At 38.7% G+C, this 253467-nt stretch overlaps 6 protein-coding genes across 7 annotated transcripts; 4 read left to right on the top strand and 2 right to left on the bottom strand.

Moving 5' to 3' along the window:
• The first annotated feature begins 10440 nt into the window (after window positions 1-10440).
• pi15a (peptidase inhibitor 15a) lies at window positions 10441-13065 on the top strand. Its single transcript, XM_020925518.1, has 5 exons — window positions 10441-10710; window positions 11341-11459; window positions 12299-12431; window positions 12509-12624; window positions 12930-13065. Exons 1-5 carry the CDS (start codon window positions 10441-10443, stop codon window positions 13063-13065), a joined length of 774 nt encoding a protein of 257 aa, XP_020781177.1.
• An 8340-nt stretch (window positions 13066-21405) lies between these two features.
• Window positions 21406-34732, top strand: crispld1a (cysteine-rich secretory protein LCCL domain containing 1a). The gene is made up of 15 exons (XM_055151014.1): window positions 21406-21630; window positions 27693-27811; window positions 28426-28558; window positions 28643-28758; window positions 28896-28996; window positions 29218-29223; window positions 29296-29451; window positions 30254-30314; window positions 30735-30801; window positions 30969-31099; window positions 31171-31214; window positions 31298-31370; window positions 31558-31633; window positions 31723-31856; window positions 34114-34732. Exons 1-15 carry the CDS (start codon window positions 21406-21408, stop codon window positions 34163-34165), a joined length of 1494 nt encoding a protein of 497 aa, XP_055006989.1. The 3' UTR covers window positions 34166-34732.
• A 13108-nt stretch (window positions 34733-47840) lies between these two features.
• Window positions 47841-102881, top strand: dok6 (docking protein 6). Of its 2 annotated transcripts, none has more exons than XM_055150731.1 (8): window positions 47841-48007; window positions 72911-73018; window positions 78900-79014; window positions 82349-82468; window positions 85770-85959; window positions 86832-86970; window positions 90406-90511; window positions 101697-102881. In XM_055150731.1, exons 1-8 carry the CDS (start codon window positions 47942-47944, stop codon window positions 101858-101860), a joined length of 1008 nt encoding a protein of 335 aa, XP_055006706.1. In that variant the 5' UTR covers window positions 47841-47941; the 3' UTR covers window positions 101861-102881. The 2 variants fall into 2 exon arrangements, with proteins under 2 accessions (XP_055006706.1, XP_055006707.1); XM_055150732.1 differs by having other exon boundaries at window positions 90406-90517; window positions 101673-102881.
• A 604-nt stretch (window positions 102882-103485) lies between these two features.
• cd226 (CD226 molecule) lies at window positions 103486-108682 on the bottom strand. The gene is made up of 6 exons (XM_020925754.2): window positions 108415-108682; window positions 107424-107747; window positions 106458-106850; window positions 105936-106038; window positions 105798-105855; window positions 103486-104962 (listed from the first exon to the last, which is right to left on the bottom strand). The coding sequence occupies exons 1-6, from the start codon at window positions 108476-108478 to the stop codon at window positions 104810-104812; spliced, it is 1095 nt and encodes a 364-aa protein (XP_020781413.2). The 5' UTR covers window positions 108479-108682; the 3' UTR covers window positions 103486-104809.
• A 464-nt stretch (window positions 108683-109146) lies between these two features.
• Window positions 109147-134312, bottom strand: rttn (rotatin). The gene is made up of 49 exons (XM_020925539.2): window positions 134189-134312; window positions 133677-133864; window positions 133414-133603; window positions 133231-133329; window positions 133071-133161; window positions 132837-132951; window positions 131953-132103; window positions 131717-131879; window positions 131192-131367; window positions 130994-131109; window positions 129825-129992; window positions 129537-129749; window positions 129306-129418; window positions 129108-129234; window positions 128647-128772; window positions 127883-127999; window positions 127197-127336; window positions 126672-126843; window positions 126513-126612; window positions 126162-126247; window positions 125502-125619; window positions 125126-125222; window positions 124985-125050; window positions 124715-124903; window positions 123885-124127; window positions 123644-123800; window positions 122812-122966; window positions 122459-122678; window positions 121653-121781; window positions 121417-121521; window positions 121150-121308; window positions 120776-120853; window positions 120060-120258; window positions 119720-119817; window positions 119533-119620; window positions 119083-119284; window positions 118756-118846; window positions 118028-118178; window positions 117217-117354; window positions 116470-116660; window positions 116283-116388; window positions 115808-115905; window positions 115530-115607; window positions 114906-115032; window positions 111028-111221; window positions 110532-110793; window positions 109676-109779; window positions 109386-109458; window positions 109147-109309 (listed from the first exon to the last, which is right to left on the bottom strand). The coding sequence occupies exons 1-49, from the start codon at window positions 134217-134219 to the stop codon at window positions 109230-109232; spliced, it is 6678 nt and encodes a 2225-aa protein (XP_020781198.2). The 5' UTR covers window positions 134220-134312; the 3' UTR covers window positions 109147-109229.
• A 1929-nt stretch (window positions 134313-136241) lies between these two features.
• LOC110160981 (suppressor of cytokine signaling 6) lies at window positions 136242-141820 on the top strand. The gene is made up of 3 exons (XM_020925684.2): window positions 136242-136574; window positions 137155-137222; window positions 137551-141820. Exon 3 carries the CDS (start codon window positions 137677-137679, stop codon window positions 139285-139287), a length of 1611 nt encoding a protein of 536 aa, XP_020781343.1. The 5' UTR covers window positions 136242-136574; window positions 137155-137222; window positions 137551-137676; the 3' UTR covers window positions 139288-141820.
• The last annotated feature ends 111647 nt before the right edge of the window (window positions 141821-253467 follow it).

The following is a 253467-nucleotide window of genomic DNA, read 5'->3' as shown; positions in this document are numbered from 1 at the left end:
TTAACTTTGGACAAACCACACATCGGTTGCAATGAATTTCACATGAGCCATAGGGCTTGAAGAAGAAAAAGAAATTCACCTGCTTGAATCTGAAGACAGTTAGACCAATTATATAATGACATTTGTTTCTGTGTGTGGATTAAAAGAAAGTGAGGTAATATGAAGCTTAGGTTGACATTGACATCAATCATAGTTTGTAGTACTCAGTGTATCAATCCTTTTGGCTTATCCAAACAATTTTAAAAGGTAATCTTGTATTTAAATACTGACAAAGCTTTTATAGATGCCTATCCTCAGTTGGCAGATAAATCCAGACTGAAATGTTCTTTTCTGACAGTCTGGTCACCACTCCCTCTGCTGCACCTCTGGCCAAACACATACAAAGCTACGCAATCAGGTTTGTTTATTTCAGTGATCCATGGAAAACAAACAAGCTCATTGGTCATCATTTAGAAATGTTCTGTGTTATTTTTGTCCTTTCATTTTTACACGTAAACAGTTTTGATACAGACAAACTGTGTTTCGCTGATTGGCTAATTGGTCCGTCAGGCTCATCTTAACTTGAATAGATATCATATAAAATTGTTATAAGCACTATTTAACCACAAAATAAAATGGCAGCAACCAACTTTGTTACTACAATATAAATATTCAAGACCTATTTACCTCATTATAAATATGCAGTGAGCCCTTTTCACCACAATATCTAAATGCTGTAAGCCCTCATTATTGCAATATAAATATGGTAAACCCTGAGATGGAGATGAGCTGCAAATGCAGATAGCACTTTGTCTATGATTCTCATTTGAAAAGGACAGCACTGCAGCTCTCTGGACTCCAATCTCACAGTGTTAGCAAAAGCAAAACAGAACAAGAGACCGTGGCTGAACTCGGCTAACCTGAAACTGGGCTGAGTCCTGGAATGACTCCCAAAGAGCACCAGACAAAGTAGGCACAGCAAGGAAGAACGATTAAACAAGATTCAGCTTCTCTCAACCCAAATTCTCAGCAAAAAGTAGCGTGGATGCTATTTTGGATCAAATAAAGTTAAGACAGAGTGGAATGTATAGCCTCAAGACATATGCAAATGAAGTGGCATACACATTTAGAGGGAAAAAAAAAAAAAACACATTCAAAGTTTCACTGACAGTGTAAAATGCTATATACATGTGTGTGTGTGTGTGTGTGTGTGTGTGTGTGTGTGTGTATAGGGTGTAACTACCTCAGTCATAACAACCGGCTGAACTTAAAGGACAGTTGTGGATATTTTGGCTGAAAGCAAAGGAAGCCAACATTTCACATCTGCCTGGGAAATCACCATAAGTTCTTTCGTTGTCGTTTTTGGATACGTCTCTGCTCATAAAATGACAGGTAGGAGTTTGATTCAGTGCAATGAAAATGGGTATGTTTTACACATCCTTCAAAAGCAGAGGTAGGTGGGCCATAAATCACATTTGAAAGAAAATAATTGAACGCCATTCTTAAAGCTGCGCACAATGTAGCCTCATGGTGGAGGGTCTGCCACCATCTTCCCTTCATGGAGATGTAATTACTTTGGCTGCAATATACTGTATCTACCTTGCATTTTGAATCAATTGCAGGTATATTTATTACTAAACAAACATGCATCCATACCATGAATGCGCTAGCCTCTTCACAAATCTTTATTGTAACATGGCTTCATCTTTAAGGAAATGCGTACGTTTAACTCCAAATCTCCAGACAAGCAAGTGGCAAACTCTCCACCAGAAAAGTTACACAAGGCAAGGCAAGGCAAGGCAAAAGAAGTTTATTTATATAGCAAAATTCATACACAAAGATAAAAAATATAAAGTGCTTTACAGAATAAGAAAGACATTAAAATCACAATAAAAACAAGTCAAAATATAGGGCACATTATAGCTTTTATGTCCACTTGGAATCTACAAACTATCTCTTTTCAGGTCTCTATGGCGCTTAGATATGGAGCAGGAAACAGGGACAGGAAATGTACGGTGGCCAGTGGATGCGCAGATACCCAGACACTGTCCTCTGCGTTGTAAAAACTCAGGCAGAAAGCAGCAGCTGGTGGGATTTGTTTTGGCCCAGGGCTGACCAATCCGAGGGCTTAGCCAGACCCAGACAAATTTCCTGGTCGATAACAAGCAATTTCTGTCACAGTGAGCGAGGCGGCTTTGGGGGGAGACCCAGAGCTGTTTAAACTTCTCAGGAGGGCATGTAAAGAACAACTGGTGCTGCTATCATCGCTGCACAAATGCACAGGCCAAAACTAATACAGTAACTGTGTTCAGACCAGTACTACAACGACAAAATACACTACTGTAGAATGTAGTGTACAGATCTTTATCAAAGCATCTTATGGAGGGAATTTCAACTGGGCTATTACACCTCGCAAACTAATTCTTTGCTTCTTTACTGACCCCTTGTGGCTGGGAAAACATGTTGGCTTTATTTCACAATGCCAATAGGTGAAACCGTGCCACTTTAACAATCAAACTAACCAAATTAATGTTATTACAGTTGCAATATAAGTATGATGAGACGGAATATATGGTTATATCTCTGTACTTTTCACTATCATTTACAGTCTAAACATGCTTCTTAGATTAATAGCTGGGTTAAAATACGAGTGGTTTGAAGTTATGTAACATTGACGTAAAAATAATAACGACCCTTGGATGTCTGTTGTAGAGACCTGTCTAAGGTTTTCATATCTGTGACTAACTTGGAAATGTTTTGTCCTGTGGCTGGGAAACCAATTGGCGTATCATAGCCGCTAATATTGCGTCACTGCAGCATCAGTTAGAGCACACACTGTATCAGTATGCAGCTAACACATAGAAGTCAAGTTCAAATGTGCATGGATAGATAAGAAAGGCAAATTATTACAATACAAGAGGAGTTAAAACCTACTAAATCAGCATTAGTGTCTTTATCTTTAGACACGGGTTGGAACCAACACAGTCATCATACTCCTAAATTACTTTTTGGTTCAATTCATGTGTGTTTTTTTTTTTTTCCAGGATAAAATCTGAATTTGTTCACCATTTGGATATATCAGTTTAGATTTTGTTCCCTAACCCTTCTTTGTACAGTGAAAAGCGTACAGCGATGTCGACCTCTCAGTATTTGCCTTGTAAAACCTGGTTTGTTTGGCCTGAACTAGACGAACTGTGCAGTAAATGATTACGAGGGAGCCACCTGCCACAGCACCGTCTGTCCTGGGCCAAACACGTGAATGGAAGAATGGGTTATACTACTGCTAATACAAATACTGATGCTACCTTCTACTACTAGTACTACTTCCATTACTACTACTCAGAGAAGTCAATGAAGGGTTGGGAGGGAAGGCGGGTGGTCAAAGGGGTTTCCAAGGATCTTAGGGGCCCAGAATTAAACCTTCTTCTTATTAATTTATATTAGAGGGGGTCTTATGTGATGATTCTTGCCCCAGGCCCCCAAATTTCTGTTGACGGGCCTGCTACTATTGTTACTACTACCACCACTACTGCTAATATTCTCTATTCTTGCTACTCTTCTTATTGTTACTGCTACTACTCTTACTATAACCACCACTACTTTTATTACTTCAAGTTACTGTGATGAGGGGAAAGTGTAATTGTATTGTTAAAGTGCACAGCAGTGACCGCGTACACTTGAGTGAGATTTGTGGTAGGTGGTTATACAACCTAACCACTGTGCCACCATTTCCCTTTCAGATAAAATGAGGGGACGTGATCCTTGTCTAGTTATTCTGGCACAACATGAATGCTCAATAAATCTGCGATCTCTTGGCTGGCCTTATCAAATCTCTACAAACAAGACCTAAATTACAGCAAGGCTACTGTAACTCAACACGCAGAGTCCATGACGGGAACTACCAGCTACTCTCTCAGTCACTGCCAAGGAACAAGAGAGCACCAATGATAAGGGAAGTCCAACCTAAACAAAACCATAACAAATGTAGCTTCACAGCAATGACGGATGGACGGTTCCTCACTGTACGTCATACTGCGGTGGGAAATCGAGGAAGAAGTACGCAAGAGAGCTGTGTGACATTGAACACTGGCTGGACTTTTTAATATTAGATCTATGTGTCTCACAAATCATAGTGAATACAGTGATGTGCAATGGAATATCAAACAGGCTGCGGTCATATTCTAGAAAGTGACCTCATTTCAGATTGAGGGCCTTTATAACTCTATGGGAGAGTAATTGTTTTTGAAAGAAATATCCAAATGTGTGATCCACAAATGTTGAGCCCAATCATTATTTATTAGGGAATAGGTCCATAAACGGTTTACTTTTACGGCTTGAAGTTCTTTCAACTGACAACAATCACATCTTTGGGGTTGAATAATGGCACGACTGAAGATACTTTTGTTTATTTATAGCAACAGAAAAGATTTTGGACTTGCCCAGAAAAAACAAGGTCAACAAATCTGCAATCTGACAGCTAAACAGCAAATTCCACCACAGAATTCATCAAAACAGACCCGGAGCAGACATTCAAAATTCCAAGGCTGAAAACCCAAGTGTTTCTAGTGAAGGTGTGTGGAGGTGACGTGACATCACAAGGTGGATCAGAGTGTTTTCTATTTGAGAGAAGAACTCAGACTAAATATGCAGGACTTGTCTTAAACATGTGAATGAAACAAAACACAACTCCACATATGTTTTTGATGAGGAAACAACATCATAAAATAGATGAGAAAATCGCATAATATGGGCCCCTTAAACTAGAAGCCTTTATTCAAAGTTGCTAATAAAACATACTAGATTTCAGTTTACTCAATTTTTGCAATAACTACAGTTCATCCGTGTCACAAAGGTTTGTGTTCCTGTTCCACACTGCACTAATAGCATGGAGAAAGAAAAGCTGAAATAAAAATAATCCAAGCACGTAATTTGCATATTCTTGAGAGGATAAATGGTGCAGTTCTCCAGATGTCACCGCATGGCCTGGAGTCCTCGACTTTGGCTCAGCGTCACTCATTCTCACGCTTGGTTCACACTGGGGCCCGGGGATAAGGGCACATTTCAAAACCAGCTCCAATCTTTGTTACACTGATATAGATTAAAAGGCCATGAAGGTTAAGTTGAGTACTTTGTCACACATTATTTACTAAGTATGGGATAAGATTTCTGTCCTAATCAATATCAGTAATGTTTCTTTTATTGTCATTAGTTATTTTTGCCACCAGTTTTACATTAGACTGTTTAAGAGAGCAGCATAATTTGAGATGAAATCCATGCAGGCAGTTTTTTTTTTTTTTTTTTTCAAATCAGTTTTGATTGAAACAAATTCAATAAAAATGTGTTTATGTTGTGGGATTTGTGCTTCAACCCAGTGTACAGTACAGTAGATTCAGTTTGCAATCTTATGCATTTACACATTTCAGTTATAGTTTTTTTTGTTGATGCCACTGATAATCAAGCCCACTTGTGACTGTCACTGTATCCTTGAGCAAGACATTTCACTCTCCAAAGGAAAAAACACCACCACTGGTTTGCTGTAGAAAGCACTGACAAATAAAACAAAACAAAAACTATGCAGCCAAGCCAGAAAAGTAAGAAAAAAGAAGATTATAATATTAAATTTGCCTGCTTATGTTGACTATATTAACTCCAGTCCTTCCCTAGTGCATGCGGGCCAGAGTAACGCCTCTTTACTCACACATTACCGCTCTGTCAGTATCTGCTCAGGCTTATTTTGGTTTGGCAGGCTGCTCCTCATCCCCAGGTGATAGTTTTTGTTACCTGCTGTCAGGAAAATACATCACATCAGCTCTATGTTGGAGGCCCGGACTTGTGTCTGTGTCTCCCTGGTTTGACTTCTGAACCTTTTGAGAAATGTGTGTGCGTGTCTCTGGCCAGTCTTACAAGGCCCGAGCATCAAAGTTGGTTGTAAATGTCTTATAGATGGGTGAGAATATCTGGGGGCAAAGGAATGTAACATGTCAAAAATAGAAGGGCCAAAGTGCTTATTCCTGAAGAAACTGCCCCACACTGCCGAGACACGTTTTCCCACACTTTAAATAGCGTTACAGGAAAAGCCCTTTCATGTGTTTGCACTGCCGCCATCTTGTTTGTTTTTAAACGGTTTTGAGCACTTTATTAAGAGTTTTTAAGCAGCAACAATTAAATAATGTTTTGTTTCATTGTCTATTTCACTCGCAATGTTGTACTGATTTTCCTGCATTTTCTATAGTGTTGAAATCAAAGATAAAAGTACATTTCGACAATGCACGTTACTAAATGAGTAAATATCAAGGAAGAATGTTACTTTTGCTCAATCAAATGTAATGTGCTTTCTTTCTAATTGTTACAACACTTCAATAAATATTTTTCAAACCAAATCTTAGTCTAGACTCTAGACTTGTATCCAGACAACAAAGTACTCACTCAAAACATGCAGTCCAGCCTGCCTGTAGATTCCAGTGCGGTCAATTAGCTCAAAATACTGTTTCAAATGCCTCTTTGTTGCTTTCTACGAAATAAAAGCTTGTTATGTGTACACTGTCAACACAGCTGGGATTCAATTAAAATCTCAAAAGCGTATCTGTTTTTGATCAGTTTGCGGTTTGTAGCTTTAATTGCTACACTTGTTACTCTACACCTGTGAATTTCTGACAAGGACAAAGGGTGAATTAGCTCTCAGCATCTTTTTCATGAGAAGCTCGAGTATTTGCTGTGTAACTGTATCTCCCACTGATACAATGTTTAACAGCTGTGTGTGGAAGAAAAGCTCCTGGGACAGTTTGAAGTTAAAGACTGGGCTCTGGACCAAAGTAAACCACTCTCCAAATGTCACATTTCTCTCTGGCTTCAGCCGCCAAGAAAAACCCACTTGTGACATCACAACTTTCCAACGTCAAAGAAACCCCAAAATTTAAATAATCAGATCTGCTAACATTTTCATATTTTCTTTGATTGTATTTGCTTTTGAAATGTTTAATTTTTTATGAGAAAGCATATGTATATACAAGTTATGACATGAATGCATGGCAAACTAAGTCATTTCTATAATCACCTTTGGCGCCCATCTGAATGCAAGATGCAAAGTAGGCAGTGAGATGTCCATGGACCACACTGGACATTGTAAGACTATTTATTATAATTATCAGTTCATCAACTTAAAAATGTCTGCTGTGATAGAGAAAACACAATTGCATTGCTAAAATAAAAGAAAAAAGAGAGGCTAACACTTTACAATAACAGCCTTAATTATCCTTACTACAGCGTGAACAAAGACTTAATTCATAATGAAGAAGTTATTTATTAAGAATGATAAAGGCTCGGTAAATATAAGGGTTTAGGGCATTCATTTAATTTTACAAAGCCAGAATCATTCTTAACAATGATTTGTTCATTATAAACTCTTTAAATTACGGTGTGGTTACTATAAAGTGCTATAAAAATAATATAATAAATGAAAGACACTGGAAATCATAACATTGCAAAGCTAAAATATAATATTAGTTTCAGTTTGATTGTGCTGTGTTTACATCTAAATCTTCAACCACCACCACCATAGCACAGCTGTATTCCGTTTTCCCTCACTGCTCTCCCCTGACCTGGCACAGACTGTGGGCTGAGAGAGGCCTCCTGAGAGGGGGGATAACCATTAGGGGAAACTTGGACCGATGTAATGTAGGTAAATAAATGCTCTGAATGAAAAAGAATGCCTTTCCTAAACAGACCTCGGGCCATTGGAGCAACACTGTGCCCCAAATAATGCCTTAATTACTGTGACGATAATAATAATAGGACGCGCTCGGAGAAGTCATTGAGTTCAGAGGGAAAAACAAGGCCTGGGATTGAGGGAGTATCATCTGGAACCAGCAGCAGACAGCACGTGAAGGCAATCTGTGCTGAAGACATCCACAGAGGCGCGCACTGCTCCAACATTTCAGCTCATTTTGATGTCACAGAGATATTTAGTCTTGGATCAGATAGTGTTAAACATGTGTGCATTAGTTAATCAGATGATATGGATTATAAAATGGTTATAAATGCGAGGATAAGATCGCTCGTGCAAATGTTTTGATCTGGATCTTTGGCTGGACACTTGGAGCGAGACGGGACCAGGCGATTGATACCAGATGAGAGGATGAGTCAAAGGGCTGAGCAGATGTGATGTGATGCTGGAAAACAGATATCCACTCAGTTCCTCAAAATACTGTATCAGAAATGGAGCAGACAAAATGCTCATGCAAAATACACAGAATTAAAATGATTTCTAAAGAATACAATCCTACTCATCACCTGTATAATCTAAAATGAGGGTTTATTCTTGTGAACTGTAAAGCCCTGAGCATGTAAGAAATGGAAAGCTGTAACCCATTTATTTCCAGTCAAATCAACCATTCCAAACCCACAAATAATAAAACAAACCTAAAATTCACAACATTTTAATAGGCATCCCTCATAGACCACCAAGTGAGTTGGACTTCGTCTTTGAAAAAGGAATTGTTGAAACCCAATAAATTCTCAATCTGCTGTCTATCAGACCATTGCCCCAGACAGCAGTTTTACATCTTATATTTACCCCCCAAAAATGAGGTGGGATGTGAAAGCTGATGTTCGTCTGTGCGTAGCTTTTTACATTACTACAAAACTACAGAGTGCCAGCTTCACAAAGAGCCCACACATTTGTTGGTACTCCAAAGGGTTTAGAAACAGCTCAGTTTGAATGGGGGTCATTTAAGTCAGGTGTTTTAGGGGAAAAAAAAAAAATCACCCCAGGTTTAAGCCAGTTTTCATGTCACTCCCAAACCTGGATAAATGACAAGGTTAGTATCTGGCCAGCAAGTCCGCAAGTCTCAGCTTCCTGCATCTTGACTACAGTGTACACTATGAAAATGCATATTACCAAACCAAAATAATCATGTTCTGAACTGAGCATAGAGCTTTAGAAGTTCAAATGTCATCTTCAAATAGCTTGGACAACTTGCCTTTCCTTAGGCTTAGTCACCCATTATAACTGCTGTTTATATGTTTTAGTTATTATCATTGAATAGTAGTGACTGGCATGCTTGCTCATTTGGAATTGTCTTTCCCGATCCTTTTGTTGATGCAAATCGAGAAAGAATAAAAATAAAACTTTGTCTTAGGTTTGGATTGGATAATGGCACTCAGTTGACAATAATAGTTATACGATTTAACGGATAAACCATCCAGAAGGTCTAATCACTTTTTAGTTCATTATAGTCTGTTATAAAGTTAAAAGTAAACATATTCTGCTTGGACAGAATGAAAGGTAGACAACTCCCAAAGCTTTTTAGAGAGCTCCCCTCTTGAATGATATATCCTTTTGGCCTCTCCGGCACCTGAAAAGACCATCACTGTAGGAGGATTTTTGGGAAACATCCAGAGCAGGGGGATAGACAGAAAGGGAGGGAGAGAGAGAGAGAGAGACAGCAGGGGGAAAGGAGAGAGAGAGACAGGGAGAGAGAGAGAGCAGGGAAAGAGAGAAAGTGAGAGAAGGAGAGAGAGTGAGAGTGAGAGAGCTTCACGTTGCTTTAATTTGTTCTCCAGCTGCCAATGAAAATGACGGGGAGCAGCCACGTTTTTTCACTTGGCTGTGCCTCTGGACCCAAACCACACACATCTGGAGGCCCTGCTGAACAAGTGTAATCTTTACTGTGTCATAAATGCAACACATGGAAGTGCTGTTTACACTGCTCCACATGAGTAACACGGGATATTGTTGTAGATAACCTGAAACCTGAAATGAATCCATTAATATCATTATTTATGGTTGGCGAGCATAATTGACGACACGAACGATTGTTATTTATTAATGAAATAAAGTAGTAAATAAAGTAAGCTGCAGCCTATATTGATATTATCCTACTATGAAGCATTTCTAACTTGAAAATTAAAATATTAAACTTTAATAAAAGTTAAACAACAAAAGTAGGCAACAAAAGATGAGCACTGTGCATAAACGTTCTCCTCTCCAGTTAAAACAATAATATTTTGTCTGTATTCCAAGTAAAGTTCAGAAACGTCAAATGTTAAAAATATTTTGCAAAGTGACGTAGCGATGCTGTTAAGGTCCTGGAAAGTTAAGAGGAAACTGAATACCCGCTGAGATGATGCGGTGTTTCAGGTGACAAGGAGGAGCCGTGCGTCTACCTCTGAGCCACGCGCACTTCCTGCATGCTCCAATGCAATATATAAGAGACTCAAGAGGGACGCCTGCTCCAGCACTCCACAAAGCTCCACAACGTTAGCAAAGCGCGAAACTTGCTCTCTGCAGCCTCGTCTCTCTATGTCCAGCCCACTAGCGGCACTTTTGGAGGTGACACGGAGGCTGGAATGCAGGTAGTCGGTGCGTAAGGAAAGGTAGGGCTGCGTACAGAAGAACAGTGCTTTTTATTGGGTTTAGCGTTCATTCAGGTCGTGGAGTATTGTTGTTATCCGGAACTAAATATGAAGCCGCAATTATTCGTTTTAACAATCCTGTGCGTCTCATGTGGAGCAAGTGCACTGGCTACTCGTATCCCTGGTGCGCCCGTGTCATCCATAGTCGACAACTTCTCAGCGGTCTTTGGCACAGCGCAGAATAATGGAACAGACTCGTCCATATCAAAAAGCAGAAGGAAGCGTTATATTTCAATGAACGACAGGGTGGCAATTCTTGATTACCACAACAAAGTCAGAGGACGAGTGTTCCCTCCAGCATCCAACATGGAGTACATGGTAAGTTTTCATTCAACCTCTAATATATTACTTTTACATATGCTTTCTGTGATAAGGCTTAATGTCACTTTGTGCTTTATTAGAAATGTGGTTTTACGCAAAAGCAAGTGACAAATGACACTCTCAGCTGTTAAAGGGATAGGATTTCAGTAGACCACCAAAGCAGTGACTTCCAGGGGGAAAAGGGGTCAGACATGGCACCAGTGTCCAGCAGACAGAGTCAAGATGAGGGGACAGAGTGGTCACTTTTACCTCTATGACTCATCTCTGCCTTAAATACATTTCTGGTGATGTTGCTTTTCTATCTTCAGTTTTTGCTTATGCTCCTGAGCTTGTGTGAATCCTTTTTGGGGATGCACCAATAGTGCACATCATAGCTGAGATGTTAAGATGAAAAGATTCCCATCTTTAAGTAATGATCATAGGACACAGAGAAGCAAAGCTATGATTTCTTGTATAACTTATTTGGAGGATGGGGCACCCATTTTGCCATGGTAACACCTGTAGCAGCACTCACAGGGAAACCTCTTACCTCACATGTCAATGGCAGAAGATGGAGAGTCTCTTGTGGTTTGATTTTCCATGCAGTTATGTAATTGCTTTTTCTGTGATGTACTTGTGTGATTCTAGGTCTGGGATGACATGCTGGCTAAGACTGCTGAGGACTGGGCTCACGCCTGTCTGTGGGAGCATGGCCCTCCTTACCTCCTCCGCTTCTTGGGTCAGAACCTCTCAGTCAGGACGGGGCGGTGAGTGACCCCAGGCGCCCCACTTGTGCCCCCTATATCCCAACATCTGCTGCTCCTCCAAGGGACTGCACTCGCTCATTCATGGTCGTTGCCCCGCAGCCGACTTCTTCTCTCTCTATTTTAAGTTTTTTTTTGCCCTGGTTACAACTTGTGGAATGCTCCTGTGACCCTTCAAATAAACAAAAGATGTGTTGCTAGCATTGACCCTTAGGACAAAGGTGCTTCCCTTTAGTGGGTCTTGACTTTCCATTTGGCATCTTTGGGTGTTTATTGAAGGACGTCACGAGACACAAGGGGGTTCTGCTTGTTAACCCTGTGATTGGCAGTTATTAAAAGGTTATCCTTAAGAATAGTATAGGTCTCTTTAAAAGATAGGTTTAAAAGTTCCTCTTTTAAATTTTATTGGTGCCTGTAAGAGTAACACATTGTTTTTCACTCAAACGTTTAACTTACTTGACTTCTACTTCCCCCCTGTTAAATACAGAGGCGTTCCACCAGGGTCGTGTCTCTGCCCCCTTGTATTTTTTGTCTCCCAGTAAAGAAAAACAACCAAAACAATATGCATTATACACAAGAGTGAGGATTAAGGTCAAACTCAGGTTAAAATGTATAACACCTGCAGTACTTTGTTTTGTATATCATTTTAAAATTACCTTGTGAGGAGTACAACTTGTGGTCCACTTCTCAGTATGACAAATGGTTTTGGTCTGTACAACTTTTAGTGCTTTTTGACTTGATTGTGATGTCAGTTTTTGAAAATATTACCCTAAAAATTGTTAATAATTATAATATCTCCAATGCCAGTACATTTTTAGTTGACATTTATATTTCGTTTCCAGGTATCGCTCCATTCTGCAGTTGGTGAAGCCTTGGTATGATGAAGTCAAAGATTACACTTTCCCATACCCCCGAGACTGTAACCCCCGTTGCCCTCTGAAATGTTCTGGACCCATGTGCACCCACTACACACAGGTACACCATTGTCAACACTGCCAAACTTCTCCACCACTAAGAGTTGATTTATGACACTGTTGTTGCTTGTTCTGCAGATGGTTTGGGCAACATCAAACAAAGTGGGCTGTGCCATCCACACCTGCCACAATATGAATGTATGGGGTTCTATATGGAAACGTGCCACATATTTAGTCTGCAACTATTCACCAAAGTAAGTATTCTTTCAGCCTTATGCTTCACTGTACATGAAACTAAACTCATGCTGTAAGAAGTCATTTGATCTCATTGAACTCTGTAACCTATGACGACCTAATCCTTTGGCATAGACTGTTAGTACCCCTGTCTCTGCAAGGTCTACATAAGCCTGATACAGCTGGTGCACTGGTACTGCCCAGTCCAGTCTTTTTAAATCTTGCTCATTGTTATATAAGTTTATGCACCTTTATGCACCCTGATCCCAAAAACAGTGAATTATATTGTCTTCTATTTTACTTAAAATCTGTTTTTGTCTTTCAGAGGTAACTGGATTGGTGAAGCCCCATATAAAGTAGGTGTCCCATGCTCGGCCTGTCCGCCCAGTTATGGAGGCTCCTGCAGTAACAACATGTGCTTCCCCACACTCAAGACAAACTACCTGCACTGGTTCAAATAGACAAGTAGATCACATATAGACCACAGACCTCCTCACTACCAAGAGAGACTGCTACAGATTTGCACAACAGTCATGGACCACCTTTTGTATATATGGACTTTGAAAGACACACTCATTTAATGGCAGCAGTTAACTATGCATTACTTACTTGTGAATACATTGTATATAGTTTGTAATACTGTTTTGATTTGAAATGATGAACTATAATTTATCTGTAGTGTGGTCCTTAAACACAGTTCATGTGACAGACTGTGCTCCATACATGTTTGCAGTGTGGTTAACACATGAGAGCTGCTCATTCTCACTCATTACGGTGCTATAGGGCTCACACCTAACTGTTGTGTGCACTGCCTCAGTAGGAATGCTGTGATGTCCACATCAAAGCTTCACAGAAGGGTCCAGTACTATGCAAAAGGCTATGCAACTCTGTAAGACCTACACTCAAAATACTCAATAAACTCTAAATAATGAGAATACAACATGATTAGATTTATATTGGGTAAAGACATTCATGAAGAGGAGTTTCAATTACCATTCTCAGCCAATGTCTTTAGTGTCTGACCTCTTGATACAATAACTTCAGCTGTTTGAAGCTTACCATTTTGTTTTATATTTATTACAAATGTGTTTGTGATGTCTGTACTGTTGGATCACTGCCAAGTGCTGCACTCGTTCACTATATGTTACTGTTTAAACATTTAAGGTACTGTTACTCTAATGGCAATGTTCTATCTATATGTTTGTATGACAACACTTATCTATTATGTGTTATTATAGCCAATGTTGATATATTGGACACCATGAGCACTCCAGTGCACCTTAACAGCTTCTAATGCAAGGCTTGTATTTGTGGATAATCAGTTATATCAGCAGGTACACTGTAAGTTATTCATTTTTATATGGGGAAATATTTAATAGAACATGTTTTTTATGGTTTGTAAATAGTGTAAATATCAAGCTCTAAAATGGTTCATTTGCATGTCAAATTTCACCATGTTTTAAGCACTACCACAGTATGTATCCAGGTATTCATCATTTGTCACACATCGCTGCAGTATAGAAAATTCGAAATGTTCAGCACTGATTCTAATTAGCACCAAATGCTATTTATGCCAATACAGCGCTTTTTTCTGATGTGTATTTTGTAATAAATCTATTTTGTTGACTATAATTTTGTTTATGTGACATTAATCTGAATTGTTTAGTATGGATTGTGAACTGATTCTTTGTTTTAAAATTTGGGATTTGAGAGTCAATTTCTACCAAGTGACACTGCAAATATAGCAGAAAGACATCATCGCATGTCACATAGTATTAAGCCCTTAAAATCCTCACTGAACACATTTTTTTGGAAATGGACCAGAGTTTTCCAGGACTATGTCAGTATTATTAATTTATCATGGATATTCTGAGTTATTGATATTTAGTTGACAATTCCCATGACAAGGTAATGGGTGTGGACTTGGGTCAGGAGAAGAGCAAGTCCAAAATCATGTACCTTTAAGTGAAGACATGTGTTTAAAGGGCCCATATTATGCTATTATCTGACCTATGTTATAATGTTTCATCATCAAAAATATGTCTGGAGTTGTTTTGTTTTGTTCACACATGTTTAATACACAAACCCTGCATATTTAGCATGAGTTCTTCTCTCAAAGTGAAAACACTCTGTTCCACCTTGTGATGTCATATGGCAATACAGGAAATGCTCCACTGTATTTTCAAACTACATATTCTTTCTTAGAATCATTTTGATACTTTCATCCCTATAATTGCCTATCTTTACTGAACTAAGGGTAAAAGGTAGCTCATAACTTGAAAACTACCACTACATGACATCACACGGTGGAACAGAGCACTTGGAGATGTAAACAGACTAATAAACCAGGTTTACTCAAACATATGTAACTCCAGGTTTTTCAGGAGGTAACAACATTATAATATGGCTTGAAGCTCACAAGAGTATTTTGCGTAATACAGGACCTTCGTTGAGCCCAAGCAGTGCAGTGTCTTGGGGGGAGTATACATGTACTAATAGTAATACTGTTTTTAAAACCACTCAGTGCCATTTTCAATTCAATTTGTACTCAATGAAATATTTAGGATCATTGTAGACTAAAATATATTTGGACCGAACTTCATCCGCCCTGTTCAAAATTAGACTTGCAGACACCTTTAAGTCCTCATAATTATTCAATATTTATATGTGTCACCAGCTGTGTTTATTTAAGTCTTCTAACAATATTGTTAGTTCATCACATTTGAAACTGCAATGTTTCTAGGAGGTCTTGCACAAAAAAAGGTTATATGTTAGTCTGTGATATGAAATCATAAGTTGTGCAATATAAAATAAATTGATAATTAATATAAAAATACAGTACATAGAGTTTAAAGTACATAAATACATCTACAATCTTGCAATGGTAAAATGTCAGTCCCCACACTTGTACTCAAAACTTGGACTTGGTAAAATATATAATGTAAGAAATATTATTTTCTTGAAAATAGACAAAAACATCAACTTGATATGGTCTTATACCAAACTATGTGCATGCATTTGATATGTACTTATGTAGGTTTGGACATGTTATTTTCAGTCACTGATGTCAGCGCCTTGAAGCATGTTTTGGGACCTCAACAAATGTTGACACGTCCGTGCTAATAGTCTTTTCCTACCATAAATCTCTATGGGGCAGCACTTGAACTCTGGAGTTAATGGCAGGGCAGGTTTTTGTGGTGCACCTCTTGATTTGGATGCCCTTACTTCAAACATAGGGTAAAGAAATAAGTTCTTTGGTGTATACAAACCATGTCAGGTGTCTATTTCAAAGTATGTGTCACTTTTCCAAAGGTTTTTGTGGTTCAATGTACAACAACGCAATGGAAAGAAGAGCAGACAGATTGAGGTAAAGGAGTGATAGTTTAACTGCTTAAATAGGAACTTTTCTATACCGTCTACTAGTTACTCCATAGCCCACGACATAAAACAAAAGTAAGTAAAATATGGCATGGATTGTCCCCTTAAAGCTTACAAGGTAAATTCTTTTGGAAACCTCAAATGTCAAAGAGAGTTCAGAGAAATTGTTCAGTTTTAGACTTAAAGTAAAGCGAAGTGCACTTTGTAGAGACACCCTGCAGCTGGATTTGAGCCGATCAGCACGTACTCCCCACTCAAGCTCTGACAAAGTACTGCAAACATACATTTACCTCAAACTCTTCTTTTAGTTTAGGGGGGTCCAAAATGTGGCCAATTTTGCTTGACCCTCATAGTTCCTGCTAAATTGACCCAACTGATCATATGTAGTACTTTTAACTACACATTCAAGTATTTCTACCACTACGGCCTTAAATAAATCACACTGCACCATGATACAGGCTTATAAATTAATGTTTAAGTATTATTAAAAGGTATGAGGTACTGTCTAAACTGTGTAAAAGCCACTGACTTGCGTCTCCACAAACCTGACTCTCATGGTGAAGGGCCTCCTCTCGCTTGTTTATATGAAAATGTTGTTCATTTGGTTTTAATATTTCACATTATGACATAAAACGAATCTGTCTGCATGGAGAATACTGTTATAACTTTCTTTTTCCATGGAAGCATGCAAATGACTTTCTCCTTCAGAGTTAAGTTACGAACAAGGTAATGGCAGAGACTTGTCTTCTGAACACATTACACAATTTATATTTCTAACCATCATGTCATTAAAAAAATATGTTTTTATAATTTTCGTTACATTTCTATCACCACGAGGCATATGTATGAGTCCTACAAGTCATGCTCAATGCAGATATTGGGGGACACTGACACCTAGTGGCTCCAAAATGTACTCAAAACAATTTAGAACAAATAACCCACATTCATAAAATGTAATCATTGATTCAAGGTACTTGTCATACTTAATAGCAAATAGGCCTGCAAGATGCCTACAAGAAATTAAGTGGCCAGAAATGCCTTACTGCATATCCTATTAATTATAAAAAATTTTAAAAAGACAGAAACAAAAGGCGAACAAAGGAAATTGCTGAAACAAAATCTCGCTTTCCAATAATAAACAAAGATTTTGCTTTTAAAGTTGACAATGTCATGCTGTCATCACTTGCAACTGCAGCTAATGACCACTAGAGGGTAGAGAGAGACAGAGATTCATTAAAGAGTCTGTATGTGATCCGGGACTGATCGTTTACAGTCTCTAGAGGGCCGTCTTCACTGTGTGCGCCAAACCACCCTGATGCACTTTAGCCCCGTGTTCACCCCGGCTCTGTTCCAGCGCTGCAACCTCAATTCAGCCCCAACCAAAACCATTAGGGAGCGATGTAACAGATAACACTGGTCTCCCTCTCTTCTCATTTCTGCTTGTGCAAGACGTGTTCGTGGTTTGTTGCTTGAGGCTACTCTTGCTTTGTGTTATTTGGTTCTCCGGTTTTGGCACAAATATTAGGCTACATTCTGATTTGGGTTCATTGGGTTTCTCAGTGGAAAACTTGACATAGTCTTACATTTTATGTTTTATCACAAAGTTAGATTAAAGTGATATTAATTGGCTTTGCCAATTCAGTTGACATGGGCGATTTACAGCAAGAACGTCAGCAAATGATGCATGAATAAAACAAAAGTGGTAATTGTAAACAGTATAAAACATTTATTGGGTGCCAACCGTAGGGATATAGCCTTATGGGTGTTGCCATCTTACCTGGCCAGCCAAAACCACATGCTTTGACAAAACTTTACAATGATATGGGTCTGGAACCATATCCCGTCATCCTAATTTCAGATAGCCGTGAGTGACAGGCGAATAAACCAATCCGAGAGACACACGCTGCGTTCATGACAAAAATGGCGGCTAAAAAGGAAAACAAACAAACAAACAAACAAACAAACAAACAACAACAACAACAAAAAAACAAACTGATGTGACTGTTCTGATTTCAAATTTCTGCAGAATCAACAATCAAATCACCAAACTCTTATTTATCTAGAAATATTTTTTTTCTAAATGACACACTTTTGAGAAGAGATGCTCCCGCATTTGAGACACACGGTTTGTCACGCTCTGGTTGGATTCCAGAACTTTCGTTATTTGAGCAGAATGAATGGCTGACTTAGGACAAACTGCATGCCTGTGGGCCTTGTCCTTCCTAAATAGAGCGGGTGGCCTGTGCCTTGGTTCACCACTCCTACATGCATTTCAGAGAAAGTGGTTGCTTGGCTCATCTCTAGCCCTACCTTCCAGCCAAAGGCCATCACCTCAGCCATTCAGTCTGCAGTGATCAGGCTTAGTGCTCTACGCTGATACTCTGCAGCATGACCCGGTTGTGGTGCCTTGGCCTAGGCTGCCTGTGTACCATGAGTGTGAGGTTCACAGAGCTTCATTTTACTCTGCCAATCTTAAGAGTCTATGCAGATGGAGGTGCATCTATCCCCATAGCCATCACCTCAGTGAGCAACCAACAGCAAAGCCCATAAGTGGGCAGAGCACATGTGTAATAGAACTATAGTTATGAAAGTAACTGTTACTTACATAACTATAGTCTCATGAGTGTGTGAAAGCCCATCTATCTTCAGAATCACCTGATTTGAAGAATGGAGTTATGCGGCTGGTGGTAAATGCTTTGATCTTGATTGACACCGGGAGAGGTAAGCCTGTAGGTGGACTTGCACACACTTATAATTTCGGGCAGGGGCCAGACAAGCTATTTTCCAGTAAAAAGTGTTTTTTTGTGCATTGGACAATTGCCCATTGTGAACTTTAAGTATGCATTCATTCCAAGTCCGTTCACGTGCCAAAGTCCAAAAAACCCCAAAACAAAAAAAAAAAACAAAAACGGAAGTTGTAAAATATTTGGTTGTCATAGAAACAGGCTCATTAACTATACAAGCAAACTGTGCCATGGTTTCCTGTATGTGCCTTTATTACGTTTGTCAGATGAAACACTGTGGGACTGTTGATTGTGGAAAGTGTGTGCGGGGGGCTGCAGCGGTGGCCTATTAGCTACTGTTGCCACATGTGCCAGGGCTCCAGTGAAAAGGACCAGAGCAGAGAAGACAATCTAGAATCTGCTGGCTCCATATTTACGGTTAAAGGAACAGGGGCGGTGCATACGTGAGAGGAAATATTGACGACAAACGCAGTACCTGAAATTAACAATGAGAGGGTTTGTGTTTAATCCCCCCAAAGAAGTCCTAACCTGTAAGCGGTTAGGGCTCCAGAGAATGAAGCCATTTTGGAAGCCCAGACCCCTGAGGAGAAGCAGGGTCTGGTTTAGATTAGGTTAAAGGATTTGGAGGTACCAGTAAAGGTCACAAAACACAGTGGCAGCTTTGAGCTTACATTACACTTTAAAGATGAAGACATTGATTTATTGTTTTATTATGTTTGTTGAAGGGATGCACTGATCCAGCTTTTTCAGTTCTGATACTGACTTTGATAATATAGCTTTATACATCTACTGATACCCAATATCAATCAATACAAGTGCAGAGACTGAAAGCAGCATTTATTTCCTTAAAACTAAACAAAAATAAAACAAAACTGATCCAAGTCTTTTATTCAGCTGTTATTTATCTCTCAAGTAACCATAGAACAACTTTGTATAAATAAAAAAAAGATGATTACAATCAGTAAAATCTTATTAAATTTCTTTGCCCAACCAGGATATCTGCTAAACCAATATTTGGAAGCCGATTTCCAATTATGTAGACTGTATAAAAAAAGTGAACTAAGGGAGTGTGACATCACCCACAGCGTTCAGTGCCACTCAAATGAAGCTCGTGATGCTCACGGTTACAGGAGCAAATCTGGAGCCAGGCCGTATGTTATGAATAGGATTTTTTGACAAACGAAATAGCAAAAAATAAATAAATAAATCAGGATCATGTGGAGTGGGTTAACACGAACATTTTAAAACCAAAATGACAAGGCTCACTGCAGCAGTTACAGAGAAAGGGGCGACAAGATCGAAATGTAAGTCAGTTGGAGCCAGGGTCAGATGGAGCCGGAAGAGCCTCCTGGCGCACTTCCATTAGCTATGTCCACTTATATGGTTTATGTTTCAGTATTGGCACCAATATCCGATACCGGTATTGATGCATTCCTAAGTTTCCGAAGAAAAATGTATAAATTACTTACTCAACAAATATTCACCAAAGAAATTAAAGTCAAGAAAATAGTTAAGTGTATAAAGTTATGTTCTGAAACACATAGGCCTGTAGCATACTATAAGGTGCGTCATCACTGTTCACTACTCTGGTTACTATGACTACTGCCATCAATGAGCAACTATGAAAGGCCATTTCTACTGTAAAATATAGTCGTATACAAAATAAATACAACAAATACAAATAATGCCTTTCCAAATATTTTCTTAGTATGTATAATGTCTGGGTGTTGGCTACCTCAGTAATAAGCAAACAAGAAGATTTTAATTAGCCTACAGTTTTGTATATTTTTTTCTTCTTTTTTTTTTCAAACAATAATCAAAAAATCATAACGCATGTGCCTTCCAAGTTCCCGGTACCTGTTAGTGCCATGAGCCTGCACAGTTTGAGGAGCAGAGGGCCGTATCATCCATCCAGAGGCGGGGTCAGAGGCGGCGCCCGAGAGTGAAACTAAAGTTGGGGATAAAGTGTGCACAAGTGATGCTTTAGCGGCTTTGGAGTATGAACCCTGCAGAAGAAACATCCCCGCAGCCTCTTTTCTCTATCCAGCGGCTGAGGTTAGCGCTCCACAAGTTGCTCTGCACGTTGCAAACATCCAAACTGCGTTTTTACTGCTGCAGTTTTCACATTGGCTAATTTCCCTGGAGACGCGTACAGACTCCCAATAAATGTAAGTTAGCATTTGCTACATAGTTTTAATTGTGCACGCATTTTTTTTATTTTTATTGTTTGTTAGTTTTGCATGCTTGCTAGCACGGAGTTTATCTGTCAAAGTTGCAGGTGCACTGTTAATCTAATTTAAATAAAAGCCTATTGTTCTAGCTTGTTTTGTGAGGCTATTACCAGTGAATAGTAAAAGTATATAAACGTATTTAGGTAATATGGAAATCCATCATAAGCTCAACGTACAGTGATATGCGTTTTTAACTGGTTTTGCGCATGGGCTCTGCATTTGCCAGAGTACAATGAACAAACAAAATTATTCTTCGGTGTCACAAAGGAATGGTGAAAAATTTACCTCTGTAGCTAATATATTGTCCCATTCTTTTCTTTTCCTAACAGAAAGTGTGATTCTTGTGACTGGCCTACACAGCTCCCCTCCATTATTTGAAGACTATACAACAAAATTTACCACTACCAGGATGAGGTTCTTGTCTACTCACTGGCCAGAATGCAGATCCATGCTCTTGCTCTGTCTGATCCAAATGCCAGTCTCGTTTGCGCTGCCGTTTAACTCCAGCCTGGAGCAGATGTTGGACAAGTACATGGACGAGGATGGAGCGATGTGGAAGGCCAAAGGGAGGGGCAAGAGAGCCATAACAGACAGCGATGCACAGCTCATCCTGGACCTTCACAACAAGCTCAGGGGGCAGGTGTACCCCCCAGCATCCAACATGGAGTACATGGTAAGTGACATGGTATCATGTTATAAAAATCATAAATGTGATGCATTCTATCCAATACACCAATAACAATATTCAAAATATCTAAAAGACTACAGAGGTAAAAGAAGAAAAATGTGTTGCAATTTATCCATCAGTTAAAAGTGTTGGCATGACACTTGCGAGAGTGGAGCTTTCTGATTGGTCAAATAAGTGTATCACATTACATTCATTATATTATTGCATCTACTAATTGCATGATAAACTAGCAGTGTTCTTGATTACAATGCCAATCAATTTGACACTGATGCTTGCAGTCTGCACCTGAAGAGTTCCCTTCTTCACCTTATGTATGTGTGTGTGCTTTCATTTAAAACCATATTACCGATCATTATGCAGCTGTGGCCCCATTTCAAATTCCTGCTGTGCATTTAAATCTCGGGTAATATAGTTTGACCCAGTCACCGCCAGACTGGCTGGCACTTGTCCCTTTTGGCCTGGTCATAATCAGCATGCCAACATTTCCTAAGCACCTCCACACTAGCCCTCCACTTTCTCCTCCCATAAGTCAGGACCCATGTGACTCCTGCCACTGCCAGCACTGAATTCCTGCAACCTGCCAACGATCACATTACTACTGTGTTTTTTCTTACTCATGCTAAGAGATTTGTTTGACTTTATCCTTTAGCCATCACGTGTGCGTATAAAGCAGCGGATCACATTTCAGAGCGCAATTAGAATCACTGGGGGCTTATTTTACCAGCTGGACCCCCCTCCTCCCTGTCAAGCATATGCCATACGTGCATACACACACGCACTTAGAGAAAATCTCATCGCCAACCATCTGGAACTTCTCCAAATAAAGGCATGGCTTGACTGCTACAGCCCATGGCCACTAACTGTACTTTGGGGCTTGAAAATCAATACAGTGTGCAAAACGCACTGAGTTTTTATCACTGTTTCATCTTGGCTTAAAGACCCTGAAAACAAAAGGCTTATTCTGTGGTTATGGCAAATAAACAGTTCCTGCTGGGGGCAATTGCTGGACTGTGTAATTGTATAATTGAGAGGTTAGACTTAACGACCCCTCATGTGGTGTGTGCAAAGGGGTGCGCTCTGGCAGCCTGCTGGAGGAGGAGAACTGCTGAGCCAGCGGCACACAGCTCCTTCTCCACTGTCTCCTGTTACAGTTGGCTGGCTTTTTTAGCTGCGGGGGCACCCAGGGGTGAAGTACGGAGAGGCATGCAACAAGGGGATAGCAGGTTTGAAGCAAAGAAGAAAGTACAAGTTTAGTGGGGTGTGGACAGATTATAATAACTTAGAGAGAGGCTCCGCAGATGCAAAAGGGATTTTAGATTGTTATACACTATGTTATACTAATGGACGTAAAGCACATATGGCGCTTGTGTAACCCTACTAGGATTTTTTGGGTAGACCTCTCATTTAATGTAATATACACAATCTAGGCACAGTGAAATTTTAGCCAAGTTCCTTTATGTTTCCTTTACAAGCATGTACAATGTGGAGACATAGTATTACCTTAACAATTTGAGGGACAGACGTCTCTTTGTGCACTCAACTGGTTTTCTGTTGTGTGTTATTGTGGATCAAACCCAAACTTCAGAGCCCTTCTGAGGTAGTCTTTGATAACATCAGTTCAAATCCCTGTCTTTCCTCCCACTTCATCTGTTTCCTCTCTGACTCCCTCTGTCTCTTATCCCTATGGCTCCGTTCCCATTCTGTCATTATACAACACACAGAGGCCCCTAAAATCCCGGATAAGCATTCACACTACAGCGACTCTGCCAAAAACATCAATGCATCGTCAGTGTAGGGGGGACAGCGGTTAAGGTTGACCCACAGGTATAGACAGAGACGTGCGAGTATTTGAAGTGCCACTAGACAAACAGATGCATCATGGGAGAAAACCTGCCTTGATTTGTTTACCTTGGTTGTGCTGGGCAACTGGCCCAAGCTGCCGGTGGTGTTAGCGGTTTGGATTGACATTTTTCAGGTTACACATCATTTAGACTGTGCAGCAGTCTTTGGTCATCTTTATTTAACTTAAAATAGTGCGACTTATAAAATGTAAGTAATGTCTAGACTTGTAAATTTGTCTTCAATTGCTACTGTGTGAGATTTAAAGAAAGATGTAAAATGTGTGTTTGTGGGTTTGCAGTTGGGTATGGTCATGCAAGGTAAATCCAGTCACGAGGGTCCCTTGCATGTGGCAACACTATGCCCAGATAAATTCAAATTACTATTAGGAGAGTGACATAATGTCAGTTAATACTTACATCTAACAGCACTTATTCACGGTACTGTCGATACAGCTTAGTAGCTATACATGGGTTTCAGAGTGATGATAAATTAACACCTTTGTCAGAGCTATTAACGACTGAAAACAAATTATTCTTTTTTGAATCGTCAAAGTCCACAAAATGGCCTTCTTTAGAAACATGAAGATCATTGGCTGATTGCTTGTTAAGTATCTATATATTTCATATGCACTAATGAGAAGCAATGGGATGATGTATACATTTACAGTCACTCAACTCAGAATTACTTACATACACTCTGACTAACCATGATATCTGATTCAAGTCTTAACATCTTACAAAAATTGATTTAGAACATTTTTGTTACATAATGGTTGGCCAAAGACAAGGTACTGAGGAAGAAAGAAGGAAGATTCCTGGAAACAAAAATGTGACGACCAGAAAATGGATCAGGAGTGGTAGGTCAGGGAGGAGCTTTTGTCGAATTTCTATAAACGCTAATGAAAGTTGCAACAGCATTGGTCCAGAGCCAGTCTGTATTGGCACTGAGCTTGGCACTCCCGATCCTGGTGCAATACTATCACAGTATTGTAACTCTTGTGTGTGCTTTATCACAGGAGTTAGAGGATTTCAGTGGTCAATACTGTTAAGGATTACTGAAACATGCATGAATCATATACAACTCAGAGTAAACTAATGATGAAAACTGTTCATGTAAGTACATTTTACATAATATGTCCCCATGCCTATTAAATCAAATAGCAAAATTATAATACATGCTTTAGTTTGAATTTTAGGTGCATGAAATATCTGGCTCTAAATACCTTAGTGCTGGCTTTAATATAGTTTGACAAAATGCCACCTGGACAGAGTAATACCTTGAAACCACTTGACCTATATCATTAATTGGCTGTGCTCCTTCACATGCCCTATTGATTATGAACAGGAAACCCGGACGTGCAAAGGAAGTACCCCACGATGGAGTTTGGAATGTAACCAGATGACCAGGGACAAGGAAAAAAAAGCCACAAATGAAGTGTGAAACGAAATAAACAATGCCGTGTGTGCGGTGCTGATAGAGTGTAGGAGCTAAGGTGTTTTTCTTTAGGGCCCCAGGCAGGAGTGTGGTCAGGGAGGGGCCCACGGTTGGGGGGTCCTTGTTACTAGGCCTCCCCTGCTGCGTAACTGTGCAAACAACTGTGGCCTGACAAGACGGCTGTGCTTTATACCTGCTCTAAAGCGGGCAAAATCCACCACTCGTTTTATCTCACCCACAGTGCAGTCCTTCAGTTCAGGCTGCTAAATTGTGACACTTTAGTACTAAAAGCATGATTTGTTACAAGCCAGTGGCACCGCCAAGCCTGAAAAAAAAAGATCAGGCGGGAATCTGGCATATGTGAGACAGGTTATTTGGCACGACAACTCTGGCAGTGGAAAGCTACAGAATAGACTTAATTATTATTGTGATTCTGGATGTCAAGGCAAGTAGTAAGCCTTAGATTAACTTTGTTTAAATTTTCAAATGTTAGTGTTGTTTTCAAGATTAGAATTGATTAACAGTCACATTTTTTTCTCATTTAACCAGCTGAAAAATTTTGCAGCACTGAATGATTTGGTGTTTCTAACAAAACAAAAACAAAAAGCACTATGGTGTGTAAAGGAAGCCTAATAAGATACTATTGTGATATTGTGGCGCATACTTGCTCCAAAGCTCCAAAATCTAATCAATCAATCAAATCTAAAAACAGCAATCCTAATTTAGATAAGACTTATGTTATGAAATGCAAGCCAAGTTCAGTTACATAATATGCTGTTAAATTTGTGTGTTAAAGGTCCTGTATAACACAAAATTGACTCTTATGTACTTAAAAATACACAGAGCTGTGTTTTGTTTCATTCACACTTTTGAGTAATCCTTTTTTATTAGTCTGTCTCAAATGCTCTGTTCCACCTTGTGATGTCATGAAACATACTTTTCAAGTCAAAAACTACCTTTAACCTTTTGTTTACCACAAATGAGTCCTTATCACATGAATAGGCATCTTTATGCAAGCCCACACAACAAACCCAGTGTGCTTTGACTTTCTGACCTGGCAACAATTACTACAACTCTACTCAATGTATTCCAACCTCCTGATCACTGAAAGCATTGACTGTGTTTTTCATCTTGCTAGAGGAAATCTAATTGAAAAAAAGCTTCAATTAACATGTTCACTGATAACTACATGCCAATCTGTTGCTGCTTCATTAGCTGTTACAACACACTCAAATGTGTCAGCTCCGACTTGCAGCTCTCTATATAGTCTCCTCTGTTTATCTATGCAGGTGTACAGCAAACAATTAGCCTTACAAAGAGCTGTGTTTATCTCCAAATCCCACTATTTTCTGCATTATTGATTTAAACAAACAGCGTCGACTGGATTCCCAGAAGTCCCGTGTAAGAAACTGCTCAGACTTAACAGTTCATTTGCTGCGCAGCCAGACATCCTGTTGTTGGCCATAGGTGTGTGTAACTATAACAAAGAATGAAGAGAGCAGCACTTGTTTCGATTGGTGATGGTTGGTTACTCACAAATAGTCCAAGCAGACAGAGGTGGGTTTTCAGAGTCACATACAATTAAGTAAACTAATTTTGTAGTACAAGTAGAAATAAAAAAAAGTATTTGGTGGTGACATATATTGGCTCTCTTAGTTAGATCTCTGCTTTTAATCAAAGTTATATCAAACCAAGATCCAGTTGTTTCAAATGGTCTAAAAGCATATTGCTTGGAGTCCATACTTACAATATGTTTTATTTTTTCAGTGAATTGGCATCGCTTAAAGGCCTACTGTTTATGTTCTTTCAATTGAGAGACTGTGGTAGATCAATAGAAGAAATTTTTTTTTATTTATATTTATACAATCACTTCCTCAAGAGCAGAGAGCAGACATTTGATACTCTTTTCCTGAAGGTTTGATTCCATTGCCAATTCTAGTCACAGTGATGCCGCTAGGAGCATAAGGAAGAGTATATGACATAAAATTCCCTGGAAAAAAAAGGAGTAGCCAGATGCATAGACAAACATACACAACATAAAACAAGCTACAGTTGGTTCTGGCATTACTGCAGCATGTTTAATGGTCAAATGTAGGTCAGCACAAATGAAGGACACAGAGTGCATTCTTGGAAAACCCTCAAATGGGAATCTGATCCATTTAGTATCCGACTTGAGCCAAACCTGAAACAGAGGAGGCCAATTCAGAAAGACAGAGGTGAAACCCGTCCCTCATCTCTCCAGCAGGACCATATGGAAGTTATTACTTAAGAGGTAAAACAGCCTTTTGGCATTTTTGGAATAACGCTCAATATTACGGGAAAACCCATTTGAGGGTAGTCAGCTGAGCGGCAAAGTGCAGGATTTTTACACAGTCAGCAATGCTCAAAATGAGGAGTAAACCCATAATAGTACTTTAGTATCAAGTTGCAATGCCTTTTTATTATATTGCCAGTGACAGCTCTAAAGTTTAATTTATAATGTGGCGCTCAGTGTTGTGATGTTGTGTAAGGCAAAGCTAGACTCCAGCCGAATCCCCAATTTGGTGCACGTGTGCCTGTTTTAAACCAAAAAGTACCAAAAACTAATTTCTTCCATGACAGATATTTTCCAAATTTGTAATTCCAAGTTCAGTGTTTTACTTTTCCTTACAGATGTTTTTCAGCTTTTACCAAACTAGTTTTCTCTTCCATCTCAGTGAATTCATTTAAGAAAAGCTTGGTTGTGAAGTAAATTGTAAATAGTAGATTGATTTACATTTTACATTTTGCAGGTTTGGGACACTGAACTGGAGCGCACAGCTGAGGAGTGGGCTGAGACCTGCCTGTGGGAACATGGTCCTGCTGGTCTACTGCCTCAGATTGGACAGAACTTAGGCGCTCACTGGGGAAGGTGATTACTGTTGTAGCACAGAGGGCATCTGAGTTAATTTAGTTCATTTAGGTTCATCATTTACCCTTCGAGGTGTCACAATATCAAATCTTTATGTTGTAATTATTATGAGAAGGTTGATTTAACAATTACTCTTGATTATTGACATAATTTTCTTAACAACCAGATGAAAACTTTACATTTATGTTTTCCTTTGCACAGAATTTGATATTTATTCATTTGGTTGCACCATAAACTGTCTCACACTATGTGAACTTTATGAACTTTGGCAGTTTTTGGTTTTACATTGTAACTGGTCTCTTCTACTCGGAAGCCTCTGATGATAAAGTAATGATTACAGAATTAGGCCTCTGAACAAATTTTACAGTTAACCTTTAATTTTTGCATGTTGTAATTTTTGTTACCATTCATGATTACTACACCACACAAGACAAATACTACAGTCAAAAGAAGGGCTAAACCCAAGCTTGAACTAAAAGAGATGATTATGTGAAAAAGGAAATTGATAGGAAAAAGTATTACATTGATGATGTGTTAGAATGTTTTCCAAAATACTACATCAAAATGGACAAATTTTGTAAATATTTTTCTCCTGATTCTTCTCCTCTGTGCAGGTATCAGCCGCCTACGTTCCATGTCCAGGCGTGGTATGATGAAGTGAAAGACTTCTCCTATCCCTACCCCCAAGAGTGTAACCCTTACTGTCCATTCAGATGCTCTGGGCCAGTCTGCACCCACTACACACAGGTACTTTGACTGAAAAGGTCCAGTACTTCACTCACCTTAATTTTCGAAATGTATTATTTAATGGATATGTTTGTTACTTTTCAGCTTGTGTGGGCCACCAGCAGTCGCATCGGTTGTGCGATCAACTTATGCTACAATATGAATGTTTGGGGGCAGATTTGGGCCAAGGCTGTCTATCTTGTCTGCAACTACTCTCCAAAGTAAACACACTTTTTGATGAATGAGTGACAGAGAAAATCAAATCTGTCAAAATGTTAAAGTTTGAGGTGACAAATATTTTCAGCCTATTCCCACTAGAACTCTCTGCTATGTTGTATTTTGTGTGTGATTTGAACAGGGGGAACTGGTGGGGTCATGCTCCATACAAACATGGGACCCCGTGTTCAGCCTGTCCTCCGAGTTATGGGGGAGGCTGCAAGGACAACCAATGTTACAAAGGTATGTGAAATCTAAAATCAGATTAAGATTGGACTATGAAGACATCATGATAAGTGCGCTAAATTAAAGTATAAGAATGTGTATCCAGTATCCACTTACTGTCTTGAGGTCCAAAGCTGTGTGACTGTTACTTTGTCCATTTAACTTGAAAGTTGAAATAATGTGTATACAACTTGTGTACTAGCTTGGCTTAGTTAGTTTTGCATAGTTAGTTTTTGCAGAAGAAGGTAGGCCAATCATGTACTTAGTCTTCAGTGGAAGTAAATAAGTCGTATCATAACATGTGACCCTCTTTTCAGATGACAGCTACAACCCTTACCAAGAGGAAACAGAAGAAAACAACTTCATTGAACCTGAGGCCCCTCGAGCTCGACCCCGGGCCCCCGCCCCAGCCCCTACACGACCCCCTACAGAGGTCCTGCACAGGAATGAGGTGGTCAACACACAGCAGATGTGTAAGCTGCCATTTAACTGTTTATTCTGGGTCTCGTTAGAGCTCAGAATGGGGGATCTGGTTTTAACTTTGGGAGGGTCACAGTGGTAAAAACCAGTAGAAGGACAAGTTTAAGAGAATTGTTACTAAGTAGGTCAAATTTGTAGTGCTGGATGTAAAAAGCACTGATACTTGAAATTATTTTCCAAAGTAGGAGCAGAAGAAAACTTGACAAAGCACAAGGGAGTGTACTTATTCCCCAGCAAATCAAGATTGAATGAATTAATGTTTTTAATGTTATTGTGTAATCAAACATTTTCTACAAGTTGCTACATTTTCAAACAGGACCGTGGGAAGGTGTAAACTTATTCTAATTTATTTCTGAAGCAATTCACAAGCAATCTAACCTCTTTCCCACTGGAATAAAACAGTCTAAAATCCAGTATCTCAACAAAGTAAAATCATGTTGTAAATCCAATGCAAAACTGACAAAATATAGACAAGCCTGTAAAGTTGAAAAGGGGTAAAAGTGAATAACCAAATAGTCCACTGTCAAAGTAATTAAAGTTGACAGATTCTCAGTTATACCTAATTTTGCCTGGTACGGTTTGGCCGAAGCTGTGTGTTTGCTCTTGGCTGATGAAGGCGAGTTGAAAGGGGCTTGCTGTGGTTTTTAAATGGCTTCCTCTCACTGCACATGGGGCCTGTCTCTGTAAGGCGAGATACTTCCTTTAATACTGCTGACCACCTCCTTGTAGCTTGAATTCAAAACATGGATTTTTCTTTGTCTGAAAAGTGAGCTTATTTGTGTGTTTGTTTCGCAGCTCAGCTCGTCACCTGCGACACAAAGTTGAGAGACCAGTGTAAAGGAACCACATGCAACAGGTAAAAAAGAGGGAGTCAGAGTCAAGTGGAACTTTTGTGTAAGTCTTGAAAGGAAGGGCATCTGGTGCACAAAGTCCCCACATATTAAGCTTGATTGATTTCATATAAATATTAGGCAATTAAAAACAAAAATGAAAGTAATCCATCATGTTTTTCATACTTTAAAAAAACAATAACGGGTCTGTGCTGTACTAATTGTAGCCTGGCAATGGGACAAATTCATTTAGATTCCCTTATTAATCATATTCCCATGAAAAGTACAATAAGATATGTGTCCTGGTTCATTTAGTGACCACATTTATTGATTTTAAATATTCGTTTCAGTTATTATTGTGCAGTAAATTGCTATGAATAATTGTATATTTGTTAACATTTTAATGATTTTACTGCTGATTCTCCTATTTTTCTTTTCTTGTCTAGATATGAATGTCCAGCGGGATGTTTAGATGCCCCTGGGAAAGTGGTGGGCACAGTGTACTATGAAATGGTGAGTGAGGTAATTGATTGTGGCTTGAGTGGGTTTGTTTTGGTCAATAAGCCGCCATTATCAGCTGTGAGAGATGTCAAACATCCTTGACCAAGCCTTTTAAAAGCTGCTGTTTACCACCAGGTCAGCAAACGGTGCTAATGTTGTCAATATTTAACTTTTTTCAGCAATCTAGTGTCTGCAAAGCGGGCCTACACGCTGGAGTCATAGATAATGATGGAGGATGGCTTGACGTGAGCAGACAAGGGAGAAAAGACTATTTCATCAAATCATACAAGAATGGGGTACAATCTATAGGGTGAGAAAAATATAAGGCTTTTGTATTTTTAACTATATTTATTATAAGCAACATGTATTTCTGTATTATAGGAAGTACCAGAGTGCCAATTCATTCACAGTTTCTAAAGTGACAGGTAACACTGAGTAGTACAAGTACAGTGTAATCTTTCCTATACCTCATCATAATATTCACAAAGAATGTATTTTATTCTCACAGTTCAAGCTGTTACATGTGAAACAACAGTAGCGATGCTCTGTCCATATGAGAAACCTTCAACACACTGCCCAAGGTATCATTTGCTTTTTCTTTTGATTTATTTGAAATAATAAATTTTAGCATTTTTTTTAAATGCCAATGACCTATTGTATCAAATACATTATTTTGTGAAAAAATGCCCTGTATATTACATAGCCTAGTGATCAAAACACAGTTCAATCTTCTGTATACTATAATTGTAAGCCCATTGTTCTATCTAGATTATACTGCCCAAGAAACTGTTTAGAGGAGAACGCCCACATATCCAGAGTAATAGGAACCAGAATATACTCTGATGTAAGTCTCCCTTTTGATGCTTAAGGTATTTATTTGCTTCACTGCCGGGCTGAGAGATGCATTGACCTGTCTATATTTGTGTTGTTTAGAAATCCAGTATTTGTCGAGCTGCAGTTCACGCTGGGGTCATCAGGAATGACGCAGGAGGCTACATTGATGTGATGCCGGTGGATAAGAGGAGACACTACATAGCTTCATATCAAAATGGAATTTCTTCAGAAAGGTACAGTATTCTGTGTATTAAACTGAAGTTGCAGCATTACAGGAAATTATAAAATATACGTACCATGAATGACAAAGAAAGCAATAAAAAGATTACCGTACTTGTTTGCCAATGTATTATGTCCTGTGCTATGGATTCTTGTGATCTTTAATCCATATTATAATGTTGCTACCTCCTCAAAAACATACCTGGAGTTGTGTTTTGTTTCATTCATACATGTTTGAATAACTTTTTATTATAAGTCTGTCTACATCTCCAAAATGCTGTATTTCACTTTGTGATGTCATGAAGCTGTAGTTTTCAAGTTAACAGCTACTTTTCACTTTTTGTTTGGTAGAGATTGGAAATTATAGGACTGAAATGATCCAAATGACTCATAAGATGGAACAGGGTGGTTTCTGTTTGAGAGAAGAACTGCCTAAATAGGGAATGAAACAAAACACAACTCCAGAAACAACATTATAAGATAAATTTTAAAAATAACGTAATATGGGCCCTTTAAAACTGAGAAGGTGGATTTTCAGAGGTAAACAGGGGCTTTGAAATCAATTGCTCTTAGGTTGACTTAGATTCATCCACTTTGGTCCTTCCTTCTGGAACTAATCTTTTCAAGATGCAAACTGTTGATTACAGCTTTGATGCCGTTCACATGGGAGAGTGCTTCTGTCTAAAACAATTAATTAGATGCCAATTAGAGTGCAAATAACAAGACCATTTTCTGTAGTGGCAAGGATGAAGAAGAGGAAGTCGGATGAAGCTTCAATAAATAATCCGAAGGAAGTTTGTAAATGGAAAAATGGTGGAGTAAGTGGGTGGCTCCGAGCACAGGCTTTAAACAGAGTGGAACTAAAGTCTGTGCCCCACATAGTAAATATTTGGATACTTTCAGTGCCACATAGAGATATTCTTTTTCAGTAGCAGTACTTTTTCATAAATTACTGCTTCAAATTCTGCAAAAAAACAACATTGTTTGTGTGATGTGTTTACACCGAGCAAATTAGAGACATCATTGATTTGCACAGAAGGGACAGGAATTTTAAGGAGATTAACTTAAGAACAGAGAGGTTCAAAAGTGTTAATAGTGAGAAGATGTGTGAGTGCTGGTTTAAAAAAGGGAAGCATGTATTTGGTGGTGGTTGGATTTAGGAAAGAGCTGAGTGGTACCAGTCAACAGAGTAGTATTAAGGTACCAGCCTCTGCTCTGTGACACACGTGTCTGGCCTGCATGGTCCCATTTGAAGAAACTAGAGTTATTACCAATGGATTTTGAAAGTTTATGTCTATATTCTCAATATTTTGAAAGTGCTATTACTGCTACATTACTTTCAGTACACATTGGGCTAAAACAGAGCCCAGTGCTGACTGACAACCTCTTTACAATTCATTCACTATGATATGGTATGCATATGTCCTCCTCCTCTTCTCCTCTTTCCTCTTATCCTGTTTCTTTTCCTTATCCCCCCTGTACTCCTTTCCATGTCACTTTTTTGTCTCCTCTTTCTTTATATCCTCTGTCTCCTATCACCTTTTGTCTTCATTCCTCCTCTCCTCTACTCCCTCACTCCTTCTCTCCTCACCTCCTCTCCTAGTCTGTTCACTCCTCTTCTCTTCATTCCCTTTGTTCCTTTTCTTGCCTGTTCACTCACTCACTCACTCACTGTTCATTGTTCATCTCCTTCTCCCCTATTCCCTCCTTCCATTGTCTCTTCTCTCCTCACCTTCTCTTCCTCTCCTGTTTTCTTCCCCTCCTTGTCTTCTTTACCCTGGTCCCCTCTTTCCTGTTCACCTCTCCCCTCTTCTCTTTCTCCCCTTGTCTCTTTCTTGTCTCCACCTCGACCTGTCTCTTCTGTCCTCATCTTCTTGTCTCCTTTCTTCTCATCTCCTTGCCTCCTCTCTCCTCCTTTCCTTGTCTTTTTAACTCCTAGTTTACCTCTCTCCTCCTCTCTTTCTCTCCTCTTCTCTCTCTCCTCCTCTCTTCTCTCCTCTCTTCATTCCTCCTCTCCATGTCTCCTCATCTCTCCTCACCGCATTCATCTCTGTCAGGCCTCATGACGTCTGCCACTATCTACTTGTCATTTATCTGTCTCCTCCTTTCACACCCCACAACACGCCGCTCTTTGTTGGAGTAACACATGAAGTCTCCTGTGTTTTGGTTCTTTCACCCTTTGCCCATCTCTTGGTATCCATCTGTCAACTCATCCATTGTAAATCTGTATGTTTTTAACTGACTTTTCTTCTTTTCTTTGGCCCCTTACAGTCTACAAAATCCTCCAGGGGGCAAGGCATTCCGAGTATTCGCCGTCATCTGAGTGAATTCTACGAGGAGAAGAAAAAAAGGTTCACGTTAAAGCAACAGTCTAGTGGGCTGGTGAATAGGTTCTAATGAACGGCGTTGTCAAAACTTCAAAATGGCTGAAATGTTTCCTCGCTTTCCCGCACTGCTCGGGTTGAAGGTCATCGCCGTGACAACACACACCTGACAACCAAAACATACACTTGGGGTTATGTCATCTGTAGCAGGACTCTTTGAACTGTGTAAATATACTGTTTCTATGAATGGGTTGCTAATATTTGTTGTACATATTTGTCAATGGCCCCAGTATTTGTTTCGGCCTTTTTATTCAAATTCTCTATGTATGATAGAAGTCCTGTAATAATAATGGCACTTAGAGATCCATATCATCTGGCACATTTTAACTGGTGCTCTTGAATTTTAGATTTTACTTTTAATTGAGTAAAAATGCTTTATTTTTTATATGCTTTACATATGATTTATAAAAGATGCTGCTATGTGTTTATATTTGTAATCTCAATAGTGTTTTTACAGTTTATCTGGTTTAGTGAGCTCCCTGCAGGCCGGGAAGTACATCCACCAAAATTATCCCAACTTAACTTTTGTATTTTTCAGAAATGTGTGTTATTATAAATAGTATATCTGTATGAAAAAACACAAAGAGCTATGTTGATAGTAAAGCTAATAAAATATATTGTTTTATATTTTGTTTGCTAAACTCTTCTTTCAAACAGTAGGTAATAAGCACTTGTAATCGTTTATTTACTATACTATACAATGATTTTACTAACTTATGCTAAGAGTAGAGATTTGGTAACAGATTTGGTCACAATCCTCTTTGTGCAGTCTAATTCTTGTGTTCACCTTCATCGTCATGGCAGCGGGTTTGTTTGGATGACCCTCCCCTTTACGATTTATTGACCCAGGTTTGTCACATAGGATACTGGCTGCATAGGTCCACACTTCATATGGAAAGAACATCGCAGGATCTACTTCAATATCTAGAATACCAAACAACTGCTTGCATTTATGTATCTATGAACAAATGATCACCTGTTAGACTGAGACTGGTAACAAGTAAAAGGTCAAAGATAAACAACAATGAAATGTTTTAAATTAAACATACTTTAAAGGTCCTATATTAAATGGATTCTTGTGAGCTTTAAGTCTTGTTATAATGCTTTTAACTCATCAAAGACATACCTGGAGTTATGTTTTGTTTTCTGTTTGACAGCAGGACTTAGCCTAAATATGCAGGGTTTGTGTGTTAAACATGTGAATGAAATAAAGCCCAGCTCCTTATATGTTTCTGATTATAACAGCAATATTAATTTGAGTTTACAACATAACAGATATAAATAGACCTCTGAGAAAAAGCTCACATTTTGCTAATAAAAAGTTTCCTAAACCATGTTACATATCTGACAAAAAATAAAACAGAATTTTAACATCTACTCTGAGCCTTCTGAATCTGACACGCTTCATAATTCTCTATATTAAAGCTGACACTCTGCTTAAACCTACTGCTGATGAGTCATTTCCCATTTTCTCTCAACCACGGGATAAGCCCAAGAAGTACAGATCAAAGCAGCAGCGTGGAGTGAGGGGTGGGGGTGTGGATGGGCGAGTTCACTGTATGGACCCCCCACCTCCCTTTGGACCTGGTATATTCGCATTCACCGCTAACCCCCTGCCCCACATCCATCCACTATTATTCATTTAAAGTGTTTGATTTTAGTGCCACTGGGGAGTCTGAGTCGTCACTGTTCATTTGCCTCTGCACTGCGGTGAAGTGAAATGGACAATCTGTAATGTAGTCTATCATAAATGAAAAGTGTGTAATTTGGAAAGAGCTGGAGAGGACTGAAACTCAAATTGACAGTGTTATTGCCTGGTAGGGTTGTGAGGGGGAAAAAAAAAAATCAATACTGAGATACTAAACTCTACAAACCAATATGAAAGGCATTTATACTTGTTTTGGCAGGTAATAAATAGATACTATGGTTTAGATCTTTTTCAGAATGACCATATGCCCCACCACCAGAAAAATGTGGACCTTTAAATAAAACCAGTGCTGAAAATGACATTAGATCGTATACAAGTATGCTGGAAATGTGAAGATGGTAAAAGAGAGAAGAAATCACAGGTACAGGAGTAAACCTTGCGTATGGTATCAGAGTCTATATTAAATATTGGACCTTGATTTGTATCAAATGTTAATAAAAAGTATATGTGCACTGTGTACTCAGAAATCACATTTCCGTGCTGTATCTAGGGCATTTGCTGCCAGCTCAGTACTTGTTATCTAAGCCTGCATCATCAGACCTATAATACTCCCTACAACAGACTAGAATAGACAACACTATCATAATGTGTCATAATGGGTTCATGTCTCCGGGCGCTGAGTCTTGCAGTGATGGTAAAATAAACTTCTCCTATATTAGAACTCCAGTGCCATGCCTCTTCTCTTCATCTCTCAGGCTACTACAATTTATTCTACAACAGCAGGGTTTTTTATTTTCTGAAATAATTAAAGTTTTCTTCTGAGTACTGTCTGTGGCAGCAGGTGTAGAGCAGTGGCTCCAATGACCTTTGCAGCAGCTTATTACAGCAGAACTGTGAAGGAGATACTGTGTAGGTGACAAGTTCTGGTACTTCATTCAGACAGCTGTAAAACACCCTTAAAACATGCTCAATAAATCCACATGTTAAAGTGATAGGAAACACAGACACTGCACTGTGCTGAGGCCTGGAGGGACTGGCTGAGAGCTGCACTGAATTTGGCCACACTGTGATTGATAGGTCGTCAGTGAGCACCAGGACGTCCGAGAGGAGACACATACATCAGACGCATGTCAAAACTCACAACTGGGTGCGGGGAGGTGCGCAGATTGGACAAATGAAAGGCAAGAGAAGTCAAGGAATAAGAAAACTGCAGAAAGAGAACGTCCCATTAACATCTATAGTGTGTGCAGGAAAATAGCCTTGTGACATTCATAGTACCAAAAACAAATTGACAGTGTTCTTGAACCTCTACCTAAATTAAAATTGTGTCCTTCTCAGTTCAAAGAAAATGTCTTGCCCATGAACACAATGGCAGTATGCAATGTTGTCTTGTGGGGATAAAGCATAATGCAAGGACTTCTCTGCTGGCTGAGCAACTACCACTTGTGCTGATATGTAGTATGACTTTAACTTGGACTGTGAAAGTACTACAGCTTTCTGTGTCTATAATAAAGGTGCATTATTGTTGTCAAGGAGGGGCTTCCTACTTTCTTTTTCTATCTTGTACTTAACCAATCTCCGGTAGTTTTTTTTTCTGCCCCAAAATACCAAAGCCAAATGTGTTTTTACTGTGAGAAGGTTGCCTCTCCACAGATCTGACTTGGCCAGGTGGTGCTATGTGTCTCCATAGAGATAGAGTTTAATGCCATACGACTGAACATTGCAGGAACAGAAGCAGTAGCTCCATGGAAAGAAACCTGTTGCTAACTCTCCAGCAGAAAAGTTACACAGTGGAGCTATTAGAAAGTCTTGTCTTATTTTGCCTCACAACTCTTACTCCATTCTCCAAAGAAGTAATGACTTGAATTGAATATCTGCATTACAGTTAGTGCAATCATTCCTCCTGTCAGCTGATGTTGATGGATGTGTGTGTGCTCTCGATGTGAACCAGCAGACAGATGTAGGTGCATTATAGCCTGGTGTCATAGCGACCGGCCGGGCCCATTAGGACTGAAGGCAGACGCAGCGCAGTGCAGACAGATGGGTGAATGACTCCGTACTGGTCTGCCGTGGTGGCGCCCTGTTTCAGTCTGTCGTTTAAAATAAGGAAGGCCATTAATAACGGCCTCAGCTCGCCTCCGCTCAGGTGTAGTCGTCTGGTGAGCACGGTAAATGTGGTGAGGAGGAGAGAGGGGGCAGAGTGGCAGGCCATGTCAGAGAGGGAGGATCTGAGGAGCAGACACGAAACACAGGTGAAGTTTGAGTTGTGTTTACAGAGATGATTTCAAGAGGTGCACTGTGTTATGACTCCATGGTGCTTAACTGGAGATAGAAAGAGAAAGTAAATGAATTAGTATCTTTGACTTGTGTGGAATAGAAATGAATAAAAAGTGATCAATGGCAACGTGTTGTTTACAACAGTAGATTGCGCGAGTCTTGTCGTTCATTTCGGGGGTGCAACACCTATAAAAGCTCTGCTCAAATAGATTTTCAGACCACAAGCTGGGGGAAAACTGGCTTGAAATATGACATTTATGCCAATATTTATTATGACTTGCTTGTCAAACCCTTACTTTACAATATACAAAGTCCAATCTAAGATTACTGTATGCAGTTTGTATGTGTTTTCTCATAAGATGTAGTTGTGACATTGGTATTGAAAAATACATATATATACGTAACACTTGTGTAGTGATTCATGACACTAAAAGACACTTCACACCGTTCAAGACAGACAAAACAAAAATGAAGGAACATGAGCTTGAATGAGTGGCACTGGCTGACTCATAATTATCGAGTTATTTTAAGCTCTTGTGCTTTTAAAACAAGCCTCTGACAAATCTTAGACATCTGATTTATAATAACCATTCATTACAAATGACCAACCCACTCAAATTCAGCACCACAGTATTTCCAATGACGGCCAAGGACCACTCAAATGCACTCATTTAAGTTATTTTTAAAGCGTGTCAATCTGTGGCAATAAAATAGGTCAGTGGGACTGTGGAAAATCTTACTTCTATAACTCGTCAAAAATGTGTTGAAAACTGGATTTATTGACTTTGGAGAAAACATTAAATTATATCAATTTCTTCGTGAGGCCTGTCACAGCAACTACTGGTACTTTGGACAGTTGCCACTGAGTTGCATAAGTGCTGTTTAAACACTTCCAAATAGGTCTACTAATGAACCAAATTATTTTCTACTAAATACTGAATTGTTTTTTTCTATTCAAGATATTTATGCTACCTTGAAACCTGCGAGCCCAAAACACTACAAGACTATGACTGCCCCCATCCTACATGTACTGTATATATGATTTGTCTTAACAGACTAAACCCATGTCCATTCCCAAAAGACAGTAAAGTAGGTGATGAACGCTAACATTTGTTCTTGTATAATTGTTTGTCACTGAAGCATTTAGCCTTGTGTAAACAGATGTGGGCCACATGTAAAAATCTTCCTAAAACAAACTGCGTGCAGAAGGGAAAATAGTGCCTACTCCAGGAAGGACTGGCTGCCTCCCAGACTGCACTGCTGCTCAGAATAAAACTTCAAATTCTCCTCAAATGTGGACAAAACCAGTGTCTGAACACACTACACAGAAACGTGCTTTAAGCTTTCCTTAGGCACATGTCTGATGTTTTAAGTGGCCTTGATTTTACAAAGCAGAAGGCTGTTCAAATAAAAATATGCTTCCTGTTTACCCTCCAGATGTGGGCTGTTTAATCTGTTTTACTAATAAAAATATTCATACTATACACCAAGAAAAAGGCTTTAAGAAGTCCCTCACAAAGCCAGTAGATTACACAGGAAGGGAATTATACTTTTCCAAAATCCTTGGCACAGTATAACAAACTGATGGTGCTCTGATGGGAAAGAAACAGTTACAAATATAACCAAAAAAGCTGGCAAAAAGGACGGTCTAGTGAATGTAGCATCACAGCTAAACATAAAGTTGCTGCTTGGTGGATGGGCGCACACACATTTGCAGTCAGTCATAACAAAGAGACCAGAGTGAAGGTTTTGGATGAGTGGACTTGTGAAAAATGGAAGAGAAAATTTAACTTTGGCTTTGGCAGAGAAATATGCACACCATATTGGAGGGGATTCTTGTGCTTTAACAGACTATTTATCCAGGGTTGGGGGTGGCAAAAGGAGCCGATGCTTTCCCCTCTGTTTGTGGAAAAGAAACAGTATTGAAATTGAAAAGTCACATCCCAAAATAAGTTTGTTTTTAACTTTTTTTTGCACCATCAGCAGAAATCATTCCTTTTGCAGCCACAGTTGCACTCATTAGAAACAGCACAGTTCTCTATGAGAGGTGTGTTGCTATATTTATACTTTGGGATCACAGGGTGCAACCTATAAAGCCCACAGCCAATCAGGTGTCTCAGATCGGGCCACAAAATCATGCAGCGTGTCCCAGGACTATGACGTCATCGGTGACCTTTGGGGTATTTACAGACGAGGTTTGATTTCCACTCTTTTTCCATGCTCACACACAGGTCGTTGTAAAGCGAGAGTCGCAGCAAAAAGACGAACTTTGTTCTAAACCTGGATGGAGTCACAGCCTTCTGCCAATCCCAAAGAAGCTCCCACAAGCCACGCTCGCTGAGGGAAGCACAAACATACAGCTGTTTTATATTAGCTCTGTCAGATTAAATAAGGAAGCAATAACCTGCAGCGGGCAAGGTGCATTTAAAGCTACCTTTAAAACTAGACTGGGCACATTTGTTCAGTGTGCTCAAAAGTGAGACTGGTACTCTCACTGGGCTTTCCCATATAAATAAAATGTAAGATAAATAATTGTACAGTCATTTACACTACTTCAAGCTACTTTCATCATGCAATAGGAATTAGATAATCATCTTTCTGACTGGATAATCATCTTGAGAACCAAAACACCAAATTATAATGCAAATAAATGGAATATCATGACCAGTGTTTTTGTAATTAAAAATAAACCAGCATTTGAAGTGTTATCAATGAATGCTATATTTAATTTGAACATTTTTACCTCATATCTGGAAATACAGTAAGGTTATGTTCATGAAATTTTAAATCAAAATATTGCACACAGTTTCTTTAAGGTAATAAGTAAAAATAAACAATTAAGGAGTTTTTATGCAAATAAATCCTTTTCCCAAAAGTTATCCAACTGAGGGCAAATAATTGACTAATTTAAAGTCAATATGTTGCCATTGTGTCATTGGGCAAGATACTACACCCACCTTTTTTGTGTTTGTGTGACGGGGGTCAGAGGGGCCAGTGACTCAGAATGGCAGCCACACTTACATCAGTTTACCTCAGGGCAACTGCAGGTACAGACTGAGATTATCTTTAATTCGCCAAATTTGACTTTGAGTGTGTAGAAAAGTGCTATACAAGAACAATGCATTCAAATTATTTTTAACTGTGTAAATATTTGCAGTAGCTTACAGTTATATGCTCATAAAACTTTGAAACACTAATCTCATTTAGCAGCCATTACAAACATTAGTGTTAGCAAAGTGCCCTTCCAAAAGTGTCCAGAACAGCACAGGCAATATTGCCCTCTACAGGACATACATATTAGTCATGCTTGTCTGTGTCCACTAATTTTCATTTTAGGGGAATTTGATTAAATATGTACAATTATAAAGAAAAAGGGTGAGTGTGTCCCTTCAAGAGCAAACACGGGCTATTATAATGTGACTTCTGTGTTGGCATAATGTTCACTTTGACCATTCACCTCAGTGCAGGGTATTTAAGGAAACAACTATAACTTTAACACTTAACTTTAACGTGATGTGTTGACAGGAACAATATTTACATTTTAATGACGTGAAATTGAATAAGAAAACTGATTAAGACCACTAATCACAATAATAACGCTTAAGGACTTGATAGAAATTCATCCGACGTTGCCTAATTTACCAAGTGTCGCCGGGAAACAAGAGACAATTAAAATGAATGAGATGGTCTGATGAAGGGGTCTGGTCAGTGATCCAAAACCTTGATAAGTTTAGCACAATGGTCCCACATAAAAAGCAGCCCTAATGAAAGTCTATGCAGCCAATTTAGTTTTCTGTGTGTTTGTTGGAAATGCCAGAGGAGCAGAAAAGCCAGGTCCCCAGAGATCCAGCCTCACGGTGACATCACTTGGACCCCAATTTAGCTCACAAAGTCTGGGTCAAACGAGCAGGAGGTATACAGCCTTATACAGACAGAACAATTCACAGTCCCATTCAGTTTCCAAGCTCCAGGCTCATCCCCTGATGTTTTCTCTCACTGGGAGTCTCACTTGTCTTTGTCAACAATTGTCACATTTGCTGCTTTACTATCATATTATTCTTACAAATGACGCAAATTTTGTTATGGGAAATAGAAACTGACAACATTCCATAATTTGCAAGATCATGGTAATGATCATTTGTTTAAAAAAAAGTAACCCATCAATGTTGAGTTATATTGTTTCCAAATGTTCACTTTAATAAACGTAGAGACAGCTTAGACAGCTCAGTTCAAGGAACCAGTTCAATAAAGGAGTTTGACCAGAGAGGACAGAAAAACAGGGAGATACAGAGCAGCTCCTTATTTTCTCTGTTGGACAAAGAACATAGACAGACAAGACCTGAGAAGTTAAAACTTCCAGTTCTCTTTTCCAAATTGGTGCCTGTCTTTTAACGTTTTTATCCAAATTACTGCAGCTAATCTGACCAAAAGCACCGCTTTCATATTTTTCCAAATTTAAATATTTGCATTTTTATAGCCAATAGCCTTTTGACTTAATTGACCTAAATCTGTGATCACACCTCATGAACGCTTGGAAAGTGTCTTCTGCTCCTCTTCAGAGGATGCAGCGTTCCTTCAGCCTGATGCTGCCTGAGCCTGGAGTTATTATTTAGATCACGTGGCTTCCGTCCATCTCAGCTCATTTGATTCTTCAGACCTGACGCCCTGAGGACTTCAGACCTCCAAACCAATGGACCACATTGTGACGAACATCTCCACTCTCCTGGTCGTACGCACATTCTTCACAGAATGGCTTAATTAATTAGATAGATACTTAGATAACTCTTAAAGTTTTATCTCATTTGCATATTTCATATTAAAATGCTGTCTGTTTAATTTGGTCAATGAATATTCATAAACCACAGTTTGCTTTGGTGAATAGTGATGCTGTTTATAGACATGGATCACTGATATAGAGAATTTACGAACTTTCAGAACAATTGTTTAATTCATTATTAATTTATTAATTAACTAAGAAAATGTATTATAATGTATTGGTAATATTTCTCAACATTCGTTGAGTGGTGCGCCAACACTCTACGTCTAGTTCAAGCTAAACACTCACAAAGGGCACGTGAGTCCTACTTTAACTTAACTTCAATTTCAATCTTTAATATCAGTTACCCACTTTAATACTATGGCACAGGAACAGTTTAATGAAATTATGAAAGACATATACTATTAAAGCTGCACTGTAGAACCTTCAAGGTAAAGCAATAAGATCTCCATAGAGACAAGCAAGTGGCAAACTCTCTCAAGAAAAAATTATAGTGCAAAAAAAACACAAATTGGAACTATGGAACTGATTAATACTCTAATATGCATAGTCACCATTTTTCTATGGATTTCTTCAACACTGCAGACTGAGCAGACTCAACCTTCTCACATATTCCTTTTATGTTGCATGTTTTATTACATTTTCAATATATGTGCATGCTAACTAATGCAAATGCACAAAGCATTTAAAAGCTATCCACTAGACTACCTTACAAATTAATTTCCCTGTGCAGCTGCGCTTTAGATGTTACTCACTGCTAATTATTGAAATCAAAGGGGCTGTAATAGGCTTATCCTCTCTATTCTCTCTTATGTGTTAGAAGCAGACCCTCAACAGTGCACCCTCTGTAGAAGGACAGAATGGCCCTCCAACCACTCCTGCCTCCACCCTTATGAAGTAAATCACAAACATGTCAAGCTAAGACCCACTGGGACACCACACAACCTTAACTGTCCTATATCCTACACCTTACCAATGTCCTCCTTGCTAAGAACAGCCCCATCTCTCATTCAGGGAAATTAGCAGTTTTTCACCACCTCTTTTCCCAGTTTTTTGCCCTGTAGGCATTGACATTTAATCAAAGCCAAATCCCATTGTGCCTATTAACATATCAGGCTGAAAGCTGTAAAAAGCTTGAATACAGGAACCAAGCATGGATCATTACCATAACGCGTCTGTGATATCTGTTCTCCCTCCTCTCCCCCCTCCACCCACGTGTGAAAGTGCTTACCTGGCAAACAGCTAAAGCATCTACAGCATCCTGTCTTATCTTTTTTTGTTAATTATTTACCAGTTTGTTTGCCCAGTAGCGCCAAAGCAAATCAAATTCACTGCCCATTTGAATATATCAGCAGGCTATCAAAGGAATCCATTAGCTTGAGACACCATAAACAGTTTAGGTGGCATTTTAGCTAAGCACAGCACTCAAATCATAGCTGTTTCTGTAGGTACTTGCTTCATATAAATCATAATAGCTGTGAAAGTGCTTGGACGCATGTTGAGGTGAAAAATGGCAACAATTATAGTGATAATAGATGGATTGTTGTATTTTGCATCAGAGCTGGAGATTTCTAGTTTCACTGTTGACCTTGTGGAAGGACTCTGCGCACTTGACTGCTCCTCCAGTTCTGACCTTATCTGACACTGTTGGCAGACACCGGTGTATGGCAGCGCCATATGTTGGTTGTTCTCGCACGCCCATTCTGGAAAACCCAAGAGGCCAAGCTTGGTTGTGCTTTACTGAAAGGAGAATCACATCAGTAGCACCAACTCATTAACAAAGCTCACTAATTATAGGATATATTAAAACTGAAGGTCAAAGCAATTGCGAAGTGACAATTACAGGTTTGGTCTTGTTTTGCTTGGATTTCAGCAAAACAAAAAGAAAACATATTTATTTTGTGTTGACATTTTTATTCTACTACCCTAATGTAACTGATGTATTGAAATCTGTATCAAGTACTCAAACTCAGTATAGAAATGGTAAATAATCACATTTTTGTATAACACTTTGCCACCTTCAAGACTCAAAGCGCTTTTACATCAAGGAACCACTCACCCATTCACACACTAGTGTACCGGAGAGTTAACTGTCTTGCCCAAGGACACAGCAACAGCATTCATCTGTGGGAGTTGGGTTCATGGATCTGACTGCTTAACCAACAATGTTTATGTAGAGAGTGGGATTTGAACTGCCAACCTTTGGATCAGTGGGCAAACACTCTTAGCTGCTGTTGCCTGAAATCAATTAAAGTTTTAGTATCGTGAAGTTTCAACACAATCTTACGGCAGCACTTCCAGTTAAATGTCACTAATTAGTTAAAACAATATCCAGAAATTGTATGCCATATTTCATTTCTAATATCACCCGGTCCTAAAAATCTAATCTTGTCGTCATCACGTTTTCCTTGAGAAGGGATAGCAAAATAAAGAAATCACATCATCTTATATGAACAACATGGAATATGAAAACAAAATATTTGAAGGGGAAATTCACAGTTTGTATTGAAAACTATTGTATTGCGTTAAAAAATTATGTAAGATATAGTGATTACGTCTTTCCTCGAGACAGACTGTCATTTCACAAAGCAGAAAATCCCAATGTAGCAACCCTCACAGTTTTTATCTTACCATCTGCAAAATAATGAAATATATAAATTAACAGGTACAAAACTGGTAACAAATGCAGTCTGGGTGGGATATGTGTTTGAATTTAGCAACCGAAATCTGGTCTAGTCTGAGCAGCTTTTGTGTGAATGAAAAACGTGTGAAGACAGCAAAACATGTCTGATCCCCTAATCTACAATTTTTTATGTAACTATATTACATAAGCAGCCATCGCTTTTCTCTGAATTTTAATCAAAAATGTGTAATAACAGGTTATGGTATCAACACACTCGCCATCTGCTTTGTGGGCCCAGATTCTGAGGTTTTAAATGAAACAGTATAGCCTCTATAATTTCCCCACACTAATCAAGTAACATAACTTCCGGGTTGTTAAATCTTGAGAAAACATGGGAGCTGTCTAAAATTATACTTCCTTATTAGCGACTCTGGTAAAAATATGGAAATGAGATTCATACTTAGACAGGTAATAACCAAAAGGCAAGGTACAAAGTGTGTTTCAAATTAGTCTGAACACAAAGCCCCAGTAGACATTTGCATATTTGCTTTGATGGAGAAAGGAGCAAGGGGGAATAGTATTTGACTGATGGCTACAGTTTTTAAAAATACATCAATATTACTACAAGCACTAGTCTAGTATGACATATTGAGTGTAAACATTGGGTGATGGAGTACCCCTCCTGCACCTGCTAATGGGATCTGAATTAAATCATCAAAAAGAGTAATAAGAGCATGTGCTCAGAGCAAAAATATATAATAATAGTTATATGACTGGAGAAAAGTGTACAAAATAAACAGCTGAATCTATCATTACAATAAAATCAGCTATGGTGCAAATAAGTAGCAAAACTCTTATGATGATTTTTTAACTTAACTAATGTTTTAAAGGGCCCATAGTACAATATTTTCTGATCTATGTTATAATGATGTTTCCTCATCAGAAACATACCTGTGCACATACCTGCTGTGTTTGGTTTCATTCACACATGTTTAACACAAATGCTACATAATCAGACCAAACTGAAAACACTTCTAATGTCATGTGGTAATACAGGAAGTACTTCACTGTGTATTTGAACTCTATACACCTTCAGTAGAATTATCTGGATAATTTCAGCCCTGGAATTGCCAACATCTAGTGAACTAAAACTAAAGTTACAACTGTTAACTTAAAAAGTGCCACTTCATGACATCACAAGGTAGATTTAGAGCATTTTAAGTTGTAGACAAACTAAGGCCTAAAGCAGGGGTCATCAAACTAAGGCTCTTGGGCCGACTTACTTACTTACTTACTTGGCCCCATGAGGGACTCAAAAGATGTCATGTCATATCATGTCATATTTTTAGCAAATAATAACACATCTTGTATTTTGTTGAGTTTTTCAATAAAAAAATATATTTATATGAAGTATTTATAATATAAAATAATTATGTAGTATATTTACATTTGCAGTCGCATTTGTGGCCAAATTTTTGTCACCTGACAAGCTCGAGATCAAACAGTGACAGTCAACACGAGCAGAGTACTGTAGTGCAGTTAAGGACAGCAAAATGGCGAGTATAAAAGAATAAAAAACCTGACAGAGTGCAGAGTGCCAAGTATGTTTTTGAGGAGGTAACAGCTTTGTAACATGGCTTAAAGCTCACAAGAGTCAATTTAGTGTAATATAGGACCTTTAAAGTTGCATGTTACTTTTGTTGTCTCCATGGAGATTTTAGTGCTTTGCTAATTTCAGGTGCATTTTTACTGTGAGTGGGGTCACCTCACTGACCTGTAACTTGGCCTGATTCCATCACGTCCTGCTGCATGAAGACAGGATGTTTAATGTCATATGAACACTGTAAGGAATAACATCTACACTATAACAGCTTGAGTAGAGTAAATATTTCATAGTCTAACTAAACAATTATTTTACAAACTTAAGTGAACTGAAAGAGAAACAGATAGTCTCAACATCCAAGCTACTAGAATAACATTTAGGCCACATCTCTAAATATATTCTGATTTATGTAACAAGGCTCAGTCGTGCTGCTAGGCTATCTTTGATACATTGTACACCCACTGTACCCCATGCTCCAGACACCCCCTCCCCCCCGCCTGGTTTGGGATGGTGTGGTCCAGGAAGCGCGCGTCTCTCATGCTCTCTCCTCTCTCTGCTCTCGTGAATCAGCTCAATGGTATCTCCCTCCTCCTCCTCCGGCGGATGGACCGAGCCGCTGAAGCCGGGCAGCCCTGAGCGTGAGCGCTGACACGGGGGCTGGCCGCTCCTCCTCGCCGCTCCTTTTGCTCTCCCGCTGGATGTCGCATTGGACGATCTTCAAGTGATACAAGACTTCACCCATCGGGAAGACTTATTTGTTTCCTCAGTGGACAAAAGGGAAGCTAGCATGGCTTCTAACTTCAACGACATAGTCAAGCAGGGATACGTGAGGATACGGAGTAAGAAACTGGGGGTGAGTACTGTTGCACTTGTCGGTGATGGAGGGAGAGAAGGCGAAGAGGCTGTAGCTTATGTTCTTGTATGTTTGCGTTATTTGAGCTCCGTGCGTAATGTTCAAGAGCGTGCGCTTGCTCCAAAGGCTTCCGTCCTGCCGTGCGCTGTGCCCGGATTAAAGCAGCTCAAGCAGTGGGTAACTTTCACTATACGGTCTTGCACAGTGCGATCAGACTTGGGCTTGTTTTGGAACGATGATGGAGTGTTGTTGAGGGACAGGTGATTTACAGGTGAAGCGCGCCTCTGCCTCTCAGTCTGTGCTCCCTACAGCTCTTTTATGTGCGTATGGAGGATTTTTTTTAATGATCACAATAGATACATTATTTATTTACTCTTGGCTAGAGTAGGATATGGGTTTAAGAATGATGAAAATTTTGATTAAAGTTCAAATCACTATTAAACACAAAAAATGATAAAGCAGCTGCTTTGAAAAGTCCCTAAAATGTCACCTAAAACATTGCCTATAGTTTCCATAATACTGCCTGGTAAAAAGATTATTGCACCTATATATGACTCTCAGGTGGTTGTATTGTGTTTGTTTTCCTTTTAGTTCTAAATATAAAATCTAGGATGATAATTTTATTCATGAAAGAAGAGCTTATATGCTTTACAAATGTGTATTCTCTCTTAAGCTTTGAAAATTCACTTAATTCAGTTGATAAAGCCGCTTAGTGCCTTGGAGATGAACTTGTGTTGATACAGCGAAGCAAGACAAACATCTCAACAGCTTTAAACAGCCATGAGTGACATCTTTTCAATGATGTGTGCCTTATTGTGTGAGTCATGAAGCCATCTGCCTTTGTTCATCATACTTCCAGCTCATTAGACTAAGAGAGAAGCGTGGAGAGGCTACGGTCTGCCTCCTCACAGCTTCACCCACAAACTCTAGTCTACACGTCCACTGCTGGCTACAATTAAGGCTAACGCTAGACGATTCATAGTTATTTGAATATCACACCTCAAAGCTTTTACATCCTCAAAAACTTTTTACACTTTGTAAAATAATTGCTTTCATATGCTGGTCCTGAGCTATGTTGGAACTAGATAGAAATGACTAAACTATGATGAATCCATGACTTAAAGCAGGGCTATAATAAGACTAAACTACATCCCTAAACCAGGACTAAGCAGGTCAAAATCAGAACATAACAAGATCTAAACATGATCTAAACTAGGGCTGCATTATTTTGGAAAAGGCAATGTTTTTTTTTTTTTTTTTTTTTTTTTTTAAATAAGTACAGCATTTGTTATTAGCTTTGTGGTTTATGTATTAAAAATTCTGTTTAGATTTTAAATGCAGCTTGTAGTCTTCAAGATGTTCTAAAAAAAATCTAACTGTGAATCTAAACCATGAATCCCATGGGTTTCAGAACAGGTTCCATCCATTGCATAAGACCCTGCAGAGACAATTTATTTAATTCTCTAACTGGGCTGCACCAAGCCACTACTAGTATCTGAAGTTGGTGCTGATAGGGAAAACTTCTAAATAGTTCAGTCGATATCCTGGTTGCACATATAAATGTATGTAATTAGACTTTTTACTGGTTGTAGTTAGCCCAGAAAATCTTATAAAGTTTGGACTTTATACTTTACACTTAAAGGTTGTATGGAAGATTTTTTTTTTTTGTTTCAAATTGTTAATGAAAGTTTAAAATACCATTACAGAAAAGCAGCAGCCTTGTAATTATGGTGACAAAAAAAAAAAAAATGAATGAAAATCTATCAACTGTGGACATTGTGAGGCCAGATAAACATCAGCCAATAGAAAACAAGACTACCTCATTTTCTATTGGCTGTTAGGTTGTTAATAAAATTCCTTACGTTTCTAGTGTAAGTGATTCTTTCCTGGCGCGCGGGGATTACGTGGTTTATGCAACGGTTCTTAGAGGCTTTTTCAAACTGTAGCTTCCTCACAGTTCGCACAAATTTGCCACGATGTTGGATGAGAATCCATGACCAGTTCGCCGCAGAAGAAAGTCAGTTTTTTGAGGTCGTTGAAAAAAGAAGAGAAGGGGAAAAGGAGCAAAGCCAGACTGAGATGATTCTTGGAGATCTGTTCCAGCGATGGCGCGACTGATGCAGACGAAGGGTCTAAAAACTGACGCGCCGGTCGCTAAATTATTTCTAGACAGATCACTTCAACAGTAATTCTGAATCCGCACTGGCTGTAAACAAATGTGATTTCTAGAGTAACGAGGCGGGAGGAGATGTTTCTACTGAGGGAGCTGTGGAGGAGGAAGGTGGTGTCACGCATGCACAACATTTGAAAAAGGACGGTCACTGTATTTCTTTTGCCGTAAAAAATTCTCCATACAATCTTTAATACTTTACAGTATACAGAATAGTTCTGTAGTTACTTGAGTGATAAATAACAGCTTCATAACACATTGAGTCAGTTGTGTCTTATTTTATTAAATATGTTTTTCAGTCTCTGCTCTGGTATCAGTTTAAATCAGATATCGAGAGAAAACTATAGTGTAGTTATTGGAATCGTAACTGAAAAAACTGAATTGGTGTATCCCTATCTCTAAGTTGACATATAAGCTACTTACAGCTTTTGTAATTTGCTAATTATATTGCCCATTTATGTGAGTTTTAGCACCCTGTTATAGGTGACATTTTGAGGACTTTTCACCATCCAAAAGATAACATACGGTAGTCTGTTTTAAATTGTCCTCATTCTTTATCACTGTGAAAACCTCGGATATTCAAATCTGCATTCTCGCAACGGGCGCTGACTGAGTTCTTCTAGTGACTGTGACACCCACCCTGCAGTTTGAGAACCCTTAGAATCCTTAGTACCGCCATCATCAAAAACAGCACCCCAGGACGGTTATAAAATCTCCAACACAAGCTGTCTGTTGTTACCATGCAAATCAGCAGTTGGCGGCAATTATTTACATCTTGCATATGCTCTTTTAGATTAGAAGCAGTCACAAAGAGAGATGGGGACGCCTGAGTTTGCAAAGCAGGCGAGAATTCATGCTGTGTTGGCTGAGCTTGAGGTATGGATGCCATATCGGTGCCAGCTCTCCAGATCTGGTCCTGCTGTTGCCGTGGCGCTGGAGGAGAAAGTGTTAGTGTCCCGACGCCCACTCCCTTAGCCCCTGTGCCCCTGTGTTTCATCATGGAAAAGACCCGCTGCGATGGCCTGAGAGGAACCCGCGATGTGGCAGAGACGCTAGGCCCATTTATCTGACCACGGGAGAGATAGTTATTCTGGGTCACTGTACAACCTCTGCCTGCATGTGGCTGTAGAAATGACCAGTGAGTCACACATCAAATAAGTTAAATCGTGCAGTGTAATTATGAGGGACATGACGTAAGATTGAGTCCACGAGAGTGAGACAAAATTTTGACATAATATATGAATAATGTGAATCTGTTGACAATTTTGGTCTAACATTTTTTAGCTATTTTATAATTTAGTTGTCTTTGTAGAAGATAGAACTTCTCAAAACATAATTCGCCAGAGTTTAAACATTTTCTGTCCAAGCCAAACCTAAAAACATGGATAAAAAGTCTCACAAAATAATTTTCAGTCTTAAAAATCTTTCTTGTGGCACGACATCTTGTCCCATCCCCGGTAATTACTTGTTATAAATAGTCACATATTAATTTAAATTTCAGTTCAGGAGTTTTGTGAGTTTTAGAATAAAAATGGTATTTTTGTGGATTCAAGTGAGAAATAAGATGAGATTTTTCATGATTTTAGAACAATTAACACCGGACTAAATGACCCTGCCAATGCACTTGTGGAACTCTGAAATGTCATCTTATTGAGAAATTTAGAGCAAAAAATTTAGTTTTTAATTTTCCAAAATGCAACCCAAAAGTATAATACCCAACCACAGTAACTCTGATGAGACCTAATGCACATTTTGCCTATTGAACCATCTTCTTTAGTTCTTTAAAGATAAATAATAATAATGTTTGAGACTAAGGCCAAAAGGTCCCTGGTGGGCTCCTACTTTATTTAACATTTTAGTGCTTTAAAGGTCTTTTAAATATCACATATCACGACTCTGTATCACAGTTGACCTTCCTCCACTCCTGCTTCCGCTCCCATTGTAGCACAGTGCCATTTAAAATGTATTAAACCTAATTTTTCATGTGAATGCAATACAGCTCAGTGCTTCTCTCCATCTGATTTTTTATTAAAAGCGGCTCCACTCCGGCAGGCCTGCTTCGGCATCCGTCAATATGATTGGTCCATTTCCAAAGTCTATCAAGTGTGAAGGTTGAGGCCACGAGGTCAGGTGAATGATTCGTGAACTGATCAAAATGACTAATAAGAGCGCTTGTGTCAAACTTTCATTTATTTTCAATGGCAGCACTTTCCCAGTACAGTCTCAGGAGAAATGTCCCTTCTTTTCACATTTTCTGCAAATTGATGAATGCACAGAACCGAGTCATTTTGAATCCAATTACAAGGATCCACTGTGCTGCTTATTTAAGAGTAAAAAGCTGATAGCAACACATTTTTAAGTAGAACAGCAAATTACCCATTTATCTGAAAGCAATGTAAACATTTTACCAGATGAATCACACTGAAATTTGGCTCTGTACGTGAATAAGGCCTTAGTAATTTAGCAAAATGTACATTTATGACTCATATTTTGGTCGGTTATTCTTTGTGTGCATATGTCAGACTCTCATATCAAAGTGTGTCACAGTCTTGCTTCACAGCAAGAAGGTCCTGGGTTCAATTCCTGGACTGGACTGGCCCTTTCTCTTAACTTGAAAAGTACCACTACATGACATCACAAGGTGGAACAGAGCCTTTTGAGTTCGACAAACTAATAATGCTGCATTACTAAAACATGTAGGAATGAAACAAAACACAACTCCAGGTATGTTTTTGATGAGGTAACAACAATATAACATGGCTTAAAACTCACAAGAGTAAATTTTGCGTAATATAGGACCTTTAAACAGATAGCATTTCATTCTTACCCAACAGTGTTTGTCATTGCTTAGTCTTTCTTCCTTACCTTGTCACCTTGCCTCCTACTCCCTCCCATGCGTGTCACCACTCTTTCGCAGTCTCTCACTCTCTCTCTTCTGTCTGCCCTTCTTCCTCTTTATCTGCCTATCTCCGTCACCTCCTGGCTCTCACCTTCTCCCCTTCGCCAGTTCACAGACAGTGAAGAGACTGAACACAAAGGGATTCTATTCATCGCCCCACATTGCACCCTCCATAACCCCAAAAGGCCATTCCCCCAGTGACAACACACACATATACACACATACACAAATGCACTGGCTCTGTTCGAAAACTGGCACGCATTAAGTATCTGACGAACAATCTGCTGCCAAAGAATACTCAATTAATTTTAATCCCGTAGCTTTGTACCACACTGTATCTTTCATACCATCTGAAAGGAAAATGTTGACAAGCTCTAACAGGGAAACTTTACAAAATGGAAACACATTTTGGCTGGTTATAAAACTCAAATAGTGAAACTGTAACTGTATTCATTTTTGCCTTCATAGTTTTGCCGTTAAAAGAAGAACTCAGCCTACTTAAGCAGGATTTGTGTGTTAAACATGTTCCACAGTAAAGCATTAAACTCATCTATCTCCATGAAGATGAGCACAAACGAAACTAGGCCAAGATACAGGTAACAGCATTAAAACATGGCTTAAAGCTCACAGGACTCAATTTTGCGGATATAGGACATAATGTGTGGGTTTTCATTCAAGTATAATTTTCAAGCCTTTTGGTGCTTGGTGAAATGTTGTTGACATTTTACACACATTTTTTTTTTTTTTATCAAAGAAACATCTAACTTTTTACATTACTTATGCCCAATTCTGAAAAAAAAAAAAAAAAAGAAGTTTACAATACTGTACAACTCCATTTGTGGAGTTGGCTGGTCATTAACACAGTTGGAAAAATCAACCAATATGATTTTTTTCATAGCTGATACTGATATGGAGTGTTTAGAAAACAGAGAAACCAATGGTAGATAAACTCAATATTTTTGGGCTGATTTGGATAATTTTTCTCTGAATCCTTTTTACCCACAAACTTATAAGAGAGCCTTTCAGTCATGTTTTGCACAGCTGTCTCTTCACATTAAAGTGTTAAAATAAAACTTATGTGTATTTTTTTGTTAGCAGATTAACCAAAACAAAATATATGTTTGAAATTTAAGATGATATACTAAAAAGTTCAGATATCTCTGCAATGTTAAAATTGAAACGAAATTTTGCCAGGTGTTCAGCTTCAAACACCTTGTGACAGTGGCGTCCTCTCTTTCTCTGAGTGAAAGAGCACAGATGTTATCGCAGGCTTCAGCTGGATGTTGAAAAGCGTGACCTTAAGTAATTTGAGTGTCACTTGGGTTCCATGTTTCCTCGTCCAGACCCGCCGAGGTAAATGGAAAAGGTCAGCTGTTTAATATTTCCTTCGTCCGCTCGCGTTACGTCAAAGCTTTGCAGAAATGGTCAGATTTTGTTGCCAGTGGTCACTATCGAGCCCTCAGTTCACCAGCATGTTTTAATACCTCAAAAAGCAGTTGTTGCTTTGATGTTATGTCCAACATGATGCAAAAATATTTTCAAATGACACCAGTGTCAAACAAATCTGACAAGCATTGTAATAGGTGATGGGAGGGCATCATCATTTGTGACAGGATATGAAATAGGACAAAAATCACTGCATGCTTTTCATAACATAACACATCATAAAGGTCTAAACTACTACAGTCTCCAAGGTTATTTTGTTGTTTATGGAGGTAAAATGTTGTGATTTTGATTCAGTTAGGAGTAATCATATTGAGCTGCAGCTTTTCCTGTTGCAGCTGTTTCAGGCTCTTGCACTTTTTTACTGGTCTCATAATTTCTGTAGCTTTGTGCTGTTCATAACCTTAGTGTTGACCTCAAGTACTCAAATCAGTCTTTACCTCAACCTTTGTGCCTCACGTCTTCCCTACTGTCTTCTCTTATTCATACACATATAATTTATCAGTGTAAACAAATGTAACATTTTGGACAGATCCTGGCCTTATTTTAGTGAATATAACCTGAAGGAAAAAGTTGTTTCCCCGCTGTAGTCTGAGTGCACTTTGGAGAATGCTGTGGTCAAATCGCAAATGTTAAATGTCAAAGCTGAAAACACATTAAAAATGCATTATGTCTGGTTTAGAATGAGGAGGAGTGAGAATCCAATCTTCTTAAAGTGCGGATGTAAACAAATAATCAGTAAACCAATAATCACAACGACAACCCGGAGAGTTATTTATCATCCCAAATGTGGAATATCAGATGCCCTTGCATTTCATGGTTTTAACTTATTTTTACAACAGAGGCTTGCACATTGTTGTGCATATTCTTCATCGCTCTTTCTTTATTCCTGTCATTGTACTATAAAAAAGTGTTAACAATTGACACTTTGTATCTAATCCACATTGTCAAAGCAAAATACTGAAAATGGTAAAATATTAAAATCCTGCCTCTAAATTTGTCTGTGTGTCACTGAACATGGAGAATGTGGGAAGTGATAAAGATATTAGCTGCGCAAATAGAAACTGCTTTTTCACACTCATTAAAAACAAAAAAACAAACTTAATATTAATATATTATTATAATAATTAATATTTTCTCTTTTTGAAACTGTAAGGGTTCCTTAACTTTTAAACAATGAAATAGGTAAATCAAGGCCATCATGGTTGAATGAAAAAGGGCAGATAATAAATACTTATATTTAATGTAGAAAGGATGATTTATGATCTTTTATTGACTGTATGTAATCATATACTCCTCTATAACCTGTGAACATCTAGCTTGTGTATCATACTTCCACCACAGTCACAGACATGAACAATGTGTCTATTGTCCAAGATGGCAGATCCGTTTAAGATGGGATCTTACCATTTCCACGCTCTCTGTATCAGAAATGACAGGTGAGAGAAAAGGCTGGATGTCAGGAGATTTTTCATCTCACCAAATGTCACTGAAGCGCGGAAAAGACACAGTCAGCTCTGGTAGACTTTAGCTCTCCACAAAGTTCAAAGATACCACTCTATATATCTCTATACTTTATAGTTTATATATCTTGTATATTATGTGATATTTTTATAGTTTTAGCGAATAGTTTACTGAGCCTGTAGTAAATATCAAAATTTTAAATTAGTCAAGTGTCTATGAAGTAAAGTTTCTAGCAAGTTCTGAAAAGATGTAATAAATGACGCATATTCCATTCAAGATGTAAGGGCCATATAACATTTTGTTAATTTAAACATTCATTTATCAAAATAAAGGTGTTGTCATATCATTTAATTTGGCAAATAACAACTAATAACAAGAAGCTTTGGCCTTGTTTACAGTAAAAGGTGGTAGGTTACAAGGAAAACGGTTATGTAATTACCTCTATCTGCTGCCCATATTTAATCAAACTCACTCAAACCAATCTTCATATTCAATCAGATGCACCAAAATGGTTACTTGGAGAAAGTTGGTACAATTTTGTTAGATCTCAAGTATAACAATTCTACCATGCATTTGAGTGAAATGTGTAGTCAAACCTGTCGCATGCAGTTTAAGCACTTTGAAGTAGGGCTGTTGAAAGCTATCAGTCCACACATCTCTATATTTTACAGTGGTTATAGCTAATCTGATATTATAGGCGTGAGTGTGAAGCTTAAATTCCCCCTTAGATTTTATTTATGCCCCGTGGGTGCTCGTAGCCTACTTTGAGCTGTTTCCATGATATATGATGTGAAGCCCGTAGTGCATTAATTCACGTACGCTGCTATATAAGTCACACAGTCATTTCCTCTGCCGTACTTTTCGTCGGCTTCCTCCATCCGACAAAGACTTGATAACAGATGGTCCAGCCTTATTGCCCCTGACCAATGGCGTCGCGAGCAGGATATGGGAACAACATCAGCGCTCTGCTCCTTCAATGTTTCTCACTGTGAAGAATGTGGCTCTATTATAAAGTTGCTTTTAAATAAATCTCCTCCCAGGCCTCACTTAAAGATTTCACTGCATTGATTTCTGTTGTTCTTAATTATCAAAAAAGCCCTTTGTCATGAATGCTGTTACTTAGCCATAACTGAAATCCAATTGATTTTGCAATGCACTATAGAGGCAATAATAATCTAATGTATCAACACTGCTCTTGACTTAATTGTGAGTAAGTGCTGACTGTTTGAGGCTGAAGTTGTTGGGCTAAAGGGCTGTATTCCACAAAACTCTTGGTCGACTAAAAACCTGACCAGTGCATTCATTAGTCATCACTGCGGACGTGGCAGATGATAATGATATGTATAGACGCTGTAGGACGCTCTATGCTCAGGCAAATAATCTTAATGCGTACGCGTGGCTCTTGTTCAAATTATGTAAAGTTGTTATTGCTTAAATCATATTGCACACCGTTGCACACCGTTGTACACAGCCCACCTCTGGATTAATTACAAAAAAGGACAGTTTGCAAAGACTGCCGATGGCCTACAATGATACTTTGCTGGTGCTTTTGAGGAGGCCACGATGGACGAGTGTGACTGAGATGATTGTGGCTGCATGAGTGAACACTCTGTAAGCTGAACTAAGAACTTAAATGTTCAGTTTTATTTGCAGACTGAACCAATCGGACAATGTAATAATATGTCACTCAAAAATATGAGATTCAGTGCAGTATGATATCAGTCCAATATGTGGAGACGCTGGTGTGGCTGTCTTTTGAAAACACAGATGTTTGTTGTTTTGTATTGTCACTGTCCTTGTCTATTTTAAAAATGGACCATGAGTCCGAAGTCAAGATGAACTGAACTGAAAAAAATTTGTCGACAAAAAGGGGCATGGCCAAAGCACTACTAACCCCACCCACGTTAGCTCACCGCTAAACATACGCAGATCCAACAGCTCCATTAAACTGGTCATTCCTAAAGCCTGCACAGCTTTTGGCCACTCCTCATTTCAGTTCTCTACAGCAAGTGACTGGAACTACCTATAACAGACTTTAAAGCACAGCTTGTTTTATCTCTGGCTACTATTTAAGACTCAGTCCAGAGTATTTCACAGGATTAGTACACATGCTGTTGACACATTTGTATCTTTAATCTGTTTCACTGTCTCATGTTACTATTCACTGTTGCAAATTACGATGCATGACTGTTTGTCTTCTTGTGTTTACCCAAACCGCAATCATAAGACTACAAGATCACAGCAAAATGGTGATGGATAATTGTTTTCGATACTGATGTGATGTGGTTCTTTGTGTTAGGCTGTATGAAATTGTAGAGAGTATGAATTGTGGAGAGTTCTAATTTTTGGCTGGATGCAATTTCATTGTATAATTGATTGCTGTAAATCAAGGACTGCAGATGGAAACTAGCTATTTAGCCACAACCTAGTGAAGAATATCTCTTTGTGTTTATGAGCGTAATGTCTCAGTACATTTTCCATTCACATAAAGCATAAACTGCACAATAGCTGCATACACAAAAGAATAGGTTTGAAAAACGCAGAATTCATGGACCAATCATTCCTAAACGTTCTATTGTGGTTCATATAAATGTGTATAATGAAAATAAATGAATTCCTTTACAGATAAGAGTTTTGGTCGAGTTAGACATAATCGATTACTTGACTAAGCAACCAAAGGCTTACAGCCCTACTGCTCTGCTCCTTTTGAAAAAATGCATGTTACAGTAAGCTGCCCATGTCCATAACAGCTTTGAGGGCCCTATGTTTTCTGATGAGCTGCTTTGTAAAGTGCAAAGTTCTTTAATCCCATTGGGGCAGAAGTCACAGCTCAGTAGCAGAGGACTCACTTCTTGGCCATTTAATCTTCCTCCAAGTCCCAGTAGACATTACATCCAGCTGCACTCATGGTATCAAATATACTTTGTGCTGTAGCGTGAGCCCTGCATTCTATTCAGAAATACACAAATTAAATAAACCACAACATGAAACTTTCTTTTGAAAAATTGTGCACAACAGATGATAGACAGTAAATTAAATAGATTCCGGCTTGCTGGCTTTTAAAATTGCAACTGAACATCTGGTTTGGGGTGCTTAGAATAAAAAATATCTCATGTTTTAGTAATTAACTGGCGATATATACGTAGCTCAGTGTTATTTAACACTTTCTACGATTGAAAACCAGTGCGAAGACTAACAAAACACAGATGTTGCAGGCAAAAATGCATAAATAATGTATCAATCAATACATCCAATACTCCTCTTTTAACTTATTCTTGAGACATCATTGCAAATGAACTGAAATATTAGTGGATTGTTGCTGAATAATAAATACTGACAATAAGGTGCAAAGAAAATACATTTTAACCAGTGTTGGTACTTTGACTACCAATTTTAACATAGTCAAATTTTTTACATTTTTATTTACCAAAATATTTTTCCCTATAAATTCAGAATAGAGATAATTTAGATTTAGATAAGCAAATACAATTCTATATTCAGTTGATGAAAATTGCTAAATATTACTACATAGTAGGGTTTATTTAATCCTTGAACCTTGTTGATGTGCGTGCATGTGTGTGTTTGTGTATTGCTGCATTGTTAACTGGAGGCAGACTTACAAGAGAACCACCAAACAAATCCATCATAGCTCCATTAACACTCGCCTCCCCCTTCATTAATCAGCTGATGGGCCCTCAGGCTTCTACTCCACCACATTTCTCTACTGTACACTTACAACAAGTACTACAATTCTGTGAACATTCCCTGGCCGACATTCATAGTAAATTGCCGTACATGAAGCTGACACGTGGGGTTCTTTTAAGCAAACTTACAAAGGTGGTCTTGGTGTGAAACTCTGTGCGACCCTTTTTACTTGAATCCCCAACTCCTTTATAATGAGTTCCTCTCCTCCTGCTGTTACCTTTCATCAACCTGCTTGCCAAGCACATTGAGCACATTGGGTACAGTGCACAGCCAAAGATAGCCCCAGCTCTCTGCGTGTGTGTGTTAGGAGCCTGTCTTTCTGTCTTGAGATCTTCATTTACTTAACTACTATGCTAAACAAACATCATTAAAGCCTTGTGGAGATTAATTCAATATTGTACCTGATATGTAAGAAAACAGCCCCACTGAAATACCTTAAGCCAGTGTGCTGTTTGGGGTGCTAATTGTTTGTGGTTCATTATTAATGTGTTTTGCGAAAGCCTTGACCTTGCAGTCTTCTCTAAGTGGCTAGCGCTGCCCGGATCTGTTTGTCTTTATTTGTTTTGGAGATTAATTTGTGCGCTCCTCTCTCCATCTTTGTTCAGGGACCTCTTTTAATAGCAAGTTGGTGACAGTTTATCTCTCACTGAATATTCACACCCACTTTTTAAAAAAGAGTGGTAAGATTTTTAATAAGTTGCAATGACCTTAAATGTAAGGCCAAGGCAGTGCAATTGTGCTATATTTTGGTGATTTATTATAGAATTAATTTAAAAAATGCTTGGCCAAAAGAAATGGTGAAAACAATGGTAGTCACCTTGGCAGTGGCTCTTTGAGTAAATGCTAAAAAGTACCAAATAACTTGGCACTTAGAGGTGGTGAAATTGTTCCAAACATTAGGTTTTTCATCAGTTTTGAAGGAAAAGCAAAGAGTCCGAAGATCAGTGGCTAATGATGGACTCATGCAAGAGAGAAGCAAGACATTTGGCTCATATAGTGCTGATAGTTTTCTATGTTAATGGTTAATTTTGTCTTTAGTTTTAAACATAAAATTTGTTTGTTTACCTGCTTTACATGTTTTAGTTACTTCCTGTAGCCTTCCTCAAAAGCATCATGTGATGGTGTAGTGTCTTAGGCTGCTTTCCTTGGTTTTGCCTGATGCCCCCTACTTGTGCCCCCTACTGTTTGACACCTTCGATAGCACAACTGCATCCCGTGTGTGATAAAGTGTATGCTCCCTCGTCACGGTTTATGCTCCTTGGATCTTGTTTATGTCTTTTGATGTCCTCTCTGATCTGATATTCCAATTCATGATGTGACACAAAATAAAGTAAAATGACAAGGGAATGTACACCTTATCACACACATTGGATGCAGTCCTAAAGAAGGCCTCAGACAGTAGGGGGTGTAAGTAAGGGGGTAAACAGCAATCGCTAATCAAAGCAGTAATCTGGCAAAATCAACTAAAGCAGCCTCCAAGACACCTCACTACACCAAAAAGAATCAATAATTCTATGCTGAGTATTGTTTAAACCTCTGTATTCATGAATTTCAGGTTCCTGTTTATGAATGTCACTTTATATCTTTCAAAAGACATAATTATAATTTTGTTTTGAATTATTGATAACCATGGCAATGTTGCTAATCTGCATCATGCTGAAACCCATGGATAATTCTTCTATTTGGAGTTCAATTAAAATGTATGGAGGTTTATTTACCATATCACAACATCAGTCTCTTGTTATTATGATGAATTTAACAGTACAAACTATATTCATTAAGACTATTAATTAATATTAATAATGAATTAATTAAGGGTAGGTTGCTTTTGGCTAAATGATTTTTATCTTGCCCTGTTATGAAAGCTAACCTTCAATACAATCCCAACATGTTACATCAACTTTCATTAGTACAATGTTTTGCTGTAAAAGTACATGAAACAATCAAAGCTTATATATGTTTATGGGGCAAGGATTACTGGGAGCAAGTTGCAACTGTAAGGCTTGCATTGGGGTCAAGATTAAGCTATGTTAAACCCCCTCACACACACACACACACACACACACACACACACGTACACACACACACACACCTTCCCTACACTCTCCTCTCACGTTCCTGTGTTTTCTCTCATTTCACCAAAACGTCTGTTCTTAGCAAAGCGATAATTGCATTCCTTAGTGATTTCATGCTGCGAATCACATTGACACCAAATCACAACCCACTTATCCAAGGAAAGAGATGAGACAAAAACAATACCAACAAACTCAACAGCTTCCTCCTTTGCAGGCATAAAATAACTTTCTATTGTCACAAAATAAGTCCAGTTTTGGGCTGCTAGATTAATCACAATCAAATCGAAATTACAATTTGAATGGATATAATTAGCAAATCGCATTTTTTAAGTATCATAATTTTCCCCACAAACAAGAAAACATCTTAGCTAGTTAAAGGGCCCATATTGTGCTATTTTCTGATCTTTGTTATAAAGTTGTTTCCTCTTCAAAAACAAAACAGGAGTTGTGGTCTGTTTCATTTATACATGTTCAATATGCAAATCCTCCATATTTAGGCTGAGTGCTACACTCTGTTCCACCTTGTGATGTCATGTGGTAATAAGTAGAATTGCTTTGCTGTGTTTTTAAACTCCATACAACTTCACTGAGATCATTTGAATAATTTCAGCCTTGGAATTCGCCATCTCTGTTAAACAAAAGGTAAAAGGCAGCTGTTAATTTGAAAACTACTGCTTCATGACATCACAAGGTGGAACAGAGCATTTTGAGATTTGGAGATGTAGACCAGCTCCAGGTAGGCAATATTTTTGATGAGGCAAGAGCATTATAACATGACTTAAAGCTCACAAGAGTCAATTTTGCATAATATGGGACCTTTAAAAACTGCTAATCCTGTAGTTTAGATCTGTACAAACTTGTTCTGAAATGTAATTCTTGTATTTTTCATTTAATTTTCCAGTCTTTTTGTTAATTATTCTGAATGAGTTTAAAATGTGAACTTTTAACAGAATCTTATAATCAAAACATAAATCACTAATCAAATTCAGATTTGTGATTTATGTCAGGAAAAATCGCAATCCAATGTTTCCACTAAGTCCTTCAGCCTTAGTCCAGTTGATTCCAGCAAAGCACAGATCTGTTGCTTGGTTGCGTGTGGGGGAAATAGCTGTTGCATACAGAGCTTTGGTGCGTTAGTGCGGCCTACAGTATCATAGGAGCAGTCCAGACATCACTGAACGAGTACCTCTTTAATCCCCAGGGCTTGAGAGGCGGTAGTGGGGGCCATGGCGACTAGCGGAGAGGATTACTGCTTTTAGAGCATTCTGATGAAATTCAAATTACAAACGTTCATTTACAAAACCTCTTTGTTTCATGGGTAATACACTCCATGTAAATACAGTTATCCATGATACAGTACAGTGTAATTCAATGGATTTCACACTTTATTGATATGATAATCAGTGGTCAGCCTAATGTTAATTACCCTTGGAAATTGATGGAGTTGCAACCCACTTCTTTGCTGGGTCCTTTTATCGTCCTACTTTATATTCCAACTAAGGCTTGCCCAGGCACATCTAAGGCGCCTCGCTTGGTTTCCGAGTTACAGCCCTCACCTGTTGGCCTAGATGCTAATTTAGATCCTCAAAAAGCCTCGGGCAAAGCAACATGCTAAGGTGATAAAATGGTTTCATAAAAAATTCATATAACCGCTTTGTGGACATGGTATGAGTGATATCTCAAGGGTTTACATGGACTGTCTGCCCAGGCTCAAACTTGAATATTTTAGTTGGTTCCAAAAAGCAATAAATGAATGAAAGAAATCTGAATAAACCATCAATCTCGGACATGATCTATACTGCCCTCTAGTGTGTGTAGCATATTTGGCTCTGTCTCACAATCATAGTTGTAACCTAGTTCTAAACTTGCTCCTTTCATTGCCCTACTTTATATTCTAACTATAGCTTGACCAAACACTTCTTAGGACACTTCACTTGGTTTGCAGACCTCACCTGTTGGCCTAATTGAGTTCCTCAGAGAGCCACTAAAATATGATTTTACTGGAGTATCTGCAAAAGTTCAGTAGGATTTGTGCTGCACTGACTCTCATGATCAGCCATGGTGAAAGATAGTGAATAACACAGGAGTTGTTCTTCATTGGTGCCACAAAGATTACACTTATAAAACCCTCCTTAGTTGTTGCTTATATTAAATGTAAATTGCTTTGTGTTCATGGCCGACTAACAGGCTAATGTATAAAGGGATTTGGATTCGAAACGAGGCAATTGGCTTATTATTCTGTCAATCACTATTTCATCTTTGCACTGTTTCTCCTTATGACCTCTTGTACCTGAGTTATATTTGTATTACTATATTTCTTTTTTTTATTATTTTTACTTACATTTATATTTGACACCAGTCTCTTGCACTATTTTTGCTACTTATTTAAAAATTATTATCACCATTTATATATTTTTTGCTCTTGGTTATTATAAAATATTGTGATGTGTGCGCTACAGTGTCCAAATAATGTCCCTTATGCATCAGTAAAGTTTGCAAAAAAGTCTGCTGCTGACAGAAACCTCACGCGCATTCATTGTGATAAGAATCAATAGCGTCTAGAATATACAAGAGCATAACTACGCTGTGGTAAGCAACATTACGACTTCATGGTTAGATTTTAAATTTGGCCAATCGTCAAGTAGAAGTGCGAGCTGACATGAGCAATACGCCAGTCTGTTTATAGCCAGCCCCTTCACTCACACCTGAGAGAGAAACTTCAATATTGACCTACATCTTCTTTGGCACAGTTTAGCTGCTATATTTTCCTCTGCGTTTTAAAATATGCACTGCTAGCCGCATGGTTTGCAACATCTTAACAGCGTGGTCGTAAACGCCATCATCAGTAATGTTATTAGCATAGAGAGCAGGAGTTTTATGGTTGGGCTTTCTCTATGAGTCAGTGGTACTAGCAAGATTTGTTAGTGTAGGTCTTATTTTATGCTTAAGGCTCTGTGCATGCTAGATTCATGGTCTATTCACTGTGCTCTGACCACAAGTCCCATTTAAAAGAGTAATTTATCATGAATCCTAATGGAGGGCTGCAGCAGTGGCTCTGGTCTATACAGCATACTCCACTTTCTCAACAAGCACTCCTTCTTAATCATATTCAAACTTTCTCCTCATAAAACTTTCCACCCCTTTTAGCCTCTTATTTCATGCCTCATTTTATTTTTCCATTTCTTAATCTTGTCATTACTCTCCATAATCTCTGCCCATTAGAAGTGGCCGTTCAAAATCCAATGTAATGATGTGCAAATACCTAAAAAGAGTAGACTTCCCACTTCTGAGATTACTGCATACATTTGTAACTAAATATAAAGACTGACTTCACTGCAAACACCCTCACAAGGATTATTGTCTTAAATACTTATGCCTAAAATTATTTTGCTTGTCAATTGCGTAATCAAGCTATAATTTTTCTACTATATATATTTTTTATGAACTTTAGTAGACATTCATTCAGATGTATGGTTGTAAGATTTGTTCAGAGATTAAAGGACCTTTGTTTCCATATATTTTAAAAAAAAAATTGCCACTGCCAATGTTGAATAAACCACCAGATGAAACACATTTTCTCTTTGTAAATACAGCCTTTTCTTGTGGATTTTACCCAAATCCTTCAAAATATCTTGTTTTGTCTTTTGGGCTTTGGTTTTCTCAACCATAATATAGTACTTTTTACCTTTTTTAAACTTCTCAAACATTTAAAAGTATTCTGATAAATGATTTTACATAGCAGAGTTCAGCCATACACACAACATTAATTTGAGTTAAATGGTCAGTCACCTGGGGGGACTGTCAGGCTGGGGACTGTCGGGCTACCAGACTGTTGGGCTGAGGGACTGTTGGGCTGAGGGACTGTTGTGCTGGGGGACTGTTGGGCTGGGGGACTGTTGTGCTGGGGGACTGTTGGGCTGGGGACTGTTGGGCTGGGGACTGTTGGGGGGGGGACTGTGGGCTGGGGTGTTGTGCTGGGGACTGTTGGGCTGGGGGATTGGGGTGAGGGGCAGTGATTATTTGCTGCTGAGGTAGCACGGCATTACACAGGAGGATTTGGAATGGCCCAGATAAAGTAATCTATGATTAACTGGGGCGCGGCTGGCTCACCACTCTGCCAACAGCTGTAGTCAGGGGCGAATTACAAAATGATGGCATGTCCAAACATTTCAGATGCAGCGGAAAATGTATTACAGAAATAGGAGCAAATGTGTCAAAGGTGAGCACTGCACTGAGGGGACACAGAGTGAGAGCAATTAAGCTAAACTTGTGTTTGTCACGTTTGGCAGAATGTGGTCACAGGGGCCTGTGGGGGATTTGGGTAAGGGGCGGCTAAAGACTGGGGTCACTGGAGTGATCGCCGCCCTGATTGCTGTAACAACTGTCTGACGGGATAACAAATCAAATTATAAAGATGGACACTGCTCCACAGGCTGAGCCGCTGTCTCAAATTGATTGGCGTTGGGAGCTGATACTGCCGGGGCTTTTCTGTCATAGTCCATCAGACGCCATTATCACCGTGGAAACGTCTGCTTCGCCCAAGGACTCCATCCGCAACAGGAAGAGCTACTTGTTCACCTGTAGGCTTTTATCCTGAATCCCAGTGAATATGGTTGAACACCACGTAACACTAACCACAGCCTTAATCCTCTGTGTTACCGTCACATGTGAGTGTTTCACAACAGAGCTGATTGGAGTGCTCTCCATCAGTGCTTTCACTAAGTGCACCAGCAATCATCTTTAAACTGGAGTTTGTGGGACATCAATCATCTCAGGTCACAGGGCCTTCTGCACATTTGTTCTTTTGAGGGAACACTGAAGGAATTATAAATATCTGATGTGTTGAGATTGTGTTCTGATAATTATCCACTGTGCTCCTGAGAACCTCACCGGCTGCTATTTTTAAGCCTTGGCGCTATTAGTCATTTATGTGAAGGGGCCTGTCATTGGAAATCATTTTCATGTCTTTAGACAGTTCCTCTGTTCATCCGAATGATGAGGGCATTGCCTGAGGGGTGAACCGGGCCAGAAAATATCAGGGAGTCAGACAGATTCTCAATAATGTCACTAGTTTGATGGTACTTTGTAAAGTGAATGTATTCTGTTCTCAAAATATGATTTTTAAAAATAGATCCTCTGATTAGTCTGTGTGAAGGCTGCCTTATTTGGTTTCAGGGAATGTTACAACTCAAGTCTTGATTTATTTGATGAATAAGAAGTCAAAAGTTCATTTTTTCTCACTGTAAGGTGTAAACCGTTTTGCTAGCACTGATCAATGGTTATAAATGATGAAGGTTTAACAGTAGTAATATATTGACTTTTTAACAAAAACACTCTGCACTGGTACTACTTCTGTAACTACAGCTGCCCTGGGACTGTCTGCTGTAAGTAAACATGGCTACAAATCTTGGAATTATCACTCCGAATGTCCAACTTTCTGGAACTCTAAGGAGATAATAAATTAAAATCCATCTCTGTGTATGTACGTTGGAGACCAATTTTGTTGCTTATAAAATGAGACAATTTGTACTTACTTCTAAAAGAGCACATGAAACACAATAATGACAATTCTTCTTTTTGCACCTCAGTATTTATCTCCAAAGCACCTGGCTGTAACTGTCTGCGTTTAATCCTCCTTTTCTCTAGTGCTGCTGGAGTAGATGAATTTGCTGCTCTTTGCCAAGTACCTCCTGAAGTGTTTACTGCGCCACAAAACAGCCCTCCCAAAAGTGACGGGATTACCCTTGAAAAGTTCTCCTCAGCATGGTGACTTCGTAACACTAGCCCACTGATAAACCCTTTGTTTTAGGCTTATAGAGAGGCTCACTTAGTCACTACAATGCTCACTACCTTCTATATAAATCCTGATACTTCCGAGATACAAGTCCATGCAACTTAATATCAAAACAAGCTATTTGTAGTTCAGCCGGTTTCCTCCACATTTAGCCCAAGGTCGCATACATCCAGCCGGCAGGTCATATTACAGAGGAATATCAATTTTGGACTTGGCTGGACCACTTCACATTTACTTATACTCAAGAGCCCCAATCAATTTCTAGTGTAGTCTGAAAAATATGGTAATCAACAATTAGCATAGCATATAGCTTCCAGATTGTTGGTAAAGTTACAATTGCCTGTTGAGAAAATCTAATCTGACAAGATCTCATGCCATAAGATCTCTCAAGAGAAAATTTCCACAAGATTGTGCACACATGAGAAAAATAATATGTGATATTATTATCATTTTTTCCCCCTGTTTGGGTTGGGCAAAAAAAGGGTTAAATGCCGGTGAGTTGGGGAGTTGTATCGTTTGAGAAGCCGTAGTTCCCAAAATCACAACAAAAATGTTAAATTAAGTAAATACAAATTCTGAAGCCAACTTTGATAACTAAATCACACTATTTGCATATTAGAAATTATGTAAAAAACCTTGTCTTGTCTCATTTGTTGTGCTAATGGACCCAATCTCGTGTATTGTCCCACACCTACTACATTATCAATACTAAAACTAGTATTGAAACTAGATGACCTTTTAAACAAGTGTCAGTACTGTATAAAAATCACATTTAAGTTTGGATCAAGTTTGGACCACACACCAAAGAGACTTTTAATATTTGGTGTTGAAAATTATAATGTATATGTATAAAAATGTTTTTAATGATCATTGTGGGATTGAGTGTCAAGTATTAAGCCTTTTCCTAATAGCCTTTTGAAATTTTTGTCCATGATCCTACACTAGACCAGGTAATGAACACATAATAAAACATAAGATTCAAATGAAAGGTTTCTCAGTACTGCTACCTGACCTTGAGCCCATTAATCTTGACCAGTGGACCACACAAGTCCATTTGTCTTTGCGCAGCTAAAACTTGTTGTAGCTGAGATAGTGGAGTGCAGACGCATATTGAATTAGGGTGCATGGCTTATCACTGGCTGTTAATTATGTGACCTCCCTTCATTAGGCTGCCTTTAAGATAAGGCCGTCCAATTACTACAATAGAGGAGCAGGAGTTCATATTGTTCAAGGGGATTCCAGTGAGGGAGCTGCTCAGGCTAAGCACTAAAGACTTACTCTGATCTGCTTTTCATTCAGCCGCCATGAGAATGAGGCCTCCGCAAATGGGCTCTTTTCTTTTGTTTGAACAATCCTTCTTGAATTCAGTATTTTAAGTTATTGTTTTGCTATATAGGTTGAAATATGGAAAGTTGAGGCAGCATTTCACACATTTGAGGTAGACCAAAGAGGAAATGACTGTCATTAAAATCATAATCACTTTTCTTTCAATATATTGCTCTAATTGGCGAAAATATTCTCAATGTTATTGCTTTGCCTGGAATGTATCATAGTATGGCATTAAAAATACACTTTGCATTTATTAATTTATAACTGTGTGAGAGTTTGCCTATCCACAGATCTAACCTGTAACTTGACTCCATTGAGAGAGATATTTTAAAGTTTAATGTCAGACTGGGAACATTCCAGGCAATTCAATAACATCTCCATGGAGACGAGCAAGTGGCAGATCCTTCACCAGAAAAGTTACATAGAGCACCTTTAATCATGGAACAAATAATTTGAATCCAATTACTTTTATTCTGCCTCGCCTTATGAAGTTACATTAACTCACTCTGCAGTCAACACAAAAGTTAAGCTGAGACCTGCATCAAAATGAATAGTTTGTTTGGACAGGAAGCACTTTTTAATTTTCTTCTTTTGCAGCTTTGCCAGTCCCACTCTCTCTGCTGGCATTAGTCGAGCCCACAGCCTCCATCACATCACATAATTACAATCATGTACGAGGGTGTGTGAAGAAGAGCCGCAGTGGCCTGAGAATAGCTCTGACAACTGTGAAACAGGCAAAATGAAGTCCTCTCCATTCAGACCCTCTAGTTCTTATTATGCACCAGCTATATCTCTGCACCCTCCTTTGTGCTACCATAATTACTTAATCTTAGCACTACTATGGCTGCACTACACTGCTGCTGCTTTGAGTTGTGCTCCCAACAGGGAATAGATCCTGGCTTTAATTTAACTGCAAATGTGGTTATAGCCATCAAAAGAGATTCACATCTTTCTCTCTTGTTCGTGCCAAAGAAGCATTTTGCTTCTTTTTATTGTCTTAGCGCTGCATATACAACTTTTTACAGGAAAGTAATGCCAACCGATTTCTCCTCTGTGTCCTCTTCACAGATGTTTTATGGCTGATGCTGAGAATAATCTTCAATGAGTGGAGTATTTTGTGTTAGCATAAAAGTCCACTGTGTAACTTTGCTGGTGGAGGGTCTGTCACCTGCAGGTTTCTATGGATATGTCATTGCTCTGTCTGGAATGTTCCACAGTGTGACATTAAACAGCTCTTCTTACATTTATTCAATTACAGGTGGTTTTATAGCTCAGAAATACCAAGGGAAAAACACACATTCTGACTGTGAGTGGGATTGCCTCTTCACAGATCTGACCTGCAACTTGTTCTGGTTTGGTCTCCATGAAAATAGAAAGGTTTAATGCCATACTGTGAAACATTCCAGACAAAGCAATAGCATCTCCATGAATAAAAGCATTTGACGAACCCTCCACCAGAAGTTACACAATGCACCTTTAATTGAGAGGTAAGGGTGTAACAGTTACACAAAAGAAATATTGTTAAGTTGACTAAGCAAAAAAAATAAATAAATACTGTATACTACTGTGTACTACAATCATACACTGTAAAGAAGTGGACTAAGGGAGTGTGACGCCACCCATAGCATTCGACTCCAGGCAAATGAAGCTCATGAGGCTTAAAGGAGTGAATTTGGAACGAGGTGACATTTTTCAGTCAAAGTCAATTGGAGCCGATCGAGCTGAAACCATCCCTATACACCTTCTGTTTGGAACACGGTGACTATTGGGTTAGTAATGTCCATTTATATCTAAAGTCTATGGTTGTAATCCTATATTTCTATCAGTGCCACCCCAAATGCCCATAAAGCTGTATAAAACCTTATGAATAAAGCATTTGGATAAATAAATGGCTGGCTAAACCTAATGATCCCAAATGAAAAGGAATACATATTAAATAATAAATAAATAAAGAATGAATCAATTTTTAAAGAACTGAATAATTTACTCACCTGTTTCCTTCCTGTTGAATGCCAATCTTTCATTCAGTGGATTGTGTGGTCCGGGCCTATATTTAAGGTGACTCATCTTCCTCTGCATAAATCAGGGAATCACAGACAATAATGGGCCCATTTGAAAAGCAAATAGTCATTCAGCAGAGATTTGTACGACCCTACTTAATGCATATGCTTTTGTCAAACTCTTTGACGCATTGTGCATGTCAAGAATGTGCCTTCAAACTATCAAACACCAGCTAATCCATAGTAACAGTATTCAAATTAAAACACCAAAGTTAAAATGTAGTTAAAATATCTGCTTTACCAATACTTGTATAATGATTGATGGTGTGTCTTAGTTGTATTACAGATCAATAGCTAGATTCATTTCATTCAGGAACAGATTCATTCATTTTGGTGTTGTGAAGTAACTAAATATATACAGAAAATATCCAGAATACTTTAGAGTAACTGTATTCTGGTAATTACTCTTTTATTTAGTGGTATTCAGAAACAATTACTTTCATAAGAGTAAAGGATTTCATTGCAGTACTTCTGATCATAGAATGTAGGCTTCAAACTGCGCAGTATTAGTGACAAAAATAGAAAACACTGCCCTTGTGGTGAGTGCATGAGCGATTTTCCTTCTCTAACTAGTGATAATTAATCCAAGCATAACAAACTATGCAAGAAACATAGTGTTTTGTTAGAATACTCTGATTCAATGTCTATTACTTGTCTTGTCTATGTATTCAGTATTCCGTTATTAAACACATTTTATGATGGTTTATTGTGGTGCCCTCCCTTCCATCCTACTCTAAAATAAACCAAAGTGAGACTACTCAGTTTTACCTTTGATTTAAAGGTGTACTCTGTAATTTCTGGTGGGGGGAGACATTAATAGCCATGTAATAGAGATTGCATTGGCATAACTGCTCATATGTTTGGTCCTTGTGTCATCAAAACATGCACAAAAAACTGCACTGTTAAAAAGGACAACTCATTTTCACTTAAGAAAGGCATTATGTCTTTTCATACTGTTCTCTCTTCATTCACATGGGCAATTTATGGACATTAAGAGGAAGTTTGAATACTTAATAAAAAAACTAATTACTTTTGAGGAAGGGTTACTCTGCCACTGTGTTAACAAACTCCCAAATATCCAGCGTTGTTTCTCCACGTAGAAAACATTTTACTGATATGCGATATGTCCACAACGTTCTCTATCTTACTACCACAGCAGCATGTACTTTCTATTCATAAAAACATTAATTCACTCCATTGTAGACTCTTTCCTGTTACCTTAGCCCTGATATTGACCTTAGCTCAATGGGGAGGATCACATCATGGCAGGGGCATTGCAGAGGGCTGTTCGTGTTTTTCACTTCCACTTTTCTGCTGTATATATCCACTTCACAGCACTATAAATATACAGTATATGACTCAGAGGATATCGTTATTGCAATCAGCATCAGATATGGGAGTATTATTAACATCTTTCACAAAATTGACTCATCGCTCAGTGTCGTCTTGGTGCAACTGGAACGTCATTTAAGTTTTTATAAAGTTCCCGAACAAACTAATTTAAGCTTCAAGTCAGCATGCATTCCTCTTGTGAATTTGATACCTCTTCAGCTGTTTTAAGGTTACTCAAATAGTATCACTTATCAAGTATTTGGCAAGATGGTACCACATTTTCATCAGGCATAAATCTGAACAGTATAAGATGATGATAAAAAAGCATAGCGGTGAACTAAGTGAAGATTTAAAGAAGTACTGGAGGAACTTTTTACAACTATGACTAAACTTGGCATAGCGTAACTCAGGTTTAAAATAGGACTGAAATACAGCAGAACCCAGTCAAAGCTACGACTAAACTCGGTCAAAACCAGGACTACACCAGGATTTAAACCAGACCAGACAAAGAGTGTCCTAAGTTCCAGATCCTCAAATTAATGTTGAAGCACTATAAACTCCTCAGTGCTCTAATGTATTCGTTTCACTGGAGGAAGCTGTATATTTAACTCTTGTTGGTTTTGTGTTGTCAGATCTTCCGGAGGTGTTGGCTTGTGTTCAAGAAGGCGTCGAGCAAAGGGCCGCGGCGGTTAGAGAAATACCCAGACGAGAAGGCAGCCTACTTCAGGAGCTTTCATAAGGTAACTTCACCTCACTCTCACTATGCACTGTGTGGATTTATGTTGTAGATGATTCTAGCAATGTACTGTTTTGTTCTAACTTGACAGATATTCAATATAAGATGGTTCACTAGAAAATAGATGCAGTACCTTTGTATGGTAGATTTTCTAAACTTGCAATTATATTACAGAATGTATCTAAAACCATCAATCCCCATGTGCCAGAAAGGTTACATAGTCACCTTTTACATTGCGCTACAAATCACAAAGTCGTATTGTGATAAATGGTCAAATTTTTATATAGCACTTTTCCACCTTCAATGCACTCAAAGCACTTTACATCAAGGAACCACTCACCCATTCACACACACACTTACACACCAGTGTCTGCAGACACTGAGAGTTTAAGTGTCTTCAGAATTCATCTGTGGGAGCTGGAATTGCACTGCCAACCTGTGGGTCACAGGTGTTTATGTTGAGTAGGATTTTGCTATATTTGCTCCTCAGCTAGAGCATTTTTTACTTTTCACAAAAACATTTGGACAATGTAAGTTAACAAATTGGCTTGACATAATTTATTTGCAAGTTTCTATGAATGACAACAACAATCTATGGCTAATCAAGTATGTAGGCTGTATTTGGTTACAATCCAAAGACAACAGATGCCAACAAAATATTCTGAGTAGAATATTCTTGAGCCTAATGAGATCATAATACGCTATTGTGTGCCCCCCCAAAACAACACTCCCACTCATGTCATGATCACCCACTCAAAAGATCATGATGCCCAAACAACTTTCTGTTTAGTATGCAGAAATGACCCAAGAGCCATAGTGGCACAGGTCTAGGCAAAAGTCAAACAGTAAATATTCAGTTTCAAAACAGCAATCATGAAACTTGAAAACTGATAGTATTTGAACTAATACACCCTCTACTCAAGAACACACTTCAGGGAAATAGAATTCAAATATAGTGTTATAAAAAAGTTATAATAGCAATAAGCTGTGCACATGTCTAACAATAGCTTTCTCTGTCTTTATATCAGATCGGCTGACTGCTATTCTCCGATGATGGAGTTAAAAGTCCATTAAGGCACATTCGGTAACTTTATCTAGTCCTCAGAGGCCCTTTTCCCTTTCCTTTAGGAGGCAATAATCCCGCATATGATATCTCTCTCCACCTCCGAACGCTTTGAAATTCTCCAATTATGGCTCATTACAGCGAGAGGAGCTGGTGTTAAAGGAGTAGAAGCGACCTAACAGCAGATAACAATGAGGCTTTTTGCACTGAGTGCTGACTTAGTGCTCTGTAATAAAGTGTCTACACGTTACACACATGAAAGCTGTGATTCTCAAATACAGCATTTCCATACAGGGCTTGCATTATATAGACAAATCTGACTTCTTCTCATTTCCTGAAAACACAATATTTGATCCACAAGAAACAAAGGTTATTGCAAAACATGTTGTGCATCTGCAGTATATTTATGGTAAGGTATTTTTCCTTATAACATATTCCACAAATCAAATTATTAAAAAGTCTAATTCACTTTTAGCACCTGCTTGTCTCTATGGAGATGTTATTGCTTAGCCTGGAATCTTCTGGTATGACATAAAACATATCCATCTTGCATTTATTCATTATGGGTGTTTGATTTGCTCAAAAATATATTAATTCCTTCCGTGAATATGGGACGATTCTCCACAGATCTAAATTGTAATGTAGCGTAGTACTTGACTATCTTTAGAGCTAGCTAAAAAAAGTGGAACATTATTCTTGTATCAGAATATTATTACAGTATACAGTAAACAGAATGTACTTTTTTTTCATTTTTTTTTTTCATAACCAACCCACCCATTTTTCACCCTGTGAACAATGGCAAAAACACACGAAACTTTGCTAACTATTGAAACTCTAACTTGCATTAGCGCTCCCTACAGATTAAGACTAAATTCAGGGAGAAAACTAAATTATTTTTCAAAATCATCAAATTGCAGAATCTTTGGATGATTTAACTCAAACTTTAATCATGGGTGAACACCCCAACCTTGAACAGATTTACATAAGAACATTTTTAAAATGGTGCAACAGTACCTCACTAGGCAATTTGTATGGAACAATAAAATGTTAATTGTCGTAGACATGCAAAGTTTGGTACACATATTTGAGACATGCTCTAGATCAAAAGTTTAATGCTGGCCACACCCCATCTCACATTGTGTTGCCATAGCAACAAACCAAAAATCTGTCCTTGCCAATGGGACGTCCTGACAAAAACTTTGGCATAGCCAAACTACATTTGTTAACCAGATGCTCATGGGGTGCGGTGTGGGCTGGGCATGGAGTAGGCGCGAGTGAGGACCAATGATTGCTGCTTGTGGCTGTATTATTTTTTTTATATATAATTATTTGTCCAATTATCTTCATTCTCATTTCTGTGTACAGTATATACTATGTACTTGTTCATACGAGCGTCTCTGTATCCTGAGTCCACTGGTTAGCTGGTACAGTAGCAGCTGTGTGTTTGCCATAAAGCGTCTCCGTGGTTACTACATCATGCTGTCACACGGGGCGTCCTGTGCGGTGGCTCTGGTCCCCGGGGGCACCTTGTACACCCGTTCTGTGGAGAGTGAGCGATGAGCGCGCACATGCACCACTGCACCTGATAATGCATCGCCCCAAAGATCAAGAAAAGGTCCCAACTAAGGGCTACATTCAACGCAGCACTGCTTTCCAGGCTGCACCGGTGGCTGATTTGGCCCCTATTTTTAGTTTCAACTCGTCACGTTTATTCCATTTCTGTTATTTTCCATGTTTGTGTGTCTGAGAAGCACTGGTCCACGCACGCTCTGAATATTTTTAGCCTCTGAGAACTTGTTTTTGTGCGCACTACATTGCCTTCTTGCTGACAGTTAAAGTGGAGTGGAGCTATAGTCTAATATATGTGCATATAGAGGGTGTAAATAAGACACGCAGCAAAGAGAAGTAACTCTTTTATATGAGATTATCTGACGGCGAAAACAGATTAAAGAGAACGCAATGAGGAATCTGGCTCTTTAGAAATGACTCACTTTGCATGGGCTCTTGCCTCAGGCACCAGAGGAGGGTTGAGCCACGCAAGCAGAGCTAAAAGGAAGAACCAAACCAGACGCTACAAAGTCTCATGTCAGTTAAATGTGTGATGTTTTGGCCTGAGGACAGATGTAAACTTAAATCACACCCTCTTTGAAAATGAACTCTTATCTTTTGCACACCCTTCTTCTGTTAAAACAAACATATTCTGCGAATTTTACTTTTCAAACCTTTAACCATGTTATATTTTTTCCCCTCATCTTTTACTCACCCACAGTTGTATTTGGAGTGATTTGTGCTCGTTCGAGAAATCTTTAATCGCTCATTTTCAAGATGCTGTACTACTGATCAATCCTTGTTTTCACCGCCACCGACATACGCCCACTGCTCTGTAGTTACTTTGTTCTCCAATTTTATTTTCTCAGTTGGTGATATTATTTTGGTACAAATTAACAAACAAGAAAAAAAATAAAATCTGCAGCTTGCTTGTGTGATCTGCAGCTATTCAAAAGAGATGTCATCTCTTTGTTGTGATGACGTTTACAGCATTGTCAGCTCCCATTGAGCACCACTTTTTTTTTTACAGGGAAGTCAGCAGACTTGTTTCTTTTATTAAGTTGTTTTAGATGAATATTGTGATTTAAAATGTGCAAATTATAACATGATGATCCACGGGTGTCGTAGATTATTTATTTTACTATGTAGCAGGGAGTCTTCTGTAAATTTTCGTGATATGCACTTAACACTTTTTAAAAATTATATATATATCTTTTTATTTTATTTTTTTTGAAAAAAAAAAAAAAAATGCATTTCAGCCGTAGTCAAGATTTATCAGTGCTGTAGACTAAATTGAAATAAAGTCCAAGAGAAAGTAGAGACATGACACTAGAGTTTATTTACCCTCAGTAGAGGACCCGGCATTTAGAAACATGAGCTCCCAAAACATTGTGATAGTGTTGTTCATTCTAGTGCAGTCTACTCTAGCACTGTAGGGAGTATTATACCTCTGATGACGTAGACCAAGATAACAAGGAATGAACTGGCAGTGTTGGGCTGGCACAGCACAGAAATGCAATTCCTCTATCATGCAGTTAGATATTTTTAGTTTTAGTTGACAAAATGTTATGCAAATTTATGTTGTATTGTTGAAGTATAGACCTTCTCCCACATGTTCTTAGTGTTGGTGTAAAGCTCTTAAAAGCAATATTTTTGTATGTGGATAGTTTATTCATGTATTTTTATTTTATTTTTTTCAGCTAAATAAACACAATGCAGGGGAGTGATCTGCAAGTATAAGTATCATTGATTACATGTCATGCTATCAGAGAGAGGAATGGCTGCCCCTCATGTTGTGTATGTTTATGAGGTTTCTCCTTTAACCTCTCACACTGGAGCTGTACTGTGCAGGCAGCGTGCCCGCTTAATTCATTCCCAACAGTCTGGCAGTGGTCCCATGGTTAGCACACAATAGACTACAATAATGTAATGGGGCTTATCTCCCGGGTGGAGGGAACACACAGAAGACTGTTGAACAAAATGGCCTGTAAATGCGGGTGATATTCAATTAAATGTAATCTTTTCTTTTTTATATTGCCGATCAATTCTCTGCATAAGTGATTGAGATGCTTTAGATTGGTTTGCTCCAGATTGACTAAAGGAGCTGTCTCAAGGAGAGCCACTCAGCGCATGCACAAGGTTTATAATCATCAGCCCCCATTGTCCACTGAATGCTTTTAAAATAAATACAGAGGCACTACAGGCTAAATAAGGCTAATGCTAATGTACACTTCAGTTAGGTATGTGAGATGACAATATACATGACAAATAATAGGAACATTTGTACTAAAAGGATGCTGAGTATGAGAATGATCTTCATAAGGTCGACAATTTTAACTTGGCTCGGACAAGAAAACAATTTCATCTGTACATAGAGTGCTGATGCTCAATAACATAAATGTGATCTTTGAGGTTTAGTGTGACTGTAATGGAGATCTCAGATAATAAAGGGGAATGTTAAAGGTTTCTAGCAACAGGTATATGGAATAAATTAAGTAAAATATTAAAATCATTTTCAACAAGTCATAGGGGTGGACATCATTGACAATAATTTCATCCTAATGTTGATATTCGTATAACCTTATGACAATTATGGATGCACCAATTTTCAATTCCAATATCTCAGTACTTTAGCTTTTAATGTCTGCTGATACACACTATCAACCAATACCAGTTCAGAGACTGAAATCAGCATTTATTTTCTTTAAACAAAAATAAAATAAGACAAAACTGAGCCAAAAGTGTTACATAACTCTTATTTATCTCAAGTAACTACTGAACAGCTTTGTATAAATAAAAGTTAACATTGTGAGACTTTCTGGACCGAGCACGACCAGTAAATAATCTTTTTTATATCAATTTATATGTCCAGTTAGGATAATGGCTGAAGCGATTTTTGGAAACCGATATTTAATCCAGCTAATTTTTCAGTATTGGCACTGATACCCGATACCAGTATCTGATTGGTGCATCCCTAATGGGAATCTATCAGAAATGCTAACATGTGCCAGTAAATATTGTGGTTGAAGATTAATAAAAGTAGTGTAATGTCATAAACTTCAATGACAAAAGATATTACACATAAGAAGAAGAGTGTCAAGTCTGCTTTTATCACTAGATAGAACACGGTTTCCACACAGTGCCTATATTCTCCTACACAAGTCGTATTTAAATGAGTCTAGCCTGTCTTTGCTTACACTTGTATACCCAGTGCAGTTCACCCAGTGCTGATCCCTGCTCTCTCCCTCTAATGCTGCTGTCTCTGCCTTCACAGATCACCGAGCTCCACAACATCAAAAACATCACCCGCATGCCCCGAGAGACAAAGAAGCACGCTGTCGCCATTATCTTCTGTGACGACACCTCCAAGACTTTCGCTTGTGAATCAGGTAACTATGTGCTTTTTAGATAGAGATGTTTGCTGTGTACCTCTTATTCTGTATGCAGGAGTTACGAGGCGGGGAGCGGAGGGGTGTATCTGAAAAGTTTGGTAAGTATTTTGTAAGAAGTGAAAGGTCAGAGCACAGAAGACAAGCAGAAAACTTAGAAGAACTGGAGTTTAGCCAAGTCGTGCTCATTTGCCGCTGCGTTAAGAAATAGGAGGCGCTGTTCCTGAATATCGATTTCTAAACTGCAGGTATGAAAAACAATATTGGGCATTATTTACAGTGTGTTTCAACCCAATTATGTTGTGTAACAAAATAGATTGCTTCTAATGTGTGAAATGTGAGACTAATAATGCGTATTGAGAAAGAGTATATTCTGATACAGGTGCAGTACCATAAATAGCAGCTTCTTGAATATAGATTTTTTTGCCAACAGTACCATATGGATACACTGACCTCCCAGAGTCCTTTATATCCTGCAACCCCATCATTTTCACCAGTCATTCACAGCTCCTCTAGTGGGAATTCACACTTAGCTCCTATACAACCATATATACACAGCTCTTTATAACATGTGCACGATGGAGTGATTTCAAAGCACTTTTTACCAAGCCATCATGAGAAAGCCTTGCTGCTGCAGAGGCAAGTAAAGTCAAGTTGTTTTCCAGGGCTAGAATTCGATTTGGGTTTGGGTTAGGTTACAAGAAATCGTATCTGCATCAGATAGAAATTTGGCAAGCTTCCACTAGAGAAAATAAAGCTTAAATGGCAAAGACAAACCTCCCTAAACTATTTAAGAGGCATTAAAACAGACTCTAGGAAAATCAGCAGTTGTGTTGTATCACTGTGTACCCCCTCACCTATTGACCACAGAACAAGTCAATTCGAAGTTAAATGTAATGTTGTATCTATTTGTCTATATATACAAAGTCATTAAAATAGCATGGTATGTGAAACGTGTTTCATGCAAAAACTATGACTGCTATTTTGATTTAGCAGCTGTTTTAAAACCTTGTCAGGCGTCGTGTTTACTTTATTATTAGTGTATTGTTGTGCCCACATAGTGATGAGCAGATGCTATGACTCAATCTGAGCGTATCAAAGAGCGCATCGAACGAATGTGAACCAATAAAAATGTGTCAGGGATCCTATTTTGGTGTTGTGTAACCACGGAGACCAACCTCAAGCCCGTCTCCTGTTCAATTGTCACATTTTCTGTCACTCCAACTCCCCATTCCTCGCATCCTGTTCCATGGTCCACCTACGCTCTCCGAAACAGCCTCCTCCCACCATATTTCCTCAGTCTGCCTATATCCGCTGCCATATGTTTGTTTGTATAGCGAATTCTCCACTCGCTGGCCTTAAAGGTGTGGGAGTTTAGAGCCACTTAAAGGCTAAAGTAACTCTGAATAAGTCGAATCTGAATCCTGGGAGCCCTGCACTGGTATCTTAAAGTGCAAAGAGGGTTCTATAGCCTCTAAGTCTGTACGCACATCCTCCATATTTCCTTGTGTTGTGCTCAGTTGCTTCAGGCTGCTACAGACCTTTCCCTAACCTCTCAAAGTTGTAAGCAGTTCTCCCATTGGACAGCTCTGTTGATTTGACAAACAAGCTGTCTATTACAAAAAAGTGAAAATCCATCTCTGCATATCAAAACTGGGAGTGCGATGACAGTTGCTTAATATAAAGAGAATTGCTGCTGTCTTTTTGATGTTGCATACATGACTAGCTATAGCGCTATGGCGGTTATTCCACAGAGTTTGGTGTGAACAAGCTTGGTGGAGATAAACAACTCCGGAGCTCGTCTCATTTCATACTTCAGTAAGTTTTAGCAGGAGCTTACAGAAGACAACTGAAAATATGATTCATTGTAAACACTGACTTAACAAAAACAACACAACTTTCAAACTACAACAACAACAACTGCAAACTTAAATTGGTCAATATACTGTGTGGACCATTTATTTGATGGACAGAATTGTACATTGTGTTAAATGGTGGCGAGTGGTCAGTTGGGTTCACTGTGGTCACAAATAAGAGATTTTCCTTTTGGTTTTATGTAATCTAAGCAGTAACATTGTTATTGTGAAAACAGATATTGAAGTAATAATGCTCATAATACAAAAAAAAAAAACCCAACATATTATTTCTAATCTCTGCAAGTAGCTGGATATACACTATTACAAACAAGACATGTTTTTAGACTTATAAGTGGGCTATGCAACTTTTCTGTTATAGGGGAACCTGTCACCTGCTTGTCTCCATAGAGATGTTATTATTTAGCCAGGCTGGCGCCACCTAGTGCTTCTGCTCCATTTCATTTCTCTCCAGCGACTAGGTCAGGAATCAGAATACACTAGATGGTTTGCAAGACCCCTGGAAGTTTTAGACCGTGCACCGGCCAATTACCTTTAATTTGCAAATTCATCTCACAGAAACAACAATGGTCGTTGACAGACATGTTCACTCTCTGCTTTGTTTGCTGTTGTGCCGCCAATTACTTGGACACCACTGAGCTTTCCGCCGTATTACATACGTCATGACCAAATAGCAGTGATTGGTTAAATAAAAAAAGTACCTGTCTACCATCGAGCAAACAAATCCTAATCCTAAGGTCAGACGGTTTCTATGAGGTGAAACCGACTGATGAATCAGGCCAGTTATTACTGTTATTGCATTAAATAAATGGTTCGAGTGAGCGGTCTTTCCACGGGTTTGACCTGTAATTTCTAATATCTAATGACATCAGTGCTTGCTTCAATGGTGATAAACAAGTTTGATGCCATTGTGTGGAAAACTCCTGGCAAAGCAAAAACATCACCATGGAGACAAGGAGGTGCATGTGGCATACCCTCCACCAGAAAAGTTACACAGTCCACCTTTAATGAGTTAGAAATAGACAGTCCTAAGTGCCAAATTGACTTGTTAAGTGTTCTGTATCAGTGATTCATTGAAACCCCAGTCGTCTATGGTCAGCTTCTTCTCTATGAGGCAGATACAGACACAGATTCGTTAACCCATATTCCAATTTCCATGATGTCTGTATATTACTAGAATATCATGGTTGATTGTATTGGTTTTGTTTGGTTTACCAGGAAAAGCACAGACCACCTAGAGTCCTGTGGTCTGTGGTACTAACCTTGCTGCCGCTTGTATCTGCACCAAATCGATGGCATTGATTCTCTCCCTGCAGTTACTGTTAGCTCATGTCCAGCGCATGGGGCTTTTTATTGTGACACATTATGGGCAGCTCATACGCCACATTAGCCTGGTTTAAAGGCTTGTAAAATGTTGACAGTGCCTTTAAGTGTGTGAATATGCTTGTGTTTGTGTACAGAGCTGGACGCTGAGGAGTGGTGCAAGCTTCTGTGTGTGGAGTGCCTGGGCAGTAGACTGAACGACATCAGCCTGGGAGAGCCGGACCTGTTAGCAGCAGGGGTACAGAGGGAGCAGAGCGGTGAGTGCACAATTAGTTCCTGCTAACACTAACACACACACATACACACATGTTGGGTTTCCATGCTTCTTGGGGACACATTGGAGACACATTGACTTACTTTGTTTCCTATTTTTTTCTTTCCCTATTTTCTGATCTGTGTTATAATGTTATTTCCCCATCAGAAAGATATCTGGAGTTGTGTTATGTTTTATTTACCCATGTTTAACACACACATTTATATTTAGGCTATGTTTAAAACATAAACCTTCACTGGAATCATTTGGATGATTGCAGCCTTGGGCCTTGGAATTGCCCATTTCTACTGAACAACAGGTATAAGGTAGCTGTTAACTTGAAAACTAACACTGCGTGACATTACAAGGTGGAACAGAGCATTTTGGGCTTTTGAGAGGTAAACAAACTAGTAATAAAGATTTACTCAAACAAAACAATTGCAGATATGTTTTTGAGGTAACTTTATAACATGACTAAAAGCTCACAAGAGTCAATTTTGTGTGTGTTACTACTGGCTCAACCTAAAATCCTACCATGACACATTGTTTGTTGGATCCACCCATCAAATGTTTGTGTCCATGTTGATGTTTTTTTGCTTTTCATCAAATGTCCCACAGTATTGCATTAGAGTTATCGATTTTCATGCCCCAAGGCTAACTTACAGGTCGGATCTGGGAAAAAAGCGAGCCCTCTCACAGGGGGCAATAACATACACCAGTAATTGAATAAAGAAAAGCAAGATAGCTAAGTTTATTGTCATACTGTGGAACATTCCAGACAAAGCAATAACATATCCAGGGCAACAAGCAGGTGGTAGACTCTCTAGAATTAAGAAAAGTTACATAACTTTATTGCATATTGTTGATTGAATAATAAAATATTTACCTGATGGAGACCTGGGTTTTGTCCTCATAATGGAGGCAGGTCCTTGTGGATTGAGTGTGTACACATATTTTAGTCCCCACAATGAGATAAATACCAGGCCGGTGCTACTCGGGGTCAGTCTCTTTCAGCTCTCTCACCACCAAACAGTTCGCACTCCATGTGTTACTAGCACTGAGCCCTCCGAGGGGCAGCCACCAGAAAGAACACATGCTGTCCAATTACACTGTGGAAATATGGGACATTTTTGTCAATAACTGCTGTGAAGCCCTATTGTACACTCGGGGCTGTGTGTGTGTCACAGGTCACAGTCTGGCCAGGCCCTGTCCCAGTTGCTAATGAGAAGTGCTGCGCATCACTTGCTCCCCTCATAATGAAGCTTGTCATGGAGATGGATGAGATTATAGCTCCAAAAGCCCTGTGAAATAAATGTGCTTTGTCGCATATTCCACACACAGGAAATGGAAAAGGGGAGAAAAAAGAGAAAAAGAGGCCAGACAGACAACAGGAGGTTATATCAGTAAAGAGAGGAGTGTAATTTGTGAAACCGCCGAGGAAATCGAAAAATCAACAGGCTGCAAAAAGTGGTTACAATTGTAAAGGGCGAGTCATTGAAAAGAACAGCCATTTCATTTTTTCTCCACTGGTTAAGTCAACTCAGATTAGAAAACAAACTCTGATTTATTTCTCATTTTATCAGCACGGCAAACTTTGGTGCCACTTCGATTTCACTGTTGGTCTAAAAAGTTCTCCTGCAGTTTCTCTCACAGGTTTATACTGAGACACTGGTGGCACAGGTCATCCATTTTTCAGTCAGTTCATTTAATACAGTTTATGGAGAAAATGCCACTTATTATATCAGTTGATCAAAATAAGGAGAAAGTGTAGGGCTGCAAATAACAGTTATTTTCGAAGTCAACTAATTAAGAGGTTTATTTTATTTAATATTTTTATAAGTTGACTAGTCAAACAATTATTTCTGTTGTACACTTTTACATTTTAACCAAATAATGACTGAATATAGAGACTGAAGGTTTCTAGACAGAAAGTCTGTGCAGTCCAGATATTGATCATGAGTATTAAAATATGATTCGAGATTACTTAACTATACTATAATTAGCTTTACCCATATTTTGTTCAGTTTGCTGTTTAACTATGGAGGGCCACTATAGTCTTCATTGTGAATTTGTAACACTACTCATGTAATCCCAAGAATACTAAGAAAATTACCTTTATACAATAGCATATCGCTTGGTATTAGTTATGTACTGATTTGAATGACATCATTAGTAGCTTTTCCGAACAGCAGGCACCAATAAGTAGACCAAGATGAGTTAATTTCAGCCTTCTTAAAATACACCCACAAGAGCATTGCTAATTATGACCAGGCTACAGGCACATTTTCAATCTTTCAGTCCGACCCGCTGTGAGGTAGGAGTGCTAAATACACTTCCACAGGCACCACTTTATTTGGATTCATTAAACATAATTAGTTTGAAATCATTGTGCATTGCTCAGTATGTGCCTCTCGCCTGCTTTCCAACTGCCTGTCTCAGTGAACTTGCAAAGGTGTGTAACTTTTAGGTTGGGGTTCCATAACCTGTTTGTTTTTATGGATGTGTGCCTGGAATGTTCCACAGTATGACATTAAATAGCTGTCCTTACATGTATTTAATTACAGGTGGTTTTATAGCTCAAAAATACCTAGAAAAACAGGCATTCTGACTGTGAGTGGGGTCGCCTCTCCACAGATCCAGCTGTACCTTGGTCTGGTTTGGTTTCCATGAAGGTAGAAAGGTTTAATATCATACTCTGAAACAGACAAAAGAATAACATCTCCATGGAGAAAAGCATTTGACTCTCCACCAGAAAATTACACAATGCACCTTTAATGTGAAAGGGCTAGTTTAAATTGATGCCAGCTCACTTCCTGGATATCTTGTTAGTTGGATTTTAGGTAAATTTGTTTTGAAAATAGTTTGGCTTCACTTGACTTTGTAGCAGAGACAAAAGTTTAAGCTGGAAATTTACTGAGTAAAATTGCACAAGTATGCTTTAATGAATTGGCAATTCAACCGTTTAGAGATCACATTTTGCACTGAGTTTTTAGAGAACTTAGAAAAAGGAAGTAGACAGTTTAAAAGATATACCCCCAATGTGATGAGCACAGCAATTCTGAAATCTGTTTACCCCTCAGTCCTGACAAAGGAGTCTGCAAAAGAGCGCTTCTCTGCCCTAAACTGTGTGCTCTATTTACCACTGAATGTAAATGAGAAGAAGTGTTGTTTTTAAATGAACCCATCCCTTCTTTACTGCCATTGCTAAGACGTGACAAGCAAAGCAAATCCACAGTTTCCTGTTTTGGCATTTTGTTCTGCTGTTATCCGAGTTTTTAACAAGCTGCTGTTGTGACTCTTCCCAGAACGCTTCAATGTTTACTTAATGCCGACTCCCAACCTGGATATCTACGGCGAGTGCACCATGCAGATCACCCATGAGAACATCTACCTGTGGGACATTCACAACCCACGGCTAAAGCTCGTCATGTGGCCGCTCAGTTCACTACGACGATACGGGCGCGACTCCACCTGGTTCACCTTTGAGTCAGGAAGGTACGTGTCAGAAATATTTCTCAGTACTCACTTATTACCAAGTGAATAGCTGTTTTTAGAGGGGCTCAGAGATCGTCAGTTAGACCAATGTGCACATAACTTTGTCACTCAGGCGTTACAATGACCCTGGTAGATGAATATAGTAATTTTAGTCCTTCAAGCCAAAATGTGTTCTTATTTAAGAATTTTTAGGCACTGGTTTGATTAGTCAAAAAGGGGAGAGAGTGAGCAGAGACATTCAGATAATTATTCATGTTGTTAGCTTGACTCATACATGTTCTCTGTTATTCTTCAAGGGACAACTGTGCAGTGGATAATATAGTCAGTTGTACTTAATAAAAAATAATAATATGGGCTTTAAAATTTAGTGTCTTTTGACTTATTTAAAGCAACATTTGGTGTCAGAAAAAGTGCTGTATAAGACAAATGCATTATTACTATAGCCACCATTTGGGATTAGATTGGCTGAACTGACCCTGTTGTATTCTCACATACCACCACTAGATGGTATCTACGTTACTTCTGTATGGTTGTGTGCTAGCTTTAGCATGACAGAAGAAGACCAGAGAGCACAAGTGAGCCTGAATAAAAGCCAGGTAACAAAAAACATCTACTCGTAACAAAAATCGAATAAACGTACAGATGGTAGCTTTAAGTCAGACAGGAACAGTCATGCATATTCAGAGTAAGTTGATCTTTTACTTTTTCATGTCTTATTGAGGTCAGGTTTTGAGAAGTTAGGCTCATATAAAAACATTCCATGAGACAATAGTGTGCATTTAAATTGTATGCCTTTCTTTCATAATGTTTAAATTAAGGACAACTTAGAAAAGACTATGCTTCCCCCATCTATGTGTCCATGCTTGTCCCAGGATGTGCGATACTGGAGAGGGGCTATTCACGTTCCAGACACGGGAGGGAGAGATGATCTACCAAAGGGTCCACTCTGCCACACTGGCCATCGCCCAGCAGCACGAGCGCATGATGGAGGAGCTGGAGAAGAGCTCCCAGGTACACAGCCCACTTATGTGTGTGGTGCTCTGTCAACTGCAGCTCACAGCTCACCACTGTGGTGCAAACAAACACTGGAGTCAGGCCCAACAAAACAATGCTACAGGAAGTAATTATTTAAAAACTATCAATTTCTGATACTCCTTAAAATATGTTTGTAGGCCAATAGGGGGACTTGTACATAAGGCTGCAAAAATATCTAAAATTGTGATTTGAATGGAGACTATTAGCAACCATTCGGAAATATAACATCCTGTACAAAAAACTAAATATCTCCATGAGGTTTTGTTGTGGATAAAACTGCTAAAGCTGTAGTTAAGACTTATTCAAACATGTTATGAATTTCAGTTTGCTCTCAAATGTTAATGTTAACATTTGCAAACAGAAATTATAAATCTAATTGCTATATAACTCATTAAACACACTATAAATAAATACATAAACATGAGTATATAGGCAGTTTTTACATTTAGCAGTTACCAAGGTCAAGAGAAGATATTCAGATAAAATGAGTTAAAATGCCCATATTATGCCATTTTCTAATCTATGTTATAATGTTTCTTCATCAAAAACGTACTGGAATTGTATCTTGTTTAATTCACACACGTTTAACTCACAAACTCTACATATTTAGTCTGATTTCTTCTCTCAAACTGAAAACACTGTTCCACTTTGTAAGATCATGTGGTAATACAGGAAGTGATAATATCCAAGAGCAATGGGTTAAGCTTGTTCAAAAGTTTCCATTTTCTTTAGTTAAAAAAGGAGCAAACAGTAAAATGTGATTCATGACTTCCTTTCTTTTAAACCTGGATATATTTCTACATTGATTATTCATTAAGGATAATTACTGAAGATTAAACATTTGAATTATGGACTTCCTTAAAGGACCAAAACACTAATTGCTTTTGAATCGTGTGTTTTCTCATTAAAGATAGGCAATGTAATTCTCAGTATATTTTTAGAAACTAATCTTTGTGGTAATACATCATCTTTTTTTCACACACAAGACCTTGACTGTTCACACGCTCAAAAACACACTTCTCCCCCAGGCCGCACAGCTCGACTCTCTCATGAGTAATTTTGCCTTGGACCTGGTCGAGCCCCCGCCTCACACCTTATACTTGGCTCTTTCCTTCATTTCTTGCTTTCTTGGCCTGGGGACGTGGCATGGCACTGGCAAAAGCTCTTAAAATTATTAGAGAAGTACAAGTAAACAGCATCTTCATAAGTGAAAAGGCAAATTCAACTGTCCAGTCACTCCTAAAACTCCAGTTTACTTAATCCATGCCTCATCCTTTCTGCTGTGGGCCATTTTAAAACCCTATAATCCCAATAAAATTATTTGTTGACTAAAATAAACAAAATTAGTTAAATTAGTTGGAGTGGGGTTGCATTCACACCATAGACTGTATATATAAATGGACATATCTAACTCGCTAGCCACCACTTTCCAGATAGGAAGTGAGCAAGGACGTGCTTCTGGCTTCATCGATGCTGGCTCCAATTGACTTTACATTGAAAAAATGTCACCTTTTCTCTGTAACTGCTGCTGTGAGTTTCATCATTTTGGTCTTAAAATGCCCATATTAACCCACTCTACCTGATCCTGGAGTTTTTATTTTGCTATTTTGTCTGTTAATAAATTCCCTTTCCTAATATGGAACCCTGCTCCAAATTCGCCCCTATAACTGCAGACCTCTTGAGCTTCATTTGACTGGAGCTGAACGCTATGGGTGACATCACATTCCCTTAGTCCACTTCTTTATATATATATATATTATAGTCTGTAGTTCACAATTGCACGCACACTGCATCAAAGTGGACCAGATGGGTCTAAACCAGGACTGGAACATAACCAAACCAAGTCTACATCAGGACTAGAATGGGCTCAAACCAGGACCAAAGCATTACATTTGATTTACACAGCACAACCTTCCATTTATGAGCCAACTACTCAACCATCTGACCCAATATTGTCCTTGTTAAAGTCTAATACTATAAGTTTCAACAGTTGGTCCACTTACACCTCCCTACCTCCTCTCATTGATATTCTTTGTGAAGTAACCTCCCTCTCTTTCCTTCGATCATTTGTATTACTTATTTATGTGGTCCCGCCTTGTGTTTGATGAGCCCTGTCCATATGGCTCTACTCCTGGACCTCTCTATTTTGGCGTCACTCCAAGTGCATTATTTACCTTCAGCTCCATAAATCACATAAACACCTACGTACATCAAACCAACCATGTCAAAAAACAGATGTGTGGGAAATGCAGCATGCCATTATCACAGGCTTTTTCCATCTCAGCATTTGGTTTAATTGTATTTCATATTATTCCCTGTTAAATCACGCAGCCGATTTGAAATTTCAGGTCCTAAATCTACTATTCCCTGGTTTTAAAAAAAGAGAGAGAGGTTTATACTGTTATGAATGAGTGACTTATAATAATAATGTAGTACACTTCATTAATTTAATTTCATTGTTCCATCTTTATTTTTTTCTTCATTCCCTTCCCTCCGCTCTACTTTTCATAACAAACTGTTCTAACCGTGTTCTTCATTGGTATTATAGAGCTGTTGATGACTCACACTGGCTATGTTCGCACGCACACCAAAATCTGATTATCTGGTTTCTGAACTTTTAAGTATCTACTTTCTGAACCTCTTGCAGTATTTTAAGCATCTTATAACTCCAAAAAATCTGATAAAATCGGATTTAGAGTGCACATGTAACTGCCAGTGACAATACGCTAGACTTTCTTATTTCTTTTCATATCTTCTTCCCGGCTTCCTTTCTTTATTTCCATCTTTCGGTCTTCCTTTCCTGCTCTCTCCTCTATTCTTTCTTCCATAACATCAAATCCTAAGTGTGTATTTCACGAGTTATTTTTGAATGAATGACTCACTGTGACAACGTGCTAGACTTCTTTCCTTATTTCATCCTTCCTTATTTCATTTTGACATTTTTCCTTATTTTTTGGCATAACTCCCCTTCAGTCTTACTATCATGACAGAAGATTCTAAGTGTGTTGTTCACTGGTGTTATAGGTTCCATTCAAACTACAAATATCACATTAAAAACAGGACTAAACTCAGAACCAGCACGAAAACTCGATCAAACCAAAGTCCATTACACAAATCTACAAAACAAAACAAAAACAAAACAAAAAAATAATAATAAAATAAAATACAGGACTAAAAGTGTGAATGCACCCATAGATTTGAGAATGAATTACTCACAATGACAATATCGTACATATTTTTGCACATTTCCCTTTGCTTTTCTTAGTTTCTTTCTTCCTTTCATTCGGTCCATTCTTCCCTCCATAACATAAGCTCCTAACCATAAGCGTGTTGCACTGGTATTACATCGAGCTGTGAATGAATGACTCACAATATGTGTTAGACTGAGCATCTCTTCTGTGTCTGCTTTAGATCCACTCCAGAGAGATACTCACCAAGTCCATCTCTCTACCTCGGAGCGCGTACTGGCAGCACATCACGCGTCAAAACAGCGTGGGAGATCTCTACAGTTACCAAGGTACAGGCATACACACTCTGATTATCATATTAGGCCAGTTCAGTTCAGTCAGTAATGAAGCCCAGAGGAGAGCCAAACATAAATACGCACAAGGAAGAAACAGGCTGTAATCAGAAGTGAAGCAGCCAGGTGTCTCAGCAGTCACTTTTGGTGGGATTTTATGAAGGTGGTTTTATATAATTCACCATGGCAACATTGAGCCAGAAACCTTATGTAACACTATGTAACAACAAGTATTAAAGGGTCCATACTGCACATATATTCTGATCCATGTTATAATGCTGTTTCCTCCTTAAAAACATACCTGGAGTTGTGTTTTGTTTCATTCACACAAACCCTGCATATTTCCTCCTGAGTTCTTCTCTCAAACAGAAAACACACGTTCCACCTTGTGATGTCATGTGGTAATACAGGAAGTGCTCCACAGTGCTTTTAAACTCCACACCCCTTCACTAGAATAATTTTGATAATTTCATCCATGGAATCACCAATCTCTACTGAAATAAAAGGTAAAATGTGGCTGTTAACTTGAAAACTACCACTTCATGACATCATAAGGTGGAACAGGGCAGTGTGAGCTTTGGAGATACAGACAGACAATAATTAAGAGTTCAAACATGAGTGAATGAAACAAGACACAACTCCAGGTATGTTTGTGGTGAAGTAACAACATAACATGACTTAAATGTTTTATAATATTGGACCTTTAATGTAACAAGAAGTAATGTATTCCAAATCCTCTAACCCCACCTTAAGGAGGGGGTTTTACACTTCATTGGGGTATTTAATTGTTAACACATAACATGTCTAGATCATCATGTTACATTTTATTTTTTAGAATTTTGCTAAATGAAACTACTACATATTGCATCAGGTTTGTGAAGTTCTAGTATACTGTTGTGCATCATGCTTTTTATATGTTTATGTAAAATTGCAGTGTGGGAGCATGGGTGATGTAGGCTTGTGGACTCTTGGACAGAGTCATAATGCTAACTATATTTACTCAAACATGCATGGATGAAATAAAACTACTTGAAGGAACGTAAGCACAGTGTAATGCACCATCACATGTAATAGCATAAGTACAGGTTGCCACATAGAAAATAAAGTGTGACAAACTTGTGTTTGTTATGAACTTTATTTAAAAATATATTTATTTGTAACACTTTTGAATAATAAATCACTAGTAAACAAATATGTAATTAATCAAAAGGAGCCAGGTGGAGTGTGACAGAAGCCTGACTAATTGAGAGAGTTGTTGTATCAGGAAGAACATCTGGTCTAAAACCTCTTCCAAATCAGCACATCAAAACCAAAACAAAATAGGAGAAAATTAAGTATTTAAAGACACTCTATGGGGGGTCCGCCACATGCTTGTATTTTACTATTTTACCTGGAATATTCCTCAGTATGGCATTAAACTGAGTGAACTATTTTTTTTTTCCTGCCCATGGAGACAAGCAAATGACGCCACCATGCCAGATTACAAGTGAATTACAAGTGATCACAGTAAGAGGGCATATTCTTCAGGGCATTTCTTTTAGCAAGATAGTTTAAGTTTAACACCATACTGTGGAACATTCCAGACAAAGCAACAACATCTCCATGGAGACCAGTAGGTGATGTACTCCCACTAGAAAAGTTAGTGCGCCTTGAATGAATACTATCATTAGATGCTACATTAATACTGGGGATGAGTGCTCTCCCTTAGCCTGTAACTCATTACTTAAACATACACAACAATGTTTCAAAATTAACCATTTTTCAGCCTGAGTAACTTTCACATACAGACCCACAGTGCAGCCCACAGGTCATTATTTATAAAGCCAGTGTCTGTAAACTCCTCTAAACTTCCTGCTTCTCTTCTTCCTCTCCTAACTCCTCTCCTCATCCATCACGCTGGCACCTCGCCCTCCCCCTCCTACTCCCATTGTGTGTCCGTCCCATCTGAAACAAGCCCACTCTGAGATTTCCCCTTTTCCCATGAATAAATTGAATGCTTCAGTGTGCTGGAGGACACAGGAAAGGTCTCGTCACACAAGCAGTGAGACAAGGTGATCCCTGGGACTGACAGGAGTGCAGGGACCACCGTGCAGTGTCAGGGGAGCGCACACAGGAGGCGCTAATGAGCAGGCCAAAAACTGCTCTGGATGTGAGAAATCTCCCAGGACCTTGTGTGGGTTCTGCTCGCACTGCGTTTGACAGGAGGGTTAGGATTCTTGAAAACTTTCTAGGAGGTCCACATTTGAGCAAAAAAAATGGGACATAACTTCCTCTTTCTTATTACTTTTACTCTATTTTGACAATGATTTTACTTTACTATTATACTACTACTATACTACTGCTATAACTAAAATATCAATATGCAAACACACTATTCAAGGACAGTTTTTTTAAACAGTGAGGTTTTATAATTGCTTGCCAGATTGATCTCTCATCTGCCTGGTAAGCCAAAGGGGAAATATTCTTTTAGATATAGACTTTCTAGAGGGGAATGCGTCACATATCTGCTAATTATTTGCTAGGAATGTTTCACAGTATGACTTAAACAGCTTGTACCTGATTACAATTCATTTTTATTAAGATAAATGCTCATTACATGATCCAATATATGGTAAAAGTTACTAAACAGATTGAGCAAAATATAATCGATTCATTTTACATTTTCTCAGGCAATAACTAATGAAGCTACTGACAGTGTCACATTCTTTCATCCATTAAATCACATTGTTACTAAGAATCATGTGAAAATAATCCCATAGAGTTGTTTATGTTTCAAGATGCAATATCAGTGTCAGAAATGACTCATGTCTTAAAATCAGACGCTTTAAATAATCAATCTTGCCTTTAATCTTGCTTTTAATTACTAGTGCACCTTAATAAACATGCATTTTTACTGCGTGAGTCACTTCTTCACAGATCTAACCTGTAACTTGGCCTTGTGACATCACCTACTTGCCTCTATAGGTAGATCAGTGCTGAACCATGCTGTGTAACAATTGTATGCAGAAAGCAGATGTCAGATTCTCCTCCAGAGAAGTTATACTGATTCGACTCTAACTTCAACCCAATGCAATTATTTTTTATACATTAAATTAGGGTGTAAATCTGTTATTATGTCTGAGGTATGAATGCGCTAAATCAGATCTTGAGCCCTGGTGTCTGGGTTGGCCCTATCTCTGCACGCACGATGAATATCCAATCAGCACAGTCAATTTGCCGAGTCATGCTCCGGCTGCGCTCAAATACCCCGTGGGTCCGCAGGGGTAATTACATAACACGCTTCCTGTCCCGCTGAGGGGTATCCACCTATCTGTGTTTTTGTAGCTCTGGCATTGAACACTGCCTCTGATCATCTCCTGTTTGTCTGGATAGAGCTCGCAAACTTCCCAAGTGCCTCATTGGACGAAATGCAGCAATTTAAGATTAAAAACAGTGAAAAGTGTTTTGGGAGAGGTTTGCTGAGGGCTGCGTGCCAAAAGATTGGCCAAAACTGAATGATTAATGTAGAAAACTTTATTTAAACAGCAGTAATACTTCTCTAAATTATGATAACAGCATTTTTTGGTCAGTATTGAAGTATATTTTTTGGTATTTTAGATTGACAATTAGCAAGATTCTGTTCAGATATTTTTGTTTTTGTATTATTTGAATATTAGAATAAAAAAATGGGTTTTTGTATTTGAAAGTTTTGCTATTTCAATATTTTTTTTATAGGTTTTGTACTGTAGAGTAGCATTTATTTTAGTACAGGGTCTGAGTAAAAAGATTTTGAAGTAGCAATATCAAAGGACACTACCTGCAGGTCTCCGTGGAGATCTTATTACTTTGCCTATAATGTTCCACAGTATGACATTAAATTCATCTCCATGGAAGGAGTTGACACAGGCCATCCTACAGATCACATCTGTGGAGAAATGACCCCATTCACAGAATAAAGCAAAAGAAAGAAATAAACCTAAAAAAAAAAAAAAAAAAAAAAAAAAAAAAAACTTCTGTAATTTAATAAAGACAATTTTATGCCATATTGTGGAACATTATAGGTATCCATCATCTCCATGGAGACAAGCTTGCAGATCGTCCACCAGAAAGGTTACGTTGTGCATCCTGAAGTTGTTATTGATTAGGATCGTGTTTGAAGGTTTGGCTCAAGGGGATTCCAGCATTACAAAAATGCCTTACACTAACTCTACTTTTACAACGTGTACTGCACCTGTTTATGCCGAGAAACAAGCACACAATTATATCTGGGTTTCAAAGGTCAAACTTCTACCTTGTAAATGTATAATATTCAAATTCCTACTCTTTCTTCTTTCTATTTATTTCACACCACTATAGCATTGACAATTCAAATGCAGTTAAAGTTAATGATGTTTAGTTTGTATGGAAGGGGGTGATATGAGAATGACACTGCCATCTCTTGTTTTTTTTTTTTTTTTATGTTATTATTTTTGTAACACTTTTGAATTTAGATGAATGAATGAAGTTGATTTTCAGTCACTAAAGTGTTGCATTGGAAACTGTGTAAAATTTATGGGGACAAGTAAACAAATAAAAGCACAAACTAAGTAAAATATCATACCAATTAGCTCATTTTTCTTAATACATTCAGATGGCCTTGTCTCTGCTTAATTTCATAAGCACTAAATATTAACACAACTGCAAATCTGGAAAGATACTCACCCTTGTTAAATGAAATTTGGTAAACATTTTTCTCCATTCCAGTAAACAGACTCGACTTCAGCCAGATGCTTCATTAGCACTTTTATTTCACTTCTTTTTCAATTTTAATTTTGTAAATGTGCTCATATTTGTTGTAACAGCTTGTTCATTTTGAATAACTGCCCTATTTAAGTCTATTTATTAATTAATTTATTTTTTAAATACAAACAAATAATTAATTTTTGGGTTCAGAGGGTATTATAATCATGATTGACGATCTCAAGGTACACTGTGTAACTTTTCTGGTGGAGGGTCTGCAACCTGCTTGTGTAGTGCCTCTACTCAATTTCATTTCTCTCCAGTGGAATACACTACACGGTTTACAAGAATCCCAGAAGTTGTAGAACGTGCACCGGCGAATCAACGAAGAGCTGTGAAACCATGACTGGGTCCCTTTTTGTGGTACAGCACAAAAGTAAACAAAGTGGTCGAGATGGATGTAGAAGAAGCCATACATTCATTCTGTGTTGGCAACGATTCCAGAGATCGAGGATTTAAAGCCGGAACAAAGAGAATGTTTGGTGAATTTTATTAAAGGGAAAAACGTTATTGCCCTTCTTCCTACGGGATTTGGGAAAAGCTTAAGATACCAGTTAGCCCCGTTAGCGGCACATTACCTACATCACGACCAAATAGCAGCGGTTGGTTAAAAAAAAAAAGAAGTATCGCCTATCGTCGAGTGAACAAATTCTAATGCTGCGAGGTCAGACGGTTTCCACGAAGTGAAACCAGCTGATGAATCAGGCTAATATTGTTGTTTTGTCTTGAAAGATCCATAGTATGGCATTAAACTTATATCCATGGAGACAAGCAGACGACGCTACCAGGCAAAGTTACAGGTTAGAACTGGGGAGAGAAAACCCCGCTCACTGTGAGAACATATGCTTTTCAATGTATTTTTGAGCACAAACACACCTGCAATTGTATAAATGCAAGATACAAAAGTCAATATCATAATGTGGAACATTCGAGGCAATGCAATAACATCGGCATGGACCCTCTAACAAAAAAGTATAAGTTTGTTATGTTCCATGAATCCAAATTAAATAGATGTAAATGTAATTATACAAGTGCTTCTAGTTTTTTACTCTCCCTTTTCAAACCGCAAATCTCTTGATGTTTCTTTAATGGTTGAGTTGGCTAAAACTTCCCATGGTAACCTATGCCAAATTATCTGAGGTACAGCCAAAACGGACCTGGCTTTGTTAAACGGAGCTTCTGCCCTTCTACTGAAAGGTGGACTGCGCAACTTTTCTGGTGGGTCCGCTACCCACTTGTCTCCATGGAGATGTTATTGCTTTGTCTGGAATGTTCCATAACATTAAACATTTCCATCTAGCATTTATCCATTACATCTGTTTCTATTGCTCAAAAATACAATAAGTCCTTTGTGAATAGGGGTGACTGTAGCAAGTTAGCTGTTAATTATTGGTTTGTACGACCATAGATTATTGGTTTGGACAGCCATGAATGAAAACAAAACTGGCATCTTTAAAAAATGAAGACAAGGAAAAAAAAAAAAAAGTGATTGTATTTCTGTTAGAGGGGTTAGTATTTGGAACAATCTGAGTGATGATTTTAAAAAGTCGAATATAAAGCGTTACATAGAGCTCTGGAATGAATGAATTATTGTTTTAATTTATATTTTGTCTCTTATATATACAGTAAGTCGTAAGTGAAATTGTAAATGCAAACTTGCTGTTCATACGATGCCTTTCTTTCTTGGAATTCTGTCATTGTTTAAAAGCGTTACTAAAGCTAAACCCTTTCAGTCATGCACATAAAACTACTACTACTACAACTAACCTGCTTGTCTCCCTTGTGATAGATTAAGGTTTAAACTATACTGTGGAACATTCAAGACAAAGTAACAGTATTTCCATGGAGACAAGCAGATGGCAGACTCTCCACTAGAAATGTTACGCAGTGCACCTTTAATATTGTAACCGTGCCTGTTTATTGCCTGTATATTTTGATCTAGTCTATATATAAGAACATGATTTTGATGTCACTGCATTGACTTGTGCGTGTAAATATAGCAGACATCATTTTCCCCATAGCTGTCAGTCTTGTCAGGTCTCTTGCTTCGCTCCTATAAGAAAATACTGTTTACGAGTGGGGACATGATACCGTATCTCTCCCTCCCTCTCTCTCTCTTGCTCCATCTCTCTTTCTCTCTCTTTCCCTGCCCAAATTGGCCTTGGTTGGTGAGAGGGAGGGATTGTCTTGGCAAACATATGAAAGGGTTTTGCCCGGTTGCGCATCAGTTGTTTTAGCAATCTATTAGGTGCCAAAAGGGAGGAGCAAGGAGGTGGCCCCCTTGTTTTTGTGTTATATAGATTTCAAAATGTCTCTGTGTTGTCTTTATTCAGGCCCTGGGATGAGTCACCTGTTATGCCTGCTCCTGTCGTGCCCCCACACTGTCCTCCTTGTGGTCTTACTCACAGGGAGACGGATTTGTCCCTCCTCTCGTCTCCATGTTGACATTGATTATCGCTTGGTTCAGGATCATCTTTTTGTGCTTTCAGATGATCCTTGTGCAGCCCTGTCATTGTCCTCGGAAAGATCAGTCAATAGGATCTGTGGCCATGTGCTGTTTTTTCTGTGGTGTTTTTACCTTTGCTCAAACAGAAGTGAGCTATCAGATTCTCTCTGTATAACACCTTCTTCGTATTATATAGCTTATCCTAAAAATACTACCTGTAAGTTATGTTGGCAGAATTTCTAAATAGAACTGACATAAACATATAATAAAGTAAAAACAATAGGTTTGTTACCCAAATGCCCATAATCCCATATCTGTCTCACAACTAGCTGATTATTGGCAGAATGTAACCTGCCTCGTGCACAAAGTTAGCCTGATTCCTCAGCCGGTTTCACTTCGTACAAACAGTTTGACCACGCAGCTCGACAGTAGGTGGGTAATTTTTTCTTTTAATCAATCACTGCTATTTGGTCGTGATGTATGGAATGCACTGCTAACGGGGCTAACTAAGGTTTTCCCAAATCCTGTAGGAAGAAGGGCAATAACGTCTTTCCTCTTGATAAAATTCACCAATCATTCTCTTTATTCTGGCTTTAAATCCTCGACCTCAGGAATCATTGTCAACACAGAATGCTGATTGGCTGGTGCCCAAACTTGCACTTCCGGGGTTTTTGTGAACCGTCTAGTGTATTCCAATTCTTGACCTGGAATAGAAATGGAGAGAGAAATGAAATTGAGTGGAGGCACTAGGTGGCGCCAGCCTGACTAGCACAAAGTAGCAGTAGTAGGGTCAAATGAAAACTAAAACTATAGTGGCAATCCCATTAAGACAAAAAGTCCAGAGTAAAAGATCGTTATGGAAAATCTTCCATAAAATTGCATCAAATTTACCCATCCCCATGGAAACAAGCATGGGGGTCTATCAAACCAAGGACTTTTGACAATCAAAATGCAATATATATAAATTTATATCCTTAGTGTGGCACAATCCAGGCCAACCACATTAGACAAAAGCAGCAGGTGATGGATCCTCCATCAGAAAGGTTACACAGTGCACCTTTAATTTTGAAATTTAAAAGCCAAACAACTCTGCAGCAGAACCAGCAACAGTAAGCACAATCTTTATACAGATTGATTCAAATTGGAAATGCTTTAATACAGTACAGTGCCTTTCACATCATTGTAAGTGTTAATCACAAATGCTTGCCAAAGTTTCGACCCAGATTGGAGCTTTTTAAGTTTGAACATTGAATCAGTAATTGTCCTTGTGCACCGATTAGCCATAACTGTGTCCTTTATAATGTCCCCAGCAGCTCAAATGTTTACTGAAGGACCACTTGTGCTGAAGGAGCATGAGTCCGAATGATCTCTCCGTCTATTCCATCAATATGACCCTGGAATAAGATTGCTCCCTGGAAACAAATTCAGATTTTAATTTGTTAATCAACATTCAATTAACCTGAGAAGGCCGATGTACTTGAAAACCATGCTGTGTATTGACTTGTGCATAGCTGTGTGCATACAGTGTGGTACAGTGGTAGTTAAAGTTGATTACAGCTTTGTTTCTGGGTTTTTATTTTTGCACCTTCTGAAATATTGATCAGGGCCCACTTCCTCCTTGTTCAGTGCATGATCAGCAGCAGCTATAGCGACTCTATCTCCTGCCCGCCCCGAACAGCATCCTCATTTATTATTAACATCTTCACAGTTGCAAACCTCTCCGCCCACAAGGATCCTTTAGTCCCCGAAGGTGCACTCGGAACACAGTGAGACGACAAAAACTCCTAATTAGTCCAAACTAAGGTGGAGATGCAAAGTTGAAGTTAGGTCAGAAGTTATTTTGGGGATTTTCTACTTATGTTGAAGGTTCTACATTATGCAAAATGCAGTTATAATTACCTCTTCAAAAACATACCTGGAGTTATATTTTGCTTCATTCACAAAACAAAACTCCACGTATTTTGAAATTATAACATAGATTGGAAAATAACGTAATATGGGCCCTTTAACCACGTATTGTAATGTCAAATCTTACTTTGCTAGTACATGTTAGGCTCACTTTTTACACTGTGCACTGAGTATAATTTAATATAAATATGGGAAAGTGAACAATATTTGGCTAAATATGTGACAATAAGGTTAGAGAGAGAGGAGAGCGGGAGAGAGAAAGTGTGTAGGTCATGGTGTGAAATGCAAGTGTGAAATTTCATGTACGAAAATGAAGTATTTTTATCATCATTATTGTAAAAGTTAGATTCTAGGTTGAGATCAGTGCGGCATTGTCAGCTAACTAACTGGCTAAAAGGGCAATGACTTACTTAAGGAGAAAAAAAAGTTAATATAATATAACACGTATTTCTAATGTCATTTCTTATCTAATAGAGCTGGGTATCATTGAGAAGTTGCTGATACGATACATACCTCAATACAAAGGCCACGATATGATACACATTTCTATACAGTGCACTTTCGATTCAATATATTTCAAAACAATTCGACACGGTTCAATAAAAATAATGGCTAAATCGTGGCTGTAATACTAATTTTTTTTGCTAAACCATTTCTTGTGCAAAGTTCATATGAAACAAAAACAGTGAGAATGTCAAATGTGTTGCATAAACAAGTGTCCTTCCTCTAAACAAGCAACAAAACTCTATAGTGCTGTAACAAAATAATTGGGTAAAATATACCAAAAAATACTCTTGGCAATATATCGATACAACAACCCACGATATCGATGCTGTAATAAGCGATAAGATATATTGATATTTTTGAACACCACTATTATCTAGAGCAGTCACCATGTCAAGTCAATAGACATTATTTGTAAATCACAAAATAAAGGTGGATTTGACCATTATTGAACATTAATGAGGATATTTTATTATTGACTGAGTGATCGTGTCTCTCTGAACAATTAATATTACTCAAGTTTTAAACAATGAAAAACACTAATTGAACCAACAATTAAAGGATCCATAAGTCGCCTATTTGGACATTAAATGTAGCCTGTTTCTTTTTCTTTTCAGCATTCAACTGAACCAGCAATATTGTAACAAAATATTCAATAAAATTATTACAAAAAGATTATAAATTATACAAAACAGATCTCAGCATTTCAACATTTCATATGAGATAGGTGGGCCTGTCTGCATTTTTGTAGCACATTCCAGTCCGGGGTGCAGGAGCAGAGCGCAACACGCAGATCAGATGCAGCATTCAGTCTCTTTCTGTGCTTTGTCTTCATTTTTGTGAGCACAGAAAATCTCATGTGTCAGAACTGTATATTTCACACCTACATGCAGATTGTGACAAGGCGACCCCCCAAAAAATACTAGTCTTTGGGAAATAAAGACTATCCAAAACATGTTAGACAAATTGCTTTCTTGATGTTATTTTTCTCTATGCTATATCAGAGGCCAGGCTAGTATTTTAAAGATTATGCAAGTACTGTAACTAAGCAACACACCCATGCTCAGCAACAACTGGAGTGGGGTTGGGTCAAATAAGGCCATGTGTACAGCCTTATCTAAAGGTGAACTATGTTACTTCTCTGGTCAAGTGTCTGCCACTTGTTTGGAGATGTTATTGCTTTGCCTAGAATGTTCCACAGTATGGCATTAAACTTATAAAATCTGTCTATATAATGAAACAAGCAGGAGGCACCATGAAGCCAATGTAAAGGTGAGATCAGTGGAGAGGAAAGCACACTTAATGCAAGGTTTTTCAAGGTATTTTTAAGCAATAAAATCATGGGTAATTAAATGTGAGAAGTAGGTAATGTAATACTGTGGAATTTTACAGGGAAATCTATAACATTCCCATGGCAACAAACACGTGGCAGACCCTCTACAAAAAATCGCATAGTGCACCTTTAACAGCAACTAAATAATAGCTTTTTTTCTTTCTTCTTCTTTTTCTTTTTCTTAACCATATTATATCTTAAGTTGTAAGTTATTTTTCCTCTTGTCTTTTTAGGAAGCGGTCTGAGTCTCACGTTCATCCCTCGCGCACAGACATACCCCAGTTTTCTGTCAGACGACCACGAGCCCGAGGAAGAGGAGAGCAGCCAACTCCAAGAAGAAGCACCAACGCCCTCTAGTGGCCACGCGTCGAGTTGCAGCCTTAGACCTCTTCAATGACGGCACCAAAACCGCAGACTGTTTCAAACCAGCTACTGTAGAAAACCTGTAGAAATCTGTATAGTGACACATGTAATATAGGATCTCCCAATGCTCCTTAAAATAGTGTCAACTGTAGACAATAAGAAGGCCTTTTAAAGAGGGACATTTTGTCTTGGCTTATTTGTGACCTCAGCAACTTCAAGTGCACCAAAATGCTTAGTAGTTTTTAGTTTTCCCTTGTTTCATTAACATCTACATTACATAGTGATTGATGAGAGAACATATGGCTCATTTGAATAAAGTGCAGACTCGGCACTCGGAGGAACACCGCATTTTTGACAAACAATTTTTCATCTCAACAAGGTAAAGTTGAACAATGCAGTACACAACATCCAGTAACTTTAACTATGATTGATTTGCATCACCTATGTATCTGTACAAGTCCACTGTACATGTCTCAAGTTAAAACACAGAAGAGATTTAAACAGAAGAGATTGACAAACTTTGACAGGCAGTACAAATTTATAAATTTCCTAAACAAGTCAGTCAAGTATAAGTAAAAAAGTAGTTGGGAAAAGTACCACTCAAGTAAGGGTAACTTAAAGAGTGACTGTCAGTGTGTAATATCTCATTTAAAAAGTCAGGTTAATGTATTTAGAAGAACAAATGCACAAAATCTGCTCTTTTCAAATGATTTACACAGAAATTAGAACAAACTACATCAGATCAGAAGGAGCAGTGCAAGAAACACAAATGTTCAAACCTTTTCATATTGTCAACATAAAGCTTTTGTCACTCACTTTTGTACTCAAAACGAAAATTTTACTCAAGTAAGAGTACTGTTACTACAATAAAAATATTACTCAAGTAGGCCAGTATGCTGCTAGAAAAGTTTGAAATGTTTCTTTAAAAATTTTTCAAGTAAATGTAACTGAGTACTGCCCACCTCTGCCAATTAATATATTTAAATGTATAATTTTAGTTTTATATTTTTATTGACCTAATTAGGAACATTATTAATTTCAGTCCATGCTCATATTGCCCCACCTGTGTATGGTTCAGTAAGAAGTGCCTTCCAAAACCAGACCTTTGTTGTGACTGTAGATTTCAAAACAGACTAAAATAACCTAAACCTAAACCTCATTGTGTTCTATGTGTTACAGTTTGTTGATAAAATGGATGACAATCAGGCAGCAAAGCAAATGTATTTTTATTTATTTAAATCTGAGTCGTGAGTTTTTGTCTTTGTCACTGAACCTTGTAGCACTTTTAAGTATCTTCCATTTGTATGAGAATTTTTTCATTTTATTTTGCGTTTAGCTGTACTTTTAAGTCAAATGTGTTGTCTACTTTAACTTAATTTAGTATATATGTATTGTAAAAATGTTTTCTGCACTAATTCTCTTTTTAGTCCCATTACAATGTGATAATTTGTTTTCTTAGAGGAGATGTCCTTGTATTCTGTCCACTGTTATGTGTCAATAGCACTTTTGTATGTGTACGAGTGTAGGACTACAGTTTTCACTTAATGTACATATGTAATGTTTTCAATGACACTGTAATAAACTGAATGTCTGTGTATTGTGAAAGTAATAACAGATTGCTGCTGTGTTACTTCAACCCACAGATAGAGGAAATCACAGTGGGTTTAACACCTTTTATTTGCACTTCATCATATACTGCCATTGCTTCCCGTCACATAAAGTTGCAAACATTGTCTCATAATAATGCGCATTTCAGTCCATGTTTATGTGGTCACTTCCTCTGCCATTCTCTCCATCTCTACAAACATGCATAGTGTAATTTACATACCAGCATAAGAAAGAAAACTGTATAAATAAAAATAAAACTATTAAAAAAGGTTTGGGTAAACAAAGCACAGGAATGGCTAATTAAGAGTGTAGCTTTCATAATAAGTGGAATGCAGCCATCCTAGACAGAGAGCCTTCTGGGAAATGCGGTTCTGTACAGTGCTGCTATTTTGTTTCCGTTGGATGATTAGACAGCCATTGTGGTGCTTTGAATAGGAAACCAGGAGGGACAGGAGTAAAAGGAAAGAGCGCAATTACACCATCTTTTGTCCTGTATGTCTACCAGAGGGTTAGGGAAGTGAAAAGAGTGATTATACAGGATTTTGTGAAGCCCACTGGTAACTGTCAAACGTTGTTGTGATACAAAAACGATTATTTCCTCAACAGTTATTATGAAGTGCATAGTGTAATTAAAAGGAGCCGGCCTGGACCCAGACAATAGGTTTCTTTAAATGTTAAAATGGCTAATTTACATGAATGCACAACAAATTCAGATATCAGGGAAACAACATAGTGCTTCAGTTCAAATTGTGAAATACATATATTTACATACACTGAATTTCATTATTCTTTAATTAAAGGTGCACTATGAAATTTCTTATGGAGGAGCCAAGACCTGCTTGTCACCATGGAGATGTTATAGCTTTGCCTGGAATTCTCACACTATGGCATTAAATTCATTTATTACATTACAGGTACTTTAACTGTATAAAAAATACTTTGAAAAACTTGCATTCCTACTAATAGTGGGATGGCCTCTTAGATAGATAGATAGATTTGACCTGCAACAAGGCTTGGAAGTACCACCTGCTTGTCTGCATGGAGATATAAACGTATATATAATAAATATAAATTATTCCAAGCAATGTAATAACATCTCCATGGAGACAAACAGTTGCTGTGCTCTCTAATAGAAAAGTTACGTACTGCACCTTTAACTTTTGTGGAGATTATGAATAATCTAGTGAGGCTCAAGTCAGTAAAAATTCTTGTATCAGTCCTAGTCCTAAAATATATGATCTTCATTTTGAATTGAACATTTTAAGGAGCATTTTCTTTTAATTTGATGATGCATTGTAAAGAACAAACTGAAATACTAACTGAGATCTTAAAGCAGCATGTTTAAATATATATTTACATTTGTACAAAGAGACCGCTAAACAAACACATACTGCTGCTGTGAGCTGTTACAGGTACGACACCTGTGGTTTGGGACATACGGCAGGTTGGTGTACACTGGATACTTCATCATACGCATAGGCCTCTTTGCTCCTCTGGGACACACAGAGACGTTCTCATAGATATTTGGCTGTGAATGTGGTACACAGGGTTAGTAAGTGTCAATAGGAGGGGGCAGCTTTGCAGAATATAGCATCATTTCTAACAGCCATGTACACAGCTTATATCTGCCGTTTAAGCACAAACAGTTTTTTTAGTATACAGTATACCATATTTATTTAACTACATCCTGAAAAGCTGCTGAGTTTAATCGTATAAGTTGGAGTGCTAAAAAATATTAAAGGGACAGTATGTATTCTTCACACGTACAGATTAGAAAAATCAAAACTGAGCCTGAGTTGCCAGTGCCTTTTATGACATATAGATTAAAATGTATTTATCTCATTCTCAGTATTGGGCAGACCATGCCTCATGTGAAAGCATAGACCCTCCAGTGTTTCTTTTAGGTTTTAACAGCTTTCAGCATTGAAAATGGCAACCCAAATGAAAGACTAATGTGTGGTTTGTCTTGAGAACCAAAACACCAAACTGTAACATAAACAGCTTGGCCATGTTTTTCCATTGTTTTGTAATTTAGAATAAATCACCATTACAATTGTTACCAGTAAAAGTTATATTTGACTTGACCAAGTCTACCTTGTATCTGGGGACAGAGATATGTTTAAGAAAAAGCTAGTCCTGACCAAGCCTAGCATTAAAATCATGGGCATGGGTCACTGGGTGCTGGCCACTGCTCTAGCAGCACTGGTGGATTGGGTCAAATGCAGAGGACAAATTTTCCTACAGGGACAATAAAGTAAAGTACAGTACCTTGAAATCATACTGTCCCTTTAATGGGGTTTGGAATTAGTTAAGAAAATAAGTAATTACAGAGATTAAAAATACTCAGACATTACAAGTCTTACCTGTCTGTGTGCCCGATATCGTTTTTTCACTCTATACTCTATTCGTTTATTTTTGCTCCTAAAACAGAAAAAAATCCTGTCAAAAACAATCCTGTCGTCGAGAAGACTTATGGTCTATATATTTAGGTCAAAATTTACCTGTGTCTGACAACAACTATAATGATGGTTATTAGGAGTAGCAGACCAGCAGCCCCAACACCACAGTAGATATAGAACATGTACATGGATAGACTGATGCCACCTGGTAAAGACAAAATCAAAACAATTTAAAAAGTTTAGAGAGAGGTTTAAAGAGGTAAAGAGGAGAAAACCTTAAATGAGGGATAGACACCTATACTGCAAAGTCTGACAATCGAGCACACATACAGGAAGTCGTGGTTCAGCATGTGTGAACCAGATGTCACAGATGGCAATGTGGTGACTATTCAGACGTAAAAGAAGAGCTATAGTCAAAGTAACTTTACTGCAGTAATGATATGCAAATAAAAAAGTAGAAGTACAACTGTATATATACTGTGGACTTTTCAAAATTCACCTTTTTTTGTAGGTAGAATTTAAGTACTTTCACCACTAATGTTTATATTAATATGAGTTCTGCTGGTAATATTTCTTAATATGGCCATTTTGAAGAAAGGAAGAGACATTAAAAGAGGAGCGCACCTGGCTCAGACACAGACAGGGTCAAGTTGGTAATGTGGGTCCCTGTATCTGTGTGGAAGGTGCAGCGGTACAAACCACTGTCTTCCTTCTGAACATAGAGCAGGTGCAGGCTGATGTCCAGAGTGTGAGCGCAGATGATACTGCCCCGCTCGCTGTAGTCCTCCGTCAGAAGACCCCCGTCCAAAAGCTTACACACGCCAATGATGTCCCAGGGCCCGACCCCTATCCTCTTCTCCATGATGACCTGATGCACTGTCACATTAGGCAGCCCTGTGCAGCTCAAGGTCAGGTTTTCATTCAGCTCTGCCCAAACCTCCAGACCGGGCTCCAGCGGCTCAGGGGAGGGGTACTCTAAACCCGCAACATCATCTTCATCCTCTGCTGGAGGTTCATCTGTCAGATACAGTACGACAGCACACAGGAAACTGAAATCGACAGCTTTTGAGATGAAAGACTGGAAACATGAGCTTATTTTTATGTTGGAACAGAAAATGTTCCACTACAGCAATGTATACTCGAGCTTTTATATTGACCTTAAGCATGAGTTCACTTGTATCCAACTTGATTTGATGAGGATACAACCAAAATGAAAAGCTTATTTTAGAGAATAGCATCTGTGTTTTTTTCTAGAACCCAGTAACAGCAGTACAACAGCAACATTGCCAAAGTACTTTTATGGTGTCAGTTCCAGATAAAAAAAAAATAAAAAATCAAAATACTTTTTAAAAGGGTGAATTAAATCTTAATTTTATTATAATGCCATATTGGCAACCAAATAGTGTGGACATTTTACTGATGAGATTTGACAGTGCAGTCAAAATGCGGCACGTGGCTTATGTTTGGCTTCTTTCTCAGGCCAAGCAAACATACTTTTTTTTTAGATTTATATAGATTTTGCCTTAACCCATTTTTTGCATTTGTCATGTCATTCTTGAAGATAGTAAACAGCTGAGGTGTGCGACTTACCCAGGTCCTCCACCTGGATGCTCTGGCTCCAGGGCCCCTGTGGGAAGGTCTGCACAGAGCAGTGGTACTGGCCCAGGTCCTGGTGTGTGACGTTACGCAGGGTGATGCTCCCGTCCAGAGGACTCCTCCTCAGAAACTCCAGTCTGTCCTCGTACTGGTTCGCGTAGGACACGCCAAAGTCTGGATGGAACACTGCGATGGGACGCTTGTCCTGGCCTTTGGTCCAGGAGACCATACTGAAGCTGCCGTTCCACGGGCACACACAATCCAGCACCATGCCCTCCTCCAGAGCCACGGTGACCACCGGCTCCTTCTGCGATTGCACTGCACACAGACCACAGGCTGTTTGTTATTACAGTAAAAGTTGAAAGATGTTAAGCTTGTAACTATACTACTGGGTACCACACATACAATAAGGCATACTACTATTGATACCACTGTTACAACAACTAACTGAAATATAGTCATAATATTTAGGAATACGAGTTTACACATGCAGTTATTTTTATCTAAATAATGAAACACCCAGATGTCCCACCTTGAATTGGACTTAAATAATCTACAGTCATTAGCAGAGGATAGCACCTGTGAGAAGTGTCTCATGAAGGAAATGTTTATAAAGTGCTGTGCACAGATTAGCACTTTCACAGATCCCAGTCTGTCTCCGGAGGAAGATAATGAGCATGAGCCCAACACCACTGACAATAGCTACTGATCAAGCTCCAGAGTTTTTCCAACGCTTTCCTCCAAACTAAATTACAAGTAATTTTCAAGTCAGACAAAATTCTCAGAGGACTAGAGTTTTAGAAAACCAATGTATTTGGAAAGTCTAGGACCAGATGATGTTATCAAACAAAACTATTTGGGAGTGACCAAAGTTATCCTTCTATACCCTTCTAAAATTGTTTGGACAGGTTTCAACAGACTTAACATGACATCATTTTTAACATAGGTAAATGGATTGGATAAGCTTCATATTTGCCTTACATACCTTTAACAATGGGAAGAAGTAGGAGTACCACGATGTACCAGTGATCCTTGTTCACAGCTCCCATCTTGCCCCACAGTGGGAGAATGAAAGCAGCATTGATGTGACGAGTCGAGAGACAACTGAGACGCGCTTCCTGTCAAACCTCTAGCTACAGTCAAACCCTTGAGAGACTGGAGCACACTTAATGCTAGACTGATGCTAGTTGGTTAACAATTGCAATAACAATAATTAACTTGACATTATTAATTTCATCACATTTTGATCAAGCTACCGCATAATGCATAGTGTTGTGGAAATTCTCCTTTTACAATGCAAATAGTGAGAATTAAAGAAACATTCACTTCTATGTATTAGACATAAGTGAAACACATAACAGGGAAAGTGATCAGGTTTTGCACTGTGGCACAAAAACAAGTAAATGTCTCAGAAATTGGTGCTGCAGCATAAGCTGTAACTTTCCATTTTAATAGAGAACAATGAAATAACTGTTGAATAACTCAAGTCAGAATAGTCAATACGCTATTGACGACTGTATTGTTATTGCTTTGCCAGGAATGATCCAGAGTATGGCAATTCACTTTTCTAGCTCAATGACGAAAAATGGGTGATAACACCAGGGCAATTTATAGATCAGATCTGTGGATAGGCAAACCCACTGTCAACAAGAATCACAGTATGAGGAATTTTCAGATGCAACAAATAATTGTAAAAAAGAAACAGTAACTGATGTACTAAAATTCCATTATTTAATATCAAAACGCTAAAACTGGACATGTAAAACATGATACAAAAAATAAATAAATAGACTACAGCATTTAGTTTTTCAGTATCTGGGAAAGGTTTTCAAGGCACTTCATTAGGTAGTTTCTCATTGGCTCCTCCTTCTGGTCTTTATCTGGAGTAGAAGAAAAATCAGATTGTCTAAATTGCCTTAAGAGGTCATTATTTTGTATAAGTAAGCAAACACATACCCCCCTTTTTAGGGCTAGTATACGCTTCCTCAAGCCTCAATCGAATCAAGGGACACTTTAAGGAGGTCTTGGCCTTTGGAGAAAATTAAATAGATGCATTAGAAAAAGGAAGACAACCTTTTCAACAGGATTCATCAAAGTCCTGCCAAATCAGATAGCAGGGATCCTATCTATTTTAATTTGGCACCCACCACCAGAGAGTGCCCATAATAGGCTATTAATGCAGAGTCACTAAATTAGGTGTGTGTTGTTGTGTGTTTGTGTGTTTTTGTGTTCATTTGTGTGTGTACCTTCTGATTGTTGTGAAGCAAAGCCCACAGCGCAGATGCTCCAGTGCAGCAGGTCTCCAGGTCCTTACTCTCCAGACAGCCGATCAGCACCTTCATAGCTTTTTCTGACAGAGAGAAAGCAGACGGAAAAGGAGGAAGGCTTTAATGATATGAAGAAAGCAATATGTAATGTATCAAATTTGTATGAGGCACTAAAATCATACAGTTCAAATTATACTGTTAGTTCAGTTACTGTCTGGTAAATTCTTACAAAAATAATTTAATCTTAGAGAAGAGTTAGAAGTTCAAATCACTGGTCAGTAATTGAAACTGCACTTCCTGTACACCTGTAGCAAATGTATAATCCTCATTTTGAATGCATTTAATCACATTTGCATTTGCAAATTTACACAATGAGGTTTGATTTTGTGATAGATGTAGGTGACACAGGAAGTATGTTTTTCACAAAAAGCCCACATTTTCCCCTTCCCATCTGTCAGCACACCCACAGACTAACAACATGCTATGTGTCATACTATGTGTTTTTAAATGCATTTGATATTGTAGAAGAAGATGGGTAATGCTCATTTTGGATAATATTTGAATACCCTGTATCTGTTATGCTTTTATTAGAATGTAAAAAAATGCAATATATCCACAGGGGATATGAAGATTATATATATAATATAATATATATATATATGCATGCCAGGGTATATTCAACTATGGAAAAGTGAAAAATTAAGAAGAGCACTTCAGGTAAATTATCAGCAGTGGTACAACAATAAGTTTTTGATTTATATTGCTAATATTGTTGAGTTTTGCCATGTTTACTCTCTTGCAGAACTAGCGCATGTGTTGTGTCTGTGCCCTGTACCATTGGCAATGACGTGGGGCTTGTTGGCTGGGCAGAAGCAGAGGTTGTGGAGGGTGAGTAATGCGTGGTGCCTTTGTGATGCCAGGCCTGCCAGTGTGTCCACAGCCCCAGTCAGTCTGAGGATGCTCTGCTGCCCGTCCTCCCACACAGACACACTCAGCAGTAACTTCAGCCATAAAGCCAACACGCCACCAGAGCCAAGTGAAGACTTAACAGACACTTTAGGCACAGGTAAGGACAGGAAGCCTTGGAGGAAATTATTCTGTCAAAAATAAGAGATGGGGGTGTCACATTAACTCATCATTGAGACAGAATATACTTCCTTGACAGCTCAATGGAAGTGTGAAGTTGTGATACAGCACAAGTGTTAAAGATACCATTTATAGCTCTGCCTTGTGATTAGCATTAACTTCTCCCAAATAACACATTTTAAGAAGGCAAAAGTTTCCACAGAGTTAAAATTCACCACCCTTGAGTGTGGCGATGAATCTAGTACCTTTTGAAGGAGACCCCTGCAGTCCCGGGATATGGACAGGTTTGTGAGGAGGTAGAAGGCCAGTTTCTGAATAGAGCTGTTGTCAGGAGCAACCCCTGAGGCCAGTTTGATGATGGAGTGCATCAGAGAGTTCCCTGAAGAGCCTTTAGATCCCGGGACAACCCCAGGACCACTACCACAAAGGGAACTGCATGCTGGGAAACAAGAGAAAGACACAGTGTTGGGGAGTAACGGATTACATGTACCGCCGTTACGTAATCAGAGTACAAATTATGAGTAACTGTATTCCGTTACAGTTACTGTTTCAATGAGTGGTAATTGGATTACAGTTACTTTGCTGAAATAAGTGGATTACAAGGCGGTATTTTCCTGTTTTCACATTTTGTGCTACATCCCATTTATTTATTTCGGTAATTCCACTCATTGCCGGAAACCCAAACAGAACGCGCAAAATAAGACCGATGTAAACGTCACGTTAAAGTTGGCGGTGTCAGTCACACAGTGGAAGCAGCAGTGCATTGGTAAAAACGCATTTGTGTCTTGGAAATTCTTCTCCCGATGTGAGATATATATATATATATAAAAACTAATATAAAATCGCCTACAACTTAAATGTGAAATCGGAGCTACTGGCACTGGTGAAAACAACCTGCATAGACTCATAATATCTGCACTACTGTCCTATAATGACCTACGACATGAGGGGACGCGCAAACAAACACACACCAACACACACCTTCATCATCGTCATCAACCTGAGAACCCGCGGACCACGTCTCCTTCCGTAGTTACAGCGCGGACACCGCCGTCTCGTGCGCCGCGTGTGGACCGCGTTTTCTCACGTAAACCGCGCTTCCTCCTGTGCGCCTCTAAACCAGAACTAACACCAGGACTAAACCAGAACTAATCCAGGACTAAACCAGGACTGAACCAGGTTAAAACTAGGACTAAACCACGACTAAACCAGAACTAAAGACCTGGTCTAGACCTGGTCTAAACCAGGTCTAAAATCAGGAGTAAACCAGGTCTAAAAATCAGGACTAAACCAGGACTAAACCAGGACTAAACCAGGTCTAAACAACATGACACCTAACAGTAGGTTGACATAATTTAAAGTGATCTCATATAAAAAATAACTTCTCTATCAATAATATTTTTTTAATATGGTGAAGGAAAGACTGATCTTGTTACTGTTTTTTAACAGACAAAACCTCTTATATTAAGATATCGTGGTCTTTGTTTCTCTACAGCAAACAGTTGCTTATTCATGGAGACTTGGGCTCAGACATTTGAAGACAACAAACAAGAATTTTCAGGATGTGGTTGCTACATTCATGTCGTTTAAAAAACATGACAATATCAAGTAATCCAAAGTAATCAGATTACGTTACTCACTTTAAGTGATTTAATGGATTACGTTACAAACTACATTTTGGGGTGTGTAATCTGTAATCTGTAGGGGATTACATTTTAAAAGTAACCTTCCCAACACTGGAAAGACAACATGTTGAATCCTAATGCAACAAAATTATCACAGAAAGTCCTACAATACACATTTTATCTGGTATAGAAACTGTCTTCAATAGTTACCTCCTGAACATCAACAATCCAAGGGGTCTGAGAGTTAATTTCAGACTACTTGGCTATCAAGTTCATGATTGTTTATTGCGGGGTAACCTTTTCAGAAATACAAATATTTGACAGTAATGAGATCACTTGAGTATAATCTGTTTGTTTAAAAAATGACGCAGCCCTCTCATACTACAGGCTTGTATATACCTTATTCAGTAATGTAAACAGCAAATACCAAGTCTCCGTAGGCTTCACATTTCATCAACATAACTGACATGACTAATTACTGCGGCATGGTTTACACTGAAAATACAAAAATCAACAAGAAGCTTAGAGAGAGCTGCGTGACCACCCTCTGCCCGACACTGATTGATGGGGCATATTGGAAAACATGACAGCTCGTTGCCAGTGTTAATCCTTGAATGGAAACATATAGCAACAAGCCGACGCTAATGTTAGCCTGGGGTTATCTCAATATCTGTCTACACTGCTCACTCAACTGACAGGAAGGGCTGCTTAATGCTGAGAGTTACTTCAGACTGAATTGATTTCACTCAGTTTATGATTTCCTGTTCCCTTAGCGATAATATATGGAAATTGCATGTTTTTTTATTATTCTGCAGATTGTTGATTTGCAAATTGTATTGTATTAGGCGTTTCATCTAATGTCGAAAGTATGACAGGTTTGTAAAAGCAGACCAAATGGCCACCCCAAATTTAAGACTTTTTAAAGACCATTTAAGACCACTTAAATGAAAATTAAGATCAACATCGCACCCATAATGCAGGCAAAAAACACCAGATCCAATGCTAATAATGACCAAAACTACCATATTTTTTGGACTATAAGTTGCACTTTTTTCCATGGTTTGGGTGTTTCCTGAAACTTATACTCCGGTGCGACTTGTATATTAAAATTTTCACACTGACAGCCATGAGAGGGCACTCTAGGCTTGTGTGCAAGTATCTACTACTACTGTACCACTGTCACTTTGCCCCCTAATGCGCATGTCTCCTGCAGAAAAAGCCGTTGTCCTGCTGTAAGTAGTGAAATATCCAGCTGTTATATGATTTCCCGTTTTTGTTTTTTTTTTCCTCCATTTAATTGCCCTGCTCCCAGTTGAGTATACAAAAATTGGCTAATTTAAGACCTTTGTGAAAAAAATAAGACTTGGACAACATAATTTAAGACTTTTTAAGGCCTTAATTTAGGAACATGAAATTTAAGACCTTTTTAAGACTTTTAAGACCCTGCGGCTACCCTGTTGATGCTTGCTTTTTTTTTTTTTTTTTTTGGACCACTGTAGACCAGGGCCACCCTACAAGAAAAGGTAAAAATAGTTAATAAACTTTTTTATTTTTTTAATCTTACCTATAGCCATAATTCATAGTAAGTTATCCCATCACCCTGAATTTTAATTTTTTTTTTTTTAAAGTTACATTGAAGTGTATGTGTTTTCCAATCCTCCCTGAGATTTATCTTTTCTATATAAATTCAAGTTGATGTCTCTAAACCAACCAGGCCTAAATAAAATGTCAGTTAGCCACACTGAGTCAGTGTGAACAGCCCATGGATAAAACAGACTTAAAATGAAATGTTCAGAGGAAATGCAGCCATCCCTGGGGACTAAACGCTAGCCTCAGGGTAGATGGTGTAATAGTAACGTTGGCTTCAAGCAGTCTGAAAACAAGCTGCTGTTTGGTTAACCTTCGGGGAAATGGGGCCCTGAATTCTGGCACTTCACAGATAGTGGAGCTTAAGGGGTCCAATAATGTTCTGAGTGAGTTTAGATCCGAGCTCACACGCCCACCGAGGAGCCACTGCCAATCAAACACAATCACACATGAAGTTAGTGCTTTCGAGTATACAACTTCCTCTGATGAAAGCACAAACGGGCATCAAAAACATCAGGCTTATCTAAATTATATCTTGCTGATTTACTGTATTTTTTTCTCCATGAAATAAGCACTTTCAATATTTCTAAACAATTCCACAGGTCCAAAGAGCAGTTTCCCTGGCAATAGAGATGCTCAGTGTTACCACATCATCTGCCTTTGTTTTGACAGTTGTTCCCATACAAACCGCGAGACAAGCATGCAGCCTCAGCCCCGGATCCTGACACTGTTCCTATTGTGAGAAGGCAGAGCTGGACAGTTGTACAGTGGTCAGTGGAGAGGACAATGCGCCTCTGAATGCAAAGTTTGTGTGACTCAAGATAACCATAGACAAGAGGGAATGGAACCAGGCACAGTGCATGTTAAAATACAGACTAACTGTATGCAAGACAGTAAACATGTCCACTGACCTGTTGTGAACTTGGCTGTATAGACGCACAGCAGTTCTAGGACCGCCTCCAGAGTGGGGTCGTCCAGTAGGAGCCAAGGCCAAAGGGAGTAGAGGGCCAGTGTAAGGCGTGCGTCTGTGGCTATGGTCTGCACATTCAAATGCAAATAGACATACAATTTATGCTCCTCCACACACGGTAAAAGCACTTGAATAACAATTTGGTTTCATACATAATTGTGATCTGTTCAAATAATCACATTCCAGCAGTTGAGAGCCAAATTTACACAGCACACAAAAGCGACTACCAAAAGAAATATTGTAACAGATGCAGCTTGCAGATCTAACATTGTTCTGTATTAGGATGTAGAAACAAAGCTAACTACAAAAACGCAAAGCATTGGTAAGAAGTATGATTTTTTTCCCCCATAAACATTACCAAACTGTGTCCCCATAAGATGAACATGTTGAAAAATATATTTTATTGACAACTGCAATATGTTTTCCTTATTGCTTTAAGTTGCCAGATAAAGCTTTATGAAACATTTAGGTGAGTCTCATTTACAGACACAGCGCTAATTCTCTTAGGACCCATTAAAAAACAATTAGCAGCAGGGAATTAAAAAGCAAACATATAGGGGCTCACTTTGCATTCATCGTTGCAGTAAAGAGCACTTTGCAGAATCTCAACCATCAGCTTGACTTCTTTCAAATAGCCATCTTCCTGAAAACAAACCAAAAAACAAACCAATGACGTGTTTAAAATTACCTTCAACAGCTAAAAAGAGTGAGAGACTTATGTGTTGAGAGTCAAAAATGTGTTCAAAATATTTATTCAAAATCTCGCCGTGTTGATACCACATTGTTATTTTATGGAGTGAGAAAACCCACATTCGGTGCAAAGTTTAGACTGATTTTGTTCACCTTCTTGCGGTGGGATGTCCTGCCAGGTCGAGCTGATGCCAGGTTCAGCTGAGAATAAATCTGTTTCAGTTGCTCCACACAGCTGTCAATTAGGCCAGCTGAAAAGACATATAACTCCTATTGTAATATAATGTTTTTTTAATGGCTATAATGAAAGGCTGTTGTAAACACAATTATTAGTTGTAATGCCAAAAACACAATGAATTGAAATTAAATTAAGTATTGTTAAAAGTGTTCAGTTCAAACCATCTTTCTTTGTAGCACATTTGTATCACATTTCTATTGACTATTGACCATACAGCTTTTCAGAAATGCATGCCAGATTAAATGTAATTACCACAATGATCAAAAGCCAAAAACAAAATCATATATTAATATTTACTATGCAATGCAAACGCAGGTATCACATATTCTAAAACCATGAAGCCCACGTTGCTTTTTAGTCTAAGACGTTGCTATTTGAATGTTCTGTTACCTTTGGCTGCATAGTTCTGGGCTTTGGGACTACAGGCCAGCAGAGTCATCAGAGCTCTGGCTGTGTGCTTCTTCAGAGGGTCCAAAAGTGTCCTCTTCTCAAAACTCTGTTGCACAGTAACAGATGATGTGAATTAAATCATAAATCAAAATAAAGGAAGTTTTAATGTCAGAATGCTGCCCCCTACCTGCAGCAGGAGGTCGCACAGCTGCTCGGCCGAAGGACCACACAAGACTTCAGACAGAGCAGAGGCGGAATTTTGATCTTCTGCGTCTCGTTTCTTTGTCTCTTCAGTTAAAACTGTGCTGAGAAACTGTAGGGCCACAGTGTGAAGGGAGCAGTCTGAGGACTTCTCACTTATACACATAGACAAAGTGCCTGCAACATCAAATGATATATATACATCAAATACACTTTGCCATAATGGAAGGATCACATAAGGAAACACAAAATTGCACTTACAAGAAAAATACATTATTCTTTTTATACATTTCATAACCAAAAGTAAATTATATATGGAACAATCATTTTTGGGGGTCAACATTTCTCGATTAATATTTATATTTTTCTTTGTACTAGTGGGGAAATTATAAGTAATTTTTCTGTCCAATACGATTTGTGCTGTAGACAGTTGAATAAATAACTTGACTCATTATCGATGCCAAGTAATTACTAAACTGTTTACTTTAGCTATTTATTATAATGTTTTAACAATATTGTACATTTACAATAGTTTTTCTATAATCCTGCTTTAGGGCTATTGTGTCAACGTCATAAAGTAGTTCAATATTATGACTTATTGACTGCACTTAGTTCAAACTTTGTTATTATGACAGGCCTGCACAGCAATATCATATTATTTATACATTCAAAGAAATTCTCCTCATCATACCAAAATATTCAATACTGAAGGAGTGTGACAATGTCTATCTACCTGCAAAAGTGCGCCAGCGTCTTGCCAGCGCCGCAGAGACAGATGGGTAAACTGTGGAGCTGTCCCTCCTCACCAGAAGAGCCAGGAGCATAAACACATCGGCCCAGCACACTCGCACTGTGTCCTGTGAACCTGGGTCTGAGCGGGAAAACATGAGGCACAGGTTTGGTGACAACAGACACAAACAAAACCAAATAAAACAGAATAATAAATTTGCTTCAGTGTTTTCTTCAGCAATATCGCATTTCAAATTTTGTTATTGTGACAGGCCAAGCTCAGTAGAAATAAGATTCAAAATATAATTCCCAGCTACGATCAGTTAGAAGAATTATGAAGTAGGATTGTCAAAAGTATTGAAAATCGGATACTAATCGATAGTAAAACTAGTATCAAAACTAGATACTAAATAGATTTAAGCAAGTATGGATACTGGGAAAAAAATTCGATAAAATTTAATTTTACCTTTTCTGAACAGTTTCATTCTGAGTTTTATCAGAACTAACATAAAACCTATAGTATAATAAACACATTATTTTGTGTTGAAAAATACAATATTGTATAAAAACAGCTTTGAGTATCAAAACCTGTATCGAGTCTATTCTTTAGTATTGCGTTTGAAATTTTCTCATTATAACACTATTATGAACGTAGTGAAAAAGAAGGAATGAAGTTAATCGTGAAAAGAAGAGGATGCAGAGAAGAGGGTTAGATGGATCACACATTTACAATAAAATAAAATAAAACTGCTTTAAAAATAGAATATTCTAGTTTAATGTTACAATACCAAGACTCTAAATTATAATTTTCTGACCTAGTCCTTTAGTATCCAGAGTGAGCACTGCCACAAGAGAAGTTAGTAGCTGTTTCATGAAGTCCATTTGCCCAACAGACTCCTGACTGACTGTGACACAGGACAGCAGCAGCTTCGAGAAGGCAGACAGGAACTGAAGAAGGGTCACTAGCTGAAATTATACAAAAAAAAAATAAAAAAAATAAAAAACAAACAAACAATAACATATTTTAGGCACAACAAAATCCTGGCTCTCCAAAAAAATTTAAGTCACATGAGGAAAAGTACACAGTTAAAAGGCCTTTACTTAAATGGCCAAAGCCAACATGTTTCGATCATTGACGGGTCTTCATCAGCGCTAAAGGCCTTTTATCTATACTTTTCCTCGATCGACTTTTACTTTTTGGGAGTGCCTGGATTTCATTATGTCTAAAGTTTTGATCCTTTTTCCAAGAGCATCCTCTATCTGTTCTCACTGATTGGAAACCCTGCAGCAAACAGCCACAATTTTGTTTTTCCAAACAATAAGATACTTTTGTTAAACCCTAAAAAGGTTGAATTTAAAAGCATATTAAAATACAAAACAGTTCAAACTTAGCTCAAACAGGGATTTACTTTTAATAAAATCTTGTTAAGTATTCCGCCTACACTAAAAACCTGGAGGTGCCGCAGACAGCCCAACTGTGCGGCACCGGCCCACGTTTGAGGTAAGTCATAACAAAGTCTAATTATTCAGAACTGTTCCTCACCTGGCTCCTGATGTCTGCTCGCTCTCCTGGTAAAATGCAGAGAGCTTTAAGGTCATTCACGCACTTCTCAACAAGTTTAATGTCCAGCACACTAAAAAAATATGATGCAAAAATCACAGTAAGTATGCGTGAGTTACTGGCTTAAAAGCTGCAAGAAGAAGGATGTATTATGATTTCAAATGGTACATGTGCATGCCAAAAAATATGCAAATTCATAAAACTGTTTTATCCATTAACTTTTGACTTTCTGTTACTCTTCTTCTTTTTCTGGATTTCAAAACAAATGCTACAACTGGTTTTGCATTTTCTGAGGACACAGCCTCTTACCTTGCAAGCGCCTGGAGGATCTGGTTGTGTCGGAGGGCGTTTAGGGTGAAGTCTGGCAGGATGGACAGCAGGTTACCCAGCAGGCCGCAGTGTGCCGTCAGGAGGTCGGGCGTTACTATGACGATGTGCTCCACAGCCGCGGGCTGGCCATGTCGGGAGTCATGGGATGAAACTGTGGCGCTGGTCTCCGTGTCACTTTGGCCTACGTGACACATGGGTGGGAGGGAATTCATTCATTTTTACGTAAGTTATTAAACAAATTGTAGACACTTCAAAACTTTTAAATCAGGTTAAGTGTGACAACACATTGTGTCAATACGTGCTACTTAAGAAGTCCTCTGTGTTTCATATTTTCTTGGATTTTACAAAGATCAACTGGATATTAATATTAGCTAGTCGGTCATGTCTTCACCACTTTACAGGGGAGTCCAACACAAGAACTGGTTGTACCTTGAGCCATTAATCTGCTTGTGGTGGATTCTTCTGGGACAGTCAGCGGTGATGGCTCCTTTGGTGAGTGGATTCCTGAGCCCCTTATCTACAACATAAGATTTTCATGAACTTAAGCCATATATTCTGTAAAAAACATCATTTAGTTATCTAGTTATTTAGTTAATTTAGCTATCTATGGGCTGACCTCAGTGCTGGAGGTGGATAGAGAACTTGAAGGTCTCGGAGTATCAACAGTGAGTTCCAGTGGGGCAGATTTCCAAAACCAAAGGGAATCATAGGAATCTAAAATGTGATAATAAACATGCATGTATTGTTACAATGACCATTGAGATATACTGGCCTCCATGGAGATAGATGTTTAATCCTGTACTCTGTAACATTCTAGGCCTTCTAGCAGAAAAGTTACATATTGTAGTTCGGAGGAAAACATTTAAAAAACAAAGCAGACAATGCCATAAAAAGACAGTACTCTAGTTTTGAGTTTGGAGCATGAGGACAGCAGTTTAAAAAGGCTAACAGCGTACCGTGTGAAGCGCTCTCTCCGGGCTCGGTGCCATGAGCAGTCGCAGCGTGAGGTTGTAGGTGAGGCGTGTACCTGCCTCTGTAACAGGAGGCTGCAGAGGAGGACACATGCTGGAAATACTGACAGTGGTAAAGCAGAGCCTGAAGCGCTGGCAGGCCCACAAGAGACACACCAGACACCTCATCGTGAACGCAGGGGTGCTAAATGAAGGAAAAATAACAATATAAAAAAATAACACATCTACTTAGCATCAATATAAAAGGATAAAAACAACCAAAATATGTAGCTGTTGATATTCCTAATCTTTCAGTATGTTTTATTATAGTAATGCATCAAATACCACAGCCACATCAGTAGTTTGACATTTTGGTGTCCTATTTCTACTTTTCACAAACATCCCAGAGGGTAAACGTCAAGTTTAAAAAGATGGTTTCTCTTGACATGCAGTGATTTTGGAGGGTATTCTCCTGATATTCTGTTTTCATTTTGTATCTATAAACTGTTCTAAAGTATCAAAACATCTAGCTTTTTTTGTAAAAATGATCGCTATGGGAGAACAACTATTTACACATTTTGAAAAGTGTCTCATGTATGAACTCATCCTGCAGGTCTAAATAAGTGTGGGCAGCTTGCAATGAAAAGAAGTGATGGAGTTGACACAAACAAAATGAAAACAGTTCATAAAAAGCGTTTTAAATGCCTGGCAGAGCGGCTGACCTGCCAGGGAGAGTCCTTGGCCTCCTCTGCGTTGGCTGGCATCGGCATCACCAGCAAATTCTGCAGGATGAATGCAGCCTGGACACACACACAAACACATGATGAGCAGAAGGTCAAGTTGAGACTACATTAGCAACACTGCCATCTGTCTGAGTCTGGCAGGAAATACAAAAACATCTCCAACTCCTCACTCCAAAGCTCAACATTCAGATTGTGATTGCTTTCATGTCACTTGCATTCATACATTTTTGCAGTTTGTTTGATCGTAGACTAGAATTTCCAAAATGTATAAAGGCAAATTCTACATGAAAGAGATTTATTATTTAATTTGTGGCAAAGAAGAATTGACTTCAGATGAGTCATTAATGTTATACCTCTCTGCGGACCATGCTGCTCTCCTGCTGATCCAAAAGGATGTTAAGCAATGTGCCCCACAGCCCTCCGCTGATGTTCTGACAGCTGGCACACAAAGCCTGGCACCCAGCGGGCACAGACGATAGAGCTGCACCCAGACCCAAACTGGCACACCTCACCTGACATGACGAGGGGAAGAGGGGTGGGTGAGCAGGATTAGGACATTTTTAAAAAGTAAAAATATTGAAAACAGGGTTGCAATTAGAATGTAACCACAGTTTGTTCACCTCTGGATCTCGATCAACCCACAGTGGTATAAGCCAGGCCAATCCAAGATGAGCGTTATTTGGCTCATTTGTCTCATTCCCCAAAGACCACTGGGAGATTACATCCTGGAAAAGAGACACTGTTAACATGATAGTCACAGCACCCTTTTCGTTTCTCCTTTTGAATATACTGTGTTTTAACTATTCAGAAACTCTGACACTTCTTCCCACGCAGCCAAGCGCATTGTGACACTTGCCTCGTCTTTGTTCTCAGCCATCATCTCAGAGGACAGGTGCAGCAGGCAGACGGCAGCATTTTTAGTCACTCCTTTACCCATGAAAGACATCGAGTTACCTCCCCACTCCACGTAGAAGGAAGAGATCACCTACAACAAGAAAAGATCATGTTCAGAATAATTAAGACAACTATATTACTGCCTTTAATGTTTACAAGTTCATCATTTTGTTCAATTGACTCCTTAGTTTAAATAAATAAAAGCATGCAATTGAGATAAAGTATGTTCATGAATCTTTCATGAGTCTTTGGGAAAAACATAAAGCAAAAATATTACAAGAAAGTACAGCATAGGTCCACACCATTTAGAACAGTTCACAGAGATACCAATGACAGATAAGATCCAATATCAGACTGCTGAACAGAAAAAAAGTGTTGTGTAAATAAGAGATGTTTATTTCTATTGTCAGTAGCTCAAATAAAAAGTTTGGACATGTTTGTAAGCTGAGTTATGCCGCACACCCTGCATTACACTGGGTTTTTATGGACTGTTAAACAGAAGAACAGATGGAAGCAGCAAGGTTGATTAATCTCATCAGCATCTTTGCTCTGTGGCATATCAATGAGCGTTTTACCTTTTGTGATTCCTGTCCTGTAACCATATTTTGCTTGGTTTTAATTAATTCCACAGAAAGTGGTTGTTTTAGTTATCTGTTCTGTTCCTCTCTAAAGATGGAACAGGAGGCCTGTAAAACCACAGTGCACATGAACATATGCAGACATACTGCGCAGACAGAGACTTGTCCCATGTGGGGCACAAACACACACCTCCAACAGACCGCTCAGATACTTGGCACAGAGGGAGGCGGGCCCCGGGTCAGGGCAGTGGGTGCTCCAGCCAGCCTGGGCTGTCAGACAGACCATGCCCTGTAGCGTCCTCTCCAGACTGGGAAGGCCATAGAAACGAGGGGCATCAGAGACCCGCAGACTCTGGAGCAAACGCTCTGCCAGCTGGCTCTGGAAGGGGCCGGCCAAAGCCAAACATAGCCTGTACAGACATGAAGGAGTGAAGAGGGGAAATGAGGAAACAAAGCAGAGATTAGAACTATCACTTTTTCAATATCAACATATTTAATTACATTATAGGGAAGACACACCCAGGGAAAAGGTTCAGACCAAACCTGTCAGTGGTGTTCTGCAGACACTGGAGTAATGTGCTGAACAAAGATGTGAGCTCCCTCTGGAGCCGCTGACTGACTTGAGTCTTCAGCTCTTCATCCTCTCGTGGGCTCTGGCTCTCTGCTCCAAGGAGCAGATGAAGGAGGCACGCTGTATCCTGCATGAAGAATATGCACAGACAGTGGTGCTGATTTATTTCTTAATGTGTTTGTTTATTTACATTGCTGTGGGTGTTGCACATACCATTACCAAGTTTAGTCGGATAAGTTAAATATTTAAAGTGTATACATAAATAGTTTGCTGTATTAGAAAACTGAGGGATTAGTATTTTGCACACATCAACACTGAGAATTTTTGTTTCAGCCACACAGAGAGAGACTGGTAATACAAGTGTGGAGAGACAGATGTTCCTTAAACAGCTCAGTAATTACAGAGAAGTCTGAGCAGCACAGCTCACCCCTACCAGGCATTCAGTCGAGTCTGTTTGAGCTGCCAGGGGAGGCCTTATTGTTTACACACACATTAATGAGAAAGCCTAGGTGAGACTGATTAAATCCTAAAAGTAGGTCTCCCACCTATAGTGTTGTGATTTCCTTTCCTATGGCAAAACCACAAAAGTAACATTCAAAACTATGTCTGTGGTGAAATGCTGTCAGATCATTTTGTTTTAGTATGAGGAAGGAATAAGCTCAGCTATTTTAATTGGTGTCTTTTGGAGAGGGAAAGTCTGACCAAATTAATCTGTGAAGTGTGGAGGCACATATTAACAGGGAGGAACTTTTTTGTATAAAAATGCCAGTAAAAGTCTTTCATATTAAATAATGCCATACAAACCTGATTAAGTAACAGCTCCAAAATCCACCGGAGGTCCTGGTTTTCTTGGTCTGACATAGATCCTGGCTTATTCTGTTTGAAATAATCATTCAGGAATTCAACAATAGCCACCAGCAACTTCTCATCCTCTAAACAAGCTGGGCGAACCTGGAGAAATCTGCACAAAACAATATAATTATTGAACTATCAACCAAAAATAAAAGGGATCACATAATCCTTAGTGTTACAATCAAACTTGTACCTGCTCATAGCATTGTGCCAGCTTAAACAGTGCATTGTGTATCTACAGCTGTGGGTGGGGTCATGGGGCTGGGCCAGTTTGTCCATCAGTAAATAAAGTCGGAGGCGAGAGAGGGCAGAGGAAACTGAGGCATGCCCAGCTGCGGTGGTGATGGTCTGGACACAGTCCCTCAGAGCAGTGGGGTAGTGCATGGTCCGCAGCACCTCCACCTGGGACGCACACAGCTTCAGCTCTGCAGGAAATCTGGGACAAAAAAGTTGTGTGCAGTACAGCTGGTGCGAAAGCTTTTATACAAATTAGATTATTATTTAAACATCACATTCAACATGTAAAATAAATTAAGCAAAAGTTGACAAGGCATGTGATATTATTTTAAGTACAAAACATAACCCTTAGATATACTTGAAAATACTGACTCTGCAAGTATCATTATTACCCAGAAGATTGTTGCTTCCCACAGGTAAACATTACATAAACTGTAAAATAATTATAATTCTCTTAACTTCAGCGCTAATCTTTTTAATTTGAATAAAAGTGAGTTTTAGCTGGATTGATCCATTGATGTGATGCTTTAAGCATCCTAAATGTAATAAAGCGGGATAAACCAATTTGAGAGACAATCTCATCTTTTTGAATTAGGTCACATTAGCACAAATGGAGACAGATGAAACCAGAGCAACAAGACTTGGAAACAATATGTTCAGCGTAATTCTTCCCACTTCATAAGTTACGACGCAGTTATAAGTGATTCATCTTGTTCATCAAAACTAAATCAAAAATGTTAACGGGATTTTCAAAACACAGCATGCATGACAACAAGTGGTTCTTACTCATCGTGTACGCCTGAGCCATGGGATTTTTCAAAGAGGGTGTCTATCCCAGAATGCCATGCAGTGTTCCAGGCCACCTGCAGGGCATGGCGTGCAGGGGCCAGAGTCCAGAGTTGAGAGGAGGGAGGCAGGACACAGCAGTACGGGCTCACAGCATGATGTGTGGCAGCTTGAAACGGGATGTTGTACCTGGGATAGATGTGGACCGATAAATACAGTTTGCAAAATAAACCTAAGAATTAATATACACAATCATATAAGTCCAGTAACCTGCGTGTTACTGTCATGGGTAGAGAGAAGGAGGAAACTCTAACATTTTGACTTGATATATCAGACCTGAAAAAATATTGCACACATGTCAACAAGTACACCTTTACACAAGTGTATGTTTTAATAGTAGCATTAACTCACCACATTTCAAGACTGGCAATTTCATCAAACAGTAGTAGGCACATCAACACAGTCACATCACTGCTGTTGCCTTTGCTTTCCTTCAGTATTAAAGATACTTTAAAAAAATATGAAAGAAAATGTATCATAAAGTTTCTAAAAGACAAATACAAAGCTTTTTATGACCAAATCAAATGAATTCACATGCCACACACTGGTAACAGCAATGTAATCTAACAGTAGGAGGCAAGTTGCATCATCTGCCAATTTGGAGCACGACAACATTGTTAAGCGCTGCGCATCAACTGGTGACTTGTCATCTTCTTCAGTAAACTTGCCCAGAGCAGAAGAGCACGTATGGAGCTGTAGTCTAATGAGATGCCTTATGAGCCTGTACCTCTGAGTAGAGAGAGGAGCAGAGGGCTGCGCTGGGCCAGGCCATGTCTCACTGAGGGATCAGCCAGCACCAGTTTCCTCAGTATACACACACAGGGCTCCAGTAGGCCATCCAGGCTCTGGGGACATCAGCAACACAATCACATGGCAGTTCAAATGTATACTTACTCACACTGTGAATCTTTACTGATGTGTTTCAAATGAATTCAAATGAGGTGAATACTCAGGCTGAGGCAAACAACAGATATTTAACCTGGGGGCATCCAGGCACACACACTTGTTATCTGAAATGTGTTAGCTTAGAAACTGTCATTCTCAATGTTTTTTTTCTTCCATCCTGATGTAGGCAGACACACAGGACTATTACCCCTGTTAGTAGCTCTGATTCAAAGTGTTAGGATGAGCAGCAGAGTGCAATACCTACAGGGCAAAAACCACTGCTGACCAGAGCCTGTCTGACACTATTAATGCAGACCATTTCATCTTTGAGCAATGCATGCTTCAGTAAGTCTCTTCTATAGCCACTGGCAGCACATGCTCACACATGTAAATAGTGCCATGAGGAGCCTGTAAGTGCCTTTACATGCAGATTTCAAATGATCCACACACATGTAAGGAATGGTAATGAGAAAATTAAGTATCAAGAAGAGTCTAGGCTCACCTTTTTTCCACGCACACACTCCATGATAAAAGAAAGGACTTTGTCAATTATACCAAGACTCTTGACCACTGGATGCATAGTAGTATCTATAAAAACATGAAGGAAATATTTATCTTTTTATTAAAAATACAATTTGTCACTTGCTATGTTTACATGCACACCAAAAATGAGATTATTATTTGATTTCTGGAGTCAGAATATTGAAATGTGATGTAATCAGGTACATATGATATTAATAATCTCTTCTTTCTTCTTTCTCATTGTTCTGTAATGCAATTTTTGCTGGTCACATAAATATACCTATATTGTGTATGCAATTCTTGGATATGATTAGAGCTTGTATTTGCTCACCTTGCAGAACCACAGACAGTTGTTCAGCAGCTGACCTCTTGAGTGAGATATCTACTGTCTCTGAGGTTAGAATACCAAAGAGCTTCTCCACTGACTCCACCTGGGTCACATAGAAACCATAGGTAAACATGTAACCATGTTAGATTTACTATGTGTTACCTTTAAGAGGGACTTGCTGCTGCTGTCAAGACCAATGTCAACAGAGTTTTTGAGGCAGAAGAGATTGGGGAGCAAGGAGATCAACAACTGGTCTAGCTCTGGTCTCGAGGTTTGTGCCCCATCAGCACTGGTCAGGTGGGGAAGAATCTGTTTTACTGCAGCTATTCTCACACTGTTGGAAGAACAAAGACAACACATATGGAAAACAATGGATGGCACATGACAGTAAAACATAATATGAACAACTCAAGTTTTTGGAGTTTAATTTTCAGAGGGATACTGCTACACTCGGCGCCAACTCGGCGACTTTGGGAATGTGTCCATCAAAAGTACATTTCCTATCAAAGTTGACTCAGAAAACTTTGATACTCGCTTGTCGCTACCAAACTTGTCAAACTGACTTCACAAGACACCAGAGAAGTTTACACATTATGGACTGACTTTATAGAATCAAACAAGGAGACACCTAATAATGCTCAGAGCGTTTGCACAACCAGACCCAAACACAAAGACCAGGGGACTCACGAGGGCTGTTTAGTGAAGAGCAGTCGGAGCGCTGCCTTTAACTTGGCAGAGCTTGAAAACATGTTGTCTCTCGCCACGTCGGACATGTCACTTATCAGCAGGACACAGTTTCCCAGCGAGTCCTCTGTGTTAGCGTAACCCTGCACGCACACACACACACACACACACACAGCCAGAGTGAATCAACCAAACAAAGAGGGGTCCAATGGGGAATTCAGGCTAAGCAGCAACAGTAAATAAAATATGCATTGCTTTGATTACGGGTGGTTTCATTTCATCTCTTGTTGACATGGCAGGCCCATCTCCGAATGGCCTCCTTGAATTAAATCACACTTGACAGCCTAGTCAAATTCTCATGTTTATTCATGAAGAATTTCCAGGCTTTCTGCTGCCTGAAACTGAACAATTAATAAAAGCATGTTGTTTCCTCCCAAAAGCAGCCAATATAACACAAAATATGTAAATGAGAGAATAACTACATTTTTCCTCACTGGCAACTCAATATGCAGCCTTTGTATTCTAGAAATGCTAAAATTGCAGTTTTGATCATAGTTTGTTTTGATACAAGGGAACACATACCGCCACATGCGCCTACTCCATAAAGATAATGTAATAAATGTTGAATATGAAGCCAGTTTATGAACTGTGGAACCAGCGCAATAGCACATAGTCAGGAAGAACAATACCTGTAATATGGGCATGATCGGGTAAAGTGCCTCATTCAATCTGTCCCACAGTGATGCTGTCATCATCAATTGTCCCTTGAGCAGGAAGAGAAGGATATCCTTGGCAGCAGTGTGCACCTATACATCAAGTAAAGTGCTGAGTTAACACTTAAGTACAACAGGTAAAACATTTAATACAGGCTACTTTTAGGGCTATACAATAAAATGTCTAATAATGCATAAAGCAGGTGACCCTTTAAGACTTTAATGTCCTCTTAAAAACTACAAATTCTTTTCATTGTGCAATTCATTGTTGATTGGATGACTTTCCTTTGACCCTGACCGAGCATACAGCCTTAAAGATGTGAGGGTCGGGTCAGTTAAACTCAGCATCAGCGTTCATCAAACTGTGATATCGTCTCTCTGGTGCTGCTCAGACTTCTATTTCGAGAGTTTATCTGATCTAGTATCATTTTAGGTTGAAATTGAAGTGTTATCCCAGTGACCAAGTTTGCCTTAATTTGATCATCCCTTAATCCTTGAAATAAATTGAATTAGGAGAGCAAATACAAAGCTGATATATCATCCATGTATATGGAACCAGATGTAGTCTCTAGAATTAGATCTACTTTCCACTCTTCCCAAAAAAACTTCAGGCGAAGGCGGTATGGTATTGTAGTGCATAGTACATTGCCCAAGACTGTTTGACTACTGAAAGCTACTCCTCTAAACAATGAATAGCAACATCAAAATGGACTCTCCTGGAAGAATACAAACCAACCCACCTTTTGTGCTGAGTCCTGCAGTCCAAAAGCACAGATTTCATACAGCACTTTATAGTGGAGAAGAAAGCACACTCCGCTGCTGGCTCCTGGCTCCTGTCGTGATACATTCTGGATGCCAAGGCAGTCCTAGGATGTGATCACACCAAAGCACCTCATAAATTATCACTTGCCTTTCACTTGCACATGCATACTTAAATCCTCATTCACATTAAAAGTAGCCATATACCTTTACCAGGGTTGATAAAATGGAAGGATAATAGAAAGAGAAATAGATTGGCTGCCTGATTTTAAATGTCACATTGATTTTTTATTATTCACAGTCAAAGTAGTACGAGCTATTCATCTTGATCTGTCTTATTTACGCACCTGTTCCTTAACAAAGACCTCCACTACATAGAAAATTTGAGTTGTCTGAAACATTTTAGCTGTGAACTATGTTATGAAAGAAGCCTTGTTCTAACCTTGACCAGATTTAAAACACAGGTGTATGTCTCCATCTTGACGGATTGGAGTGGATGGGCCAGCAGCTTGAGAAGAAGTTTCTGGCTCTCGGTTTGAAGTAGTGGGCTGGGCTGATCAAACTTCCATCTTAAAACACATACAATATATTAATTAAACATAAATATGGAGTGAAATAGTAATATTGTTCAATTTCTTACAGGAAAGAACACATTTTAACACATTCTTTTATGACTGGCAGGTGCTGGTGAAATGGGAGCCCTTCTATTGTTTGGTCTGCCAATTCTAGTAATTCTGGCCAGTTCTTATCCCCCTGTACACAAAACAAAAATAATTGCAATATAATTAATAAATCAATTTAGACTGAAATAATACAGTTTGAGTAGAAACATGACAAGAATGAACACTGCTGTAATGCTGTGTATTCAAACCTCAGCTTGTACTTCCTTGAGAAAATTGCATGTCGATTCCATCCAAAGAGCTGCACGGGTCACCAATCTGTAGAGGTCAAAGTGGTCTGAATTCACCTGCTCCAAATAGGCCACTGCTGTCTCTTGAATGCCTGGTAATACACTTCCTAATGATGGGTCCAAGCATAGATGAAAAATAGCTGTTGCTGTGTTTTCAGGGAGATTTTCAGAAGCCTGTGTAAGAAAGAATAGATTAAGATAAAATACAATAAAATGATGTAACAATGCTGAATTTAAAAGCTTACAAACCTTTTCAGGAGGCAAAATAGTCTGTAGAAGTTTGATGGTAAATATGGCCGTTCCTGTGTAGGCCATTTTGTAATAATTGTAAGAATTCTGGGATATTTCTGCTGAACAGTTGTGATGGTAGCTCAGGATGTTTCCCAGCAGCTCCATGGACGCTTGCAGCTTTTCCTTCTATAAAACAAACAGACAAGATTTACACAAAGGCCCAAAACCCCACTAACACTAGACGAATGTGTGTGTCTCTACATCTCATGCACACTCATACACAACAAGTCTTTCAGCTGAGCAGTTGCTGGCAGCGAGCCAAGAATAAAATTGTTCGTTCCAGGGGTTAGGAATTGAATGTAATCAGATTTCAGGGTTATTTTGGGACGAGATACAGATCCACCCTATCTCAGTATGAATAAATTGGAGCTATCTATTCTAAGACACTTCTGAGGGGAGAATTTAAAACAATTGAGGGGAATCGCCAGCAGGGGGCAGTAGAAGCTCTGTAGTTAGCCCAGGCTGACATGAGGAGTTAAACCAATCCCTTAGGAAAAAACCTGGAGGTCTGGCACACAAAAGCTGCTCTCTACATAAAGATGACAAAACAGTTCTCTGGGCATGTATTAAACAGCAGAGGGCCACAGGGGCATGGGCTTGACAAGTGTAGAAGTCACTTAACACAAGAACATAGCCTTTAAACAGAAGGTGAGAAAAAGAAATGGGTTTGCATAGCAGATGAAAAACAGTTTTAAACAAATGATTTTGATGACTTTAAACAGATAGCATTTGTATTTACACACTAAATAAAGACATTCCTTAAAAAACAAAAAGAAGAAATTACGTATTTGATTAGACTGATCAATGATTAGTATTTGAAATGTTATTTATTTTAATAATAATAAATAATAATAATAAATAAATAAATAATAAAAAAATATAATAATAATAATAATAATAATAATAAGTATATATATAAATAGTATTTGAAATTTTGAAAAACACCATGAAGCTTTTGCAACCTTCTATAAATCCAATCACAGAGATACCAATCTACGCAACAGTGGAGGACCATATGCCTGTGCGTCTCTGGCAAACTGTCTAGTGACCAACCCAGATTCCTCTTTCCACTGAAGTGCATCCATTCATCTACATAAGATCCTGTCATGAATTGTGTTTGGACTTGCCAGCTCTATCCCCACCAGACTGCCATCGTCCCAGACCAGTTCCGAGACGCTGTACCCGAGCAGGAGGACAGCTTCAGACAGCAGCTCCAGCACACGGTGAAACACATGTGAACTCTCTGAGGAGGGATGCATAGCAAGATCAAATCACTGATACAAGATCTGGAAAGACATTGCAGAAGACAAGTAAAATGGCCCTGCCTGTTTTGAGTAGAGAGATAGAGTATTGTATTGTGGCCACACTGAACTGTGCCAGAGTGAGCTGCTGTAACTGCAGCTCTAGGCCATCTTCAACACAAAGATCAGGCAACTCCAAGTGGGCCACAGGCGACTGGGGCATCTGCTCAGGGGCAGCTGCACCTCTGTGAGAGCTACCACTAAAAGAAAAAAAAAAAAATTAAGTAATATATTACGTGTGGATTTTATGCTGTGAACTTCTATTAAAACATATTATCTCAGTATATAGCATACAAGCACAAGATGTCAATTAATTATTATTAAATTAGTACAATATTTCAGTAATTGATTGAGAGACTAAAAGGTCATAAATAACACTTTGTGTGCAGGGGCATTGGGCAAGTGCAAAGCCAACGAAAAAAAAAAAACACTGCTCAGACATACATTAGTTCAGTGTAATGGTCATCACTCAAGAACTGAACATTCATGATTCCAAACAAAAAAATTATATGGTGACACTTTCAATTACCTAAACATGTCATTTATTACCTGTTGGATGTTGCATCTCCATCTTGGCCATCTCCTCTTGCTCTCTGTCCAGGACGTCCCACCACAGAGGGCCTGGGGGATTGCTCTGCTGCTGGGGATGAGGTCTGGGAATGCTGACTCCCCCGCACCTCATGGGTGAAGGAGGAATTTTGGGACACTGGATCTGAAGTCAAAAAGAAAATTGTGTATAATTATCAGATAATTTACCACATTATTAGTATGTGTAATTGGTTCACCTTGTTTAGTAGAATAAAAGCTTGGGTCCTGGTGACAGCGTAGTCTCCTCCTCAACCCCACACAGAGCTGCCGCAAACAGGAGAGAGCCTGGAAGTAAAGGAAGTTCTTCTCACGTTTACCTGAACCCAGACTCAAAAGGCTCAACAAAATCTGAAACAAAAGGCATTCATGTTCAAACAGATCAAACAGTGAAGGTGTAATTAAATGATTGAAACAACCATTCATCTTGTGTTAAACTCTCCGTTCTCTTAAATCCAATGTCAGTGCCTTAATCAGATTGTAGTAATTTAACCAAAGAGCTCTAGTCATTCAAAGCGTGGACAATCAAAGACGTTACAAATCTATGAAAGCATTTCCTTTTGTTGTTGGGACAAAGAATCAGTTGAAATGGTAACACTTTTGAAAGGTCAGTATTTTTGTAAAACATGATATAAAACTCTCAGTGCACAGAAAAGGCAAATACAAGTTGTTGTATTTTATCATGCAAATTAATGAAGTCACCATATTCAAGGGACAATAAATAAATGCAGTTATAGCTAGTTAACATTGCAATATGATACTTAACCTATTTCTCATGTTTGCCAACTAAACAGAACTGACAAAACTTGGCAGTAAATTGCTAATAAAATTTGTCTGAACTGCAAATAGCAAAATGAAGAAATAATGAGAAAAAAAAAATAAGTGTATTGAGTGTAAATATGTGGATTTTAATAGGCTCAAACTAATCATCACCTCAAAGGTACATTTCACAGCCAATGTATGATCACTAAAAGTAGAAAAGTTTGCCAAAACACCTCCTTTACAGTATAAATTACTAGATCCCATGGTTAGTTCTTAGCTGTACTTTTCTACACAAATTGCTCATGGTTTTACATTTTAGTACCTTTACAATACCGGGACGCTGCAAGAAGACCTCCGAGGGGAAATCTTGCATAATAACATCTCGCAAAAGTTCGCATGTTGTCCTGACCAAGTTGGGGTTACTGCTTGTTAAAGAACTGTTCAAAGGAATAACAAGGACATTTAAAATGTCATAACAAACTATAAACAAAATATAGAAAATATATTATAATATAAATATTATAATATAAAATAAATAATATAAATAATTGATTACCTTTCATTTGACGACAGTATATGTCGGTCAGTATTTGTCAGGGTAAGCCATGGAAACACTGAAAACTTCATACATCTCACGGTTTCCCACACTACACATAGAAATAAAGGTAAGCCTTGAAAGTGTTTGATGGTTTGGATAAAATAAAAGAGCATGGTACCTCTTAACTTCTGAGACAGTATAACATTCTTATTTGGTAGGTCCATGTGGAAATAACCTGCATTGGGTAATGCCTCTTCGGTTTCAGGCACATTAGGGGCTGTAATGCACAATACGTAAAGTTAGATGAACCAAACCTTCAAACCAATCCTTTACGCATTATTTAGCCTTTTCAGTCCACTACCTGTTGCAATAGTTGTCTGCGTCTTGCCTGAATACACAATGGTGTGACTAGGCAGCAGCTCTGGAAGTTGAAACAGCTGGTCCAGAGCTCCATCGATGACAGCTCGCAGTCTGGGCTCCACTTTCAGAGACAGTTGAGTGAGGAAGTCCACCGCCCCAACGTCTCTCAGCATCTGGGCGGCACTAGGATGCTTTGAGGAAAAACACACAATTCGCATTAAACAACTAGAAAGTATATAAAAGTAATGTTATGGATGTTTGTACCTTGGATAATGTCGTGATTAGTTCAAGGACTTGTTCTTGCATTGGTACCTCAGGGAAATTGAACCACTCCAACAAGTAAACAAAAAGCATCTTCTCCTGCACTATGTCAGCCACCGAAATGAGAGAGTGGTCCAACTTACAAATTATATTCTTTAAAGCTCGGACTCTTATTTCCACCAAAGAATGCCCTGCAACACAGAATGAGCAGGTAGTGAGGTACGACACACAGTACAGCCAGGTTCTAAAGTTAAAAGCACACGGTAATATTGTAATGGTTATTTTATGCAAATGTTCGCGTAGTTAAACATTACTTTTCACGACATAAATACAACAACAAAATACATCAGTAAACTATAATGTGTTAGTGACATAATGCAAGAAGTTAGTTAACAGCTAGCACAAATGCGGCTAATGTAACTTGAGAGCATTCTGGTGAAAACCATATGGTGAAAACTTATCAGAAAGTCGAAATTGTGAGATGTTTCAGAAGCTAGCTAATAGAGCCACCCCACCGATTTTCTTTATAAGAGCTGATAACTCCATTTCCTCTGTGTTTAATAGCCAACAAGAGTTTAGTCAGTGGTTCTCCTCCAGCGACATGTCAACAAATGTTTTCAACGTCCGCGCCAACGTCACTCCACTTCCTGCTGGCTCCGCGAGGCATTCAGGGTACTTACGTTTACGGGTAAAACCTTTGACCACAGCAAAAACATTTCTCTGTTTGGTTAACATTCATGGGCCAAGTAAAATGTGACCACTGCTACATGCTGAAAAGACTATTATAGTTTTCTCAAATCTCAAATCTTGCAAAACATTTTACATTTCACAGTCCAAAGTGCTTTATGATTCTAAAGCTATTTTATTTCCCACATATTTTGAAACTTAAAGGCGTCTCACAATTGTAAATTACTGAGATGTGTCTGCAGCTTTGACAATTAAGAGATAGTATTAGAAAGTGATGTATTATAATTTAATTATAATTATAAATATGCTGGTGGTGAGAAATAACTAAGTGAATATACTTTTGTAGGTTGTTTTCTCCATCTGAAAATTGGCCTAGTGCCTTTGGTCCTGCTGTCAAAACACACCAAAAGCCCAACTCATTGTTTTTTTTTTTCTAATTAATCAGTTCAAATGCCCAGGTAGAAGATTTGAAAATGTTGGAAATGACATTATTAGATTAATTAACAATTACATTATTGTTTGGTTATTGATCAGGCCATGTGAAATTGAAACAATTATTGGAACAACAAGGCTTAAAATGAAGGATTGGACATAGTAATATATTGCTTTGGATTCTCACTACATTTTGAGGCAAAATCATGTTATGCCTGCAACAAGCCCAAGTGGTCCCTGTGGTCCTGTCACTGTTTGACACGGCTGCTGTACCCGTCTTCCGCTCCACTGCGAGTGTTGAGGATATGAGGGTAGGCACAGAGGGGCCCCACAATCCAGGCCTGGCAAAGACAAGAGTCAAAGGACTGAGTCAAACTGAAGCCAGGGCCGACATGTTGTTGTGCACATAATTTATGGCTGATGCAGCACTCATTTGAAATTAAGATGAAACATGAAGTCTTCCCATGTGAAGAGGTGCCTCGTTAGGCTAGAGATCCATGTCTACAGTGTTGACTTGTTGTGGTGATGCAATGTTTTGACTTGTGCTTATACATAAATTCAAATAATTTTCTATATTGATCTTGAGCTGGTAAGCTTGTCCCTGTAGTCTCAGAAAACTTGCACAAACTGCCAAAGATATCAGAATCTACCAACATGATAAACTGCTATTAATTGTTTATCCTATGAAAAAACACACCAAGTATGTAGTTGTTTTTATAATTTATGTCAAGCAAGTAATATCAAGAAGGTTGAAGTTTGTTTGTCAGGTCTAATTAATGTTTAAAAACATTGCAAACATCTTCGCGGTGCCCTCTGAGTTTTAAGTGCTGCCAAGCCCCTTGTCTCCTGCCCTCCCCTCTTGTGCCAGCGCGGTCTGATCAACCTTAATAAGCCCTGGTAATTAGAGTCTTTGCATAGGGCCTGTCTGCTCACAGTACCCAGAGAAGACTTGGGAACGGCTGCCATACACTTGACAGTGTGGAAAAAACAATGTAGGCCTAATGTTGAATATATGGCTCTGCCTGGTCCAAATTACCCAAGCAGTGGTAAACACAGCAGCACTTTAAAACAATGCTGACACTAATTAGGAAACCCATGTATCATTTCAAAGTTCAAGTTTTAGCCACTATCAAAGTCCTGTGTTGAATTCTCTGCTTGATTGTGGGATACTAATTAGAGACCCCTTGGCATAGAGACTAAGGTTGAAATATTGTTGAAATTATAACGGCTCTCATGGGAAATACTGACTGAACCATATAAAGAATAAACAAACAAAACTGTTTATAATGTTACATGCATAGGGTAGCAAGGTAGTGTTTGTAATAATATATATTTTGTTTAAATCATGGGCCTGGATTATATGATTTTTCATGATGGTCCAAAGAGCTTCTAACCTTTATATCCCAATCCTACTTTTTCATCATTAAATCACGTGTGTTTTTGACATGCTTGTGGATATTCATACGATGGTCCTGATGATGCTTTATTTTCCCTTATGTGTGTGTGATGGTGAAACCCCCAACATCCCCGGTGGAGGTGGTGCCTGCCCTGTGCCTGCCTGATCTGCTGCGTCTGTGTCCGCTCCCAGAATTCAACAGGCAACAAAGGAAGAAAGGAAGAGGCCGTGAGCTGCTAACTGCTAGCCAACAAAGCAGAAAAGATGTCACCTCTTTATGTCCACTGAATCGCCAGGGATCTCCCTCAGATTTAAGGAAACATTCACCCGGCCAAAATAAATATCCGTTCCTTTAACTGCTTTTCAGAGGGTGTCCAGAATAAAAGGTAACGTTGTAAGCTTCCGATAGCCAATGTTAACACTGCTAGCAGAAATGTACAGGTACCGTTATCGAGCTAGCTTCACGTTTAGCCAAGCTAACATTAGATCATCATCGTTTAGAGCGCATCTTTTGTGAAAGGAGTTGTGCAAAATGAAAGCATTACCTATCGAGCCATTGTACGCTTAAAGTAAAACAAAGGTGTTATCCCATGCGGCTCTATCTTATTGGATAAACAGATGATTTGACGCTGGCTAATATTAGCTTTTTAGTGTTAGCAAACAAAACACCAGATGAGGCTTCATTATAGACTAAAAAGCTTTTCATTTTGGATTTGATACACTTTTTCAGTCTCGGAAATTGTTATTATAGGATTTGTGATGCGACCAAATGTAATATTGGCACGCAGTTTGAAGTTTTACCTATGATGTGTTATTTTATGTGTGTAGGCCGTGCCAGGTTGAGCTATGCAAACCTGGCTAAGGTTATTTCAGAACCCAAATACGGAGTCAAACGAGGATTTTAGGCTACAATCTATGCAAGTATGTGATTCTAGTTTGCCAAAGTGAACTTTGTTGTGTTCATAGAATCAAATGAGCGGAGGGGAAGAGGAACTTGACCTATCAATTGAGTCACCGTTTTCCTGGACATAATGGTGAGTAATCAGATTGCAGTTGTTCTGCTTCCCTTTAGCTTTATTTTGTGTCTCAGTGTTAAAGGCACAGTTCACTGCAGTGTCAACACAATTAATACATGAACAGTGAAATAATGTTTTGTTTCACATTTAACATTTACACAGTGTTAATGCATATGAAATAATCAAGACATTAATCAGGGAGCGTGCAATTTAAACAACTGTAGTAAAAATGTATATAAAAGAACATATGTTGATGATCATTGACTGAACAGATGTAGTATAAATAAGATGAAACTTGATAGTGTTCATTTTTATTGTTTTCATTTGTGTTTATTTGCTCGCTCAGGTTTTGCTGACTGCACTGTATGCATGACCTGTCCCATGTGGCCTGATGGGGGAACACCGTGGATAGTGCGTTTATCAGGAGACCAAGGGAGGCGCTGCATGCCCCCGGAGTGGAGGGCTTGTCAGGATGAAGAAGATCAGCCTTAAGACCATCCGAAAGTCCCTCAGTATCAAGGGCAAAGAAGAGGGGGACTTTGTCATGCTTCAGCAGCCTCCGGTGAACACAGAGTTCTCCAAAGAGGAGTCACTTTTTGGAAGCTGTTACACCAAAGACCTGTCGGGCAGTGATCTTGGGGGTGAAGAGGACAAGTCGGGGCAGAATAAAAACAGGGCTAAAAGTGAGGGCCTTATGGGATCCCTAAAAAGAAGACTGTCGACAAAGCAAAAGGCAAAAGTAAAAAGTGGGTCTTCGGCCAATGGCTCATTAGATGATGAAGATACATTTTCGTCGTCGTCTGTGCCGATCAGCTTTAATGAGGTTAAAGCCCAGAGACCCCTTAGATCTTCATCCTTACGTAGTCACCATTATAGCCCTTCACCTTGGCCTCTGCGCTCTGTTAATTCGGATGAGGCTTGCATTAAAATGGAAGTCAAAGTGAAAGCCATGGTTCATTCTCCCAGCCCAAGTCCAAATTTAAACGGTGTTCGAAAGGAATTTCATGATTTCCAAATGGAAGGGCTTTTTCAGGACCAAGCAGAATCCTTAAAGAACATCCAACAGCCTCAAAATGGCGAGCTGCATCTAAACATTGATGAAAATGACGTGCCTGTGGTTCTGGGGTTGACGCCCCAGGACTACATCCATTACACAATGCCTTTAGATGAGGGAATGTACCCTGAGGGGTCCCACTCCTTCTGTCTGGACAGCTCATCTCCTATGGAGGTGGTCACAGAGGCAGACAGTGGGTCTCTGCATGCAGACCAGGCACAGGAGGAACATGAACTGATGAGGGGAATGCCCCCAGACCTCTTCATGGACACCTCGGTAAATGGACTGCTCATTAGTTCTTCTAGTATGATGCTGCGAGGCTCTAGAGTTGACGTCCAGCCTCCCCTCTCACCTCTGCTGCCGCCCATGACTAGCAATGGACTTCTCCCTAGGACTTTTTCAGGCTTTGCCTCTGCAGACAGCCAGGTTGCAGAGAGGGTAAGGCACCACCTGAACTTTGACCCAAATTCAGCCCCTGGGGTGAGCCGTGTGTATGACTCAGTCCAAAGCAGTGGGCCCATGGTTGTGACTAGTTTAACAGAGGAGCTGAAGAAACTGGCCAGACAGGGCTGGTACTGGGGCCCAATAACTCGCTGGGAGGCTGAGGAGAAGCTTCTGAACCTTGCTGATGGATCTTTTCTGGTGCGGGACAGCTCTGATGACCGGTACCTGCTCAGCCTGAGTTTTAGGTCCCAGGGAAAAACACTTCACACTCGCATTGAACACTCCAATGGGCGCTTCAGCTTCTATGAGCAGCCCGACGTAGAGGGCCACACCTCCATAGTAGACTTAATTGAACATTCAATCAGAGACTCTGAGAATGGAGCTTTCTGCTACTCCAGATCTCGCCTCCCGGGGTCTGCGACTTACCCTGTTAGACTAACCAATCCGGTTTCTCGGTTTATGCAAGTGCGCTCACTACAGTACCTCTGTCGCTTTGTCATTAGACAATATACTAGGATAGATTTGATTCAGAAACTCCCTCTGCCCAACAAGATGAAAGATTATCTGCAGGAGAAGCACTACTGAGGATTCCACATAGAACAGTGTCAGAGCAGTTTGCACTAGTGTGTGCTATAGCCACAGGTCACAGGTGCCATGTGAGATGACTATGGTCTGGGTCTTTTATCTGGTATACCTCCAAAGTATTGAAATATTGGGGAAAAAAGTTTATATGGAATATCTATACAGCCAAGTTAGATTATAAAGCTCCATCATGATTACATTTGGTTGTATGTTTCAGTGCATGTGAAGCAGGATATCGAGAGCATTACTGTAAGTCTGCAATTGTACTTCTAATTGTAATATCTGAGAACTGTACATTGGAAAAAAACAAAAACGTATTTTTAAGTAAGAGCAAAGAAACTGCTTTAATGATGTTTGGACTGTAAGGACTGAATCTGTGCATTGCTTGTTATTGTTAAGATTATAAAGATTATGGTTAATGATTCCTTAAAATTGGTAATTCTATTTGGTACATAGGCAATTACAGATTTACATTTAGACAATAATCTTGAACCACAAAAGTATTACGTAATATACAAGATATATCTTTAGCTAGTAATATATTAATTATGCCTTAATCAATAAGGACTTCTTTATGAAATTACAAACTGAAGGTACTGACTATGCTGAATTTTCATGTTATGCTGTTGCATAACAGCAATTAGTTAATGTATACACATTGTTAAATTATTTGCATTAGGAATGCTCTAAGATGGGCAGAGCCGCTCAGGCTTAAATTACTTGTAATGCTTTTTCCTGCATGTAGTACAGCTTTATGGTGTGTCTTTACAGATAGATTGGACAAAGAGGTCAAAGTCTCATTTGGGAAGCTTAAAAACTGTTCTCAATTATGTTCTATAGGGATGGCTGTGTTAGTCTGTGAATACCAGTGATGGACTGTCCCCAGGTCAAAGCAGGACTAGACTCGTGTGAGTGCTGGTGAAGTTTAAATCTCTTGGAGGGGGTCACAGTGGGAGCAGACTCTGCCACTGCTTGGTGTTGTGTTGACTTTAGTGCCACGGACATTTAAGAAATCTAAGGCCACAGAGCTGCATGGCCCTCAGACCATTTCTTCTTGGCTTTCTGCGCCAGAGCAAAGGGAAGAGCACACGGTATGCTACGCAAGTGCTTTATATGGATAATATGACAGGGAATTGTCTTTTTTACATTATGAATGAGCATCTTTCAACAACAGTGTCCTTAAAAGTATTTGGAAAGGGGTCTCTTGGATCACTTCAGTAGGATGTTAGTTGTAGTTTTAGTTTAGCTGGATATTTTCATGTCTGAGGAAGTTTCATAAAGCTAGCACAGCAGAAATTAGATAGGAACTTTGAATGGTGTTGCATGTTTAAAGACTTACAAATCTAAAAAGCTTTGAGTTGTATAGGAATGAAGGATTTAGGTCGTGCGTTCAGCTGTGTAGAAAGATGTTTTATTTTGTCACAAGCAATGGCTGGACATTCTGTATACCAGAAGTGTTTTTATATAGAAATTGTTTGGTTTTGACACTTACCATCTGGGGGACGGGGCTGTACAAAAGGAATGTACGCCTGTGTAAGGTATCCACTTGATCTGTCCTCAGAGCGTGTGAGAAAGCATGAGAATCACATACACTCACATCCACACATTTTGCACTTGAATACTTCTCCTCTGATGTGCTTGGATCCTCTCCTGCCACATGCTGTCCTTCAGATGGTCTTTGTTTCTTTTAACAAAATCCTGTCACTCATTTGTCCTGATTTGTTCCTGTAACTGTTTAAATGTTGTGCTTGTTATCTTATGGGATACAAAGGGTAAGGCACCAGCATCATATCAATGCCTCTATCAGTGCTTTGGAGCGCTTATGGAAGAATGTGGGCTACATTGACTCCTTTGAGTGTTTATTTGAAATGTGAAAGTGAGATGTCTTTTTCAATACAATCTTTTTATTCTACTTTGAATTTCATTAGTTGTCATTGAATTTTGACAAGCAGTTTCATATGGAGTTGCTGCTGTTCCTTTCCCTCATTTAGTATTATTGCCTATATGTATGATTCCACATGTGACTGTTCAAGGTTATGAATGAACAAGCTCAGTTTTTATCTGTGCATAAATGATCTTAGGCAATGGTTTACAGTATGTTGGACATGTCCACCCTTTGTTTACCTTAATTCCATGCAAACATATTGGTACATATTTGAAGACCTTTATTTCCTGGTAATGTGTTCTACACATTTGTGCTGCTTAAATGGATATGATTGCCTTTCCTGTATTATACAATGGGGAGATAGAATGTCACCATTTAGATGTATGTAATGTAATGACTTTGGTTGTCATCTTGGGAGAACAAAAGCAGATTTGCAATTGAACTTCTGTCAGAACATTCGTAGTAAATAGATGGCTCTCGTAGAATGCTCAGATTATGTTGGTTGTCAGATCTCAATTTTCCAAAGTAGATTTTTTATTGTTTGTTTTTGGAAAAAAAATCAGCAGTGATTGATTGCACATTTTGGATACAGTTCAAGAGTTTTTGTATCTGCAATTATAAATTATAAATAAAACTATATTCTGAAAAGTACTTATGTGTTTTTCATTATTGACCATACAAGTGTGCTTTTGACATAAAGCTCCTGTACTGGTGCCTAATGGAGCCTTTAGATGTGGTAATGAGTGAAATCACAGCAGACAGGGCAGTCTCTTCGTAGTGAGTAAGAATAGGCTGCTAATCCCAATGCTCCGCTTAGTTTAATTTACAAAGACAATCCTTAAATACAGGAGTGCGGAACCACATCTCCAGGGACAGATTAGCTGCAAAACTACACTGCTTTAAGTCTCTGAAGGAGGGAGTTTGTGGAGCGGAGGAGACGGGAGGGGGAGGAGCTGGGGTGGGGAACAATGTCAGGTTTGGATGTGGATCTTCGGCTGTATATGGGCCGCATGATGATGAGGAGGCAGTCTTTGTTAACTGTGTGTCTGACAGGCCTCTGAGGTGAAGATGTGCTACTGTTTACGCCTCTGCCCGCTGCACCATGGTTTATTCATGCCACACACTGGTGGTCGCATGTCACTGGGAGATGCCTCAGTCATAAAAGCGCGCCTTCATCTCGTACTTTGGAGAAAATTTGCGGCTTTTCAAACTGTTTATATTCAGAATTTAACATGAGGTGGTTTACTTTCCCTGGCAGACATGTCACCATGCGATGCAACTTCTCAGCAGTTTTAAATTTTCTGCAAACATTGTGTTATTCAGGCCGACGCTCACTTAGCCACTTGACTGTGAGGATAAGCACTATTACTGAGTGTTTTTCTAATACACAATAGCAATGCTGCAAGTTAGACAAGATTTAGACATGTCTTTGCAACTGGGCGACCATGCAATTATGCCTTCATCATCAACATAACAAGTTTGTCATTTTTCTATTTAGAACTAGTATGAAAAATCTTAATTAAAAGTTTCCTCAATCCTCAGTGAGTGAAATTACTGTTTTTGTAAAGCATTGCTATAGGCTCATTGTTAACAGAGTATATGCATATATATTTAAATTCCATTTTACTTCATTCAAAACAAACAATGATGTACTGCCATATGGGAAAACACGAAAGACAGCCAAGAAGATCATAGAAAGGTATGTAATGGAATCATTTATAAAATATGTTTAACAGTCTTCATCATGGAATTATCTCAGATAAGTTATTTGTTCTTTTTACAGTTTTCGGTCTGATTAATTCGCAAACTCCAAATGGATATCCCGCCGACACATGGCGAGGGGGGTGAAGCATCTTGCCCAAGGACACAATGACAGTATGCACTAGAGCATGCCACGCTGTGTCACACATCCAAGTACTAACTGCTTAGTAGTTACCTTCTGAGATCTGACGAGATCGGAACATAATAAGCAGGTATGGCTTGTGAGTCAGGGTTCAATTTCTTCACTGTTTAAATACAGTAGCCTAAAAAAGGCTACATTTTGTATTACAGATTGCCAAAACCATTTAATGCATAATTTAAGGCTGCCTATGAGCAAAAATTCAATGCCCATCCTGACATTACTCTCAGTTTGCCCAGAATTGAGACCTCTACATTGTGACTATAGTCTTCAAAACCTAGTGGAACTTGCATCCTAAAATGAGCAACAATGAACATTGAGCTTTTATAATCAAACGGTGACCATACACATGATGGATCATTTGCCTTGTCTAATCAACAAAGATCAATCTGTGTAATGTGCAATAGAATCCTAAAACCATTGTCTTTGTGTGCATTACATCCAGAATATTACGAGCTAATCTCTTCTCGATGTGGGGCAGAGTCTGAGGCGCTTTTCTCCTGAGATCCATCCATCACACGGCGTCCGCTTAGATCGATGACGGGCCCGGGCCATCTGCTGCTCTGTGTGGCGCACCTATTTTTCACCTCCTAACAGGTACCACGTTGACAGCCGGAATTAGCCACAAAACACATATATTGCTTTAAATTGTCATGCCAGGAAAACATGGGCGTGTCTAGTAAGTAAAGATAAGGCCGAGGTTACCCACTGCTGGCAACAGATGCCTTTGGGCCTGGAGGTGCAAATCTACAGTATTGGTGTGTGTGATCTCATGCCAGCAGTGAGATCCACCAATAGCAACCACTCCTTCTCCATCTATCATGCATTAGCTTTCTCTGAACCACAATTAGCCCACTTACAAAATGTTCAACCCTTAATAAGATCTGCTTTCCCATTGGAACAACACCCCCTCTCTGTTTTCATGAGAAGCATGCTTTTATTTCACCAGGTTTCTCTTAGATTGGTGGCAACTTTGGTACATGATAACAAGCAGGATCAACTCTATCCAGATGATTGAGAGTTGACCAAACTAACTGTATTGTAACATGAACATGACTCATTCATGCACAGAGTGGGTTCTGCTGAAAGTGAGGGTAGTTAATGACCAGTAAATGGGCCTTCCAGATGGTCTGAACTCCAGGGTGTGTGCAGAAAGGAGCTGGCATTTGATATTTGATTGATAGTGTGACAGGAATCCCAAGCTGTAGATCTTTTGGCAAACTTTTATTAAAAGATTTTCAAAATGGTTTAATCAATTGAAAATTGAGAAATGTTCAGAATCTCTCTAAATGAATAGTAGTAGTTGCATGTTGGTAATTGTAACTGGACAGAAACAAGTCAGAATTGGGCATTTCCTGAATAGTTCTAGAGAACTAGGGGGACCACATTGTAACATTGATTAAAAAGCTGTTATTGCATCTTGTTGCTGTTGTTTTTAATCAATAGGGTATCGGTATTGGTATGAGCCTTTTCTTCAATTTTTAGATCAAGTTTTAAATGTCAATCAATCAATCAATCAAACTTTATTTGTATAGCACTTTTCATACATTTGAAATGTAGCACAAAGTGCTTCACATGCAACAGAAAAATTACAATACATTAATGTCAGTAATGTCAGTAGCAGGTTGGCCCATAGCCAGGAAGTTGATCATTCAAATTCTTGAGACAATGGTAATAAGAATGGGTTGTGATTGTGTGATTTCGTAGTTGGTAGTGTACTGCAAGGTCAGACAATCACATATTGGCCGCCACGTGTCACTCAGTCCCAGGGTGGCTGTGGCTATAGAAGTTGGGTTGTGTGTCTGTGTGTAAATGGGTAAATATTGTAGGTAGGGATGGTATGAAATTTCCATGATATGATAATCGTTACAAAAATACCACTGTATGATGGTATACCGTGGAGTTGTGTAATTTATAATGCCTAATGAAAACAAGGGACTTTTTTTTTTTTAAGTAAAAAAAAAAAAAAAAAAAAGTATATTGCCAATTTATTGCTCCTTGATTATGTTCTACTTTAGTGTGCAGAGATTTGGTGAAAGGCAGATCAGTGAATATCAGGGCAAAGCTACAGTTAGGTACCCTAGGATAGGCACTATATGTTTTTTTTAAATATTATTAAATATATTATTAAGCAAAATATCACTGGAAAAATATTGTAGGCTTTTGATCTAGTTTGATCAAATATAATTACAGAATCAATGGATTTTGTTTGCAATTTTAGGCAGTACTGTCATGTAACTCATGTCCGCGTCTGGCGCAGGGAGCGGCCAAAGTGGATATAAGAGCAATAGTTCAACCTCTGGGAGACACCGAGCGCGCGCCTCTTCACTTTATAGATGTCTGAAACTCGGACACTATATAGGCTCTGAACGTTTAGGTTATTATACTTTTAGCGTGAAGACTTGCGGGTTAGCTCTGAACTCCGTGCGTGCTCACGGGTTCACATGGATGCTCCGTGGTGTGGTCTATTTAGGTACAAGGTGCAAGCGGAGAGCGGAGGATACAGCGCAGACGTAAGGACCACATAAAACAGCGTTATGATCAAACGGCACTGCTGCGAGGAGCGCTGCTTTTTTCCACAGACCTTCAATACCGTCAGAAACCCACCCTCAAGGTATCGATACCGTACGGTATTGGCCTAACTTATACCGTCAATACGGGTATAAGGTAGGCCTATACCGTTTCGTAGTATACCTTAATACCGGTTATTGTCGCATCCCTAATTGTAGGTTTAGCTTAAATATTGTGCGTTTTTTTGCTTTTTTGATTTATGACAAACCCCGCCGTGTTACGTGTCACAGTCACTGGAAAAAAAAAGAAGTTAAAAAACAGGCATGGAACAAAAACAGGAGAGTGTCCAAAAAAACAAAAAACAAACAGTATTTATTTTACAAAGAAATACTGAAGAATGTGCATAAATAGAGATAACTCAGATAACTAGGTAGTACAAAAACAAACTAACATCCACTAAACTCGCTGCAGGTCTCACTGGTGCCGGTCTGGTGGCGGCTCCGGGCTTTTGTCCCTCAGCTGATTGCGGACTGGCCGGGTGTGGCTGGTGGGCGGAGGCAACGCAATACACACCTTTGGCTTATTTCTTCTCTCAATCTAAAAGCACTCGCTATCACCTGTCATCATGAGGTAATACCGGAAGTGTTCTACTGTGTTTTTAAACTCTATACGCCTTCACTAGAATCATTTGGATTACTTCAGTCCTGGAATTGAACAAAAGGTAAAGGTGGGTGTTAACTTAAAAATCGCCACTTCATGACATCACAAGGTGGAACAAAGTATTTTGAGCATTCAAGATATAGACAGACCAATAATAAAGGATTACTCAAACATATGTGAATGAAACAAAACACAATATATATTTTTGAGAAGGTAATGTTCTAACATGGTTTAAAGCTCACAAGAGTCAATATTGAGTAATATGTGACCTTTAAAACTCAGCAACGACATAGGCCTATATAAACAACCTAATGAATAAGTGATAATAAGTGTATTTTTGCATAAGGCCAAGGTGGAGTCACACACTGCCATAATGATGTCATTCACACATGTGACATCTGGATCTCAGTGCCATCCAAACTCCACCCGTCGTCCCCTCTGCCCCAGTGACAGTGACAGCCCACTTTTGCCCCAACCCCCACTCCCCCACCTGCCAATCCTTCATACGTGTATGTGTGGTGTGTGTGTGCGTATGAGTGTGTGTGTGCTGAGCAGAGCGGGCAGAGAGAACAGGTGGTGTCCATCAGGAGTGCATGGGGAGCGCTCGGAGTGGATTCCTTCTGGAGTACCTGTGTGCCCTTCACCAGCGCTTCAACAGGGGAGGAGGCAGAGCAGAGGAGGAGAGAAGGAGGCAGAGGAGGAGGAGACAGAGTGGAGGAGGAGCAGAGGAGGAAGAGACTGAGGAAGAGGAGGAGGAGGAGGAGGCAGAGGAGGAGACAGCGGTGGAGGAGCAGAGGAGGAAGAGACTGAGGAAGAGGAGGAGGAGGAGGCAGAGGAGGAGACAGCGGTGGAGGAGCAGAGGAGGCAGAGGAGGAGGAGAGAAGGAGGCAGAGGAGGCAGAGGAAGCAGAGGAGGAGAAGAGGAGGAGGGGGAGAGGAAGAGAGAGGAGGAGATAGAGGAGGAGAGTGGAGGAGAGCAGCTGGTGGATTGTGGCTTAATGATGGCTGGATTTCCCCTTTACATGTAGCTGAAAACCATCAACACAGCTCATATAAACACTCAGTCAGCTTAATGAAACCTTTGTATAGACTACCATATTTTAATTATATTTGCCCTTCACAAACATGGACAAAATGTGTGCATTTTAAAGAGGGAGTATTACGCTTCTGTGGGCTATATATTTAGATAACTATGTTACCTTTTATAATTTTGAAAAATTACCGAAAATAAACATTCAAAAATATTTAATGTAAAATTTTTACATTACTCCTCTGTCACTCCCCCTTCATATATATATATATATATATATATATATATATATATATATATATATATATATATATATACATATATATACATATACATATATATACACATATATACATATATATACACATACATATACATATATATACATATACATATATACATATACATACATACATATATATACATATATACATATATACATATATATACATATATATATATATATACACATATATATATATACACACACACATATATATATATATATATATATATATATATATATATATATATATATTATATATACACATACATATATATACATACATATATATATACATATATATACATATACATATATATATTATATATATATATATATATATATATATATGGCCGTGCAGGAGTATGGGCGATGTAGGTTTGTGGGCTGAGGCTTACACAGGCTCATAGCCATGAGGAGAGTTTGAACAGTGCTCGGGAGCGATTTCAAGATTACTCAAACATGGATGACATATAAAACCATTTCAGGCATGTTTTTGATGAGGGAACATTATAGCTTCAAAAAGGCAATTTTGCATAATACCCGTTCTTGAAACATGCTCCATTCCCCACAGTTAACAGCAAAGTGGGAGAAACATCTAATCCTCTCATTCTTTGTGCAGTGAATTCTCATTTAAATGCCTCTTGTTTTTATGTCTGTTGTAAAAAACCCCAAACCATTTCACTTATAACAGTCAAAAAGGCAACAGGGACTCAACAATGGGCTGCAGTATATAACAATAGAGCCTATGAGTTAAACTAGAATAACACAACTAGAACTACAAGGATAACTTGAGAGAGAAAAAGCAAACATCTCTATTAATACAAAATAGATACAGCCACAGATGACCAATGTATTTCTAATGATGTACTTGGCTCCAATCTGCTGCTGGTCAGGGGGCAAGCAGCTCTATTTTATCCTGTTATTGAAATTCCAGAGTGTTCCCTGGCCCTTTGAACTATCTCTGTCCCACCAGCTCAGCTCACTCCTCCAAAGAGATGTTGCATTGCAATTAACAGCTCCCCACCCCACTACTGAGAGGTATTAGTCAGCAGCACATAACTCCTTGATAAAATTAATATATTTGACTTTCAATTTTAGATTTCCTCTCAAATTATTAGTGTTATTTGAGAATACTGATAACTATAACCAAAAAAAAAAAAAAAAAAAAAAAACTTCCTTTGACTAAAGTTGAGGTTAATTTTACACTTTTTAGACTAGATGCCCTTCCTAAATGCATCCTAGAGTATTTTCTCATATTCTAATCTATTCACACATTTTATTTTGTATTTGGAAGTAGACTAAAAAGCAAGTGCTAACTCCTAATGCTCATTCTAACAGGCACAGTGGATGGAGCAGGCCTGAGAGAGTGTTTGTGTGTGTGTTGGAGTTTGTGTGATGGAGGAGATCAGAGGAGAGTCTATCTGTAAGACTGATGTAAATCTGAACTCACAGGTGGAGGCTTGAAAGCAGGCCTGCAGGGGAGTCTTTTAACACACACGTCCAAGTTCAGCCAGAATATCGGCCTCTACCTGCTGCAGCCTCTGTAAAATGCTAGGGTTATTTTAACAGGTTGTAGTATGTAGCAGTATGTTTCTGGTTAGGATCAGAATCTAGAATCTATGTGTTGATGCCAAAAACAAAGCCACATTTGCAAAGAGCTATAAACATGTATTATAAGACGTAACCCAGCATAATTAATTAAATATTTATGCATTATTCCTAGTAGCTTTTATACAAACTCAGTAGCAGTTCTACTCAAATTGATATGAAAATATAATTGTGCTGAATATGTTCTCTATATATAGTCATTCATTGAGTGCAAAGGTACAGTTTTGGAAAATTTTGAGTAAAATGGAATGCATACAAATATCTATTTTTAAAAATCTTGTGTCAATGTGATTTTTAAAATATTGTTTCTATTTTCAGAGTATACCGTGTTGTGTTGTCTAGATATTCACTTTGTTTCACATGTGTAGTCATAACCCTGGCACAGTAAATTAAATACTCATTCATAATTGAGCAGTAGTGTTTAATGGTGACTCTGAGCCCTGTAAGACAGTGCTCCCAAGACTGTTTCCACTTTGTAAATAATGTAGTTGATTGTTCTGATGAAAGAGGCCATGGGTCATACAATACTTATGAAGACTGGGAGTGGGAGTGACTAAGCATTGGGATAAGTACACGAAAAATATACACATATTAGATAAAAGTGAGAGTTATGAACTGTGTCAGAAAATGTCGACAATTTTTACCGTTATGTGTCAAGCAAATGAGACAATGAACAATGTGAAGGATGTGAAAATTGTTACACGTGTAGTAGGCAAATGTAGTCAATTTTACAAGATATGATCCAAGGATTAGAATGCTTTGATAATTCACCAGGCATGAAATCAAAAGATACACTGCAAACCAAAGACATGAGAGAGATGAAGGAGCAATTGGATTTTTACTGTGCTAATAGGCGATACTGAGAGAAATGTATACTTCAATATTTTTAGGGATTATTCTGCTGACGGCACAGGTGATTATGGCTCCATCAGAAATGTTCTAAAATGTGCCAGAGAATGTCTCAGTTGAGGTTCAAGTGTGGCACAAAATGTTAATGGAGTGTGAAATTAAGCACATAAGAGCAGAAGTATCGCCTTATGCTCTGTTTGGAAGGCTTCTCGGTACATTTTGGTTCTGTTTTGCATATTTCCAAAAAAACTGTTGCAATATTATTTTTTCCCAATATCTTCTGCCTCTAGTACATGATGTATTCAAATATTTTATCCTCAGTGGGAGGTGGCAAGGTGCTGTCAGGGTAACCTGTCTAAAGCCCATAGTTGGAGGAATAAACCAGGCTAAAATAAATAAAAAATCCAACCAGAGAGAAGAAGAAAATACCTCTGATATTGCTATAGGGATAAATGCTACACTGATCATCTTATTGCTGTAGTCCTCCCACATGAGATATTTTCATAACCCTGTGTACTGTTACATCACTGTACATTGCTATTTGCATAGAAATTAATAAACAGACTCCAGACATAAAGTCCTGATATAATCTCTAATATTCCTCTAAAAATTATGCAGACTTTTGACAATTTGTGCCTACAGAAAGTACACAACCTTCAAACTATTCGAATACACACATGCAGAGGACATCAGATTAAGGGCTGTTACTGTACTGTAAACCTTGTTGTATTTGTGATAAGATATTATTGCAATGTCTCCACCAGCAACAAGTTACATAGTGCACCTTTGAATATCAAATATAATTTGAATAAAATAAACACTTGGAAGAACTGTGACAATTAGAAGAGAGTCCTTGAATTCATAACTTAAAAATGGAGTAAAAATGCATCTTTAAAACTACTTGAGTAGCCTACTTTCTTCCTGGCTTATGAGATTCATAAAGTAATATGTGTAGTATCCCCTGTGGCCCATAGGTGTCCCCGTTCAGCAACCTTTCAGGCTGGCTCTTCACTACAATAATATATTCATTGCCTTTAGAGGGAGACTATACTGACATGATAAAGTGTGCTTGACTGGCATCGAAGCACTCCCCACTCCATGCCTGTGTGTGATTTGTGTGGCTTTAGTGCTCACTAAGCATGTGTTATACAAACTTTCCCCCTTTTTTTATTTATTTATTTATTTTTTACCTTTGCTGTTCCTATTTCATGCATAAGTGTGTACTGTAGTAAAAGGCATTCAGGAGCAACAGTGCAGATTCATCCCCTTCTGAACCATATCTGAGAGTAGTGTATATTTCAAAAAACAAAGATTGTTGATTGCAAACAAGTGGGATGTCTCACTTTGATCACAACACAGGTAAAGATGAGTGAAGCAAGATATTGTGACAAACAAATATGAGACAGTTTATAGAAGCACTAGCAGCTCAATAATAATATAAACTAGACAAGCAGCAGTAGTAGGCAGGACAATTTTTTTGCAGTTGTAGATATGCTTTTTGCTTTTATTCCTCCTCTGTGTCCTTTGTGTCCTGCAGCATCACAGTTAGTGTCCAGGGGGAGCCAGATGAACTCTGGAGACACCAAAGGAAAGCCCCCTCTCTTCTAAGCCCCACTCTTACTCCGCTCTATTGTTTTGGTGGGTGATGAGGTGGGCCGATCTCTCAAAATGCTTCCTCTGGAATGTCGTCTGTCATATTTGGTGTATAAAGCCTGTTGCCTTTGTGTAAAAAGTTAGAGCTGGCTTGCATAGCCATCCAGGGTCACCATAGATATAGGAGAAGCAAACTAAATCACACAATCCAGTAGTTCTTAGTTGGCCAAAATCCCCAAATATATTATAAAAGTTTAAAAACTGCTCAATGTGTCAGCCAGCCACAAGAGCAGACAAACATGATCATGGCAACCACGGAATCGCCTTAATTAAGGCTGTAAATCATGTCATTATACATTAATAATTATAAAGTTATTGGCTAAACTTCTCTACAAGCAAATAAAAAGAGGCTTAAGTTGGTTGAAGAAGGCATAAGAGTCCAAAATGGAAATATTACGATAGAAGTAAATGCATGTAAAGCTCTCACATTTGAAAAGCAAGCTACAGAATACTTAAAAAAAATGCTTCTACAAGTTCCTCTCTGAATTTGTTGAAGCGTGAGCAACCAACAAATTATCAGTTTACTACTTTTCAAATAATGTCTTCACCCAACAATCTTTACCCAGTGGAGCCTGCAGGTTCTCCTAATAGATATCAAGTTAATATCTCTATCTCCCCATTAAGAGGTGTAGATTCTCAGTGCGCTTTTGTCTGCGTAACTCACAAAGGCAAAAGAGACTGCTGTCATCTCCTGTGCTGCATCGCTCAGATCTGAACAGGTGACGAGACGGGAGAAAATGTGGAGCAGACGTGGGCGGTATTTAAAACGACATATAAATAAATAAATAGGAGAAAATAAATAACGAAAGCTACATCAGTGCACGCCGATAGCTATCTTCTCCTGAGATGAATCCAAGTACGGGCTGCTTAATATCTTAGTTTAGCCTTGAATTTTAAATTAATTTCGTCAATACAGATTACTTATGAAATGATGTGAGATTGTGAATCATCCAGTTTACCTATGGATATTATATGACAGGCCAAGATCATATTTTTGCAATCCAATTCACATATTTCCTCAATATAATTACTTCGATGCAATCTATGAGATTTTTGAATGAGCCTTTTTTGAGAAATGGAACAGATGAAGAACCAAACAAGTGATTTGTCAAAGTTTCCAACCACTTTGCAGGAAATAAGCAATTGAATTTTCAATAGTTTCCCCATTACATTCTCAGGGAGCTGAATAGCAGTTAAAGAGAATCAAGTTTTTCATGAAAGGTGGTGGTTTGAGGACAAAGTGAATGACGACTTCTGATAACAGAGCTCTGACATCACCAAGTGTCAAAGAGGCACAAAGGAACATGCGGCTGATCCAAACGCACGAACAATTTGTTGGGTTGCCTAGAGACTCAGATTGCATACCACAGAGCCAAGGCAGATTATAAAACCTTAAAGGGAACATATTAAGTTAAATCAACGTTTATGAACTTTTTACCATGTTATAACAGTCTTCCCTCATCATTAGCTTTCTCTGAGATGGATTTTGATGGATATATATATATATATATATATATATATATATATATATATATATATATATATATATATATATATATATATATATAACACACACATACCAGAGTCAGGGTCATATATGTAGTGTTCCAATAAGTTATATAACAATTTCTCAATAATAAAAACTCTGCTGCTTGCTACAGTGTAATATATGAACAGGTGGGACGTGTCAATTCTACAGCTGCAGTTCTGAATGGAAGTCAATGGGCCAGTGCTGTTTTTATTATTAAGCACTTAGATCAATAGTGTTCCACAGTATGACATTAAACATATTTATCCCTACTGAGACAAGCAGGTGATGCCACCAGACCAAGTTACAGGTCTGATCTGTGGAAAGGTAACTCTGCTCAAAGTAAGAATCCATGTTTTCAAAGGTATAGAGGTAGCAGTAGCAATCTGTGTACATGCATATTTACCACAACTTTTTTCAGTCCAGTGTCAGATCTACTTCCCCTTTAATATGAAACTGCTGTTCCTGCACCCATCTCACTGCATCAGTCCATGACCACAGTCCAAGGCCTGTGCGTCTGCTTTTAACCAGCACTCCTCAACTAAACCTACCTACTGTATTTACACTGCACTGAATCATTTAAGCAGGAGGCGTCTGGTACACTGAGATATTAGAAAAGATGGCCTTCAAAATCCCTATATCCAAATAATTAATGTCAGCAGTATTTAGTCAAAACAAACTGGAAGGGTAGTTGAAGGACAGAGCAGTGTCAAAACAACTCACAACAAGAACACGGTGTCTTATTTCAAAATCGCAACAAGGGTGGGTGTTTAAGGCAATTATTCTTTGCTCAAATTTAGGGAAATATTAAAATAAAATGGTGATTTGCCCCCAAGCCTTTCAGTGTGGGGTGGTGTCTATTTGGACCAATCAGATTTCAGGGGAGTCATTGGCCACCTATTTTTTATATCAGATGCCTTTCCCAATACAACCATTTATCTAATCTTGAATAATTTGACAGCCTGTGCTCCCCCAGGAAAAAAAAAAGTGCTCTTCAAAATTTAAATATTCAACACAACATAAACAATTCCCTAACACTGGTAATATGTCCAAAATACTTGTAGTTCAGAAAAGTTTATTTTGTGTGCGGCACAAAAACTTTGCCTTTAAGCTGCTGAAAATAAGCAAACCTTTAAAATATTGATCAAACCAGTCGCATTCATTCCTGAGCGGTCAGACTGACAGTGATGGGGCCATCCTCTCTCCGTGCCTCTCCCTCCCATAGAGCTCTTCTCCTTTGTGCATGTCCGACCTCCTCACAGCGGGACCAAGCGAGGCAGCGGTGCACGGAGCAAGCCCAAATTCAAAGGCTTTGCTCAGGGACACTTCAGCGGCAGCCTGGGACCACAGAGGTTTTCTAGCCTAAGGACACTTAAGATACTATGCCAATAAGAGCACAGACTGAATACTAATGGCAAGATTGTGCAAATGTGACGATTCAGTGGATGGTCCAGATTTACTTTTAGATGGAATTTTGAATGGTAGGACTTTGTCACAGAAACAGACTGTAGGGACCATTTATCAGACTATTTCTCAAATATAGGCCTGTTGGATATTTGCAGTAAATACTATGGCATGATAATCTTTCTTCATTCAAAAATTAACCTTTAATTATAACTTGCAACACTGGAATTTCACAACTGGGGAACAAATAAAGGTTCTTTTCTCTTATCTCTAAAAGAGCTAAAATCACTGTGTGTATAGAAGATATAAAGCTCCAAAACTGTACTGTACAATAAACAAATCAATCTTCAATCCACATACAAATCACTGTTGGATTTGGTCTTAAAAGAGACCTATATATATATTTTTTTTCAATCTAAAAACAAATGAATAAAATAATAATCCGCAGTTTATCATCTAAAAATTCCTCTTGAATGCGTCATCAGTAATAGTTGCTGTACTGCTTGACTGCAATTTTAAAGCAGGCTTAAGGAGATTCCAAGCCAACTGACTATGAGTGTATTCTGGGAAACATTTCATATTTGTTCAGGTGCGGTGACAGACATCCAGTGAAATCCTTTGGAAGACAGCAATAATAAGCCCTATACTGTACATAGTGACACCGAGCTCCTCCAGGACAGAAAATAGTTCCCTAATTATAGGCGGGAGTAGCATGTCACACTCGCGCCCTGACTCACACACACAGATTTGACATACAAGGAGCAGTAAATCCCGAGCCACTTTGTGAAATACTACTGTAATACTGTGTAGTCAATGTGATCACTGATTCTCAATTGTTTCACAAAGAAGCGTATTTAAAATTTTGACTCAGTATTTAATGGGCATAAATTAATCTGAATATTGATTAAGCAGAAGACAAAACCAAGTGTAGTGTACAATACAATCTAAGTAGGAATGGCCAGACTAAAGCAATCACTTGTACTGAATTGTTCCTGGTTTGGTTCGGGTCCTAGTTTAGTCTAGCTCTAGTCCAGGTTTATTTCACAATTTTGATAATAGTATTGTAGAAGCATAGGGTTGTCAAAATAAATGTACTTATTTACAGATACTAATCAATACTAAATCTAATATAAAAACTAGATACTTGATTTGATACTGAGAAAAAAACAACATTAAAGAACAAATGTATACACTTCCCAAGTAGTTTCACAATTGTCTTGATCTAAGCAGAACTAGTATAAGACCATTTGATTGTTTTAAAGTCAAGTCAAAGAGACAATCGATATTTAGTTTTTTTCTGTAATTACATTCTTACATTGAAAAATCTATATTCTTCAACTTTTTTTTTTCCATATTAAATCTCAATATTAAATCTCAATATTAAGTTACTCGCAAATATAGTAGAAGCTGTAGTATTTGCTATGTAATAAATGTGGCATCAGTATCAAAATAGAGAAATTACTCATTGCTATGTGTAATTTATCTATTTTAACCTTAGAATTAAAATAGAGAAATTACACATAGCAATAAATCTCGCCCTCTACCCATCTGTACCTTCATCATATTTTGACAACCACTTCATCATTGCAAGGTTAGTTTTGGCTTTCAAAACCCTTCACCTCCCCTACTCTTTCTGTTACTAATAGCATCTTGTCAGTTACATACAAGCTTCCTGGAGCCCTTTGCTGCTTGTGCTACGTCACTCGCGGTGCCACAGGATGCCAAGGTATCCTCCACGGCACCAGCTGGTACTCCACTTGTGCCTGTTTGATCCTTTGGCAAAGTTCCTGGAATATAGATTTAAGTTTTTTTTTTTTTATTATACCAGCGAATGAAAAAAGCCTACTGTCATTTTAAGCTTTCTTCATATATCATGTTGTATTAATGTCATTATGTAGTAGTTTTACATGTTTGGGTCATGAGTGGATTAGTCTGGTCAAGCTGTGATGTTTGTTTGCGTATGCCATGTTCCCAGGTGCGTGTAGTGGGTGGCCAATATGTGTTACAGCATGTTTCCCTCAGTATAATTAGTGGAAAAGATTCTCACAGGCACAGCAGACATGATAGAGATACGTAAGCTCCACTGGAAGAGGACCCCCGCTGTTCGGCACCACCTTGGTATATGCAAATGAAGTGATGTGCCATGTTAAGTAGTTCAAATGTCTTTATGGTACAATGATTATAATTACGGGTACATGAGTCATTTGAGAACAGGTCTGAAAGTGTGATTTTTTTTTTCTTATTCATTAGGAAAACTGTGAATGCCCTTATTTAACTAATACATTTGCAGACCAGGGCCATTCCTAGCTTTAAGAGGGACCTGTCTTCTTCTGGTCTTTTATTTTTTTTGCCAACATTTTGAAACTCTTTATTGCCCTTTAGATAATCCAAACATTCATGCCACAATCTATTTCACATACGTTCATATTTAATTAAGTACAAACCCATAATATTATGCTAAAAACAACTAGCATGCTAATGCAGCATAGGATAAAACACTCTTTTAGATAGAGGCAGCACACAGTGGTGTTATTTTGACCATAGGAGCTGTTACAATATATGCCCTGTACAGGAGCAAAACTGATTTTACACATAAATAATAATTAATAATAATTATACACATCCCCTTAAATGAACCAAACTACAACATACTGTAGCATAAATCTTCTTACCTGGGTAATGCGAGATTGCGTTCTACACATTTGTCACTCTGGAAAGGCTGATTGGCTGAAGTATCACAACAGCGGAATAAGCCGTGAAGTCAAACTTTGGTTAAATTCAGTTGACAGCAATGCGCAGACATCACTGTCATCCACAAATGCACAAAGCACTTACTTTCTGCACATATTTCAGAAACAAAATAGTTGGCATTTTAGCTAAAAAAGGCTGAAGTCCATATTTTCGCCATACATTGGTTTGTTTGGCTTCCGCCCAAACCACAATACTGCTCTGTGATTGGTCAGATCTCCGGCCCACTGGTGGTCTGGCCCGTTGCACCAGCATCCCAAGATGGAGTGTCGTGAGTTTGTGAACTCACAAATATCGCGAGAATTCACCTCACTGCACAAGATTTTAAATCACCATTGCCCCTTCACATTCTGTGCCTCCCTGTGCCTGGCTCTTGTCTCTACACCTTTGAGACCTGCTCCTTCACACTTTGCTACTTTTTCAATTCTTCCTGTCTTCTTCTCCTTCCTCCTGCTCACGATGCTGTAGCAGCTCCTTCACTTCACCCTGCTTCACCTCCCTCTCCCTTTGTTAATCGGCAGTAAACAACATGGCTGTCTGGGGACTCGACGTGGCATAGGGACATATTTTTACACACGCAAAAAAGGGGCAAAAATAGAAAAAAAAGAAGACAAAAACAACAACAGGAACACATGATTAAAGGCGATGTCTCTCACGCACACAGTGGGAATGATAAAAGCGACGCACATATCGCGGTGACAGGTTAAAGCGTAGCACACGGCTAATTGATGCCGGCTCACAATCGCGTTGCTGCATCTGAAACACTTGGCAGCTCCGCACTGTTAGCATGGATATTTATTCTTGTCGTCGCATCACACAAGCCATTTGGTTGGTAATACTTTCAGTCAAGCAATCAATTCTACTTAGTGCCTGCTTAAAATGGAAAAGGGAAAACACTCACTACATGTCAAGTCACAGCAGTATGTTTCTGCCATACACAAATACATCCACTTTGACAAATACTATTTAAATATGAATTTTTAGATTGTTTATATACTTTTTATGGTATGGCTCACAATAATGGTCAAAGTGAACCAACATTTGCATCTGTAAGTAAGGCAGAAACTTTTTTTTATTATAGAAGTGTGTAAGAACTCAAAATACACTGTGTAACCTTTCTGGTGAAGGGTCTGCCACCGAATGTCTCCATGGAGATGCTATTTCTCTGCCTGGAATGCTCCAAGGTATGTATATGATTTTATCTTGCATTTAGTCCATTATAATCCAGATGTTTTAATGCTCAGAAATGTGTTCTTACTATGAGCAGGATCACTGTTCCACAGATGTGACATGTAACTTGGCCAGGAGAAGTCAGCTTGTCTCCATGGAGATAAGTTTAATGTCATACTGTGGAAGGTTACAGGCAATGCATTACCATCTTCTTGTAAGCAAATAGGTAGCGGATCATCCACCAAAATTACATCAGCAACATCTATTGTGGCTCAAATCATGGTTCAAGGTCAGGTCTGAAAAGCAGGAGACAGTGGGTAACTGAAGAGCAGTGGTCCCCGACCCGAAGGTTGGAGGATCGATTCCTACTCGGTAAAACGTATCACCTGTATTGTCTAGTATGAAAGTGGTGTGTGTGTGAATGGTTGACAGTGGTTGGAGGGGTCAGAGGGGCCGATGGTGCCGATTGACAGACTCGCTTCCGTCAGTTTGCCTCAGGGCAGCTTACCACCACCCAGTACAGTGTGAATGTGTACAATGCTTTGAGGGGATTTGACAAGCCTGTAAAGTGCATTGCAAGTGTAAGGTATTATTATTATTATTACTATTATTATTATGACTATGAAAAAAGCACATTATATCTAATGTAAGACATTCAGATAGGCTACTGTCTTCGCCATTTGGTCAAAAAGTGTGCAATCGCCCATAAAAAAAACACATTAATCCTTTATTGACACCCCTAAAATACATGTGCCAGTTAAAAATTCAAGTTAATGTGATTTTGTATTCTCCTGGTCTCTCTCTCTTGGTTCATAAAAACTGCAGCCTTAATCGATTCAGACTGATGAGCCAACGCGACTGGTCTAATGAGGAATAGATCCAGGTTTCGTTTGCCTGAGTAAAAATGACCCTATTATAAAGATACAACTGGAATCCTTCTATTTCTGTGCGGCTCATTGCATCAAATGTCTGTAACTGCTGTAATAGCTGCTCAGTCAGGGATCAACAAGCAAGTAATAGTTAAGCACATCTCAAAGGAAGGCCGATCTCAGTATGAACCAGCAGTGACAGATGAGGCTCCTGCTCACAACTAGAAATATGAGTCTGCTTTCCTGTGTGTGTGCGTACTTTCAGCTGATTAAATATGTGAATATTTAAAAATGACAATTCTCGGCACAGCTGCGGACCATCCACAGGTCTGATCCGCCGGGAGAGTCCAAGCTGTCAGCCCTGCATTCACCAGCACGCTCGGTATCGTATAAGAGGTCTCCAGCGCCACTAAAGAGTTCTCTATGTGATTTGTACGATCGGATTCTAGCCCCCAACCCCTCCCTCCTTTCTCTCTCTCCTATCTCCCTCCTCCCTGAAGCACTTGGCACGTTTTTGGCTTACGAAAAAGACAACCCCACAAGGCCTTGAAGTGTCTGGCTTTCAATTAGTGTGTGTGTCCGCTCAGACTGGTCACACAATCAGGACTCTACGCAAACATGTACTTATCTGATCTATTAGTGAGGGGAGCAGGAGTGCGTAAGTAGTGAGGGACTGCATTAACACGGGGTCACACAGCTCTCCGTCGCGGTGCTCTCAAATATTCAGATGGATATAGAAATGAACCACTTCGAAGCCGCAATCGATCCAAGCTGGTTTTTATGTTCCCTCCCCCCCTGCACATTTTCTGTATCTACTACAGAGGAGGCAGCGCGCAGTCTTACCTTTGCTGTCTCTTAAGATTACGAGTAAAAGATGAAGACCAGGCCCACGGCACTTCTTTCATATATGTTCAAAGAAGGAAAACAGACACATGCCATTTAAATTTATTACAAGCAGCATGTACAAGGCTGTGCAGGGCTGTAGAGGCTGAGAGTAGCCAGCCATGTCAGAGCTTTCATTTTCAACTTGTCCATTCAGAGGATCCATCAGGAGTCCACACAGTGGTATATGAGCAGTGACAGGGAATATATGGAACATACTTTATTTCTTGAAACTCAAAATATTAGATTTACATTTTTGACAATAATGTTTTAACCAGATGTTTAACTGATATGTCTTCTTGATATCAAAATAAAAAGGAACTGTAACTCTATTTTAAATTTCGTAAACATCACTTGTCTGTGTCCCCAGATATGAGGTTATTCAAATCAAATGTCGCTCTTACTGGTAACAACTGTAATCCTGATTTACTCTTGATTACAAAAACATTGGACATGATGTCCCATTTATGTTGGTGTTTTGGTTCTCAAAATGATTATCCAATCAGGAAGCAGAATGAGTCTCATATGAGTCTCTCATTTGAGTTGCCAGATGCAACACCGAAATCCAGTTGGCTTAAACCTAAAAGCACTCTCTGTGATCTGAATATTCACTACCCCAGCTCCTGCAGCCTGTCATTAATCAGTGCCTCTGTTGCTGCAGTGTGCTGTCCATAAACCTGTTTGTGTCTCCATCTGCAGATTAGGCACTGGCAACCCAGGTTGTGATACAGTATCCTTAGTTAAAAGGTTCTATGTGTGTTCTCTGTAGTTAATATTGAGGTTTAAATTTCTGACAATGGAGGCCAAAATCTTGATAAAAGTATATATTAGACATTTATAGCTGTTATTTTATGAGTGCAGATTACATATTTTAAAAGCACCTAGCCAGTTCATCAGTAAGTCCCCCTTTTACTTCCTCCTCTGTGTCTCTTCACGAGTGTGTCATTAGGTAGGCCCATCGCAAACCTGCCGCACAGTCACACGTGGTCCTGTTGTGACACTCCATCTCACCATCCCACTAATTTACACGTTACCCGCTGCTGCCGGAGAGTGAGTGGGCTCGTACCTTTGAGTCGTGCTTCAGAGTCCTGTGCCATCCCACCTACTATCAGTCTCACCCGCGCCCCCCGCTGGGCCCACCACAGCACCCGTCTCCTCACACACACATACACACATGCACAAACACACACACGCACACACACAGACACACATGCACACCAGCCCCTCCTCCCTCCGAATGCAATATGATGCACAAGTACAACAGTCTTCTCTCAACCAAAGCCAAATTTAAAGTGGATTGATGAAAATTTTAAAACTAGTTCAAAGGCCAGTTAATTTTTTGGAAAATAAAGTGGTTAAAGATTATGTTTGTGCTCCCATTTTGTGCATTAAAATATGTTTTTAAATGCAGTTTGGCTGATCACAGTTGGTGCTCCTACACCAGAGAGTTAACAAATTGGCCATGTTTTGAAGTTGAAGCAGACATGAGCAGCATATTATATTACATTATATTATGCATAATTTTGAGTTTTTAGCCTTATTAGAATGTCAGAATCTCCTCAAAAACACACTTGGAGTTGTGGTTCATTTCATTCACATATGTTTGTGTAACTTTTAACAAATTAACTGGTAACTTAGATTTACAGAAAAGTTTTATAACTCATAGTTTATGTTAAATTGTCTTCACGGTTCTTTAGTCTGGTGGTGTGTGATTGTTTCATAGTAACTTTGTCATACCATAAACTAGCTATAAAGGGGCATTGTGTAACTTTTCTGAAGGAGGGCCACCACCTTTTTATCTAACTGACATAGTTTGCTCTGTTTTTTCCAATTACAGGTGTTTTTATAGCAACAGAAATACCTTGAAAACATGCATTCTTACTGTGGGCAGGGTCACCTCTGCACAGATCTGACCTGTAACTTAGCCTAGTGGCATCACTTGCTTATCTTCATGGAGATAATTAAGTTTATAGAAAGAGTCTGACAAAGGAATGACACCTCTATGGCGACAAGCTCTCACAGGTGCACACAGTGCACCTTTAATGGTTTATACAAACTTTACTTCTTCTAGGCAAAACATCTCATATGACTGTTGCCAATGAACACACCAAAACTCATTTAACTTTATTTGAATAAATGTGCATTCTGACTACCACTTTCTTAACTTTAAGAAGTGCAAAACCTCATATTTCTTAAACATTTTAGTCTGCAGAGCCAAGTAGTTTGAATTGGCTTGTAGTCTCCTTCAGAATCCACACACTGGAGACCTGACATGGAGAGGAAAGAGGTCTGAGTCTTGAACACAAAGGAACCAGCCCTGACTAGTTCACACTGCTCTCAATTACCTGCATTTGATTATTGGCTCTTGGGTACATTAACACCAGGGCTCAGAGCTTCACACTTGTTTCTTTCAACTTAGAAAAAAAAATAAAAAATCCACATTCCTGAATCTTTTTTTGCTCTGGCGTCATCACCTAGCAACAACCGTTTTCATGCGTTTCACACAATTTTTTCTCTTTCCTTTTTGCCACCTCTAATACAGTATCTGGCACCCCAATCTGGCACACGGTCTAATGGCTATAGAAATACGAATGGTAAATGCATCGCAAGCTTTGGTCTAAAATACGCACTTGGTTTATCATTTTTTCCTCTTGTGTGTGAAGTTTTTAATAAAGGTAAGTTACTTCTCAAAGTGGCTTTTTAGATTTTGATTTCACAAGGGGTTTTTAATACTGGGACATGGATTTGTTGACTAGTTTGTTGCCTGGTGATGCATTTTAGCAGCTATAAATTTATAATAGAAAGAAAATGAGGTTGGGTTCTTGTGATGTCATGAGATTCTAAACTGTCCATATTTTAAAGGTCCCATATTATGCTGTTTTTTTTTTTTTTTTACTGTTATAATAACACATCACAAACATACTTGGAGTTGTGTTTTCTTTCATTCACACACAATTCCTTCATATTTAGACTGTATTCTTTGCTCAGACAGAAAACTCTGTCCATCTTGTAATGTCATTTCCACTGGGATTTTAAACTCCATACACCTTCACTAGAATTATTTAGATAATTTCAGCCCTGGAATTGCCAATAAGTACTGAATTAAATGTAAAAAAGTAGCTGTTAACTTGATTTTCTATGGTTAACCTCTTGATAATTGATAATGCCACAAGATAAATATGGGGAATTTGTGGATAACCCAACATACTGTAGGCCTCCTCCTACCCCTGTAAAATATAACACCAAATTCTAGAATGTTATGATTCGTTAAACAATTTTTACTTATTTTTTTTCCTTTTGCAATGTGTGAGCGACATGGCGTGTATTTAAGTTATTACCCAAAAGAAAAAAGTCTGTGCAGTAATTGACAAAAAGACTGTGGTAGACTCACTGAAGCAGAGTTATGGGCCCCACTCTGCGATCCCCTTCAATCACTGGTACATTGTAAAACATCCCATTAAACACAGTGAAGGCCGTTTATCGTGCCACAAACTGCTGTCATGTTACAGGCCCAGTCAGGCAGCAGCAGTCAGACTCCAGCGTAATTGAAAGTTGAACCCTGAGGCTTATTCTTGTATAAACAATGTAGCTTTGTGATAAATAAAGTCGACTGCAGATTAGGCTCATGAATTGTAATCTATTTGACAGCAACAACACAAAACTCCACCGGCTTCTGTCGATCTTTTACAAATCAAACAGAGCAAGTGAAAGACAGACTTATAAATAACCCGTATTTGGTTTTGAGCATTGTAAAATGTATTTGATTTACTCTGTAGAATTCTGTTTATTTAATATCTAGATAGTGTATAGACTGCTGTTTGCCTCAAAACCGGATAACTTCTGTAGTTTGGTGCCACTCAGGATTACATTAAAGGATGTAAAAGTTTTATATGGTGCCAACAGACTTGCTAATACGTGTTATAGGTAAAGTGTAGTAAAGTGTACTGTAATAACCTCATGCCGAGGAAATTCCTTCTCTACATTTGGCCCATTCTGCCACTGGACTGACCTGTCAGGACTGATCTCCAGATCATGAGCTTGGCTTGATGTAGACTTTAGCTTGAGGATTTTGTCAGTTGTGCATGTTCTTTGGATGATGTAGAAAACTGGAGTGCCTGGAGGAAGTCCACCCAGATATGAGGAGAAACACAAAGTCATGTTTAAGTGGAGCGCTGTCCACTCAACCCTACTATCTTCTCTACATATTTTTGCTCTCCCAACAACAGAAAAGGATAAGAGGAGTTCATTTGCAAAAACTCAATGTTCTCACAATATCCCTTGTTAAGACATTGGACCTTCTCCCATGATCACACGGCCTCCTGTGAAATCCAATTCAGACTGTGTACGCACAGGACACTGGCCTCTGCCTCCGCCCCATAACCCTCTTTGCTCCTGTCCTAGTCCTCACCTGTCACTCTATTTTCTTATCATTCTGTCTCTTCAGCCAACAAGGAGCAGAGTTCACCTAATTAGCTTCAGAGCAGCTGAGTCCTTACCTCAGTGCTGGTATTTGGCACACGGTGCACCATCCCCATATTTGGCACATCAAATCAGTTGCGCCCACAAGCTCCTTACGGTGTACTCCTGTGTGTCTCCTCAGCCTGTAGGCCCCTGTCTGTCACTCTGTCTCTCTCTCTCTCTGTCTCTCTCTCTCTCTTTCCTCTCGCTCTGCTCCAGGTTCGTTCTCTTTGCTTCATTCTTGTCACCTGCCTTCACCTCCTCCACAGCCCTGGGATAACATGGCGAGGCCCGGACAGTCAGACACCTCATTTAGCCACTCACACAGGAGTATTGAGATCTGCGTTCTGCAATGTCTGGCAATACAACAACTGCCTATAGGGAAAGAAACAACCTAATCAGCCATGAAATTACACCATGGATTGTGCAGTTTAAAATATATCATTACATTGAAGTACATAGATTCAAGCTTGAAACACTAATGCACTATTATGTATTATGTTCTCCATATCTTTACAAGGTGATCAAAAATGCCTTCATGGAGGATTCTGTATATTAGGACTACGGAATACCTTAAAGAAACCTACCCACATACAAGGAGAGTATGCAGACTCTGCATGTAGGACCTTCTTGTGAGGCAGAAGTATTTTACAATCTTTCTACAATCTAAATCTAATATAAGTTTAAACATTATTATTTTAAGGTGTGTGATCATAAGTGTTATCACCAAATCAAAAGAAAATGTCTAAAAATACTTATTTTTTACCACTAATTATTTCACTGATATTGAGATAAGTTAAAAGGTTTATTTGAGTGCGGCTCTATATTCATATGCAAATGCAGCCATTACTGTAACTCTTGCGTGAGGCCCTGAGTGATGAACAAGCAGCTGTTGTTTAATATTCCTCTGCCTATGGAATAATGAACAGGTCATAACTGTGGTGTATATAATCCTCTCTCTCATATTATGAAGTACTGCTCCAGATAGCTGCCTCACAGCACCACAGATTTGTGTTGTAGCTGTTGTTGACTTTTTTAAATCCTTATCAATATTTGTGATGAGAATAGTGTCGTTTCTGAAGACGTGTTTGCTTTAGCTTTATTTGAAGTGGATGAAAACAGTGTTGTCATGTCAGGATGATGAAAGCTATGTGCTATTTTGTAGAAGTTAATTATTACATCTACTTGCTGGTATAGGTCTACGCTGTACACACCTGCGGTTTGTTGCATTACCCAAAAACATAACCAAGTGATCCTTGTATTTGTCAAGTTTTAAAGAGCCACAATTAACAAATGGACCTCAAGAGGAAAACATGAAAAGTTGCAATTTTGACCTGTGCCACAAGATGGCAACAACAATTGCACATCTCACCTTTAAAGCCACAGTATGTAACATTTTAGCCCAAAAAATTTGTTAAATAAGTGTTTGTTAGTTTGCTTTATTGAACTGAAAAAAAATCCTTATGCAGAACAAGCTTGCATCTCTACAAACCTGACTCTCACTGGGTCTGGAGAAGGGCCCCCTCCTGCCTGTTTGCATAAAAAATGTTGTTCCTTTAGCTAAAATATTCCGCATTATGACATAAAACGTATCCATCTTCATGAAGTATTGTTTTAACTTTTTATTAGCATGTATTTATGTGGGTGATGTTCCATCTCCAGAAAGTTTCTGTATCTTTAACTCTATAATCTAAATTGTTCAGTTGAGTAATATTTAATTGGTAAACACACTGTACCGGGTCTTGGAACTTAAACATTAATTACAGAATGCATTGACTTGATTAATAATATTTTGAGATACTTTAGATTTTCTCATAATTTTCTCAACACAATTTTACTTACATATTTTGACCTTATCTTTATTTGATTCTAATTTGCTGCTCTCCAAGGTCATACAGCCCTTCTCAAAACAACTCTTTCAGACTTATTGAAGTTTGCTCAAATTGCAGACCCACTCCTCATCCTAAGGCAACAAATATCTGTGAAACATTTAGTACGGCAATGATTCTGCAGCTCCAGATCTCCTCCTCTCTCCTCCTCTCTCTGCTCTCTCCTCCCTGATATACATTGCCTTGTCTTTCCATCCATCTGATTGACAGGTTATGAGTCAATGCCTGCATAAATGACTCTGTGCAGTAGGATTTCAGACCAGCTGGGTTCGATCAATCTCACTTAAACTATTGTGTGTCGCGAGCGCTCTGCCTAATACTGAGGCAGCAGAGAGGGAAGTTCTCCGCTAATGTGATCAAGGCTCTTCTGCAGGGAGGAGGAGAAGAAGGAACGGAGGGAGGAGAGGCACATTCTGTAAAGGCAACAGAAAAAAACATTGAAAAAAAAACAAAAAACTGTCATTTTGCAGGTGTTTGAAAAACGCTAAACAACCCTATGTGCACATGCAAAACCCTAATGTTGTATACATACCTGTAAGCCATGTAAGCCTTATTATATTATATTTGTTTCAACTACTACATGAGACTGCTAAAGTACTATTATTACTACAACATAAAGCTGCTTCCTACTTTTCTATTGCTCTAAAGTTCATTGTTGCAGTTTTTTTTAACAATGCTTTTTAACAATTCCATTATTACTACAGCAACACCACCTGCTTGTGTCCATAGAGATGTTATTGCTTTTGCTGAAATGTTCCACAGTATTAGCCTGATTCATCAACCGGTTTCACTTTGTAGAAACCATCTGACCTTGCAGTGTTAGAATTTGTTCACTTGATGGTAGGCGGGTACTTTTTTTATTTAACCAATCGCCGCTATTTGGTCGTGACGTATGTGATGCGCCGCTAAAGGGGTTAACTGGTATATTAAGCTGTAGGAAGAAGAGCAATAACATCTTTCCACTTGATAAAAATCACCAAACATTCTCTTTGTTGCAGCTTTAAATCCTTAATCTCGGGAATTGTTGCCACCACAGAATGTACAACTCTTCACTGATTCGCACTTCCGGGGTTTTTGCGAACTGTCTAGTGTATTCCAATTCCTGACCTAGTTGCTGGAGAGAAATAAAACTGAGTGGAGGCAATAACCAGCCCGTCTACCACAGTATGGCATTCACCCTATCTATCATTCATTTATTCAATGAGAGGTGAAAAAAAAAAAAAGATGAGTGCGCTGAGTAGGCTTGCCTTGAAGGTAAGGCTGGTGGCGTGACCTGCTTGTCTCTATGGAGATGGATGAAATATCCCAGGCAATGTAAGGATACAAGTACGGAAAAGTTATAGCGAATCTTTCATAAACTACTGTGGCAACTGCTATAATTAAGTTTCTACACTTACAGTACAAGGTAAAGTACTTTTTAGTCCAAACTTCAGAAAGTGGAAAATGAAAAATACATAAATAAATTCCACAATGAAATAATATCTTGAAATAATATGTAATATCATGTAATAAGTATCCAGTTACCTTCCATTTCAGTTTTATTTCTCTGAACATCTAAGCCCCCAAACCCTGAGAGCCGAACAAGCAAACTTTCATTATTGCCGATTTCTCACGACCCACAAACTACTGCGCACACGGACAGAATGATTGATACTCCTCATCTCCGCTGCAACTTCCCCAATGCCCTTAATTCAATCCCAAATAACTGGCCCTCCATGTCACCCATACCAAAGAACTCACCCAGACTACTGATCCCACAGCCCCCCAGTAGCACTGCTGCTGGTGAGTTTCAGATGATGTCATACTCCCAGATGGGGGGCAAGAGCCAGATTTCCCTAATGATACTTTGCAGCTGATGTCATCAACTTTCCCTGGGGGTGTGATGCTAACTGTAGACACTGCTCTGTCTGAAGCTCTGTTACAAATTAGACTTTAATCTGATCTTTGTTTTAAAACCTTCACGCTCTCCTCGGGGTCACATTGACCCGAAGAATAATTTTTTTCCTTCCCGCTCTCTTGGGCGGGTCAATCAGACCCAAACATTTATTTTCAAATAAATTCTCGCCAGGTGAGAAAATACATTTTTGGGTCTGATTGACCTGCCCCAAGAGAGCGGGAAGGAAAAAAAAATTCTCCCGGTCCATCTGACCTCGAGTAGAGCGTGAGGGTTTAACACAATCATGACCATAAAGAACTGACTTGAAAGGTGATCTGATTTGTGCTTTCAAAGTCTCTCACACATAAAATTACAACCGTTTTTCAGTTTGTCACTCTCCCATTTTTGTTGAAACAGGACCTAAACAGGACCATGATTGATTGATTGATGAAAACTGGATGCTTAAAAGGACACTCTGGAATTTTGGACATAGAACCACATTTCCTAATTAACCAGAGTGTTGGAGTTGTGTGGAGACACTTTTTAAAATATTGCATTCAGTCCTTGTATTTGCAGAGGTCGCTGGTAACTGCTAGCCTAGCTACCACATGTCAACGGCCATGGTTAGCCTGCCACTAAAAACAGTCTTACTCACTCCACAAAGCACCCGAAGCAAAGTTATTACGCCAGACTGTCAATGTGAATGTCTGTGTCGACAGAATAATGTTTGAAATAAAACTAACCTTGCATCACACGAATCGTTGCATGTTGAGGGACTATTTTCTCTTATATCATTCCGCCACTGCCAAGCTTTCTATCAGGAAGTACAACTATCTGCTGCTGCTCAGACATAAATCCTTCAAATGCAAGGTTGATTTTACTTCTAAAATTATAAAAAAAATCGACACAGACATTCACAGCTGTCTGGCCTTTTGCTTCGGGTGTTTTGTGGAGTGGGTAAGACTGTTTTTAGTGGCAGGCTAACTATGGCCATTGACATGCACTAACCTAGCACCAGTGGCCTCTGCAAATACAAGGATTGGATGGAATTTTTTTTTTTAAGTATCTGCACACCTCTCCAAAAGTCTGGCTCACTAGGAAATGAGGCCCTATGTCCAAAATAAATCCAACATACATAAATAAATAAATAAAATAAATCCAAAATAAATTCTGAACTGTCCCTTTAAATCCATTTGGTATTTTTTCCTTAAGTATAAATACCATACACATACATGCGGAACACCCCCAGCATGATGTCACTGCTGTATTTTTATTTATTGTTTTTTTATATCGAGAAGGTAAATTCATAAAGTTAAACCTGATCATTTTTGTTTGTGTCAAAGCCTTAAAACTCAGTGTAGTACCACAAAAATCTGCATTTTAACTTCATTAAATTTAGCTTCTCTAATTTGCATTAAATATTATCCGCCTGTAGAATGTTGCAATGTCATTTGAGACCATCATTACATTTTTCCCAATAGCTATAGGGATTAGCTGTTTGTAATCCAATGTAGCATCATACCAAACGCTCTCATTAACCAATATGACCCTGTTAGAAGACTACATTGCCGTCTGATTTTCCTGAGGTTATCCAAGTCAGCATCCTTCTCTCCTTCTGTACAGTCATCATTTCTGAAGCCACAAAGGTACAATCGCCCCCCAATCAGGAAGCCCCCGGACCCTGAACCACCAAGCACTTTTCTGCTCATAAAGCCCACCAGCTACAGCCTTGTGTTTTGAGAAGGGGAGGGGGTGAGGGGGACGGAGTGGGAACAGCCATAAAATGCACAACAGAGAAGAGATGATGGCAGGGTTTTTCACAGGGCCTCTAGTCTGTGTACATTTCAATAGGGCTTCATTTTTATCACATCAAAGCTGAGGCAAATTGCTACATAATTTAGTTTGGAGGAGATTGTGCCGATGCTGCACAAAAAGGTAACACAGACGAAACACAGACTTAATTTTACAAGAAATGAAGACTTTATTACAAACATTATCCGAAGATGGAGGAGTTTTCTTTTTTTTGTTGCTTTGAGACCAATTATATCATTTAATTCTGCTTGGTAAAACTTCAGGCAACGCTGTGAAGATAATTTATTTATATTTTTAGCATAGTAGCAAAGAGGTGAGCAGTCTTGTCTCATAGTACAACAGTTGGTTGCCGGAGCATGTGAGGTTGATCTATTACTCTTTAGAGACAATAAAGGCCAAGACAATAAAGGCCAAGAAGTTTTTGTTACATGACTCATGCAAAAGACACCCAGCAATTTATATATTTGTACAATAAGGAATACTTTTAATTTCTAATCTTCATCCGCTATGTCCTAGCCAGGCTGGCGCCACCTAGTGCATCCGCTCGATTTCATTTCTCTCCAGCGACTAGGTCAGGAATCAGAATACACTACACGGTTCGCAAAAACCCGGAAATGCAAGTTCAGGCTCCAGCCAAACAGCGAAGAGTCATACATTCTGTGTTGACAACGATTCCTGAGATTGAGGATTTAAAGCCGCAACAAAGCGAATGCTCAGTAAATTTTATCAAAAGGAAAGACGTTATTGCCCTTCTATCTACACCGTTTGAGAAACGCTTAATATACCAGTTAGCCCCGTTAGAGGCGCATTACATATGTCACGACCAAATAGCAGTGATTGGTTAAATGAAAAAAGTACCCGCCTACCGTTGAGCTAACAAATTCTAGCACTGTGAGGTTAGACAGTTTCTATGAAGTGAAACTGGCTGATGAATCAGGCTAGCTCTGCCCCCCACCTCTGAAACATCCAACCAGCAGACCACTGTGCCATTAGACTCCTTTCCTTAGTTCAAATTTTGTCTAAAAACTCACTTGTTCCAGCACTGCTACTGCACCTGAACCCTCAACCCTGCAGTTTATTAGCCACTATTTTGCTTCAAAAAAAAAAAAAAAAAAAAATTCTAATTGTTACGGTCCTGGCATTCAGTTCTCCTCCTCTTGTGGTGTCTGTGTGTACTCTGTGTTTTTTTCCACACATGTAAACCTACCGTGGAAACCCTCGCGTGTGATTGGTGGACTGTTTTCAAGCACTGCTCCTGATTGGCCCAGACTATCTGCTGCTCCCCTGTCCTTCATTGGTGCATTGAGCTCCCATCAGGCCAATCCTGCACCCCACCTGCAGCCACCTCCTCTCTTTAAGGAGATTCCTCACTCCTGCTCTGGGCTGCTGTCTGTGTCCGGTGTACTGTTTTGTATGTGTCTCTCATCTGTCTAGTTTAGTTCTATTTTTGTGTCTCTTTTTGTTTTGTCACTTGATTCTGTATATGCTGTAGGTTTGTGACTCATTATTTTTGGACACTTGCGGTTGGGTTTTGTGTTATATGCCTTTTATTTTTGTCATTTTTAAGGTTTGTTAGTTTAAATCCAACCCAACCAAGTTTTTCCAACTTTTTTTTTGTTACTTCCCTAACCCTAACTGAGCTTGGTTGTAACAATAATTTCTTTTACTATTCACTCACTCACTAAACTGTTCACTGTTCTGTTGGTATAATGGAAAAAGAGTTACCTCTGCTTACCCATGTGTCCATAGTAAGACTGATAAACTAAAGAACAGGTCATTTCTCATATTTATTATGTAATATATGACTTACAGTCTTAAGGATCTTTACAATTGAGGGCATTAGTTTTATCTGTATCTTGCAGTAAGACGTGATCAGCTGTTAACATCACTTGAAGACTGAGATGGCCCTGATGACCCTGAAACAAAAACTTTCAGAAGTCTCACTGTGTAACTGCGGAGTACAAAGTATCGTCGTCATAAACAAGATGTATGACAAAGTAGTACATCTTCAGGCTCATCAGTGGCTCCTTTATGTGCCTCCCCTGGACCCATCTGCTCCTCTCTCTGCTCCTCTCTCTGCTCGTGCCCAGAACAGCTTACCTCAGCACCACAACACTACCTCCTCAGTGTGAAGACCAGCCCTACAGGCATACCACATGGGGCTTAGTTTGGGGTTTCTTATCTGTGCTATGTATTCAGCGACAGGCTACGTGCTGTTTTTGTTTTAGCTTCAGAGCCCCCTGGATGTGATTCTGCAAAGTTATTTCATGATGTAGTTTTAATTTGATGAAACAGGAGGAGAACATTTGTTTAAGTGAGCGCTGGGGTCCATGTTGATTGAGGAATTGTTCAATGTGACGTCGCAAATGAGCCGCTGACCTGATTATAGTAGCAGTGCTGTGATAAACATTGGGAGGAGTCTACAGTAATGTTATCTAAACAATGGTTCTATTCTGGCTGTCCACAAGTTAAACAAATGTGTGAATCAAACAAATGTGTGTATCAAATAATGTAAAATGTGCTGCTGCCTTTGGTTCTCAAACTACTTTAGGGGCACTGCGGTTGGTTTGCAAACTATATGAAGTTCAGAATAGTCTTGGTCTGTTTGGGTTATATGATATTTTAGAGTTTTCTGCAATAGGTGCACTATAGTGTAACCTTTCAGAGAGTTGTTGTTCTGCTTGGAATGATCCCCAGTATGCTATTAAACTTTTCTATCTGGAGTTTATTCAATTTCTCCATACAGACAATGAAGTGTTGAACCCTCCTCCAGGAAAGTTACATAAAGCACCTTTAATTAAATATTAAATACTAAATATCACTGCACATGTGCAAATGTACTGTATGAAAAGCCTTACACAAGTCTACCTATTTTACATGTTTTAACTAATGTGCTTGTTCCCATAAAATTAAAGGCACTATATGTCACTTTCTGGAGATGGCAGGTCGCCTACATGGTTCCATGGAAACTGAAAGTTAAAACCATACTTCAGAACATTCTCCACGGAGATGATGCGTTTTAGGCCATACTATGGAGTATAGCCAAAGTAACTACATTTCCATAGAAAGAAGCAGAAGGAGGCCAAATAAGGCCCCTTCCACACTAGTACGTGTTTGAGTAGTTTTCATTGCAGACGCAGTGTTCGTCCACACTAATCCGATGGAAAACGGCTCGAGAGACGGAACGATTTGGTGCTGCCAGCTCCCACGAATTCATCTGAGTATGAATCTGATCTGGCACTGTCTGGATGCCTGAAAACTTTGATACGCTGACGTAGGAGCTCTAGTTGCCATCCTTATTGGACTATGTCACTGTGACTTCCTGATTCGCTGGATTCATGACATTGCTCATGTGACGCTATTGTGGAAAACAGTTTAAACGAACCATAGACAAACAGGAAACAGCATAGCTAGAAATATTTACTACTTTCACGCTTACCATCTCAAAATTGGATATTGCAACTTCTGACATGGTGCTCTACTTCCTTGTTTTTACTGCCCACGAGACGTTGTGATGACGTGATGCCAGCCTAGTCATGTGACTAGCATTTCAGGCAGTTTCATGTTACTGTGTGAATAGGGAAGGGACACAGAAATGACATGTCTGGACGCAAATCGTTTCTGATATGGTGATATGGTGATACAGTGATACGATGATACGGTGATTCCTTTTAGTGTAAACGTAACCTAAGAGTCAGGTTTGTGGAGATGCAAGCCTGCTCAGAGTGAAAACAAATATATATTTTTTATTGCAATAAACAACCAAATTGAAAAGCATCTTTAATATTAATCTAATGTTGGATTCAAAAGTTACACCCATAACTGCAAAAAAAAAACATTTCCAAAATATTTGTTTACACAATAAAATGAGTTTAAAGGACACTTTCAAACCTTTGTTTATATTTACACTTTACACCAGTCCCAACTCATTTTAATTAGGTCTGTATTTAAACTCATTCCCACCTTCATCTGAACCTGCAGCGCCAGAAGTGAAAAAGCGCCCGCTGTACAGACAACAGATGTGCTGGTTTCACACACTCTCCCCAAGGAACCATCTCATTTCTAACCTCATCTCAGTGTCTTTTAGAGCCCCTGACACACTGTAGGGCGGGTGTGAATGTAAATGGAAAATACATAATTCATAGTTGCAGAAAAAGGCAGTTTGTGCACTACAGACAGAAAAACAAAGACAATATACGCCTACACAATTTATTATCAGCTTTATTGATTTTTTTTCAAGGGGTCGGTCTTGGATGTCTGCAACTATATTGTATCCAGACACTGTATTTTTCTTTTGACTTCAAAAATAAGTTATGTGGAACAAGTCAAAAGCCTGACACGAGCAGACAATATTTTTCACACGTAGTTTAAACGAATGTACTTGAATAGCAATGAGGAAGAAATTCAGATGCAGAGATGAAAAAGCTGACATTACCTGCTCCCACTATCCTAATGTGATTTACGGCAGTGTGAAGATTACATGTAAGGATTTAAAGAGTTGATCAAGGATTTGAACAATAGTGCAAATCTAGAAATATTTAGGTGGAACTGAAAAAGACACCATCGCACATCTGTTTTACCAAAGCTGCCTCCAACAGTTGCAAAACACTCAAAGACTATAGGTTTCTCATGTCTTATATTTTCGAGATTTTCTTCTCAATTAACTATTCACCTTATTTTCATGTCACAAGTCAGATAAGGTTTTCAAACTCATATAAAACTCACAAATACATTCAGTCAGACCTGTAAGACCTGGCTCAAAGAACGATTTAGTCATAATAAATTAGATCTTCAGAAGGAAACATTTTATTAACAATTTTTTACAAGGTAACAGGTACAAACTGTAGGTATGATGCTACATAATTAATTAACCAAAAACTGTATCTTTGTAATATCATAGCATGTAGCTCATTGGCAGCTGCAATATGCTAAAACTCTGTTAAAAATCTGTCCTTTCTAAAACAATTTCCAGACTGATATTACAGAGCTGAGCTTATTAGTGCTGTAATATTGGTTTTGCTTTGAGCGGGTTACCTCAAACCACCCCGCAGCCACATTCATATAAGCAAGGTGATGTGTCTTGCCCAAGGACACAGCAACAGTATGCATTAGACCAGCTCCAACTAGTCTGGTCACCTTGCAGCAAGGTAGTAGCCTAAAAATAAAGTAGGCTGAAGGCTGAAAGTAAGAATACTTCTGATTGAAAATGTCTGATTGAAAACTGAATGAAAAATGTCTGGAAATGTTGACTAATTTAGTTTTTTTCCCAACATCTTCACAATATCTCAGTTCCAAAATGCTGTAGGTTTGATGTCAAAATATATATTTATACAACTCATTCTTGCCTCAAAAATAAACAGAATCCATGGTGCAGATAAGAAGGACTCACCGCCTTGCTGACATATTTCAATATAGAAGACCCGCTGGGACCACATGTAAATAATTAAACAGAGACTCACAAGGTGCTGCATCTTCAAAATGAGCAATTACCTCCTGCCTCTCGGGATGTGGGGGCTGTTTATGACATGGGGGTCAGAGGGCAAACAAGCATCAAATCCCTTTATTACTGATTTATCATACACAGCAACACCAGATACAAGATAAGAACGCATTTTATAGCAAGGACCTATTACACATCGCCATAGGCATCCAGCTCCACTGGGACACGGCAGCTCCGTATGTGCTCCTTTTGCTGCTCGTGAATTTGAACCAGCGTTTACCTTTCCCTTGTCAAATAATCATTAAATTTTCAGTCCTTTGTGAAGAGCAGGAGATTTCTTAGCGTCTTTGCCCCTGTGTGTTGTGGGGCAGTGCTGGTGGTGAATGAGGATGTGAAAGGTGAGGATTCTGCTGTAGTGGTGATGGAGCGCTGTGGCATTTAGACCTGGACAGGTCAAAAGAATGGATGAGGGCTTGTTTTAGGATATATAAGTCATTTGTTTACATTAAAGGTCTTTCTAAACTCAGGCACTGCAATCAATAAACATTTACAGAGAATTGAGTAGAGATGCGTTTTAGTGCCAGTTGAAAAAAAAAAGAAGCTTAAACAAAAGAAGTTTTAAAGGTACTATATTATGCAAAATTGTCTCTTTTGAGCTTTTAGGCATTTTAAAATGTCATTAACACATCAAAAACATACCAGGAGTAGGGATGGGCATTCAATTAAATTTTCTTAATTGATCATCGGGAGATTTATTATTACTACTATTATTACTAATCTGCATAAATACTCAACTCAACATATAAACCAAAAACACTATAGAGCCACATCAGCCCGTTTGAGATTATAATGTGTTTAATGCAGCTTTGCGCACATTTGTTTACAAAAACAAAACTTAAAATCACATGGCTACTTTGCATAAACTATATAAACTATAAGCATTGAAAAAACAAAAAACAGCTCTTTCCTTGTGTGCTGATCCAGTTCAACTTCTGTTGGACTAAAGAAAATGACTCAGTGGAATACGAGTGTTCTCTCTGTGACAGAGGGATGTTGATGATATTGATGGTGAGTGTTCTGTGCATATATCCTGTTGGAGATGGTTCATGGTTTCAGAGATCATATGTGTGTACATTTTGTGCAGCTCTTAATTTAACATAATTTCACTCACTTTATTTATGTTGGTCACTTTATTTATTTTGGCTACTGTTGTAATGGAAAGACTGAAAAGTGTTTGTCTTTTGGATGCATGGGCACTCAACTTTATGTTGCAGTAACAGAGATACTACATGTACATGCACCATGACGAAACTGGGATACTCAAAAAACCCGATCATACCTGGGATGTGCATGTAAACGCACTCATTGAGTGGTGTAGAAATCTCCAAGGAGGTGTGCCGGAGCCCAAACGTGGGACTGTGAAGCTGCAACTCCAGTGTTTGCACTGTCAGACGCAGCCTCGTCTTCTTACACTATGATACGCACAGCAACCTACCGTCAGTTTGCCGATTAAAAATGAACATGAGCGACAAAATTCTTAATTAAATTCAATTATCAATTAAATGACTAATTATGCCTATCCCTAACCAGGACTTGTGTTTTGATTCATTCACACATATTAGAATAACCTTGTATTATTACTCTGTCTACACCTCAATAAATGAAAATGCTCTGTTCCACCTTGTGATGTCATGAACCAGCTACCTTTTACCTTTAGTTCAGTGAATGTATACTATGTCTATATGTATCCATATATTCTTCTTATTATTCTATGATCGTTATATGATGATTTCATTATTATTATTTGTATTATTATTACACTATATGTTGACTGTCTTTGTTTTTTGAATTATGGGGTTTTGCGTGCACTGTTTCTTTATGACCTGTCACCCTTGGGTGCTTGCCACACCCTATTTAAGATGGCCACCTGAGCTCTCATTCTGTTTGCCTGACGAAGGCCTAGTGCCGAAACGTTGCACGGTTTGTCCTAATAAATTTCACAGTTTGCAAGTAAGACGGTGTGCGGGATTTTTCTGTATGTTCTGGGGCTGCTCCCTCTCCTCCAACGCACCCGTCTCTAGTAGTTGATGTGCGAGGCTCTCATTCTCTCATACCTTTAGTTCAGTAGAAATTGGCAGTTCCAGAGATGAAAGTATCCAATTAATTTTAGTGAACACACACACACACACACTAAAAAAAAAAAGATTTGCCTCTCCACAGATCTGACCTGGCAGCATATGGGACCTCTCACACATTCACCTGAAAATGAATAAATGCCTTTTTCTCTATTTGTCCTCCAGAACCGAGGATGATGTAAGCTGCCCCTAGGATGACCAATGCACCCCCATAGCTCACCCAAAGATTTTTTGAAATAATATTTTAATAAGGCATCCAATCTCTTCTAAAATGTCCAAATAATAAAACAAGAAATTCCACATTAGAGTTTATAAATCACAAAAGGATGCTAAATTATATGAGCAGTGAGTGCCCACATGGAAAACCAAGACTAGCATCCCCTGTGGCCCTTCCAAGAAAATACAGTCTAGAGCTGCCCCTGCTCCCGGCAAACAGACCCAGAGCACATCCCACAGAGCAAACACTTCCATGTCAATGAATCAGACGAGTGCAGACCTCACTATTGATCACCTGTTGCGATCTATTTTTAAAAGGAGATGCTGTCGATTCTACTTAATCCATCTTAGCACAAAGCTCCATGTAAAACTGTCACGCCTCACTGCCCTCCCCCTGTACACCCCCTTGTTGACAACGATCCTCCTCCCGTAATCAGACAAATCTTGTTTTCAATAATTAGCTGATGGAATAAAACTCATTTTCCTCTGAGACTCACAATCGATATAATGAATGTGTAATCTTGAGCGCTCAGGGCGAGATGTTAATGCAGAATTAAAAACATGTCAGACCCATCACCTACTTCCTCTTTTCGAAATCAATCGACAGGATCCATGCTAATAAGCTCTTGTAGTAATATATTGGTGGTACAAGTGGTATGGTAAGTAGTAGTTTTGATGTAGTGGTATTTCATAGTTGCACCACAGAAGAGTTTGTAATTAAAGGTCCTATATTATGCAAAACTGACTCTTGTGAGCTTTAAGCCATGCTATAATGCTGTTACCTCCTGAAAACAGACATGGAGTTGTGTTTTGTTTCATTCACACATGTTTAAATAATCCTTTATTATTAGTCTGTCTGCATGCTCTGGTCCACCTTGTGATGTCATATTGTGGTAGTTTTCACGTAAACAGCGTTCTCTTACCTTTTTTCAGTAGAGATTGGCAATTCTAGGACTGAAATGATCCAAATGATTCTAGTGTATGGAGTTTAAGAACACAATGGAGCACTTCCTGTATTACCACATGACATCACAAGGTGGAACAGTGTTTTCTGTTTGAGAGAAAAACTAAATATGCAGGATTTGTGTGTTAAACATGTGAAAATAAAACAAAACACAGCTCTAGGTATGTTTGTGATGAGGAAACAACATTATAACATATATAAGAAAATAACATAATATGGGCCCTTGAACTATAAGTACAGTATTTGCAGTAGTGGTAGCAGTAGAAATAAATACCTATGTAATTCATCTGAGTAAAAATCACCATGGTGATCAGTAATTGGACACATAAAAGACACTGACAGGTGCAAAAGTCTATAATACATAAAGTAAGTGTATTTGAAGCAGGTAGAACGGAGCCTGGAGCAGTATGAGGCCTGGCCCGAGTGGCCCCCACAGTGAGGGGCTCCCAGGGGCCATGTGTAAGTGGAAAGAACCTGTCTCCGCTCCGCTGTGTTAATTTAGCAGCTCACTAAAACTAAGGCGAGTTCACAGCCAATCGACCAGGAGCCTTTAAAAGTGTTGTTAAAACAAAGAGAGTGAGGTGGCTACAACAAAAAAGTACTGCTGAGGATAAATCATGTCACACCTTCTGTTTTTAATAATTTATGTTCAAAACATTCTGATATATGCATTTTAACAAAACAATATAAGAGCAGTCATTATGAACTGAAGCAACAATATCTGACAGTTTCATAAAGGCCTTTGTAATCTTTGTTATTATGGCAATCAGCAATAAAGTCGATTTTCTATGGAAACAACAAGAGTGGTCATTAAAACTATACCATTCCTCACTGGGATAAAACAGTAAAATAACTTTATATCATTAAAACTACAGGACACTACCACATGTGACCTGCAGGGGACACATACTGTTCATACAATAACACTGTTAAAAAAAAAAAAAAAGGCAGAAGAAGAGGCTGTGATTTTTGGTGAAATAAGAAGTGATGTTTCTTGGTGTCATTTGTGAGTGAGTATATGTCCATAACATATATATATATATATATATATATATGTATATATATATATATATATATATATATACTATATATAAATACTGTAACGCTAACATATATATGACATGTCCTATTTCCATGGGCTGACAGTTATCGCTCACTGTCTCCTGTCTGTCTCTCTCTCTCTACCATATACTGTATAAAAGAAGTGCACTAAGTGAGTGTGACGTCATCCATAGTGTTGAGCGCCACTCAAATGAGGCTTGCAGTGTTCATGGTTACAGGAGCAAATCTGGAGCCAGGCTCTATGTTATGAACAGGATTTTTTTGACGGACAAAATAGCAAAAAAAAAAAAAAAAATCTGGATCATGTAGAGCGGGTTAATACAAACATTTTAAGACAAAAATAACAAGGCTCACTCGTGCAGTTAGAGAGAGGAGCCACAAGATCCTAATGTAAGTCTATTGGAGCCAGGGTCAGATGGAGCCGCAAGAGCCTCCTGGAGAACTTCTTATTTGACACGCAGCAGTTAGCGCGTAAGCTGTGTCCACTCATATATACGGCTTATGGTCTCTGCCAGATTTCCCCATTTGAAGCTTTGAGAGCAGTGAGCTGAGTTAAGACATTCTCTAAAGTTTTTTGTTTAGATGTGATTATAGCATATTGGCAAAATTTGGTCATTGAATATGTTCTTAAAGGTTCATATAACTTTTCTGGTGGAGGGTTTAATTATCTGATGTAGTGAGACGAACAAGAGGCTGATCTGTAGAGGCGAGCTTGCACATAATACAAATGCGTATATTTCCTTCTTATCTTAGCAATATAACATTTTGTAATTGAAAGCAAAAGCCCTTTGATGTCATCCTGTGAAACATCCAAGGCAAAGTATTAACATCTCCGTGGAGACGTGGCATTTCCTCCACCATAAAAGTTACATAATACACCTTTAAGTTATAGGTGTTAATCAATACAAGAGCATAAATCCATCTTTTTCACTTTCATTTAGTCACTGTGTACAAACCCTGCATCTCTTATTAGTTATATTGATTCCAGTACATTCCCAGTGGGGCCAATGCAGGTAAAAGAACTCACACAGAATTGTAAGACATATAGTTGTATCAGTGTCGTTTGTATTATAACAAGTGCAATGTAGCTGATTCAAATTCACCAGCGATCGCCCAATATTTGTGCCTCACGCTGCTGCAGTCTCTAATATAAAATCTATCGGCTAATTAACTGTCGTGGCTGAATTAATGAAGTGAGCTGCGAAATATCTGTAAAGAGATCGTGGCATTAACATTTAAAAGTGATCGGGTACATTGCAACATTTCTGTATTTTTCATTAAAACCTACGTCTATTTAGCATCGTCTATTTGTTTAAGAATCTGCCAGCCACTTTTTTGTAATATTTTCAGCAGTAAGTTGTTTTCCATCGTGTCAAACTAGATGCTTTTAACACTTTTCCACTACTGTTTTGCTTTTTAATTGACTATAAAAGCTAATGGCAGCTTTTATGGCTCTCCTGAAATGCCCTCAAGTCTTATTAAGCTTTTCAGTGTATCATTTTGAGCTTTCATTTTGGCTCTTCACTCGCACAAAGACGACAATTGTAAGTTTACTAAGTATTTTTTTTTCTTTTTTTTCTTGTTGTCTAATTGCTCCCTGAGGAGACAGGTGTCAGGCGGAGATCTTATTGGTGTTTGCATAATGAGCAGAAATGAAGGAGCTAGCTTGGGTAGTAACAAAGGTCAAGCTAATGCCCCCTTTTAAGGCATTAATGAAAACGGTTTGTCTTGTGTCCAGTGACTTAAAGGTCCTGTATTACGCACAATTGACTCTTGTGAACTTTTTGCCATCTTATAATGCTATTATCTCATCAAAAAACATACCAGGAGTTTGCTTGAGTAACACTTTATTATTAGTCAGTCTACATCTCCAAAACTAAAAGTGCTCTGTTACACCTTGCGATGTCATGAAGTGATACTTTTCAAGTTAACAGCTACATTTTACCTTAGTTCAGTAGAGATTGGCAATTCCAAGGCCAAATGGTAAATGGTAAAATTTTTATCTAGCGCTTTTTCCACCTTCAAGGCACTCAGCGCTTTATATCAAGGAACCACTCACTCAGAATATGTGTACACAAGGGGTCTTAAGTGTCTTGCCCAAGGACACAATGACAGCATGCATCTGTGGGAGTTGGAATCACATCCTCTAAGTCAGATGATCTGATCGCTTTACCAATGACGATTACGTCTAGACTGGGAATCAAACCACGAACCATCAGTAGGCAAATACCAAACCGACTGAGCTACAGTCACCCGATATCATCCAAATGATTCTAGTGAAGGTGTATGGAGTTTGAAAAAATAGTGGAGAACTTCCATTGTTTCCACATGACATCACAAAGTGCTTTTCCGGTTTAGAGAATAACTCAGCCTAAATATGCAGGATTTGTGTGTTAAATACAGTATGTGTGAATGAAACAAAACACAACTCAGAAAATGACTTAATATGGGCCCATTAACACATGTCTTTTTGTGAGTGTCTTAATGGAACTCTACAACTTCAAGTATCCATGGAGGTGTTATTGCTTTTCCTGGCATTTTCCACAATATGCCATTAAATTTATCTGTAGTGCATCTCAGTTACACAAGTTTTCTTGCTAAAACACTTTTTCAAGTTTAATGCTATAGTGTAGAACATTCAAAACTATAACATCTCCAGGGAAAAAAGCAGGTGGCAGATGCTCAACCAGAAAACAGTGCACCTTTAAAGTTTGTATTTGAACAAAATTAGTCTTTCCACAGTACAGGTAAAAGCATCTCTTGAGGTAAAACTAAGTCAGCTGTACTGTCTGTATCTAACTCTAAAGCATTTCATTCTTAGCCTGATTCATCAGCTGGTTTCACTTTGTGGAAACCGTCTGACCTCGCAGCATTAGGATTTGTTCGCTTGACGGTAGGCGGGTACCTTTTTTATTTAACCAATCTTTTCTATTTGGTTGTGACGTATGTAATGCGCCAAATCCTCCAGAAGGGCAACAATGTCTTTCCCCTTGATGAAATTCACCAAACATTATCTTTGTTCCAGCTTTAAATGCTCGATCTCAGGAATAATTGCACACATAGAATTTATGGCTTCGTCTACATCCATCTCGATGCTTTGTTTACTGTTGTGCTGTACCACAAAAGGGACCCAGACAGGCGCTTGAGTTTGACGTCATGGCTGCACTGCTCTTCCCTGACTGGCCGGTGCGCGGTCTTCAACTTCTGGAGTTCTTGCAAACCGTCTAGAGTATTCTGATTCAGCCTGGCTATTTCACTGTACCATTACCAGGAAATGTGCAGTTAGCATGTTAGTTGTTAGCTTTACAGTCACAACAAAATTATTAATTAGGTTGTTTAGAATGCATAAGGTAAGTGAAGAATAGTTTTGGACCACTGCGAACCATTCTGTAAAAATCTGGTGCAGTGCGTTTAACAGTATATGTGGAAAACTTGCCGTGTTATTCTTGCAGTAAATATTTGTTCAAAGGAGTCAACTAGAATACGCTTACCTAACACCAGCACCAGTGAGTACAGTGTAACAGAGGGACTGACCTAGAGATGAGCGCGCCCTGATCCTCTTGTGTTTCAGATAAAAACACATGATACATCAATAGTCCAGGCACCATACTGTGTGGTACAAACTCCTGTGTGAATCTAAATCTCCAATCTCCAAACAGGGATACAGGAAGCTCCAGGCCTACTCTCTCTGTCTGTGTGCTTTGTGGGACTATAGCTCCTCTCAGTGATAATCAAGCATGTCCAATAAGCTGTCACACAAAAGATGATCCAGCCAAGAAGGAAGAATATTTGAGTGAAGGTGTTAGCAGAGAGAAAAAAAAAACATAGCGACTTGAATCATAGCGAGGATATTTTGAGATTTCACCTGGGGGGTCCTTCGCTGTTGTGTTGACTCATAGTGTGCGTGCGTGTGTGGCTAAGTTTAGACTTGTGTATGTTTGCTCCACACAAACCGATCTAATTGGCAGATGCAAGGGTTGAAATATTGACGGTGGGAGCGCGTGCGCGAGTGTGTGTGCGCGCGCGCGTGTGTGTACATGTGTGTGTTATTTTGGCTGCCGTCCTGGTTTCATCTCAGTGTGTGACCAAGGAGACATAAGCCACTTCCATCTGCCTCGTGTTCCAACTTTTCTTTGTGTGCCTAATAAAAGACAGGAAGTGGAGTTGTATTTTTTCTCCTGTGCGTCGGATTTGTAATTATAGTAAAAAGGGACACAAGGGAAACTTCAGTTAAACTTCAGAGATGAGCATCGTGCCGAAAGTGTGAAAAAGGTAAACTTGACAAATACATAAAAATTAGCTCTAGTCATTTCTAATTCTTGCAAACTGAACATGCAATACCGTCATTAAGAAGATTAGTGCATCTTAAATCATATGTCTCCATTGACAATACACAAACACGGTGCAAAGTGGCCATAACATCTTGTCAATTCCCAGTCTTATCTAATCAAGCAAACAGTGTTTGGCCTGGTTAGTATTGCGAGGAAAGTCTGCAGGTATCAATGTTCTACAGCAGTGTCTCTAGTGCATACTGTTGTGTCCTTAGGCAAGATATGTCCCGCATTTTGCCTACTATGAATATGGTATGAGAAGGAGGACAGCTGTGGCTACTATATAACTCACCACCATCCAGTATGGAGTGAATGAATAATGCACACATTGTAAAGACATTTGGACGATCTGGAAAAGATATCTAAATCAGTGGGCACTTTGCCTTGGTGGAAATTGATCACTGGGTTTTATGGTGAAAGTTATTTTATCTCAAATAGTGTAGGGTTTCAATTTGGGTTAGGCTTAGGATGAAGGTAATGATGGTTAAGGTTATGGTTAGAGTTGGGGTTAGAAACAAGGCAAACTTCATTTAAAGGTGCACTGTGTAACTGTTCTGGTAGAGAGTCCGTCAAATGCTTTTCTCAATGGAGATGTTATATTTGTCTAGTCAAGTTGGTGCCACCTAGTGCCTCCGCTCAATTTCATTTCTCTCCAGCAGCTAGGTCAGGAATCAAAATACACTAGACAAGAATCCCTGAAGTTGTAGACCACGCACCGGCCGATCAGCTTAGAGCTGTGAAGCCATGGCTGGGTCCCTTTTGTGGTACAGCACAACAGTAAACAAAGTGGTCGAGTTAGACGTAGACGAAGCCATACATTCTGTGTTAGCAACAGTTTCCGAGATCGAGGATTTAAAGCCGGAACAAAGAGAATGTTTGGTGAATTTTATCAAGGGGAAAGATGTTATTGTTCTTCTTCCTACGAGATTTAGGAAAAACATAATATATTAGTTAGCCTCGATAATAGAGCATTACATAGAAACGACCAAATAGAAATGATTGGTTACATTTTAAAAATGTACCCACCTACCGTCGAGCGAATGAATCTTAATACTGCGAGGTCAGATGGTTTCCACGAAGTGAAACCGACTGATTAATCAGGCTGGCAACCCTACTCACAATCAGAGTGCCTGTTTTTCTAGGTATTTTTGAGCTGTAAAACTGTAATTTAGTAAATGTAAAGTAGAGCTGTTTAATGTCATACTGTGGAACATTCTAGGCTGCGGAGTTACATATCCATAGAATCAAGCAGGTGACGGACCCCCAGCCAAAAAGATTGATTGATTGATTGATTTGAATAACTATGACAGGATAACAGTCCAAATGTATCCATAGACTGATGACTGGATTTAGTGAGAAGAGGAAGAAAGAATCAGAAAAAGTTGAACAAACTCCAGCGTCCGTTTAACACGTCGACTCCGCATGTTTAAACTTAGCTTTAAGTTACACTGGCGCTTTCGCAAGTTGACTGTGAAATGACTCATTGTATATAATGTCCGTAGTTATAAGTGTGAAGGAGACATTCAGCCTAAATCTGTGCACAGGTGTAAGTCTCACTCTCAGAAACACCTCCAGAGCAGAGCATATCAATCAAATAACAAGACCAGTACAAGGAAAACTTTATTTAAAGGTCCTATATTATGCAAAATGGACTCTTGTGAGCTTTAATCCATGTTACAATGCTGTTCACTCCTCAAAAGCACACCGGGGTTGTGTTTTGTTTCATTCACACGTGTTTGAGTAACCCTTTGTAGTCCAAAGCTCAAAAGGTACTATTCCACCTTGTGATGTCATGAAGGACTAGCTTTCAAGTTAACAGATTCTAGTCAAGCTGTATGAAGTTTAAAAACACAGTGAAGCACTTCCTATATTACGATTTATTATTTCTATGCTGTATAACCACATGACATCACAAGGTGGAACGGTGTGTTTTCAGTTTGAGGGAAGAAGTCATGTTATATATCGAGGGTTTGTGTGTTAATTAAACATGTGAGAATGAAACAAATGAGTTTATGAGCACAACTTTCAGAGGCCAGATTTGAATTTGGCTGTCAATTAAAAGCTGGCATGCTAACAGCGCACTCCGTGGTTGATAAAACACTCTCTGGATGATAAAATGCCGACACGCACTGGTATTATTTTGTCCATACATTTCCCAAATCATTCCGGATATTCCATAAAATAAATGAGCAATACTTAACAGGAAGGCGTTTAGTGTTTTACTTCCTACATAGCATATTACAGGGATGAGTCGTATTATCACAGAGCCTGCACACCATGGGGAGTGTTTCTATGTTTTAATTAGGTGCTAAGTGGCTCCAGCTCCACAGTGCATGGCTCTACCTGAAAAAAGAAGCTGGCTTGGCTTCTACTTAATGAGGACTCCTATTTAGATCTATGACACTGTGTTAATATCAAATCCATCTTTAACTGTCTTCTCTTCTTCTGTGTTGCACTCGGTAGCTGGGACACAATGAGAAGAGCAGATTAGTTATAGGTTACAGTTTTGTTTGTAAGTGGGTGGAAACACAGCCTGCACATTATGAGTATAATATTTTCACTCTTGGGTTGGTTCCTTGTGCTGTTGATTCTGTTGACAATGCAGTTAACTATAATAAGAGATAAAGATGAACCTTATTTTTCCAACAATGGGGAAATTACAGATAATAGCTGTATTTGAAGAAATTAATGTATTTGGGAAAAGTAGCTCCAAAAGACTCCATCTAGTAGTATAAAATCATATCGTTTTTTTGATCAGTATAATGCCAAGAAATAATCATTTGTGACTGTGGTTAGGGATTTGATTGCTATATTGGCCAGACATAATCTCTCTCTATATACTCTCTATCTAGTCTATTCATAAGAGGTCAGACCTCAGTAGTGCTGTGAAATGCTGACTGTATTGTTCAACATTTACTCCTAACACTGATTAAATTGTAGTTGCTATTAAAGTTTGAGACGATCTCTTTTTCTAAACAAAATAATACGAGTCCAGATGAGTCCACAGTATAGTCTTTGTGTTCACGTATCTGAATTGAAATCTCATCTGTTTAGCCATGTTTTTGAACATGTGCTTATACAGATAACTGTGCCGCTCCCAGATAACCTTTACTAAACAGCAATGTGTTCAGTAATGATGATGTCCACACTCTCACCTCTGCTGTACACAGGCCAGATGGTCGGCCACACTGCCCTTTCAGATCCCCCCCGCCCAGCCAGAAGTCAGGCAGACTGTGAGTGTGTGCGTCTGTGTGCATGTGTGAGTGTGTGTGCGTGCGTGAGTGTGTGTGTGTGTGTGTGTATGTCTGTGTGAGTGTGTAGTGTGTTGCTACTTATTTAGAGTATATTATTCAAATTTCTCTTTTTGCTCTTTGTTCTAATAATATATTGTGATGTGTGAGCTACTGTGTCCAAATAATTTCACTTGTTGATCCATAAGGTTTGTCTAAGTCTACGTAAAATCTTTACTGTATTTAGTTTTCATGATATTTAATAAAAACATATATTATGCCAAGGAAAATTTTATGCTTGTGTCTTTTTAGTTGTACATTTCATTGAACTGCTATTGAATTGCTATATAACTGTGTTCATGATTGCACTCAAAAGCACCAAATCTGTGAGAGACTGCATACTTTTACATAACAGCTTCAAAATTGAATGTAGAACTGTATAAAAAAATAGATACTGTTACTGCATTGTCAAAGCTACCAAATGAAATTGTATTACTTTATCATTATTCCAAATCCAATTGGGTGAAAATCAGAGACACCCCAGTTTCAGTGGGATTGCAGAAGCACCAGTCTGTGTATGTGTGTATCATCCTCCTAACTTGTCAGAGTAATACTGCGCTGGCCCTAAGGGGGAGCTGGCTACTGGCATTTTCCTTGCAATTTGTTATAAGAGTGAGTTTACATTTTGATTTAATAAGGCCCATAGGCATGGCCCCAAACAAGAATCAATCATGTGGTTGGAGAAAAAGAGACTGTGGCCGATGCCGAGGAGCTAGTCTCAAGATCAGAACAGATGCTTAATACACAATACAAGTGTGCCAGCCAGGATCACAAGAACTGTCTGTTTAGTTTTGTTTTTTTTTTTTCCTGTCTCAACCCAGCAACACACACAGAGGTTCATAAGGGGAAAAAGTTGCTTATGTTTAAGATGAAAATGTTTGATATAGGCTGAAAACGGTTAAAGGTCCTATATTACCCGAAATTGAATCTTATGAGCTTTTAGCCTTGTTATAATGTTATTACCATATCTAGAATTATGTTTTGTTTCATTCACACATGTTTGAGTAACCCTTTATTATGAATCTGTCTACATTTCCAAAGCTCAAAATGCTCTGTTCCACCTTGTGATGTCATGAAGCGGTATTTTTCAGATACCTTTTACCTTTTAGAGAGAATATTGGTGAATATTCCCAGTCTGAAAGTATCCATGATTCTAGTGGAGGTGTATGGAGTTTAAAAACACAGTGGAGCACTTCCTGTATTACCACGTGACATCACAAGATAGAGTGTGGAGTGTTTACTGCTTAAGAAAAAAACTCAGCCTAAATATGCAGGATTTTTGTGAATGAAACAAAATACAACTCCAGGTCTGTTTGTAATGAGGAAACCAGATTATAACGGAGATCAGAAAATAGCATAACAGAGGGCCTTTAAATATATGATTTATTTTTAGTATTTTTACACTATTTATTGTCTAACTTTAAACTATATTTTTGTTAAATGGTTCATTTTAATACCCATTTCTGAATGGTTGTCTATAATGCATATCATGCTCCTGACAGGTGGCCCTATAGTCGCACTGAAGAATGAATCAAATGCGGAAAACTACCTTAAAATGACTCTCATCTTTTGCCTTTCCTCCTGTCAGGGACTTACTGGGTCTGTGAAATCCGTCAATTCAGCTTTAATATTGTCCATATGGTTTTCTTCTCTTGCAATCAAAGGCCTCCCACATAAAGAGAGACGAGTATTCTTTTAATAAAATATGGCCTTGTTCTGAAGCGATTGAATGCAAATGTATGTAGCCCGATCTGCCTGGGGACCTGAGGAGCCTGCAGGGTTGTACTCCTCTGTGCTACGCTCTCATTACCACTCTAATTCCCCTTCTCTTGATATGGCCCGCCAGCGTCGCATTGGAACATTCATAATTGATCCTGATTTGAATTCTTCATTACCAACAAGTGACAGTGTGCCCTTTACTGTGCGTTGGTTAGCTTAACGTTATTTGTTTTTATTGGTAAAAGTCAAAAAGTGCCGCAATGTCCTTCGGAGAGAGTGCGTTTTGGCATTGTTTTGCAGCCTGATTTCCTTTGCTGCTCCTCCTCACATCCTCATAGTAGCGTTGTGTCTTTATTGTTTCCTTTTTATTTTTTTGCATCTTGTACACCAAACATAAGCAGCAGGATGGTATGTTTTGCAGATGGAGTCAAATCGGTAATGATACAAAAAGTACCAGGGTGACATTCAACACGTGCTGTTCTTTACCCGCAAACAGGGACAACAGCCGTGGCAGAAATAATCATATTCAAAGTGGGCACGATTATGGAGGAACTTGTCTCGCCAACAACAAATGTGTGTTGTTTGTAGCAGGTGAGGGGGCCAGGGACTCGCGCTTGACACTGAGAACACTACACCCACGTGATGAGATAACAAGCGGAGTGGCCCTGACCTTGTCTAATGGTGCTTCCGTCATATTTACCAAATGGCATTTTACAGCAATCAGGGCGCAGTGAGGAGATGGAGAGAGATTGACATCAAAGCAATCAGATCCATGGAGAGAGTGCGACGCTTCTGTCTGAGTCTGAGTTTGTTTAGTGAGCACGAGAAGGGGTTTACTCTTTGTGAAGCAAGGTCACCATCAAGGCTGTATTCTTCTCTGATTTCATTGTGTGATGAAAACACGGATTTAAAAGAGGCTAAAGAAAGACACCAAAATGTACTCTTAACATTTCTAAACATTGGATGGCCCCAAGTCCCCCCGTAAAGAAGACTCACTGTCAACATTAAAGCTGCGTTGTGTTACTTTTCTGGTGGAGAGTCTGTCAAATGCTTTTCTCCGTATTGCTTTGTCTGGAATTTTTCACAGTATAGTATTAAACCATTAATGGACACCAAACCAGACCAAGTTACAGGTGAATTCTGTGGAGAGGCAACCCCACTCACAGCCAGAATGCCTGTTTTTCTTGGTAATTTTAAGATAGAAAACCATCTGTAATTTAATAAATGTAAGGTAGAGCTATGGCAAATATACAGAAACAAGCAGATGATGAATCCTGAACCAAAAAGTTACATAGTACACCTGAAACTGTTTGTATTCTGATTTTACCATAAATCGTATTCACAATATACACTTTTTTATAAGCAGCACCGCACTAAGAAAGCACATCCAACTAAACTGTGGGCCTTTGCTTCGGTTAAGTGCAAAGAGCATGAAGAAATGACTGTTATTAAACACTGAATCCTAGTATGGCAGTAAGCGCTGAGGGCTTTAAAGGATATTTTAGAGAAATAAAAGCCTATTACAGCGAAATCATTGGCTTCCTATAAACCACAATATTGCACTGAAAATGTTACCAGTTACCTTGATTGACTTTCTGAAATTCCACAAATACAGGGAGAAAAGCTACATCTTAAATGTCCTATATCACACAAATTAGACTGTTGTGAGATTTAATACTGTTACCTTTGTAAAAACATACCTGGAGTTGTGTTTTTGTTTCTGTTTGTCATGGCCACATTATTTGTGATGGGGAACAATCTGACAAAGTCTCATCTTTCTAGATTTTACTTTTGAGAAAGGCAAATAAAAGGTAGAAAATCTGTTTCAGTTTAAGTATATGCTCTTCTATCTCAAATTTGAGGTAATAACCAAGTTTTCAAATATTTAATTAGTTCATGTTTTGTTTTTGACACTTGCTGTTCTGCAAGGGGAGGGCTGAGCAGTGAGGGATTGTGTGGTGGGAGCATGGGGGGTGTAGCAGAGAACCTCCTGGTTATGTAGGCTTCTGGGTGAAGCATTAGACAAGACGTGGGTCTTGAATAATGTCAGTGAGAGATTGCAAGATTGCTCAAACATGTACGAATCATTCAGAAAACCAAAATCTAGGAGAAAAGGCTGGGAACAAAACATCACAACTGTATTTTGTATATAACATGATGACACATCACAGCAAAATATTGCACAAGCTATGTTTGATAGACAGTGAATGAGGATAGTGGGCTCCATTTGAGCGTCAGCTTCTCTAATCGAGGGACTTCCTCTAAACTGAATTACAGTTACCACTGCATGTGGGTGTCAAGCCTTGAGACTATTGTCTTCATTTAAATTCTCCATATCATCTGGGGACCCCCTGAAGTCATTTTACAAACTCCATCAGGACCTCAACCCCCAGGTTGACAACCATTTGTCTAATGTAATGTAAATCAACTAAAACACCAAGACACAAATTCAAGCATCAAACTAAAATGTTAGGGCTTGCACATAGTCATGCTGTAAACGTAGTCGGTGGTGTACTCTGGGGTATTATGTAATGGACTAAAACACTGCAAAGAATTTGTGTAGTATTTAGTAATTGTTTTTTATGTTTTATTGATAAAGTAATGGGCATGTGGAAGACTGTTTGGTTAATCTGTTAATGTTAAAAATATTACTGATTCGTGCATTTTGTTTGGTTAAACTTTAAAATGTGATGTAATCATTGGTTTGCCCAGGAGAGGGGATAAGGAGGTCCAGGGACCAGGGATCTGCTTGATCCTGGAATAGTCTCCAGTTCTGGAAGGCTCTCTGTGAGCACATCTGCCCTGGGTTCCTCTTTTAGTTCCCCTGAGACTTCTTGGATGGTGTCCTCAGGATTTCTGGATGTGGTTTTAATTCATCCCTTGCCTACATTCCATATATGCTGTTGTTACAAAAGTACACTGTGCGACTTACAAAAGTAAAAGTAGTCCACACTTGAGATTAGGGAACTGGAACACCACTTTATAAGCTTTATTGTAATAAAGCCTTTGTAACTGTATTTCTTAGCCCGCATTCTGTTATAATCAAATGAAGCATGTTTATTAAGGGTTTGAATACAACCCATCAGTTTCTTCATTAGTCGATAATGGTACAATAAGCCGCTTATTAATGCTCACACTCAAATTTTGTTGTTAAAGGCTTATTAACATTATAAAGCATCTATAGATGAGAGTTAATGTTTTAAGTGCTTATAAAGAAATGACTAGTGCTTAGCATTATAAATTCTTTACTAAGGAACCTGTTTTAAAAGCATTGCCACCATGTGGCATCACAAGGTGAACCTGGGTGTTTTCAGTTTGAGAGAAGAACTAAATATGCAGGGTTTGTGTGTTAAGCATGTGTGAATGAAACAAAACACAACTCCGGGTGTGTTCGGATGTGGAAACATTACAACACAGATCAGAAAATGGCATAATATGGACCTTTTAATCAAATTTCAAAGGGATACAATTTCATTACTGGTTTTATCTTTATTTCGTCCAGTGCTCTAGAAGAAACCAGCCCTTTTGAACAGTTAAAAGATGCCTACCAAAATGGCCGCTGCCCGTGTCAGCCATGGTAATCCAGTGCATGCCACCGCAGGGATAAATACCTGGGTGACAAATAAAGGCGCTGTAAAAGAGGCTTTAATGGAGGCTTTTGTGAGACGTGTGTCCTTATGACAGAGGAGGGACACATCCGTCAGTCTGATCCACAGATGGCCCCGCGAGCCCCTGATAAATCACCTGCTCCTCCTGCTTTAACCAGGCCCAAGGAGCTCAGGGCCGGCTGCCTGTACACAGCACTTAACACAAGGTCATGTGACTTACCTGGTACAAAAGAAAGGATTTTAAACCTGAATGTTGAAATTTGATACATATCATTTAATATCTGACATGCTTTTTTATACAATGGCAAAATGATGTCAACTGAAGTTTTTAGAGTGAATACATTTCGTCACTCATCCAAATAGCTTCTTGAGTTCTGACAAAGCTGCAATGGAACCAACCTGCATGACTGAGCAATAACACAATGTAAAAAGAAATGTATCCTGGAACACATTTGGGGTTTATGCCAGTGACCATGAAAAATTAAGTGAAGCAATTAAAAGTGCACTGTGTAACTTTTCTGGTGGCGGGTCCACTCACTACTTGTCTCCATGGAGATGTTGTTGCTTTGTCTGAAATGTGCTACAATATGGTATTAGACTGTAGCCTGATCAGCTGGTTTCACTTCGTAGAAACCGCCTGACCTCGCAACATTAGAATTCCTTCCCTGGTAGGCGGGAACTTTTTTAATTTAACCAGTCGTTGCTATTTAGTCGTTAAGTATGGGCTAACTGGTATATTAAGCTTTTCCCAAATCCCATAGGAAGAAGGACAATAATGTCTTTGCTCTTGATAATTCATCCAACATTCTCTTTGTTCCGGCTTTAAATCCTCGATCTTGGGAATTGTTGCCAACATAGAATGTATGACTCTTCACTGATTGGATGGTGCCTGAACTCGCACTTACGGAGTATTTGCGAAACGTCTAGTGTATTCTGATTCCTGACCCAGTTGCTGGAGAGAAATGAAATTGAGTGTAGGCACTAGGTGGTGCCAGCCTGGCTAATTAGACTGGGTCATTTCCATAAAAAACAGGAATGTGATGCTACCAAGCTAAGATTTAATGTAAGCTAAAGGTTTTTTTAATGCCACATTGTGAAATATTCCAGACAAAGCAGTAACATCTTCACCTCTCCTCGGAAAGATAAGACAGTGCGCCTTTAACATGTTAAGAAATCTATGCAATGTGATTTCACAAGCAGTTCTGTCCAAGCTTCAATATGTACCCTATTGTTTATTAGAGGTTTTACATTAAGAATCTATATCTGGAACTAAATATATGTGCAAGAAACCTATTGGAAGCAGAAGACTGGTTTTGAAGAAAAATATATCAAATAGAAAGAGAATATTACCAGAAAGAAAGATTTTGAAAGCAAACTTTAAAAAATGACTGTTTAACTGCCTTTTGATCAACCCTGCCAGTTAGAGCATTTGTAAAATTACTAGACAAATTGCTGCCAAAACAATTACAATTCAAGTTAAGTGATGCACTGAAAATATTGATATCCACTTTTTGGTTTTAGCTCTAATGACTAATTAAGCTTTGAGCGGCAGCCAAAACGTCAACGGAGAGTGAATTTTAATACCCATCCAAAACATTGTTCACATCAAGTTACCACAAACCAGTATGTTCCAACGGAGTTTGACAGGATGTTGTCTTCTCTAAGTGACCACCCCCACCCTGCCTGCATTGTGTAACTTTTATGGTGGAGGGTCTGTCAAATGCTTTTCTTCGTGGAGATGTTATTGCTTTGTCTGGAATGTTTCATGGTATGGCATTAAGCTTATCTATCGCAAGGGAGACACGCAGGTTACAATACTACATTACATTACCATTCAGGTATTATTTTATTTTAAGCAATACGAACAGTGATAAATAAATGCTAGATGGATATGTTTAAAGGGCCCATATTACACTATTTTTTTTAATCTATGTTACAAAGTTGTTTCCTTATCATACTAGGAGTTGTGTTTTGTTTCATTCATACATGTTTAATACACAAACTCTACATATTTAGGCTGACTTCTTCTCTCAAGTAGAAAACACTGTTCCACCTTGTGATGTCATGTGGCTATACAGAAAGTGCTCCACTGTGTTTTTAGACTCCATACACCATCACTAGAATCATTTGGATAATTTCAGCACTGAATCTCTACTCAACTGAAGGTAAAATTTAGCTGTGAACCTAAAAATCTACAGCTTCATGACATCACAAGGTGAAACAGAGCATTTTGAGATTTAGAAATGTAGACAGACTAACAATAAATAGTTACTCAAACATGTGTGAACAAAACAAAAACGGTATAACAAAGGTATAATGAGGTATAACAAAGGTTCCCCCATGTGTCCAAATACACCATGTAAAATTTTAAGGTTATTCGACCATTTATGCAATTGCAGTACCTTAATATTTACAGTAACATAATTTTGCCAATAACTTTTCCTAACAAGTGTTTTTTAGGCCCTAAGACCAAACGGCCGAGTTGAGGTTGATCCCTAGCAACTTGTGATGGCCCAAGATATAAGATAACAGGAAATAATAGTGAAAAAAGGTAGCAAAAAAGTGGAGGAGTGGATCTGGCTCCCGGCCTAGTAACAGCATTATGACATGGCTTTAAGTTCATAAGAGTTAATTTTGTATAATATAGGGCCTTTAATGTCTACTGTGGAACATTCCTGGCAAAGCAATAACACCTCCATGAAAACAAGCATTCAACATTGAACAGAAAAGTTGCACAGTTCCCACAGTTAACACAGTCCCACCTCACTGTAAAGTCCACTACACTGGGTTACCCGATAGAGAGGGTCTGGTCTAATTGGTCGTGCACTTGACTATGAATGTGATTAATCAGCCTCCAGTTAGTGCGTGACACCTGTGGCACAGCACCCGGAGAGCCAGAGCCAACTCCAGCCAGAGTCAACTCCACTCACGTACTAGTCCACAAAGTGTTTTAATGACTTTGCCACTTCATGTTTTATTTTTATGTCTGCAGCGCTCATTGTATGGAGCAAAGGACACCCTCCGAGCGACAAGATCAATTATGCATGCACTTTTAAATATGTATATCTCTCCCTTTGTTTATTCGATTGGAGTGTGTGAGTTATCATTGCCCTTTTTGTGATTTACACTATTCTCATTATGAATGGCAAATATGCTAGTATGTTGTGTGACATGATAGAGTTCTAATTAGCACATAGTTATAAGATAAGCCACACATATCCTATTCAGATGAGCAAGATGGAAGGGGAAAAGTCTATGATTGGATTTGGTGTTAAACCGTCAAAATGCACACAATATTGAGATGTAGTTTAATGGGAGTGTCATATAAATGTGATTTTTAGCTTTTTAAAGGACATTAAACGCACACTGTGTTTTCTGTTGGAGAGTTTGCCACCTGCAGAGCTCATGAAAATGTTGTTGCAGTTTGGAACTAATCATAAACGAAATCTTCTTCTTTTTTTTTCTTTTTTTTTCAATTTATTCAGCACTGGTGGTTTTATTGTCAAAATACTTGGTGTGGAGGAGTCATCTGCTTGCCCCATTGGAGAGTTTTATGCCATCTTAAGAAAAATTTCAGACAAAATAACAACATCTGCACAGAGATAGGAATGTTTCAGACCCTCTACCGACAAAAATTCTCTGAGTCCATTTTATATTGTATTACTACTTAGACTTTGCAGCTGATGTCATCAACAACATCATCGCTTGAGCTTTATTTTAACACAATCTGACCAGAAAGATCTAACTTTTTTTTTGATGATTTGTGCTATACACATAAAATTAATTACAATTTTTGATGTTTCTGTACTCACATTCTGTAAAGTGAAAGACCTGAATTTGACCGGGTGATGATTTCCCTCATGCATGTGTCATCAGGATTACTCCGTGGTCTTCACTCACCCTGCCCGCCTTGAGCCTGTGGGGGGCTGTAGCTGGCACCACAGAGTCTCTAAATCCATTTAAAGAGCGCCTCCTGCCTGTGAGATGACTGATGATCCTGTACTATGAGTTAGACTGACACAGAGCAGGCGATAGCTACACACTGGACTCCCCATGCACTCCAGGAGACACTGCATTGTGAGCTAGAGGTCTGCAAGCATTACACACAGACATGAAAGCATTGATGTGCCATTACCACGGGTATAAGCATAGCATGGGTATAAGCTGTCTTCATTTTTAAACCAAAGATTGCACTATGTTCAGATTTTACCAGTAGAGAGTTACTAACAGCAACTCGAAAATGCCAGGCTAGAGTTACTATAAAGAGATTTGTAGTAATGGCAAAGCTACACCGTACATTTAAGGGTCTCTCTTTCAGCAGCTTTGTACTGGTTTCTTTCATTTTCAAGGTAGGACATCAAGTGAGTGAGGGCCATTAAAAAGACCCCTTTAGGTGTGATCCTTGGTCAAATATAAACCGGGTGTTATTTTAAAATGATTTTCAATTAGAGTGAACACAGTATGCCAGCTATAGTGCAGTCACTTGAATTTCTTTGTTTCTTTTTTACTTAAAAGTGCACTCTGTGGCTTTTCTGGTAGAGGGTCTGTCACCTTCTTGTCTCCATGGAAATGTTATTGCTTTGCCTGGAATGTTTCATGGTATGACATTAAACATTTTCATCTACGATTTATTCAGTATGTGTATCAATTGCTCAAAAACACAATATTTCTGCTTAAATAGGGGTGATAGCCTGATTCATCAGTCAGTTTATATACAGGTATATTAAGCTTTTCCCAAATCCCTTAGGAAGAAGGGCATTAACATTTTTCCCCTTGATAAAATTCATCAAACATTCTCTTTGCTCCGGCTTTAAATCCTCGATTTCGGGACTTGTTGCCAACACAGAATGTTTGGTTTTGTCTACATCCATCTCGACCACTTTGTTTACTGTTGTTCTGTACCACAAAAGGAACCCAGTCATGGCTTCACAGCTCTAAGCTCAATGGCCGGTGCGCGGTCTACAACTTCTGGGTTTTTTGCAAACTGTCTAGTGTATTCTAATTCCTGACCTAATCACTGGCAAGAAATGAAATTGAGTGGAGGCACAAGATGGTGCCAGCCTGGCTATACGGGCAACTCTTTACAGATCTGACATGTAATATAGCGTAGTGATATAACCTGCTTGTCTCCCTTACAATAGATAGTTTCAGTCTATACTGTGGAACAGTCTAGGCAAAGCAGTAACATTTCCATGGAGACATCAGGTGGAGGACCCCTACTAGAAATGTTAAATGGTGCACCTTTAAGCACCAGATTAAGGTTTGTCTATGTAGGAAAGCAAATAGCCCACAAATGAGAGGATATGTGATTCAATTGTGACCTACTGCACATAGTTGCGGGCAAAACACATCACTATAACATGACTTTGCAGAACACACTAGGCATCTGATAGAAACTCCATATTGCGAGGTATTATCTTTCGTTTATTTGTTGAATTTTGTAAAAGTTCACTCTTAAAATAGTCGGGTAAACATTATTTTGCTGTTGAGAACTTTTCTTGTTTACAGTTTATCATATACCACAGAAGCTTTGCTGTAATGCTCTCTATAAGCTCTAACCACTGACCCTTAACAGTGCAAAGCCACATAGAGACAGATAGGGCTATTAACGAAGCATAACAACTGCAGAAAAGTGACACCAATTAGATTAAATATGCTAGATATTCACCATAGACCCCTCCTGATAATTTTCATTTAACCTGAGCGTATACTGGCAAACACAATATAACAGCCTTATTACTCCTATACCCATCCATGTTAAGTGGTCAGGGGAGTGTCAGATTGGTCAACACTTCACCAAGTCATGCCAAAGTGAAGTTTTATCCGAGGCCACACATGCTCACCACAGCCAACACTCTCCGCCTTGTACCTCTTGAATAATTAAAGTGTTTTGAAAATCCCACCCATCCATAAAGAAGTTCCCAGTGCATTAATTAGAGGTGTTGAGCTGCAGAAGCTGTGTAACATTCCCCCTTGATGGAGGTAGACAAGGTACAAGCGTTTCATAGCTCTCTGGAGAACGTTTACGCTTTATGCCAGTGCGAGGCTGGGCTGTGTCCCCCATGCAGTCTGAAAAATACCACTATATTGTTGCCAAATTTCCTCTGGGGATGCTTTTATGATGGGCAGTAATATAGAAAATATGATAATTTGTGAGGTTGTGTATTGCGTCAAAAATGTAAATGATGTTTTAAGGTGCACTATGTATCTTTTCTGGAGGAGGGCCTACCACCTTGCTCATCTGGGGATGTTATTGTTCTCGAATGCTCCATAATATCGCATTAAAGGGCTCATATTACACTATTTTTGACCTATGTAATTATGTGCCGGGAGTTTAAGTTGTGAACTTTGGAGCTGTAGACAGGCTAAGGCTATGTTCAGACTGCAGGGTTCAATGCTCAATTCGGATTTTTGGTGAAATACGATTTTTTTTTTTCAGTTAAATGCCACTTATATGTGATCTCCAGTGTGAGCTTTAAACACCCCAAAAGTGTCCTGCATGTGCATTGAAGGACACGATGATGTCACACGCAAAAAGCATGCTCAGTGTTTATGGAAGTCGCCTAAACATGGACGCTAGCATTGAGCACCTGAAGATTTTAAAGTTGCTGTTGTACCTGAGCTAGAACATCTACAGCTTATTTGTTTTAAGGAGGAGATTGAGAAAAAGGACAAGGTTTTTGGCCATGGTGTTTTGTGAGGCAGTGGCAGCAACGTCTGTAGAAAGGAACGTAGAGAAAGTAGCAACCAAGAGTGGTGGGATTGTGATGTGCTTCACTGCTTCACTCACAAGGAGTTAAGACACAATTTTGTGATGATGAATGATGAGAAGACCGTTTGTGTAAATATATGATGTGTAGGTGGGATAAATGTGACCTGACTGTTCAGACTGAAGTCGCATGTCGATTGGTTGTAGGAGCACATAGCCAAGTGGCCTGTGTTGCATTTGAAAAAAATCAGATCTGTGTTGTTCAGACTGTCATTAAAAGATCAGATATAGGTAGCACAGGGGTGAAAAAATTGGATTTGGGTCACTTCAGGCTGCAGTCTGAGTGTAGCTTAATAAACCAGGTTTGCTCAAATGTGTGAATGAAACAAAACACAACTCTGAGTATGTTTTTGAGTAGGTAACAACATTCTAACATGGCTTGAAGCTCACAATAGTCAATTTTGTATAATATAGGACCTTTAAACTTAAAAAAAAAAGCAAAGGGACATCACAAACCCAATTCACGACCTCGCTCACAGTAAAATGCATGATTGTCAAGATCAGTTAAATAATGCCATACTGTGGAACATTCTAATAATATAACATAACATACCCATAAATTACCATTTTAAATTAAATTGATATTTTAAGTTAAATGTAGTATAGTATAAAGACCAACCAAGATGACTAGATTGCCTTCCCAAATGTTGTTTGTTGCTGTCAGTCTTTGCTTGTCATTAATCTCCCAAGTAATTAAAATAAATGCACTTTCTCTCCGTTCTGTCATCCAACCATTTTATCACACCACTCTAAAACATCTCTACCACAGCAGCAAAACTGTCTAGTCTCTTCATCTCTTCCTCTTCCTCTTCTGTAGAAAAATGGCCTCTGCATTTGACCCAGCTTTCAACCAAAAGACAATGGGAAACCATCTTAAGCCAGGAGCTCTTCCCTGATATTAACTGTGTGGTGTATAAAAGAATAAATATAAAAACTGCTTTGTCCAGTTGCTTGGCATGACGTGTTTAGTGAAGTAAAAGTTTGGACTGGACCTGGCATGGCAGGTCAGAAGCCAGACAGACAGAGCCAGCGATCTTTGTGTTGGGAGCCAGAGTCGCGTGGATCGCTGGGTCTTTGAAACAGATGCCACGAGTTTAAAGGGACAGTTCATCTGAGTCAGATCTGTTGTGGTCCATCTGCTCTCTCAAGAAACTCACCACCATAATTACCAATCCCCTACCAGTCCCAGCACTTGTGAGTTAGGGTTCACTCATTTAGCACAACATTACTCAAGATCATGTTTTGTAGATGAATAGTCTGTTACTTAGACATACATTCACTGTGGACTATTTGGCAAACGTGTCCCACTAAAGCTGCCAACAGAAATTCTGTTTCGGAGAACTGCAGAGATCACTTTGGATAAGGCAGACACTTCATTTCAACAATTTTGGCAAGCCCCTTATGACTAAAGCATGCCATATCCCACTATTTTGCACATTGACAGGATACTACTACAACTGTTGAATGGTAGCAGTTCTGTGTTCTGAATATTTGTGGCTGGACAGAAAAAAGTTTGAATATGGCAAAATGACAAAAAACACACATGCTGCATTCCAAGCGATTGGGAGATTCGCTATTTACTACTTGATCGCTTCGAGTTCCAACTTTATAGCGTTCCACCAGAATTAACTCGTATATAAACAATATGGCTAATGCTCAACCGTATGCTACGTGCAAGAATTTAATGTTCTAATCTAAGAAGGTCTCTAACATTTTGAATTGCAGGATTGAGTCATTTGTGGTGTATCAGACTTAGATCTGACTGTTGATAATGTCCATTGATGTAATATGTCATAGTTTAATTTATATGAAGTGGGAATCCCATCTCAAAGTTTACAAGTAGAAATGACCAGTTCAAGTGCCATTTCAGTTGGAAAATGTTTAGTTTTAGTTTATCTAACCAAAAAGACTCATTCAGAATGTATTTTACACAGACTCAAGATGGCCCCATATTATGCAGTACATGTTTTTCTTGGATGTGACGCATGAAAAGTCAAAAACTCTGCAGAGAAAGAGCTCACTTAGTACAGCAATTGAACCTGAGACCTTTTTGGGATGAGACATAAGAACAGTTGAACTTGATACTTAAGTGCTACCACAGACACTGAGCCACTCTGAATGTGTTAACTTGTTGAACTTGTGACAATGTTAAAAAGACATTGCTGCTGTCTATTTAAGGAATAAAATACAACTTCATTTGACTCATCTGCAAATATTTCTCAATGTATTCATCCAAAAATTTTTTTTGCTATTTAGAATATAGATAGTGCAGAGCTAATTTGTTGAGATATTCAGCATTGCTTTACCTTTTACCGTGCGATAATGTTTGATAAGCAGCACCCTCGGGCCTGAAACACTGTGCTTATACTCTGACTGGCACTTCACTGGTAGAAGGCAGAGTGCGGATCCACCGTTGTCACTTCTTTCATTGGCTTACTCCTCAGAAAGGGCTTGATCAGTTCCCCTCTCCCCTTCAATCATACAAAGAGTCCTATCATTATGTATTCACTCTCACATTCATTTGCTTTTGACTGCTGCCTCTGCGCTGCTACCTTTCTTCCCCATTCTTCTCCTCAGATTGGCAGAGGAAAAAAAAGGGTCTAAGTGCCTCGCTGCCATTGGTTTGCCATGCTAATCGTGGCAGGGAGAAAAATGAAGGTAGAAGAGAAAAAAAAATAAGATTTGGACGTAATCTTGCGACTTGCTGCAGCAGCTTACCGGCGAGTTATTGTGCCCTCAGGATGGATTTAGCCAGAGTTCCTTTTCTATCGACTCCATCCTAGTCCACTCCAAGTCTGGGTGCTTTTGCCCTGTATCTGTACGGCAGAGATAGATACTATATCTCTAGTTCACTCAAGCCTAAAATAAACGAATTAAACTTTCTGAATAAGTTTTAAAAACACATTCACGCAATCCAGAAAGTTGATTTTGCATAATAAGTACTCTTTTAAGGGCCCATATTATTCTCTGATCTATGTCATAACAAAACAGAAAACCCTGTTCGTCCACCCTTCGTCATGTGCTAATACAGGAAGTTCTCCACTGTTTTTAAACTCCATACACCTTCCACTAGAAACATGTTGCTAATTTCAGCCCTTCTACTAAACAAAAGGTAAAAGGTAGTTGTTAAATTGAAAACTACCATTACATCACAAGATGGAGCAGAGCATTATGAGCTTTGGAGATGTAGACAGACTAATAATAAAGGATTACTCAAACATGTGTGAATGAAACAAAAGACAACTTTGGTCATGTTTTTTATGAGGTAATAAAATTCTAACATGACTTCAAGTTAAAAAAAAAATCAATCTTGATTAATACAGGACCTAGATTACTACTATATATTCTCTTTACAATTTTGGGTATCCAGTAGTGTCCTGGTACTTGGTAATTCTAGTCAGTATGAATAAGATACTGCAAAGACAATATCTACTTTCATGGCAGTTACCTTTTTGTCACATAATGCATATTTGGTGAGTACTTTTTTCTTGAGCACTTCTTTCTTCTCTGTTAAATGAAATGGAATCTCTGTGCCACTCTTTCATCCATGTTTACCTCTTGATGTATCTTTACCAAGCAGCATGTCAACAACATTTTCTGAAAAATATTTGAGCCGCTATTCATTCTTAAACTGAGGGCCAAGCAGGTGCAAAACATGCCTTCAAAGAACTGCTTTTTCTTTTTTACATTTCAAGCCATATCCCAAAGACAGGTTTGATAAACAGCAACACGAGTTTAATGGCCGCTACAAATAGCTTCAGAAAGACCTGACCAACTCATTCAGCAGATATTGAATTATAATCCCCAGGTAATCTGAGTACTTTATCTGTCACTGCCCTTGCCGAGGGGGAAATGGAGTGAATGCAATTGTGATGGATAATGATGTCTGTTGAAGCGACTGAGGGGGAAGACTCAAAGAAGCGCTGTAGTAGTGGTGGTTGAATGGTGGAGAGGGGTGGAAGGCTGAGGGAGCTGTCGTAGTGAGAGCAGATGGCACAACCTCTCATCTCTGCTCTGTGTGCAAACAACGGCTCACAGCCTGGGCCTGCTAAAACAGCTCCGAACTCAAGATTTGAGTGTGGCTGGACTGCACTGGCATGACAAAACAGTGACAAAGAATATTTGAAGTCTAGTAAACACTTGGTTTTACACTGGACGTAAAATGTAACAACCTCTAAAAACATGTAAGGTAAATTTAACGTGCTATGTAACAACCTGTATGAACATGTAATGTAAATGTTATGCACTATTTAATAACCTGTAATAATGTATAATGTAAAAGTAACTCAATATTTAACGTAATCATATGTAATGTAAATGTAGCACACTATGTAAAAACCTGAACACACAATTTTGCAATATACAATAAGAATAGTGTTTTTCTCTTGGTACAATGAACTGAGCAAAGTCAACTGTAGTACAAAACATAAACATAGTCTGAAACTGTATCTGAAATAGTGGAAGTAATGCAAATGTCCAGATCTGGGTTCAACCTGGATGTTTTCTGATGCTGTGGTACATGCTGAATGAATGGATCAAAGCTCTTAAAACAACCAACAAACAAATGTGTCTTCACGCCCACTGGGACCCTCCATTCTCTGTTTGACTAAGGCTAAAGTCCCATACTCTGGGAAACCTCCTCAGCTGCCCAGTCCCCTTTTTGTTTGCATCCTTCTTTATCTTCAGAGCGCAGCTTTCTAAATGGAAAATGACTCCAAATACCAAGGGAAGGTGAAATGGACCAGAGGCATATTACAGAGGAGTGTTCCATGGACACTTACAGAATGACTGGGAAAGCTGTCCGTCTCATTTCCCAGTTGAGGACCTCGATAAATTTGAGCGAATGATTGTGGAGGTGAATCATTCTCCCCAGTCCTCCCACTGTGAATGAGCTGCCCATGACCATAATGGGAGAGGAGGATCTGCAGACCATCAAACCCTCTGGAGTGCATTGATAAGGAGCCAGCTGTGAATGTGCGTGTGTGAAAGGCACTTTATATATATGTGTGCTTTGAGAACCGTAAGCAGAGCTGCTGCGTTAAACAGGTAAAAATAACTAACCAGAATCAGGCATTATAATGCTTTTCTCTTCCTCTAACTTTTCTGTTTTATATTATTGAAGTTGTGTGAGAAAAATGAAACGCTTTTGCCAACGGCCAAACATAAATGAGCACAAAACTTAATTGCTTATGCCATCTGCATGGATTTGATGAAAAGTATACAGTATTATCCCGCTGGAAATTATACCATAGTTCATAAATACATTTGCATCTCCCTCTTTGTCTGTTTTGTTAGACAAAACATCAGTCTGCACAAAGTTGGCAAAGCACTTTGTGATGTGTACAGCAGTTGTCCATATATCAAAATAATATCAACATAAGTCTACAGTAATCAGACAAGAACTACATTCAGAATCTAATAAAAAACAAAACACAATTTATCACAGGAGTTGGATTCGATCGGAGTAAAGTTTTGCAGTGACATTGACAAGACAAAAGCTTATTGCCAGCCTCAAAATCCACTCCCATCATTCCTCAACATCTCTGTTTGTTTGGTGATACATTACGGGGACGTGGGTGTATTTCATTTAAATCCCGATGATGAATGAGGAATACTATTCAATACTACAACACGCTGTAAGCACTGTTGTCTCCTGCACATGCCTGCTTTCTTACTGCAGTCTTGTTTACACACAAAACATAATAAAATGCACTGCTGCTGCACTTCTGTTAGTGTAGGTTTTATCATCTGTGTAAAGAAATGACCCTAACTATCGGCATTTGTAGCCATACCAGCTTGTCAAAGCTTGATCTTGTCAGACCTCTAGCCAAGCAAGGCCAGGCCTGGTTAGTACTTGGATGGGACACTGCTGTGTCCTCAGGCAAGACACTTCAGCTACATTGCCTAGTAAGAAAATGGAGTGTGAGTGAGTGTTTGTGGTGATCGGAGGGGTTGATGGTGCAGATTAACAGCCTCGCTTCCGTCAGTTTGCCCCAGGGCAGCTGTGGCTACAATAGTAGCTTACATCACTAAGTGTGGAGTGAATGAGCAATGAACTGTGAAACACGTTGGGTGTCATATTTAAATGCAGTGGCGCTATATAAATGCAGTGATTAATTACTTAATTAATTTGACCTATCTTTGAAACCAGTGACTCTGGAGCAGCACTCAGATCTTGGGTCAGGATTTTGGTCATAGTACCAATGACAATGCCTAATGAGGAAACCATCATACAAACTAAAAAGCACAAAATTGCAGAAACTGTCAATTTGAGACAAATTTTGTGACCAATTATTTATTTTCCCCTTTCAACTTTGGACTTGTTTGTCAAATAAAATGAAAGCCATAATTTTAAGCCGTATTTGTCACAACATCACAACTCATCCCAATATTTATTCCTCTTTTTCAATAATTACTAATAACTTTGAAAGACTGTATAGCTTCACTGCCAACAGTTTGTCACTATAATTAATGATTTTTAATAAAACAAGAGAGTCCCTTATAAGGCAGCAGAGAATGGGGAGAAGGTGCCGCTTGGGGCTGTATTAAAACATATTGCAATGCTGTGAAAGGGGAAAATAGTCATTCATCATGCTATGCTAATGTCCATGCTTCAGTATCCTCCAGTTCACAGATATTGAACACCACCAGCACATGTGTGTGTTGCATGTTTTCTAGTATTCATGATTTCTGAGGCACTGGGGTATGGATATCTATGATGTAGCTCCTCATTATCACATAATTTGCCCAATGATAAAATGATCACGCCTAGGCTAAATCACTCCACTGTCCACATGCACTGAACAGACTCAGCCGCAAAACCTATTAAAGCCTAAAGGGTCTTCATGCAGAAACTCAACACACCCAGGACTGGACCACTTGTTTAAATGAGTTCAAAGAGTTAGATTTTTCAAGGGAGTTTGAAGTGTTTGTCGCAGAAAGAGTCACTGAACAAAAGGGTACCCAGAATGCAGAGGAAACTAGTCCAAAGTAAACCTCAGGGGTTATGCTGCTGGAAAATGATAGATGGAAGATTCTAGTCTATAGCACAGTTTGTTGATATTTTGGCCCACACAAAAGTCTCGAGTACATGGCTTATTCGAGTGAGGTGGTGAAAGATAATGAGGGTAAATCTAAGAAGTTTGGTTTACCCTAACATAGACTCTTTAAGTTGCTTTACAATTTCATGCTTCAACCCATCATGCTCTGATCAGCCAGTCTGCACCAACAGCCTCTGGCCAACAATCACTGACTCACGCACCATTTTCATACATAACAACTATTCACTCTGGAGTGCCTGGAATATTCCACAATATGACATTAAATCCAAATCCACGTTCTTTCTATAGCACATTTTCAAATCAAAGTGCTGCATAGAGATCATAAAAGACTTAAGATTTATTATCTCCAAGGAGACAAGTGGGTGACACCACCAGGTCAAGTTACAAGTCAAGTCTGTGGAGTGGCACTGTCTTTCACTGTAAGAATGAGTGTTTTTAAGCTATAAAACATGAATAGGTGCGAGATAGACAAGTTAAATGCCATACTGTGAAACATTGCAGGCAAAGCAATAACAAGCAGGTGTAGTACCTCTCACCATTAAAGTTACACAGTACACCTTTAAAGTGTGTTATACAGAAAAACTTACACGATACTTTCTGTCATAAGCATCTATTTTATCCTGCCCGGGACCACCTTTTCTATAAGCACTTAATAAATAGCTTCTCACTCTGTTAGGTTCCAACTTTGTCAGACTTACACTTAAGTTGTGAACGGGTGACAGCGGTGCTAATTACAGCTATGACATTTTTAACACTTGTACATGACTTGTAGGCTAACAGCTATCCTGGCTGCTCGTCAACAATCTCCAGTTTCTTCTTGTTTTGGTACTTTGTCTGTATTTAGCTCCATGTCATCATTTACCCGACAGCCAGCAATGAAATCTCTATTATAATTATGTTTGGGAAATATGTCCTGTGACTTATTTGTGTGAGAGTGCAAAAGCTGTAATCAAGATAAATTGCAGTTAGATTTTGACATGGCCCCTGCAGGATATGACACATAATACACAGGGAGAATGGGGCCCAGCTGAAAAAAGTGACAGCAACAATTTGTGGATTGGCAGAGGAGCAGCAGCACAGAAGAAGTTGTTTGGATTTGTTTATACACTCCATTTTCTGCGATTCAATGAGGAACGAATGAATGCGGATGGTGTAAGTAGGTCAACAATGTTCTCAGAATAACAATATTAACTTCACTATTCCAAAGACTACGGGAGAGATTTGAACTGGCTTTACATTTTGAGATAAATAGTAATGAAACAATGCTTAGGCAGTGTACAATTTATGTACATAACTTCATAGTGGAAATGCTGCAGGATAACGACTGTAGATACCTTGCTATGACAGAGTTTCACTGTTAATTTGGCGATTGTGTACTCAAGAGTGGGAACAAAAGCATTGCCTTACTACCAACTATCATCATTATAGCAAAAACAACTGCATGTCTTTTCTCCACAAGTGATTGCAGTGAGTATTATGTACTTGAAAGACATTTTGTTTCTAAGTATTTGAAGTATTTGAAGTAGTAAAGTTAATAAACCTTCAACAATTTCAACAACTTTTCTGATGTTAGGTCTGTCATCTGTTTGTGTCTATAGAGATGGTATTGTGATTGTGTTATACCAAACAAATAACAAAGTGCACATCGTAAATGGTCACATTTTTCTATAGCGCTTTTCCACCTTCAAAGCACTCAAAGCTAGCGAGGTTGGTGCCACCTAGTGCCTCCGCTCAATTTCATTTCTCTCAGGGATCAGAATACACTAGACGGTTTGCAAGAACCCTGGAAGTTGTAGACCGTGCACTGGCCAGTCAGCGAAGAGCTGTGAAGCCATGACGTCAAACTCAAACACCTGTCTGGGTCCGTATTGTGGTACAGCGTAACAGTAAACAAAGCAGTCGAGATGGATATAGACGAAGCCATACATTCTGTGTTGGCAACGATTCCTGAGATCGAGGATTTAAAGCCGGAATAAAGAGAATGTTTGGTGGTCACGACCAAATAGCAGTTAATAGTAATAATCATATTTAAACAATAGCATTAGTGAAAAAAAAGTACCCGCCTACCGTCAAGTGAACAAATTCTAATGCTGCGAGGTCAGACAGTTTCCACGAAGTGAAACCGGCTGATGAATCAGGCTAACTCAAAGCACTTTATATTAACAAACCACTCACCCATTTACATACACATTCATACACCAGAGTACACAAACACTGGGGGCAAGGTGGGTTAAGTATCTTGCCCAAGAGCACAACAACAGTATTCATCTGTGGGAGCTGGAATCAAACCGCCAATCTCTGGGTCAGTAGATGTGACCACTCAACCAATGATGTTTATGCCAAGAGAGAGATTCAAACCGCCAACATTTAGCTCAGTGGACAATCCTGTTTTTACATCCTATTCATAGTTCAGGCACATTTGAGAACCATCAATATACTATTAAAGGAATAATTTGACACCTCCACATTACTAACAGGCAACTTGAGTTACTAAACCAGCTCCTGTCATCTCACTCGCCCTGTAAAAACACATTCAATTCCCCTTACAGCTCTCAGGCAGCCCTTTAGTCACTAACACCTCTTTAGTCCCGATATTGTGAATGGGTTTCTTCCGGAGATCTTTATTGAAATCGATTGTGCGCTGGACACAATAGGAGTCCTTTAGCGGTCACCCTATCCTCTCTGTGGCTCCGAGGACCAACCCTGAGCACTGGGGCCCATTGGCAGCAGGTGCACGTCTAATGATGCTTTGATGCCATATGTCAAACTTCATCACTTGCTGAGTCGACTGACATTTCCGGAGATGCTTCTTAGCAACAGCTCCGATGGCAACAAATAGATTTAGTGTAATGCACTGTGCTGTATGTTAAGTGAGCAAATGGGAACGAATAAGGGTACAATGGTCAGTAAAATCTGTGATCGGATGGATAATGATGACAGAAACACTGATATTCTTTGTGTATATATTACTTGCAGTTGTAATGGCTGAGAGGTGGATGTGCATTGCATTGCATCTCATTTATGGGGACAAACTGAAACAACTTTCTCATACACTCGCAACCCATTGTGATACTGCACTGTCTGCAGTAGCTGACAGATATAAAAATCCCTTGTGGCAGATTTTGAAATACAAACACATTTATATTATAGCTAAAGTGGCATTTCAAGAGGGTTCAACTCCAGTGGCACCCGCAGGTCAGGTTAAATGCTTTTCAAACTCAAACTCAAACTCCCTTTTGCTATGGTGAATCTTGTTGTGTTTGTGTGCTAGCTGCTATGTCTCCTATTCTTATTTTGCATCTCTGAGGGGTGAGGAAGGTTGGACTCAAAAGGTGGGGGAGCTACATGCTGTACCAGTAACATAAGTAGGCAGCATTTCCCAGTGTTATGTGAGAATAGAACAGGGTCTGGTTGGCCAATATAATTATACATTGTTAAGTGGATTAAGTGGTCACCTCTTTGAGGCGGATGTAAACTAAGACAGACAGAGAGAGCACAAATATATTTTTCTAGTTTGGGGATAAATGCTTTGTTGATTGAGTATTTAATGGTAGAAGAACAAACAAACTTATAAATAATCTTGTCGGATAATTCATAAAAAAAACACATCACATTTTGTACTCTCTGTTTATTTAATTAAACCCAGTCGATGTGTCTCTATGGTCACTGTGTACACTGCGCCTGTCACCCACCATAATGCCCGCGGGCAGCTTGTTATTATTGCATCATGTCTTTAAATTGTGCTGTTTTTGGTCAAATCACAGCCCCTCGGCCTCTCCACTTGGCGCGCTGAGTAACTAGTAATCATCCCACTTGTGTTTGATGCATGGGGGCCCTGTCTAGTCACAGTTGGCCCATCACCGTCAAGTGCTCCGGAGTGATTGCCTGCATTGTGTCAGTGATGGAGACACAAGACTAGTTTGCCCTTGTGTTATGTGAGCAACAAAGAAACAGCAGGCGATAAAAAACACATATGTAGCGGGTTGGATAGGGCTGGCCAAGGCCATTGTGGGCTCTGTGGCATTAGCAGAGACATAAATTACAGAGGAATGCACGAGCGATATTGGTAAAGCTGACAGCTGAGTCACAGGTGCTGAAGTTTAACTTATTACACAACACAAGAGAGTGAAAAGATGCAAGTGAATAACATAACATAACATAAAAACCATACCAGAAAATGAAAGGTTTGGTAGAACTTGGTAGATTCATTTGATGTAGAACTAAAACATGTTACTAGGGAGACAGGGTTACAACATTAGGCCTTACCAGCTTGTCAGTGCCTGATCTAATGCGATTTTGCGGTTTTGAAAGTTAAAGGACGGGCCTTGCATAGGAGACAGCTGGGAATACACAGTGGGGTATAAGTGGCTCTATTGGAAACTCTAGTTATGTCCTTAGGCAAAACATTTCATCCACAGTGCATTGGTGGGATATGCATTTGAAGTCTGACGATTAATTAACAAGAATCAATCAGAACCAGAGAACTTCACTGACATTTGCCCGGAATGGCAATCCTTCCTACGCTCTTTTCAAATGGACATGGAACCAGACCTTAAAATGCACCGAAACAATCACAGCAGCAAATTTGTAACACGTCTCTCAAATGCGGTAGACATCTCGCTTGGAATATTCTCTTATCCTTCAGAACAAAAAATATATGACTTATTTTACTCCAGTTACATACCAGTGCTTCACTTGTAGATTCTGCAGAAATCCACTCTGTTTTTCAGTCCCCTGAGTAGTTTTTCTTTCTTTTTTACTACACCACCATGTTTGTTTTGACACAAACGGATCATGTGTTTTTCCGATTGGTTAACCAGCTTGTCAGTCATGCCCATTGGGGATAGGAATGCTGTTCCAGATGCAAGTGTCTGTAAAGTAATCCAAAATTCCAAACCTGGTGATCTCTGGAGGAGGGTGTGTGAAAGGAGAAATGCTCTATCATCATGTTTTCCTATCCAGCGTTTGAACTTGTTGTTCTTCGATCCAATGACCCAATGACTCGACTCATAATGTGGTTATTTCTTTTACAGTGATCTGATATGGCGCCATATCGGTGACAGTTCTGAAGATGGCTTGCAGCTAGCAGTCTAAGCAGGTCAACAAGGTAAATACATCTTCCACTGTATGAAACCCAAGAAGTAAATGTCTGCAAAGTATTGTGAAAGCATGTGATCTTGGCACTGATATCCAGACTTAACTTTCATTCACAGTGTGCATTTTTGAATTACATACTGCACCATGTCTTTGTGTACAGGCAGGAAGCTCAAGTACCCGCAATGACAATTTAATTTCACTGCTCTTTCTCTCAATCATTCTGACTCCATCTTATTCATTATGTAGTATCATATGGCACCAGTTTAATAATGCATTTCAAAAAAACTCCCACAGTACATCTACAATGCTATGCTATTATTTTATGGTGGGTTTCATGTCTGTGGCTTTATGGGCATTTCAGCATAATGGTACATCATAGTGGACCGTGTAGAAAACTCAAGTCAAGTTTATTTCTATAGCATATTTAAAACAACTTAATTTGACCAAAGTAAGATAATACTTAAGTGAGAATAGGTTTTTATGCAATTTTCTGATGCAACAAACAGCTCAGAGAAGGTTTATTGATTATTAAAAATACCATAGCCAACTTTTGATTTAAGTATGGTCAAAAGTGATTGGAACATTAAAACAATTTAGTGAGTATCAATTATGTTTAGCCAAAATACACACATAAAAATGTCTTCAAACAGAATTGGTGTAGTAATAAATAAACATCTTTGTCTGGCTTTTATTGTGCAACATAAGTCACTTTTTATGATTTTTATTTTACTAATAGTCTTTCATCTTTATTTGCATATAATTATTCTCTTTCTCCTTTAATTTGGTGATTTGGTGGAGATTATGAATGCCTCACACTTGTAACTACAGCTACCCTGGGTTAGATTGACACGGGGGAGTTTGGCTGCCAATCTGCCCCCCTTGCCCATCAGTCACACATATATTGAACGTGACCCACATTCATACATGGGCAAAAGTGGGTGAAGTGTCTTGCTCAAGGACACAATGACAGCACTGCGAGTGAGATTCAACCCACCAGCATTTGGGACAGTGGATGAGAGCTCTAACCACTGAGCCACTGTCAATCATTTATCATCCTATAATCCTTTATTAAGTGCTTAACATTTCCCTTACACAGTTGTAGCTACACTAGTACTAACTCTGTGTGTCCCTGTGTTGTGATAGTACACCCTCGATGGCCTCTAATCAGCTGTGCTCTGCCAGCCCTTACTCCACCTGGACAAACTGCTAGTGATTTTCTGTCAGGGAGAAAAGCACGCCATAATTATCCTGCCATTTGAAATTCCATCACTCTCACTTTTGCAACAGGAAGAAGATGCATCTCATTGAAATGTATATGGAGCACTGGAGGGATATAAAGCTTGTCTTTTTAATTAAACATGCCGTGGCCTTGGTGGATTGCTCGTGACACAGGGAATGATTGGGGCACTTAGAGGGCTGTAGTTCAGGTAAATATTCGCCGTGTGTCCCCGAGGGGCGGCTGCAGGGGCATGACTCCTGTTTATAAAGCTGCATGCTGTGAGTAGCACATCTATACACACACAAAACAATGTGAGAGTTAACCTTTTCACCCCACAGGGAAATACACAAATCGAGAGCAAATGAAAACTCTCTGTTAAAGACACTATAATAATAATAATAATACATCTGTATTTATAAGGCATGGTTTACAAAGTGCTGTACACTCAGCAAAGAACAATAATACAAAAGCATACAAATAGCAGACAATAAGGCAGACAGCCAGAGATCAGTTAACAGAATAATCAAAAATAGAATCTAAAAAACTAGACCTGATTTAAAATTTTGAAAAAGAAGTCTAAATTGGACCTATTTTCCAACATATAAAGTTTTTCTACAGTTATGTAGTTAGGGAAAAGTCCAAAACTGTTGAGTGGGTGTGACAGCTTTGGAGTCAAATCAATAGTAAAAGCAAGTCTGATCTGTGATTTATTTTAAATACTAAAATAAATTTACTCTACAACCTTTACGATGTTCATACATAGGCACTGGTACATAGGCGCTTAAGACCAAAATTCTAACTATTTAGTTGTAACACCTTGACTCCACCACATAGCTGTAAACGTCACAAATAACTTAATAGTAATCTGACTAATCAAAATACAAAGCTTCCTGTATATTTGCATATACTGAGCCCATCTTGTATAATCATTAAAAAAGAGTTATACTGGCTCACACTCTCTCCGGTCCCATTTCTGGCATCCTAGCATTCACAAATTCCAAACATAGCAAAAAAAACCATAAAAAATCAGCAGTCTTTTCCCAGCGGGCCTACCACTGTTCTCCTGTCTGTCTCAAAGTCACAATGTCTCATTAAGTTTTAGTTTTATGATTTAAAAAATAGAATAACCAAAGCGTCTTCTCTTCTGTTACAGATATAAAACAGATGACACCCAGATCGGTAATTCAAAAAAGACAAAAGATGAATGACCTTGGCATTTTCCTTTGCCCAAACAGCAATAGATCTGCAATGGAGTGAGAGACAGGAGCAGAAGGAACGCAAACAAAAATAGCTTTGTTCTGATGCAGACGTTCGAATTCCCCATCTGATAACAAATGTATTTTTAGATCTACTCAGGCAATACTTGAGCTGCTTTTGATAAACCATTGTTAATGATGGTATGACCAAAGATGTATTTTTCTGTAAAAAAACAAAATGCATTTCCATAAAATAAAATACAATAAAAAACATTAGCCATTTTAGTTATCTGCTGAGGTTGTTAGTCAGATTATCCAGTCTTACATGTCCATACAGCTGTTTGTTTGGACTGGACACATTTGGTGTTTGGACCTTGTGGCTCCAGTGGTTTTGCCTCTCACCTTGACCCTAAGAATTGCTTTAACAAAGTATCTGAACTACCCAGTAACTACATCAAAGAACCACAGTAGGCATGGATCTGTGGGCAGGGATTGGGGGTAGGAAAAAATGAATATTTTCTAAGCATTGACACCTCAAATGCATGATAACTGAAAATACCACCCAGAGTAGCCAGGGAGAACCATTGTAACATGGTTTTGCATATGTCTCTTTTAAAATGAAAGGAAGTTATTATAAAACAAAATGTCTTCATAATGTGCTTCATTCTTTGAACCAAATAGCTCCCCATAGTTCTAAAGCGGGTTGTATTGGATCATAGTGACTTAAGAAGTGCAATAACACATTTCTGAAAGAGTGTGAACAATGGTGTTCCCAGGTCTGTTCTGTGTGCACATAAATACGGGGTGGAGGGAGTCGTCACAATGGATCCAAAGCTCAGCGCTCACTTTGTCACAGAGAAGCAGAAACACAGCCCGAAAACCTGCCTTTGTCTGCCTGTCACTCACACACACATCAGGGCCATTATCTACAAAGTGGAGAACTTCAAGTCAATGTTCACTTCAACTCTTGACAAACTACCACATATATACATTTCACTCAAAAGAGCTTAACAGTTACCTTCAATGTGGTCAGCAAGCTTTTAGACAGATCTTTCCACCCTCATGAAAAGAAACCTCCATATTGATTTGTGCAATTGCAGGATACAACTAGAGGTGCAGTACCAACTCCAGCCTGAAGGTGGTAGTGAACAAACAAAATATTAGCTTAGATCTGTCGAGGATTTCATAGAGAGAATATTAATTCTGCTAAATCTTAGTGTTAGTTCTAATGTTAATGCTGTTTATTTATTTATTTATTTATTTATTTAATTAATTTATCAATGTAACATAAATAGGCTTCATTCATTTCTTTAATTCAAAACTGTTCCAAAATAAAATTGTTCAAATCTGTTTTAGAAATTCTGCCTACTCCTTTAAGGTTTTATTCATTTGAGACATGTTTCTTTTCATTTACCCCTCAATAGAAAAGCCACTTGTCATTTTTCAATATTTGGTCTGAACAAAAGCTGTTGCCACGGTGACCCTGTCTGACATGAGTAGGTCGCCCAGTACTTTGATTTGCGCCCTCACTTTAAGAGCCACTGCCCCGAAACAGGTTAAACGTGACCACAGAGGACACCAGAGAACTGGAGAACATCAAAGCTGAGCGCAGATGAGAGAAGACAGGAGAGAGGGAAGAGGAGAGGAGAGAGGGGTGGAGAGGCAAAAAGGGAGAAAGAAAAGACAGATGAGGAGAGAGAGGAGGAGAGGGGAGACGGAAGAGGAGAGGAGACATGGATGGAGAAACGGAAGGAGAGAGAATGAGGAGACAGATGAGGTGAAAGAGGTTGAGATGATAGGAAAGAGAGAGGGGGGGAAGTGAGATGATAGGAAAGAGAGAGAAGGTGAGAGGACAGGTGAGTGAGAGAACATGAGGGAATAGAAGGTAGAGAAAATAGCAAAAGAGACAGATGGAGGAGAGAGAAAAGGGGAGAATAAGGCTGGAGAGAGGAGAGGTGGTACTCATGCTGACCTGTGGGGTTGAAGTTTGCTGTGGTCTCACGCTGTATGTTTGTCTATAAGTCTGTCAGTGAGCTCAGCTGGTGCTTGTCCTCTGAACTGAAGGTTGGTTCAAAACTCGCTCTCAACATAAAGCGATCAGATCCACTGGCCACTGGTCAGTGTGACACCATCTCTCACAGATGAATGCCACTGTGTCCTTGGACAAGACACTCAACCCACGTCAACCCCAGGATACACTGGTATATAAGTCTGTCTGTGTGTGTAAATGGGTGAGTGGTTGCTTAATGTAATGTGCTTTAAGTGCTTTAACCTTTTAACTAGGTCACTTTGTTACACATAATAATTAGTAAATTGTCACATTTTTATATAGCTTATATAATATAGTAAAATAAATACCCAAAGAAGAAGAGGAAAATAGATGTTTGAGATCAGTTGAATCATTTTAATCATTTTAATTAAGGTGCCTAGATGTGTGGTTTAATCTGAGCTGATATTGATTTATTGCATAAAACCATAACCAATAGAGTACACCATTTTTTCATCAAGTTATTGCTACTTTTTAACTTATGGCTCTAATTGTTCCCAATAATTTGTAATTATCTAAATTAAATCACACACATAATACATGAATAAACATCAGTGTAAACTACTGTTAAGTGTTAAGTAAAAGTATTAGTGGATAGTTGTATGATAGTAGCACTCTGGTAAAGTTCTGAAGTATTTTCCCACCTAACTAAACTCCTTTTTAACTCACGCCACGCAGCAGGAGATTTGTCAATAACCCACTTATATAATATGATGATTTCTCCTCCTTTTCACAGTTTCTTATTCTTGCCTAAATGTCCCGGTTGCCATTCACACATATTTTGGCGCAGCAAGCCGTGTGAGCGCAGCACATCCACTTGTCAATCATGCCGGGCACGGTTAGCATGCTAGTGACTGACAGCTCCGGCAGAAGCACGATACAGACAGAGACGTACACATGGCTGCTGGCAAAACAATGCAGACAGGACTGCACGCTGCATTTATTAGACAAGACAAGCACAAGGAGGCCAATGAACCGCTCACATCACTTCACTACAACAGGGGATGCTACATAGACAAACACTAAGACTACTGTCATATTTTTAGACTACAGCGAGGGAGTAGGGACACAATAGCACTAATTTTTGTTAAAACTAGACTGTATATATACATGGGCATAGCTCACTCACTAGCCTATGTGTTTCAAATAGGGACTGAACATGGGCACGCTTTTGGCTCCATTGAGTCTGACTCCAATTAACTTCCATTCAAAAATTGTCACTCCTCTTTCTGTAACTCAGACATGCCAAGCTCAGGCCCGGGGGTCAAATTTGGCCTGTGATATGATTATATTTGGCCCGCAAGATCATATCAAATATGTACTAGAGCTGGCCCGTCGGCTACAGATAGGCTATAGAGACATTATTTATTTAAAATGTTGTTATTATTTTATATTATGCTTGTTCTGGATTCAGTGTTTAAGCAAAACTATTATTAAACATTTATTTTAATAAGAAAAGGTTTAACATTACATATCTCAAAAGAAGAGAAAACATGCAGGTGTTGTTGAAATTTTTCAATAAATATTTAGTTTGGCCAAAACTTAGTCCCCTTAGTCTGTGAATTTGAGTTTTACACCCCTGCTGTAACTGCTGCTGTGAGCCTCATCATTTTTGTCTTCATATTAACTCACTCTATATGATCCTAAGGTTTTTATTTGGCTATTTTGTCATCTTTAAATAAATTCCTATTCCTCATACGGAACTCGGCTCCAAATTCGCTCTCATAACTACCAGCCTCGTGAGCTTAATTTGACTGGAGCCGAACACTATGGATGACATCACACTCCCTTAGTTTACTTCTTTATACAGTGTATGGTTAAAACATGATAATAAATAACAGCAACTGATAAATGGGCCCTCAGAGCTCTTGACTTCATCCAACCACTCACCCATTAACATACACACATTCACACACCAGTGTACGCAGACACTGGCTCAAAGCAGGTTAAATGTCTCCCCTAAGAACACCACAACTTTGTTAATGACAAAAGCGGGATTTGAACTGCCAACCTTAAGCTCGGTGGACAAATAAGAACTCATATTGGCAGCCTGATAGAGATGTTGTTCTCCAATGGCTTTTCCCATCAATTATTAATTCATTATTACATAGCACTTTCACTTTCAATAAATATACGAGACCAGTTCTGTCAGTATTTTACAGTGACTTAGGTTTTACAGGATTGTGCAGTCACTTCCTACGTCTAGTCTTAAGTTAGAAGATAAGTTATATACCAGTACTTTGCATGTTATTGTGGGATGATAACAACATCAAAGAGGCTCTGCTACAACAGAAGTGAATAGACATTTCAGTTACTTGTTATGAATAATAATGCAAAACTGTGCTTATAGCCTACATATATTTTCTGTTTAGGTCTGTGTATATTGGTCTGACACTTCTACTGTGTTCATGTAAAAAATGAATACCTGCCACAGAAGCATTACAGACACTGGTTGAGGCTGCTGCTGGATTTTTGCATTTTGGTTTCACAAAGTTTGAGATTTCGAGTTCGAAGTTGCACTACAAGACTTCAAACTGTTTCCTGGTTTGTTGTATTTAGTCAACAATAGTTCAGAGTTAGTTCATTTTTCTTGCGCAGACTCTGTGTTTTGATAAAAGCTTCCAAAAGCCAGCAGAGGCACTGAGAGATCCACCTTTGATGGGAGCGACGTGCTGTTTAAAAATGGCTCTGACAGTTGCAGAACCCCCCCCCCTCAAGATTTTTTTTTTTTTTTTTTTTTTTGTACGACACAGAGAAAAAAAGTTGACAGTTTTGTGACTGTCTCCATGGTAACAGTGCAAGGGGTCTCATTAGGGTAGAACCAGAAAGATCTGTTTTTGGAGGGAACAAAACCCCAGAAAAAAGCTGAGATTGGCACGATTTCTGTGAAAGAAGAAACCAATGACATTATATGGAGCATTGAAGTCTGGAATACTTCAAACGCTGAGTCTGGACAGTTAAAATTCTGAAATATTTAGTGAATATTTGTGTTGAATTGTCGTAACTTTGCACAATTGCATCAGAGACATTTCAAGGGCAATCATTCCTGACAGGGGTTTCACAACAATTTTCCACCACATCAATAAAATCTATTCTGTTTGTAAAATTCCCTTCACAATGTATTTCACACCCTTAAAATTTACACCTTATTTTGACACCCCCGTACTGATGTAACCGGCACTTTTATTTTTGCGTATCCATTTTCTGTTTGAGCATGCACAGGACTTTGATACCACACTTAAAGAGGCGCCATGTAACTAGGCTGGTGGAGATCGATATTCCACACACTGGCATTAAACTAATCTCCATGGAGACAAGCAGGCCAAGTAACAGGTCAGATCTTTGGGGAGGTGAAATGAGGATCAAAATGCATCTCATTGCAATAAAAAAATGTTTAATTGTTCATTGGTTTAAGTAACTTCAGTATGTCAAACAACTATTTCCCCCTTTAAACCAGACTGTAAGAAGAAGTCAAGATTTTCCAGGTTTTATAATAGAAGTAAAAAAAAAAAAAAATCACATTATATAGATTCTTCTTAACATTTTTTGAAAACATGTAATGGAATAAATACAAGTTTTATACCATACTGTGGAATAGTCCAAAGCAATAACATCTCCATGGAGATAAGGAGGTGACAGGCAACCCTCTAAAAAAGTTACATACTGCAGCTTTAAGACAACTTTTAGTATGAGGACATAATGAGACAGGACACATGTCTCAATATTGGTGGCATTAAGTTCTGATAATTAACCCTCACATATCTATAACATAATCTCAGGCAAATTGCCCTATGAATGCCACTACCATTACCAAGTATCTAATAAAAGTCTATGTGCTATTATGCAGGAGTCAGCTCTACTAAATAATGAACTAACATTCAACTTGCATTGCATATTTCTGTTTTATCTGCCTGAGATGCCCTCAGGTTGTGGCATAATGTGAATCAATGGCAAAGCCGGCCCAGAGGAAGAATACAGGCCTAACATATCAAACAATGAGGTCTTAGATCTAGAGCTGTAATTGTATAATTGTGTATTTCTTTTTCCACTAATGGTGTTTTTGATTGACACTAAAGGAAAAATCATTTTGATCAGTCTCATACTGCATCTGTGTAATATAAGGATAGTGAAATTAATACAATTATACTATGCTGTAACTGCACCATCAAACCATGGGAAAAACACTATTGTACCTTTTGCTTTGTAAATCAAACCTTGAATGTAAAAGAGGATTATGAAAATCCATCTGACCTTACTAAAAATGCCAAACTTACACTTGGATGTGGATTTAAGTGTTTTTTCCTATCTTGACAACCAGGTATTGTTGATGTGAGCAGCATAGCCTGTTCACAGATCTGACCTATAACTTGGCTTGACCCCCTTGTGCCCCCTGCTTGTCTCCATGGAGACATTATGACAGATTCAAGGCAAAGCAACAACATGCCAAGCACATCGGACGATTCACTAGAAAAAGGGAACCAATTGTCTATCACTTTTGGATGCCAGTTTCCAGGTGCACAATAATCTGGTAGATTTTTATACTTGATGCTTTGACATAATGCACCTTCATTTCACCTTGCAATATTGGAAATTCATCATTAGAAAGCTTATAAACCCAATAGCACTACTTTTGTCTTTTTTACCATATATAGTTTGGTCTATGACTAAAACTATTGTTGTTTCCTGAAATTCTTCTAATGAACACACGGAGGGCATTTAGCTCCTCTCATTAACAGCTGCTCTCAGATATCTTTCATCCTCATGCCTCCACACAGCGGCACAATCACTAATGACTGAACTCCAGTGAGAAGGTGAACGCTGCATTTTCACATCCGACTGCAGGAAGCCACCACAGTGGAACGCTGAGGCGGAGAGGAGGGCCCGGCTCTGCCTCACAGAATACTGGGAATTAACATGTATTATGGCAGGAAGAAGGGACGTTTTATTTACAGGGACATCCGCAGTAAGCAAAAGGAAACACAACGAAGATGCCGAGGGACGCTGCTGAACAGTCCACACTGCTCCCACGACAGGAGAGAGAGAAACAAGTTAGCAGTGGCTCATGAACATAATGTGGTTTTCTTGCAAACAGAAGCAGAGAAGTTCATTTCCAAGAAAAAAAAAAAACTTAGCTATTTCAGAATTTATAGTTGAAAGAACTATATATTACAAATGGGACTCATTTGCACGTGTTGAAGGGAACACTTATCTATGTATGCACAAGAAGAACACACTCCACACACAATCTAGAATCAAATCCAAGACCTTCTTGGTATGTGGTATAATCGCCACTCCACTATGATTTCCCACAATGCATTGTTTTACTTTACTGCTACGGCAACAATAATTATCAATATTACATATGAGTACTACACCTGTGTTCTGAAATTTCTCCCACTTGAAAATCTGGTCCAGTATACTCAAGTAGATTCATTACAGCGATTTACATGATGGTTGTAGTAACTTTATATCCACCACTATAGTAACTGAAAAAAAAAAAAAACAGATCCATATTCAAATGAGATTCATCCACTCACACGAGCTGCCACTTCACGCGTGAATATTAATGTTTCTAAACCTTTTATTGCATGACAGTAATTGCAGGTAATAGACACCACCACCACTCTGGCCCCATAAATAACTGCTGTAGGCTGGACAATGGACAGAGACATGCATTTGGCAGTGTCTGTTTACTGATATTTATTGCATTTTCATAGTCTAAACCACGTTTGTTTTCTGTTTTGTATGCAGACAAATATTCTTTAGACTTTTAACTATTTTTACAACCACTGAAAATAATACAGGCATTTGCAAATGAATTACATTGTTTTTTATTCCTCGTGTTTCTTCACATTAAAGGGAGGGTCAACCAGGTTCATCAGTTTATTAGAAATGACCAAACAGAGCTACAACTTAAAACAAACAATAAAAAGTAATTAATTGTTTAATTGTTTATGGCACATTTTATGATGAGTTCTTTTGTTTTAGTATTTTTATGCTTTTGCAATAAACACTTTGAACACCCACAGTGACATTTCAGTAGAACAGAAAACTGAGCAAGTATCCTTCACAAATTTAAAATACATGTTAGAAAAACAGTAAAAGGATATAGAATGTGGTCCCTGTCATATTGTTTAGATTTCTTGTAGTCCCCTATAGCCTGCTGTTAGCGCTAACGCCACAACGCCGCACACACTTTGGGAAGAACTTGAGATAAAACGTTGAGCAGATCTTTTCTTAAACTCTTGGTCCAACTCTTTTCTGTACTGTCATCTCCAGTATTTACCCCCAACCCACCGAGCGACAAAATATTTACTAATCCCCCTCACAACGCTGTGAGTGGGTGGGGGAAAGTGAGGCTTGACAGCAAATTAGTGGCCTGGTCTGACATCTGCGCTGGTGTGACGACAGGTCCCCCCTCTCCTTTTCCCCATTTTTATTATCATCCACGCTTGAATTATTCAGAGACAACCATTAGCATAACAGCAGCCATTTTATATTTAGCTGCCCCTATGTTGACTCCGACAACATTTCACTCTAAATATCTTGCTAACACGGCTGACAAGACGAAGGAGCCACGACGCGCAATTAGTGACCAAGGAGAGTAAGAAAGGGAGTGAAGACATGATTCCTAGTTCTTATAGTTTATAATGGAGAAGGGGTAAAAAAAAAAAAAAAAACAGTCTATAATTTTGATTAACATAGCAAACTGTCTGGCGTTAATGGTATTTGCCAAAAAGACTGGCACGTGGTTATGGATGCGCTACAGCTATCATCCAATCCCATTTGTCACTATTAGCTGTAATATGAGAGATCCCCGCTTCATCTCCGAGGTCTAATTTGTTGGATCGCAATGGGAGCCGGACTGAGGCGTCTGGAGCTACAATGATGAAAGAAGTCACTGCTGGTTTCCCTCGCCGAGTGTGAAATTAAAACCTTTGCATATTGATCTCTATGACTCACTCAGCAGTGCATTTCAAGTGGCCTTAATTCAGAGTTATTCAATTTGGGCGCAGGTACCATGATGATGTAGGGAATGGACATAGTGGAGGACTCGTAGATGGGGACTATAGAGTGGAGTCTTTCAGATAAGTCAGCAGTGATTTGGAAATATGAAGTTTTTGATTGAATTACATTTTTTTTTGTTTTTATGTTTTTAAAGCAACAATTCATTGACATATAACTTTAAAACACATCTCAATCTCATGCTCGCATGCCCAAGGACACAATAGATAGAGAAATTACATTTGTACACATCTAGAGTAAGTAATACTCCCTACAACCAAAGCATAGCCAGACTGGACTGGAATGGACAACACAATCACAGTCTTTTGGAGGTTCATGTCTCCAGGTCCTGGGTCCTGTACTGATGGTAAATAAATGTTTCCATTATTCACACACTTACAGTATGTTATGCATTTACTGTCTGATACCATTCAATTTTAAAAGTTTTACAAAGAGTAAGAGTAAAAGTTGAATCCACATGTAGATCCATGTACTGTAGTATAGTATATCTTTGTATACAGTTATAAACTCCTGACCTCCTGCTCGTCTTTGATCCTCTGTCACTTCTCTGTTTGCTGTCACTCACTCCTCTCCACAAACCTGCTCTGGACTCTGGAGCCTCTGTGTGAGTCCGTGTGAGGCCACCATTCACCTCACAAGACTTTAAGCCTGTCAAAAACTATAGAAAATAAGAGAAATATAACAACTATGCTATATGCTGTACCTAGGAAATGTATTAAATTAGCTAATGGCTAGGCAGTGGGGCGCCAGTTGCAAAAACTGTCGTTGTGTCCACATTGCCTAGTATGAAAGTGGAGTGTGCGTGAGTGTTGGAGGTGGTCGGAGGATCAGTCTGCCCCAGGGCAGTTATGGCTGCAGTAGTAGCTTACCACCACTGAGTGTTGAGTGAATAATGAACTGTAAAGCGCTTTGGGTATCTTGAAAGGCGCTATATAAAATGCCATGATTAATGTTTATTGGCAGGATGTTTTTTTAAGCTTATATAATGGATTAAGATATCACTCTGTACACCATGACCTCGCTATGTCTTTTAAGTACAACTGTAACAAAGAGAAACTACCTCCACCCAAATCAATCATGACATAGGCGATAACCCTGTATCTGCTGGCGCACTGAAATCAGAAATTGTTTGTGTGATCTAAATCAATAAACCTGCTAATGTTGTCTTCATTATAAAGAGTAATACAACTTCATTCAAACAGTTAGTTCAGTTTTCAGTTCTGAGTTGCTTTGATAGTTCATAAGTTTAATACATTTGCCTTTGACATACTATGAAATCTACAGAGGCAGAGAAATTGATAAAACCAGCAACTATGTCATTTATTGACTTACAATACTATTGTATATTGCATATTGTTGTTCTATCACAGCTATAATATACAGTTTGTTAACCTAATGAAGCTCATATTGAATCAGGGAAGTAAAGCTGTCATCTCAACAACCAGCTGTTTGCAAACCTGAGCTCTTAAATCTCCCTCACAATACGATCGGCCGCCTTGAGAGTATGGATGGAGACTTTTGTGCAACATATTTACGACAGCTTTTGATGAAATGAGCCTGTCTGTCACGTGGAAGGATAAATGAACCCAGCATGCGTTATTTATGTGGTGCTTTATACATAGCTCATAATTTAGAGGCAGTGTCGGGCCCTCATTTATCACAATGAGTTAAAGTGAACAGCTGCTGTACTGCTGAACTACACACAACCTTTAGTGGATCATACAAGAAGAGCGCTAACAGGCCAGACACCATAAATACCGTAGAGGTTCTGATGGTTCTCTGTGCGCATTTTCATTTGGAATTCTGTTAGGCCTATTTCCATTTGAGTAATTTTTGTTGAAACGAAATTAGACCAGGTACACGCCAAGCCCCCAAATCCACAAGAGAGGGCATCATTTGAGCAGATATCTGTAATATTTCCTAGTTATTTGATCATCAATATAGTGTAATTTCCCATCTTAAGTGGTAAATTGATAAACAATACTTATTATGAAGTTACAAAAAAAAAAAAGACAACTTTTCAGGGTGTCTCTAAACCATTGTTTCCCCAAGACTTTTTTTTGGGTCGCCTGATATGCTGTTGCACTCTCCTCCTGCAGCCAGGACTGGAACGCACTAAAAAAAATGCAGACAGGCTCAGCTATCTCATTAGAAATGTTGAAATGTTAAGACTGTTTTGTATCATTTCTAATCTTTTTGTAATTATGACACTGACAGTTTTGTTTCAATATTGCTGGTTCAGTTGAATGTTGAAAAAAAATGGAAATGGGCTAATAAAGTAGGTTTGCTCAAACATGTGTGAATGAAACAAAAAAGCTCTAAGTATGTTTTAGAGGAGGTGACTGCATTATTGCTTAAAGCTAACAAGAATCAGCCTTGTGTAATACAGGACCTTTAATGGATCAGTGTTGTTTTTGCAAATGGGGCCTCGTAACAGTATTTACATATAGGCCCCACAAAAGGGAGAAATATCCCTCTTTGGTAATGGACAACATCAGTGCACATTTTGAATATGTTCTCTACCTCTGCCTTTAAAAGTCAAACTGCATCGTTTTGGCAAGATCTACATAATTTTCAAAGGGGCAATTAAAATCTCTCTTATTTTCCAGAGCCAGAAGCACCTATGGGAGCTCTTTAGGAACATATAAACGTTTTTTAAACCATTCCATTAGTGATGTATAGCCAAAGAAAAAAAGGAGACAATCTGTTGATAAGAGAACTAGTTTTATTCACTAATTTGAGAGCAAAAAACAAAGGACATAAAGATATTTTGGATGAACAGTGCAATCCATCTTAGAGGAGATGTTATGATTTTAAAGCACATGTTCCCTGTGAGTGTGCGGAGCCTTCATGGATACAGTACATGTTGCTAAATAAACAGTCATTATGAAGTCAGCTCTCCTGGGTGCTGTGCATGATTTAAGGATGTGGGTGGAGGAGTCCGTTATTCTTTGAAGTGTCAAAATGTTGTCTTAGAAAATTGCCTATGTGAAATATTTAAAAAGCACAACACGCCATCTCAACCGCTCTGTGCTATTACTCACATGAAACAGGACAAAATGCTGATGAATAATTATGTGCTGGAATTAATAAATGAATAAGTTTTCCCATAGCCTATTAATAAACTGTAATCAAACCTTGTGTCAAAGTTGTGTGTGATATAAGATGATCTTTAGGATCAAATGATGGAGCAAATGATGAAAAGTAACCACTCTGCTAAAATGAACTCTTTTTCTAAATATAAATCATGGCTGTTTTATCATTTCTACTCTAGTAAGCTAAAGGTTCCAAATTGTTAAAAAAAAAATAATAATAATAATTATTGGGAATAATACAAGAGTATTGTAGAATTACCCTTAACAAGGCTAAATAAAGACACCTCAGTTTCAAATTATATTTCCGCTATTAGGGCAGGACATTAGTAGCCTGATTCATCAGCTGGTTTCACTTTGTAGAAACCGTCTGACCATTAGGATTCATTTGCTTGACGGTAGGAGGGTACTTTTTATCATTTAACCAATTACTGCTATTCATGTATGTAATGAAGAAGGGCAATAACGTCTTTCCCCTTGATAAAATTCACCAAACATTCTCTTTATTCTGGCTTTAAATCCTCAATCTCGTGAATCACTGACAACACTGAATATATGGCTCTTTCCTGATTGGCTGGTGCCTGAACTTGCACTTCTGGGGTTTTCGCGAAGTTGTAGACCACTCACAGGCCAGTCGGTGAAGAGTTGTGAAGCCATGGTGTTAAACTCAAGCGCCTGTCTGGGTCCCTTTTGTGGTACAGCACAACAGTAAACAAAGCGATCAAGATGTATGTAGACGAAGCCATACATTCTGTGTTGGCAACAATTCCCGAGATCAAGGATTTAAATCTGGAACAAAGAGAATGTTTGGTGAATTTTATCAAGGGGAAATATGCTATTGCCCTTCTTCCTACAGGATTTGGCACTATACATATGTCATGATCAAATAGCAGAGATTGGTTAAATTAAAAATGTACCCACCTACCGCTGAGTGAACAAATCCTAATGCTGCGGGGTCAGACGGTTTCCACGAAGTGAAACTGGCTGATGAATCAGGCTAACAGGACATAGCTTAGGGTAGCTCATTTCTCAAGTCAGTATATTCAAAATTAGATTTGAAAATTACTTCTAGATGGCAGTTGTAATGTCTTAATTTCCAAAACAGTGTCCCAATGACTCTATTTAAACCCTGTCCTAGACCACAGACTAGAACAAATGAGAGATTCCATTGACTCATTCAAAGTCAAGGTTAGTGCACTTTGTCTTACCCCGTGGGTGTGTAAGACAAATTCCATTGCTGTACCAAGGGAACTCACTGCCAGCTCAGTCCTTGTTATCTTGGTCTATGTAATCAGCGGTGTAATACTCCCTACAGTGGAAGCATAGCCAGATTGGACTGCACTAGACTGGAATTCTGGGCAACACTATCACTATGTATTGAGGGTTCATATCTCTAGGTCTTGTACAGATGGCAAATAAACCTCTTCAATGTTAGAACTCCAGCTTCTTCTCTTGAAACCACTACACCACTACAAAATATGTTACAAGAGGGTGAATGTGTCTCTGACTGATCTGACCCACCCTTCAATGTTGCTGGGGAAAACTATCAGAGGACGAGGGCTCATCTCCAGATCTTGAGCTAGGCTTGGTCAGGCAACTGTGAAATTCACCTGATAAGATATTCTCAGATTCAAACATATTGCTGTATTCTATAGCCTAAAACATCTCTTTGTGAAGTGTTATATTATAATTATCACCTTTTAGTGCCGTTTTTCCTTCTACTTTCCTTGTTACACTGCACAAACTAATGTCTAGATAAGTTAAAACTACTCAAATGAAGAAGATTTAACTTGATTTGAGTAGATTGAAGTTATCTATTTATCAGTGGAGTCAGTATTTTTTCTGGCTTCAAGCAACATAAGGTTTAATTTCTTATTTTAAGTGCAAAGACTTGGAGACAAATTTTCTTATTTTCATTATTGTTCTTATTTTTGTTCTTATTGGTAGATCACTTTTACTTGTGAAATTTACTTAAGTCAAGATAACATTTTCTTAATTCTCAATACAATGAAGGATCCCAGTATATAACAGTGGGACTTTGGGGGGCTTGTCCAGGTGTGACCGCATGTCCACCATCTCTTCTACAGTGGACACAATTAGACTTCACTGCTAACTCTGTGCCATAGGCTGCCCCATTAGTTCATTATTCACATAAAACAGTTGTTGCACTTATCCAGACCACAGCTAATGGAGACGGTCTTGTTAAACTGACATGGCATCTAATTGTGGTAGTACTGACACTAATAGGACCAGGGGTACAGAGCAAGGGTCCCCAGAACTACAGAGAGAGCAAGATAATTTATTGATCCCTAGAGAAATTCAAGCAACATGTACACTGCGCTTCTCTGTCATCTTTGTGTCTCAGTTGAAGGTCTCAGTGCAGTTTAACAGGAGGACTGGTCAGGTAGGGTCAGCAGATCTGTGTCAGGACAGTTTGAGGAAGAGCCAAAAGTGTCCCTTCTCTTTGTCTTGCAGCAGTGTCCAGGAGGAGCCAGGTGATCATAACAGGAATGCCTCTTCTAAGCCTCACTCTTACTCTGCTCTGTTGTTTCGGTTGGTGATGAAATGGTCTATTCCTTCGAAATATTTACTCTGGATGGTTTCGGAGTATTTCTTCTGGAAGTTCTTTCAATCACATTTGGTGATAAGTAAATATGAACAAGTAGATCTATAAGTAGAGGTAATTGTAACATTTGAAATAGTAAAGATAAAAGTAGCTGCAAAATTGACTGAATTTTGTGTTTTCTTTTATTTCTGGGAAAGTATAAAATGTTGGAGTGAACACAAGATGAACTGTTTAACATTTAACATACTTAAATTTACCTATTCTGTTTTTAAAGCATGATTTACCTGAAGATTAAGATGTTTTTTGTCAATAGATTTAGCTTCCTGTAACTACTTGAGCACTTTGAGTAAACTGATATTTGTAAATGTGATTTATAAATAACTAAACTAAACTTGACTTTGACCTTTACCATTTCACTAAATAAAAAACTGGATGAATTACATTTTCCCCAAATGAATAAACATGTAATAGGTCTAAAATATTTGCCAATTCACTTAAGTTAATACTTTTACACATTTTGTAATTCTTCTCAAAGTTAAATCTTACTTGAGGACACATTGCTATCATAAACCCATTAGTCAACAAATATAAGTACTGTTTTAAATGCATTAGTTTTGCATTTCGGCTTGTTTAGATTGCTTCAACCATTTGCTGCATAAATTATACTTTTATGATGCTCTTTTTCCTTATTGTGATTCATAAGCAACCACTTATCGCAGATGACAAAAACATCTCTATTCATTACACAAACATGATGAAGTTTACAGTGACACTTTTACTCATCATTTTGTAAACGTCTCCCCGTGTCCCCTCTTTGCTGGACGTAATTGATGTTCAAAGAAAAGGTTAATGTAACATGGGAAACACCACAGAAACACAAAAGCATTAAAAGCCACAGTGCAGAATGTTTGTGCAATGACGCTGGTGGATTATCTCGCAGGGGAATTACAGTCCACACAATTACAATGCTTTAATATTCACACGTGGATAGCAGGCTATAAACATGAAACAGCATTCTATTACTAACAGCAATCAGACAGAACGAGCATGAAAAGCTGTTGCCTAAAATCTTAAAATCCTTCTATGAATAAAAGATTTAAAAAAATAAAAAATCAGTTTAGAATCAATGGCATACTTAAAGGTGCACTATGTAACTTTTTGGTTAGGGGGCCATTATCTGCATGTTTCTATGGTTGTTGTCTAGACTTGATTCATTGCTCTGTCTGGAATGTTCCACAGTATGACATTAAACAGCTTTACCTTACATTTATTGAACTACAAGTACTTTTATAGCCTAAAATATTGACTAAACTGATCTGAACTGTAACTTAGGTCAGATTTGGTCTCCATGAATATATATAAAGCTTCAATACCATACCGTGAAACATTCTAGACAAAGTAAAAACATCTCCACGGGGAAAAGCATTTAAGGGGCCCTCTACCAGAAAAGAACTGTTGCCATGGCAGTTACAAACAACATATTAACATCTTTTGAGTTGCCATTAATCATCAAAATGGCACCTCAGGAAGCCTTATAGCTGAGTCCCTATAGCAAAGTCTCATAATTTCAACACATGGAGTAGGCACATTTTATTGTTAACATTGTTAGCTGTTATGACATTATTTCATTAGATTTAATTATTTTTATGCCATGGATGATGACCAACCACATTTTATTCCCAGGTCAATTTAAAGACAACTTAATTAACAAAACCTTGGCCAATAATATTACATTCTCCACAACGTAAAGTGTATATGAGAGGACGAGGCGCACGGAATAGCCAAAACAATGTAAATATCTCATAGGGGTATTAAGGTGAAGGGGGCTACGAGGGTAAAATGGCAGTCGGTTGCCTGACATTGGACCCATGGTCAGAAGGGCGAGGTCTGCATATGGAGCATCTGCTGTGCTAGCTCCTGGAGATGCTGCTCTGAATGCTAATACTGTCACTAATACTACTTGGCTTTTACTGAGGGCTGTGAGGGTCCAGGGTTAGCAGGGTAAAGAGCAAGGCAATCTTATTGACATGTTTTGGAATTAATCTTTTTTTTTTTTTTATGCAAAAATACAAATCAGTTATCCTCTTTTGCACTTGTAATTATGTTTCTGTTTGAATTATGTTTCATCTAGCTTATATTTTACCTCATGTTCAGTGTCTATACGCTGAACATCATCGAATTTGTGAGAAGATCGATCCAGCTTTGAGACAAATTTTTGCATTCAATTCCATTACGCATTTGCAATAAAGTTGCCTTTAAACTCTTATATAGATCCTATATTACCCAAAATTGACTCCTGTGAGATTTTAGTCAACAAAACACAACTCCACTTATTTTCTGATGAGCAATCAACATTTTAGAGTAAAACAAAGTAATATAGACCCTTTACCTCTAGATTTTGCTTTGCAGTGTAGTCTAGCATAGTTACACTAGCATTCTAACTTTCACTTGCACTTCATACACACTTACCTGCAGTACTTGCACTTGCACTGTATATCTCTTCTATTCACTTTCATTTGCAGTATTTTTCTATACACTATAGACTAGTACTTTTTTAAATTTTGTAAGTTTTCATACTTGTACTGCGTATTCTTGACTTACACTTAAGATTAGTGGTTTAGACTTGCATTTTGAACTTGCATTATAGATTTCACAAGATGGATATGCTGTGCTGCTGTTCTTTTCATTTACCTGCCGAGAGACTGAAGATAGAAATTAGCCATGTTTGCTATGATCTTTACATATTTACACTTTAAATGCTCATTAATATATGCTGTCCCTTTACAAATAAATAAATAAACAAGAAGAAGAAGAAGAGAGTTCACAAAAAACATGCACTTTATTTCTAAACTCATATTAACTATTTTCTGATAGTCACACACTAAAGACAAGAATTAAAACGTGCACTCTATGCTCTCAACTTACACTTTAGTATTTCTGTATAGATTTACACTACAGATGTTCACTACAGTATATTCTTTAATTATTGACTTGCACTACAACCTAATATGCAATTTTCATGTAGAGAAGTCTTAAGTTACAGTGTTTCCAGCATCATTGGTCTATTTGTCTGTTACACTCCACCGTGACTTAGTATTAGACTGTGTTATATTGACTGTCCGACATATGTGGCTCATTGAGTGGCTGCTTGTACTCATAAAGCAGTGGGGCTAATTTGAAGCTAAGTGTGCAGTGAGCGCCTGCTTGTTTTGTGACCCTGTTTGTGTTGGATGAGTGCACCGTTCTCTCTCGGGAGCAGCCTACAGGCATCCTACAGATCTGACACACAGCTCTGCACGCTTGCACAAAAGAAATGGAAAAAAAATACTGTTCCCCAAGAATCCTGGCTTGAATATATTACTGGGAATAAAGTTTAGCAAGTTTTATTTTCTCTTCCAAGCTAGGTTTCTGACACTACACGACATCGAGTATGGAAAGTCTAAACATTTTGCAGTACGAATGCCAAAACAAAACCACACTTCCTCAGCTGGAAATTGCTTGTATGATTAAAATTATGCTCCACCTTTGTGAATGTATACTGTACGGGGCTATGGGAGGATTGGCTGACTCCCCTTTGCGCCCCAGCGTCTCCAAACTCAGCGGGAAGTCCGAGATAACAGAAGGAACCCAAATGTCAAAAGAAGGATTGAAGTGTCAGGGAGGGATGCTGGAGATAGTGTTGGGGCCCCGGGGACTTGGGTATGGGGCAGGCATAGAGGAACAAGTGGGGGGTGGGTGAGGTCAGAAGCAGCAAGTGTTGGTTTAATCTGATAGGAGTTCATCCATGCAGAGGAAGCTGGGGGAGTCATGCAGAGACGCAACAGCCATCTGCAAAAATGATGCACCGGTGAGAGGAGAGAGGCAGAGAGATACAGCGGAGCGCGTGTGTGAGCAGAATGTCGATGATTATTTGTGAGTGAGGAAAGGAGCGAGGGGAGAGAAGGCATCATAGTGCGCTTTGAAAAGGGGCTGGAGTTGTACACAGGTTATTGTTTCAGGGCACCACTGCTTAACAAAACCACTTGGATGGATGCACTGTGCATGTGAGCTACAGGTTTGACACAAAGACAAAGCAAATAGGTTCAAGATAAATACTTCTTATACTGTATACAAGGGTACATAAGGTGAAGGGTCCTGTATTATGCAAAACTTGTGAGCTTCATGTTGTAATGCTGTTACTTCGTCAAAACCATGCCTGGAGTTGTGTTTCGAATATCGCTGCATAATTAGTCTGTTTACAGCTCCAAAGCTCAAAATGCTCTGTTCTACTTTGAAAAGTCATGAAGTGGTAGTTTTCAAGTTAACAGCTACATTTTACCTTTGGTTCAGCAGAGTTTGGCAATTTCTGGGCTGAAATTATGGAAATAGCTCTAATGAGGGTGAATGAAATTTAAAAACACAGGGGAACGCTTCTTGTATGATCACATGACTTCACAAGGCGGGTGGATGAGTGTTTCCCTTTTGAGAGGTATGTTTTTAAGAGGAAACAACATTATAACATAGAGCAGAAAATAGCGTAATGTATCAATACATTTTGCAATTTCATTATAATATTGTAATATACTGTAATCATTTATTTCAAATGTTTGCATTGTGTTTAATTTGCCTTTTATTTCAGTGCTACCTTTTCTGGATTTCTAGATTTGTGGTGTGCATTGACCCACACCGGCTTGTTTGTTCATGTCATGTCTTAAGGTGGAGTGAGCATGTTCTCTTTAGCCCAGTGGACCAAGAGAAACCCACGCTGCTGGAATCCTTGGAGAATATTGTGTGGTGGATTCACATTGAAGGCGGACTGGACAGAGGAGGGCAGGTATACAGTAGGTGACATAGATGGTCTCCATAGTGACGCATTGATGACCTGGTACTACAAACTCAGGCTTATGCTCTTATTTCACGCTCCTCCTTGCAGAAACATTCAAGAGACACTGGATACTATTCCCAGAGCACTCCGTCCCGCTGAGGTCCGATCAAAGATGCAGGCCTTTGATGTTTTAACCCCTGGCTGTTTGGAGCTAAGAAATAAAGGCCCCTCCCCTTGAACCAGATGGTGCCTGTTGCACGCTGGGAGAAGTGAGCCAGTGTTACTCTTCCCACCTGTGGTTTTAATTACAGCGTATGACGGAGAACGCAGCCGAGTGGAAACAGAGAGGAAAGCAGGGGTGACCCTCACAGTAGAGAGGGCCAAAAGAAGTGAGGAAATACCAAAGAAGGGCTTTACCTGGGCTAGGGTGTGATATGAGAGGTTAATAAAGCAATGTAGTGTTCTTAAAAGGAATTCCCCATGTGAAGTAAAACAACTAACAACACCGGCTATACAATACTGCGAGTGCTTGGAAAGATGGATATTGAATTTTGAGCTGAGGGAAATTAGCAATAGCTGTACTTGCTTTAAAATTGAGATCTGTGTTAGTGAAAGCAGTTTCAACAATACTTTTATAGCTCGGATAGCAACCTTAGTCAAGTTGAGCCGATTTTTTGCGCAGACCCAAAAAAATCGAAAAATATTTACAAAAGTACAAGAGTTAAAAACAGGAATGGCAGCAACCTGCTCTCACACACAGCACCTTCCCCTGACACAAATGAGACTGGCTCTTTTTATAGGCCACCTTCTTTAATTGGGTGAGCCCATCTCACACGGCAGGTAAGCACAGATCATTTCAATTTATTGTTAACTATCAAAAACAGTGCTCTAAATGTTCAGTTGCATCAAAATACAAAAACATATATCTTTATTCATTTAGCAGTGTTTTATTTTTAAATTAGAAATACTAAATAGAAAAATGTTAAAATCTGTTCACCCCTCCTCCTAACAAAATGGAACCTTCCTAAGGTGCTCTGGCTCCCCGGGGACTCTTTCAGCCGGAACAAATGAGGCAGACAACACAAGAGCGTAAATACAAATCATTTTGACCACAGTTACTTAAATTAAATGCACTTGTTTCATATACTTATTTCATTTTCTTTACAGGTCACTTTACTGCAAAACCATTTCAATCAATAAACATTTTTAAAACTTTGCATTTGTTTTTGTCCTTACATCACCTGTTAGCTAGCACCAGCCTATGTAATGAACTAGCTACATTACAAATATACAGTTGGACCAAGCAAGAATATTCATCTTATAAATCAACAAGATAAAAGACATTTAAATAAATAAACCATAAGTGTCAATAGAATACAAAAAATTGAAAAGGAATGATCACTATAAAATACAATACTTCTAAACTGATAGCACCATCTTAAAATCTGCTCACATCTCTTCTCAAAAATGGCATCAAATCTGAGTCCAGGCATCTTCACCGTCTTCTCCCATCAGAGACCAGATCTTTGAAATTCGATTTATAAAAGATATGTTTTTTACAATTTTATTTAGAGCAAAAACACACATTTTCCAGTGGGACTAGAATTTGCAAACGGTAAACGAGTGTTTGCTGAATTTATTTACATTTTACACTGTTCAAACTTTCATAAGGGCTTTTTGATTCAATTTGTAATACATGCTTTTCAAATCTCAGCAAAAATGAAATTCAATATAAAATGCTGATTTACAAGTTAAAGAAAGTTTTTGTTTTAATGTTTAGAATCAATACCTCCCAAAGTTAAGAATGTAAAATAATCCTCCAAGCTTTCACCTGAGAAAAAAAGTAGTTGTAGCTGTACCTAGTTCTATTTTATATCTCACAGAATGACAATGTAACTAGCTAATTTGGCCCAGGAACAGAGTAGAACATGGTAGTACCAGGGGCGTTGGCACACTGCAGATGTCTCTCGCTTGTGTATGCACGGTGCAAATGAGCCACACTCTCAAAACAGCTCCCCCGGTGGAGAAATTCACTTAAACTTCAGTCTCTGTGGAACAATAAAGACCCCAAACCGTGTGCCTAAATTTAACTTACCATGAAACCTCCCGCTGCTCGTGGTTGGGCGGTGTGGCTCACTCCCTCTCTCCAGCTCAAGTGACAGTGTAGTGCTTCATAGAGTTTGCATGTCATTGTTTTTATACTGTCATTTTGTATCTTGGGTCTATGTATTTTGTTTTAACAATAGAGTTATATTTATATTTGCAAATTGTAGTTTATTTATTTAGTACAAAATTATAACTCTAGTAGTATTAAAACCTCTCTGAATATTTGCACTGTAAAAAAGTAAATACTGAATACTACATTTAGTACTTTTGATTCTGCGTAGAGTAAATGAACCACTAGTGTCAAATTCTGAAGTCGTCAACTTATTGTAAAAGATTACATTTCACTGTGAATATATATGTAATATATTTTAACTCTGAAACTAGAGAAAATGTTACTCTGTAGAGATAAAGACCATATTTACTCTTTAATGGTTAAACTAACGCTTGGAAATTTATGGTGTACTAACAGTGCAGGCATCAAATATGTCCCAAGCACTCGTACGAGTATGAAATGAATTGAAGTGGTAAATGTAGTATAATAAATTTGACCCCACGTCTAGGTGGGTTTCCCATTTCCCCCATCAACCCTAAACATGCACAACAGGCTAAATCCTCCTATGTAAGGTGGTTCTGATTAGCCTGATTCATCAGATGGTTTCACTTTGAGGAAACAATCTGACCTAGCAGCATTAGAATTCGTTCGCTCAACGGTAGTCAGGTATTTTTTTAAAATCTAACCAGTTGCTGCTATTTGGTTGTGATGTATGTAATGTGCCGCTAATGGAGCTAACTGGTATATTAAGCTTTTCCCAAATCTCATAGCATAAAGGGCAATAATGTCTTTCTCCTTGATAAAATTCATCAAACATTCTCTTTGTTCCGGCTTTAAATCCTGTTGCCAACACAGAATGTATGGTTCTTTGCTGATTGGTTGCTGCCCGGACTCGCACTTCTGGGGTCGCTGGAGAGAAATGAAATTGAGTGGAGGCACTAGGTGGCGCCAGCCTTGCTAGGTCCTGACTAAGCCTAGCTCAAGATCTGGAGACGTGTTCCTGACAGGCTGACCCAGCAGCACTGAAGAATGGGTCAAATGCTGAAAATGAATTTTCCAACAGGGACAACAAAGTATACTTTAATTTTGACAAGACAAATAAATACAAAATACACTCTGCATTTGCAGTTTTCTTCACCTTATCTACTTTTTTTTGTCAGACACAAAACACATTTGCTTTATCTCATAGAATAATCAATTTTATTAATAGCTTCAGCCTTGATTATTGTAACTTTTAATAGTGTGAATTTTAAGAAACTATTGAAGTTACCATTAAATGTACATGAAATACACCACATTCATATCATTGTGCATTTGTTCCTGTACAGCTTCTGACACATCCCCTATTTATTACCTCTACAGTCACCCAGCAGTCGGCCTTTATAACTTGTTAAAGCAGTATATAATTAGCCAGCCATAATATAATATGCTGAGGGTGTGTCTATAATGACTACCTAAGCAAAGACCCTGTGTTACCTGCGGCGTGTTTCCTGTTATGGAAGTGCAATGAGTTGTCTTGCCGCCTAAGGTTTTTTAAATTATGAAAGCCATAGTACACCTGTGGGAAATCTGTAGAAATTATTTAGAAATCGCAAGCGCTTTCGGATTCAGCTCCCTCTCCTGCACACTGAAAGAAGATACACTCTTAAACTACATGTGATCTGGACGTGTACTGTCCAAATATGGGGATTTTGTATTTGTGGTGGGGAGGGTCTGCTGTCTGCTTGTTTGCAGGGAGATGTTGCTTTAGATGAAATGTTCCACAGTATTGGATTCATGTCTATAGCATTAATTTTGTTACGGGTATATTTGTTGTTAAAATATCATGAAAAACATATTGTAATTGGAGTTACCTTTCCATAGTTTTGACCCGGTGGCCTCTGCTTCTTTTCTCCAAGGAGACAGATATGTTTAATGCTACTTTGTGGAATATTTACTCTTACTAAAAAAAAAAATATATATATATATATATATATATATATATATATATATATATATATATATATATATATATATATATATATATATATATATATATATATATATATATATATATATATATATATATATGTTATTATAATATATTATGATGTGTGAGCTACTGTGTCCAAAATTCCCCTGTAGATCAATAAAGTTTGTCTAAGATTATGTACCTGGTCCTACACAGTTTCTTGTGAAAAAAGCAATTTGCAACTGCTATGATGAATTCTTCCTCCTACTACTGCTACTACTATACTATTAGTACGACTATTGCAATGCTTCGATATCTGTGAGAAATCATTTCCAATTGCTTAGAAATTGCCTGCATTTTCTGATTCAATGGGCCACTCCAGCAGCTCTACCTTACTGTTAACCTTGATCCGGTGTCTTTGTGAAGCGGGGCCATTCTCAGGTGGCTAGTTCAGGTGAGGAGTCAAAGTGACAGATTTCAATGCTACACTGTCCATTACGGCGCCCATCCTCAGCAGGGGCACCTCTGATCCAAACGCACCTTATTGATGGATTGAGATTCTCGTCTGCGATAACCCCAGCTACTTGGCCTTCAAACTCCACATCTCCTTTCAGATCACACCTCCCCCCTCCGTTTCCCCACTCGTTCTTTACCTTATGCGTCATATCTATTCACCCCCTCCCAACCCTTTCATTTCTACCTATTCTTCCCCTCCTCACTGTGCTCTGCTCCTTTCGGGTGCCCAGCGGGGAACAGACCGGGTGCTAGCAACTCCGGAATCCTGATTAGCCACTTTGCACGCGGAGAAGGCTTGCAAAACTGTCTTTCCGATTAATCAATACCTCCATTGGCTGTGGTTAATGTCTGTAACCTCTGCGTTACATGGGTGGAAATGCTCGGTCCTGGGGCAGAATGGCAAACATGGAACTTATCTGGGACTGTGCAAAACTAACTAGGAAGATAAGATGGGGATTAAGAAGCAGGGGTATCTATAGTATATGCTTGCCTTATTCATTTTAGCAGAGAGTGTTGATCCAAAATGTCTACCTATAGGCTGTTATGCACTACAAAAGCTAAAATGACTTGAATTAAGAACATGTTATAATGATTTCAGGAACTTTGACATGACAAATACAGTTGTCTACCAATAGAACACATTTTTTTGGTACTAAAAATACGCCAAGTTACGCTGAAGATCAGAAAAACTCCTCGTACCTAAATGTCCTATATTATGCAAAATTGACTCTTGTGAGCGTTAAGCCATTTTAAAATGTTGTTTCCTCATCAGAAACACTTAGAGTTGTGTATTGTTTCATTCACACATGTTTGAGTAAATCATTTGCTTAGTGGAGCCTGTCTCTGTTCCACCTTGTGATGCCATGTTGTAGTTTTCAATTTAATAGCTCTTTGGCAGAGATTGGTAATTCCAGGTCTGAAATTATTTATCTATTCCAATGAAGGTCTTTGGAGTTTGAAAACACACTTCCTGTAACACCACATGACATCAGCATTTTCAGTTTTAAAGCAGAACTCAGCCTAAATTTGGAAGGTTTGTGTGTTAAACTTGTGTGAATGAAACAAAACACAACTAAATCAACACAACATACTAAATCATATGTTGTTTGAATTAAGGGAATATAAATAAATAATCCACTGGCAGATAATTTTACTTGTCAAGTGAAGTCAACTCAAATCAACTTAAATCTTCTTAAACTGAGTAACTGGAACTTATTTAGATTTTTTGCAGTGCAGCTTCATGCTTGCCATATGGATGAGGAAAGCTCACTATGCAGGTAGGTCGACATCGCATTGACAGAGATAGGGGTAAATGGAATAGATACTCCGGTGTATCTAGGTCATTTGTAAAGGCCCAAAGCTACTGCCTGCCTTTTCCGCATCCTCCGCGAGTGGGAACTTCAAACAGCGCACATCCTGTATACGAGCTATAGCAGCACACGAGGAGAGGGGCTGGCAACACAGCACAGCACCAGGGCCCCTGAGTCTCCACGACAGCTTAAATAAAGGAGCAGACATGATTGTTTGGCTAAATGCATTCTTATTGAAATACGATGTGCTCAAATACAAATGCTGCAGATAACATGGCGAAAAGAACTGAGTGACGTCTGATCAGGAAAGGCAGGGTTAAAATTAATATGAATTAATGAATCCGTGGTCTTATTCCAAAAAGTAAAAAAAGTAAAAATATGAGTAATATACAATAATAACTACACCTTAATTCATAATGAACAGTTTATTTAAAATGATTCTGCCTTAGTTAATTAATACCTCAACTCTTAAACCTAACTCCTGTAAATAAAGCGGGGGTATCTTACTTCTATAGGGTATTAATTAACACATTACACATTTAAATCATTCTTGTTTATGATGCTCTGAGCCTCTCTTCCATTTGCTTTCCTTGTTAAGTCACTTCTCCTTCAGAGCACTATCGCAACACAATCAGCGTGCATTCTGCTACCATGAAAATACTGCACAAAGCATCAGGTTTGTCAAGTTACTGTGTGCAGCTTTGCATCATGTTTTAGTACTACAACTACTACTAGTAGTAGTTGATAATACAACTTCAACAATTACATACATACAACTTTTACTTCTTTTACTTCTACCAGGAAGGCTACTGCTATTATTATATTTTTATTATTAGGCCTGAGCACCAGAGGCTGGTTACTATAGCAAAGCAATGCTCCTAGTAGCCAGGAAGTGAAATGAAACATGACTTGCCCAGAGTGACCAGGGGCCCTTGCCATAATGTAGCAATGTGCCTGAGCTTTCCGAAAATGTATAGTTTGTTACCTAAAAAAAGCAGAACATTGTTCTTATACCAGAGTATTATTTTTTCTTTCTTTCTTATTATTAATTGTCACTCCCGCTCCGTCCCGCATCTGTGATATTTTGTCCCATTCCCTCCTGCAAATCCCACAGGATGGGGACGTTGGTTTTAAGCTCTATCCAGCATAGAGAAGTGAAAAGAAATTGTCTAAAACCAAACCCACTTTTAAAACCATTTTACAGAGAGATCGTAGAAGTTTTAAACAAACTATTATCATTGACAAGAAGAACAAGCCTAAGATGCCTTCAGTTAGAGAAGAGACAGCAGTTCAGACACCAATGTCAGAAAAAAACACCAGAGGTAAATCTCTGTGCTCTCCTGCAGAGGGCACAAAACCAGCAGGGAAGAAAAAAGTTATGCCCAAAACCAAAGAACCAGCGATGGGCAGGTGCAAGAGGCAGGAAAACTTTAAACTTCCCCGACATTTAAGAAATGCAGAGGAATGCGAGGAAAGGCACATTTTGGAGAAGGATTTTCAAAGCTTCCTTTTGATTTGATAGACAGTGATTGTGATATGGACGATTTTATGGCCAGATGTTTGAACCCGCCCATCATCCCTAAGAAAAAGAAGGGAAAAAAGACGACATCTGAAAAATCTTCAAAAAAAAAAAAGGTAGATAATGAAAAAACTATGACAGTCACTAATATCACAGATCATTGTAAAGACCATGGAGATCTGATAGACGACACACACACTCAAGAGAACAAGGAGCCTAAAACCGTTATCAAAGAGGAACCTCAACCACCAAATCACCAAACCAACTGTGTAGAAATTGAAGTCACTGAAGAGGCTAAAGATGGCGTCCAAGAGAAGTATTCCTGCACTCTTTCTGCAGCGGAGGGGCCTTCAGTTAGAGCCGAGGTGGCAGATTAACCAACAACATTGCAAAACAAGGACCCAAAACCAGGAAAAAGACAAAAGATACGCCCAAAGCCAAATAACCGGCAATGGTCAGATGCAAGAGGCAGGAAAACTTTAATCTTCCTCGACATTTGAGGAATGTCAAGGAATCTGAGGAAAGGCACACTTCGGAGACTCACATTTTCAAAGGTTTTTTCAAAGCTTCCTTTTGATTTGATGGACAGTGACTGTGATATGGACAATTTTATGGCCAGAACACACCCATCATCCCTAAGAAAAAAAAAAAAGGGGAAAAAAAACGGCATCTGAAAAATCTTCAGAAAAAACTGGAGACAATGAAAAAGTGTCTGAGGTTGAGAAGATCACTGAAATCAGAGTTCCTTCAAATTACCACGAATATCTGACTGAAACCTACAGCGTACGATGAGAAACCTCAGACTTTCCCAGAATTATCTCCATGGCAACAATGTATCATGTGAGTTAGAGATGAATGGACAGAAATGTCCTGAATTATTAGATATTTCTTCAGCTCTTTGGAAACCTGAGATCAATGAAGCTGATCACCGGGTTAATGACACGGAGTTGGTAGAGCCTCTTTTAGTTCCTTTGAAACCAGAGATAAGCAATAGTCAACATCTGATCTCAGAGCAACCTCCAGAGTTAAAAGACGGAACCAGAAATTCTCATTTTTAATAATGACGAGCCAAACACCAGTGAAGATAGGCCAGATCACATTGCCACTAAGGACTCTGATTCTGCTGTCTCTGGCCCAAACAGCTCCTTCTCCATATGGAAATGGTGCAAGACACTAACATTAGGTAACATATGTGGCATCAGGAGGCTCTCCCACCGTAGCTGGAGCAACTGTACTCCTCTGCACTGTACATCGTCTTTTCAAGATGAGGAAGACCCTCATCTCATATATATATATATATATATATATATATATATATATATATATATATATATATATATATATATATATATATATATATATATATATATATTAACCCTCATATATATGTCATTTTTCAGTTTGCGGGCGCGCAGCATTTGCGGGTGCGGTGTGCACTGGGCTTGGGCCGTTTGACGCCGCTTGCGGCTTTTATTATTATTATTATTATTATTATTATTATTATTATTATTATTATTATTATTATTATTATTATTATTATTATTATTATTATTAACAACTAACAATTTTGCCACTGAAGACATTCTTTAAATTGCTGAAAAATTAGCACATGTATTAATCACCATCATTCTTATACTGTAGAAAACAGTTGTATGCATTGCTACTTGTTACTGTAAATCATGTAAAGGTGTACTATGTTACCTTTCTGGTGGGTGATATGCCACCAGCCCATCTCCATGGCGATTTGTACACTGTAGAAACCAATTTTATGTATTTTTAATTGTGTTATTTTGTCTTTAAAACATGTAACACTCTACAAAAGTCATACCTTAGGTGTTCTCTACATCACTCATTTAATATTAAAAATGACTTCACTATGAGAATCTTCCATATTTAGAAAAATTACAGCTTTGTCCCACTGAGCTTTTAATGAATAAATTTGTACTTTTTAATCAGTCTCCTGGCGACATTTAATAACAGGAACAGTTTGATAGGAATGTGCTTTTGAATCAATGTTTTGAGACAATTTACAACAGATCTTGAAAAAATATTACAAAAATACACTGGTCCATTAAAGATAGTAAGAACTGTAAAACTTTTCTGAGTCAATCACTACTTTTATTGCTGTTGCAGTGATATAAATCTCCACTTGAACATTTAAGTTGTGCCAAAGAACATTTTATTTGAAGTTGTGGCCTGGTAGATGCCGCAAAGATAAACGAAATTGCAGCGATTTATCATAAAACCGATCACAAATGAACTGAGTGTACAGTGAATTGTAGTGTAACGCCAGCCTCTCTCTGCTCATACATCACTGTTACGTTTGCTTGCATGTTTTTGTACCAGAACAAGTGAGAAATTTCTGCCCCTTCTCTTTCGAGTGTTAAAGCATTACCATACAAGGCAAGGGTATCCAGTTTCTCCATAGCAATTAGGCTTTGACTCAAATTCTACTGATGCACAAGGGAAATTATTTGGACACAGTAGCTCACACATCACAATATATTAATAATAACAAAGAGCAAAAATATAAATGGTGACAATAAATTCAAAATAAGTAGGAAAAATAGCAAGAGACTGGTGTCAAATGAGGCATAATTACACAATGGTATGTGTACAAGTAAAAATAAAAATATAGAAATATAGTAACACAAAATACAGTGTAGAGATGAAACAGTGATTGACATGACATAGGGTTGTCTGTTACATAAGGGCTGTATCTTTATATTAGTCTGTCCTTACCTGTTGCATTGATAGATTTAAAGTACTCACAGTATTCAATTACTGAAATTACTATTAACAAAATTTTAGATGAATAGATTGATCTTATGTTCAGGAAAATTATAAGGATTATTATTATTTATTTATTTTTTGCATATGATTCTTTGGAAAAAAAAAAAAAAAAAGTTTTTCTGGCCCCATTCCCAAACACAATTAGACAACCATTTTCAAACACCATCAACACCACTCCATCGTTAGCTGCTTTCTAACAGCCATATGTTGTGAGTGTGACGCACATGAAAAGTACAGCAAGTATATGTACTTGTATGCACAATGGCAGGAGTAGAAGCCAACCTCAGGAGCTCACGTTAAAACCTATTAATTTACATGGACTGACATTGTCGCCGAAAAGTTAGCACACACTTGACAGAAATCCTTCCCCAGTTTTGCGTTGTTTTTTCAGCATTTTCTGAATAATGCAGCACTGGTATGCACGCTCAAAGACAAAATCACAGAGACTTCTTTTTGCGTCTCCTTTCACAGAGCCTTTTTTGACAATAGCTCAGTCGCGGTGCAAGCTGGAGCAGGCACACTCCCAGCCAAGACATAGACGCTATAGCTGGAAATAAAAACAGATTGTGCGGTTGACAGGTGCAATGAAAAGTGAGTCTTTTTTTTTTTTTTCCATTTTTTATTTTACCTTGATGCGGGAAATGCTCTGAAGAGATGAGATCAAAGTTGAAAGTGACTTTTAATATTTATCCAAGAAAAATATTCCAGAGAACATCACTGGCTGTTTGGGCCTTTCATTTCCAACAGTTTATTTTGCGGTAGTGTGGCATCATTTGAAACAGTGTGCTAATAGCTGGTGTTCTAGACATTCTTTTAATATGAGCAGAGTCAGCTCACTTGTTTAGTAATTAAACATTTTGAACATATGGAAACTATATAGGGTAGAAGGAACCAGATTCAGGTTTGAAGCACAAATAGGAGCAACAAATATATCTGTAAAAATAAAACAGAAAAAGAAGGAAAATAAGAAAGAGAACAAATGTTAAATGATATCGTCTGTCTCATAGACTAGTGGTGGTACTTGATTTCGATACTTAAGTAAAATTACAGATATCAGAACAAAAAAAACAAAAAAAACCCTCAAGTACTCAAGTAAAAGTATCACATGAAAAAATCTACTTAAGCAAAAGTATTAAGGTACCTATATAAAATGCAAACATATTTCATACAGATTTTGAGATTTAATAAAAGTTCAAATGTAGAGTTGTAGATAAAGATTTATGCTTTATTTTGTTCAATAGAATTCAAAATCAATTGAACTGATTGATTAAAAATGGACTGTCGTTATTTATATATTTTTTGTAGCTGTTTTTATTTGTTTCTTTCTTTATTTGTTTTATTTCTGTTTGCTTAAACTACAAATGTGTTTAAAATAATGACCTCAGCCTTTTTCACAGGTCTCAGACAATAATAAAACATACTTTTACTTTCCAGTCCGGTTCAAAAAATGTAGTGGAGCTGAAAGTACAGATACATGCTCTCAAATGTAATGAAGTAAAAGTAAAAAGTACCCACTTTAAATCTACTATAGGATAGTACTTTACATTCCACCACTGCTAAAGAGTGTTAGATTAGACTTTCAAAACCAAAATAAGCAGTAGTCCGGTATGAGGTATAAATCAAATTTTAATTTGTGCAACAGAGACATTATTCTGAATACATAAACACTTTCAATACAGTCGTGGAGCTTGGACCTCAAAACACTGGTTTCTTCACACCGCTATATGGTTTTAAGGGATCTTATGTGTAACAATAGTGCATGGCCTGTGAAGTGTCTTGCCCAAGGACACAATGTAAGTATGCATCTCTTGTATCATATACCGCACCATCAATCTTTGTTAATGTCGCAGCAATGTGAGCTAATGCAGTCTGAAATTCAGGGATAAACTCTTGTTAATTTAGCAACCAAACTCTCAGAACAAATGTAGTAAAATACTGTATATAGCGCCTTTATTATGCTCATTTTTCTTGCATCTCAAAATGGCACCGCATCCCTTAAAAACCCTTTTGTTCGAAGCCCACACAAAAATGTTAATACATTTTGTGCTGCCGATATTTATTGAAGTACACTTACTCAAAAGCCTTTATCACACCAGACTAAAACTTTTGTGCCTTTTTGAAATCTGAATTCCAAAAGGATGAATCAGAGTGAAAAAGAAAAAAAAACGACTGACAGTTTATTGAGTGTGTGAGCTTCGATTATGGCTGGAGTGAAGGTAAGAAGCATGAAGCAAAATTTTACAACATTTACATTTTTCCCTCATTAGTGCCATCTCTCACTCCCAACCTTGAGAATTAATTATCGAGATTCTCCGCCAACTAAAACCATTGATTTTGTTATTTTTTCTGTGCTCGAAATGATACAAATTATTTCACTGGAGCATAATGCAGGGCCCATACAAGTCTCTGCAGATGCGGATTCACAATACATATTTTAGCATGTGAGCGGGGGTGGGGTGGGGTTGAGATCGATAGTTCTCTGCCACCATAAAATATCCAAAATCAGTGTTGGACAGACGCTTAATGCTCTGAGTGTAACATTTATGATGCCACTGCAGTGAGAGATCGACTGCTGTTGGTAAGAGATGCTACAAACTATACTGATGTTTTGTTACACGTGCCTTAGAATGCATATTTATTTACCATTGTACCATTTAAAAATACAGTATCATTTTAGCATAAAAATACTATTACAAATACACACTGGTAATTGTCACTGTGAAATACAAGTAAAGTAAAATAAATGGGTTAAAGGTCATATATTGTGACTCTTGTGAGCTTTTAGTCATGTTATGATGTTGTTACTGCCTCGAAAACACACCTGGAGTTTTGTTTGAGTAACCCTTTATTATTAGTCTGTCTACAAAGCTCAAAATGCACTGTTCCAACTTGTAATGTCATGTAGTGGTAGTTTTCAAGTTAACTACTTTTTACTTTCAACTCATTAGGGACTGGCAATTCCAGGGCTGAAATCATCCAAATGATTTTAGTGAAGATGTGCGGAGTCTGAAAACACATCGAAGCATGTTCTGTATTATCACATGACATGACAAGGTGGAACAGAGTGGTTTCAGTTTGAGAGAAGACTTAAATATGCAGGATATGTGTGTTAAAATTGTGACAATGAAACAAAACACAACTCCAGATATGTCTTTGATGAGTAACCAACATTATAATATAGATCAGAAAATGACATAATATAAGACCTAGAGAGGATGTGAAATATAAGTAATTGGAAAAATGCGGTTAAAAAGGCACCTTCTGCTACTTGCATATGTCTCCCTGCTATAGTTTACTACTCCTACTCCTACAATTACTACATATACACATCATATTGTTTTGTTTTTATTCATTTAATGAGACAGGGACAGCGCACAATTTTTACATTAACCTTAATAGGAGAGATGTTTGTACCAGGTTGTAGCACCAATGCTAATTTCCACCTGTAGTCCCTGGACAGATTCATTGATTGATTTTATTTAACTGACCTTGGCTATCAGTTGTTCTTCCTGGAGACCTATGTCACATGTTTTAATGCATTTTTCCATACAGTGAAAATTGTATAATCCTTTTAGTAACTCAGAAAACCTATAGTTGATTGCTATTGATATATAAGTCCGATCTGATAATCTCATTACCTCAAATAAACACTCCAGTCAAGTGTGATCCTGTGCTTGCCTCTGTCTTGTTTCTGCCTCCTGTTACAGGTGATATTCCCCGGGTCCCTCACGGATTGTCATCAACTGTCATCAACAGCACTGGACCTTGAACCAGCTACAAGATGAGGGATTTCTCTGAGTTCCCCCGGCCTATGCATGGACGTGTGTGAGACGGAGAGAAAGAAAAAGAGAGACAGTGACAGAGAGACAGAGAAAGAGGGAGAAGGAGAGCTGCATAGACAGAGACAGACAAAGAGAGAAACAGAGAGATAGATAGAGATAGAGAGAGACAGAGACAGAGAGAGGAGGTAAAGACAGATGAAGCAAGGATCTCACTGTAGCGGACCTACCAGGAGACCTTGGCTAGGCAGTGCAGCGTGTCTTAAATGGTTGCTGGTGTCATCTTGGCTGGTGTTCGTGGGCACGGACCACTGCGATCTACAGGCAGCTGTGAGGACACAAGCAGCAGTGCCAGAGTTACACAGAACATGTGCTTTATGCTTCAGTGCAATCGGGAGCTTTTCAAGAGAGCTGTACTAAGTTTTACATTTTAGCAAGGTTTTAAAGGACTTTTGGGGCTGGCCTCAGGTTCAGGGTTAACTTGCTTGTCAGCTCCCACCTCTGTTTCACGCTTACTGCTATTCTGGCAGTAAGATTCTTAGATAAAGGAGAGGTTGAAGGCACTTTTTCAATTATTTGGTGTGTGACGTATTGATACTTTACGGCTGATGTCATCAACAGTCCCCGGTCGTGTGAGGCTTTCTGAAGCAGGGGCGGACTGGGACCAAAAAAATGCCCTGGACTTTTCCCAGACAAATTGGAGAATGTTCAGTGAATTTTATCACAGGGAAAAACGTTATTGCCCTTCCTCCTACGGGATTTGGGAAAAGCTTAATATACCAGTTAACCCTGTTAGCAGCGCATTATATATGACCAAATAGCAGCGATTAGTTAAATTTAAAAAAGTACCCACCTACCGTCGAGCGAACAAATCCTAATGCTGTGAGGTCAGACAATTTCCATGAAGTAAAACTGGCTGATGAATCAGACTAGGGTGGCACAGTCGACTTTTCCAGAAGATACAGATTAATTGTTGGATTAACAGACTGCCAGTCCATCCCTGATCTGAAGACACTACTCTGTTAGAGGTTCTACTAGACTCTAATCTGAGTTTTGTTTTAACACAATCTAGTTCGAACTACAACAAATGAGCTGATTTGTGCTGTTAAATAATTCTCTCACATAGAAAATTACAGTCACAAGATGGCTAGCATTTGCCAACAGTTTTTCAGTTTAGTTTTTTGTTGAAAATAAAACACCTAAACAGGCTCATGAATACTCATATCAGTAACAGGCACCTGAAAATGCGCTGTTTAATTTTAGATGTTTTTTAATACTTTCTTGACAGTATTTGCTAATGTGGTAACTTCTGAACATTCCAACATAGAGATACACATAGAACACCCCAGCATGATTGAAGTATCAACACATTATAACTTTATGCTTCTCTACAAACCCTTCCAATCTCATTTTTCATAATTTTTTCCAAATAGTGTATTTTGAAACGATCTTACTTAGCTGTTGGAGGGCCCAAGGGCAGGAAATGTCATCTTCTGTTGTTTTATTTGTTTTATTAAAAAGCCATTTGAGGTAAGAGTTGATGTGACAAAACAGTTACAAATAAAATCTGATTGAATGTACTGTATATGACCTACAACCTGCAAAACCAGAATTCAACTCAAGCTCTTTGTCCTTTTCTGTAAAACAAAATAAGAAAAAATGTTGTTTTAAATGTATATAATAAGATGTTTTATAGAATACTACTTATGAACTCATCCAGAATATATATAAAAAATGCACAATTAGTGAATTCAGACAGCTGATTTAGACACAGTACTTTGTTGAAGACCTTTAGGCGCACTGAATAAAATGTGTGGCTCCTCTGAGGCAGGAGCATGAGGTGGTGTCCTCTGTCCTGAAGTCCTGACAGCAGCCTGCCATGTGTTCATCCCTGTGTCTACCCCGGCCCCGAGCGCCAGTGTACAAGTGTGTGTGTCTGTGTCTCTGTGTGTGTCTGAGTGTGTCTGTGTGTGTGTGTGTGTGTCTGTGAGTGTGTCTGTGAGTGTCTGTGCGTGTGTGAGTGAGAGAGAGAGAGAGCAGTGGTGCGGACAGTGACAGGTCAGATAATTAGACGGGTTGTGTTTGTGTGAGAGGCAGAGGCACCAGGAGTAGGAGGAAGAGGAGGAGGAAGAGGAGGAGGAGGAGGCTGGCGGGGACATGACGGCGAATGGCCTCACACAGGCCTGCAGTCCGCTCACAGGCCAAACATGCTCAAGTCTGCGGAAAAGTCAACAAAGTATAAGTGCTGCCTTGGGACTGTTAAGATGACTGTAAATCTACGTACTACGAAGTACAAAAGTTCAAACAAATACTCTATGAAGCTCTGGCTATATGCTATGAAAAGTACACAAACACAGTCTTTCAGTCTGTACAATTAACAATGCACTATGGAACTTTTCTGATGGGGACTCTATCACCTGTCTCCTCGGTGATGTGGCATTAAAGTGATCTAAATCCCTGTAGACAAGCAGGGGATGCCACCAGGGAAAATTACAGTTAAGATCTTTAAAGAGACAAGACCGCTCAAGAAAGCATTTATTAGAAATAATACATCTGTAATTTAATACATGCAAGAAAAATATGTTTAATGGCATACTGTGAAACATTTCGGCAATATCATCTCAAAGGAGTCAGCAGATGTCAGACCCTCCCATAAGAAAAGTTACATAGTGAACCTTTACATCATGCAAATTCCTCATAATTCCACAGTCATCTGAAGTCTTTCATTATGAGTTGAGATATAATTCTGGTGACATTTTAAAACCAAGTTGATAAACATGCTTTTGTTTTTGTGTTAAGTGGACCCAACTTAAACCATTTTAATTTGAAGTTTTCCTTAAGTATGTAGCAGTTTGGGTTAAAAAAATAAACCAACAAAAAGTCTGATAAAACGTGTATTTATGTGGTAGTGGCCACATCGACTTGTCAAAGCCTGAGACTGTCTGATCTCAGAAGGTAATCAGGTGCCACAGGGGGGCACCAGTCACAAAAACTGTCATTGTGTCCTTAGGCAAGGCACTTCACCCACTTTGCCTAGTATGAAAGTGAGTGAGTGTGAGTGATAGTGATGGTCGGACGGACTGACGGCGCAGATTGGCAGCAGTGCTTCCGTCAGTCTGCCCCAGGCCAGCTAAGGCTACAATAGTATCGTAACACTATTGCACTATTGGGTATGGAGTGAATATATACTGCTCTGTAAAGCGTCTTTGTGACATACAGTACATCTGTGAAAAGTGCTATATAAATAAAAACTTACTTATCCTCACATGACACGTATGCAGCTTTGAATAATATGTGTCTCTGTTTAGGGTTTTTTCCTTTTACAATAGTGCATTTTTGCCATTCCTTTCACATTTTAGGCTTCTGTAAAAAGTCCCTTTCACTACAGTTAGTTGTAATGAATTCAAATAAAAACCTTACAAAAATACCAATAATATTTTCATGAAATATTTCTCAACATTACAAACCTTCACAAATCTCCAATACTTCTTATTAACTCTCCGCCCTTGAACAGCCGACTCCTTTCACAGTGCATTTTTCAGAATCCCACACAACTGTTAGCGGCTCTGACCTTCGGGAAGCCTCCTGTCTTTGACATCCCATCGCCGTGACAACCACCACTGGGCATTCATAAGTCCACCATGACTTCTCTGCTTCATCACGACCTTTGACCTATTTGTGACACACAGTTTGACCCTTAGCCGTGAGCGGGGGGCATACTATAGACAAATGGACACTGCTAATGCTAGGCTAACATCTCAATACAGGTGAGCTCTGAAATGTAGGAACCAGGGTCATGACACTACAAGTAATATATTTTACAAGGGACCGTTAGAGTGAACTATTGCTTTAATATTGTCAGAAATGCCATTGTGCGGCCATCATTTCACTGTACTGTATCTATATTGCTCTAGTGTCCGGCTCTTTGCGAGTGGCTGCCAGGGGAGGTCTTAAAAGGTGAGATTCTTTTCTGTGCAATAAATGGTTTTCCCTCCTTGAAGCAGACCTCTGGCCCCTCTCGGCCATTGTTTTTCTGTGAACCCATACACTTTTATTATGGTTAATGTTCAGGTGAACAACAGTAAGGATGTGTCAATCTATTTTTAATCAGGGTTCAATCAATAGAGTATTTTGGAATAACAAAGCCAGAGTGTACTCTAAACATGTACTCATGTACTCTTGAGTGCTGTACAAATTTTGTTTTCAGCATACCTCATAACCCAGCCCACAGATCTGTTACTTGTGATTCTTTACTAAATTCAGACAATGTTAAACACATTGGGTTAAAAAATGCTGCTAAGCCAATTGTTCAAAAGTAAAAACAGAGAGATGTAAAATGCTTTCTATAATGAAATGCCACACTACTGTGAAGTGGTGAGGCCAGCAGCAGACAATCTGCTCCACAGCAGCTTTACAAAGGAAGTCAATTGACTTGTTTCTCTTATTATGTTATTTAATATCAATAGTACATTTTACAACAATCATAATAAAATAATATGTAATAACTCAGGGAAAACCATGTCTTCTTTATGCTGTGAAACCAACAATGATAACCACACACACACACACACACACACTCACACACACTGACTCAATCACTAACACTTCTCATCTTTCATCTTCACATTTTATGGTGATTGGAAGAACTAAAAAGTTATCATTTTGGAGCACATAAATGCAATTATTCAAATATTCATTCATATTTTACTTTTTTGGAGCGTACTTCCATTTGATCTTCTCTTGTACACCATTACATCCATAACAAACAACACAAACTCACTTAATGCTTCTCTTAGAAGGAGATTTAAATATTAATTTGAGCATTTTTATTTGATATTCAGTGGAGAGAAGCACTAAAATCAGAGTTAAAAGGCCTGTTGGTTGGAGAATTTGTGCTTAATAGAAAGTGAAACTTTTTATGACCTGCTCTGTCCCTGCAGTCATAATAGCAACTTTTATATGTGCATTTAAAATTACAAATATACAGTACATATTCAAATGGATAATTAGACACCACTTTGGGGAGGCCCGTGGTTTTAATAATGGCACTGTAGTGTTCTCTACCCTTAACTATTTTTCTTATACAAATGTCATTGCAGCATCTAAGCAGCAATAAAGACGAGGAAAAACAAAACATTAACTGACTGGCATATGGGCGCTATCATTTCTTTGTTGGCAATTCTTACGGACAGGACAATATATAGGTAGAAGTGCCGAGGCAGCACAAACCTGGAGATGCCTTATGCTGCCTTCCTGTAATGACAAAATCAAGTTTAGGAAGTTTTTTGCTTTGTTGTCTTATTGTATTTCAAAGCTAAGCAAGACTCCGTGAATAATCCTAATCTACGTTTCAGCATGCCGATCCTCTCCTCTCTTCAATAAATGTAATTCCTATTTCGTTTGCCCGCTCAAGTGTTCCAAAATCTATTATTATCATTATCTTGACGCTAACCTGCAAGAGAACCGTGTTAAAAAAGCCATCTGATGAGTACTTTACG

This window comes from Boleophthalmus pectinirostris, unplaced genomic scaffold, assembly GCF_026225935.1.
Source record: "Boleophthalmus pectinirostris isolate CB_2022bp ecotype Guang Dong unplaced genomic scaffold, ASM2622593v1 HiC_scaffold_15, whole genome shotgun sequence".
NCBI classification, from domain to species: domain Eukaryota; kingdom Metazoa; phylum Chordata; class Actinopteri; order Gobiiformes; family Gobiidae; genus Boleophthalmus; species Boleophthalmus pectinirostris.
This window is presented reverse-complemented; position numbering and strand designations above follow the sequence as displayed.

Coding starts and splice junctions, on each gene's coding strand:
- pi15a (XM_020925518.1), top strand. CDS start 10,441: ATGAAGCCGCAATTATTCGTTTTAACAATCCTGTGCGTCTCATGTGGA. Junction 12,432..12,508: donor TGTGCACCCACTACACACAG/GTACACCATTGT, acceptor CTTGTTCTGCAG/ATGGTTTGGGCAACATCAAA. Junction 12,625..12,929: donor GTCTGCAACTATTCACCAAA/GTAAGTATTCTT, acceptor TTTGTCTTTCAG/AGGTAACTGGATTGGTGAAG.
- crispld1a (XM_055151014.1), top strand. CDS start 21,406: ATGCTCTTGCTCTGTCTGATCCAAATGCCAGTCTCGTTTGCGCTGCCG. Junction 31,215..31,297: donor CACAGTTTCTAAAGTGACAG/GTAACACTGAGT, acceptor TTATTCTCACAG/TTCAAGCTGTTACATGTGAA. Junction 31,634..31,722: donor GAACCAGAATATACTCTGAT/GTAAGTCTCCCT, acceptor TGTGTTGTTTAG/AAATCCAGTATTTGTCGAGC.
- dok6 (XM_055150732.1), top strand. CDS start 47,942: ATGGCTTCTAACTTCAACGACATAGTCAAGCAGGGATACGTGAGGATA. Junction 79,015..82,348: donor GACTTTCGCTTGTGAATCAG/GTAACTATGTGC, acceptor GTTTGTGTACAG/AGCTGGACGCTGAGGAGTGG. Junction 85,960..86,831: donor TTCACCTTTGAGTCAGGAAG/GTACGTGTCAGA, acceptor TGCTTGTCCCAG/GATGTGCGATACTGGAGAGG.
- cd226 (XM_020925754.2), bottom strand. CDS start 108,478: ATGGGAGCTGTGAACAAGGATCACTGGTACATCGTGGTACTCCTACTT. Junction 105,856..105,935: donor ATAGTTGTTGTCAGACACAG/GTAAATTTTGAC, acceptor TTTCTGTTTTAG/GAGCAAAAATAAACGAATAG. Junction 104,963..105,797: donor GATATCGGGCACACAGACAG/GTAAGACTTGTA, acceptor CCACATTCACAG/CCAAATATCTATGAGAACGT.
- rttn (XM_020925539.2), bottom strand. CDS start 134,219: ATGGAGTTATCAGCTCTTATAAAGAAAATCG. Junction 133,162..133,230: donor ACTGTCTCAGAAGTTAAGAG/GTACCATGCTCT, acceptor TTCTATGTGTAG/TGTGGGAAACCGTGAGATGT. Junction 126,613..126,671: donor GCAGCAAGTCCCTCTTAAAG/GTAACACATAGT, acceptor TATGTGACCCAG/GTGGAGTCAGTGGAGAAGCT.
- LOC110160981 (XM_020925684.2), top strand. CDS start 137,677: ATGAAGAAGATCAGCCTTAAGACCATCCGAAAGTCCCTCAGTATCAAG.